The sequence below is a fragment of the Phoca vitulina genome, unplaced genomic scaffold (genome assembly GCF_004348235.1).
Source record: "Phoca vitulina isolate PV1807 unplaced genomic scaffold, GSC_HSeal_1.0 scaffold8, whole genome shotgun sequence".
NCBI lineage: Eukaryota > Metazoa > Chordata > Mammalia > Carnivora > Phocidae > Phoca > Phoca vitulina.
This window is the reverse complement of record NW_022589711.1, coordinates 44,076,192-44,358,151: the sequence shown is the minus strand read 5'-3', so window position 1 is coordinate 44,358,151 and position 281,960 is coordinate 44,076,192. Positions and strand designations below refer to the sequence as shown.

General features: G+C 39.0%; 7 protein-coding genes and 1 pseudogene across 14 annotated transcripts in view; 4 read left to right on the top strand and 4 right to left on the bottom strand.

Annotated features, from left to right (window-relative positions):
• PARP9 (poly(ADP-ribose) polymerase family member 9) overlaps positions 1-27,370 on the top strand; it is a 29,055-nt gene extending 1,685 nt beyond the window's left edge. For 3 of the 6 annotated variants that reach the window (XM_032406667.1, XM_032406668.1, XM_032406665.1), the window contains 11 exons: positions 1,012-1,228; positions 1,324-1,435; positions 2,228-2,264; positions 4,100-4,947; positions 7,594-7,818; positions 9,189-9,407; positions 12,140-12,200; positions 16,132-16,512; positions 20,975-21,111; positions 21,759-21,933; positions 26,448-27,370. In XM_032406667.1, coding sequence (XP_032262558.1) covers positions 1,412-1,435; positions 2,228-2,264; positions 4,100-4,947; positions 7,594-7,818; positions 9,189-9,407; positions 12,140-12,200; positions 16,132-16,512; positions 20,975-21,111; positions 21,759-21,933; positions 26,448-26,815 — 2,475 coding nt within the window. In that variant the 5' untranslated portion in view covers positions 1,012-1,228; positions 1,324-1,411 and the 3' untranslated portion in view covers positions 26,816-27,370. The remainder of the gene's footprint in view (positions 1-1,011; positions 1,229-1,323; positions 1,436-2,227; positions 2,265-4,099; positions 4,948-7,593; positions 7,819-9,188; positions 9,408-12,139; positions 12,201-16,131; positions 16,513-20,974; positions 21,112-21,758; positions 21,934-26,447) is intronic. The other 3 variants (XM_032406669.1, XM_032406670.1, XM_032406666.1) reach the window with 1 other exon arrangement.
• Positions 27,371-40,326: 12,956 nt separating this feature from the next.
• KPNA1 (karyopherin subunit alpha 1) lies at positions 40,327-108,114 on the top strand. Its single transcript, XM_032406662.1, has 14 exons — positions 40,327-40,517; positions 63,506-63,639; positions 78,769-78,876; positions 81,520-81,619; positions 84,151-84,245; positions 90,817-90,948; positions 92,455-92,543; positions 92,888-92,987; positions 93,588-93,751; positions 94,752-94,830; positions 99,001-99,126; positions 100,865-100,992; positions 104,847-105,025; positions 106,585-108,114. The coding sequence occupies exons 2-14, from the start codon at positions 63,511-63,513 to the stop codon at positions 106,770-106,772; spliced, it is 1,617 nt and encodes a 538-aa protein (XP_032262553.1). The 5' UTR covers positions 40,327-40,517; positions 63,506-63,510; the 3' UTR covers positions 106,773-108,114.
• A 2,621-nt stretch (positions 108,115-110,735) lies between these two features.
• Positions 110,736-117,575, top strand: WDR5B (WD repeat domain 5B). 2 transcript variants are annotated; one of them, XM_032406664.1, is made up of 2 exons: positions 110,736-115,925; positions 116,349-117,575. In XM_032406664.1, the coding sequence occupies exon 2, from the start codon at positions 116,422-116,424 to the stop codon at positions 117,412-117,414; it is 993 nt and encodes a 330-aa protein (XP_032262555.1). In that variant the 5' UTR covers positions 110,736-115,925; positions 116,349-116,421; the 3' UTR covers positions 117,415-117,575. The 2 variants fall into 2 exon arrangements, with proteins under 2 accessions (XP_032262555.1, XP_032262554.1); XM_032406663.1 differs by having other exon boundaries at positions 110,736-116,011.
• Positions 117,576-120,454: 2,879 nt separating this feature from the next.
• FAM162A (family with sequence similarity 162 member A) lies at positions 120,455-148,385 on the bottom strand. The gene is made up of 5 exons (XM_032406661.1): positions 148,198-148,385; positions 129,480-129,602; positions 126,914-127,022; positions 123,120-123,228; positions 120,455-120,726 (listed from the first exon to the last, which is right to left on the bottom strand). Exons 1-5 carry the CDS (start codon positions 148,229-148,231, stop codon positions 120,634-120,636), a joined length of 468 nt encoding a protein of 155 aa, XP_032262552.1. The 5' UTR covers positions 148,232-148,385; the 3' UTR covers positions 120,455-120,633.
• Positions 148,386-149,264: 879 nt separating this feature from the next.
• CCDC58 (coiled-coil domain containing 58) lies at positions 149,265-172,917 on the top strand. Its single transcript, XM_032406660.1, has 5 exons — positions 149,265-149,427; positions 159,797-159,922; positions 164,717-164,863; positions 169,570-169,629; positions 172,592-172,917. The coding sequence occupies exons 1-5, from the start codon at positions 149,377-149,379 to the stop codon at positions 172,640-172,642; spliced, it is 435 nt and encodes a 144-aa protein (XP_032262551.1). The 5' UTR covers positions 149,265-149,376; the 3' UTR covers positions 172,643-172,917.
• A 12,214-nt stretch (positions 172,918-185,131) lies between these two features.
• CSTA (cystatin A) lies at positions 185,132-196,590 on the bottom strand. Its single transcript, XM_032406150.1, has 3 exons — positions 196,482-196,590; positions 188,414-188,515; positions 185,132-185,381 (listed from the first exon to the last, which is right to left on the bottom strand). Exons 1-3 carry the CDS (start codon positions 196,545-196,547, stop codon positions 185,253-185,255), a joined length of 297 nt encoding a protein of 98 aa, XP_032262041.1. The 5' UTR covers positions 196,548-196,590; the 3' UTR covers positions 185,132-185,252.
• Positions 196,591-220,364: 23,774 nt separating this feature from the next.
• LOC116633679 lies at positions 220,365-239,219 on the bottom strand (annotated as a pseudogene).
• A 4,603-nt stretch (positions 239,220-243,822) lies between these two features.
• CASR (calcium sensing receptor) lies at positions 243,823-272,768 on the bottom strand. 2 transcript variants are annotated; one of them, XM_032406147.1, is made up of 6 exons: positions 272,342-272,768; positions 269,753-270,059; positions 265,537-266,421; positions 249,885-250,115; positions 246,631-246,784; positions 243,823-245,315 (listed from the first exon to the last, which is right to left on the bottom strand). In XM_032406147.1, exons 1-6 carry the CDS (start codon positions 272,524-272,526, stop codon positions 243,823-243,825), a joined length of 3,255 nt encoding a protein of 1,084 aa, XP_032262038.1. In that variant the 5' UTR covers positions 272,527-272,768. The 2 variants fall into 2 exon arrangements, with proteins under 2 accessions (XP_032262038.1, XP_032262039.1); XM_032406148.1 differs by having other exon boundaries at positions 246,631-246,754.
• Positions 272,769-281,960: the final 9,192 nt, after the last annotated feature.

The window sequence follows — 281,960 nt, the reverse complement described above, 5'->3', positions numbered from 1 at the left end:
GGGAAAAACAAGTGCAACAGCATCTAAAACAAAAGCCCACGGGGCGCCGCAGCCAAGCAGACACGGAAGTTGTCCTTCTTTTTTGAAAGCAGCAGTGCCCTCTGGAGGCGAGAATGTATCTCGTCCTCGCATTTTAGGATTCTAACGGACTTCCTGCTTTTCCTGACCTGTAAGAATAATAGTGCTTTGCTGCTGTAGAGAGTGGAGCAAAAGTTTTCCGCAAAAAAGGGATTAGAAATCATTTCCAAGGCCTCAAGGCAGCTATGTGGGTGACAAGGGCGGGCAACTGTATCTTTAAGCATTTTCATCGGCATTCTCCTAAAAATTCAGTCTTTAGTTCCTCCGTGGTAGATGGAGAATCTTAGGATATGTTTTCGCAGAGTTTCTCATTTTTCTCCAGATATTCTCTTTCTAATTTGATCAAGGATGTTTATCACAAAGTCAGTGACACACGCCCTCCAGTGGTATAAGCACGGCCTCCTCTTTCTTCAAATACCCTCCAGGGTCTTCACTCACTCCTAAGGCTGTTTTTTCCTCATTTTTAAAAAGATTTTTTATTTATTTGAGAGAGAGACAGAGATAGCAGAGATAGCGAGAGAGCCCGAGTGGGGAGGAGAGGGAGAAACAGGCTCCCCACTGAGCAAGGGGCCTGATGCGGGGCTCCATCCCAGGACACTGGGATCATGACCTGAGCCGAAGGCAGATGCTTAACCAACTGAGCCACCCAGGCGCCCCGCCCTCCTTTTTTTTCTTAATTTTTTAAATTTTTATTTATTTGACAGAGAGAGAGAGATAGCAAGAGCAGGAACACAAGCAAGGGGAGTGGGAGAGGGAGAAGCAGGTTTCCCGCTGAGCAAGGAGCCCGATGCAGGGCTTGATCCCAGGACCCTGGGATTATGACCCGAGCTGAAGGCAGACGCTCAACGACTGAGCTGAGCCACCCAGGCGCCCCCCCGCCGTCCTTTTTTAATGCTGTGCTCAGTACCTCTTGGTATCCTCCTCCTCTCCTAGATATATAAAAGCTTGCTCCGCGTCCTTCAAGGCCTGGCTCTGCCCTCACCTCCTCCATAAAGCTTTCCCTGCTGTTGTCTATATAGCTCTTTTCCTTCTCTGAACCGCCCTTACGGTTTCAACCGGAACCTCTCTGTAAAGGATGGAAGGTCAACAGCAACAACAGCAGCAAAAACAATGTGTGCATCTTCACCAGTGAAATTGAAAACTACTCAAGGTCAGGAATCATGTTTACTCTTCCTACGGTGTATTCTTACCAAATTCCCTAAGACACTAGTCCGTGTTTATTGCATCCTTTCTATTCATTCCTAGAAGCAGGCAACCATATTTGGGAATAACAGTTTACATTGGGAAACACAAAACAGAGTTTAAACATTTAAAGACCCCAGGGACCTGGAGGATGGACTTTTCCGAGCTAAAAAACGTAAGTGTATATAAACAATGAACCTTGGTCCTCACACCAAGAGTTCTTCCTGTAACAGCTACAAACCTCGGGTCTTTAGTTTTACTTGGCATTCTTCTTTGGTTTAATAGCCCAATGGAAGTTTTTACCTTGCACCATGTGAGAGATGGGAAATCAAGAATATGCTAATGTAAGCAACAGAGTCAACATGAGGATGGGTGATTTTTTTAAAATGTCACCTGGGTATCTACTTATTCAACAATTCTGCCTTCGCAGGATGAGGGGAGGAGGTGGGAGGAGGAATGAAAACAAGGAAATAGAGAAAAGGCACCCCATTTGTTTAAATGGAAAATTCCATGTTCAGGCTTGTATCATGAAATAAGCAATTGAAAGTAGGTCCTTACTGGTAGATGGGGAGGTGTAGCTGATGAGGTTCATGTTCCCATGTCTCCTGTTCTGTCTAGAGAAACCCCACAAGGCTTTGGAGATTGGAGGCCTCTCTGGGAGTTTGGGATCATTTTGGTCTGTGACCTTTGGGCCTTTTCAAGTGTTAATCTCCTACTCTTCGTCTCATCCTGAATTAGAAGTGCATTGACCTCCAGGGAAGTAGGGCAGGGTCATTGTTTGCTGGGACATTTAGTATTTCAAGTTTGTCAGGTACACAGATTAAACAAACACGCGTCCCCCTGCCCCCTCAAACCTAGTGTTTTTTGCAGGGTTGTTGTTGCTTTGTGTTTATTAGGCTGTATTTGTTATCAGTACCCTGTGGTCACTCAGTCACAAATTTTTTTAAACCACTTTTATTTATTGCAGGGTTCCTCCAGAGCAGCTGCTTACAATGAGAAATCAGGTAGGATCACCTCACTCCTGTTTCCGAAGATCTCTGCTCAGATCTTTCCTCCGTGGAGAAAGGGGAATATAGAAGCAAAATGTCTCCCCCCTCCCCAGGTGCTCAGGTGTGTGACTGCATGGCACTGGGGACCCAGTGCATGCATCACAAAGGAGACTGCTTCAGGGGCAGTGGGACGCCAGCAACCCCACTGATCCTTGCCTTTGCCCACACGATGTGAGAATCTTCGGACCACAGCGCTAGAGCTGATATTGGCCAGAAGAGGTGACCCACTGATTGTCCCTTTGCTTAGCAAGTGTTGTATGAGCCGAATGGAACCTACCTGATCATAGGAGTGGCCAACTTGAGATTTTCAGCCAAAGCGCAGGCCAGCTGGATTTGTCTATCCATGTGCTGCTTCTTTTAGGTCATTAAGACCTCCAGAGATCTTTCTAGGTGGCTCAGATTAAAAATGGAAGTAAAATGTCATTAATTACTCCATTTTATCGATTTTAGGACTCACAGTTTTTTCACATCTCTGAAATGGGGCTACTCCTTATCAGTCCGTAGAGTGCCATGGTTTAATTGGCATCATTTTTCCTTTCCCAGTGGCATATAATAACGATGCCCTAAGCTCCGTGAAAACAGTGTCACAGGTTGGGCTCCCCAGGAAGCAGAAAGTGACCTGGAGTTAGGGGTGCACCAGGTTTATTGTGAAAGGACAAGAGAAGAAACCAGATTGGGTAGGTGGAGCCCTCAGACTATAATGAAAACCTGACAAAGCTCTGCCAGCCTGAGAGCGCTCATTTTGGGAGCCCCACGTTGAACATGAATGGCCTTGCTCAGCCACTGATGGGGGCCACCCCTGAGAATAGCGTGACCTTGGCTGGAAAACTGAAATGGACCCTGAGTGGCTAACCACTAGACACTGTTGCCTAGCCATATTTCCCCTTCATAACTGCCTTGAAAGGGGGGTGTCTGAGCAGCACATCTTGTCCGCCACATACAATAAAAATAACGTTTAGTCAGTTTTAATTCCACCAGATTTGTGCCATGGAACTAGAATATGATGAATTATTTACTGCAGCACCATCAGTGCTTCCCACACTTGCTGGACCATGCCCGCACAGGAGCATCCTCAACCAGTGACTGATGGCAGTTGGATAAATAGGCCCCAGTTTTTTTTACCCCACTGGGGGTATAGCTATGGGACACATGATCTGCACTGCCCCCTAGTGGAGCTAAGCTTCAATTGCTTTGTAACACACCTTTTATTCATTTCCTTCCTCGTCCTGTCTCACTGTCCCACTCTGCCCTCCTCCTCCTCCTCACCCACCCCTGGTGTTTTCTAGGATCGCCTCCCAAATAAACTGACACTCAAATCCTCGTCTCAGAGTCTGCTTCTAAAAGAACCCCAAACTGAGACACTGGCAAAAGCAAACAAGTTAGGAATTAAAGCCTCCATATATATTTGACTCATAATTACGTCCTTTCCAGCACATGGGCTTTAAGCATGGATGTTCCCAGAGTCACCATTTTTACATAGATTTTAAAAATCTGTGAGTCCCCACAAATAGAGTTTTCTCGCCACCATCACTGTGGTGTAGTAGCTACCATTTAGTAGGTACTGTGTGCCAGGCATAAAACTAAGCACTTTACAGGTGACCTACCATGAAAAACTCTTGTATATCCTTGGCCTAATTACATGTCTGGTTGAAAAGGCGGATAAGGAAGGGGGCGAGAGGAAGTTCATCTCACTTTTGCACATGGGAAACTCAGTCTCCTAGTGTGAGGTCGAATTACATCCTTTTCAAAGGAACCCATGCTCATTTCTTTAATCTTCTCTACTTTTCCAGAGACTGCCACTCCTGAAGAAGACCACAGTTGGCAAATTCCCATTAATCACAATGACTTCACAATTTTAAAAACTAATGAGAGTCAGCTGTGTGAAGTCCTTCAGAATAAATTTGACTGTATCTGTACCCTGGTCTCTCCATCCCTGGAGGGTAATGGTGAGTCTCAGCAAGTCTTCAGAGAAATGCTAATTCCTGGGCTCGAGTTATCTGTTTGGAAGGACGACCTCACCAGACATGCTGTTGATGCTGTGGTGAATGCAGCCAATGAAGACCTTATTCATGCGGGAGGCCTGGCCAAGGCCCTGGTGAATGCTGGCGGCTTTGAAATCCAAGAGGAGAGCAGAAGATTAGTTTCCAGAAGGGGTAAAATACCAACTGGTAACATAGCTACCACAAAAGCAGGGAGACTTCCCTGCAAATTAATTATCCATGCTGTTGGGCCTAGGTGGACAGCAAAATATTATCAGACATGTACCCATCAGCTGCAAGAGGTCATTATAAATATTCTGAGTTATGTTACCTTTATCAATCCAGACATTGAGACAGTAGCAATTCCAGCCCTGAGCTCTGGGATTTTCCAGTTCCCTCTGGACTTGTGTACACAGATCATTGTGGAAACTATCAGCTTCTATTACCGAGAGAAGCAACCGGCCACTAATTTGAAAGAAATTCACCTGGTAAGCAATGAGCATCCTACTGTTGCTGCCTTTAAAAATGCTTCAGAAGTAATCCTAAGGATGAACAAGCTGGGATCCCGCATGAGTCAAGAAGCCACCCCTCCTTTCAAGACAATTATCGTGAACAATGTGACTCTCCAGATTGTCCAGGGCTACATTCAACTGCAGGAGGTAAGTCTTTGTTTCTCTCCTCTTGCACTGCCAAAGGAGATCCCTGAGCTGTTTATTACCTATCAAGTAGTTTTAAAAATATATATGCTATTTCAGATGCTATTTAGAAAGCATCTTGTTAAGGCTAAGAGTATGGACTTCAGAGACAGACCATCTGGATTTGAACACTAACTTTGCCATTTGCTAACTGGGTGATCTCAATCGAGTTATTTTATCTTTTGGACCTTGGTCTCCTGATCTGTAAAATGAGAATAATAATAGCACTTATATCAAAGAGCTGGAATCAATACACATAAAATGTTTAGAATAGAGCTTGGCACATGATAACTATTTATGATTATTATTGCCATTATTCTTAGGCACCAGGAGGAAATAGAACGAGCTTTGATTCCAAGGAACTTAAAATTGATTAGACCTCTTTTATGCTAGAAAAAATTCTCAATTTGAAAAATCCCACTGGGGAAACAAACCATCTGAACATTTCTGAAGCAACCTATCAAGAGTAAACAAAAAAGTCTTAATACAAAATGAATTCATAATATTTAAGAGTATGTAAATTTATGACAAGAGTGTAGGGCAGTGGACCAAGAAAGATTAATTCAGAAGACAGGAGGAGTTTTGAATCTGATCTCAAGTTATGATTGGTATGAACTGGGTGGTTAGTATGACTTGATCAGAGAGACATAGAAGTGGTGAGAGCCTGAAAATCACGGACTGGACCAGTCAGGAGATCTAAGCGGAGCTGTAAGTTGTATACTTAGTATACTGCTCTCTGTCAGCGGTTGGAGAGAATACAAAGGGTAACTTAGCATTTAGCCAGCGCTTGTGGGGTGCCAAAGCCAGGGCCCTGGCAAGGAGGGGAGGGAATCAGGGTAACAGTGAACTTGGGTATTTCTGGGTTGGTGCAGTTCCCCTGCTAGGCAGAGCACCTTAAGGCTGGGGATCATGGCTTATTCATTTTGTATATTATTCACTTTGTAGCCCCAGGGCTCAGTCTGGGCATGCATCTGGGTTTTCAGCAAATTATTGATGCCAAAGTGAAGGGGGCAGCAGGGAAGAGGAAGAATATAAGGCTATATTCTTTTTATTTCTGGATCAGGGATGTCACACTTAAGTTTCTTCTATGGCCACAATCAAATAGACTTAATCATAAGTGAAAAAATATCATTTATTTTCTTTTTTTGTTTGTTTTTAACATTTTATTTACTTATTTGAGAGAGAGCGGGCGTGTGTGGGCACACGCAAGCAGGGGGAGGGAGCAGCAGACTCCTCTCTGAACAGGGAGCCCGACCTGGGGCTCAATCCCAGGACCCTGGGATCATGACCTGAGCTGAAGACAGACGCTTAACCATCTGAGCCACCCAGGCGCCCCAAAATACCACTTATTTTCTACAAGACAATTAGAAAAGAAGACTAGGGGACCCCACATGATGAAACATTTATTCAATAAGTCATTAATATGCCACTTTAAAATTAAAGTGGAAACATCCTAGTTGAATAACTTACCCTTTAAACTTTTGTTATATTTCTTTATTGCCAGCAACATTAAGAACCTTAAAATTTTTCAAGGGTGCCAATGCTCCCAAACTGGAAATTCTGATTGCGCTTTCAAAGTGAAGCATTCATTAACGTCCATTAGAAGTACCTGGGTTGCCCGCAAAAGGAACCAAAGCCATCAGGATGATTTAGGGGTGTTTGAGCACTGGGCGGGAGCAGAAGGATACCGTCCCCTGTAGCCCAGGTCTGAGGGCTAAGGGTGATACTACTGAAAACACAGCCCATGTGTATGCAGTCCATTTCCGAAGAGACAGATGAAGAACTGGTAAAAGTGGTTGCCTGCAGGACAGGTGGGTGCATGGGGCATCCAAGGAACCCAGCAAGAGGGAGGCCTGTTTCCACTGAAGACTTTTTTGTCTCGTTTGTATTTTCTTTAACCATGTACTGCTTTCTTTAAGAAGAAAAGCATTAGGAGGTAGAAATTTCCCAAGAAATTTTATTTCCACTCTCTTTAAAACAAAACAGAAAATTCACACAGAAATAGCAAAAAGTGATGGCAGTGGGGCAGGGGATGAAACCATGTATTGATAAAGGTTAAAACAAATCACAGGGAGGGCGCCTGGGTGGCTCAGTCGTTAAGCGTCTGCCTTCGGCTCAGGTCATGATCCCAGGGTCCTGGGATCGAGTCCCACATCGGGCTCCCTGCTCGGCGGGAAGCCTGCTTCTCCCTCTCCCACTCCCCCTGCTTGTGTTCCTGCTCTCGCTATCTCTCTCTCTGTCAAATAAATAAATAAAATCTTAAAAAAAACAAAAAAACAAAAAAACAAACAAATCACAGGGAATGCTCCAAATCTTGGAATGAGGCAACAAGGGGCTGACAGACGTTTGCAGTCAGAATTGTATCATCCACACACTTTACCTAATTTCTGAATAGGACAAATGATTCATGGCAATCAAATGGAATTATGAGTTTCTATCCACCGTTAATTGATATCTTATGCAGAACAAACACACAAACAAAAGATGTCTTGTGAATTTAAGATCTTCAAAAGCATTTTTTCAAAGCTCCTCAGCAAACTAAACATCTAAGAAAAAGTAATTTAACAATGAATCCTGTCTGTCTTTTTTTTTTTTTTTTTTCCTTTTCAGACAGATGTAATTGTTAATTCTGTAAATCCACTCTATGGTCTTAGATATGGACCTATGTCAATATCAATCCTACAACAAGCAGGAGATGAAATAGAATTGGAATTTAATAAAAAAGTTACTGAGATACAAGATTCTCAGTTCGTACTGGTCACAAAAGGATTTAAATTGCCCTGTCAATACGTATACCATGTGTTGTGGCATTCAAGGTGTTGCAAACTGACTGAGGTAAGTTCACAATAAGTTTATCTTTATGTAGTTCCATAGTCTACATAGTCTTTGTTGAATTTCCATGATGTCATTACATTTATGAAATATTGGTAAGTGGGATAGTCCTCATTTTCTACCACTCTGAAATATAGAAAAAGTGTTGTTGTCACAAGTTATCTTAAGAAATTTAATTTTAGGGGCGCCTGGGTGGCTCAGTCGTTAAGCGTCTGCCTTCAGCTCAGGTCATGATCCCAGGGTCCTGGGATCGAGCCCCGCGTCGGGCTCCCTGCTCAGCGGGAAGTCTGCTTCTCCCTCTCCCACTCCCCCTGCTTGTGTTCCCTCTCTCTCTGGGTCTCTGTCAAATAAATAAAATCTTTAAAAAAAAAAAAAGAAATTTAATTTTAAATATTACCTAACCCATGTCTAAATTGTAAGCTGGCATACTGCAAACAGACCTGGAAAGAGTGGGCTCCCTCAGTCTGCACACCTGTTTTCCTCACCCCTCTGTGACCCTGTTGGCCTTTCCCTAAACGGGCCTGGAATTCAGCCTCTCTGTATTTCCCTCCATCAGTTAAATGCCAGGAGGACCTGGGATTTCCCTTCCAGTATTATTCCAGGTAAATCTATTACCTGTGGTGTCTTCCCACCAATGCCTGAGGTAGAGATTGGCAGATTGGCTTCCTGGCCAACTCTTCACCTGAGACACATAAAACATACACATTAAAGAGTGGGGGGACCCACTCAAATGTGGAGAGAGGGAAACAGTCCCCTTCTCTGTCTTTGTTTATCTTTATTTTGTCACCATTTCTGGTCCTTCTTTGACTAAGAGCCCTCTAATCCCAAACCCATCCTCCAGTCACCACCTACCCCCCAGTTTTCCAAGGCCCTTCCACAGACAACCTTCCTGTACTTCAGTTTGGATGTTGAAATGTTGATGGAAAGTTTAAATCTGCCAAATATATTAGCACTTCTCGAGAAAAAATTACATAGAACATTAGGACATATCTTAAAGATGTTGGATAAAGCTGCTTATGGATTTTTCCCTCTGTCTCCTTTATTAAACTTCCAAGAGCTCTTTGTTTCAACCTGGAAGTGGCAGGTGAATGGGATAAACTGATGGTTGGCTCTCTGACCTGGGGAGATGGACAAGGCTATATAAACTGGGAGAAATCATGGCGCCCAAACAGACCCCTCAATGACTTCTGTTTCTCATCATCTAACCTTAAGGCTGTCATGGGTTCTCCACGGAGTGGAGCCTTTCCTGCTCTCTAAGGAGGCATGGCCATGACCCCGAGGGAGAGTAGAGGTTGGCATTGTAAGATGTGGGCAGGATCGAAGGGTGAGTGAAGTTTTATTTTGACTCAAAGGCTGATCTGTTTTTCCTACAGGTACTGAGAATTGCAGTGAGGGAATGTTTGGAGAAATGCCTTGAACTAAATAAAACTTCTATCTCCTTTCCTGCCCTTGGGACTGGAAACATTGGTATACAGAGCAATAGAGCAGCCGAGATTATGTTTGATGAAGTTTTAACTTTTGCCAAATGCCATTTGAAAAAACAATTAACTGTAAAGTTTGTGATCTTTCCAGAAGAACTGGAGACATATATGGTAAGTAATATTTTAGAAATGTCCTATAGTTCATTCATTCATTCATTCATTCAATAACATCACGTAAGACATGAGCTAAGCCCTGTACAGCACAGTGATGTTCTAACTTGGTGAATTTAATTTTTTTTTTAATTGCCCACCTCTGACCTAGTAAAGACTGTCATTAAAGCAGCAATGTTACCCTGCTACCTAACTTCCCGCTTTTCCTTTGTTGGCCTTTATTCTCCCCCTGCTCCTCAAAGATAAGCAACCTTTTAGTTTCAGTCTGGGGTCCTCTGCCCCTCACTCTTCTCTCCTGCTCTGAGAACACAAGTATTCTTTTTTTTCTTTTTAAGATTTTATTTATTTTTTGACAGAGAGAGAGACAGCGAGAGAGGGAACACAAGCAGGGGGAGTGGGAGAGGGAGAAGCAGGCTTCCCGCTGAGCAGGGAGCCCGATGCGGGGCTCGATCCCAGGACCCTGGGATCATGACCTGAGCCGAAGGCAGACGCTTAACGACTGAGCCACCCAGGCGCCCCGAACACAAGTATTCTTACAGTTTCTGCAAAGTCCTGTCTTCTGAGCCACCTTCAGGCCCATACACCTAACCCTCTCTCATTTCCACTTGGTTATCCGATTGTCATCTTAAATCCAGCATATTTAAAACAAATTTTTTGTCTTCTCCTCTCCAATTGGTCAACTTCTTGGGGCAAGTTAATATACTTTTCTGTGCTTCAGTTTCCTCATCTTTAAAATGGGATAATAGGGGAGCCTGACTGGCTCAGTCAGTAGAGCACGCAACGCTTGATCTCGGGGTCGTGAGTTCGAGCCCCACTTTGGGCGTAGAGCTTATTTGAAAAAAAAAAAAGTAAAATAAAGGGAGGATAATAACTACCATCCTCTGGAGCTGTTGTGAGCATTAAATGAGTTAATACACATAAAACACTTAGAACGGTACCGGGCACCCAGGGAAGCCCTCCATGAAGGCTAGCTGTTGTATCAGCTGTCATGAACTGTAATTCACAGAGTGCTGACCTGAAGACGAAACCAAGTGACTCGTTTGTTATCTTTTCTTCCCAATTAGATTATTAATTCTTTCACACAGAGGTATCTTTGACTACTTATGCCATGTCCCCAGTACTGTCCCCAAATTCAATCAATTGTTTAACTTCTCTGTAGGTGACCCCGAGGGAAGTCAGTTGTGGTCTGATACAAAAGGGAGGGACGAGTGTGTAGGGGAGTGTGTCCGTGTGTCTGAGTGCAGAGATCTGTGTGTCCAGCTTCTTTAGTTTTCACTTCACCTCAGCTTTTTGTTTTAGAGTGGGCAGATTAAGCTGAGTTTCTAACATGTGAGAAGGTCCCTGATATATTCAGCATAATTAGTATATAGTGCTGTGCTGTTCCGCCTTTAAAGTACCATCTCTGGGCTGTATTCTCGCTTAGCTGGCACTTCGAGAAGGGGCTGTCATGATGTTAAGGAAGAATAAAAAAGGAAAGGAAATAAGATACAGCAACTTAAAATGGATTTTCAAGACAGGTTTCTGATTCTGCCAATGGCAACATCCGAGTGCTAGCGCAAGCTCCCAGGCGTGGGTCTGGGTTTTGGGTAGAAAGGGCCTTGCTCGGTGCCTGGCAGACAGAGTGGCTCTGAACACTAGTCCTCTGACTGCTCACTCTTCCACCTCACAGCCTGTCTCCAGGTGGGTGGTTGCCATTTTCTCTCTCCCTACAAGAAAACAAACTCATACTTGTTCTAGCTTCCACTTTCCTGCAACAAGTGTTAAGGTTCTTATTCCTTTTGCTGCTTGACTAGGCACAGGGAGGTTTGTAGCATTTGTTGATATTCATTGCTGACATCTCTGAAGGTGCAGTTAGGAAGAGATGCCCACGGTGAGCTCTCATTAGCCAATGTCAGCCAGCTCCAGGACACCAGTGTGTCTCTTCCACAGCTGACCTGCCAGCCAGTTACCCAGTGAAGAAGCTCACCTTCCAGACACAGTGAATCATCCTGTCTTGCAAATGAAGTTCCCCCTAAAGCAGAGCTCGATCGATGGGCCCAGATAGATGGCCCGAGCGCATCCCTGAGCGGCTCAGGAAGTACCATCTTCCTACAAGGGGGATGAACTGCATCAGAAAAGAAGGTTCTTTCTCTTCAATACACAAACAAAAATGTATGTGGCAGTTCAAAAAAAAAAAAAAAATAGAAAGATCAACCACAATCTGAGGGCTCCCCTAGGCGATAATAATAAAGATAGCTGCCGTATATTGCATCAACCAGGCACTGTGCTAAGGAGAAACTGTAGAACAATCTTTTCAAGTGCATTTCTGTTTTATTAATTACAAGAGCATCTGCCTATTTTTGTCTTCTCCGGTGACATGGCCGCAGCCTTGGTTCAGTGCCTAATATGCAATAACCAGAGCATTAATATTTGTGGAATGAACGAATGGTTACATTTTGCCTTGGGATATACATATACATTCTTTTTTTTTTTTATACCAGGTTTTGGTTTTCCTTCCGGTTTTTCTATACTTGTTTCCCCTAGGTGTTCTAATAGATCATGGTACGACACAATTTGGTGCTGTGATTGCTGTTTCCTAGGACTTTCCAAAAGGCTGCTGTAGATCTGTGGCAGCGGGGATGGGGATTGACAGAGTGGATGAGGCCAAGTGTGGTTTATGCAGGTAGGAAGGGGGATTTTGATGACAATGGCTAAAAGCCCCACTTACGACTGCTCTGTTTTGCTTCTTATAGGCTTTCAGCGCTGAAGTGGCAGAGAGAAAAACCAAGCTACGTGATTTCAATAATTACAGTGGTGAGTAAGAAATTCACCGGCCTAGAAGTAGGGTCCACCCGCCAGGGGCTCATCCTGTTCTTCATCATTTTAACTAATAGAAGGGACAACAAGAAGAAATAAGCCAAATATATTTTCTCCTGTTCGGATACTAACTTCCTCGGTATCTGAACATGATTCTATTTTTGCCCAGTCCAGTTTCGTGATAGGAATAGAGAGAGGCTAAGCCACAGTGGGTAATCCACAGTGTGGGTAGTTCCTTCATAGATAGCTCTCTATAATTTTTCTATAAGAAAAATTCTGCCCTTCAATAAGCTGACTAAGCCAGTTACTCTTTCTGCTCTGAATGGGGTCACATCTAAATGGGGTTACTCATTAGCCATTATAGAAAACACATCTCAGTCATACCAGATAATAATAAATGGATTTACCTGATGCTACCCAAACCTGAGAATCACTAGGATCATGACAGAAACTTTAAACAAATAAACAAACAAAAGTATGTATGGCCCCCAATTCTACATATTCTGACTCAGGAGCTCTGGATCAGGGCCAAGCATGCATATTTTTCAGGAGCTCCTAGTCAGTTTTGCTACTGAACCAGAATTGTGGATCACTGGACTTAACTAACCCTGGTTGATGTTGAAGAAAGATTGACTGTGTTGTATAACTCCTTTCCTTTAGTGGAGTTTGAGTTGATGGAGTTGAAATGGCCTCATGACAACTGGGACGTATATACTTCTGAAATAGTCTTTTGATCTACAGTAGTCTATAAATGTTAAAAACACTAGACATTCAATGAGCAATAGAAGCTGTTAGGGTATTTCCCATGAGGGTCACAACGATTTGCTTATACGCTTTAACAGAAGAGCTCATGTATGGACGTGCTGTGGTCCAGTGGTGTTGGAAATGAAGGAGGGGGTACTTGAAGAGCTGTGGTTTGTGACTCTGCCTCTTATGAACCTGTTTATTTATCTGTAAAAGGAGGATAATGACAGACTTTTGTCAGGATAATTGGAGATTATGTACGTCAAAATGTTCTGTAAATTGCAAAGCATTAAACAAAGGCCAAAGAATAATGAATGAGAGGCTGGACGAACTACCTAGAGGGCCCAGAGGAGGGCGAGAGTCCTTCTGACCTGAAGGGGTTGAGAATGGCTTCCTGGACGAGTGGTTCTAAGTTGGCCTTTGAGGATGGCAAGTTTTCAATGGCTAGAGCTGGTGGGGTGGGGCACCCAAGGCAAAGAAAATGCAGAGAAGCAAACAAATGCAGTGCATATGTGGGGAACAAGACTGAATCTAAGGAAGGTAGATAGGAGGCTTAGGTGAGGACAGTATGGAAAAGGAACATACAAATGTCTCTATGTTGTTAGTCTGAATAATAGGGCCAGGAGTTAACATTTACTTCAGTCATTTTTAAGGACATCTGTAAAGGAATTATAATTATAGTGCAAGACAGTAATTGACATTAATAATGGCTAATGGTGATGATCTCAGGTTATCAAGGAAAAGTTAAACTATTTAGGAAGGCAGGGAAATGTGTTTTCATTAGAAATATTTAACTAATAAATATTTACCTAATAAACTAAGTAATTTAACTCATAAATATTTAACTAATGTATTTGGTGCTAGAAGTGTATCCTTCAGTGATCTGAACAATTAGTTACCCAGAAGAACAATTTTTCCCCCCCCCAGTAATGATGGATAAATGAAGTATCACCATGTATTGCCTCTATTTTCTCCTAAAAAGTAATATAAACTCCCAGGCAGAACAAGGGTTAAAAAACAAACAAAATCCCTATGCCTCCAATTTAAGAACACGTGTCACTTCTATTGTCCAAAACATTGGCTTTTTTTTTTTTTTTTTTTTAAACTCAGACCCTCTCTTACTTCTGGGTCTCTCCTGGTACTGTTTCATATTTCCTGGTACCACCCAACTATTCCACCAGGGGGAAAGATGCTAATTACCACTGCTAACCTCAGATCACTTACAGGGAGGCAGAATTATGTGAGTACTAGAGTCAGACTGCCCACACCTACTAGCCCTATAACCATGGGCAAGTTACTTAATAACTCTGAAGAAGTTTCCTCATTTGTAAGATGGGGCTGTTGATAGCACTTAGAAGGTTGCGAGGAGTGAACAGAATAATTTATGTGAAGCACTTAGAACAATGCCTAGAACATAGTAGTTGCTCAATTTACTTTTCCCCTTCAAAATATGTTTCTGAGATTCATCCAATAGCTAAAGTTCACTCCTTTTCATTGCTATAATAATACTCCATTGCTGAAGGACATGTGGGTCATTTCTAGGTTTTTGCTGTTACAAAGGAGGTGAGCTTTCTTATACATATCTCCTGATACACACATACAAAAATTTCTTTACAAAATATAATTATGGGAGTAGTTTTTCCAGTTTTACATCCATCATAAATATATACAGAAGTTCTAGTTGCTGTATATCCTTCCCAACCCTTAATATCGTCAGACTTATTGTTTGCCAATCTGGTGGATAATTTTTCATATCCCTGGTTGCCAGCGAAGATGAGCATCTTTTCACACGTATCTGGGCCATTTGTGTTTCCTTTTCTGTGCAGTGTTTTGCCCAGCTGAGTACTAGGTTCTTCCTTTTCCTTGATAACTTGAGAGAATTCTTTATATATTCTAGATAGTGCCTCGCCTATGAATTTCCTCTCATCTAGTCCATTGCCCGCCAACTTTTTTTTTTTTTGCAATTTGGGTTCAAAGTTATCCTAATCCATCAGAAAGTCTACTTTTTTATATATATCTTTGCTCCTTATGGAGGGGGATTGTAGAGAAGGGTACACGTGGGTGGGTTGGAATCAAGTTCCCTGACCTTTTCTGCTGGGAGATACCATGTCAAGCAGTAGAAGCTGCTAAGCTCCAAATTCCATGGAGGCGTAAAATGTCCTGTTACATACAGATAAGATATGAAAAGGAATTCCAGTTAGTAGAGTTATGGGTATATCTTCCTTTCATTAAACTTGGATAATTTTCTAATTTATCAAAAATAAATGTATTATTTTTATAATCAGAAATACATATTTTTCAAAATGAATTTTCACTCTTTAAGCTGTATGGCTTTCAGAGATGTTTGATTTCAAACTCAGTAGTAGCAAGAGGTTAAGGAAAATCTCATTCAGTGGGACATAAAGGCATACCTCATTTTATTGTACTTTGTTTTATCGTGCTTCACAGATACTGCCTTTTTTTCTTTTTTTTTACAAATTGAAGGTTTGTGGCAACCTGACATCAAGCAAGTCAATTGGTGCCATTTTTCCAACAGCCATTTGCTCACTTCATGTCTCTATGCCACATTTTGGTGATTCTCACAATATTTCAAACTTTTTCATTATTATTGTGTTTGTTATGGTGATCTGTGATCAGTGATTATAACTCGCGGAAAGCTCAGATGATAGCATTTTTTAGCAACAAAGTATTTTTAAATTAAGGTCGGTACATTGTTTTTTAGATGTAATGTTATTGCCTGCTTCCCAGACTAGAGTATAGTGTGGACACAACTTTCATATGCACTAGGGAACGAAAAAATTCATTTGACTTGTTTTATTGCAATATTCACTTTATACGGTGGTCTGGAACCCGACCTGCATCTCTGAGGTATAATAGTGGGTTAACATCCAGGGTGATATCACAAGATTAACTCATCTGTGAACTGACAAATGCAACACAGCAGGGGCAAGGCATGATAAAACCAACCCCTTTCAGGCTAAACTCTGCTCTCAAGGAGACCGGAAACCATACATTTAGATTTCCTTCATATCTAGCACAGCAATCAGAGATAGGCACTTAATTGAAGCTGCTGCTGCTGGCAATGGTCATAATGTCCTCGGGGCAAATATTGGCCTTGGTGTTTTGTTCTGCTCTGGTTTAAAACCCACCTGCCTTCTGTGGATGTTTATGACAGTCTTTTCAGTCCCCCAGTTGACCAGAGAGGAGAAAAGAGAAAATGGGCTCAAAGCTAAATCTCCTGCCATCAGTCTGATGGGATCCAACCTGGAAAAGATGAAGGAGGCCCAAGCTTGGATCCAAAGGATACTGACCCCCCAGGACCACCATATCATTGAGAACAATCATATCCTCTACCTTGGGAAAAAGGAACATGACATTTTGACTCAGCTTCAGAATACCTTAAGGGTCTCTATCTCAGAGATTATCAGTCTGGAAAAGGCAATTTTAGAGATTAAAGGAGCCCAAGCTGATGTCATTGAGGTCGTTATGAACATTGAACTTATGCTGTGTGAAGTTCAAGAGGAGATGGCAAGAAAAAAGGAGCTAGCCCTTTGGAGCTTGTCAGGTGAGTAACTTCAAGTTGGAAAGTCAGCTCTTGCAACTATTCCTTATGGGTGTGAGTGCGTCTGTATGTATGTGGGTGAGAGACAGCATGGAAGAGAGAGCAAATCATGCTGGTTCTGTGTTAAGCCATAACCTTTTATAACCGTTTTTTGGCTGTCTTTCTACCAGCAGGGTTAATTAGTAAATGAACACACACACACAACGCACACATGCAGGTGCACATACATGACTGGATTTACTTATGATGAAATGGATTGCCTAAGAGGCAATTAAATGGAAAGCCTCCAGCAACGCAAGCCCAGGTTCTGGGGGAAAAAGTACATCCCTAATTCTACAAATGGAGCATTCAAATACAGACACATTCTACCTGATTAATTCATTTATTTGAGTTTTCTTGCATTTACGTATTTGTTGCTGGCAGCATTAGGAACCTTAAAATTACTTTGAGCTCTCTCACCAAAGTAAACTATTCATTCATGCTGTGAAGTACACTCAAGTATCTCCCATTCAATGGGGCAAAAATTCATCATGATGACTGGGAATTTGGGTCTGGAGAAGACCTTTTAACATGGTCCTAGAGCTAACTAGGAAAATTATACTGTTGTAAATGCCACCTTGGGAGACAGAAGCTTATTTCATTTATTTACTGGACTGATGTATATTGTATCCCTGATATGTGCCAAGCATGTGGTGGGTGCTGGGGATACAATAATAAGATGGACATTGTTTCCACTCAAAATCTAATTGAGGATACTGAGAAGCAAGCAAGTTAATTATGAAAGAGGAGGGTGAAAATGCTCTGTGGGAGCACCTCGGACAGGCACTGTGATGTTGCAATTTAGAATATATATATTTCATCATTCAGATGATCAAAACATTTGTGACATATATTTGGCCTCTGTCCACATTTCTGGCTTACAGCTCTCAAAGCCCTTGGATTTCCTGAGTGTTGAGAGTGATAAAGATGTCTTTTGTTACATTAAGGAGGTGACTTTGGAAAGCGCCTAAGGATGGGGACTGGTTGCCAGGAGACCCAACTTGTGATTGGAGGATTGGAACTTTCGGTATCCCCCAGCCCAACCTCTGGGGAGGGTGCTGGAGGTTGAATCAGTTGCCAATGGTCAATGATTTAGTCAGCTGTGAGTAGCTAACGGACCTCCATAAAAACCCAGAAGGACAGGTTCAGAGAACTTCCAGGTTGGTGAGCACGTGGAGAGCTAGGGAGTGTGGCTTGCTGGGAGAGAGCATGGAATCTCTGCACTCTTTCCCCCTTCCTTCCTTGCCTTATGCATCTTTTCAGTCTGGCTGTTCCTGAGTAATATACCTGTATAAAAACCAGTAATCTAGTAAGTAAAATGTTCCTCTGAGTTCTGTGAGCTGCTCTAGCAAATTAATTGAACCCGAGGAGGAGATCATGGGAACCTCTGACTTATAGTTAGCCAGTCAAAAGTACAGGTAACAACCTGAACTGGAAACCGGTGTTTGAAATCCAAGGAGCAGGTCATTGGAACCTTCAGTTTATAGCTAGTCAGCCAGAAGCATGGGTAACAGTCTGGCTTTCGACTGGTATCTGAAGGGTGTGTGTGTGTGTGTGTGTGTGCGCGCGTGTGTTGGGGAGCAGTCTTGTAGGACTGAACTCTTAACCTATGGAATCTGATGCTATCCTTGGGTAGATAGTAGCAGAATTGCTTGGTTGTATATATGGGAAACCTCCTACACACACAGACATTGGAATCGGGTCTCAGAATACCAATTTAGACACCTAACCCAGACCTGGGAGGTCAAGGGGAGCCTTCTCAGAGGAGGTGTCATGAATGGAGAATGAAGAATAGGTAGAAATTAGTAAGGTAAAGAAACTTTCAAGCAATCAGACCATGGCAGGGTCTAGATGATGAAAGACTTTATAAATCACATGAGAGTTCAGAGTTTTTCTTGAAACAAGGGAGAGCCTTGAAGGATTTTAACAAAGATAAGGTGAGTTTCACTGCAATGTTGATGGGTTTGGTACAAAAATTCAGATGCAAATTTTCAAAGGACACCTCATTTTCACCTTGTGTTTGTAAAAATAATTCAGGTAGACATGGTCAAAGTGAGTGGGAGTTCACAGTAAGTGTTGTATCCACATTCCTCAGAAAACCCAGTGTCAAAAAACATGGACAAAAATAATACACAAGAGGGGCGCCTGGGTGGCTCAGTGGGTTAAGCATCTACCTTCGGCTTAGGTCATGATCCCTGGGTCCTGGGATCGAGTCCCACATCGGGCTCCCTGCTCAACGGGGAACTTGCTTCTCCTTCTGCCCCTCCCCCCACTCATGCTTTCTCTTCCTCTCTCACACACATTCTCTCTCTCAAATAAGTAAATAAAAAAATCTTTAAAAAATTAAAAACATAGAGCATAAAGAAATAGCATTCAAAAATAATACACGAGAATGAGACCAAAGATTATGATTTCTACTTAGCTTTTGAAAGGTAATGACTGTGGGTATTTAAACTAACACCAGTATACTTCCCAAGAGAACAAGAGACAAACACTGGTCTATAAAGCTTGTGGCATTACTTTAAACTCACTGCACTCATAGGGTTGACCCATTCTCCCGACTATTGGCAATTAGCCCTGTGAGTCCCTTGTTCTGCTGCAAGGTGGCACTTTTGATAGTTGATGACTAAGCATATCATTCCACAGCTGTGTTTCCGAGGCTCCTACACACTGACCCTCTCTCAACTAGATTAGGACCTTAGTTAACAAAATGGATAAATTTTCAATGAGTTATTACTACAAGGAACATCAACTAACTATCCATTAGAGCGATACAATTTAAATAATGGAAGTTAGGTGTTTCCTCTTTTATGCTGCCATTGTAATCCTTCCTGGGGAGTGCTTCTGACAGTAGGAGTTTGTGGATCTTTGAGTCGCTGGTGTCCAACCCAGCACTGGACAGGTAATAGGAGCTCAGTAAATGTTTGCTGAACTCAGGTGAACTGAACTCTGTTACTATACTTTATAAAGGTCAGCTGTTGCTCTCGAGATTTAATTTATAGTATCTTCCTTTGAAATTTCCTGGCTTTGCAGTTTCTCTGATATGGAATTTTGTCCCCCCTGTTTCCCAGATTTACAACTTGGCCCCTCTAGTGAATTTCTTTGGATTTATCATCTGCTTTCTGTGGTTAAATAATGTGCTGGGAATTATGTCATTTTTGTTTACTTGGGTTTAAGTCAAACTGAAAATAAACTGAGGGGTGCCTGGGTGGCTCAGCTGGTTATCGAGCCCTGTATCAGGCTCCCTGCTTAGCAGGGAGTCTGCTTCTCTCTCTCTCGCTCTCTCTCCCTCCGCCCCTCCCCGCTGCTCATGCTCTCTCTCTCAAATGAATAAAATCTTTTAAAAAGAAAATAAGTCTTTTTGGGGTTTACTGTTTGTTCGCCTATATGTATATTTATTCCAAAAGGATTTGCTAGGCAATAACAGGTTGTCCCTTGAATTTAAAAAGGAAGGTAGGAAAGTTAAGGGAGAAGGAACAAAGGAAGGAAAAAAGGAAGGAAGGGAGGGAAGACAGGACACCATAAACTCTTAATCTCCAAAGTTTGCTCTTTGTGGTTGGGTGCATATGAGTGACATGTGTACCAAATATTTTGCCTTGCCGATTGCAGAAAGCACCGGTGAAAGCCAGGTTTGTTTTAGCTGTGTGATATTGGGCAAGTCACTTAACTTCGAGTTTCGATTTCCTTATTTGTAAAAGTGTGTTAATTGTTTCAGTGGTGGTGTTGTAATGCTCAAATGAAGTTCAGATATGAAATCTTTTTGAAAATGTTGAAAAAGTTTTATATAAATGCCATACTATTTTTCATCATTCCTTAATGTGTTGTTATGCCTGTATCTTTTTGTTGATGAGCATCCTGGCCAGAAATATAAACATTTCCTATTAGCAACACAATTATATATCATCATTACAACACTGATGGGGGAAGTATATACTAATGTTCTTTTTTCTCTCACTCCCTCAGCCTCTTAATCCAAATCATGTGAGGACAAATTTATTTATTTATTTATTTATTTATTTATTTTAAAGATTTTATTTATTTATTTGAGAGAGAGAATGAGACAGAGAGAGAGAGCATGAGATGGGGGAGGATCAGAGGGAGAAGCAGACTCCCTGCTGAGCAGGGAGCCCGATGCGGGACTCGATCCGGGGACTCCAGGATCATGACCTGAGCCGAAGGCAGTAGCCTAACCAACTGAGCCACCCAGGCGCCCGAGGACAAATTTATTAATCCCCTCTTTTATCCTATGCCTTCTCATTATATTGTACTCTCCTTGCATGTCCTAAACATATAAGATATAAGCCATACAGTTTAAACTGGCTAATCCATTCCTTTAAATTTCTATAACTTGTTTTATTAAATTTCTTTACAAACGTTTTTCCTCTCACAGAGCATTGAGACAAAGTTTTGTGTTACTCATTTTTAGGACAATGGACTGATTGGCAACCCCAAAACCAGGATGAAATGAAAAGGAATAAATTTCTGAGATGCCTAAAGCTTTCAGCGGAGGAAATTCAGGATCAGAAGAAACAGTTTGAAAACTGTGGTTTGCAGGTTATAAAGGTATACTTAATTAAGGGAAGGATTTGACTTGTCTTGCTCTCACTTGGTTCTGTAACCAAAAGAAAAACTCACCTGCTGATGACTCTAAGCCAGCTGCTCGTTGACCTGGACCCCTAGGATTAAGACTGAAAGGCGGGCAGGGGTGGGCAGGCACAGAGGGTGTAGTTGGAATCAGGAGGTAGGAATGATGTCAGGACATCACTGGAAGCACCGATCAAGTGTCAGGGCAAACTTCTCTGCCTATCTTGAAGCAACATGAAAAGAAATGGAATAGCATGTATCACACTGTATTATAATTGTTTACCTATTTTTACCTCTCACTAAACTGTGAGCTTTTAAGAAGGCAAAGACTGTCTACACTGTTGACCATTTCATTACCAGTGCCTGGCACGTAGGGATTGCTCAGTGAATTTTTATTACATGGATTTATCAAAGAAGGGACAGGGAATTTTGAAGAGACAGAAGTCAAAGTAGGAGAGGGGTGGGGTCAGGAGAGACTCTTAAAACACTTTATATGAAAAGCAAGTTGCATGCCAAGTAATATGCACATAAGATCCTTTCTCTTTGAAGTAGAGTATCTAGCAATGTAAATAGTGGTTCTCACTTTTTTCCAGTTTTTTTCAGTTTTTCATATCCTTGGGTCATAGGTGGAGAAAATAGACAACGTGGTTCTCATGGCTGTCTTCCAAAAAAAGAAGCAAATGATGGAAGGGAGAACACATGGGAAGCCTGTGAGCCACAGGCTGTTTCAGCAAATTCCCTACCAGTTCTGTGAAGCAGTATGCAGAGTTGGCTTTCAAAGAATGTACTCGGCGCCCCGCGGTAGGTGTCAGCCCCTCATCTTCAGGGCCTCTGTATGTGGGGATTGGTGAGCAGACCTCAGCAGATGACTCATCACTCATAGTATTTGTTGCTGTGGTGAGGGAGACCCTTGCAACTGGGATATAGTGATCAAGTAATTTGGAAAGGGTCATATTTTTTGTTTTGTCCTTCATATGTTTTGTTGCTGATGCGTTTAATGTTGATGAAAGCTTTAGCGGTAAGATCTACAGTTCACTGTTTTTCTCTTTTCTGTGGTTGTGTGTTTTATCTGCAGAGAGCACCCAGAAGCTTTTTTTTGGCTTAGCTCCACAAAATTATTATCAACACTACCAAACCTCATCCCTTAATTAAAAGGGCATTTTCCTGAACTTAATAAGTTGCTCTTTTCTCTTCCATCTTCTTCATTTCCTGTAGCCTGCTAGTGAATGAATTAGAGAGCATCTGGAGGTGAAGTAAACAATATCTTAAGATCCTTTTCAGCTATGGGAGTTCTACTATGTGTAGCTTCCATGTCTCTTTTCAGTTGTACAACAATATTGCATACTTAATTGCTGTTTTGTCCCCTTTAGATCTCTCCAAAGGAGGCAAAGATGTTTAGTAATAATCATGGAGGATACCTCGCCATGTGGCTTGATTTTGCCTGATCCATTGACTATGTTCTTGATCTTTACCTTTCAAAATATATAGCATGATCCTTGCTGAATGCTCTCAGGCTACTGACAGCCAGGCTTACAGTTTCTTCAGCAATACGGTTCCTTTAAAACCTCAGCAGGCATGAAGCCTGTTTACTTCTGGTCAATTTGTATCTTTAAAACCCAGCCAAAGGTCTTGTCTCCATCTAGTCTTTAAGCCTCAAGATTCTGGTCTTTTACCTACTGGCCTCTGTGCTCTGTCCATGTCCCTAGCTCTTAGCTTAAAGCCACTGCCTGAGGCGATTCAGATAATAAACTCATTGGGAAGATACTGTCCATAATGTGACTTGAGCCAACATGTCTGGTGAGCGTGCTTAACCAAAGGTGCTTGAGAACCAGGAGACATTTTATCACCACTGAAGTTGTTTTGCAACTCTTCTTTTTTAACCTAGTTTTCATATGGAGTACAAAGGTTCTTGGCTTTTTTTTTTTTTACCCCTGCAAATTTCCAAATTATGGGACTCTTGGTCAGTTTAGATGGCCAACTATAGGCAAAGGGGTCTTCTATTAATGAAGCTTTATATATTTATATTTTCTATCTTGGCTTGCATTCCAGCCAGTTCTGTATTCATCTTTTGCTTGTAGGACGTGGCTGAATAGAGCAAGAAGGAGCCTCCATGCTTGCAGTTTTTCTTACTGGGTTCATTCATTCATTGCACAAGTGTTTCTTGAGCACATTCTGTGAGTCAGCCCCTGTGCTAGGTGGGAGGAATACAACAGTAAAACACAAAGAGTTCCTGCCCTTGTAATTTATAATCTAGTGAGTCCACCTGTTGGGTGTTTTCTGGCGTTCTAAAGGAAGCTTTTTTTTTTTTTTTTAACTCTCCTATGTCTGCCTATACCTATAGTTTCAACTCCTACCTCTATGATGGCTTACAGATTTGTAACTCTAACCCCCTTCCTCTCTCCTGACCTGCAGGTCCATATTTCCGACTGTCTTTTGAATATTTCTGCCTAGATGTTCCATAGCCACCTCAGACTGACTTTTTTCCTTGGCCATACTTTTCCCTAAGAGACAGGTGCTTCCTCCCACCCCCACCCCTGATACTCCCTAACCTGACTAATACCATCACCATCTATATACCAAGTCCCCAACTGGAAAGTTTATCATCTTCCATTCCTTCCTTCCTCTTACTCTAGGTTCAGGCAGTCACACAGCCCTATTAGTTCCCTCTTGACGACATTCTCAGCCCAGCCTCACCTCTCTATTCCTATTGCCTTTGTTCTTCTTCCCCTGGGCCTAGATGATGACAGGTCCTTTCCTTCCCTCAAAACCACAGCCCTATCCAACCTATCCTTTTCTCTGCTTCCAGAATTGTCATGCTAAAAACATACATGCTTGTTTAATAATATCTGCCTTCCTAGTTGCCTACAAGGTAAAACTCCCACCTCATTGGCAGAGCATGTAAGGACCTAGCCGCCACCCCACCCCCCCTGTTATTTCCTCAGCCTCATCACTCACTGTGTTCATCCACACTTCAGCCAGGAACTGCTCAGAGTTTCCTAATGTGCTGGATATTTCATGCCTCTATGCCTTTGCCTGTGGAATGCCTTCCCTCCTCACCCCTTTTTAGCCCTGCAAAGTCCTACTCCTTCTTCCAGACGTAGCTCAAGTGGCGTCTCCGGGTGGACACCTTCCCTCACTCCTGCAGGCCCAGGGAGTCGCTTCCTGCTCTTGCTTCCGGACTTCCTACATTCCTTTGTTACCGCATCTGTAACTCCAACAGGTACAAAAATCTACAGTTCCACAAAACTCAGGTGTGGGGCTTGTCTTCTTTATAGCTCTAAAATGGAACTTTACCTACCTTTCATGCTCCCATGTCTACAGAGGTGGAAAACTCCCATCTTGACAGCTCAAGATGAACTCAGTCATTTTCAGAGTTTTCTTAGTCCCTTTGGGGTTTAAACTCAGTTCCTGCAAGTTTTTTTCTCCTTCTTCTCTTCTGAGAGTGCTTTAGATGATGGGATAGGCACTGTGGGGAGAGTGGTCTGGTTCTGCATCTGTCTGTTCTCTGTCTCCAGATGTCTTCTGCTGGAAAAACCACCCTGGGCTTTGGTCATTAGCACCCTCCTGTGCTTAAATTTATAGTGCTCTTTGTTCTTAGTGTCTACACAGGGCACTCTGTTTTTCATGCCGAGGGAATTCCTTTCTAGGCCATTGTCTGTGCCCCTCCTGCAGCGCAGGAAATTTTTGCGTGTGCACATCCTCCAGGCTGAAATGCAAGGTCTTCTGTGGCATTCTTCACCTGTTCTGGACATCTTCCCCAGCCGTTACTGCTTTCCACTTAACGGCCATGCTGGATGAGGGGGCTGCACCCAGTAGAGTCACACGATGGTTCCTTTTACTCTGGAAGTCCCCTACTCCCTGTTTTTCTGAGGTTCTTGTTGTTCTGCCCTATCTTGACTCCCAGGGCTCTCTTGAGGGAGTGGGGCAGTGAACTGAGTCCCTTCTCAGAGTCCCCAAGAGTTCTAGTCATGTCCTCTCTGTTTCTTCTCTTTCCACCAGGTGGAAGGAAGAACTTTATTTATTTTGAAGTGACATAACTATTCTAAGAATATCTTTTATCCTTCTCTCCTCTGTTACATATGGCATAAACTCCATGCTCTGAATCCTTTACGTTTTTAGACTTCTGGTTCAAAAAACCCTTTTCCTCTCTCAGAAAACCTTTCAAGACCATAATCTATGCTTTGATTAAAAATAATTATATATGCTATATGGGGTGCCTGGGTGGCTCAGTCAGTTGGGCCTCTGACTCTTGGTTTCGGCTCATGTCACAAGCTCAGGATCCTGGGATCAAGCGCCCGCATTATCTCGGGCTCCATGCTCAGCAGGGATTCTCCTTCTCTGCCCTCTCTCCCTCCTCCTCTGCTCCTCCCCCTTCTCACATTCTCTAAAATAAATTTTTTTAAAAATTATATATGATATATATACATATATATATATCCAATTTATATATATTCAATTGACTTTGTTCTGAGCTTTATCTTTTTTACCCCTGACATAATAAGTAGCAAGAACTCAATGGGTGGAAGAACCAAGAGCAAGAAGAAACTTCCAGGAAAGAAATCTTTGATTTTTATCTCAAAATATTTTTTTTTCTCCACATAAAATTGTGCTGTACTTTAACTGTTTACGAGTGGGGAGTTCCATTTATAAAATTTTGAGAACAGAGGTCATGTCTTAGTCATTTTTTGAAGCCCTAGAGCTGTATTGTCCAGTTGGTAGCCACTAGCCACGTGTGGCTACTGAGCACTTAAAATGTGGTTAATCTGAATTGAGATGTGCTGTAAGTGTAAAATATACACTGATTTTAAAGATCACTACCCAAGGAAAGAATGTAAAATATCTCCTTAATAATTTTTATATTGATTACAAGTTGAAATGATAACATATTGGATATCACAGATTAAATAAAAATTAGTAAATTAATTTTACCTGTTCCTTTTTACCTTTTTATCAGGCTACCAGAAAATTTAAAATTACATATATGGCTTACATTGAACTTCTGTTGTTCAGTGCTGCTCTCGAGTCTGCAACAATATTCCATTAAATCCGAAGTAAATGTAAAGAAAAAAATAGGGAGGGAGGAAGGAAAATTAAAAGGAAGGTAGATATATAAATGTAAGCTATTATTAGGCTGATGATACCAATGATAATTTGTTTCAAGAGAACAACTTTAGGTGTCTTTGCTACAGACAGGGACTTGGGACCAGGAGGTGGTGATTATTTGGAGGACTAGAGAGAGACTGCATAGAGGTACCCACATAGGCAATATGATTCATCAGATCCTAATAATCTTTTAACTTTTTTTCTTTTATCAGACCCAAAATACGGAGTTGGTATATACTTCACCAAGAACCTGAAAAACCTAGCATACCAGGTCAAGAAAACATCAGCCGTAGACGAACTGATATATGTGTTTGACGCTGAAGTACTCACCGGCTCCTTCTGTCAGGGTCATCAGTTACATATCGTTCCCCCACCATTGAGTCCTGGAGACACAGATTGCCATGACAGTGTGGTTGACAATGTCTCCAGCCCTGAAACCTTTGTTATTTTTAGTAACACTCAGGCAATGCCCCAGTATTTGTGGACTTGCACCCAGAATCATGTACAGCCACGGAATTACTCATCAGGACCAAGGATGAATCCTGGAGCAAGATTCTCAGGGGGTAGCGCTGTTGTTTGACCTCCACATCATTTTAACAACCAGCATGTGCTTGCTTTGGAGGAAGTCTCCAAATAATGACCATCAGTGAGTCAAAGAGTGGTTTGAATATGTCAGATGGGTTGTCCACATGAACCGATTGGGTTATTGAGGGGACCCACCACAAACTAGCATCTTAGTTCTTTCATCTTTGTCTTCACTTCTTGGGATTGGGGTGGGTAGATCCCAACCCAAACTCAGGACCGTTCCCTCTCCTTCAAGTTGTCCTTTTGTCTGTTTTACTATAGGTAACAGCAGAAATGTTTTATATGTGATGAAGGGGTGTTTCTAGTATATAATCCAAGCCTTTTTATTTTTCTAAAATGATAGTGTAACAGCAGGATGATTTTATATTTTCCAGAGAATCCTGTATAGTGTTTTAGATATCAAAATAAACCACCTTTGTCTGAGTAACTGGTTTTGAAAAGTTGTATGTAAAATGACATTATTCCAAGTGGAAGAACATCAAAAGGCTGATATTCTACTGATATCCTATTTGGATTCAACCATATCAAGCAATGCCACTCAAGCATCATGAGGCCAAATTATTTATTTTTTAAGATATATTTATTGTAGGGAGAGAGAGAAAGAGGGAGTGTGCATGATTTGGGGGGCGTGAGGGGATGGGGAAAGGGAAACAATCTCAAGCAGACTCCTTGCTGAGTACGGAGCCTGACGTGGGGCTCAGTCCCAGGACCTGGAGATCAAGACCTAAGCTGAAATCAAGTCGGATGCTCAGCTGACTGAGCCACCCAGGTGCCCCAAGGCCAAATTATTAATTTGCCAAATATTTCTTGATCACCAGATGTGTTGCAGTCATTTTCTGGGTGCTGGGGATATGATGCAGGACAAAACAAAAGTCTTCAGAAAGCTTCCAGCCTGAATAATCAGAAAGTCAGCTATGTGATTGACTATAACAAAAGAGGAATTATAGATTCTTTGGAAAAATTTAAGAGGGAGGGTGATAAATTAATAAGGGGATGGAAGGAAGGCCTTCTAGAGAAAGTGAAACTCAAGCTGAGACCTGAAGTATGTATGAGTTAGATGAATGAGGGATGCAGCAAATCAGGAGTAGAGTTGGAAGAGTATTTTATGCAGAGAGAATAGTTCTTATAAAGGCTGAATCCACTGTGACTTTGCCCAAATTTTACTTCAGAGTTCTACAATATAGAGGCCAGCTAGTCTCACCATGTATCTCTTGCCTGTTCTGAAATCCATATTTCTCTGTACTCCCCAAATTTCCTGACCCTCATATCTCTGCACAGAATACTTCTTCTGCCTCATCTTACTGTAACCAGCATTCTTCCTTTTTTTTTTTTTTTAATTCCCTTCACCTATTTCACCACCGTCCCCCCCAACCTCCCCTCTGGTAACCATGTTTATTCTCTATAGTTAAGAGTCTGTTTCTTGGTTTCTCTCTGTTTTTTTTTTTTTTTTCTGTTTTGTTTCCTAAATTCCACATATGAGTGAAATGATATGGTATTTGTCTTTCTCTGACTGACTTTGCTTAGCATTATACTCTCTAGCTCCATTCATGTTGTTGCAAATGGCAAGATTTCCTTATTTTGGGGGGGCTGAATAATATTCCATTATATATATATATATATATATATATCTCACATCTTCTTCATCCATTCATCTGTCAATGGACATTTGGGCTGCTTCCATAATTTGACTCTTGTAAATAATGCTGCAATGAACATAGGGGTGCATATATCTTTTCAAATTAGTGTTTTTGTATTCCTTGGCAATAGTGGAATTACTGGATCATTTGACAATTCTATTTTTAGAAAAAAAATCTTTTTTTCTTTTTTTCTCCATACTGTTATCCACAGTGACTGTACCAATTTGCATTACATGAGGGTACCTTTTCTCCACATCCTTGCCAACACTTGCTGTTTCTTGTGTTTAAAAAAATTTTTTTAAGTTTTTATTTAAATTCAGGTATACAAATTGTTTCTTGTGTTTTTGATTTTAGCCATTCTGACAGGTGCGAGTGATAATCTCATTGTGGTCTTGATTTGCATTTCCCTGATGAATGATGTTGAGCATCTTTTCATGTATCTGTTGGTCATCTGTATGTCTTATTTGGAGAAATGTCTGTTCATGACTTCTGCCCATTTATAAACTGGATTATTTGCTTTTTGGGTATTGAGTTGTATATATATACAACTTTATATATTTTGGATATTGAGTCATTATCAGATATGTCATTTGCAAATATCTTCTCCCATTCTGTAGGTTTTCTTTTAATTTTGTTGATGGTTACCTTTGCTATGCAGAAGCTTTTTATTTTGTTTCTCTCCCAAACCATGTCTCTGCACTTCCTACTTTCCTTGATGTGGCCTCTTCTCTCCCTCCAGTTGTGCAGTTTGTTCTGTCAGTACTCAGGTCGTTTTTATGGGTATTCAGAATGATTTGATAGTTATCTGGTTGTGCTCTAGGAATGAGAGGAGCATAGGGTCCTCCTACTATGCCACCATCTTAGCTCCTCAGAAGCTTCTTATTTTGATGTAGACCCAATAGGTTGTTTTTGCCTTCATTTCCCTTGCCTGAGGAAACATATCTAGAAAAATGTCAGAGAAATTACTGCCTGTGCTCTCTTCTAGGATTTTTATGGTTTCAGGTCTCACATTTAGGCCCTTAATCCATTTTGAGTTTATTTTTGTGTATGCTATAAGAAAGTGATCCAGTTTTATTCATTTGCCTGTTGCTGTCCAGTATTTTCCATTACCATTTGTTGAAAAGACTTTTTCCAATTGTATATTCTTGTCTCCTTTGTTGAAGATTAATTGACCATATAATTGTGGGTTTATTTCTGGGCTCTCCATTCTGTTCCATTGATCTATGTGTTTATTCTTGTGCCAGTACCATACTGTTTTGATTACTACAGCTTGTAGTATATCTTGAAATCTAGGATTGTGATACCTCCAGTTTTGTTCTTTTTTTTCAAGATTGCTTTGGCTTCTCAGGGTTTTTTGTTGTTCCATACAAATTTTAGGAGTATTTGTTCTGGTTCTGTGAAAAATGCTGTTAGTATTTTGATAGGAATTGCATTAAATGTGTAGGTTGCTTTGGATAGTATGGACATTTTAGCAATACTTGTTCTTCCAATCCATGAGCATGGAATATCTTTCCATTTGTTTGTGTCGTCTTCAGTTTCTTCCTTCAGGGTTTTATAGTTTTCAGAGTACAGGTCTTTCACCTCCTAAGTTTATTCCTAGGTATTTTACTCTTTTGGATGCAAGTGTAAATGGGATTGTTTTCTTGATTTCTCTTTCTGTTACTTCATTATTAGTGTATAGAAATGCAGTGAATTCCTGTATATTGAGTTTGTATCCTGCAACTTTACTGGATTCATTTATCAGTTCTAATAGTTTTTTAGTGGAGTCTTTAGTGTTTTCTGTGTATAGTATCATATCATCTGCAAATAGTTAAAATTTTACTTCTTCCTTACCAATTTGGATGCCTTTTATTTCTTTTTCTTGTCTGATTGCTGTGGCAGCATTCTTCCTCTTGAAAGAAGCATGCTTCCTGTCTCATATGGTACTGTCTTTGGATATGGGCAAGAGAGGCCCTGACCTGAACCTCTAATTTGAGAGGGCCCCACTCTGGCCTTCCTCTAGGTTTTCTCATCTTTACAAGGTGAGTAGTCTATAAGGTCAAGAAAATGTATCTATTTGAAGCCTGCATATTTCACTTCTAAACCACCTACTAGGTACCTGGAACCCCCAATTTCCTGCCTAAACAGCTCCAAGTCTATTTCCAGGGCCTAAATTGAACCTCTTTCTTGGGGCTGTCCTCCTGAGGTGGATTATGCCACAGTGTGCATCAAGAATGGCCAAAGGGTGACTATTTGCAGGAATGGGACTTGGACATTAGGGCTGAGTTGGTCACATGCCTGTGTGTGAGTTTGTGACATAAAGCTAAAATAGTGCTTAAATTATTTACAACCTTAAAGCTTATATTAAGAAAAAATAAAGGCAGAAATTATCAGCTAAGCATCCAACTTAAGAAAATCAGAGTAAACTTGAAGGGATAAAAACAGAAAATAATGAAATAGACACAAAAACATACAACAGAGAGAAATAATAAAGTCAATAGCTGTTTCTTTGTAAAGATTAAAAAAATAGACAAATCTTTGGTAAGATTGATAAAGAAAAAACAAAAGGTACAAATAAAGAATTTGAGGAATGAATAAAAAGAGGATGTAACTAAAATACATTGAAGATCTGAAGGTAATAATACTAAAAACAATTTTGTGCTAATAAGTAGAAAATTTAGAAAAAATATAGATTTTGTTACAAAAATATAACCTATCACAATTGACTGAAGAACTAGAAATCCTGAATCTTCTAATATTTATTAAATAAGTTGAATCAGCAATTAAAGTTTTACCTACTAAGTAAACAAATACAACAGGCTAAGATGATTTTACTAGTGAGTTCTACCAAATCTTTAAAGAACAGATAATTCCAATTTTATGTAAAATCTTCTAGAGAACTTCTTAGATAAATAAGAGGGAACATTCCCCAACAAATTTTTCAAGGCTAGTTTAACCTTGATACCAAAAATAGACAACCAGTATAGATAGGAAAAATAAAGACTGATTCATTTATGTAAATAGATGCACAAAGCACAAATCTTAATCAAACTATTAATAAATATAATTCAGCTCTGTATAAATAAATAAATCATGGTCAAGTTGGGTTTATTTCAGAAATGCAATGATAATTTAAGTACATCTATTAGTGTAACTCACCATATAAGTATATTAAAGAGTATGCTCATTTCAATATATGGAGAAAAGTCACTTAATAAGCAATTCATAAAAGGATATCAAAATCTTAGAGCAAGCATCACATTTCATGGTAAAACATTAGAAAGATTCCCTACAAAATCAGGAATGAGACAATGGATACTTTCTATCACCACTTACCTTCTGCAATGAGTTAGAACTCCTGTCCAACACAGTAAAGAAGAACAAATGAAAAACATGACTAGTGGTGGTGAAATAAAAATGTCATTAATCACAGGAAATATGATTGTCTATAGAAAATCCAAGGAAATCTGGAGACAAATTGTTAGAATGAATAGAAGCATTCTGCAAGGTTGTAAATAGAAGTTATACATAAGTCAATTTCATTCTTAAGCATGAGAATGAATATAATGACTTTTTTGCCATTACAATAGCAACATCAAAAAAATAAAGTGACTAGAAATAAGTTTAACAAAAGATGTATAAAAATTTCATGAAAAAAATCACAAAATGTTATTCAAAGGCTTTAAGAAGACCTAAATAAATGGAGAGATATACTATGTTGTCATCAAAAAGAAGACTCAATATAATAAAGATCTCTATTCTCCAAAAATAAATCTTATCAATACAATTTCAATCAAAACCACAACAGATTTTCTTCATAGAAATTGATGGAGTAATTATAAAATTTATATTAAATAAAAAGGCCCAAGAAGAGCCAAGGTAATTTTAAAGAAGAAAAACAAAGTAGAGGTGACTTGACTATAACATATCATGACTTATTATACAACTACAGTAATTATGATGTGTTACTGGTGCAGGAATAGGCAAACAGACCAACTGAATAGAATAGAAAGTTCCAGGGTGCCTGGGTGGCTCAGTCGTTAAGCGTCTGCCTTCAGCTCAGGTCATGATCCCAGGGTCCTGGGATCGAGTCCCACATCGGGTTCCCTGCTCGGCAGGAAGCCTGCTTCTCCCTCTCCCACTCCCCCTGCTTGTGTTCCTGCTCTCGCTGTCTCTCTCTGTCAAATAAATAAACAAAATCTTAAAAAAAAAAAAAAAAAAAAAAGAATAGAAAGTTCCAAAACAGACCTATGCCAATGTAGAAACTTGACAATATATATACATACATATATATCTCAAATATGTATCTCTATATATGAGTTTAATACAAATAAAATACATATAAATTTATAAATATGTATATTTGAGAAATATATCTTTCAGGTTTATATATTATAAAAATTATATACTATAAATATATACTATTATATATATTTAATAGTATATAAAATGATGTAAAAATCATATATCCTGCAATATTTATGATGTACCTTTTCACATTGCACGTTTAATGGTGTCAATATTTTTTTTTCCTTTTTTAAGATTTATTTGAGAGAGAGAGAGCAGGAGCAAAGGTGCAGAGGGAGAGGGAGAAGCAGGCCTCCCACCGAGCAGGGAGCCTGACGCAGGGCTCGATCCCAGGACCCCAGGACCATGACCCGAGCCGAAAGCAGATGCCCAACCGACTGAGCCACCCAGGCGGCCCAATGGTGTCAATATTTTTATGGCACATTTGTAAAATTTTGCAGCAGATATTTGCAATTAGAAGCTTTGTACCATTTAAAAGTCAGAACTCAGCCTGGGTGACTCAGTCAGTTAAGCGTCTGCCTTCGGCTCAGGTCATGATCCCAGGGTCCTGGCATCGAGTCCCTCATCAGGCTCTTGCTCAGTGGGGAGTCTGCTTTTCCCTCTACCAGCCGCTCCCCCTGATTGTGTGCTCTCTCTCTCTCTCTCTCTCTCTGACAAATAAATAAATAAAATCCTTAAAAGTCAGAATTCACATGATACAGAATACAGTTGATTTCTTATTCAAGTTTCCATATCAAGTCAAAACTGGTTATTTGATGCTTGCATTTTTGCTCACTAGATCTTCTTACTTTCTGAGTATCATGTGACTATCTACATACATACTTTTCTCAGTATAGAGCTCTGAGTGTATGTATATATATGTATGACAGAGGTAAAACTGTGGCTCACTGGGAAAACAATGGACCAATCTCAGTGAATGGTCTTAGACAACTGGTTAAGGACATGGAAAACAATAAATTTGGATGTTGTTCTAGGTCTAGACAGGGCCTAAGATGGGGATTCTTGTTCAAGTGACTTATTGGGGGACTGCTTTCGGGAATATGGGAATAAAGGCAGCATAGGGCAGGGAGAAAGCTAGCAGGAGTATGGTCTCGGCGGAAGATTAGCTTCAATATAACTCCAAGAGAAAGCTCTAGGGCACAAATTGTACCATCAGACTAAGTTGAACACTGTAACAGCAGTTGGCCTTTTGAAGTGATGTCAGTTATTGCCTCCCTCTTCCTTGAGAGTAGGAGTAGGAGGCTTCTAGCAAGCTGGCTCCTGTTAGGCCTATACTTCCTCAGAGAAGGGGGCAGTTGAAAGTTATCTGCCAGCACTCACATCAGGCTGGGGAATGGGTATACTGGCTAGATGAAGTGGATCCTTTTTATTTCCCCTGCCAGTACAGGTAGGGAAGAGTGCCAACTGTCCTGATTTGCCTGACCTTCCAGGTTTTGGTGCCAAAATTCCCACATCCTGGGGAACCCTTGCAGGACACACAAAAAATCCTGGTCTGCGATGGGTGTGGAAGATTGGGGGGAAAGTACAAAACCCATCCATATGACAGCCAAAAAAATGGGGGCTGAAAGCAACCACACTGCTTTTACTGTCAGATAGAGCATAGATTCTTTGACGTCTATAGTTACTATCAGTGGTTTTTCCCCTGGCCATTGATACCGGTACCCATGATTCGCAGTTCACAATAATCATCCACTGTTGCATCATTCTGAGGGATATGACTTAAGTGTGCAGTTTAAGTGCGTTGTAATCAGAAGCATTAGCAGTCCATCTTTGGCTTTGCCTGTGGGTTAACTGCTGTGCCTTGTACAAGTTGAATTTTTTTTAACATTGTGAATGTAGTGACCATATTTTATAAGAGTGGCAATAATGAAGATGAGAATGGTTATAACACCACCAACAGCATGACCCAGATATCACTGCAAAAGAAAGCTAAACGACTAATGCAATGTTGATGACCAATGGAAGACAATATAACTGGATTAGGAAGGTAAATAACAAAAACAGAGCATACTGCACCACATGCAGAGAAGAATTTGGGATTGGCTATGGTGGAGAAGAGGATGTGAAAGTGCATATGGAGACTGAATCTTACAAGTCTGGGATAAGAGAGACAAGTACTTCAGGATCAATCAAAAGTTTTTTAGTTTCTCAAAGACACCAATACTCCTGAAAATAGCAGCTGCTGAATTATCTTGGGCTATCACATGAACCAGTGCGCATTACTGTATGGTACCTTTGACTGCTCTATGGAACTGAATAAGGTTACATTTCCTGATTCAAAACAAAACAAAACAAAACAAAACAAAACAAAACAAAACAAAACAAAACAAAACTCCCCTCTAGCTCTTAAGGCAATTTGACCTGAAAAATGGGAGTTTCAAATTGGATTCTTAATGTTTATTAAGATTTTTAAGATTTTATTTTATTTATTTGACAGAGACAGCGAGAGAGGGAACACAAGCAGGGGGAGTGGGAGAGGGAGAAGCAGGCTTCCCACTGAGCAGGGAGCCCGATGCGGGGCTCGATCCCAGGACCCTGGGATCATGACCTGAGCCGAAGGCAGATGCTCAACGACCGAGCCACCCAGGCGCCTCTTATTAAGATTTTAAATGAAACCATAGACACACAAAACAAAGGGTGTTCTATCTTGTCCAAAGACAAAGTAGACTTGGCTCATGTATCTGCTTTCAGTGCAAATGTTAATTTTGACAAATCATATTCAGTTTCTAAACTTCCAAAGAAAATGAAACAATCTCATCTGCGAAGTACCTTATACACAACACTGCTAAAAATAAAAAAGGGTGTCGTTTGCTTACTTGGGATATGGAGGTTTTCATAATGGAAGTGTTTGGTCATTTCAGTTTCCTCAAAATGTGCAGAAGCATTTAATTAAACTTTTGACTTTATAGAAATGGAAGGAGATAGCTACCTGAAACATGTGCCTACAAGATGATTATCATTGGGGGTGCCTGGCTGGCTCGGTCGGTAGGGCACACGACTTTAATCTCAGGGTTGTGAGTTCAAGCCCCGTGGTGGGTATAGAGACTACTTAAAAAAATAAGAAAGTAAATAAATAAAACCACATTTTATACATATATATATACACACACACACATATATATGTATATATATATACACACACACATATATATAAAAGATGACTATCATTGTTGCTAGCCATAGAAAACATGTTAAAATCATGGCCTGCCTTAAAATCATATTTTCAAAGTGTGGAACAAGAAGAATGTCCTGCTTCAATTTGGAAATATGTTGAGGATGAGAATGGAGAGGACTACAGTGAAACAGAAATAAACATGCTGGTTCTCTAAAACTGTCTGATAATCCCCGAAGAGGGCATGAGGAATCTAGCAAAAGATGAACCAACTGCACCTGAGTTATTCAACATTATGTTAGATTGAGTAAAAAACTCCAACAGATAAAAAGAAAAAGATGAATTTTTTTGGAAATAAATTATTTCAGAACTTTTTAAGAAGTCCTTAAAAAGGGGCACCTGGGTGGCACAGTAAATCAAGCACCCAACTCTTGCTTTCCGCTCAGGTCGTGATCTCAGGGTCCTGAGATGAAGCCCTGTGTCAGGCCCCATGCTCAGCACAGAGGAGTCAGCTTGGGACTCTCTCTTCCTGCCCTTCTGCTCCTCCCCCCTGCTGTGCATGCTCTCTCTCTCTCTCTCTTTCTCTCTCTCTCTCTCTTTAAAATAAACAAATAAATCTTAAGAAAAAAAAGAAGCCCTAAAAAAAGGCGACCAAGTTAAGCAGAACTTTTTGAATTTCTTTACTAAAACTGTAAACTTAACTTGGAAGCTAACTTCAATTTCACAAGTTGAAATTACTTTTGTATTTTAAAACCATTTTCCCTGGAGAAGAGAGGTTTAACTTATGATGACATACAGTGTGCTTCAGAATGTTTTTAAAACGATGAGTAGTTTAGATAGGGATAGCTTACGTGGTTAATTTAGAGAGGCAAAGAACCTAGTTGACAAACATCTGGCTTACCAAAGCAAGTCTGTAGATACAAAGTAGGTAGACACTTTGGAGAGCTGGAAACAAATCCCTACAAATTTAGAAATGTGCTGTGCTAGTAAATAAAATCCTAAGTATTCTGTGCTCACTTTCATTGAGAGAATATGTATTGACTTTAACTATTATGTAAAAAAAAAAAAAAGTTCTAAAGGCTCCAGGCAGTTCAGAGAAGTATTAATGGAAAAGGAAATAAAGAATAAAAAATTCCCATTGTATCATAGAACAGAAAGAAACATATCATTGTTATTTTTTTTTATTTAATATAGGTAGTATCTGTTTAGTTCTACTTTATTTACATTCTCCTTTAAAATTCTTACATTTATGTATCTTAAGAATATAGAATAATATATCCCACAAAATTTAAATATGCAAAGAAGAGTTAAAACAGTTAAAATAAATTGCTGTACCAGAGGATAGAAAAGAACATAAAGATATTATGTTATAAAAATATTGGGGCTGGGTGGCTCAATTGGTTAAGCGTCTGCCTTCAGGTCATGATCTCAGGGTCCTGAGATGGAGACCTGTGTCAGGCTCCCTGCTCAGTGGGGAGTCTGCTTCTCTCTCTCCCTCTGCCCCTCCCCCCACAACTTGCTCTTTCTCAATCTCGCTCTCTCAACTATATAAATAAAATCTTTAAAAAAAATAAAAAAATTTTAAATTCCCAACTCTTGATTTCAGCTCAGATCATGGTCTCAGGGTTGTGAGATCAAGCCCCATGTCCAGCTCTGCACTGGGTGTGGAGCCTGCTTAAGATTCTCTCTCTCTCTCACTCTGCCCCTCCCCCTCTTTCAAAAATTGTTGTATTTTTCTCTTGTATGTTATTTGCTTAATTATAGTTAGTCTTCCTATTTTACTAGTTTCCACTTTCAGCTAGTCCTATTGCTATTTTAAGTAACAGCATTAATGCAACAGAAAAGAAATATAACAATATATAATTTCAAGTAAATACATGTTTTTATATTAAAGTAATAACATATATGTATAATTATATTATTATTTATTTTCACACCTATCAGATTGACAAAAATAAAAAAAAGCCAGACATTTCCAAATGTTAGCAAGGATGTTTGGAAAAGAGAATCTTATATATTGCTTGTGGAGTATAAATTGGTACAACCACTTTGTGAAATCATCTAGCAATATTTAGTATATTAGTTTTCTATTTTTGGGTAACAAATTACCAGAAACCTAGCAGCTTAAAACATATTATCTCACAATGTCTGTGCCCCAGGAGTCTAGGCACGGCTTGACTGTTTCCTTGGCTCAGGGTCTCACAAAGCCACAATCAAGGTATAAGTCAGGCTGTCTTCTCATCTGGGGGCTTGACTGGGGAAGAGTCACTTCCAAGCTCTCTCAGGTTGTTGACAGAATTCATTTCCTCATCGTTGTAGGACTGAGGGGCCTGGCTTCTTACTGGCTGTCAGCTGGAGGCACTCAGGTCCTAGAAGCCATCAGTAGTTCCCTGCCACATGACCCTCTCCTTAGTTCACAGCATGACAGCTCACTTCTTCAAGCCCAGTAGGAGCATGTCTAGCCCCAGTCTGCTAAGATGAGATGTAATCATGGGACTGACATCCCATTATCTTTGCCATATTCTACTGGCTAGAATTAAGTCAAAGGTCCCACTCACATTTGAGGGGTAGGGATTAATACGGCAACACTAGGGGGCAAAGATCATGGGGGCTATCTTAGAATTCTGCCTACCACAGCTAGTGAAATTAAAGATGCAGTATCCTAGGATCTAGCAGTTTCCTTATACACACAAAAATGTGTCCAAAAATGTTCATAGCAGTATTGTTTGTAATAGCAAAACTATTGTTCTACAATTTTAAAATTTCTCAAACTACAAAAAGATAAAGTCAGAGAGATATTCACTAATAAAACATGTGTGGTATGATAACATTTTTTTTTAAAGATTTTTTATTTATTTATTTGACAGAGAGAGAGACAGCGAGAGAGGCAACACAAGCAGGGGGAGTGGGAGAGGGAGAAGCAGGCTTCCCGCCGAGCAGGGAGCCCAATGCCGGGCTCAATCCCAGGACCCTGAGATCATGACCCGAGCCGAAGGCAGACCCTTACCGACTGAGCCACCCAGGCGCCCCTGATAACATTTTTTAAAAAAAAGTAACATATATATATATATATATATATATAAGAATTTTGCTTCAGCAATGGCCTACTGTTGTCGAACAAATTCTCCAGCACTGCGAATAACTGGACAAAATATAAAAACACTAAGGCATGGAGGAGCCACCAAGGCAGTAAGAATTTGTGGGTCCCAGATCTGGAAGAAAATGGAAGCCATAAGAGATAAGCCTGATGTTTGCCATCCCTTTTCCACCTGAGGTGATTGCTAAGTCTGAAAGCAGTGGCTGAAAAACTGAGTAGAGCTTTTGGCTTTCTCATGGGGCTGAGGAAGCTGGGCCCAGAAAGAGAGGCTGGGCCAAGGAAGAAGGGCCCTAGCTAGGAGTAAGGGTGAACTGGAAAGAAACTAGTTTTCACAAAGACTAAAGTCCAGCTCTGAATTAAGATCATTCAGTTCCTGATTGGAATAAAGTGATCTCTCATCAGTTTAGCTGAGGTCAGGTATACTTGCCCCTAAGTCTCTCCCTTAGAACACCTTCCCTTCCCCCAGTCCCCTTGCTCACACTCAGTTCATCCTAAAAAGCACACCGTTCACCAGTGGAGAATGCTGATGCGGCAGGAAGAGATCGAGGACAAATGAACATTTCATAGTCTAGGATTCAGGTAGTGTATGGACCTCCCTCCCACACTTTTTAACGAATTAAGCTACCAGATTTCTTTCATGTTGCTCCTCTGCCAGTGTTTTAAATCAATTTGATAAACCATGTCACGTGTGAGACTTTCTATTCTGTGACCTCTGCTTGGCTGGCTTCAGTCCTTCTTCTTTTGAAAGCACTCTTCAAAAGGAATGCCAATCAATTTTAACAGTAACAATTATTTGCCCAAACTTTCATTTGCGAGCACTTGGGAGTGAAGCAACTATTTATGTTTTATTTAATTTCTTAATTATTTTTGATACTTTTCATACATTATCGGGCAAAGGGGAAGGGAAAGAACAACAACAAAATACCCAGAAGCCTCTTCACACGTGCTGCCTGCGATGCCTTAGACACGAGCACTGACTTTTAACACTTTTGCAATACTCCCTCAGCCTTCACTCATTCCATCGTTCATTCAGGAAACGTGTATTAGGTACAAACTGTGTTAGAGGCTAGTTATAGACAGGGGAGGTGAGGATCAATCCACCTAGGAAGAGCTGTGAAGACAGATTTGTAGACACAACTTTGCAATTCAACCTAAGTACCGTCCCACGGTCACTCCACCACGATTCTCCAACTTTTGCCATTGACTGCGAATCTCCTCCTCAGCCAGACCTTCCCGATCCTCGACTGTTCCTTCACTGGTTCTCCCTAGCCACTAGGACTTCCCAGTGAAAGAAGGGTAGAAAACTACCACTCCCGGCAGCCTCTGCATTAGGGCATCAGAAGGAAGCGCGCAGGCGTGCGGGCCGGCCCCCGCGCGCAGGCGCACTGCGAACGCCCGCTGAGCTGGGTCTCGCTGCTGGGTGCGCGGCGGCGGAGAGCGAGGCCTGGTGAGCACCGGCGCTGGCCGGCTGTTGGAGCTTGTGCGCGGGAGAGGTACGGCGGGCCGGCAAGCGAGCGAGCGGCCCACCCCAGCATCGGCACCGGGATCGGTTGCCTTGAGCCTGGTGAGTGCGGCGCCCCGTGGCTCCGGCCCCTCCCCCTCCCGCTGGCGGATCCGGCAGTCTTCGGCGGGACCCGGGAGAGGCCCCGGGGCGAGGGCGGGCGCCGGCCGGGCTCGAGCTCTGGTCCCTGGGCCCGGGCGCTAGCGGCGCGTCCGTGCGTCACGGGCCCGGCTGTCCTAACGGCCGCGCGGCCGGCGGAGGAGAGGGTGGGGGTGGGGAGCGCTGGTGTGATCGCCAGCGGGAACGCCGGTCGTGGCGAGGCGAGGCAGGGCGGGGCGGCGGCGGCGGGGCTGGAAGCGGCGCCGGGGACTGCGGGGCGCCGAGGCAGCGGGGCGGAGAGGAGGCGAGCGCTGAGCCTGCGCCGCGGCCCGGCGCGAGCGGGCGGCGGGGGGCGGGGGTGGGCAGCGCGGAGTGCTGGGACTGAGGCAGGAGGGAGCAGGGGGCGCGGGTAGAAATCCTGACCGAGGTTGGAAGGGACTGTCTCGGAAATTCACAAGTTAGAGCCCGAGCCGGAGCCGGTGGTTGGAGGGAGGGGGGCGGGGGTGGAGACGGACGACTGCAGTTTACAGATGTCATAACAACATGGGCCTGAAGCGGCTGACCGGGGTGTGGTAATTATAGGAATGACAGAACTTCGTCTGCACATAGTGTAAGTGGTGATGCGAGGGAAACAGCGAAGTATTAGATGAAGCGCAAAATGGGAGGAGAAAACCCAAGGATGACTGGAGTCAGGGAAGTCGTTTTGAAGGAATGTTTTAGGTTGGAAGGAAAGTATTTAATGTGCCACTTTTAAGGGAAAGATTTCAAAATCATTGGTTTTTTAAGTTTTAAATTCAGAATAAACGATTTTGAAGTTCTCTTTCTAAAACATGCTAATAGATAATATTCCTAACTTTTTCAGTCCTTTTTTTCTTTAAGAAACAGTTCCTTCAAAACCCGTTTCTCAGCAGTAGATGAGTAAGTGATTTTCCCCTTGTTGCTTCAAGGCTCATTCTTGACATTAACTTGTTCTTGTGTTTGTAATATTTTGAAACGGATCCAGAAGTTATTTCCCCTTAAAAATTGAGGAGATGAAATTTTAACTTTTCAAAGGAAAATGATAATGAAGTCTATTGTATTTTGACTGAAATCATTTATTCTTGGGGGGCACTGTGTATACCTGATTGTAAGATGGAGGACTTGAGAGAAAGGAATGAACATTTGAGCTCCTTTCCAGGTATTGTACTGAATACCTTAGGTATAGTAAAACACCTAATCCTCACAGTAACTTTGAAGTAGATGTTAATTTTTCGATTCTACCAATGAAACTTTGAAGTCCAGGGAAGTTAAGTGACTTACCTAAGGTTATCCAATTTTTGTTGGAACCAGCCTCAGAACCCAGAATCACTGCCATTTTAAGAATTACTTCTCAAAAAACAAAAAGAATCATTTCTCCTCTTCTTTCATACTTTGTTGTGTTTTTTGTTAAATTTAATGTTCATTCAGTGAATACTTATTGATTGTGTGCTCTGACACTAGGGTCACTCAGACATGGCCAAAACACTGTTTACTATGTCATGGAAATGATAGTCTGGAGGGGAAGACTAACATAATGAATACAAATATTAACTGCATGGCGTTTTATCAGGCATTATAATTGAGCAGAAACTGTAATGTACTCTAGTAAACAGCAAAGGAAGTTCAGATGGAATCAGACATGAGCCTTAAGGAATTTACAGTCTAGTAGAGAAACAAAACATATAAAAACCTAGAATAAACTATAGGAGTAAAAACCTCACCTGAAGTTAGTATACTTGCATTTTGTTACTTTAGGTCCTCTTCACAGACCTACGATTTAATATTATGGATATTGACTTTTATCTAGGATTGGTGCCTAATGAAAGACAACATGAAAAAAATCTTCATTGCCATCCAAGACACTTTCTAATTTATTTATTGGTCCTTATAAAGTAGATACTTTAGAGACAAATTCTTTTTAAGACAAATTGATAGACCTTTTTTTATTTTAAACAAATGATTGCTTTTATTAGATCATTTGTGTTTTTAAGCCATCCTGTTGCTCTTTACACTTTGGCTGTCAGGAGGTTCAGAGCCGTGTCCAATTTTTGTAATTTTCTTTAGCCTCAGCTATGTTATAAACTATATCAGATAGTTTGGAATTCCTCTCAGTTTTTTCCTAGACTATTCTTTGTTCTCTGTTGCTCTCAATTCAGTTTCTACCTTTTCCCTTTCATTTGAGATTAAGGATTATATCTTGTTTTTAGCTCCATTGTTTTCACACAGTGTTTGTTAAATTAATGATTGTCTTGAATTATGATGTTTGTGTGAAGTCTGGCAGATTGTTTTTAGAAGTATGTATGAATACTTTGTATAAAATCAATTAAGACTTTGGGCCATGCAAGTAAAAGTGACTGACCTAGTGATAAAGGTAATTCCCTATTACTCAGTCTTTGTTTTAAGATCGCTGTACTCTGCAGGTATTATGAATTCAGCCGTAATAATGGAAGAAAACATTGGAAATGGTAAACAATTCAATTAGCTGATTGGGGCTGATTTCACTCTGTTCTTGCTGCAGTAAGCAGGAGGTGGCCCCAGGCCAATGGGGGGCCAGATAGGGCCTGCATTAGAAAATTTTGAGGCCCTGCAGTGAAAGAGCAGGGATGAAGACTGATGGAACGTGCAGTTCTGTTTGTTTGTTTTTTTTTTAAGATGTTGCAACCCCACAAAACACAGATTGAAGTGATAAAATGTTTCTGACCTAGTGTAGTAGATTAATTAGGACAGTTCTTGAAAGCAGGCAATAATCCAGAATGTGGATAATAGGGATAATCTTCTTCACATAACAAGAATAATGCTGCTCTTCATATACAAAGATAAGTCTGCTTACTCATCGTGATTGATTTTCCAGCATGAGGAGGGATATGTGCTGAGTTGTCCATGAGTCTCTGTATTCTGACCAACAAGGCAGCTTGGGGCCAGAATGGGGGCTTGTAGCTAGGGAACAGAAAGACAAGCAGGAGGGACTGACATCTATTGATGGATCAAGCATTACCATAAGTATTTTCTCTTAATTATCCTTGCAAAACCACTTTGAGGAGGTGGTTACATGTACAGGGTGGTTAGGTAACTTGCCCTACTTCACATGGTACGTGATGGAGCTGGAATTCAAACAGGGCTATTTGTACTATGTTCACATCAACCATTGAAGCTTGATTTTGTCTTGGTTTGCAGTTCAGTCTCCCAAGCAGAACAAACTAGATGTAGTTCTTTTAGTATCATTAAATGATACTGTGAAGATCTAATTTACTAAAAGTTGAAGAAAGGCTGTTAGAGTTCCTTGCTTTATTGCCGTTAAAAAAATACAATTTTTTAGTTAGAATACTGTATGAAAAACAACTGTCCCCTGTCTCAGCCCCTGCACTTTTAGAGCCTACCCCCACCTTTTTTTTTTTTGAAGTAGGCTCCATGCCCAGTGTGGAGCCCTACGCCGGGCTTGAACTTATGACCCTCAAATCAAGACCTGAGCTGAGATCAAGAGTCAGATGCTTAACCGATTGAGCCACCCAGGTGCCCCTACCCCCCTCTTTTTTTAGCTGTTTATTCTCATATTAATTAATAATTTGCTGCTTCTTGAGATAGCAATTCAGGCATTATCTATTGACTTTCCTCCATGTATACATACTGCCTCTCCCATCCTCCCAATATAATTGACATAGTTCTTTATTAAGTCAATATTCAGAGTGTTTACAGTATTATAGCTATGTAAATATTCACAGCTGAACCACGTAGTGTATTATGATGTCATCTCTTCTGTTAACCAATTTGTGTTTTTCCAGGAGTTAATACTTTTTTCCCCCTCCCTTCATTTCCTGAGATAGCTGTCCTAGAACTCTCCCTCCTTTTAATGCAGTCTGGACTGGTAACTTTCTAGGCCTACTTGCCACCTGTTATCCTGGAACTTCTCTTTACATCACTCTTGAAATTCTCTTGGCATCTCTTCTATATTGGGTCTCCTGTTTCCCATATTTTCTTAGCCTCCTGAGAAAGGATACCTGGGAAGTAAAAACTTTCTGAATGCATGACTGAAATGAATCTCTATTCTGTCTTAACATTTCATCAATAATTTGGCTGGGTATAAAATTGTAGGCTTAAAAAGTTTGGAAGTCATAGCTTGTTTTCTTGCATTCCATTGTTGCTGTTGAAGTCCAAAACCATTCTGATTCTTTGTGACCTTGCCATCTTTCTTTTTGGATATTATTTTTAACCCCTGAAATTTCATAATAATATGCCTAGATAGGTTTTTTTTTTTTGTTTTAATTTAAGGCCACTCCATGGATGCTTACAAACTGGAAATTTATGTCCTTTAGTTCTGGAAAAACATTTTTTATTATTTTTTGGACTTCAGGTAGAAAGAATTTTAAAGTTAATTATGCTTCTCTGTTATTGATGTACTATCATCAGACTGTACAGGGTTCTTTAAATTTTCCTTTCATTTCTAAGCCCTACTTCCCCATTACCCTTTTCTGCAGGTATCCACTGCATTGTGATTGATATATTTCTTGATTATATATGAATCATTGTGAAATATGTCATGGTGCGTGTGTGTGTATGTGTATGTATTTAGTTTATGTATTATGTTATAGACCTTGTCCTGTTTCTTACTTTTTTTTACTCAGCATTGTTTTGGAGACCTTTCTGTTTTGTTGTGTATACATATAGTTGTGTATAATATAATTCCATAATATGCATCTACCACATTTTATTTTTATTTCCCACCTTTCTTGCATCAGAAATACACTGTGGTAAATATACTCTTACTTGTATATTATTATGGACCTGTGTGAGAAGTTCTCTGGGATATATACCTAGGAGTGGGATTCCTGGGTCATAGAATAGGAGCACTAGTTTATGTGCTTACTAGAACTACAGGAGGGTTGTTTGCCCACATCTTTGTCAGTACTTGTTTTTTTTGTTTTGTTTTGTTTTTTTTTAAAGATTTTATGTATTCATTTGACCGAAAGAGACACAGCGAGAGAGGGAACACAAGCAGGGGGAGTGGGAGAGGGAGAAGCAGGCTTCCCGCGGAGCAGGGAGCCCGATGCGGGGCTCTATCCCAGGACCCTGGGATCATGACCTCAGCCGAAGGCAGACGCTCAACCGACTGAGCCACCCAGGCGCCCCTCAGTACTTGGTTTTATTCAACTTTCTAGTATTTGCCAGTCTGATGGATATAAAGTAGGTATCTCATTGTTTCAGTTTACATTCTCTGATTATTAATGAGTTTGAGCATCTCTTGGATCCATTCAGGTTTTCCCTTTTGAAAATTTTCTGTTTTGCCCTTAGTTTCTCTTTCCTTTGGGTTGCTGTCTTTTTTTTTTTGGTTTGCAGAAGTTCCTTGTGGAGTTTAGATTTGAATGGTCTGTTGATTTTAGGTTGGAAAATATCTCCTCCAAGCCTGTCGTCTTTCTGTTAATTTTGTCTGTAGTGTCTTTCATTGAATGGATATTCTAAATTTGATGCCTTGTTTCTTTGATAATCTCTTCTTCATCAATTTTTTTGTTCTCTGTTGGAATTTGTATTATTTGGGTATTGGAACTCATGTGTTGTTCTTTTATTTTTATTTTTATTTTTTTTAAGATTTTATTTCTTTGACAGGGAGAGAAAGTACAAGCAGGGGGAGTGGCAGGAAGAGAGAGAGGGAGAAGCAGACTCCCCACTGAGCAGAGAGCCCGCAGGGCTCAATCCTAGGACCCTGGCATCATGACCTGAGCCGAAGGCAGACGCTTAACCGACTGAGCCACCCAGGCACCCCTCGTAGGTTGTTCTTTTTTCTTTTCTTTTCCTCCCTCTTACTTTCCATCAGTCTTTTCGGTTCTGCTTTCTAAGAAATTTCCTCAGTGTTATCTTCCAACCTTCCTATTGAGTTTCTAATTTCTATCCACACTTTAAGTTTCTTAGAGCTCATTCTATGTTATAGTATCTTTATATTGTTTCGTAGACACTATAATCCTTTTGAAGATTTCATGATAGTTTTTTTTTTTTTAAGTTTTCTTTTTTCCCCCCACTTTGCTCTGTTTCTTCCAAGTTCCTTTTTTTGTTTCTATTGTTGTCTTTTCTCTGTAGCGGCTTTCCCCAGCCATAATCTTATATGGCTGTCCATTCATATTTAAGAGTGAAGTGCCAAAAACTGAACTGAAAATTCAATAGGTGTGGCTTGTTAAAGGTGGCCATTTATGGGAGGAGGGGACACTCACAGGTCTTTTCTCTTGGGCTGGTCAGTTTCCTTGAGAAAGAGAGCCTCCAGTCTCTTGTGGGGAGGTTATGTACACCTGGCTGCTGTGTTTTGAGTACCTATCTTAGAAAAGGAGCTGGGGTTCTCACTGTTCATTGTGTTCTTGTAATCCTGTTTTCTGTTTGGCATATTACTACCCCCTTACCTGTACTGGAGACCTCCATTTTGGAGTCTCTTTAGTTTGGTTTCTTCAGAATAATCTTTTCCACAACTGTAGGGTTGGGGGAGGGATGGTTGCCTGGTTCTGAACAGTGGGGGAGGAAATCTGGCTATGATGACTGTTTTGTAGACTTTCAGCTAACCTTCTAGTGTTGCTCCCTCAACCTTCAGAGATGCTTCTGGGCAGTGTGAATCAGCTTCTTTGCAGGTGCTTAGGCTTTAGAGTTCTCCACTTTGCTAGTATAATATCGCTTGACCACCTGTTTTATAGTTTCTAACAAGGTTTTGGCATCTTATCATATGTGATTTGCTCCTTTCTATCCTGTGGGTCATTCCTTTGAAAAAAAGTTAAAATTTTAGTGTTGATCAATCTACCAAATTTACCATTTTATTTCTTTATATAGACTTTTTAAAAAAAATTTGAGTATAGTTGAAACACATTATTACATTAGTTCATAAACTATTTTCTGGTCTGTTCATTCTTTTCATAGCATTTGAGGGACTGCTATATGCTCAGTCCTATGATTAGTATTGAAGATTAAAATTAAAATTTCTGAGGGGGGCCTGGCTGGCTTGGTTGGTGGAGTGTGCAGCTTTTGATCTCAGGGTTGTGGGTTCAGGTCCCATGTTGGGTGCAGAGATTACTTAAAAATAAAATCTTAAAAAATTAAAATTTCTGAGTTTGAGTTGTTAATAAATTTTGGGAAGAAAGGTACATCCTGATTGTGCTGCTGCTTAATTTGAAATGTGAAAACCTTCGTAAGTTCAAATGTGATAGATATATTACAGAACTTATTAATTTCAGTAATGAATATGAATTGGATTAAGGTAAGTTTGTGGTTTTTCTTTTTTAACATGAAGGAACTCTTTACACCATTTTGGGGAAAGATTTATTTAAAAAAAAAAAAAAATCCAAGGGGCTTCTGGGTGGCTCAGTCAGTGAGTGGAGACTCTTGATTTTGGCTCAGGTCATGATCTCGGGCGTGGGATTGAGCCCCGCCTCGGGCTCTGCACTCAGCAAGGAGTCTGTTCTATCCTGGATTCTCTCCCTCTCCCTCTGTCCCCTACCTTCCCCTACCCACCATGGGCATGCGCTCACGGGCTCTCTCTCTTTTTAAAGATTTTATTTATTTGAGAGAGGGAGACAGCATGAGCAGGGGGCGGGGGGAGAAGCAGAGGGAGAGGGAGAAGCAGACTCACCCCTGAGCAGGGAACTTGACATGGCCAGATCCCAGGCCCCGGGATCATGACCTGAGTCAAAGGCAGATCCTTAATCTACTGAGCCATCCAGGTGCCCCTCTCTCTCTTAAATAAATAAATCTTTAAAGAAAAAATAAAAATTAAGAATAAAAATAATCCAACGACATATAAGGGAAGAGGTAGTTTTTCTTAAAGACCTGAAGTATTCAATCAGAACTTTGAAATAGCAGAACATTGAGTTCATAAAATTCTAGCCAAAAGTAAAGAATGCAGTGTTGTCAGTGTTTTAGGTAGGCTGGGACACTTCACTGTAGTAAATATATGCTTTCAGCTCTACTTTTTGAAAGTTTTTCTTATTGTATAAATAGTATATTGCTTACTCTAGAAAATTTGGAAGATACAGAAAAATAATATTAACTTGCTCTTAAAATTTTTGTATACCACTTTAAGTTATGAAGTAATTTTAAAGGTATAGAGAATAATATAAGTTGGGTTTTTCTTCCCAACATCCGGATTTTTCATATGTTAGTATTATATTTCTCATTTCTCAGTATGTTATTTCCATAACCAAGCCCTCATTTTGGAATTTTTAGGTTTACAGGTTTTCACTGTAACGATCACACTGCAGTGAACAATCTTATACATACTGCTAATTTTATTTCCTTTGGGTATATTCCAAAAGTGGAATTACTGAATCCTAGGGTATGGGTTTCTTAAATCCTTAGTAAATATTTTCCTTTAAATGTTTGGCTATTGAGAAGGACTTTGGGGGAACATTGCAAGTTGGGAACCCATAGATACTGGAAGGTGAGATCAGAATTCAGGGTCAAAGGTTATAATCAACTTCTCAATGGAAGGAAGTTTGAAGCTGGGACATGAAAGAAAGTAGGTATTTCTATTATATTAATAGGGTTAGAGCTATAAGATGTAACCAGAGATGAGACCATGAATCACGTCTGCAGCATTGACTTCTCATAGGAGAGACTTAGGGCAGTGTTTTTCAGACTTTGCCCCCACTAGAATGTCACTTAAATAAAGGAACTCTTTGAATTATTTTATAGGGAAAAAAATGAGTAGGATATTTTCAATTTTACTTTTCTTCTCTAGTTTTTATTAAAATCTTTTAAAAGGGCCTGCAACCACTTGATTGTAAGTTGGTAACAAATGAATAATTAATATTCACAAATGAACTGAAAGCTTTTTTATACTTAAATTCATTTATGCTTACATTTATCCATAACTTTTTTTTTTTTTTTTTTAAGATTTTATTTATTTATTCATGAGAGGCAGAGGGAGAAGCAGGCTCCCAAGGAGCAGAGAGCCTGATGCGGGACTCGATCCCAGGACCCTGGGATCATGACCTGAGCCGAAGGCAGACGCTTAACCATCTGAGCCACCCAGGCGCCCTATCCATAACTTATTTTGTAGTCATATTTTCTTGTGGTCATGTTTTCTAATAAAATTATGTTTAATTTATATGATTAATTAAATAAATTAATTAACTGTAAGTGTTTTATGGTATTTCACAAAGAATATGTTGAATGTTAAATATTCAGAATTTTTAGTGTGTGTTTGGGATTTACTGACTAGGTGGATTGACTCAGCACACTAAATATATACCATCTTGAATATAATAAAATAGAAAAAGATCTACATTCAGTGTGTTGGGTATAGATTGATGTAGAATGGAGAGAGTATTTATTGACTCAATCAATGCCAAGTCTTGTAGGACAAAGAATTTCAAATTTGATTTACGATGTGCTAAAGATTAATTCTAGATCTTTAGGCATCAAAGTAATACAATGAAAAAGGTGTTGAGATTAATCTGAGAGCTGTGTGAAGGATGCCTTGAAGAGCAGAGAGCCAGAGGTTAAGGAAGGGTGGGTTAGAGTTCTTGCAGTTATGTGGATATAGGATGACAAGTATCTGGACTAGACTGGTGGCAGTGAGAATAGACAGGAGCAGATAAAATCAAACACTTTGGATAGAGTAATAAGGAAAATTTGATAATTAACTAAATGGACATGAAAGAGGAAGTGGAAGATTTCATTTTGGAAGAGTAGAGTGCATTTGTATTTTACCACCAGGTTTGCATCTGGTTTTCAATTTTATTGCTTTCTTGGCTTTATTTCCTCAGAAAACATGGGGAAATTAGGCATAATGGCTTTAATTTTAAAGGCTTCTGGTTCCTGAGAGGGTACTTTGAAAAATTATTGACAGTAACTTAGATTTTTTAATTAATTGTCTAGGTGATAATATCCTAAAAATATTTGATTAGGATTAGCAAAATTTTTCGTACTATTACTTTGTTATTCCTCTTATAATCCTCTGTAGATTTTGTTTCATTTCTTTGTTATCAAAGTTCCTTTCAATCTAACTTAAGCCTACATTTAGCTGTATTTTGCATTATTTTCCAGTAAAGCTTTTGCTCCATTATAGTGTTTTTCAATTGCAGATGTATCTCAGAATTTGCTTGGGAATCTTTGAAAGAAAAAAACAAAACACCAGAGACCTAGTATGTGCCTCAGACTTATTAATCAAATTCTTTGGAAGGACAGCTGAGGTATCTGTTTTTTAAAAAGCTCTCCCATGTGACAGATAAAATCCCCTCTTTAACCCACAAAGAGGGGGAACCAACCAATCTCAGTTATCAATATGAGTGAATAAATATTTAAGATTTTTTTGATACAGACTCTGTATTTTAGAGCACTTTTAGGTTCATAACAAAATTGAATGGAAAGTAGAGTTCCCACGTACCCCACTACCTTCCCCACCATCAACATTTGCATCAGATTGGTACATTTGTTACAATGGAACCAACATTGGTACATCATTATCATCCAGAGTCCATAGTTTACATTAAGTTTACATTCATTCTTCACGTTGTACATCTATGGGTTTTGACAAATGTATTGTGACAGGTATCCACCATTATAGTATACAGAATAGTTTCTAAATGCCCTAAAAATCTTCTCTGCTCTTCATCCCTCCCACCCCATAAACCCCTGGCAACCACTGATCTTTTAACTGTTTACATAGTTTTGCCTTTTGTAGAATGTCATATAATTGGAATCATACCCATGTGTTTTTTCAAAATGTTCTCAATGTGACAGATATCCTGTCCCCCACAAAAAGGTGGGGAGGAGGGTTTTATATTAAATAATCAATCTCATTTATGGATACTGGTGTAGAAATTTTTCTTTCATGGGTTTTTTTTTTTTTAATTTAAGTATAGTTGACACAATGTTACATTAGTTTCAGGTATACAAGGTAGTGATTCTATAATTTTATAACTGTGCAGTGCTCACAACAAGTATAGCTACTGTAGGTCACCTTACAACATTGTTATAGTACCATTGACTGTATTCCATAGAAGATGCTGTACCTTTCAGCCCTGTGATTTATTCATTTCATAACTGAAAGCCTGTATCTCCCACTCCCCTTCACTTCTTTTGCCCATCTCCCCCCACTTCCCTCCCCTCTGGCAAACCACCAGTTTGTTCTTTATATTCATCGGTTGGTTTTGCTTTTTGTTTTGTTTGTTTGCTTTGTTTTTTAGATTCCACATATAAGTGAGATCATAGGGTATTTGTCTTTCTCTGAGTTACTTCACTTAGTGTAATACTCTCTGGGTCCATCCATGTTGTCGCAAAGTGGTGAGATTCTTTTTTTTTTTTTTTTTTTGGTGGCAGAATATTATTCCATTGTACATATATACACCATGTCTTTTTTATTCATTCATCTATCTATGGACATTCAGGTTTCTTCCATATCTTGGCTATTGTAAACAGTGCTGCAATAAACATAGGGGTACATATATCTTTTTGAATGAGTGTTTCCATTTTCTTTGGGTAAATACCCAGTAGTGGAATTACTGGATCATTTGGTGATTCTATTTTTAATTTTTGAGGAACCTCCATACAGTTTTCTATAGTGGCTGCACCAGTTTGAATTTTCACCAGCAGTGCATGAGGGTTCTTTTTCTCCACATCCTCTCCAACACTTGTTATTTCTTGTCTTTTTGATACTTTTTTGACCGGTGTTAGATAATATCTCATTGTGGTTTTGATTTGTGGTGTAGAAATTTTTAAGAAAATATTAACATAGAGTTTAAAAGAATGATACACTGTGACCAAGTGTGTTTATTCCAAGAATCAATCATTCAATATTAGGAAATCTATTAATATCTCACCATATTTAATAGGTCAAAGTAGATAAACTTCACCATTTTAATAACCACCAAAAAGTCATTTGATAAAATTCAACACACATTTCAGGTTTTAAAAACTAGTAAAATAAGTATGGATGGCTGGTACTTAGATGTCATTTTTTAAATAAGTATCTCAAAACAATACTACAACACAACTGGAGCTCATAGATTGCTGGTGGGAATGCATGATGGTACAGCCACTTTGAAAAACAGTTTGACAATCTTAGAAAGGTAAACATATTCTTACCGTATGACCCAGCAGTGTCCTCCTAGGTTTTTAGCCAAGAAAAATGAAAATATTCGTTCATACAAAAACCGTATATGAGTGTTTCTAGTGGCTTATTTATAATCACCAAAAACTGCACCAACCCAAATGTCTATCAGGTGGTGAATAAAGTGTGGAATACATTGGAATACAACTCAGCAATAAAAGGAATGAATTACTGAAAGATAAAACAACACTTACGAATCTCAAATTAGTTAATACTGACTGAAAGAAGCCACACTCAAAAGGCTACATACTGGATGATTCCATTTATTTTACATTCTGGAAAATGCAAAACTGTAGGGGCAGAAAATAAATCATTGAGTACCTGGGGTTGGGGAGGGAGTGGACTTACTAGAAAGAGACCTGACAGAACTTTTCATAGTAAAAATGTTCTCTGTTTGTGGTGGTATTTACTTAAATGTTAAGTTTTACTGTATGTAAGTTATAAATAATACCTCAGTAAACCTGGCTTTAAAAAAAATACTCTAGTATCATGTTTAATAACAAAATAGTAGACATAGATGAAAACTGGAAATGAGATAAAAATGCCTGCTCTAACCTTTGTTGCTTAATTAACATTGTAACTTTGTCCTGGAAGTACTAGTTAAATATTTTAAAATAGGAAGTGAAATGAAATACAGACTTTAGAATGGAGGAGGCAAAAGTTACAATTTTTTAGCGATATTAAGTATCGAGAGTGTCAACTCAAAGTATCAGAAACAGAATTCAGTAGCTGATTTAATTCATTGGCTGGCTTAAAAAGTTAATATATGTATAGTAATGAGTAATTTTTTCATATATAGACAGTAGCCAATTAGAATATAATGGAAGGGAATTTCACATTTATCATTGCAACAAAAAAGATCATTGTAAATACGTATTTAATTCTTTTTTTTTTTTTTAAAGATTTTATTTATTTATTTGATGGAGAGACACAGCGAGAGAGGGAATACAAGCAGGGGGAGTGGGAGAGGGAGAAGCAGGCTTCCCGTGGAGCAGGGAGCCCGATGCGGGGCTTGATCCCAGCACCCTGGGATCATGACCTGAGCTGAAGGCAGACGCTTAACGACTGAGCCACCCAGGTGCCCCCGTATTTAATTCTTGACCAAGAAGACAGTATTTTAAAGATGTTGAGTTTCCTTAATCTATGATTAGAATGTTATCTGAATATCCAGTGACTGCTTTTTTCTTAAGACAGAAAAGATTGGTAACACCTGGGTGGCTCAGTCAGTTAAGTGTCTGCTTTCACCTCAGGTGATGATCCCAGGGTTCTGGGATCGAGTCCCGCATCGGGCTCCTTGCTTGGTGAGGAACCTGCTCTCCCTCTGCCTGCCGCTCCTCCTGCTTGTGCTCTCTGTCTCTGACAAATAAATAAATAAATCTTTAAAAAAAAAAAAAAAGATTGGATTAAGTGTTCTTAAATTTTTTGGCCTGGGAACTTCTTTATACTCTTAACTTATTGAGGACCCCCAAAGAACTTTTGTTTGTGTTGCTGTTTTGTATCAGTTAATATTTACTGTATTAGAAATTAAAACAAAATTTTAAAACACAGAAATACACAACACACATTCCATTAGGCGTCAGAGTGATGATGTCATCATGTCATGAAGCTTCTGAAAACTTAGGAGTGAAAGTGAAAAAAAAGCATATATAACATCTTAGTATTATGAAAATAGTTTTCACGAGAAGCATTTTTTCACATACGATATTGTCAAATATGGAAAAGTTTGAGTCAGTCTTGAGTTAACAGTGATAGTGGTGGGGAACTGATGCACTCATATTCACTGGTGTACATTGGTGCAGTATTTTAGGGGGTACTTTGAACTATCAAAATTTTAAGTGCACATGCTTTAGATCTTTACGTTCCACTGTTTAGAATTCATTATTGGATATAATTGCAGAATATATGCAAATACATGAAGGAGAATATTGGTTACAGCATTGTTTGTGATAGAAAATTGGAGACAAGCTTAATTGTCAGTGATGTTTAGGGTCTGGTCCTTATGGTATAAAAATTACTATATTAGGGCACCTGGGTGGCTCAGTCGTTAAGTGTCTGCCTTTGGCTCAGGTCATGATCCCAGGGTCCTGGGATCAAGCCCCGCATCGGGCTCCCCGCTCAGCAGGAAGCCTGCTTCTCCCTCTCCCACTGCTTGTGTTCCCTCTCTCGCTGTGTCTCTCTCTGTCAAATAAATAAATAAAATCTTAAAAAAATTACTATATTAAAAATAATTTAACTCTATAGGCATTGTATGGAAGGTTGTCCAGAGTTAAAGCAAAAGTGCAGAATTGTGTTTATAATTTCCCATCGGTGTACAATAAAAACCAGAAGGATATGTGTATACTTGTATAACCAGTTTTTGAAAGGATATGCGGAGAACTTGATGGTTACCTTTAGGCAGGGGTACATTTTCATTTATCTGTTTATACCCTTCTGTATTGTTTGTTTTTAACATGAGCCATTTTTGTAATTTAAAAGGGAAGAATATTTCAAAGGCACAGATGCACTCTATGGATGATAGAAATTACTAGTTTGAGCGTTGGAGTAATTTGTGAGTTCTCAGATACCACAATTTAACCAAAAAAGAAAGAGAAAACAGGTGCTGGCATTTCTCATGTCTGTGTACTTCTAAAGAGCAGTTGCTGTGATCGAATACAACTTAGTGCTAATCTTCATCAGTTGTACTTTCTAACGTCTGTCCTTTAATTTGTACTCTTCTGTTTTGTGGGTGTTTCTCTTTTAACTTCAACTGTTGAAATAGTATCTATCCTTCACAACCTAGCTGAAACACCATCTTCTCTATGGAGCTATACCTCATCACTTTAGTCAGAAGAGATCTTTTTTTGAACCTTTAGAGCTATTTATAGCCATTTCTTCATTACACAAATATCAGGTGTGAGCTATATAAGGGCTAGACAGTGGGAGTACGCTTTCATCTTCTCTTTACCTTAGAAGGTAATATCCCCATTGTGCAAGTGAGGAAACCAAGGCTCACAGAAGTTTAGTATTTTTTCTACATCACTGTGCTAAGAAGTAAATTTGTAAACAGGATTTCAAGGCCAGCCCTCTTCTCTGGACTTGCTTTTTATGTCACTTTAATAAAAGGAAGCAAGTTAATAGTAGTTTTGTATGAGCATTTCTTTCCTTTTAGATTTTTTTATATTTAAAAAAAGTTTTTGCTATAATTTCAAGCTTATAGGAATTTCAAGAAGTGTACAAAGGTCCTCTTGTTACCCTTCAACCCGATTCCTCAGTTGTTCATTTTACCTTTTACTCCATTTGTTTTATCACTTTTTCTCTATATGTGTATTCCTAACATTGTCTTCCCTTAATTGTGTGCCCTTCCCCTCCATGTTGAGTACAGGCTTCCAATTACTGAAGTCCAATTGGTTTTTGGTATTGTTAAGATTTATCAAGTCTGCCCTGTTACCGTAGGCTTTCTCCTTTCTTTGACCTAAAACTTCTGATTCTTGAACTTGGGTCATCATTGTAACACTGCTATTATTATGCTATATTGTGATATTTCAGAGCCAAAATGCTGCTTGCTTCAGGAATCCAGCTTTTTTCTCTAGATCATTTCTCAGCACCGTTAAATAATTCCTTCATAATTATTTGCCAATTCTCATCTGCATTGCCTCTGCCTTTCAGTCCGATAAAGCTCAATCTGACAAAATACCACCAGGTGTATTGTATATATTAGTCTGCTTGGGCAGCCATAAAAAATACCACAGATTGGGTGGCTTAAACAGAAATCCGTTTTATCCCAGTTCCGGAGGCTAGAAGTCCAAGATCAAGGTGCCAACAGGGTTGGTTTCCTGTGGGGCCTATCATCCTGATGTGTGGATGACTACCTTCTTGCTGTTTCCTCACATGGCCTTTTTGTGTGTGTACATAGGGGGTGGGGTTGGGGGAACAGATCTCGGGTGTCTCTTCCTCTTCTTGTAAGGACACTAGTTCTACTGGATTAGGACCCCACTCTTATGAACCCATTTAACCTTAATTACCTCCTTAAAGGCCCGATATCCAAATGTAGTCATTATGGAAGTTAGGGCTTTAATACATGGTAGGGGGGAGCACAGTTCAGTACATAATAGTAGAACATCAGGTTTATAATCAGGAACCTAGGTTCATATCCTTGTTTTATCTTGTATTAAGTGTGTAACCCTGGCCAAGTCACTTAACCTCTTTTAGCATCTTGAATCCTTAACTGTGAAGGATGAGAATAGTAATTTCTTGCCTTGAATGTTTGTTAAGACATTCAGGTAAAATAGATGTTGCAACATAGCACATTATAAATCAAATGATTCTCAATCCAGGCTTGCAGTACAGTCATTCTTAAAAATAACTCTTTTGTGGGGCACCTGGGTGGCTCAGTTGGTTAAGCATCTGCCTTCAGCTCAGGTCATGATCCCGGAGTCCCGGGATTGGGTCCCGCATCGGGCTCCCTGCTCAGTGGGGAGTCTGCTTCTCCCTCTGACCCTCTCCCCTGTCATGTTCTCTCTCAATCTCTCTCTCTCAAATAAAGAAAGAAAATCTTTAAAAAAAAAAAAAATAAAAAAAAAATAACTGATTTGTGAATTCCAGCCTGACAGCATGAGGAGCTCTACAGATCCACTCCCTAGAAAATTGGGGAAAACTTGAAAAACAACCATTAAAAGCTTCTGGAAATGGTTGAAGGGTGTAGGGTAAATGAATAGCTTCCAGTTGGAGGGAAGGTTTTCTTGGGAGGAGCAGGACATTAGGATTTCTCATCCTACCCCTAGCTGCCTAGCTGCTGAAGCTAAGTTCTGGGTATATGTGGTGGAGAGGCAGAGAACTACCCTCTGCCCAGTCCCCACTTGTGGAACAGAGGCTCTACCTGGGTGCAGAGCTGCTGGGAGTACTGGAGAATAGATCATTTTTTCTGTTTTCTAAGGTGGTGATTCCATGTCAGAAGAGACAAGCTGAGAAAACCTTAGGCTGCCGCCTACCCTCAACAAAATATTCCACTCCTATAGGGGATAGCTCTGAGAGAAGTGTGCTGTTGTCTGCACCCCCAGCTTGGGGGTCTGGTTCAGAGATTTGGTAGGGTGCTTAGGGGGAGAAGCAGGTCATAAAATGCTCCTAATCTCTTCAAGGAATTGACTTACAAGGGAGCCCAGATAAGAATAATAGCTGACTTCTCAGCAGAAACAGTGGAGGCCAGAGGCAGTGTAATAATATATACGAAGTACTCAAAGACAAATATAGTCAACCAAAAATCCTATATATCCAGCAAAGCTATCTTTTAAAAATGATAGTGAAATGAAGATTTTCCCAGGTAAACAGGAACTGAGAGAGTTTATTACTAGCAGACCCACCTTGCAAGAATGCTAAAGGAAGTTCTTTAAGCTGAAAGCAAGTGATCCCAGATGGTAATTTGAATCCATATGAACAAGAGTACCAGTAAAGGTAATTATGTAATTTTCAAAGAGAATATTACCACATATTTTTTCTTCTTTTTACTCAAAACTGATTTAAAAAGCAGTTGTGTGGGGTGTGTGGGTGATGCAGTTGGTTAGGCATGTGACTCTTGGTTATGCTCAGGTCACAATCACAGGGTCATGAGATGGAGCCTTGTGTTGGGCTTGTGCTTAGCATGGAGTCTGCTTCAGATTCTCTCTCTCCCCATGCCTGCTTGTGCTAGCTCTTGCTCTCTTTCTCTCTCCTAAAATAATAAATAAATCTTTTTTAAAAAGCAGTTGTATAAAATAATATGTGTATAATGTGTTCTTGGGCCTATAAGGTTTAGAAATGTAGTATATTTGTAATGTATCTGTCAATAGCAGCACATAGAAGGTGAGTGGAGGCAAAGCTATGTCAAGCTAAGGAAATGACTATATGTGATAAAGTCATAATTATAACATAGTGTGTTGTTGGATTTGTAGCATTAAATGTAATATGTATCACAACAATGCCATCAAATGGAGAAAAAGGCAGTCGAACTATATAGCATAACATTTCTATATCTTACTGGAATTAAGCTGGTATAAGTCTGAAGCTGCTATAAGTTTGAAGTTGAAATGTATATGGTAAGCCCTTGAGCAGCCCATACGGAGAAAAACTAAAAAAAAAAAATTACAGTGAAAGGTCATTAAAGAAATTTAAGTGCTTCATTAGAAAATACCCACTTAATGCAAAAGAAAGCGGTCAAAGAGTAATAAAGGAAACAAAAAAGACATGAGACACATAGAAAATGAAAAAGCAGTCATAAATCAACAATGTAAGCAATAATATTAAACATGAATTGATTAAACTATATAATAAAAAAAGGGCAGGTGTGCCTGGGTGGCTCAGTCGTTAAGCGTCTGCCTTTGGCTCAGGTCATGATCTCAGGGTCCTGGGATTGAGCCCCGCATCAGGCTCCCTGCTCTGCGGGAAGCCTGCTTCTCCCTCTCCCACTCCCCCTGTTTGTTTTCCCTCTCTCAATGTGTCTCTCTCTGTCAAATAAATAAATAAAATCTTTAAAAAAAAAAAAGGTGGAGATTGTCAGAGTATCCAATTATATGCTCTCTACAAGAGATGTACTTTAAGTTTAAAGATACAAGTACATTGAAAGTATAAGGATGGAAGATCTATTATGCAAACAACAACCACAAGAAACTTGAGTGGCTATACTAATATCAGAAAAAATAGACTTTAAAACAAAAAATGTTACTAGAGAGAAAGAGGGATGAAAGAGCCAATCCATTAGAAAGATAAAGGTTATAAACATATATGTACCTAATAACAGCACCAAAAGACAAGAAGCAAAACCTGACAGGAATGAAGAGAAAATAGACAATTTAGCGATAATGGTTGGGAGACTACGATATCCCACTTTTAGTAATGGACAAAACAACTAGGCATAAGATCAACAAAGAAACCACAGTATAAACCAACTAGAGCTAGGAGACATCTGTAGAATACCACCAGCACCCAGCAACAATAGAATATATATTCTTCTCAAGTGAATGTGGGACATTTTCAAGGATAAACCAAATGCTAGGCCACAAAACATCTTAAAAGGATTGAAATAATACAAAGGTTGTTCTCTGACCACAGTGGAAAGAAATTAGAAATCACTAACAAATTTGGGGAACTCACAAATATATGGAAATTAACATGCTCCCAAATAACCAGTAGGTCAAAGAAGAAACGAAAAGAGAAATCAGAAAATAGTTTGAGATAAATGAAAATGAATTTACCACTTAAGAAAACATGGGATACAGCTAAAGCAGGGCTTACAGGGAAACTTTTAGTAATAAATGCTTGTATAAAGAAAGAAGAAAGATCTCAAATTACTAACTAACCTTACACCTTAAGTCACTGGAAAAAGAAGGGCAAAGTAAACCTAAAACAAGCAGAAGGAGGGAAATAATAAAGATGAGAGTAGAAATTAATGAACTAGAAAATAGAAAAAAAGTAGAGAAAATTAAGGAAACCAAAAACTGGTTCTTTGAAAAGATAAGCAAAATTGGCAGACTGACACAGAAAAAAAGAGGACTTAAATTACTTGAATCAGAAATAACAGAGGGACCATTACTACTGGGATTACAAAAATGGAAAGGGTTATAAAGGAATACTATGAACAACTGCATACCAATGAATTACATAGCTTAGATAAAATGGACAATTTTTTAAAAGATTTATTCATTTATTTTCGAGAGAGTGAGCATGAGGGGGACGGAGGGGCAGAGGGAGAGAAAGAGAATCTCAAGCAGACTCCCTGCTGAGTGTGGACTCCATCACAGGATTCGATCTCACAACACTGAGATCTTGAGACCTGAACCGAAACCAAGAGTTGGATGCCCAACCGACTGAGTCACCCAGGCACCCCTAAAATGGAAAAATTTTAGAAAGACGGCTGCTGAAGCTGACTTATATAGACAAACTGAATAGACCTATAGCAAGTGAAGAGATTGGATTAATCATGAAGCTACCCACAAAGAAAAGCACGGGCCCATATGGCTTCACTGCTAAATTCTACCAAACATTTAAAGAAGAATTAATACTAACTCTTCCTAAAAATTGAGAGGGAGAACACTTCCCAACTTATTTTATGAAGCTAGTATTAGTGTTACCCTGATACCAAAGACATTACAAGAAAACTACAGACCACTATCTCTCTTAGGAAGATGAACACAAAAATCCTCAAAATACTAGCAAACCTAATTCACCAGCATATAAAAAGAATTTTCACCACGATCAAGTGGCATGATATCCCAGAAATGCAAAGTTAGTGTGAAGTTCACTAACCAATTAATATAACATATCAGGAAATAAAAAACAAAAGTCACATTGTTCTCATAATAGACACAAAAAAAATTTGACAAAATCTAACACCCTTTAAATGATAAAAACACTCAAAAAACGAAGACTAGAAGGGAACTTCCTCAACATGAATAAAGACACTTATGAAAAACTCAAAGATAACATCATACTTAATGGGGAAAACTGAACACTTTTCCCCTACAATCAGAAATAAGACAAGAGTGCCTGCTTTCTCCATTTCTATTTACATTATATTAGAGGTTCTAGCTATGGCAATTTTGAAAAACAAAAATAAGGAAAAGAAAGAAAAATACACAAAGGCCTCAAGATTGGAAAGAAACAAAACTGTCCCTTAGAGATGATATGATTTTGTATGAAATGACTTAGAAAATCCACTAAAAAAATATTAGTACTAATAACAAGCTCAGCAAAGTTGCAAAATACAAAATCAGTATACAAAAATTAATTGTGTTTCTATAGACTTGTCGTGAACAATCCAAAAGTGAGATTAAGAAAAAAATTCCATTTATAATAGCATCAAAAAAATTAAGACAGGAATAAATTTAACAAAAGAAGTGTAAAACACTGGAAACTACAAAATATTGTTGAAAGAAACTAGAGAAGATCTAAGAGAAAAATATCCTGTCTGTGGATTGGAAGATTTAACATTAAGATGGCAATACTCCCCATATTGATCTACAGATTCAATGTAGTCCATATCAGAATCCCAGCTGACTTCTTTGTAGAAATTGACAATCTGATCCTAAAAATCATGGAATTGCAGGGTGTCTGGAAGAGCCAAAACAATCTTGAAAAAGAATAAGATAGGAGAACTTATACTTCCTGATTTCAAAACTTACTACAAAAATAGTAGTCAAGATTGTGTGGAATCAGCACAAGGATATACATACAAATCAATGGAATATAATTGAGTTGAGAAATAAAGCCATATATATGTGGTTAATTTGTCTTTCAACAAGGGTGTCAGGACCATTAGATGGAGAAATGGTGCCTGGAACAAATGGGTAGCCGTATGTGAAATAATGTAGTTGGACCCTTACCTCATACCATGAATAAAAATTAACTCAAAGTAGATGACAGACCTAAATGTCAGAGCTAAAACTTTAAAACTCTTAGAAGGAAACTTAGGATTAAGAATCCCTAAGTATGACACTGAAAGCATGAGCAACAACAACAAAAAGATTAATTTGGACTTCATCAAAATTAAAAACTTTTGTGCTTCAAAGGACACCATTAAGAAAGCGTAAAGAAAACCTATAGAGTGAAAGAAAATATTTAAAAACTGTATATCTGATAAGGGACTTTTTTTTTTAAGAGGTCCATTTTTTTTTTTTAGAGAGAGCATGCTGGAGGGAAAAGGGAAGCAGACTCTGCGCTGAGCAGGGAGCCCGATGCAGGGCTTAATTACGTGACCCTGAGGTCACAACCTGACCTGAAACCAAGAGTTGGATGCTCAACCAACTGAGCCTCTCAAGCACCACTCTGATAAGGGACTTCTATCTAGAATATATAAAGAATTCTTATAACTTAATGATAAAAAAAAAGACAATTTAAACAAATAGTGTTGGGAAAATTGGACAGCCACATGCAGAAGAATGAAACTGGACCATTTCCTTACACCACACACAAAAATAGACTCAAAATGGATGAAAGACCTAAATGTGAGACAGGAATCCATCAAAATCCTAGAGGAGAACACAGGCAGCAACCTCTTCCTAGAAACATCGCCAAAGGCAAGGGAAGAAGCAAGGGCAAAAATAAACTATTGGGACTTCCTAGAGACAATTTAAAAATGGGTAAAGAATCTGAATAGACTTTTTTTTTTTAATGGAGGATATACAGTTAGAAAATAAATATGTGAAAGGACAGCAGACACCAAAAATTGTGATAGTGGAGAAATTGTCAGCCCTTGTACATTGCTGGTGGGAATGTAAAATAGCGCAGCACTTTGGAAAAATAGTTTGGCAGTTCCTCAAACAAACATTGAGTTACAGTGTTACCTAGCAGTTCGATTCCTAGGTGTATGCCCAAGAAAAATGAAAACCTATGTCTACATAAAAACTTGTCCATAGATGTTTATGGAAGCATTATTCATAATAGCCAAAAAGTGGAAAGAACCCAAATGTCTATCAGTTGATGAGTAGGTATAAAATATAATGGGGTATATCCATATGATGGGATATTATTCAGCCATAAAAGAATAAAGTACTGATATATGTTGCCACATAGATGAACTTTGAAGATATACTAAATGAAAGAATCCAGGCACAAAAGATCACGCATATGATTTTATTCATATGAAATGTCCTGAATAGGAGTGATAGCCAGTAGGAGTGATAGTACACACTTTCTTTTTGAGGTGATGAAAATGTTAAAAAATGGACTGTGGTAATGGTTGTGCATAGATGTGAAAATATGAAAGCTATTGACTTGTACACTTTAATAAAGCTGTTAAAAAAAGTAACCATTTCTGGTGTCCTTATGCAGTGAGGCTGGGCTATTAGAATAACAAGAGCTCTTTACCATAAGCCAAGCTCATTTGTTCTCTTTCTTTGTCTCATTTTTGTAGAAATCATGACTACCCCAGGAAAAGAGAACTTTCGCCTGAAAAGTTACAAAAATAAGTCCCTGAATCCTGATGAAATGCGCAGGAGGAGGGAGGAAGAGGGACTGCAGTTACGTAAGCAGAAAAGAGAAGAGCAGGTAAATCCTTTACCCTTATTAATTTATTTAAAAGAACTTAATTTTCCATTTTAAGCCTGAAACTACTTTATTTTAATTTTGATTGTGTTAGATATGTGTATGTGTGTAAATATACATCTCCGCCATCATAAAATCACCGTGTTTTGGGAGTGGGGAAGAGGAGGTGATGAAAAGCAGAATACAAGAATAAAGAAATCTCTCAGGTTCTCATATTTCCAGTACAACCACTGTTTAATCTTTTGGCCTGTTTAGTGTATTTTATTTTTTTAAAGTTGCAACTTGTTTAAGATTTTATTTGCATGTTTGTTAATGTATTCTCAAGTGACCAGTAAAATGCTGTTTTTCATTATAAACTTTAATATGAAAATTTGTAAACATACAAAATTAAATTATAGATGGTGAACCTCATAAACTCATCCTTTGCATTCAGTAATTGTCAATAATTTGCCGTACTTGCTTCATGTCTATCTTTACATTTCTTTATTATGTAGTATTTTAAAGCAAAAATCTCAAGGAATATGTCTTTTCACCCCTAAATTAATTCTGTATGATTCATTAGGACATTGATTTTTGATCTTTTTTCTTTTTTTTTTTTACTTTTGGTCATTTTTAACCTGAGAACATCTAAACATCCACAGGAGTATTTGGGACTCACTCTCACTTTACCTTCCTCTAAAAATGCCTAGAATGAATGGTATATCCCTTATGGCAAAGAAATTTAAAGACACTTAGGTGACTTTTTTTTTTTTCTTTTTTTTTTGCTAAGGAGAGACTTTTGAGCTTGGAAGGACCATTTGATCCCCATGCTACAAAAGCTCCATAAAAGGCAAATGAGTCAGAATCTTTCATACCTGAGAAATAAGGTAATCTGTCATAAATATTTTGCAGTTACAGTGAGCTGGTCTCAGAATACACTGTTCTTTTGAGTAACACCGCACTGGAAAATCCAGTTAGTTAAAGTCCAAGAGTACATTACAACCTCAGTGTTTTTTTTGTTAGGGCTGTAGATGTTTGAATCAAACACTGTCATTACTATTATTTTTTGGGCAAAGAGAGTTTGTAATATTATAATAGAGTTTATATTAAGTGCAGTAAATTAGGAGTTATCACTTATTCATAAAAGGATGAGTTTCTCTGGGTTTCTTGTTATCTCTTTATTCATCTGTCTTATTTGAAGTGGAACCTTTTTTTTGAATGAACTTTTGTATTAGCTTCTATTTTGGAGGTAAATTCCAGAAATCATAACAACATTGTTACATATTTATATTCACATATGTGAAGGTGAATACGTGAATATATACACATGAGCCCAAGTATAGGTCTGAATATAACCACCAGCTTATGCATCATATTTGGCATAAAGCCATTTGAAGATGTAATAATGATCCTCTGTCATTAACAGTGTTCATTTTATTCTCTTCTTGGTGATGGGTGATGTCATGTAATTAGACTTCATTGTAAAGTTTATATAAATAAAATAAATTTTTCGTATTTACTTACCTGCCTGAAGACAAATGCTCTTATCCTTAATATATCAACTGGCAAGTATGGCCCCATATATTGGACTAAAAATATTTGTAGTTGAAATTCTGTCATGTTCATTGTATGAGATCTAAAATTGTGCTATGGCTTTAGTAAGTTTCTGTGATAAGTTTTTGGAATCTTGCTCTATTTAAAATCTTAATTTTTTTATTTCATATGTGCTGTATTATGTAGAGAGACCTGGTAAAACCAGTCAGGCTTCTTAATATAACAGTATATATTTCATGCCTAATTTGTAAAATAGTAAATATTAGTAAAATATAGATTCATTTAGGTACTATTTATCTTTTCACAGTCACAGGCTTATACCAGCTGAAGAGCTAGATGTGAGGGTACCACAGGAGTTGATGTTGCCAAGTGCGCAAAAGATAACTAACTGCATCTTTGAGGGCTATCCTTTTATCAGACGAACATTTAATTTTTGTTATATCTAGGCAGCACTTTATAAATGACCTCTATCCATTTGGCACTTATAGACCAATCTAAAATTTATTTTTGGCAAAAAATTTTACCAGTTGGTGTCATTCTGATTGAGCCAGTACTTGAAAATTTGAATTAAGCAGACTCTTGTTAATTCAGAGTGAATAGGTAACCTAGTGCTGCTGGCAAGTTCATAAAACCCATCATGATGAAGAACGGAGGTTTGCTTGATGTTTTTAGTTATAAGAAATATCTTGTGAAGTGAGCAAGTTGATAAACTTGTGGACAGGCAACTTTTCCCGTTGATTAACTTGGTTGACAAGTTCACTCAACATGTAATCTGTAGTTAAGGTGTAGAGATCATGATTGTTTTGGCAGTTTTTTCTTTTTTCTTTTTTATTGTTTTTTTAAAGATGTATTTATTAGAGAGAGCACAAGCAGAGGGAGAGGGAGAAGCAGACTCCCTGCTGAGCAGGGAGCCAGACATGGGGCTCGATCCCAGGACCCCGAGATTATGACCCGAGCCGAAAGCAGCTGTTTAACCGGCTGAGCCACCCAGTTTTTTCTTTTTTAAAACCTGTTTTTCTCTGAGTAAGACATGCACAGTTGAAAAAGTTAAGTAGTACTACAGTACTTGAAACCAAACCACCAATGTTCCTGGTTTCATTCCCAAGTAAACCACTTTCAATCCTCTTGACTATTTGTTTATCAATTTAAAATATTACCTATTGGTGTTCTGTTATGGTAGGTGAAGATTTAAGCTCTTATACTGCTTTTCCCTTGCATGTATTCTCAGTATAGTTATACTACAGTACGTAAGTATTATTTATTGCTGAACTGAATAGTATACCGTGATTACATTTCCTTTCTTTATACTTTGTTTTTCCTGGAGTTAATTGTCTGATTTTGTACCTGCTTGGCTTCATATTCCTGGCTGTCTTTTCATTCTCTTCTACAGCTCTTTTAAATTATTTTTATCTGATTTTCTATGTGGTTAAACTTCTCAGATAATTTTTCAGTTCCATATTTTTTCTGCTGGAGACCTTCACCCTATATTTTTTGTCCTCCTGTGCCAGTCTGAATTGTTTATCCTGTGTTCTAGCTGTATAGCTGTAGTTTTAGGACTTCCCTCTGCTTGGAATTTCTCATGTCTTATCTTGTCATTATCCTTGTAATGTAAATGGTGTGGTATTTTCAATTTCAAATTCTACTTGTTGGTCAGCAGTTATATTAAAGATCATAACAGTATCCTGCCATTCCATATTAAAGACCACTACTTGTGGATGTAAATTTTGCAATACCGAGGGATGTAATTTTACTTATTAGGTGTGATTTTGGAGTCATGTAAATGCTTTAAGTAATTGTGAAACAAAAAGAAATCATAATGAAGGATTAAACAAGAGGAATTAAATGGCCCTGTGTGTCATGCTTGTGGCTAAACCACACAGAGAGGAAATACTTTAATACAGGAATATGGAAAAATGATTAATTTTCTCTATTGGGCTGTATTTTAAGGACAAAAAGAAGTATGAACAAATCTTCAACTGCTTTAGTAATCATATAGGATTGTTCCTGAAACCATGTGTATTTGTATATGGATATAGCAAATAACTATGTTAATATCAGGGACCTGGATTTTTTTAGATTAAGAAAGAATAGAAATATAAAATCAAAGAAGTTATATAAATTTGAATAGGTAATATCAGTAGGGATTCATGATGTATTTTCTTAAAACACACATACACACACAAAACCCAGTTCTGTCCTAGAAAGGTGTAGAAATAGCGAAATACCTTGTATCAGTGAGCACCTCTAGCACCCTGAGATTGTGGTCATTAGAGAATTTTTCTGTCAAGGGATCAAGGCTTCTTGGAAAAAACACCTGAATCTCGATTAGAGATAGGGAATATTCAAGGTGAATGTGTAGTATTTTTTCATAACATAGAGCAAGGAAGTTTTTTTTTTTTTTTTAAAGATTTTATTTATTTATTTGAGACAGAGAGAATGAGAGAGAGAGAGAGAGCACATGAGAGGGGGGAGGGTCAGAGGGAGAAGCAGACTCCCTGCCGAGCAGGGAGCCTGATGTGGGACTCGATCCTGGGACTCCAGGATCATGACCTGAGCCGAAGGCAGTCGCTTAACCAACTGAGCCACCCAGGCGCCCTAGAGCAAGGAAGTTTTAAGACCATCAAAACTTGTGTTGAAAAGACTCAGGAGATAGCTTGAACAGGCTCCCATTAGTTGTTAAGTGGGATAGTTTGAGTATTAGAAAGGGCACTTTGAGGACTTCTGCTTCCAGCCAAAGTGGAATAGCAGGGCTCAGATTTACCCTACTACCTGAAACAAACCAAGAATAAACAGACAAAATACATGAAACAGTAGTTCAAGACACCAGACATTAACCAGTGCAGGACAGTGATCTCTAGAGATAGGAAACCAATGAGACGAACCCTATGGTTGCTTCAGCTTATTGCCCAAGAGAGTTTCCAAGTTGCAACATGGGGGAAGGGAACTAAAGACCACGGCCTTCCTGAGTTGAGGAGACAGAGCTGAGAGTCGGAGGAGATCAAGTCATCCATTCATAGGAGGGAATACCAAAAGGGAGAGACATGTGTATAGAGAAAGAAGCCTGGAGATCTTCAGAGTGTTTCTTTGCATATTCAGCAGAGTACTGACCTGCTGGGGTGTACTCTGTGCTTGGGGAGACTGCTCAAGGCTAGAGAAACTGTCATCCACAAAGATTAGAGGGAACAGTGCCTGGCCCTTGCACAGTGCTGAGAATAGTCCCTGTTTCTCTAGCCAGACTGGAAAAACTCATCTTTCACAGGACATTAGGTAGAGTATTCAGGAGATTTTTACCTCAGTAGTGGAGATTAATTAGCCATAGACTTATTTCTGCTCCAGACCTCCCTAATAAATCATAAAAGCAAGATCCAAGAGGTTGCTCAAACTGCAGTTTTTAGTTTTCTCGTAATTAGTAATCACATAGGAAAAACAAATACTTGAATTTCTCCACTTTTTCATTTTCAAAATAATGAGTTGGTTTCTTAGCATCCTCCAGAGGGAACAGGAATGTGTGTATTTTAATATTATTAGGAATTCACAGGGTTAAAATAGATGTATTGCAGGTTATTTCAGCTATTTTTTCTATGTTTTTAAACTTTATGACTGTATAATTGACATACAGTAGAGTGTACAGTTTGTTAAATTCTGACATATATATCATCACCATAATTAAGATAGTGAACATATTTATTGCTCTCAAAATTTTCCTGGTATACCTTTGTGGTACCTTTTCCCCACCCCTCACCTATCTCCAAACAACTTCTAATCTGTTTTCAGTTACTACTGATTACTTTGCATAAATGACTGATACAATATATGTTCTGTTTTGTCTGGCTTTTGTCAGTCAGCTTAATCATTTTGAGATTCATTCATGTTGTGTGTATCAGTAGTTCATTCGTTTTATTGTTGAGTAGCAATCTGTTGTAAAAATAAAACCACAATTGGTTTATCCATTTACCTGTTGATGGCAGTTTGGATTGTTTCCAGTTTTCGGTGATTATAAATAGAGCTGCTATGAACATTGTTGGACAGCTCTTCGTATGGACATATATTTCCATTTCTCCAGGATAGATATCTAGGAGGAGAATGGCTGGGTTGTATAGTAGGTGTGTACTTAGGAGGATGTCAACTGTTTGCTAAAATGGCTTGTACTACTTTATCTTCACATCCGCGGTATATGAGCGTTTCATTTGCTCCATCTCCTTGTGAGCATTTGGTATGGTCAGTCTTTCTAATTTTATCTAGTCTAAGGTGTGCCTAGTAGTATGCCATTATGGTTTTATTTTGCACTTCCCTAATGACTGAAGTTGAGAGCATCTTTTCATGTGCTTATTTGCCATCTGTATATCTACCTTAGTGAAGTCTGTTTAGTTTCTTAATTGAGTTGTTTCTGGATGCAAGTCTTTTGTTGGATATGCTTTTTAAATATTTTCTCCCAGTCAGTGGCTTGCCTTTTCATTTTCAGAAGTGCTGTTTGAAGAGCAAAAGGTTTCGATTTTGGAATTCCATGTATCAGTTTTTTTCTTTTATGGATTGTGCTTTGTGTGTCAAATCTAAGAATCTTTATCAAAGCCAAGGTCACTGAAGATTTTCTCCTGTTTTAAGAAGTTTTATTGTTAAAGTTTAAATGTAGGTCTGTGATTATTTGCATTTAATTTTTGTATATAATGTGAGGTAAGGGCTTTCCCCCCTTTTTCCCCCATTTTTTTACATACGGCTTTCCGTTTTTTCAGATGTCATTTATTGAAACGATTGTTTCTCCTCACTGAATTGCCTTACACCCTTTTACATTCAATTGACTATTTCTCTGTAGGTCTGGTTTCTGAACTTCTGTTCCATTGGTTTGTTTATCTGTCTTACATACCACACTGTCTTGATTACTGTAGCTTTTATAGTAAGTCTTGAAATCATATTACTAGCCCTCTAACCTTGTTCTTCTCTCCATAGATTGTTCTGGCTGTTACAGGTCCTTTGCATTTTTATATGAACTTTAGAATCATCTTGTCAATTTGTACACAAAAGCCTGCTCTGAGGATTTGATTGTGATTGTGTCAGATCTGTAGATCAGCTTGGGGAGAACTGATAATCGTAACAATGAGTCTTCTGACTCATAAGCACCACATCTCCATTTATTTAGATCCATAATATCAGGGATTTGTAGGTTTGCTTTTTTTTAAAGATTTATTTATTTGAGAGAGAGAGAGAAAGAGAGCACAAGCAGGAGGTGCAGAGGGAGAGAGAGAATCTCAAGCAGACTCTTTGCTGAGTGTGGAGCCTGACATGGTGCTCAGTCTCATGACACTGAGATCAGGACCTGAGCCAAAACCAAGAGTTGGACACTTAACTGACTGTGCCACCCAGGCGCCCTGATTTGTAGTTTTTTTGTCAGATTTTTCCCTAAATATAGTATAGTTTTGATGCTATTACAGATGGTATCTTTTGAATTTTAGTTTTCGATTGTTCATTGTTAATATTTAGAATCCCCTGGGACTCACTGGGAGAGACGGTTCCCCCATCTTGGAGCACGTCTGGGAGAGGTAACAGGGACAAAAGAGTTAGTGGGCACCATTTCCTTCCCCCACCCCTCAGCATAGGTGCAGAGACACCTGCCGAGGGTGGCTAACTTGGACCCTGGTTCTTTGCTGTGCTTTACTTCAAACTCCACGCCCCTGCACTTTGGTGTGACTACCCTTCTGGGACAAACCTACATCAGTCCAGTGTAGTGAGACCCTCCCCCAGAAGACCAGCACAGGCCCATGCCATGCCAAGTCCCTAAAGTTTGGAGTTTTAAAACTCAGCACACCTGCTTGGGATAGACCCCAAGGTGCACTGCGCTACTGGGCAGGCAGACGCTGGGACACAGACAGGGTGAAGGCAGCGAGCTGAGGGATGCCTAGGACACACGAGGGGAGATTGTTTGCTCTTCTGGGAGGGCTTCCTGGACAGTAGTGCATGCAAACTCTCCGGGGACTAGGGAGCTGGCTGATATCATTTTCCTCCCCTCCCCCCCTTAGCATAAACTAACTTCAGTAAGCAGCACAGTGCCAACAGTGGCCTAAACTGCTTACACCAAGCCCTGCCCCCTGTGCTCTGCAGGTTTTGTTTTACTAGGGCAGTTGTGCTAGAGAACCAGAGCAGCAGGCCCCTCCTCCAGAAGACCAGCACAAACCCCCACTTGTACCATGTCTGCTGACCATAGAGTTCTGCAAAGCTTCAGCTCTGGTGAAAGTAGCATCACGTCTCTTTAGCAAGCAGACCAGAGCACATCTAGTTAAAACTCACCACACTCTGACCAAGGTCCAAACACTCCCCACTGCAGGCAAGGAGAAGCTCTGCAGATGACTGACCTGAGGGACAGAGCAGCCAAAACACAGCAGCTGAGTGCATATGGCACGCACCAGAGACACTTCTAAAGTGCCAGGCTCTGGACAGTATATGACCTCTTCTCCATAAAATCATTACTCTCAGGAGCAGGAAACATAACAGGCTTTCCTAACACACAGAAGAAGACAGAGGCCTACACAAAATGCCAAGACAGGAATTTATCCCAAAAGAAAGAACAAGAAAAGGTCATGGCCAGGGATCTAATCAAAACAGATATAAATAATATGCCTGATCCAGAATTTAAGGGAACAGTCATAAGGATATTAGCTGGGCTTGAGAACAGCATAGAAGACACTAGGAAGTCCCTTACTGCAGAGATAGAAGACCAAAAAAACTAGTCAGGGTGAAATGAAAAATGCAGTAACTGAGATTTGAAGCCAACTGGATGTAATGACCACAAGGATGGAAGAAGCAGAGGAATGAATAAGTGATATAGAAGATTATGGAAATTAATGAAGTTGAAAGGAAGAGGGAAAGAAAAATATTAGATCATGAATGTAGATTTAGACAACTCAGTGATTCTATAAAGTGTAATAACGTTTGTATCATAGAGTCCTAGAAGAAGAAGAGAGGGAAAGGGGGGCAGAAGGTTTATTTGAGGAAATTATAGCTGAAAACTTCCCTAATGTGGAAACAGACATCTAAATCCAGGAGGCACAGACAACTCCCATCAAAATCAACAAAAGCAGGCCAATACCAAGACATATTGTAGTTAAATTTGCAAAATATAGAGATAAGGAAAAAAAAAATCCTAAAAGCAGTAAGACAAAAGAAGTCCCTAACTTACAAGGGAAGACAAATAAGGTTAGCAGCAGATCTCTCCTCAGAAACTTGGCAGGCAAGAAGGGAGTGGAATGATATATTCAACATGCTGAATGAGAAAAATCAGCCAAGAATACGTTATCCAGCAAGGTTGCCATTCAGAGTAAAAGAAGAGATAAAAAGAGTTTCCCAGACAAACAAAAACTAAAGTAATTTGTGACCACTAAACCAGCCCTGCAAGAAATATTAAAGGGGACTCTTTGGGAAAGAAAGACCAAAATCAACAAAGATTAGAAAGGAACAGAGAAAATCTCCAGAAACAATGACAAAACGGTAATAAAATGGCACTAAATTCATATCTATCAATAATTACTCTGAATGTAAGTGGACTAAATGCTCCAGTTAAAAGACATAGGGTGTCAGAGTGGATAAAAAAAAACAAGACCCATCTATATGCTGCCTATAAGAGACTGATTTGAGACCTAAAGACACCTGCAGATTGAAAGTGAGGGGCTGGAGAACCATTTATCATGCAAATGGATGTCGGAAGAACGCCGAAAAAGCAATACTTATATCAGACAAACTAGATTTTAAAATGAAGACTGTAACAAGAAATGAAGGGGGGCACTGTATCATAATAAAGGTGTCTATCTAACAAGAAGGTCTAATAATTGTAAATATTTATGCCCCTAACGTGGGAGCACCCAAATATATAAAACCGTAACAAACATAAAAGAACTCATTGATAATTATACAGTAATAGTAGGGGACCTTAACACCCCACTTACATCAAAGGACAGACCATCGAAGCAGAAAATCAATAAGGAAACAAAGAATGGCTTTGAATGACACACTGGACCAGATGGACTTAACAGATATATTCAGAACATTTCATCCAAAAGCAGCATAGTACACATTCTTCTCTAGTGCACATGGGACATTATCCAGAAGAGATCACATACTAGGTCACAAATCAGGCCTCAACAAGTGCAAAAAGATTGAGATCATACCATGCATATTTTCCGACTGCAATGCTATGAAACTTGAGTCAGCCACAAGAAAAAATTTGGAAAGACCGCAAATACATGGAGGTTAAAGAACATCCTACTAAAGAATGAATGGGTCAACCAGGAACTTAAGAAATTAAAACTACATGGAAACAAATGAAAAGGAAAACATGACAGTCCAAAACCTTTGGGATGCTGTAAAAGGGGTCATAAGAGGGAAGGATATAGCAATACAGGCCTGCCTTGAAGAAGCAAGAAAAATCTCAAATACACAACCTAACCTTTCACCTAGAGGAGCTAGGAAAAGAACAAGAAGTGAAACTTACAGCCAGCAGAAGAAGGGAAATAATAAAGATTAGAGCAGAAATAAATGATATAGAAACAAACAAAATAGTAGAACAGATCAATGAAACCAGGAGCTGGTTCTTTGAAAAAATTAATAAAACTGATAAACCCCTAGCCAGACTTACCCAAAAGAAAAGAGAAAGGACCAAAGTAAGATCATGAATGAGAGAGGAGATCACAACTAACACCACAGAAATACAAACAATTATAAGAGAATATTATGAAAAATTATATGCCAACAAATTAGGCAATCTGGAAGAAATGAATAAATTCCTAGAAACATATAAACCAGCAAAACAAACAGGGGGAAATAGAAAACTTGACAGACTGATAACCAGCAAAGCAATTGAATCAGTAATCAAAAATCTCCCAGAAACAAAAGTCTAGGGCCAGATGGCTTCCGAGGGGAATTTTACCAAACATTTAAAGAAGAGTTAATACCTATTCTTTTCAAACTATTCCAAAAAATAGAAATGGAAGGAAAACTTCCAGATTCCTTCTTCGAGGCCAGCATTACCCTGACTTCAAAACCAGACAAAAACCCCACTTAAAAAAGACAGTTACAGGCCAATATCACGGTGAACATGGATGCAAATATCCTCAACAAAATACTAGCAAATCAAATCCAACAGTACATTAAAAGAATCATTCACCACAATCAAGTGGGATTTGTTCCTGGGCTGCACGGGTGGTTCAATATTCACAAATCAATGTGTAATACACAATATTAATAAAAGAAAGGGTAAGAACTATATGATTCAGTAGATTCAGAAAAAGCGTTTGACAAAGTACACATCCATTCTTGATAAAAACCCTCAACAAAGTAGGGGTAGAAGGAACATACCTCAACATCATATACAGAAGGCCCACAGCTAATATCATTCTCAGTGGGGAAAAACAGAGCTTTTCCTCTGCGGTCAAGAATGAGACCTGGGATGTTCATTTTCACCATTGTTATTTAACATAGGACTGGAAGTCCTAGCCTCAGCAGTCAGACAACAAAAAGAAATAAAAGACATCCAAATTGGCAAGAAGAAGTCAGACTTTCACTATTTGCAGACAACATGATGCTCTGGAAAACCCAAAAGACTCCACCAAAAAATTGCTAGAACTGATACATTCAGTAAAGTTGCAGGATACAAAATCCAACATACAGAAATCTGTTGACATTTCTTTTCTTTTCTTTTTTTTTTTTTTTTAAAGATTTTATTTATTTGACAGACACAGCGAGAAAGGGAACACCAGCAGGGGGAGTGGAAGAGGGAGAAGCAGGCTTCCTGCTAAGCAGGGAGCCTGACGCGGGACTCGATCCCAGGCCCCTGGGATCATGACCCGAGCCAAAGGCAGATGCTTAATGACTGAGCCACCCAGGTGCCCCATGTTGGCGTTTCTGTATACCAACAATGCAGCAGCAGAAAGAAATCAAGGAATCGATTGCATTTACAATTGCACCAAAAACCATAAGATACCTAGGGATAAATCTAACCAAAGAGGTAAAAGATCTGTACTCTGAAAACTACGGAACAATTTTGAAAGAAATTGAGGAAGACACAAAGAAACAGAATGACAGTCCATGCTCATGGATTAGAAGAACAAATACTGTTAAAATGTCTATACTATCCAGCAATCTACACATTTAATGCAGTCCTTATCAAAATACCACCAGCATTTTTCACAGAGGTAGAACAGTCAATCCTAAAATTTGTAGGGAACCACAGAAGACCCTGAATAGCCAAAGCAATCCTGAAAAAGAAAAGCAAAGCTGGAGGCATCACAATTCTGGACTTCCAAGTTATATTACAAAGCTGTAGTGATCAAGATAGTATGGTACTGGTACAATAACAGACACATAGATCAACGGAACAGAATAGAAAACCCAGAAATGGACCCACAACCATATGGTCAACTAATCTTCTACAAAGCAGGGGAGAATATCTAATGGAAAAAAGTCTCTTCAACAAATGGTGTTAGGAAAACTGGAGAGCAGCATGCAAAAAGAATGAAACTGGACCACTTTCTTACCCTATACCCGAAAATAAATTCAAAATGGATGAAAGACCTAAATGTGAGACAGGCATCAAAATCCTAAAGGAGAACATGGACAGCAACCTCTTTGACCTCAGTCGTAGCAACTTCTTACTAGACATGTCTCTGGAGGCAAGGGAATTCCCACAAAAGCAAAAATGAAGTATTGGGACTTCATCAAGATAAAAAGCTTCTGCACAGCAAAGGAAACAATCAGCAACCTACAGAATGGGAGAAGATATTTGCAGATGACATGTCTGATACAGGGTTAGTATAAAGAATTTAAGAACTCAACACCCAGAAAACAATCCTGTTAAGAAATGGGCAGAAGACATGAATAGACATTTTTCCAAAGAAGACATCTAGATGGCTAACAGACACATGAAAAGATGCCCAATATCACTCATCATCAGGGAAATAGAAATCAAAATCACGATGAGCTATCACCTCACATCTGTCAGGATGGCTAAAATTAATAACGCAGGAAACAACAGATGTTGGTGAGGATGTGAGAAAGGGGAGCCCTCTTACACTGTTGGTGGGAATGCAAACTGGTGCAGCCATTCCGGAAAACAGTGTGGAGTTTCCTAGGATCCAGCAATTACACCACTAGGTATTTACGCAAAGGATACAAAAGTACTGATCCAAAGGGATACGTGCACCCTGATGTTTATAGCAGCATTATCAACAATAGCCAAATTACGGAAAGAGCCTAAATGTCCATCTACTGATGAATGGAAAAAGAAGTGGTATATATACACAATGGGCTATTAGTCATAATAATGAAATCTTGCCATTTGCAATGACGTGGATGGACCAAGGGTGTATTATGCTATGCGAAATAAGCCAGTCATAGACAAATACCAGGCACCTAGGTGGCTCATTCGATTAAGTGACTTCAGGTCAGGTCGTGATCTCAGGGTCCTGGGATTGAGCCCTGCATCAGACTCTGTGCTCAGTGGGTAGTCTGCTTCTCTCTCTCCCTTTGCCCCTTCCCCTGCTCATGCTCGCGTGCTCTCTCTTTCTCTAATAAATAAATCTTTAAAAAAGTGACAAGTACCATATGATTTCACTCATATGTGGCATTTAAGAAATGAGACAGATGAACATAGGAGGAAAACAAGAGAGGCAAACCATAAAACACTGAACTATAGAGAACAAACGGGTTGATGGAAGGAGGTGAGTAGGGGATGGGTTAAATGTGTGATGGATATTAAGAAGGGCACTTGTTGTGATGAGCACTGGGTGTTATATTAAGTGATGAATCACTAAATTCTACTCCTGAAACTAACATTACAGTATATGTTAACTAACTGGAATTCAAATAAAAATTGGAAACTAAAAAAACGAAAAACAAAAAAACTTTTGGCCATTTTCCAAATATATTCCCCCACCCCAACCTTAGGGTTCCAGTGCATGTATATTAGGTCACTTGATGTCCCACAACTGACTTATATTTTGTACCTATTTTCTCAACGTTTTTGCCATGTCTTTAATTTTGGTGTGTTTTTATTTGCTGTATCCTTAAATTCACTGATCTTTTCTTCTGCAGTATATTATCTGCTGTTAATCCCATTCAGTGTACTTTTCATCTGAAAAATTGTATTTTTCATTTCTGGTATTTGCTTAGTCTTTTTGTTTTTTAATGTTCTTTTACATTTCTGCCATTTTTGTCATTTCCAGGTGATTTTGATTGATTTTTTTTTTCTTCCCCATGGATAGTCTTTTCTTCTTTTTAGTGCTTGGTAGTTTCCAATTGAATTCCAAGCATGTGAATTTTACCTTACATCTTTTAATATATGTAATTCTGAATTTGTCTTTGGATTTAGTAAATTGTTTGGAACCAGTTTGTTTTTACGTTTCATTGGGCTGGAACTTTAATACCCTTTAATCTAGAGCTAATTTAGCCTCACTTCTGAATCAGTATCCTGAGTGTTCTACTAAATGCTCTATATATATTAGGAAGTCTTTTCTATTGTTTGGTTGAAACATGAGTATTCCTTGACCCATATAACTTCCAAAATTGTTCTGCATGTTTGTTGGAGGTCGTTCCTTTATCAGCTATATTTTCCTTATACACCTGTGCTTGTAGAACGAAGCTAAAGACTCATGGGGAATTTTCTGCAGAGTTTTAGAATTCCCTCTGTGTTGATCTCTTCTCTTCATTACTTTGCCTATGGATTCTAGTTGCCTTGGCCTCCTCATTTCTAAACTCTTGTCTCCTCAACTGAGGGAGCCAGTAGGCCCTATTTGGGTTTTGCCCTCCCTATGCTACAGCCTGGAAACTCTGTCCAGGCAATAATCTGAGGCAATCATAGGGCCAGTCTTTTTTCTTTTCTGAAGGATCACTGCCTGGGCTGCCCATTATCCATTAGCTGAAACCCATTATTTTATGGATTTTGTCTGCTTTTAGAGTTGTGTAGGATAAGAGGATAAGTTATTGTTAGTCCATCATTGCTTGAACAAGTGAACTGCTTCAGAGTATTAAAGATACAATGGAGGCACCTTAGAGGGCTACCTTTGGAAGAAAGTATTCTTTGCCTACACAAATTAATAGATGCTTTAAAGGTAGTGTTCAAGCAGTAGTCACTTGTTATTACTGGTTGCTGGACAGGTTGGAAAGGTTGGGAAGTCTCGGTTCATTATCTTTGAGGGTTAAGAGGGAAGTATTAAGTCATTCTGACATAATTTTTTATCATTTCCCCTAATGTATTGGTAAGACTATATGATCACCAACATAACATAGAGGAAAGAGGGGAACGGCCAAGCATGCCCTAGCTCTTTTTCAACCTTACCCTTTTTGTGTGTCATGCAGTGTCAGGCTTCTCTTAGTCATTTTACCACATCAGGTGTTGGTAACAGCATATTGTGATAGTTAATTGTATTAGATTGTAAAACTGGAGAATTCTGAAATAGTTCCTCATCAGGAAAGGTCGAAGGTGGCACAGCCTTTAGAATTTTTTAAATGATTTTCAAAAAACTCCATCCTTCCTTACTGTCTTTTAAGTGGGGTTCCTAAAGTTTGCATGTTGAACTCCCTTGTATTAGAATACTTGAGTTACAGTCTTTTATTTTTCAGTTATTCAAGCGAAGAAATGTTGCTACGGCAGAGGAAGAAACAGAAGAAGAAGTTATGTCAGATGGAGGCTTCCATGAGGCTCAGATTAATAACATGGAGATGGCACCAGTAAGTAAGATAATGAAAGAAACTCTTTTTTTAGTGTTTTTCTGAGGAAGATATGAGGTGTAGCTCGCTATTTGGGTTTTTAAAAAAGGTGTTAGTAGATGGCTGTAGAAAGTACTTGGCATTTCATTTTAAAAAAAAGAAGCCATATACTTAATCTCTTGGTTCATTAGATGTTTATTATAGTGTGATTAACATGCAATAAACAGAATTAACTAAATTATGAAGATTAATTCAGCTATTAAAACTTAAAAAGATAATTATAGAATTATTCCTTACAAGTTAAATAACAAGAGATACTTTAAAGGAAATCCCAGTTTGCTGTTCATTTCAGTTATCAAATTGGGCATGTTTATATGATTTTAAAAATTGGTTCCACATCACAGCTGTTGGAATTTTCTATTATAACCCATTTTGTAACTTTCTTGAGGTTATGTAAGCAGATAAAAATTATGCTTTATTTATATGGATTATACCTGTCTATATTTTTAGTTTATTTTAGTCAATTAATAGAACACACACACACACACACACACACACACATACAGATGGTTTTTCAAAAAGAGAAATCTCTTTCTTCCATCCAATTTCTTTCTTCATTGGCAACCACTGTTACTAGATTCTTAACTCTCTTTGAGAAAATGTTTTTTTCTCCCTTCCCCTCCACACCCCTTTTAAGCAAATTATGGCATATTATGCACAGTGTCCTATATATATATTTTTTTTCTTTTTTGCTTCATAGATCTCCAGTTTTTATGGACCAGTTTTCTTTTGGAATTAGGAGAGCAGTTTAAATCACTTTGGAATCTATATAGACATTGTAGCTAACACTATAATTTTGTGGTAAATTCTTCTAGGTCCTTCAGAAAGTTGAGCTGTCCATTTTTTTTGTTGTTGTTCTTTTAGTGGATGTAAAAATAAATATGAAGTGTTTTGTGGACCATAGTATTAGTCAGGGTTTTACAAAGGAAACAACCAATAGGAGATTGATTGATTGATTGATTTTCAGGAATTGGCTCATGTAATTGTTGGAGCTGGTAAGTTCAAAATCTGTAGCGCAAATCAGTAGGCTGAAAATTCAGGTAAGCATTGATGTTGTAGTTTTAGGGCTGAAATTCCTCAGGAAACCTGTCCTTGCTCTTAAGACCTTCAACTGATTGAATGAGGCCCACACACATTTTGGAGAGTAAAGTGCTTTACTTAAGTATACTAATTTAAATGTTAAATGTTAATCACATCTGAAAAAGTACTTTCATAGCAAGTCTAGACCAGTGTGTGTTAAGTTGACATATAAAATTAACCATCCTAGTACACTCCTTGGCCACTTGGCATCCCTATAGAACTCCTTAAACCATACTGAGTCTCAGATAAAGAAATAACAAAGTCGTATCTCCATGTAACATGATACGGTTATCCTTTGTGCAACTAAAAATGCACTAACCTTTTTCCCAGAAGATGTTAAGTCCTTGAGTGATGTTCATTCCTCTTCTTGATCTCTTGTAACTTAAATGCTGTGACATAAAATTAACGGTACTTCAATACCATGAATGTAAAGTCAATACATTTTATATTAGGGAATAAGAGAGGGAAGGGAATGAGTGTGTGTGTGTGTGTGTGTGTGTGTGAGTGAGAGAGAGAGAGAGAATGTGTATATCTAAGTGTATCCAAACATTCATAACAGAATCATATAGGTACCTTTGTTTACAGGAATCAGTTTTGTAAGTTTCAAGTTCATTACTTTTCTGTTAAGAGCGGAATGCTTCACTCTCCCCATTGGGATTCTTAAGTGTTAGGTATTGTTTACCAGCCCTCCAGCATTTATAACTCAGTGCAGCTTTCTTCACAGTTCATCTTGTTGACTCTAACCCTTCATGAAATGATAAGAACTTCATTTCATTGTGACAAGTGACCCTGAGAAGAAGGTTGACTACTAATACTGGAGATGGGTTGTTGTAGAAAATGGAAAAGTTCTAATAAAGCAAGAAAATAGTGGAAAACTGAAAAGTTTTAAAGAAAATAGAAATTTTAAATAAATTTAAGAGTCAGTTGTTGAATTTGATAGTGGCTAGAATCTGATTTATACAAGACTATTCTGTCCTCATTCAGTAAATATTTGTTGAGCATCTGCTGTATGCCAATCATCAGTGATAGAATGGTAAGATGGACAGGGTCTTTGGCTTTCAAGAAGCTTGTATTATACTGCAGGAACCTGGGCATTAAACACATAACTGAGAAAAATATCTGATAGTGAAAAAGGCTGGCCTAGGATTAAAATAGAGCGATAGAGATGGAGTAGCTGCTTTGGATTTGGAGGTCATGAAGAGCCTTCTTTTAGAACTTGAATGACAAGGAACAACCAACCATGTGATGAGCAAGGGAGGAAGAGTAACAAACGCCGTGTCTTAGTATTTACTACTAAGATTACTTTCTTATTGTCATGAGCTTCTTAATAATAGACAAAGTATTTGGCTTTATCACATTATTAATCATCTCAGACATTTCTACGTGTATAGATTATCCTACCTTCGTACAACTCTTCTAGATAAATATGATTTAACTTAATGTGGCCACAACTTACACTGTCTTTGTTTTCCTTTGAGTTAAAGTTAAAATTTTATCATATTTGCTTTTTGTTTGTATTCCCAGGGTGGTGTTATTACTTCCGACATGATCGAAATGATATTTTCCAATAGCCCAGAGCAACAGCTTTCAGCAACACAGAAATTCAGAAAATTGCTTTCAAAAGGTGAGTTCTAAATATGTTAAAGTACGGTTTTGACCCTTGAGTGACAAGGACTTGAAGATCTTTTTCGATAAATTCAGTACAGTACTGTAAATGTATTTTCTCTTCCTTATGATTTTCTTAATATTTTCTTTTCTCTAGCTTACTATATTGTAAGAATACAGTATGTAATACATATAACATACAAAATATGTGCTAATTGCCTGTTTATGTTGTTGGTGAGGTTTCCTGTCAATAGTAGGCTATTAGTAGCTAGGTTTTGGGGGGAGTCAAAAGTTACGTAAGGATTTTTGACTCTGCGGGGATTGGCACCCCAACCTTTGTATTGTTCAAGGGTCAACTGTATATTTTTTCATTTAAAAAAATACTACTTTCCCATAATCTATTTTTCACATCACAGATAAATTGCTTTGGAGTGTGTCTATCAACAAAATAAAAGGACACATATAGATGTATATGTAATTATGAGCCATGGCTAACTTCTGAATTTCTTTTTTATGCAATCTTACCAGGACCAGAAAGCAGCCTTATTTTCATTTCTGAGCTATTTTATAAAAGACCTGTAAGGTGATACGAACAGTAGTCAGTATTTTGTTAATTCAAATCAAGAAACTCTACTCTTTTTTTAAGAAAACCTTTTTGTTGTTGTTGTTTTAAAGATTTTATTATTTTTAAGTAATCTCTGTACCCAACATGGGGCTTGAACTCATAACCCTGAGATCAAGGGTCACATGCTCTACCAACTGAGCCAGCCAGGTGCCCCAAGAAAAACTTTTAAAGTATCAGTTGAAAGATCAGTGATTGTTGGTTTTAATGTTACCATTTTCTCATGAAATTTAAGTATGGATTTATTAGTGGTCAGGGAAATTACCTTTTTTTTCTTTTTGGTATAATTAGGGTAGACTAGAATATGATACCTTTGCCATTCTGGACAAGTAAAAAGAACTGTGGAACTCTAAACCACATTAAAATGTCAATAGTAAATGTTGACATTAAATAAACAGGAGACCCCCCCCCCCCAGTAGTAAGGTAGAGTTTTTTGGAATCATAAGTGATAATATATCCCTTGAGGGACCTGGAATAAAAACGTCTATAACATATAGACATAACAAAATTGTGTGTGACATAACAATTATATTTTTTGTGTGACACCTTAATATTTGAAGGCCGTTGTCATGTACACCTTCCCCATTCCCCTTGTCTCTTTTCAGCATGCTGAGTCTAATGCCTTTCTCACACCATGGGGCTTTTTAGGACCTTTCACTGCTCTCTCCTACTTTCCTGCCTGGATTCTAGTTTGCCAGCCATCCCTCTTAAAAATGTGATAACTAGAATACAGTACTTCAGAAGTGTTCTTCTGACCCCAAGGTGTGGGGAGAGATTGCTTTCCTTGCCCCGAGACTACACATCCCAATAATGTCCTCCACGATCGCAGCAGTTATTGTGGTGGTCACGGCACAGGCATGGTTGACTGTACTTGCAGCATCTAAACTCCCTAGGACTTCTCTTCGTGTACTGTTTTTAGGTTCTGTCTGTAAAGTCATGGAGATTTTTTAAAATTGCTTCTTACAAAATTCAGTTGCTAAATCCTGCTTTATCCCTGCTAACTTCAGCTTATTGTTCTTCCTATATGTTATTTCTGTAATCTAGCATTTTAACCAGGAAGAGGGAGGTAGGGAAAATTATCATTTTTATTATGATCATCCAGTTTATTTGTTGTGTTATCTGAATGGTTGATAAAAATGTTGAACCAGGCAAAGGACAGGTCATCAGAGCTCGCTCCAAATTAACATAGTCACCTTTTTTTCAGTAAAGCTCTGGACTTGACTAAGAATCCTTGGTACTAAGTACTGTAATCCAGCTGCCATTTTTCTTGCATTGTTTCGTGAATGTCATCAAGAACTTCGTCAAATCTCTAGCTGAAATTACCATGCTGATTGTTAAGGACATTTTCTATCTGTTTATCAAACAGGTTTCTATCAAATGATTTCATTTTTAAGATACTTTTTTGTCATAACTGAAAAATGAGATTAATTTGGCAAGTCATCCTTAATGAATTCTTGCTGGCTCCTACTTATCACCACAGCTGTAAAATTAAATCCTGCAAGCACATGCAGAGTCACCTAATCCAGTTTCTTGAAACAACTTACTGTTAGACTAAAAACCCATATACGGAGATAGGGCTAGAAAGAAGTATTCCTAATAATAAGGCTGTGTTTGGATGTTTTTCCCCCTACTTTCTAAGTTTTCTAAAGTTGTAGAGGCACTAACTTTAATTTTTGAGAAGTCTGCCCATCCTTTCCACATTAAAGCTTACCTTATTGTGAAACCTTTGGGGCTACCGTAGTCTCAAAGTGACTGAACTCAATTTTACATTTACAGTTTTACTTTTTTTTTCTTTTTTAGATGTCCAACATGAAAGAGATGCTAAAATGGAGGGAGGGATATTATGAAGTAAGTTTGAAATAATAAAGTTCTTGCATTGAAATGAAAGGATTATTTTTCTTCTTTCCTTTTATCTTATGGGGAGACAGAACCTAATCCTCCTATTGATGAAGTCATCAGCACACCAGGAGTAGTGGCCAGGTTTGTGGAGTTCCTCAAGCGAAAAGAGAACTGTACACTGCAGGTGCGAACCATTTTCATTTCTTGCCTCCTATTTTAATTCCTTTTGCAAGCTTACATTTTATATACAGATTTGTTATTTATATTAATTTATACAAGGGTTCATTTTTGAGATGATGTTTCTGACAACCACATTGCAAGCAACCGCATTGCTCTGATAGCTTTGTTAACATCTAGGCTCTTGGTTTTACTCTTTAGAATTCTTGTCATTTTTAGTTATGAAAAAGATTATTTTATGGTGATTGTGGATAATACTTATTTAATAGGGAATTGTGTGTGGTGGAGGAGTCATTATAGATAGGACCTAAGTGTGGGCTACGTAAAATTTGGTTTTGAAGGATTTTTAAGTTATATTTGTTGGCTCTGCAAGGCTGTGTAACATGGGCTAGATTAGAGACTCACTAATCCCCAAACCTGGTCCTAGTTAAACCCTTCCCCTTCCCCTCAAGAGCTGACAAGGAGATAGCCTTGTTGTGAATGTTGGTGCTTGGTGCTAGGTTTATTTAGTCTGTCAGTACTGTATTATATAGGGGCTCCAGGAGGAAATTCTGCAGCTTCTCGATTGTATAGTTTTCATAGTAAAAAGGACCAGTTGTCAACTGACTCATCATGGCAGTTACCTAGAAATTTTAAAATACTGTTTTTTGTTGTTGTTGTTTTTTTTTTTCTGAATAAAAGTTGGATTTTTAGTAAACTGGTAATTTTTCAGTAGCTGTACTTCCTTGGAGTAACCCATTGAATCAGTTTCTGCGTTATTCTTTAACCAGGACCTGTGATATCTAAATTCTCACTTGTAGGATCTAATCTGAAGGGCTCAGGCCCTTTAGAGAGACTCTGCAACTATAAAAATGGGTCAGGTGCAAAGTAGATCACAAATGAGGTTAGTTTTCCAAGTAAATTTGCCAGTGACAAGTTAATCCTAAAGATAACTTTCACCTTCTTGTTCGTTTTTGCCTTACTCTCTAAGGCTAGAGGGAGTGGGGCATTTTTGTAAATGATAGTAACCCCTGTCGCCAGATTCTTTACTGTCCAGAGGATTGTAGATGATTCATAAGACTTGATGCTTTGTCTTGATATTTTCTCTCCTTTCCTCCCACCCCATCTTTCTCCTCCTTTTACTCTCTTTGTTGCGGTGATGAGTTCTTTCCAGAAGAAAAACAAGAAATCCAGAAAAGGTAGAGTACTTCAATGTCCCATCAGTTTTTCTTCTCCAGTTTGACATTTACTCATCCCCAAGTTCACTTGAATTAAGATTCTGTTTTGCTAGCTGCCTCCTGGATTGTAATTCTGGTCCCCATCTAAGGCCAGGATCATCAGACACCTGAAAAATTACCAGGTTCATCTAGAGAGCAAGGAAAGAGACTTTTATCAGAAAAAAAAGGGAAATCCAGACAACCAACACTGCAGAGTACTGAGCCTGAGCCCTAAGCAACCTGCCAAGAGAACCAGAGGGACCAAATGAAGAGCCTTACTGCAGTTTATCATTTGAAAAGCTTTTTAGGAAGAGGGAGGTAGGGAAAATTACCATTTTGTTCATGTGAAAATATGTTTGTATCCTATCTCTGACAATGAGAGTAGTTGAGAGATACTGAATTTACTCCTGGATCTAGCAGTTTCTAATAGGGGGTCACAGAGGTCCAGTTTATTAATGTGTTAAAGAATGATGGTATAACCTCATAGGCCTAAAATGAGAAAAGAGAAATGGGCCTTTCCCCATCTCCACATTTTCCGATACTCCCCAAAGAGTGCAGTATGTTCTCTCAGACAGTGCCCTCTCCTGGCTACCACATGTAGATTCTACATCATTTTTGATTCTGTAATCCTAGAACTTGGATCTTCTGAAGATGAAAGCCTTTGGAAATCTCTAATTTGCTTCTATCTAAATTCTCAGATTCCACCCTTGTGCAAACTAATAATTAGGCTGAAAGATTGAGAAATGATTCCTCTGGAAGCGACCACCTCATGACTTTCAACTTAGTTGTCCAAAGACTCTGAGAAATAACCAATCTGTTTATTATCTAAAGGTCATCATCCCCAGCTTTTCTTCTGTGTACATTTTAAGTACCACATGGTGTTCTCTCTCCAGTGTGACTAGTGGCTAACGTCAACCACTCTAGAAGCAGGAGGAGCAAATACATTGAGGGAGACATTAGAGCCAGGAGGCTTCATGCTCACATAATTAGACATGCTCTGGGAAGCTTGGAGGGTACTCCTTCCTCTGTCTTCTTGGGAGAGCACTAGGATGTAAGTTGTCCCTGATATTCCTACCTGCTTACTAGAAATCTGAATAGTGTGTTTTTGGAATGGGGCTTTTGCCATTTCTCTTCCAGAAAGAGAGTAATAAGATATAGTCATAGTAATAGCTCAACTCAATGATAAATCCTGTGGACAAACTTAATCCCTTCATTCCATAAAGAACTGGGAATCCTAGTGAAGGCTCTCTTCACTTACTTTCTGGCTCACCTTATGCCTGAATCAGTGAGGTACCTCACACCAGGGAGATAAAAATGCCTGCTTTGGGCAGTGCCACCCAGATACTCATTTGCCTTCAAACGAGATGAACAGGGGTGGAATCTAGGATTTTGACAGCAGATAATGTCATCTAGTTAAGAGCATTCACAGGTTCAGTGACATGTAGGCCTCAGACATATCTGAACCTTTGATACGAGATTGGTCTGCCTTATGGTGTATTCCCTGGGCCTACTTTGTTTGTTTTTTTGAGTCCAGGCCCAGCATGTTTGTACTGTCCTTTGCAGTGCTGAGATGTTGCATTCTCAAACCTTCTTACAGAAGCTTATTATGAAAATAGCTAGAAATAAGTAAATTGCATCCTAGTTCCATTCATTAGGTACTCCTCTTAAAATTGTAAATTTAAATTAAATTGGTTTAGTTTCCCCATTCTTGCCTTTCTTGTCCCATATGAAAGCTTAATGTGATAAACTGCAGTAAGCCTTCATCCTCCTGTGTCTTTTCCCATCCTCATTGATTCCTCTACCTTTCTTGAAAGGTTGCTCAGATGACTCAGGCACTGTTCTCTGCAGAGTTTGATATCTGGGTTTATTTTTCTGATGTGAGCCTCTCTTTTCACTTGCTCTCCAGGTGAGCCTGGCATTTGCTAGGAGCCAGAGTGGACCCGGCAAAGTGGCCAGCAACAGAGTCCTGATCCAAATGGAGAAAGGGAACCAGGCGTACCTCAACCTGGAGTGGGAAACTTGATAGGAGGTCAGAAGTACTTCAGCTTTGGATTCTCATTTTCCTTATTTAAGGAATTGAGCACCAGAAGGTAGAGACTGAGAAAGGAAAGAGAGAAAATATCAAATCTGCAGTGTGACCTTCAGATTTCAACTGTAGCCTTATTTAGCAAGTCTGGACAGTGAAAAGTAATAGTGGAATTACAATTTATAAGTAATCACAGCATGACAGGTTGTTTTCCTTGCATGGTCCCATTCTTGGAACATTGAGAATATAGTAATTTAAAACAAAAAAGAGGGTGTAAGGATTATAGTTATTTTGGCTGCCATTTATTACTTCAAGTGATACCATTTCTTAGATTTTATTCATCATGTTACCGATCTTTTGAGTCTCCTGGTTACTTAAATTACTTTTTCTGGCATTTCTCTCACAACTTGATGCAGTCGTTTTTGCTGTCAACTCTGGACTTTCACATCTCATAGCTCTCTTGCATGTTACATTCTCGTCTGGGCCCCAAGGCCACAACATTAACAACAGCACAATGACGGCAATACTCCGTGAGAGAGAGGTTAGTTTGAAGTACACTCAGTTTTTAAAAAACACATATTAAACACATTTGAAAGTTGTTTCTTTTAGCACCTTATTAACGGGCCTGTATGATGGGGGGTAGGATTCTTCCTCTCTCCCTCCTCTCTCCTACCTACATACATACATTTCACACAAATACATAGAGAATTGCACAAGTACAGCTTGATGAGTTTTTACAAGGTAAACATCAAAGTAATCACTGTGTGTGTGCGCGTGTGAAAGAGAGAATGCTTTATTCATGCACGAATATGATTTTCAGTGGCTCTCTGGTTATAAGTTATTCATCTCTTTCTGTTCCTGATGCTTTCTGATTTCTGTTCTTATGAGGGGAGGCCTTGAATCTTACTTTCAGAGGTTATCATCACCGTGTACTTCTTAGAAATAAACATAACTCTGGTACATTCTTCTTTTGCCGAGATAGCCTAATTTCCCATTTTCTTCCATCCATGTTTAGCCTGTTATTCACTTATTCTCTATTTTCCTATTCACTGTCACTCTGTTTTGCTTTTCCATTTCATTCTCTTAAGTAGCATCTGGAATTCCCTCTCATTTCCTGTGAGACCCCTGGTACTAAACCTCATCAGACAAAGAGCAGGAGCAATGAGTTTTCTAATTTTTTCTCATTGATAATTCTTTAATAAGCCTTTATCTATGCAGGTGGTTGTTGTCATTTCATTTGCATCAAAATCTCACCGCATTCTGTTTTCTCTTTGACAAAGACTGGTCTGTATGCCCATCTCACTCATTCTTCACACACAGCTTTTCCTCACAGTTGTCATTTCTTTGACTTGGTCTCTGCAGTATCTGATGACTCTTTGTTCAGCTTGGAGCCTGCCGTCTGGTAGGAAGGTTTGGTTTTGTATTCACATCATCTGTCTCTGTTAATCAATTTTAACTCTGCTAGTTAGTTTTCCTAGAAGGCAAAAGAAACTGCATTTTAGGTGAACTGTTTCTTTTTAGCATCCCCTAAATAATCTGGCATATCTCTGGCTTATCATTATTTGAAATTTCTTGCCTAGGTAGCAAAACTCCAAGCAATTGAAAGATTCTTGTCAGTGTTACAGGTGTGTGTCTGAGAGGAGACTATGGCTGGGCTTCATAAGCATACTCGATTGGGAGGCTGTAATCTAGTTCCCTTTGAGTGGCTGCATAATATCAATAATTAGATTGTTGGATCTTTTTCTGAGTTTCCTCATTCATAAACTACAAAAGCCAGACTTCTCTAGGATGTTGTGAGGAACATACGTGAGGAATGCTTTGAAAATACAAAGTACTGAACAAATGTAAAGTTTCAATTCAGACAGATTGAAAGGGGTTTGAGCACAGATTTCAGGAGTGATTTAATTATGGAAGTGGTATGTGATGGAATTTTTACTTTATGATATTCAGTGTTTAGAAGTCTCCTGAACTTTTAACAAAGTCACCACAAAGAAAATATTTTCCCTCTAACTGTGGTGCTCCTGGTCTGGGCCTCCTTGTTGCTGTAATATCATTGTCCAGTTAGGCTACCTAACTACTGTATTCATTTGTGTAGTCACATTCATAGGTTTCTTGGAACGTTCCCTTCTTTAAGCGTCTTCTGCTATGAATTTGCTGTCATTCACATGCTTTGCACTATGCTAATCAGATTGTCTTCCCATGTCTTCTGCCTTCCTTCCCCCAAACCCAATGATTGATGATTTAGTTTTCCATATGACAGCTGCCTTTCAGTTGACCCAAAAGCTTTTAGAAGAGTCACAGCTCTTTTAATGACTTTTTATTGATCTCTCATTCAAGGGACATACCACTGAATTTTTTTCTGCATCTGTGCTTCATTAAAGGATAAATAGAAGACAGAACAGAAGAAGGAAACAAAACTAAAGTTTAGTAAGAACTCTTTTAAGTAAATAGAATTTTAAGAGTTCATTCTTGGATTTCTCCATTTTAGGATAGAGACTCAAATTATTGTAGAGATGGGCAGATTAGTAAAATGCTGTACTTTTTGTTGGCCATGATTCCCTTCATATCTTCTGTTTACCAGTTTATCAACCTTTGAGAATGCTCTTTTTAAAAAACTCTTACCTCTGTACTTTAGTTTGGAGCCCTCTCATTTGTCAGAAGCTCTTATGCTCTGAAGTTGCCATTTCTATTAACTGAATGCCAGTTAACTCCTTTTGGCTCACTTATCATTATTTAAAATATCTTTTGCCTTTTTCTCTGTTCTTGTGTCTTACACATTTTACATAACATCCTCTCCACTTTTCACTTTGTCCATCTTAATTAATTTTATTTTTTTATTAGATAATATACATGATTTAAGGCCAAAAGGTACATAAGGTTTTACACCCTTACTTCTCCATGTAGGTAACAAGTATTTACAGTTTCTTAAGACTCCTGCCAGAGATATTCTGTACCATAAATAAATTAATGCATATATTCCTTCTTAACCCTCTTAGAAAATACAGTATGATACTATCTTAATGTACACTGTTAGGCTTTTTTTTTTTTTTTTTCATTCGTTTCTTAGGAAATCCTTTATATCAGCATATGAAGCAGTCCCTCGTTCTTTTTATGGTCTTATGTCAGCTCTACTTTGGTCTGAAATTTTAGACCAAATTTTAGACTGAATATTCTTGTAGGTCAAGGTATTTCTACTGGGAATTCTCCATTTAAAATTGATACAGAATGCATCTGATAGATTATGTGCAAATAATGATTTCAGATTCTTTTCTTCATGTACAGAAAACCTTATTGTTATAACTAAAAACAAGCTATTAAATGCTAATAAGATAATAAAATTATTTTTATCTTTATAGTTTGAATCAGCTTGGGTATTGACAAATATTGCTTCAGGAAATTCTCTTCAGACCCGGATTGTGATTCAGGCAGGAGCTGTGCCTATCTTCATAGAGTTGCTCAGCTCAGAGTTTGAAGATGTCCAGGAGCAGGTAAAAAAAATGAAGCAAAGAGAAGCAGGTGAAAGAATACCATTTTTTCCTTTGGTCTTACATTCAGGGCCTCAGTTTCACCACCTGTCCATGATAATCCATGGTTCATCACAAGGAGTGTTCTAGAAATCTCAACCAAAATGGAAAATTTCATAGTGAATGTAGGCAGAATCTCTTCTGGAAACATAAAACCATTTTCCCCTTCCAGCCCTGAATTTTTTAAAATTCCTATATACTTTTTATTTTTATTTTATGATTATTATTATTTTTAAAGATTTTATTTTTTTTTAAAGATTTTATTTATTTATTTGACAGAGAGACAGCGAGAGAGGGAACAAAAGCAGGAGGATTGGGAGAAGAGAGAAGCAGGCTTCCCGCGGAGCAGGGAACCCGATGCGGGGCTCGATCCCAGGACTCTGGGATCGTGACCTGAGCCAAAGACAGATGCTTAATGACTGAGCCACCCAGGCGCCCCAAGATTTTATTTTTTAAGTAATCTCTACACCCAGCATGGGGCTTGAACTCACTACCCTGAGATCAAGACTTGCATGCTCCACCGACTGAACCAGCCAGCCGCCCCAAGCCCTGTATACCTTTTTCTTTTTTTTTTAGATTTATTTATTTTAGAATGAGAGAGCACATGAGTACAGGGAGGGGCTGGAGGAAAGGTGCGGGGGGAGAGAGAGAGAGGGAGAGGGAGAAGAATCTCAAATAGACTCCCTCCCTGTGGAGCCTGATGAGGGGCTGGATCCCGCAATCCTGAGATCATGACCTGAGCTGAAATCAAGAGTCAGACGCTTAACTGACTTGAGCCGCCCAGGCGCCCCAGCCCTATATACTTTTTAGATCATATAAGCAGTTACTGAGCTTTTACTTGTAGGGATCTCTAGTGGTGATTGAAGTAGCAGGTCTTTGCCACTTTTGTGCAGAAAAAGACCTAGAAAACATGATTTTTTTATTACTGCAATCTTTGTCAAATTCATAAATATAAGTCATTGCTAAATGAGTATGATTTTCTTCTGCAGCTTAATTGAGGTATAATTTACATACAGAAAACTGCATATATTTAAAAAGTACAATTTGATAATTTTTGACATATGTATGTACTCTTGAAACCATCATCCCATTCAAGATATATATATCCATCACCCCCAGAAGTTTAACAGCTTTCTGCAGTTTGACTGCTCTTGAGGTCTTTGTTCACTGTTCTCTTTTGTAAGCAAGCTTAAAATACATTTTTAATCAGCTGAATATATAAGAACCAGCTCCTCCCTTTTTAATAAGCTTATACCGGGAGTGTTCACATGTACACTTTATAATATGATTGATTGTCTTCCCCCAGTCCCACAACTATTTCATTTGATTCCCTGATAGTGAACCTCTATTAGAACTGTTAATAGTTAGTGCCTGTGTGTATGTCGATTAACTACCATATAATTTTGTCGGGTTATTGTGGTATTTTGTCGTCTTTTCGGAGCCTGTCATTAATGAGGAATTCATTCACAGGCAGTCTGGGCTCTTGGCAACATTGCTGGAGATAGTACCATGTGCAGGGACTATGTCTTAGACTGCAACATTCTTCCCCCTCTTTTGCAGTAAGTTTGTTTCTGTTATTCTTATTACTAGTTTTTTGAGTAGTAAAAATAGGAAAAGTTCCTCAGAAAGCAGTGCATCTTTAGAAATCATTTTGGATTTTCCGTTGTTATTTTTCATTACAGATATTTTCTTACTGACTTATTCAGATCATTTCTTCAGGCATTCTATCTTACTTGCCAAAATTCTGAATTAGTGCTGTTAGAATTAATTCAACTGTATTGTTCTAAAGAAAAGCTATTTAAAGACATGTGCTTATCTGTAGCATTAGATTTAGTATTTATCTTATGCTGTGAGATAATTAATGTCCATTATATAGTTTACCATTGTATCATCATGCTTCTAGGTTATTTTCAAAGCAAAACCGCCTGACCATGACCCGGAATGCAGTATGGGCTTTGTCTAATCTCTGTAGAGGGAAAAGTCCACCTCCAGAATTTGCAAAGGTAAGGATTATGCTTGTGGGAGATGGGCAGAAAAAGTACAATTAAAAGTGTAGCAGCGAAATTAAAAGAGTGTAGCAATGAATATTAATGTGAACAGATGATAATTTTTCATAAAATTTAAAATGTTAGAATTTTATCTGTTTCTAGAGAAATGGGGCTTTTTGTTGTTTTTTTGGTGTTAATTTGGGATAAATTTTCACTGACTGTAAAAAGCTCTGAATTGATCTTAAAACCTAGCATTTTTTATTTATAGCAAAGTATCTAAAACACAAAACTTTTTAGCTTTACCATTTGTAACGGTTTCTTTACCTCTTTGGTCCAGAAAGAGTGTGTTTCAACAGGGAATCTCACTCTGAGAATTGGTATATACTTCACTCTTGGAAATTATTTTCCTTGGTCTCTGACTACCTCATCAAAGTAAACTGCAAGGCACTGACAGCATTCCCAAAGATGGAAATGCCACTTGCTAGTCCCATTTCTAGAAGTATTAATCACCCCAGAAGTTACCATGTGTGTGCCTGGTTGCCTTTTGGAGTTTCTCACCTCACTTCTAGCTTTTATTCTGTTGAATTTCATTATCATATCATCTTCCCTTTACAGGTTTCCCCCTGTCTGAATGTGCTTTCCTGGTTGTTATTTGTCAGTGACACTGACGTACTGGCTGATGCCTGCTGGGCCCTCTCATATCTGTCAGATGGACCTAATGATAAAATTCAAGCCGTCATTGATGCAGGAGTATGTAGGAGACTTGTGGAGCTGTTGATGTAAGATATCTTCAAGCGTGTCTGTTCTTTTGTCCCTATATTAGTTTATTAGTTTTCTAGATGCTGATAAATATTAATATGTTATACTGATTTATTGTGCTTTGGGCTGCTCTCTTTTGTTACTTACATTGATGTTAAATCTGTTTGTTGGAGGCCTTTATATAAAGAACTGCTCATTCTTTTGGTGTGAACAGTCCTTCAGCAGGAACATTTGGAAAACTGTGACCTCTGTAATTAAGCTAATGATTAATGACCCGAGACCAACGACTGGATAGATAGCAAAAGGCATATTGCCACTAAAAAGAGTCAATCCTGAGGCACCTGGGTGGCTCAGTCAGTTAAGTGTCTAACTCTTGATTTGGGCTCAGGTCATGATCTCAGGGTGGTGAGATGAGCCCTGCATCGGGCTCTGCACTGGGCATGGAGCCTGCTTAAGATTCTTTCTCTCCCTCACTGTCTGCTGCCCCCCCCCCCCCTTAAAAAAATAGTAAAGAGGAAGTGAAAACCGTAGTAAAGAATGAGAGGGAAATCTTGTAACCCAGGTGATAGAATACCTGGGAAAGACTATTAAGAAAGATTCGTAGTTTTTATTCAAAAATACTCAGTAAAGGGAGAGATAGCTTTTCCAGGGAATACCAAACCCATCCTCATAGGGTTCCCTTAAGAACCACCATAGGGACCTTTGTGCTCTAAAGTCAAATCACATTATTTGGTTTGGATTTCAGCCATAAAGAAAAGAGACCAAGGGGGCGCCTGGGTGGCTCAGATGGTTAAGCGTCTGCCTTCGGCTCAGGTCATGATCCCAGGGTCCTGGGATCGAGCCCCACATCGGGCTCCTGGCTCAGCGGGGAGCCTGCTTCTCCCTCTCCCTCTGCTCTCCCCCTGCTCATGCTCTCTCTCTGTGTATCTCTTTGTCTCAAATGAATAAATAAAATCTTTAAAAAAAAAAGAGAGACTAAGGATGGAAGTGTTGCATTCATCTTTCTTTTTATGGTTACAGGCATAATGATTATAAAGTGGTTTCTCCTGCTTTGCGGGCTGTGGGAAACATCGTCACAGGCGATGATATTCAGACACAGGTATGAGTAAGTGGTAACTATTTTTTTTTCATTGAGAAACAGTACATTGAACCCCATGATTATGTTTTTTCGATCAGAAACAGTACATTGAACCCCATGATTATGTTTCTGTTAAGAGTATTTAACTCCATGTTATTAGGGAGGATTCACACTTTGTTTCATTAATGTTTGTTAAAAATGTTGCCTTAGCTACTTTCAGTACCTTCACTGGCACTATCTTTACCTATTGCTTATGGCAATTTTGGGTTCCCCTGTGATTTAACTTACCCTTTGGTTAGTCAGGTTTATTTCCCACTACTCCCTCTACTTGAAGTGGTTCTTGTGAGGGTCAGAGCCTCCAGTAGCATCCTTTCTCTGTCAGCTTCATCTCCTCTCTAATAGCTTCCTTTTCTTTGCACATGGTAAGTCTCCAGCGTGAGGAGGGTTCTTCCTTCCTTGTTCTTAATGTCATCCCTCCCCACTCCATTCAACTTCTGTATCAAGATATATCGTTCACAGTGGATTGTTCTAGCTATTTTTCTTTATCTCTCAGATGCCTTGGCATTGTCTTTTTCTTTTCCTAGGCTTCAGTGGTGTTGAAGTGTTTTGGGTCTCCTGCTTCACTGACCATTTCTCCTTAGCAAGCTCCTTTTCCTGTTCTTTCATGTTTGTGGGATTATCCCCTGGAGGGGATAATTATTCATTGATCCTATTTATAACTTCAGCCATCACCCTGGTACAGCTTGATTGGGAATTGAGAATTAGGTTTCCCAGCCCTGAATCGCAGGAAGGCATTTAATGTCTGCACTTTTCTAATCCCTAAAATTTGGATTTGTACTTGAAGGTGTCTTCCAACTGTAATATTTACTTTAAATTTATGCTATCCAGAAGGGAACTCATTATTTTCCCTGGTATATCTGGGCCTCTGCTTATTTATGTTACCTACCTCAGTGAATGCCACCAAGAGTTGACCATGCCCAAAACCTGTACATTAGCTGGATCATTCCCTGTCCACCTCTCTCATTAGTCACTAGGTGCCATTTCCACTTGTCTCTTGCAGTGCTTAGTTCAGACATTTCTTGTTCCATTCCGTATCACCAGAGGGATGCTTATAAAATGCAAATTTCATCATGTCATTCTCTTACCTAAAATCTTTTTATGGTCCCCTATTGTCCTTTGAGGGTGTTTGAGATCCTTTAAAATCTGGCACCTGTTTAATGGAATGCTATGCAACAGAATGAGGAAGCTCTTAAGCACTGATTCAGAAATATCTCCAGGTTTTATCATTTAAAAAGAAAAACAAGGGGCAGAAAGTGTGTAGAATCTATTACTATTTATATAAAAGGGGGCAGGGAGGAGAGGAAAAGAAAACAACATATATGCTTGATTATATTTGCATAAAATTTCTCTGGAAGGAAACACAGGAAACTAATAACATTGTGTCTGTGGAGACCTGGGTTGCTGGGGTATGGGAATGGAAAGGAGGCTTTGCCTCTGTAGTCCTTCATACTTTCTGAATTTTTAAACCATGTCAGTGTATCTGCTATTCAAAAAAAGTTTGTCTTTCCCTCCCCATGCTATGCTCTGTGCTTTTGCCATGTTTATTCCTTGAATTCACTATGACCACACTCAGCCCTAAGTTTTACTACACGTTTGCTTCCGTCTCCACCGAACATATGCTTGCATCCCCATCCCTGCTGTTAACCACTCCCTCACGTGAATCCACACTCTGTGGCTAAGGTCGTCTCATTCTTCAGGTCTTCCTGTTAATATTATTTTCTCTGAGAGGCCTTGTTTGCTGCCAGACTCTTAAGTTAGGTGTGCCTTCTTTTGTTTCATCCTTCATAGCACATATCACACTGTATTGTAACTGTCATTACTAGATTGTGAGCTTCGAGGGCGGGGAATGGTGTCAATCTTGTTCGTTTTTGTCCTTCTGTAGTCTTAATAGTTCCTGGCACAATGTGTAAGGACTAAAAAATTATTGAATGAAGTTCTCTATCTGTACATCTAGTTCTGATGTCCCTCAAGTTCTACTCCTGGGTCTCCAGTAGCCTGTTAGATATTTCTGCTTGCATGTCTCACATTTGTGTCTCTCGACAGTTTATCTTCCTCCTCCCAGAAAGCTGGTTCCAAGTCTTTTTTTTTTTTTTTTTTTCATTTCAATTAATGAGGTAACTATTCACCCACACCCCCGAAACTTTGCAGTCATATTTGGTGCCTCCATCTCTCACATCTTGTATAGCAAAGTCACCAACTCTTGTTGATTCTTAGTGTTTCAGTATCCTCATCTAATTACCTTAGTTTGGTCCATGTTTTCTCACACACAAGGGTCGTTGCTGTACCTACCTCATTTATCTTCCTCTTCTCCCCAGCATTTACCCCTCAGTTGACTCTTCCTAGTAACAGCTTAATCTTTCCTAAAACAGCCTTGTTCACATTACCTTCCTTTCAGAAACAGTGAACTTTTTTAATGACTATGAGATAAAGAATCTTGAAAGACTAAAGAATTTGTACTTCAGGATTTTAGTCTCATTCTTTCTTGTAGCCTACTGTTAATTTTAGGGTTATCGAACTCTTCCTTAATAAGCCTCACTGCTCAGGGCACCTGGGTGGCTCAGTCGTTAAGCGTCTGCCTTCAGCTCAGGTCGTGATCCCAGGGTCCTGGAATCGAGCCCCACATCGGGCTCCCTGCTCAGCGGAGAGCCTGCTTCTCCCTCTGCCTGTCACTCTGCCTATCTGTGCTCTCTCTCTACGCGTCTGTCAAATAAACAAATAAAATCTTTAAAAAAAAAAAAAAAAATAAGCCTCACTGCTCTGTTCTTTCCTTATTTTGGTACTTTGTAGTAGCTTGTCTCAGCACTTTTTCATTTCCAGCCTTTCTTATCTGTTGTGTCCTCCTCCTTTGCTTATGAAATCCTATCTGTGTTTCAAGGCATTCCCTCCACCCCCACAAAGTCTTTTTTTCCTCACTACTCCACGAGTATTGTCTTTAACTTGTGACAGGTTTATTTTTTTATTATTTTTTGGCATGTTTATTTTCTAGATCACATCTTCGGCATTTAAAAAATTGCTCTGTAGTATCTTTTATACTGTTAAGATTGTGCTTCTTTAACCACGTTTTATTATTTTTTGAGCTGTATTAAATAGGCAGAAATGACTTATTTAATTTGCATTTCTTTTATTACTTGTGAGGTAGGCAATCTATTAAAATTGTAGTTTCTTTTAACAATTTACATATTAAAGACAGCAACCCTCTTATCTGTTGCAATTTTTTTTACATTATGTAGTATGTATTTTAATTTTTGTATTTTTTTGACATGCAGATATTTCTATTTGATGAAATTTTATTTTCCCCTGTAATTTCTTCCATTGTTTTTATGCTTGGAAAGTCCCTCCCTATCCCCAAACCAGCTATTTACTGATATTTTCTTCTGTTTTATGGTGTGTTTGTATATTTACTCTTTATTTTGGTAATGGGTTAAGAATTTTTTTAAAAATACTTTTCAAAAATAAAAAATGTTTTTCAACTAGTTAACCTCTGGAGGAACTTTATTATATATTTAATTCCTCATAAATACCTGTGCTTGTTTCTGGACTAGGTATCTATTCTGTTACTCAGTGATTGATTCTTGAGCCCACCACATATTATTTCAGTCATTATAACTTAAGAGTTTAGTTTTGGTAGACTAGATCTGCTTCATATGTATTTGTCTTACTCTCCCTCACCTTTGTAAGCTGTTTGATAGCTGGGGACATATTCTTTTTATCTTTGTGTCCTCTAAAGCAGTTGGTGTACTTCATTAAGTAGGTATTTGCTGACTACCAGGTAGAGTGTTATCAGAAGACTTAAAAATCTGAGACCACTTCTGAATTTCTGGCCACTTGATCTATTTATCCATCCAAAAGACTTTTTAATTCCTGTAAGGGATAGGAAGGTGAAGGACTAATACATTATTATGCCTTAAGAAGCAGCAGTTGTAGAATTGTAATGTGTATAACAAAACTGCTTTGATAATCTTAGAAACTAATTCTTATTGGCACTGAATACTTTTTTACATGTATAAAGTTATTTCTAAAATTTCAAGGGGAGACACTATTTCTTTGCTTATATTGTTCCTAAAATAAATGAGTTAAAGATTTATTTCTGTTTGGATCAATAGAGAATAAGGTTCAAACTTTTCCTTTTAGGTAATTTTGAATTGCTCAGCTCTGCAGAGTTTATTGCATTTGCTGAGTAGCCCAAAGGAATCTATCAAAAAGGAAGCATGTTGGACAATATCTAATATCACAGCTGGAAATAGAGCACAGATTCAGGTAATCCCATAGCATCTGTCTTTTTCTATTTTTATTGATAAGTTTTAGCTTTTTTTCAATTAGCCTTAAAGTTTTTTTTCGTTATTATCTTGGAGACCATTAACTTCCAGCATTGTTGTCTTGTTTAGTTTACTTATTTATTTTTTTTTTTAACCTACCTTACAGAAGTTCAGACTTTTGAAACTTAAACTTTGGTCTTGGTTTTTCCCTTTGCCTTTAATATTTGATGATTTGCCAAGACCCAAGAGATAGTGTCTTATATTTTCGAAATGTTTTGATGATCTTTATACTAAACAGATTGGCTTTACTCTTGCCAAGTAAGATATTTTTTTTTCTAGTGGCCCCATGTATTAGATAACTTCAATTTTTTATAAAACCTTTGGGGACCCATTTTTCTCTAAATGGTTATCTGCCTTTTAATTTTATTCTTACATTAGGTGGGAGAGTAACCCAAGTGGAAGATAAAGCAAGCAGTGGGCTGAAGGGTTCACATTGGCCATGAGAAAGGCTAAACAACTGGTTATAAAAGATAAAACACAGACCTATTGGACTTTGAGCTGAGTGGAATCATAGAGGTTATCTCATCCAATATTCTCATTTAAGGATGAAACTGAATATCAGAGAAAGTGATTTGCTCAAGGGCACCCCTAGTAAATGACAGGATCAAGATGAAGTATTTTTCTGCTAAACTTCGCTGACTTCCTTCACTGGTATAATAGAGTTCTTGATCAGGAAAGCATGGTTGATGAATCACTAAATTCAGCTCCTGAAACCAATATTACACTGTATGTTAATTAACTAGAATTTAAATAAAAACTTGAAACAAAACAAAAAGAGCATGGTTAGTCATCCCCAGAATGCTGCCAGGGACTGAGATTGATAGCTATAGCAGTTCATATGAGGTGATTTCAGCTATAGTTGATTGCCTGCTACTATCAGGCTCTTACATAGAATTTCTCAGTTTCTTGGTAGAGGAAATGATATGAACCCATTTTAGGTTTTTGAGCTTAGGAGAAAAATGAGGGAAGTAATTTGAGGCAGACTTTCAGTGTTCATATATGAGGGGAGAGTGAGTAAAGGTACTCTGTCCAACTACAGGCTATGCTGGTAACCTGGGTGGGAGGTGGGAGGTTGGAATAGGATTGCGGCAGTGCTAAAAGGGAAGGAAAAGGTGGCTCCTGATGTTTTAAATTGAGAATGTAAAGGAGACTTAGTGACTGATAAAATTTAGAATAAGTAAATACAAAAAGAGCCTTTATAAATACAAAAAGAGAGGTTTGAGAAGACACCTAATATAGAGGGGGTGGATGATGTTTTAAGTGGTTAGCAGATCTGAAGCAAGCTGTTGGCCACCTTGGGCTGGAGCACCCAAAAGTGAGGGCTGCAGGGTTACAACACACGTGTCAGAGTTGGATGCTGTGAAAGAAATGAGAGTAGCAGAGGAACAGAAAATTGAACTTTTGTAATTTGTTACTGTGGGTGGAACAAGAGAGGACAATCAGAAAAGAACTCGGGGAAAAAATTAAGAGATTGTAAGATCCCAGACTCCAGAGAGAGTATTACCAGTGATACCAAGTATAGTTGAAAGGTTATGGGTAAGAGGACTTAAACTCCTTCCAGTTAATTTTTAACAGGCAGAGGGGTGTCATTAGTGAAGCTAGCTAAAAAGTTATAATTAGTATCATGAACATTTTTACAAATTTTATAATTTCCCTTTTCATTTAATTTTTAATTTCAGACTGTGATAGATGCCAACATTTTTCCAGCCCTCATTAGTATATTACAAACCGCTGAGTTTCGGACAAGGAAAGAAGCAGCTTGGGCCATCACAAATGCAACTTCTGGAGGATCAGCTGAACAGATCAAGTAAGTACTAGCCAGGTAGCATCTTGTAAATTAAAGGAAAAATTATGTCTACTAGTTATGAATGCTCAATTCTAACCTCTTGGAAGATTGTTCTGAGTTTCATAACTAGACTCAAATGTATATTTAATTTTTCTCCCATTCCTTCTTGCTGAAATAATTCCAGGATAATAGAAGTAAGGCATAGTTAAGGTTTGAGAGAATGGAAGTATTTATAGGGTGCCTTTAGTCTACTCTGGAGCTTTCTGGTCAGAACAATCTTAGGTAGTCTAGAAGGTTACTAGTAGAATCCTTAGAGTCCAACTTTGGTATCTAACTTGCTATTTTTAGTTTAGATGTCTTAAAAAGATTTGGATCAGACTTTGAAAGAGAGGTATATCTGAGAATAAAATGACAAATTCACTAGAGGCAGTGTCTCCTAAAGTTCTATAATGTTCAGTAAAGGGAGAGAGCTGTATTAGCTTGAGACTTAAATGGCCCCTTGGGTGGCTTATAATCTTAATGGCTAGAGAAGGCATAAATACGGACAGGAATCAATTCCTGAAAGAAGACATCATACAATTAAATGCTAAATTATGGACATTCAGTATTTCAGATTAAAAAAAAAGATTAATGATGAGAGAAAAATGGAACCTAGACTCTTCTTAGCCTGCCTTAACTTTCTCTATGGGAAATTCAGATGAGGGGAAGATATTTCTAAATGAGTGTTGAAGTTGTAACCCCTCCCTTATATATACTGTCAGAAAAATACAACTGCTTCTCATATTGTTGCTTTGTGGGTTGAATGTTGGCACTAATTAACCAATACTAATTTTTAGTGCTCTGTTAGAAGTTTAAAAATGTAAAAGGTAGTCCTAACATTTCAGAAGTTGATTAGGTACAGAAGATAACTGTACCTAAAATAATAAAATAGATTAATACTGCAAATAACTATTTTGGTAAAGTTCATCAGTGACAAGTTTTCAAGGAAGATTTCAAGTGGTCTTCAGAAGCACTTTTTATGAGATTAAGGTCTTTTTCAACCTCCCAAGATTCTGGTTCTGGGGTACTATGATTATAAGTATGCCACCACGGGTAATGGCATTTATCCCAGTAATGGTAGCAGTAAGAAGTAATGTAGAAGTTATAATATGGTTTCATAGTTGAAATGGTTAAACTGTACACATATTTTTAAAACATTTCTAAAATACTGTGGTAGATTTCATCAGAAAGTATTCAGGGGTATTTTGCTCTGTTAAAGAAGAGTGTAAAGGCTACTTACTATTCCTTTTTAAAATTCAGCATAGCTGTTTATATTAATGAAGTTCATTATCAATCTAGCAGTTTCTTCTTAACCAGACGGAATTATTTTGAAAAATTATTACAAAAATATTACAGTCCAAATTACAGAAAATATACTGACTTTATCACTGATAAAATACATCTGTGTGGTTTTGCTTATTCTTATGGAGTAGACAAGATTTAGATGCAAGAACCAATTAGAGTAACTTAGGAAATATCCATAATTTTAGGTTAAATATAATCAAATGCTAATATATAGGTTCTTAAGAATGAGGGATAAAGAATATTGCCTTGAATTAGAGAAAGTTTATGGAAGAGATGAAACTTGCCATTTGGGTAGAGATTTGGTTATTTTGGAGGAGAGCAAATAGCACGAGGGGAAGTGTGAGGGAATGTGCACAGGTAATGTTACTGGAAGAGGGAAATCAATATTGCTATACGTTATTTTTTTTTAAGATCTTATTTTTATTATTTGAGAGAGAGTGAGAGATATCACAGACAGACAGGGACAGGGAGAAGCAGATGCCCTGCTGAGTGAAGAGCCCGACAATGGGGCTCGATCCCAGGACCCTGAGATCATCACTGGAGCTGAAGGCAGACGCTTAACCAGTGAGCCACCCAGGCATCCCCTGCTATAGATTATTCTTTTGCAAGATGAGGAATTAAGTAATTGATGGGCTTTGGAAGCTGGGATGAAGGCCTTAGTCTTAATGGGAAGACTCAGTATCTTTGGCCTTGAGAGTATTAATGAAGAACATAGTATTTTGAAGAGGAAAGAGCAATTAAGATGCCACTGTAATAGTGTACAGCCAGGATTAATAGCTGTAGCATGAGATATGGGTCTCAATACAAGAAGAAAGGATCTGTAGGACTTGCTGGCAGGCTTTAAGTAGGAAGGGAAGGAAAGGGAAGAGTCAAAGGTAACTGGGGAAAATGGTAGGTGGGTATCCTTCATAAAAATTAGGACACAGAGGAAGCAATAGTGGGGTATAATAGTGGTGGTTAATCTCTGTGTACTTTTTCTTCATGCTTTTCTGTTTTTCAAATTTGCAACTAACATTTGTAATCGTAAAAGAGGCTTGGTTTTTGTTTTTTAAAAGATTTATTTATTTGAGAGAGAGAGTGCGAGTGAGGGGAGGGGCAGAGGTAGAGAGGGGCAGAGAAGCAGACTCCCCACTGAGTGCGGAGCCCAATGCGGGGCTTGATCCCAGGATCCTGAGATCATGATCTGAGCTGAAAGCTTTTTGTGTTGTATAATTCTATAGGTATTGGTGAATGCATGTTCTATTTCTACCATTGTAGCGTCATACAGAATAGTTCTACTGCCCTAAAAAAATCCCCTCTGCTTCACCTATTCCTCACTACTCCTCTACCCCCACCCACCCCTCAAATCCCTGGCAACCACTATACTTTTCATTGTCTTTTTTTTTTTTAAGGGATAGGGGAGAGGGGCAAGGGGTGAGGGAGAGAGAAAATCTTAAGCAGGTTCCGTGCCCAGGACAACCCTGAGATCATAACCTGAGCTGAAATCAAGAGTCAGACGTTTAACCAATTGAGCCAGCCAGGCACCCCACTTTTTATTGTCTTTATAAAAGTTTTGTCTTTTCCAGGATGTCATGTTTGGAATCATATAGTCTGGAGTCTTTTCAGACCGGCTTCTTTGACTTAGCATGTCTAAGTTTCCTTCATGTCTTTTCATGGCTTGATAGTGCATTTCTTTTTATCACTGAATAATAGTCCATTGTCTGGATATACTACAGTTTGTTTATCCATTTGCCTATTTAAGAACATCGTGGTTGCTTCTGGCTTTTTGGCAGTTACGAATAAAGCTGCTATAAATGTGTGTGTATAGGTTTTGGTGTGGACCTAAGTTTTCATCTCAATTGGGTGAGTGTCCACAGTGTGATTGCTGGATTGTACAGAAAGCTTTGTAAAAAGCTGCCAAGCCGTCTTCCAAAGTTCTTATGTTGCATTCCCACCAGCAAAAAAATGAGAGTTCCTATTGCCCCTCATTCTTGTCAGCATTTGGTATTGTCAAGTTGTTTTGCATTTTAGCCATTTTAATAGGTGTGGCATCATTGTTTTAATTTGCAGTCCCCTGATGACATATATTAATGATGTTGAGCATCTTTTCTTAATTTGCCATCAGATCTTTGGTGAAAGGTATGTTCAGATCTTTTGCCCATTTTTAAATTGTTTTCTTGGAGTTTTAAGAGATCTTTGTACAAAATAGAATTGGCCTGTTGGGCCTATGGTGGCTTTAGCACCTGTTTCAGAGGTGTGGTTCTACAGAAACAAAGATGAAATTAGTCAAAATTACACTGTTTTGATGAGTTGCTCATATTCAGAGTAAGAGGGTATTCAGTTTTTTGGAGTCCAGTAGTTGTGGAGGAGGAAAAATGGAGATGGTGTTAGAGAACTGGTTTTGTTTCATTTATTTGTAGCTTTGTGGTAAGATGTAGCCTATATGGCTGAATGGGTGCTCATTTTTATCTCTACAGTTTGAGGATGACCCACTTATTTTATAAAAGTTTTATGAAATCGAAAGCTTTGACTAAATTGTTCTTTGTATTTAGGTACCTCGTAGAACTCGGTTGTATCAAGCCACTTTGTGATCTCCTTACAGTCATGGACTCTAAGATTGTACAGGTTGCCCTAAATGGCTTGGAAAATATCCTGAGGCTTGGAGAACAAGAAGCCAAAAGGAATGGCACTGGCATTAACCCTTACTGCGCTTTGATTGAAGAAGCATATGGTAAGATAGAGTGTTTAACAGATGTCCTGAAATTATATTTTTCTTCTTGCTTTTCTGACTTGTCTATAGATCAGTGAGCACAAACTCATATGAAAAACTTGTTCTCTTATGAATAATGTTTAGTAGGTAGAATTATTAGAAAAAAATATGCATTAATTGTGAAGAGAAGTGAGTACCCTTCAATTTAGCTATTTTTACACCGGGCTGTAAAGATCTTCCTAGTTCCTGGACTCTGCTTGCCCTTGTGGGTGCTCTTGTATGCTTACTAGTCCATCTGAGCCTCAAGAACATCTGCATCTACTATAGATGATGCCAGATTCTACTCCTTTTCTCTTTAAGATTTAGAGTTCTCATTTTGAAGAGTCACTATTTGCCTTTTGGTTTCTTCATTCTTCCAATCTCAGGGTTAACTGTACTCTTTTTTTTTTAATTTGAGAGAGAGAGAGAATGAGAGAGAGCGAGTACCTGAGAGGGGGGAGGGTCAGAGGGAGAAGCAGACTCCCTGCCAAGCAGGGAGCCCGATGCGGGACTCGATCCAGGGACTCCAGGATCATGACCTGAGCCGAAGGCAGTCGCTTAACCAACTGAGCCACCCAGGCGCCCCGGTTAACTGTACTCTTAATCATTGGTTTACCAATGTACATTTTAGTTCCCTCTGTGATTTTAATGCATAGTCAGGGTTGAAAACCACTACTCTAGGGTTTGTTTATTCCTAAGACTGGAATTAGGGATCATAGGGTTTGTTCGTCTTCCAGTTTATCAGATAATGCAGAACTGCTTTCCAAAATGATTTTAACAATTTACCATTAATAAAAATTGTAAAAGCTATACCTGCTTAGTATAAGACATTTTGAAATGCGTAAAAAAGAAAAATGTTCCTCTACCTGGAGATATTCCTCCACAGAAATAACTACTGTTAATTTTTTGATGTATATATATTTTAACATGGCGATGTATATGAATATGTATTTTTTTTCCTTTGAGCAATATTAACATTTATTTCCGGTATTGCTGTAGCGGTTAGGTTGCTCATGGCTGCAAGTAAAAGAAAAGCCTAGCTCAGATGGGCTCAAACTTAGTAAAGGGACTGTGTTGGCTAATTGTTCTAGTTGGACTTCTTAGTTTAAGCAGTAGAAATTGATTCTGCCTCTTTTAAGGGTATTATATACATCTGTTGACATATTGGATAGCTCAGAACTGAGTTGATAGAACCGGAGCCAAGAATTAATTAGGTCACAGATATAGTTCAAAAGGAACACTTCTGCTACTGGCCTTAGCCACTGGATGACGTGTGAAGACTGTTAGGGAAATTGCTGCTTCTGGGGACTGGTTGTTGCTTGCATGTGTTTAAGATGTCAGTTTGTAATACGAGCATTCAGATGTCATCCCAGTGATACTTTCTATGCTGTTACAAAATACCAACGAGATATAAGTAGAGAAGAAAATCTTCCTTTACAATAAGGAGACATGGCAAAATACAGTTTCATTTCCAACAGATATAAACAATACATATGTATACACACACATACACAGAGATTTTTCTTTATTCTTCGTTCTAGGTCTGGATAAAATTGAGTTCTTACAGAGTCATGAAAACCAGGAGATCTACCAGAAGGCCTTTGATCTTATCGAGCATTACTTCGGGACCGAGGATGAGGACAGCAGCATTGCGCCCCAGGTTGACCTTAGCCAGCAGCAGTACATCTTCCAGCAGTGTGAGGCTCCTATGGAAGGTTTCCAGCTTTGAAGCAATACTCTGCTTTCATGTTCCTGTGTCAGACCAGGCTACCCAGTCAAGTCCTCTTGTGGAGCCCACAGTCCTCATGGAGCTAACTTCTCAAATGTTTTCCATAATACTGTTTGCGCTCATTTGCTTGCCTTGCGCACCTGCTCTCTTACACACATCTGGAAAACCTCTGGCTCTCTGTGGTGGAATACCCTTCTAATAAAAAGGGTAACCAGAACGGCCCACTCTTATGGAAAATCCCTAGGCTTTGGAGATCTGCACTTATATAAGAGTCATGGGATTATACACATATTAATGTGGCTCCCTTTCTTTGTGGGGGAAAAAGAGGACTCCTCATTCCCTTTAAAGTGGGGAAAAACACTGATATTAAAAGATGAGACTAAACCTTTATCTTGAATTTCACACAACTACTTGCAACAAGGGAGATGTTTAGACCTGTTGTGTACACTTCAGAGTACTTTTCATGAGTTCTTCCACAGTGAACCCTTGGATTACCTGGTGGCTTTTCTAGCCAAATTTGCATTAATCCTTACTGAGACTGGATGGTTTTCTTTCCTCTATTGGCGCCATTCTTCACAGATATTAAAGTTAAACCATCCGCTCCCTCACCTTCAGCCTTCAGTGAATGTGCTTTCTAGTTGTCAGGAATGCTGAAGAATTAACACTTTGACTCTTAAATGTGATACTGGTTTGAAGATTCCCTTAGAGCAGAAAGGAGAGGGGCACATTAATTTGTATGGCTGTTGCTTCTCTTTGGTCTTATGTGTCTTAGGATTTGGAAGTGGTTCGATTCTAATGCTGGTATGAAGAGTTAGAATCCTTAGTAATCGAAACAATATCCTGTACTTCAATAAAAAAGTAAAAAAAACAACAACAAAAAACAAAAAATCCCTCCAATTTTCCCAGACTCAACCAGTGTGACTAGAGGCTGTGTTTCTGCATTAAAACAAATGTTTCAGGCTTTGTGGTCCTGATCAAGGTCCTCATTAAATTGGAGTTCACCCTAGGTGCTTTTCCCCTCTGTGACTGGCAGATAACACATACTTTTAAAGGTTACTTAGGGAAACTTTTTTTTCTTAGCCCGGTGCAGCTTGATTCTAATGTATTCATGCTGCATATATGATCCTTTTAATGTAGCGTCCTTACCTTAAACAAATAATCATATTCTCAACATGACCTATTCAACCCAAATAAGGGCAGGGATTTTTTTTTTTTTTTTAATATAACCTCATTGTTCCCTAATCATTTCATTTCATCTACTAGTACTGCCCAGTCAAGTCCACCCATAAAATAAAAAGTTTCTATCTTCTGGCTCATTTAATGATAACCGCAATGTACCTGCAAATGGCGCTTCCAGTACTGTCTTCAGTGATCCACATTTGTGCTTGGACTGGAATGAAAATATAAGCTTAATTGCCAAGAGAACTGCAACTGAGTTCAATATGACTTCTTGGTGCTAGTTGGCCATCTTGACTCAATGTTGGGACACACTATCAGAGAAGATTTTTTTGTTGATATGCTGTTCAAAATGAATTCTGAAGGAAAAGTCGCTCACTTGTTTCAGAGAATACCCTTTTAAACCTCTTTAATCTTGTCCTCTTCTAGAATTCATTATAACCCCAAAATGTAACTATTTGGAAGTCCCCTGACAGGTTATTACACATCTCTGGTAAATCCTGCTGAATGTTAGGGATATTCAGAGCTTTCATACCTCATCATGTTGTTATTTAAACAGCCAACTTACGTGACCTGATTTAAACTTTAAAAAAATCCACTTCATTCAAAGTAGAAAGATACAAAGACAAAGGACATTTATCAGCCAAGTGTGTGACACATTCTTCGCATCTAGTCTGTAGTTGTGTCTGTGCTCTGGATGGATACCGTCTGATGTCTGTCTGTTACTGATGGAGCAGCCACTGCAAAACTAGTCAACTCCCATATATAACTTTTTCTAGTGCTGCTTTGTGCTGAAAGGACATTTTAGTTTACTGCACTTGACCTGTAAAAGACTTTGATTCTTTGTAATTTTAGGGACAAATTAGGTGGTTAATTTAAAGAAAAACTTTCAGTTTTGCCTTTACATCACATTAAAATATAACTTCTTTCAGAAGGGTAATAGAAGCACTGATTCATAGTAAAAATCTTGTTTTTAGCTTTGACTTTTTTTGTGGCTGAATTTTTTTAACCTGTACATCACTGGTAACACGTCATTTCTCTAGGATGTTTTAAATTATGTACCTTCTATTGGATAATTTTAAAAATTTCAATTCATTTTTGATAAACCAATTTGAATGGAAAAAGGATAAAGCACACAAAGTTGTTTCCCCAGGTTAGTAAGAAGAGCATACACTGGGAGTTTTGCAATTGCAGGTGTCTCAGTGAATGAATTAAAGTCCATTTAACTGTTGTGGTCCATTTTCTGTTTTAAACAGGAATTTATCTTGCTCCTGTCTTGGAAGTTCATGAGAGATGAGCTAAATTTTTTTTGCAATAAAATGTTCTTAATATAAAAATTGGAATTAACTAAAAGTTAAATCCCAGCATAACTGTTGGAACTGATAAAGCAGCCTTTTTGGTTATAGAAATGAATGAGACTTCAGGAGGTAACTAAGTCCTCATTTTAGTTCTCTGCCTGGCAGATTCTATTAATTTACATTGAATTTATTGAAACCCTATCACTAAGATGTTACTCATTACAAAAGCATGTTAATTTCAACACAGGAAAGCTCTCCTGCAATATATACTAACCAGGGGGGAAAGTAGCTTAATTATCCACCCCCCCCTTTTTCCTCCTCCGCACTTTCAAAGTATATTCAATGAAAACTTAGGTGGGGAAAAAAAAGCATTGGAAAGCATTTAGGATATAAAGGCACCCTATATTTGAAGGACCAGCAGGGTAGATCTGGTTAGATTGAGAAAAACCAGAAAAGGAAAACAGATTAAGGAGAGAGTTTTCTATGGAACACTTTAATTCATGTTCTTGTCACTAAGTAAGGGCCCTTTTAAACCTTTGTCAGCTATACTGTTTTTGAAAACTATTGCCCTAGGATTGTTTTTTCCATCTGCCAGATAAAGCTAAATGGGCTCTGGGCCATTTTTTCATATTGTCACAAATACAAGCAATGACAATTACCCCATAATAAATTTGAATTATTATTCCAGATTGTTGCTGATTTTGCCTGAGAAAAAATATGTAATATATTTTAGAAGCCAAACTGTCAATTAAATCCTGTTGTATCTGGCCACTCACAGGCAACTTTGAATTTACTTCTCTAGTGCTAAACAAACATTTCAGTTATTTATAATCTCCCAGTTTGGGGTTGCATTATGAAAGGGTTTTCCTCAAGTTGAAAGATTTTTCTTTCTTGCTGATTAGTTTTGTGAACATTTTTTCTATCAGTAGGCAAGTCATTGCATATTGATGTTTTAGGGCTTGGGGCTTTTCATTATAGGAAATCTTGATGTGTAAGGATGTTTTTCAGTAAAGAAAAGGGATCTACTTTTAGAAAGGGGCATTGTTTGCTTTTCATATTTATATACTATGTTCTACCTCCTACATTCCAAAATTTGCTCATTTGAGAAATAGGTATACCTATCTATCTATATATGAAGTCTCAAATCTGAATTTTTTGCCATCTGAAATTAACAGAGCCACTTTCATCTGTTAGTTGAGCAGAGTAAATACGTATCTGCCATGCTGGGAAATATTTTTGGCTACCTTTCTCTATCAAAAGTTAAAGTTATCGGGCACCTGGCTGGCTCAGTGGGTAAAGCATGTGACTCCTGATCCCAGGGTCGTGAGTTCAAACCCCACGCTGGGCGTGGAGCCTCCTAAAAAAAAAAAAAAAAAAAAATTTTTTTAAAAATTTAAAAATTAAAAAGAAAAAAAAATTTGTTTTCTCATGGGGCACCTGGCTGGCTCAGTCAGTAGAGCATGAAACTCTTGATCTTAGGGTCATGAGTTCGAGCCCCATGTTGGGAATAGAGATTCCTTAAAAAAAAAAAAAAAAAAAAAAAAATTTTTTTTTTAAAGTTCAAGTAACTGAAAGCCAGATGGGACACCAGTACAGTAAGTCTGCTCTAATACAGACAGTATTCTATAATATGCTTTCTTGTCAGAAAAGGATAGGTAGTAACAGTACCAGGACATCACAAAAATGTTTGATGAAGTAAAGCAAGTATTATATGCTAATTTTAAAAATATCAAGTTGCTACTGGGTATAAAATTTGGAAGTCTGGGGCAAGAAGAAAAGATTAAGGGTAGATGAAGTTTTGCTTTCAACTGAGGGTAGGAAAAAAGAAGTCCCAGTCTGTTTTCCCACAGGTCAAAAAGGCAACTAGTCTTTGAGCCTCTGTTGTGTGCCAGGTGCCTGGGGAAGGGCTTCCGTTTTTTCTCTTTTAATCCTCCAACTGCTCTTTGAGGTAGATAACTGACATTATCATATAGGTGACAGAATCAAGACTTAGAATTTACTTTACCCCAAGGTCACAACCTCATACACTGTCTAGTACGGACAGAGCTGTGCACGTTGTGTCTGGAAGAAAGCAGCGGTCACGGTGGAGGTGTTCTTCTGGGCCAGGAACTCCCAGAACTAGACTTACACAACTGTCCCAGCTGGACCAGCTTTTTGTCAGACCAGTCTTTCTGGCTCTTTCTCATGAGCACCCTTAAAATAACTAAGCTATGAAGTTGCTTTTAGGTTACATATTTTGGTAATGTAGAGCCTCTCAGCCCAAACTTCTTTTTCCCTTCTGTGGTGCTAAAATTCTGTATATGACCTGACAAAACAACAGAAGTCAAAAAATATATATGCAAATGATTGATTTTGAGTTCATTAGCATAATGGGTAAACTCAGAAACATGTTTCCATTCAACAAACTTAAATGTAGAAGGTACTGACAGAGAAGGCTTTGGAATGAAGAATTCTGCCTTAGAAAGCAGTGCCATCCATGGATGTGAATTTAACACAGCTGACTTCCTAAAGGAATATCATCCCAAGGAGTATCAAAAGTTAGAAAGATCACCTTTTAATGTATGTTGTTATGTTCTGCTTACTTCATCATTATGACCACTATATGTTGTTTTTCAAAGTGTTCTTACGCTTTGATTTGGAATGGATCTGATGATTCTTTGTACTTGAATGTGGTCTGTCAGGCCATGGGTGAGTGCCTTGCACATAGTAGACTATTCAATAAATACTAAATGACTGAAGGAATATGCATCAATGTGATATTAGTAAAGGGTACTTGGTTACAAAAGAAAATTCAAAGGAATTCTTTTATGCTGCTGTTTGAAACCAGGAATTAACAACTCTTAGACTTAGTGTCTCAATGTATGTTTTATATGTGGTTACCTTTCAGGAGGACATGATCTGACCTGAAGTTTACAAAAGCATTGTTATAGCCATTCATTATATAAAAACAAAAAACCCTACGCCTTCTGTGAAAAGTTATGGATATATTTTACAGGATAACATATGTATAATCAACCCCATGTGTTTGTATTATCAAAAATAGCACATTAATCTCTTCTGACCTACTCTAAAGTTAAGAAAAATAACTTTTTTGCCAATTACATCCAACTTACATGGAAGCTGGTGGTTGCCTTAGGCTATTAAATAGGGTGTTTGTTCTTTTTTCATTTTTACTACTAAATGTCTTGCTGAGAGATTCTACTGGCCAGGTATTTTTTTTCTGAAAACAAAATCTTAAATCAAAATGTAATTAGTTCCTGCAGACTACACTGTCATCTATAGTACAAATGGCTGAGTTTACACATTTATTAAAGCTAGTGTAGGTGACTGTTGCCCCTTATTTCATTTGCCAATTTGAAAAAGTCTGTTCTCATTTTAAAATCAATATATGGTAGTATCTGTGATCTTGAATGTTTCCGCAGAGAATAAAATTACTCTAAATTCCTTTATACCCATTTAACCTGAGGAAGCCTGTGGGAATCCAGTTTGGATCATTGCCTTATCTAAACCACTTGGGCCCAGCATTATTTAGAGTGATGGGTGAGGAGAAAACAGAAACCCAGGAGACCAGAGTGGTGGGGAAAGAAAAGCACAGGGTTTGAGAGAGATGTGGGCAGGCTGGGGTGTTACCGTATAAACAGTGTAGAATTTTCCAAAATTAAGTGGTGATTTATGAGAGTCCTCCAGAAGTCAGTGATTATACTGGTTTGCTAGGTATAGTCCCAGGTTTTAGATCAATTAACAGCTGATTATTTGTGTCCCCTTTCACTTTGAAAAAGGTCTCAGTTTAGATAAATTCTGGGCCACTACATGTCCAACTAGATTTTAATAGATTTAAATTGCTAGTGGTCCTAAGCAACTGTACATAGTTCTATTGTGCTTGACTTTTGAAGACTGCTCAACTGGAATTGCTTAGGAATTGCTATGAAGGGAGTCGGTCAAGACATTCCTTAAAATAGGACTTAATCTCAGTCCTGACATAGATACCAAAAAAATCTATTTTAAAAAATGACCTATTTGTGGCATTTCTATTTAGCATATCTGCAAACTTGACTGAGGGGAAGGGAAATCAACCTTTCAACCATTGAGACCTTCAGTTCTAAAACTTTTATGGGAACTCTAAAGAAAACAAATTGAATTCTACAGAGAGGGAAACTTCCAAATCACCTATCTGGTAAAGACTAAGCAGCAAAAATAGAAATCATTAAAAACAGGACCGTATGAGGAATTTTGCTTGAGAGCAGCAAATGCACAGCTCTAATTATGGTTTCTGCCACTTTGGATTTACCTGTATCAGTATTCCCTACTCACACTCCACATTGCTGATGCTCCCCTCCTCCCAAAGACCTAAACTACAAAATTCTTAGGCCTAATTCATAAGGACACAATATCAGGACTACATATTAATATTAGAACATGATTAATAAAAAAAAGATTTACCTAGTTATATTCAGAGCTTTAATTTCTTTACAAATTCCTGACGCTATTTGTAAACAAAAAATTCCGACATCTAAAAATGGATTTTAATAGTGGAAATTCCTTCAAATTCTGGGAAAATCTGAAGAACAATTATTTCTGGATATTCCTATCACTTTTTTTTTTTTTAAGTAAACTCTACCCCTAATGGGCTTGAACTCACCACCCTGAGATCAAGAGTGGAATACTCTACTGACTGAGCCAGCGAGGCACCCCCTATCAAGACATTCTTGACTGTGTCCCCTGTCCCTCTGATTTTTGTGGTATTTCTAGTGGGTTATTAGAATATACTCCAGCACCAACACCCCATCCTAGCCCTCATGTCAAATTTACCTTGTCTAATTTCTTCTTTCTTTACTCAGTGCACAGAACAGTTATTGGAAAAATACAAATTAAAATCTTTGGAACAAGCCTACACTGTGTTCTCTATAGCTTTTTTTATTTTTTAATGAGTTAATAAAAATGAAAATAGTCTCAACTGATGCAGAGTTTTAGAGTGTTTCTAAGCTTCCCAGTAAAAAACATACGATTTCAGGCTAATAGGAAAGGAGAGAGAAGAGGCAGAGTTTATCATAACTGAACTTTAAGATACATAAAAGGGAAAAGTTCTTTTTAAAATGTTACAGAGGGAAGGTCCGTGGTGGCCTTGCCTTAAAAAATATCCAAGAAGCATCCTAATTTAATGTATATAAATGGATGTGCCAATCCACTTAAAAGATGCTCTTCCTATTCCCAGCACCACGTTATCGTTATACCATTAATTTGCACTAGCTAAGACTAAAGCTTTTGTCCAATGCCTGGCCAAATTCCAAACTAGAGTAGTAGCGTCTTAAGGTAATGAGGTTTTCACTACAGTCGATTATTATAGGTGATTTAATTATGTCGTGCCTCACTTAAAGGCCAGACTTTCAATCATCCCTAATAAATACAGGATAGGGGAATTTGTTTCCAAATGCTTTTAACTGTTGGCTGACAGAAAACATCAAGACATACTTGCCGCGGGGCGCCTGGCTGGCTAAGTGGTAGAGCACGCGACTCTTGAGCTTACGTTAAAAAAAAAAAAAGAAAAAAAAGATACTTGCCTCTAGACTTCAGCTCGGAGAGGGGGGAAACCTTGTAAACACACTTGAGCTCTCTTTATTGAGCAATTACAGGTAAGTAGAAACTCACCAGGCTTCCAATTTTTTGGTAAACTTTTTAAGTAAGCTCTACGCCCAAGGTGGGGCTTGAACTCGAGACTCGGAAAGCAAAAGGATCAAGAGCCGCATGATCTAGGGACTGAGCCAGAAAGGCACCCCGGTAAACCTATTCTTGTTTAAAGATAGTAACTTAATCTGAAAAGCATACATTTTTATACAGCACTCTCAGGGCCATTAAACATTTCTTAAAACTTTATAAACTCTCTAAAACCTATTACAAGTTAACTTCACATATTTCTTAACCACGTTCCACCAACTTCTAGGTCTTTTTCGGTCTCAAGCACCTATGCAGATCTGACCTTTTCTCTTAGAAAGTTTAAGGCATAAGGAAATGCTAAAACAAACGTTTGCTCGTTTCCACGGCACTACCATGTCCTAAGCAGGGGCTTTTGGAGGCCCACAACACATTCCTTCCCGAAACGTTTACGCAACTTTTAAAACCAGAAGCTTTATAATCTGGGCGTAAATTCGGCTAAGCTCCCCTTGCCTATCTGCAGCCTTAAATACACGCCACCAGGCTCTATACCACAAGAGTAGAGAGGAGCAGAACCAAAGAGGCCCGCGAAGCAGATGCTTAGTCACCGGGATGAACGGCTAGCTAGCTGCCAAATGTGGGCTTAACTTTCCACTAAGGGAATCGGAAAATTCAGTTCTTTCTCGTGACACGGTTTCCAAAAAGAAATGAATGTTCTTTGAAACATTCACCGCTACCGACGCTAGTCAGTCAGGTCTGGGAGAAGCCCAATACACCTACCCACACGGAGAAGGAAGAAGTCCAGCATTTGTGTGTGGCAACCTCCGCCAAAGAAGACCGGAAGGAAACGCCGGCGCCTTCCTTTGCGCAAGCGCAGGCAGACCTCTCCCATTGGTCATGTCGGCTCGAAGTTGGAGTGCACATGCGCTCCGCCGTCCTGCCAGCTGGGTTGGATTGACGCGGCGGTGCGCCCCAGTGTTTATCCGCGGACTGCAGCCCGTCCGGGCCGCAATTCATGATGCCTACGCAGGTTTTTGTTTTTTGTTTTGACTTCCTGAAATCGTTTGTTTAAGCGGTGTTTCATTCATGCTCAAGTACCGAAAGTCTGTCTGACTGGTAGGCTTGCTCAGTGTTCTAAACGTTTCAGAGTTGGGGGAGGGGCGGTGAAAAAATACTTGTTGTAGATCACCCACGCCCCTCGTCACTTTGCACGGCTTTATACCTTCACAAAATACCCAAAACATTCCTCACTTGCCGACAGCGCATTGGACCCTTCTAGTATTATTTCTCAAGTATTTGTTTACGAAGGAGGAAGCAAGGAAAAAAGAGAAGTGGTCCAAGCCGTGCTGCTGAATCGTTGTATAGTGTAGTTTAAAGACAGCCCAGAAATTATAATCACTAAAAGACCGTTTATTTTTGAGTCTGATGTTTTTATCTTCATTTTGCTGGGCAGAAAGTCAGAATATTGGGCTGCCTGGTTCAGGGCCGGACGCTTACCTAACCTACTGACTTGGAGCTTCAGAACCATGGCGACAAAGGAGGCAGGAGATGCTAAAGCAGAGTCGAGCCTCCCCTTATCAGCCAATCGGAGCAAGCAAATGTCTGAAAAACCAAACTATGCTCTTAAATTTACTCTCGTGGGGCATACGGATGCAGTATCATCGGTTAAGTTTAGTCCTAATGGAGAATGGCTAGCAAGTTCTTCTGCTGACAAAGTAATTATAATTTGGGGAGCCTATGATGGAAAGTATGAGAAAACACTTTATGGTCACAATCTGGAAATATCAGATGTTGCCTGGTCATCAGATTCCAGTCGCCTTGTTTCTGCCTCAGATGATAAAACGCTAAAGATTTGGGATGTGAGATCTGGAAAATGTTTGAAAACGCTGAAGGGGCATAGTAATTATGTTTTTTGCTGTAATTTCAATCCACCATCCAATCTCATCATTTCAGGATCTTTTGATGAGAGTGTGAAAATATGGGAGGTGAAAACAGGAAAGTGCCTCAAGACTTTGTCTGCTCATTCTGACCCAGTTTCTGCTGTTCATTTTAATTGTAGCGGGTCCTTGATTGTGTCAGGTAGCTATGATGGTGTCTGTAGAATTTGGGATGCTGCATCAGGTCAGTGTTTAAAAACACTTGTTGATGATGATAACCCTCCTATCTCTTTTGTAAAATTTTCTCCAAATGGAAGATATCTTCTAATTGCAACTTTGGACAATACTCTTAAACTGTGGGATTATAGCAGAGGCAGATGCCTGAAAACCTACACTGGTCATAAGAATGAGAAATACTGCATATTTGCCGATTTTTCAGTTACTGGTGGAAAATGGATTGTGTCTGGTTCAGAAGATAATCTGGTTTACATTTGGAACCTTCAGACTAAAGAGATTGTACAGAAATTACAAGGTCATACAGATGTTGTAATCTCAGCAGCTTGTCATCCTACAGAAAACATCATTGCATCAGCAGCATTAGGAAATGACAAAACAATTAAACTGTGGAAGAGTAACTACTAAACCCTTTAGAAATCAAGTAGTAGAGCCAAGCTGGCAAAAAAAAAAAAAAAAAAAGCGTATTTAAAAAGATGGTTTCTCTTAATTTTGGTATGGTTTTGTATTTTTTTTTTTTTTTTAAGATTTTATTAATTTGACAGAGAAAGAGACAGCGAGAGAGGGAACACAAGCAAGGGGAGTGGGAGAGGGAGAAGCAGGCTTCCCACTGAGCAGGGAGCCCGATGCGGGGCTCGATCCCAGGACCCTGGGATCATGACCTGAGCCGAAGGCAGACGCTTAACAGACTGAGCCACCCAGGCGCCCCGGTTTTGTATTTCTTTTTAACTTTGTCTTTCTCTCTCTCTCTGACAAATAAATAAAATCTTAAAAAAAAAGAGGGGGGAATGCCTGGGTGGCTCAGTCGGTTAAGTGTCTGCCTTCGGCTCAGGTCATGATCCCAGGCTCCTGGGATCGAGTCCCACATTGGGCTCCTTGCCCGGCAGGGAGCCTGCTTGTGCTCACACTCTCTCTCTCTCTCTGACAAATAAATAAATAAAATCTTTAAAAACAAAACAAAACAAAAAAAACATTTTCTTAGATTATAATATTTCAGACCTATAACCTAAATTTACAAAGCAAGACAACTGGAAAAGCAAGTCTAGAACCTACGGCTTCTGACTTTTAATCTTCAGGTCTGGTATTAACTCCTATGTCTATCCCTGAACAGATTCCCATTCTGTTCCTCTCAGTGTATTTGAGAAATATTTAGAAGTAAGGTTTACAAGATAGGATGACTGATTAAATGAAGGGAGCAGGAGTTTGGAATAACTCGTGTTCCCGGTTTGGGAGATCAGATGAGTAAGAACGTAAGCCTGGGATTAGGTGGAATGGAGATGTATGGCAGCTGCCACTCACACATGAAATGGTTCCATGGAATCAAGTCTATAAATTGGGAAAAATAAGTCACGGTTAGGTCTGTTAAACATTTTAAGATCTTTATGGAGATAAAAACTAAAAGTAAACCAAAACATGATAAATGGCATTTTGTTGAGGGACTTCTCACTATCCTGGTCAGATTGTGCCTCATAATTATCAAGCAAGCTAAATGTCTAAATGGTGAGGCTATTCTCTTTCACTATGTGTCTGACCTAGTAACTCCTACCCATGCTTCAAACTCAGTTCAGAAACCACCACTTGTGGACCAGCACTGCCTGCCTGACTCCAACCACAACTGACAGCTAAGTTAGGTTTGGTTTCTTTCTATAGCTACTGTTATATAAAGTTCAGAATATATCTTTTACCAGTTTGTATTGTAACAGTTTCATGGGCCATGTTTCTGTAAGTTATGAGCTCTGTAAAGAAGTATGTTTTATTCATTTTTGTATTCTCAATATTTATATATATATATATATATATATATAAGGGATTAAGGTAATGTTTGATGAATGACAATGAATTATACCACCACCACTTTATTCATTCCTTGCCTACTTTCAATAAACATTTGGAGACATGTCCCCATACTGTTATTACTTTTGTTGATTAAAAAAGTATCTGACCATAGGCTCACGTATTAACTTTATATTCAGACAGGGCTTATAGGAAATATAAAGTGGAAAATGGTTTCTGCCCACTTTACCTACAGAGACATGATAAACATGAAAAAAAAAATCTAGAAATTAAGCAAAAAATAGTACAACAATTGAAAGTAACAGGGCTAAACTGTCTTATGTTTTTGGTATTCTTTAGTATAACCGTGCTCATTAAATATGATTTGCTTGACAAGTTCTGAGAAATATAAGGTATTAGAGTTATTAGTAAGATGACTGCCAAAAAGGTATTATGTGAGGGTAGTGGGAGAATTGGGATTAGACAGAGACAATTCTGGCCAAGAAATTTATATTTAACCCATAAAGAGGTAGTTACTCTAAGTAACTGAACAGGAGAATGACACAAAATGAGAAATGATCATGAAAATTCTTGCTGCATGGTAACATTTGTGAGTTTTGGTTTAATGAAACATTTTTTTTTACAATAAATCTCCAAGATAACACTTTAATATACTCCTTTAGAAGTTAAAAATGATAGTGTTCTATGAAGAAAAATTACTTATTTTTAAAAGAAGTACACTAAAATCAAAGAACTCGGTATCTAAAAAGCTAAGGTCAAATTACTCAAAGTATATTCACAGACATCATTAACATCAGATTATGAAATTATATGGTGCATTCCATTTTACTTAGTTTATTAAATCAAGTTAATGCAGCTGCATATATTACTATCTGTTATAATCCTCTGGAGAAAACTAGCAGGTTGGGATGGCTACGAGGACTTGTCGTCCATGTCATCCATTAATATGAGGCATGTGAGAATATATGAAACACTTAAAATAGAAACCAGCATCCATACCTAAATATGAGACGGCTTGACATCCCAAAGTGTAAATGAAATACATAACCATGTGCAAAAGCTTATCTTTCAAAACTTACAAGAAAATGCATTTGAAAGATTTTCATAATTGAGAAATTTAGGGTAAAGGTAAAAGGAAAAGGACCAATTGGGAATTCTAAGCTATGGAGTAGAAGAGGTGACTACTGGCCCCAAGCAACTTCATGGTGCTGGGATTTCAGAGTTCTCAAAAACTTGTGGCCAGACCACTCTCATCACCTTACAGGGACCTTTTCCAAGACTGCTCTCTGACAAGCCTCTGTCTGCCAGCATGCCCAAAGATGGCAGAGTTTGATCGGGCTGCTTCGCAGGGCTCTCAAGAAGCACCACTGCATTTGGGGAGGTTAGCTCTCCAAGATGCACCTGGGCAGTGTACTCAGCTGGTCTTCCTTATCTCTCTAGAAATGAGTACACAAGAGAGAGAAATAAAGAACTAGAAGCCATTTTGGCTTCTGCAGAGAAAATCACTTTGGTAATGGAAATTAAAATAAGATATGGTTTCTGACTCTCTAAAGAAGAGTTAATATTAAAGTTTAAATAAGTTGCCCCATTTTTCATTCATTTTCTCCAAAAAGCTGAAAGGCTGCATTTAACCTGGATCCAAGCCACAAAAATATAGACAAGCCATTTAAGGAAATTTATTTGTCCCACTATATCAGAAATGGGGGAAATTATAAGTCTGTGCAAACCACACTTTCATGAAATGGATCCTCATACTGTATTCTTTTTAATACAGGCTAATTGCTGCAACATTATTCCTGCAATTTCAAAATCCAGCCAACACGGATACCTCTGCTACTCTGTTTTGGCTTTCAGAGCTGCTTCTTCTCTCAGGCGAGCTTTTTTTTCTAAGTTCAGCCTTGTTAAAGACTCGTTTCTTTTGACAGCCTAAAGTGAAACAAATTTGAACAAGTGATTATTTATGTGGGTTTGGGAAGAATGTCATTACCCTACACTGATGTCAGCTGATTAACTAGGGCAGCGCAGGCCCAGAGTGCTCTGCCATGGGCACACTGAGCCCAGAAGCCCCCTCCGTGTGCCTTCTGCTTCCTCTAAAACTGCACAGTCCTACAGTAGCCCATCCAGTCACGCACAAGAGAAATGCCACACCCTCTACCTTCTCTTTCTTTCTGGCCTGTTTCTTTAAATCTAGCTTCTTCCCTTATCTTTTCCCTTTTCCTCTCTTTAGTATTGAATACCTTTTTGTTTCCATTTCTATCCTTTTTTTCCTTTTCCTTTTCTTTGTTGCTACCATTTTTCCTTCCCCAACTCATTTGTATACTTTCATACCCTTCTAACTCCTTACTCCTCTTTTACCAAAAATATTCAGCTTTGGGGATCCCAGACTTTACCAAATACTGTGATTGATGACTCTCAGCAGTATCTATCCCACTGCTCCATCCTTTGACAGCAAACAGCAGTGGGGGAGAGACAACCACCCTCTTCCCTTGTTTCCCTCCATGTGACCTGCTACATGCCTGTGAAGCTTATATAAGCAGACCAGTTTCAAAAGTTCTATACCAAATAAACTAGCACCCTATATATAAGGAGGGATTTTCTTATATCTGTGTAATTTCACATGTAACGAATTAGGTATGGGAAGGGAGAGGAGAACGGGAATGGTAAGTTGATGGTGAGGACAAAATATGATGGCTAATTTTCTCTTCCAAATAGCAGTAAGTCTAAAAGTTCTTCATTCTAGTAACATTTACCAACTTGTAAGAAATCGATAGTTCCACGTAAAACAAATGAGATGGTTTTCTGGCATATAAAGGAGAGAAACTCTCTTGAAGTACATGGTGTATACCCTTAGATGAGGCTAGAAGAAATCCCAAGGGGTAACTTGTTTCTAGAGTATTTAGACTCAGCTTAGTATAATCAAGTATACAAAAGCAATGCAGACTTCTTGGAATTCTAGAAGCCCCTATGTCCTGTCCACATGCTTCTGTAGGTTTCAATCTGAGAACTAAGCATGAGAAGTCAAAGAGGAAACCAGAAGAAAATCTGAAGTGGGGTAGAACAGAGATGTCAAAAGAACTTCACTCAGTCCTGCACACTTGTCCTTCATGCTCCCATAAGGTCAGTCTAAATGGTCAGTATTTTCCACTCCAGAAGTCTGAAGAGAGCCAGAAGTTCATTTCCTTTTACTCTGCACTCACTGGGGATAAGGGAAGTCAGTTACTGCTGAGTTGGTAGAAGAACCTCTTTAATATCTGATAATAGATATAAGACATCTCTTTGTACATGGAAGCTGTGATATATAAAATTAGACATGGTATTAAAATAAGTGTTTGACCGGTGCTGCTGCATATTAAAAAAACCCTATATTTTAATCACAAGATAGTATTATATGAGTTTGGGAACTTGCAAACTTGGCTCTAAATTTTTATCCTGCCACTTACTAGGTATGTGACTTTGGGAAAATGATTTAGTATCTCTAAGCTTCAGGTTCCTCTTTTATAAAGTATGGGTAATAAGAGAACCTACTGCTTAGGTTCTCAGGGTATTGTGGTGAGTTTAACAGTGCCTGCTATATAATGGGCCCTTAGTAAGTGGGAGCAATTTCACTATCACCTCAATTAGGTCTAGGTTCAAACTCTGGCTCTGCCATTTAGGAGATGTGTGACCTTGGGCAAAGTAGCAGAGCTTTCTAAGCCATGTTTCCTCATCTATAAATGAGGTCCTAATAATAGTACCTGTTTTGTCATGCTATTGTGAGGTTCAAATGAAAGAAAAGCCAAGTGCCTAGAAGACACTGAGTATTCAATTAATGATAGCTATTAATAATGATGTAGGTTAAAACAAATATTTCTGCCTTAACTGCCTCTGTACTTGTTTAGGAGCTAGTCCTTACACATATGGCCCAGTGTGGCTGAGCTTCAAATCCAGTGACTAGAAGGCTTACCAGGGCTAAGGCAGCTGGAGCGTGGATAAATATGCCCATGTACTGGAAGTGCTTTACAGACATGCCGGTGTCGTCATTAAATACACCAGGGACATTTTTCTGGCTTCACATTATTTATGACATCTGTGATAACTAAACGATTTTTTTTACTTTATGCAAAACTAATTTAGTCCTTTACCTTGCCAAAATTAGGATATGCTATTTATGCCCAGGCATGACATCCCAGGTTTGTCCCTGCTGTGTCTCATTTTGTTTCTTATCATTTCTCATGTAGAAAGTAGCCCCCTCTTCTCAAGAGAATAAATATGAGGGTGAACCCCTAATTTCCTTTAGATCCTTTGTAGAAAACAGAGACAGAGAGGCAGTCCATGCTCACCTTCTTGCCCTCAATAACCATCCAGAAGCATCCTGCCACTGTCAGGGCAATCATTGCATAGCTGACCTTCACCCGGATCTTGTTCTTTGCAGCATCAAGCATCTCAAACCTAGTAACACAATGAGATTATGAGAGAAAGTTAACTTTTCTCTTTCTGAAGTGGCCAGTAGGAAATAAAACTCTGTGTACCACAAATCAGAAGTGGAGTGGTACCACAAATAGAAAAAAAAAAAAAAAAGATGGGGGCCTGGAAATCTTGTAGGATTTTGGGGAAGATGAGGCATTTTTACAACTCACTTTAAACTTACTAATAACATCCAGTAAGATAGCACAAACTTAAAAGTAAGAAAAAGAGAAGAAAGCGTGAAGACAGAAAGTGGATCCAGGAACAAAGGGGGAAAAAAGGCAAAGCATATTAATCTATGCTTGCTATGGTGGTCCCCAATTTTGGCTTTCAAGTTTCACATCAGTAGCCAATGCTAAAAGTGAAAATAGGAGCTGTTTCTTCCTGGGGTTCTTAAGAAGATGTTATATGATCCAGTGATTGTCTAACAATATCCTGACAACAGATATTCCAATGAGCTTCATGAGTTTCGTGTATTTCAACACAAATCACAATTCAGAAAACAAATGTGGGAGAAAGTTAAACAATATGCTCTTTATACCCAAGTTTTTGCTCTCTGCCTTGAACCAGGAATAGATTTAATAATCTAAATCTAATACTTAGATTTAGAACCAGGAATAGATTCCAGAGACTATCTGAAACAGCAGAAAGATCCTTTAAGCAATGCTCCCTTAATGTTTACCTTTTAACTAATGTTTTGCTGAAACTGCATGACAGTGAACTTGAGACTGTGCTCTTTGGCAAGTACTTCTTTGAACCTGTCCACTGAATGCAGACCCAGGTGCCTTAACAGAAAATTGAGGACTGGATTATCATTCTGTGTGAAAGCTAAGAGGCCTACCAAGGAAGAGTCTAAAGAGAAGGCCACTCCACCTTTGTGATTCTGTATGTAGGCAGTGAGCTGTGGTTCTGTTACGTGAGTCTAGTACATCCTCAGGGCAAGGCACGAAGAGTCCAAGTGGACCCTTGACGCAGCACTGGCCTAGTCAGTAGGGGTGTAAATAGGAAGTGATTATCTCTAGATGATGGGATGAAAGTGCTAACTACCGTGTTTCCTTTCTTTTTTTCCCCAGATTTTTAACACACATTACTTTTGAAATCAGGAGGAAAAAAGTACTTTAAAAATGCTTGGGGGCACCTGGGTGGCTCAGTCGGTTAAGCGGCTGCCCTCCGCTCAGGTCATGATCCCAGGGTCCTGGGATCGAGTCCCGCATCGGGCTCCCTGCTCTGCGGGGAGCCTGCTTCTCCCTCTCCCTCTGCCTACTTGTGTTCTCTATCTCTCTGTCAAATAAATAAATAAAATCTTTAAAAAAAAAAAATAAATAATAAAAATGCTTGGAAGGAGGCACAGGGTCCAGGCATTGCAGGTGGTAGGAGAAGCCTGAAAGCATAGACATTGTGATATAAGAGCTGGGACCCAGTGAGGCAGCAATGTAAACGGAGTTCTCCAGGCACTGAAGCTGGGCCTGCAGGGTGGTGAGAGGAACCAGGGACAATTGCTAAGAACAGTGAATTGCTCTATTAAGAGCATCTGAGAGCCCACCAACCATAAACTAACTACCCATGTTGACAATATTTTATGTGAACTGGCATGTCCAATTAAAGTGCTGTGATACTCCTGAAAAGTAATATATTTTACTTTTCATTAGAAGTATTCTACATTTTGGGGCCCCTGAGTGGCTCATTCAGTTAAGCATCCAACTCTTGATTTTGGCTCAGGTCATGATCTCCGGGTCGTGGGATCGAGCCCCACATCGGGCTCCTCACTGAACGTGGAGTCTGCTTGGGATTCTCTCTCTCCCTCTGCCCCTCCTCCACCCCACTCTTGTGCCAGTGCTCTCTCTCTCTTAAAAAAAAATTTTTTTATATATTAAAATTTAAAAAAATTATATATATATAATGTATTATTATGCATATAATGTATTATTATACATTAAAAGTATTTTACATTAAAAAAGTAAAATGCATTTAAATAAGGTCATGAGGTTGCCCTCCATGCTATAGGAAGCAATCAGAATGGACAAGTTAAGCAGTGCCTGTTCAGAACTACCAGCATATGGATGAACACTTGTCCAGGCTCAGAGCAGAACATTCTAGGGTGACTCGGTAGTAATTTGGGCTTGAGGGGGATCTTGGAACCACCCCCCAAGGCAGACTGAGGAAGGTGTTCCATGGTAAAATCTATATAGCACCTATTAGGACCATGGGTATGCAGCAGCTTGTTTTCTCCTGGAATATTCAGGAAGAAATTAAGACACACGCAAGAACTTATTATCAGGGGCGCCTGGGTGGCTCAGGCGGTTAAGCGTCTGCCTTCGGCTCAGGTCATGATCCCAGGGTCCTGGGATCGAGCCCCACGTCATGCTCTCTGCTCAGCGGGAAGTCTGCTTTTCCCTCTCGCTCTGCGTCTTCCCGTGCTCGTGCTCCCTATCTCTCGGTCTCAAATGAATAAATAAAATCTCAAAAAAAAAAAAAGGAACTTAATATCATTGTTATTTCCAGCTTGCTTTTGTTTTCCAGGAGAGTACACTGTCACTTTAGCTAAGAAGGACCGGGGCTTTCCTGCTGAAATAATTTTAGTGAAAATAATGTGCTATTTAATTTGATAGGCAGAGGCAGAATGGCTGTTAAAGCCCTTGTAAACAAAAAAGCAAATCACACTTCTCTTCCTGGGAAAAGATACCCTGAATGAACTCAGATCGTTTAAAATCATGCCTTGAAACCAGAAGCCAGAAGGTCCAGGAACAGTTTCTCACCAGAAGGGAATGTCTAGGAGCTTTGTCCCAAGTCCCTGTCTCTGAAAAGGATGACGCCCCACAGGGGAGATTGCACCTGCTTCTCAGCATCTCTCTTGGCCAAGATGCAAATCAATCAGGGTCTTTAACATCAGGCTGGAGCAGTGGTCTTCAGTCAGGGTTTTTTTTTGTTTTTGTTTTTTGTTTTTTGACCCCCCTGGGGACATTTGGCAATGTCTGGAGACCTATTACACTGAGTGTTACTGGCATCTGGGGGATGAAAAGGCCAAGCAAGGGTGCTGCTGAACATCCTACCATGTACACAACAGCTCCCACCAACAAAGAATTATCTGGCCCAAAATGTTGATAGCACTGGGGTTGAGAAACCCTGGGTTAGAGGAATCCATACTTATCCACAGACTCTGAAAAAGTCCCAAGATCCGAGCTAGGGCTGGGTTTAAGGAAGTTGGTGACAGGGACAGGCAGCATGCTTTTTGGGATCCCAGAAAGAGAATATGTTGCTCTTAAATACTTTTATGCCTATTGTTGAATACTTTAGTGGGTTTTGTAGAATATAACTATTATTTATTGTCAATGGTACCTAACTGATATACCCAGATTAAAAATAAGCTAAGAACAGTGAATATCACTGCTTAGTCACATTTCTGTAGCTCGGAGAGGAAATCAATCAGTTGACTTCAGAGTACCTGACAGGTCTCCACTAGGCACAACATAACATATCAATGATAAGATACAAGATTTTCCAGCACTGTTTTTACTGCAAGTACTTGCCAAAGAGGAAACATTTTGAGAAGTGAAAACTATTCTAAAATTTGGTTGAAAGTTTTTAAATAGTCAGACTCAGAGGAACTGTTTTGCCTTTGAAATCAGTGAGAAAGAAAAAGCTGCTTATAACCCCTATGTTTAGTACTCACGAGACAGTCTCTGGGATTTCATCTTCCTTTTTGAAGCGACCTGACCATACCAGGATCTTCCTCTCCCAGTGTGTAGGTTTGTGTAATGGCACTCTGTGGCTGTAAGTGTCTATGAGAAAAACAAGACAAGATTCCTTATTTGAGCTTATAACTCTCAAATTTAGCAATTAAAAACATGCTATTTATGCTCTTTAGCTATTCATGAAACAGAAACATTGAGAAACCTCAAGCTAATTAGAGCTTTATTTGAATGGAATTTCTTAGGATGCCTCATTTCTCAAACGAGGTTCCAAAATTCTGTAGAGACTGAGGTAAAATAAAAGTATTATTTCCTAGCCATTGAAAGTTGAAAGAACACCATGTTAAACAAAGATATAAAGGTTAAGAAGAACTAAGAAGGGAACAATGAGAAGCTTATTTGACTTCAGTAGAAAAAGAAAAAGGTTATAAGGTAAAATAAGATTACAAAAGACCCTGAATGCCAGGCTAAGCTTTTTAAACCTGATTTCGGAATCACTGTACACTTTGAAGCAAGGAAGAAGTTAATGTTTTAGAAGATTAATCTGCATAATAGATGGAAGAGAGAAAGGAAGAAGTTAATGTTTTAGAAGATTAATCTGCATAATAGATGGAAGAGAGAAAGGAAGGATAGGACAGAGTGGGCAACAAGTTCAAATGGGAGGTTGTAATGCAAGAAAGGTGGTATGGTCTGAACTGGAGTTGTAACGGTGAGAACAGAGACAAAAAAGTCCATCTGAAGGTGACTGAAAGGATTTGGAGGCTGATTAAATTAAGACAAGGAAGGAATCAAAGAAGAACCTCAAACTTGAAGGAGTAAGACAACAGCAGTACTGTTAACCAAGATAAGGAGACTGTGAAAAGAACCAGTTAGGAAAAGAAAAGGCATGAATGGCATTTTATATAATATCGAGTCTGAATTTATGCCATCTGAATAGGTTTCATTAATGAAGTCAAAGTTGAGATAATCATTGGTGCAAAGGGAGAGCCAGTGAAGGTGATAAAGACCCAAGAGAGGAGACAGGAGAAAGGCGCAGCAGAGGAAAATGGAGTGGCCAAAGAGGCAGACGAATAAGAAAGGCACACAACAGCAGACTGGAAGAGAAAGTCTTTCAAAAAAAGGAGAAGTCACTAAAGGAGCAGAAAAAGTTAGGGAATCACAGAATGTTAGGGTTAGAAAGGACCCTGGAGATAATCTCATCCAACTTCCATGTACTGCCTACATCTCTTGCAGACAGACCATCTCCTTCACTGCTGCCTACACGACATACTCATTCCCACCTCCACACCTTTGCTTGTGCTGTTCTTTTCACTTATTCAGAATGCAACAGCAAAAGGAACTGGAAAGTCACTAGGAAAAAAATCCATAAAAAACTGATGGTGAGAAAAGAGGTTTAGAAGTACAGAAATAGCATTGCTGTAGTTTTATCTTTTAACCCTTCCAGCACTTGGCATAGCTCTATAGTTGTTATTTTTTTGTTGTTTTCATTTTAAGTACATTAAAGACAATTTGGAAAGTATAGATGTAAAAAAAGAAGATAAAAACTATCCCTAATGCTCCTGTCATAGCATAATCATTGTATTTCTATTTTGGTAGTGTTTCCTAAGTCTTATCCCCGTAAGTATGGGGATTTATATGTGTATTTATATAAATTTATATATTTATATGTGTATCATGCTATGCTTACACACGATATAAACTTCTGTATCCTGCTTTGTTCACTGACATTATGACAAACATTTTCCATGCCAATACATGGTATTTACAAGCACCATTTCCAACAGCTGCACAATCCCATCAAGTAGATCTAACATACCTGATTAATCATTCCCAGATTATCTGACATTTAGATTAGTTCTCATTTTCCTATTACATATAAAATATGGGAACATCTTTACACTCAGAGCTTTTTTCTACATATAGGGATTATTCCTGAGGCTAGATCCCCAGAAATGAAATACCAGGTTGAAGGGTATAAACATTTTTAAGCTCTTGATAAATATTCTTTGAGGATAGTTCTTTTCTATTTACCAAGACCTGCCTGACCCTAGTATACTCCCATGAAGAAGTAAGAAGCAAATAGCTCATGGGACCCTACAGTTTATATATTATACTCCTTGTTTCCACAGTGGACAGTGACAAGGGTTTGAGTTAAGAATAAGACTAACGATGGCTGAAATTAATGCCCAAGCCAGAGGCTAGCCCTAGTTATACTGTACCTAAAATATCATTTCCCAATTTGGTTCATCTTTAGGGTTCCTTAAAAGACCAATTCTAGATCACTACTTCATTTGATGCCTCTATTCTCCAACAAAAAGCTCCAATCTAATCCTGGAAACAAGAGATAAAAATGACAGATGAGGAAAATGAAGAAAGCATTGCTTCATATGAGCCAATATAAGTACAATTTGGGAGGCATGAACTATAAGATAGGGTAGAACATAGGAACCCCTGGGACAACCTGTCTTTTAGGTTCTTTTGATTCCAAGTTGTTTCACTCTTTGGGAACTGCTTAGTCTATAACTGGAAAAATGAATAAAAACTTACAGGGTGGAGCTTTTGGACTTTCTTGTGGTTTGGCACAATATCCATTTATTCTCTTCAAGTCGGAGTTTCTGCTAAGTCTTAGAGATGAGGAAGCACCTCTTTCATATAACCTAAAATAACTTCCTAGAAAAAACAGAAAAATGTTTCAGAGAAAGAAAATCTAATGTTGTCTCAAAATAAAAAATGCCTACAGAGTATATATTTCATTTATAAAAATTAACTCATTTAAAAAGTGAATATACTACTCTATGTAAGACACACGTATTTAAAATATGATACTTGGTCCTATTTTAAAATATACATGTTTATATTATAAGTTAGAAATTTATACTATAGGGGCGCCTGGGTGGCTCAGTCGTTAAGCGTCTGCCTTTGGCTCAGGTCATGATCCTGGAGTCCCGGGATCGGGTCCCACATTGGGCTCCCTGCTGGGTGGAGAGTCTGTTTCTCCCTCTCCTACTCCCCCTGCTTGTGTTCCCTCTCTCACTGTCTCTCTCTCTCTCTCTCCGTCAAATAAATAAATAAAATATTAAAAAGAAAAAGAAAAAAATTTATACTATAAACATTTTATCAGCTGTAAGTTTTATAAAAGTACTTCTGACATGTATCTTGTCATAACAATGGTTCTGGTGGAAATATTACATACTATAGCACTGGGCAGTTTAGGTAAAGATTAGAACCTCCCACAAGTGATAAACCAGGATGCCAAGTTGTCAATACTACTCTGGTAAATTCTGGGTAGGCTGCAATGGCCAGCAAGAGGTTCAAGAAAGCCTTCTTCCACTGAAGCCATAATTCTCCAACTGGAAATCAAATTTAGATGTAATCATGAATTGTGTAAAATTTTTAAATTATATATTTAAAAATGTATAAAACTGTATTATATATATAATTTTAAAAATCTAAATTCTAAGTACACATAGGGATCAGTATTATAAATCTCCATTGTACTCACCACCCAGTGTCAACAACTAAGCCAATAAATATGGTTTCATCTGAACACCCCCCCAACTCCCTACTGAATTATTTTTTTATTTTTAAAGATTTATTTATTTTTGAGAGACACAGAGAAAGTGAGAGAGTTGGGAAAGGGGCAGAGGGAGAGGAAGAGAGAATCTTCAAGTAGACTCTGTGCTGAGCGCACAGCCCAACATAGGACTCAATCTCACAACCCTGAGATCATGACCTGAGCCAAAATCAAGAGCTGGATGCTCAACTGACTGAACCACCCAGGTGACCTCCTACTGAATCATTTTAAAGCAAATCCCAAACATCCTATTTAGTTCATCTATAAATACTTCAGTATGCATCTCAAAACAGCAACTTCTCAAAATCATTATCCAGAATACCATTAGCTTAATTAAAAAATATTATATCCTTGATATTAGCATATTATGATCAAATAAATTTCCCCAATGGGCTTATAATTTCTTTAATAGTTGGTTTATTCAAAATAGGGGCACACTGAATATGGTTGATGTGTCCTGTAGAGATCTCCCCTTCCTTTCTTGTTATTTGTTGAAGAAGCTAGGTCATTAGTTCTACAGAATTTCCCTCATTTGGGATTTTGGGGATGGTATCCCCTTGGTGTTGTTTAACATATTCTTCTAAGTTCTTTTTCTTATAAACAGATTTTTGAGGCTTCATCAGATTTAGGTTAGAATTTTTAGCAAGCACATGCACAGGTGGTGCTGCGTACTTCCTACTGTATCCTACTATACTGATCCTACTGTATCAGTCTGACTCATACCTTATAAAGACCTCCCTCAACCTTTCATTTAATGTTTTTAGCAGACATTGATGATGTTACCTAGATCTATTATTTCAATATGGGTTGTAAAATGGTCTTATTCTACATTAACTATTTGATTATCCTAAGGTAAAAGTCCACAAGAAATGTGGAATAAATGCTTGGTTCTTTCCCTTTGCCAGTTTTCAAATTAATGGATTGCTTTCCTTGCAGCCTCCACAGGTGATCTTTTGTTTAAAAATAACACGGGGCGGGGGCACCTGGGTGGCTCAGTTGGTTGAGGGTCCAACTCTTGGTTATGGCTCAGGTCATGATCTCATGAGTTGTGGGATTGAGCCCCATGTCCAACTCCACGCTCAGCAGAAGGTCTGCTTAAAGATTCTCTCCTTTTGCCCCTCCCCACTCTTATACATGCACACTCTTTCTCTCAGATAAGTGGATAAATCTTTTTAAAAAATGAATAGAAATAACATAAAGAACTCTTGCATTTTAACACATGTACCCCAGCCCATTTCAGTCATTTTTCTTTTTGATACTCAGTCTCATTTTTAGTCATTAGGGACCCTTCTATGTTGGCTCCTGAGTACTTTCAACATGTGCTCAGTGATCATTGATAGCCTCCTCACTTTCTGACATGATATTACAGATTCATTTTGAATGCTTTCTGCCCCTGATTTGGAATCAGACATTCCTTTAGTATGCTCTGGTTCCTTTAAAGAAGAAGTATTTTTAGAGATGCCTTAGGAAGACTCATTGTTACTGAGTTTGTCATTGTTTCCATGCCTTCTCAGTGAACAAAACTAGGAAATGCATTCATTCTTAAAACAAATGTATGCTTAAGAACTTAGTTTCAGGGGGCGCCTAGGGGGGCACAGTCGGTTAAGCGTCCAACTCTTGGTTTTGGCTCAGGGTCGTGAGACTGAGCCCTGCTTGCATTGGGCTCTTCACTCAGCTTGGAGTCTGCTTGAGATTCTCTCTTCCTCTCTCTCTGCCCCTCCTGCTCATGCTCTCTAAAATAAAAATAAATGTTTTAAAAAAAACTTAGTTTCAGTTAGCCACTTTTACCTTCAGCCTTAGCATGAAATTTTTAAATCAGTCATAATTAATCAGAAGTCAAAGCAGAGACAGCCAGAAATAGTTTTGATGAGGGTGAGAGGAAAGGGGGGGTGATTCTGAGTATGGGAGTCATGGTACAAGAGAGAGACCAAGGCTGGTGTAGGATTCAGAATCAGAAGCGCCCTACAGTCCTAGAACATGGAAAAAGGGGAGCGCTATGAAGTACAATGGAACAGAAAAGAAAGCTGGAAAGGCACCAGTGATAAATCTGATTAGTGTCCTGGCACTGCCTAATGCTCTGTGTAACCAAAAAAGGAATGCCCAAGACTTGCCTTTAATGCAAGAAGAATGTGCTCTCACAGCTATGTGGATAAAAGCTCACAGGAAAGTTCAAGTAGTTTTTAAAATCTATTTGTTAGTAGACAAATAGTCTGTACCTTTGCAGTTCCAAACTTCAACTTGGATATCTTTGTAGCTTCCGAGTTGGAGCAATAAGGGGAGGCAAAAGAGGGAATAGGAGTAAAATATGGTTAGAGGTGGACTTCCCAAAGCTGGTGACAAACATGATTTCTTCACTTTTTTTCTCTTGCTGTTAAAAAAATTTAAATGTAACAATTTAAAAGATACTACTATAGACTTTATATTTTATTTTATTTTTTTAAGATTTTATTTATTTGACAGAGAGAGAGAGACCGCGAGAGAGGGAACACAAGCAGGGGGAAGTGGGAGAGGGAGAAGCAGGCTCCCCGCTGAGCATGGAGCCCGATGCGGGGCTCGATCCCAGGACCCTGGGATCATGACCTGAGCTGAAGGCAGATGCTTAACGACTGAGCCACCCAGGCACCCCCTTCTATAGACTTTATATGGGCATATGTTTATATTTGTGTAAAGATTTTTAAAATAACACTTACTGACACATACATAACTCTGTATCATAAAAGTTATTTTTTTTTAAAAGATTTATTTATTTTGGGGGGGAAGGACAGAGGGAGAGGCAGAGAATCTAAAGTGGACTCCCCGTGACCCTAAGATCATGACCCAAGCCAAAAACAAGAGTTGGATGCTTAACCGACTCAGCCACCCAGGTGCCCCAAATTCATCCTTTTAAAGTGTATAATTCAGTGGTTTTTAGCTTATTCACAAAGTTGTGTACTGACCACTACCATCTAATTCCAAAAGATTTTCACCATCCCAGAAATATGTTTCAAATTTTGATGAGGCCCAACTTATCCATTTTTTTTTTCTTTTGTTGCTTGAGCTTTTGGTGTCATATACAAGGTCACAAAAGCTTCTATGTTATCTTCTAAGAATGTTATTGTTTTAGTTTTAACATTTAGGTCTGATCAATTTTGAGCTAATATTGGTATATTATGTGTGGAAAGGATCCACCTCCATTTTTCTGCAGGTGGATATCCAGTTTTCCTAGCACCATTGGTTGAAAAAACAATTCTTCCCCCTGTTGAATTGTTTTGGCACAATATAGAAAATCAATTGACCATAAATGTGAGGGTTTATTTCTGGACTCTCAATTCTATTCCATTAATCTATAGTCCCTTGTATTCTATCTATGTTGTATTAGCTTAGTGGTTACCTAACCATTGGACAGGGACGTCCTTCGATGCTTTCCACCAGCAAGTTTGCCAGCCTTTGCCAAAGGGCTTCATGTGCCTGTTGCAGCGTGCTCTGGGGTGCGTCGGGAGAAGCTGTTCCCAATGAATTAGCTGAGTCAGGTGAAAACCAGGCAAGCCCAGTGAGTGGGAGTTTCCAGGGAAGTGCCAGACAAGCTAATTGTAACAATTCTTGGGGGCTGGGGATTTTAGGGAGCTCCAAATCCATTCTCTTCAGTGCCTGCTAGAACTGCAGGTTTTCATTGAGAGGCTATTCATTTTCAAGGCTACTGTGAAGCTGACAGGAGATAGAAAACTGTTAAAGCTATTATAAAGCTTGCTGTTCTTACCATGTTTAAGTCATTTTTCTTGGATAAATGCTACTCAGATTGTCACAAGCCTCTGGTTATTTACTAGTTCTGAAAAAATTGATTTTAAGAATTTTTCACAGTGTTTTCATTGCTTTTATTTTTTTTAAGATTTTACTTATTTGAGAGAGAGAGAGTGTGTGTGAGCAGGGGAGGAGCAGAGGGAGAGGGAGAAGCAGACTCCGCACTAGGCACTGAGCCGATGCAGGGCTCCATCCCACAACCCTGAGATCATGACCTGAGCTGAGATCAAGAGTCGGATGCTTAACCCACTGGGCCACCTAGGTGCCCCTCATTGCTTTTATACAGGAGTGGATTTTCAGAGATCCTCTTACATACCAGAAATTGGAACCTGTTTATATAAAGATTATGGTTATTTGCCCTCTGATTTCTTTCATAAGGGGCCACATTTATTTCATTTTCTGTCTGTAATCCCAGAAGGCCTTGCCCAGGTCTGGGTAACCACCCCACCACTGCCACCTAGTGGTAGTAAGTGTGCACCAGGAGGAAAGTAGATCAATCACCGTGTAATCCATCTCCGCTCCTTTTCTCATTTTAAATGTGGATAATGTAGTATTTACTGCACCAGGACTGATTTGAGGGTTAAGTGGAAAAACAAATGTGAGAGCATTTGGTAAGACGCTTGAAACACAGCAGGCCCTCTAAATCTTAAGTTTGTTTTTTGAAGCGCTACTTAAACTAGTAATTTTCAAAACATTTCCATAGCACTTTTCAATTTTACCCCTAAAGTGGTCAGAATTTCTCACCAAGGCAACTTTATGCAGTTACTAGGGCATGAAGATATTCTATAAAACTTTACAATAGTTTTTCATAGCTCTAGGGATTAAAACAAAATGCTGTAATGCTGTGATTCTCAAACATCAGTGTGTGTCAGAACCACCTGAGTGGCTTGTTAACACAAAGCACTGCGGACTCCTACCTCTACTTTCAGAATCAACAGTGCTGGGGTGGAGGCTGGGAATCTGCATTTCTAACAAGTTCCTAGGTGAAGCTGCTACTAATGATTTGAAACTACACTTTCAGAACCACTGTGTTTGGGTTTTTTTTTTAATCGTGGTAAAATATACATAACATAAAATTTGCCATTTTTAAGTGTACAGTTCTGTGGCATTAAGTATATACACACTGTTGTATCACCATCACCACCATCCATCTCTAGGACTTTTTCATCTTCCCCAGGGAACCCCTTATTTATTGTGACCTACAAGGCCCCATCTCACACCAGCCTGCCCCATTCCCTTCTTGCAGGCACTGAGACAGAAAGGAGCAAGGTTAACTGGCAGTGAGCTACAAGGTCCACAGGAAGCAAAAAGAATCTGTAATTATTTTCTTAGGTATTGCCTTTCCCCATCCCTCTTAATTAGAACACAGGCAATTCAGGAGAAGAAAAAACAGGGTGCCTCTCAGCTCAGTTTGGGTAATAATGATAAGGCAAAAATGCTATCATGTACCCCTAATTATTACCAGTCACATAAATACATGTTTGGAGATATTCACTCAACAAATAATAACTGAGTACCTACTGTGTGTCAGGCATTGTTCTAGACAATATATAAAACATAAAAATCTATGCTAGTAAAACTTACATTCTACTGGAAACAAAGTATATATACATATGCGAGCATGCGCACACACACACACACACTCACACACACACAGATAGTAAATGAACACTGAAAACAAAGAGAAAAAATGAACACTGGGAACATGACATGAAGTGAAGTGTTTGTGTGCTAGGAATGGGGTGTGTGTAGGAGATTTTAGGTAGACTAGTAGGGTGAGTTCTCTTTGAGAATGCCACTTTCGAAGGAAGTGAGGGAGCTAGCTACGCAGATATCTGTTGGCAGGATATTCTAAACAGAAACAACTGTTACATGCAAAGGCCCTACAGTGGTTCTAGGAACCACAAAGAGGAGGCCAGTGTGGTTGGAACAGAGTAAGGGGAGTAAGATCTGAAGTCAGAGAAGTGTCTGGGGTGGAGGTGAAATTAGGGACTTGAAGGCATGAGAGGTTTACCTAGATCAGAAAATATCTCCCAACATTTTTCTTACTACAACCTCATACTGGATGCCAATCATTTTTACCTCCCTAAAGTATAAATGTTAATTAAAACATGCAAATATGATCATATTGTTTTTACATTAGATTAGATTGTTTTACATTACATTAGAAATAACAAATGTAAAAAATTTTAAAAAACTGAAATCACTAAAGAAAATTGTTAAATACTTGTGATTTCAGTTATTTTGCAGTTACAAAAAAAAAAGCATATAAAAGTTTTAGTATCATTAAGACTTCCTCTTCTGTCTCAAAGAGATAACATATATTGCCCTACAGACATCCAAGCCAGAAATTTTCCACCCTCTGGTGAATCACAATTAAAAACAAACCAACCAACCAAAAGAAAAACAGCCCTTTAACCCTTTGGCTGCACTTGCAGCTTGCCCCTGGCTGACAGTTCTGGATCCCCCCGGCCCTAGCAGGAAGTCAAGATGAATCCTCACTGCTGCCTCTACAGATGGGACTGATGAATGGCTGGTTAACCTAGAGCAGAGGTTCTCAAACTTTAGTGTGCATCAGAATCACCCAGAGGACTTTTTTTTTTTTACCATTTTGAATATAAATTTTTTTTATTTTATGATGTTATGTTAATCACCATTCATTACATCATTATATCATTAGTTTTTGATGTAGTGTTCCATGATTCATTGTTTGCATATGACACCCAGTGCTCCATGCAATACATGCCCTCTTTAATACTTACATCACCAGGTTAACCCATCCCCCCACCCCTCTAGAACCCCCAGTTTGTTTCTCAGAGTCCATAGTCTCTCATGGTTCGTCTCCCCCTCCGATTTCCCCCCCTTCATTTTTCCCTTCCTACTATCTTTTTTTTTTTTTTAATAGATTACTGGAACCCAGTTCCAGAGTTTTTGATTCAGTGAGCATGGGTGGAGCCTGAGAATTCTCCTTTCTAACAATTTCCCAGGTGATGCTGTTACTGTTGTTCTGGGGGCTCACAATTTGAAAACCAGTACCTTAGAGGTTTTACTAGAAGCTGGAGGCTGTAGTAGGTCAGATGGGATGAGGCTGGTTCAAGTACTGGCTTTTGCCTTGTTGTCCCTTCCTTTCCATAAAAAGCCTTTCCAACCTCATGATGGACAGTGCAGAGAGGTGGAGATGCCTTTTTTTCTCAGAATCTTTCAAGACACTCCTGGAGAGAATCATCAATGATGTGAGCTGAGACATGATAAATGAAGGTTCAATGAATGCTGTGGGAGAAAGAGGTTTTTATTTTTATTTTTTTTTAAAAGATTTTATTTATTTATTTGAGAGAGAGAGAGAATGAGAGATAGAACATGAGAGGGGGGAGGGTCAGAGGGAGAAGCAGACTCCCTGCCAAGCAGGGAGCCCGATGCGGGACTCGATCCCGGGACTCCAGGATCATGACCTGAGCCGAAGGCAGTCACTTAACCAACTGAGCCACCCAGGCGCCCCAAGAGAGAAAGAGGTTTTTAGATGAACTAATTTAGTGTTTTATAACCTGTGTGAAGATCAGTGGCCAAGTGTGTTTTAAGTATGTTGCTAACTATGAAGGCGCTAATGATTTGCTTAAAAATAAAATCATGGCATTTGTCAAAACCCATAAAACTGTCCATCACAAAGACCTTTAATATATGCAAATTTTAAAATATCAAGCGGGATGTTGGGAGAATCCAGAATGGAATGCAGACTGTGACAAATGTATCAAACTGTATTAGAAATGTATAACATGACCTAACCTCACAACCTTCAAGGTGGGGAAAAAGCTGACCTAAGTAACTTTGGAAAACATCATTTTGACTGGAAACTGTAAGACTAAAGACAGAAAGAATTATACATAAACACTGTACTCTAGTTGGCAAATTTGTTTCTTATAGAAGCATGGGTTAACAATCCTGAAACTACAAGTAGGCTAGGACTGAACAAATAAGTAAATAAGTGATAGATAATGAGAGCCCAGAGAAAGAAGTTCCAAAAGCAAGGATAGAAGGCTAGAATGAACGTGGTGCTGGATCAGTCAGAGAATTCAGTATGAACTCCTTTAGCTTTACATAGCTGTTTATTAATGTATATAAATAAACATATTTATTTGTTATATGTTATTTGTACGTATGTATGTATATGGAGAGATGATAGACATAAGATATAGACATAATCCTAAGTATGTGTGTACACATGGGTTAGTATACATACATGTATTTCCTAGCTCTACCCAGCGGAAGGACCTGGAATCAGTGACACTTCAGTAGGAACAAGCACACTCAGTGCCTAGATCTTGATTTCCAAATACCATTATCTAATAAAAGGAACTAGGGCTCCTTGGAGAAAAATGGCTGATTCTAGGCTGAAGCAGAGAGAATACAAGATGAGTCTAGAATACCCTGTAGGGCCAGAAAGGAAGTATTCAAAAAACACAAGGATGTTTTCAGATAGGGGCATGCAAAGGGACATAGGAGCTGATCTGATACGGCCTAACCTGGAATAATTTGAGCAACAAAATAACACAGTAATAGATTATAACTTAAGGTTATAATCCATATTGATATAAATGATAACTGAATATATAAATGAGGGAGAAGGGACAAATCTCCCCGTTTGGGAAAAATCCCAAATACATGCAGATACTCTTCCCTCCTGGATTCCTTTCCCCTTGTGGGAAAGTGTGAGTTGGACTTAGCGACTTGTTTCCAAAGAACAGAGTATGGGAAGAGAAAAACAGTAACTTTACAAGGAAGAAACAAACTGACCAAGGTTAAAATCACCAGTCATACATCATGTGGATATCGTGTACCGAAAGAAGGACACTTGACCTCTGTGCTAGTTATTCTGTCCTCAAACTCATAACTCTAGTCTCATCATGAGAAAACATCAAACAAACCCAAACTGAGAGACATTCTACAAAATATCTGACTCGTATTCTTCAAAACTATCAAGATTTTGAAAATCAAAGGATGTGAAACTGTCACAGATCAGAAGAGCTAAAGAGACATGACAACTAAATGGGATGTGGCATCCTGGAACAGAAAATGGGACATCAGTAGAATAACTGGTGAGACCCAAATAAAGTCTGTCCTTTAGCTGACAGTAATATACCAATGTTAATTTTTTAGTTCTGACAAATATACTATAGTTATACAAGATGTTAACATTAGGGGCAAACGGGTGAGAGGTACACAGAACTCTTGTACTATCTTTGCAATTTTTCTGTAAATTAAAATTATTCCAAAATAAAAATATTTTTTAAAATGAGTACTTGGATATTAATTATATCTTGCTTTTACTTTATACATGTTTTATAAATATTTTATAATTACTTGACATTTATTCTTTTTAAAATTAGCAATAATTTGATGTTATCTCTATAAAAATGTCATTCTCTCACTTGCACTCCAATATGCTTTTGGAACGAGACAGAAAAAGAAAGGAATGGGGTATAGTAGGAAATGTGCCCAATTCAGGGTAGACAAAAATGAAGGTCAACTGACTAATGGACATTGGTGGAAATGAGATGAGAAAATTATACATGTTGGTATGTATCTTGTCACACCTTGCTATTCTCAAATGTGGTTGACATCGCCTGGGAGCATGTTAGAAATGCAGATTCCTGGCTCCCACCTCAGACCTACAGAATCTGAGTCTGCATTTTTATTTTTGTTTTGAGAATCAGATCAATTGTAAATCTCAGGACGACAAAGCTAAAGGTACATAGGAGCTGATCTGATTATTTATCCTGACAATTGCAAAGCTCATACACCCTTTAATAAGATATCCAAATGATTCATATGAACATTAAATTTCGAGAAGCAAATAGATACCCACATTCATTCAACAGTTGATGAGTACTTATTATGCGCCAGACACATGGAAACCAATAACACATATTCTGAAGTCTAGAACAGTACTATTTACTCAGCCTCAGCTGGGAGCTTCATAGAAATACAAATTCTCGACCCCACCCCAAACCTGGAGTGTGGCCTAGAAAAATGTTTTAATAAGCCCTCTAAGTGATGCTTATGCGTACTAAAGTTTAAGAAGGAGTGTTCTAGAAAAGTGAATTTCAAATTTTGCATATAGGAATCACCAAAGTAGCTTTAAAAAATGCACAAGGCCATCCAATTAAATCCCAGTGTCTGGGAGCAGGACTCTGGCATAAATATTTTTTAAAATTCTCTAAGTGATTCTAATGTGCTGCCATGTTTGAGAATCAACACGATCAGCTAGAGTCCCTGTTGGAGCACAGGTTACCTGGATGACCAGGGCACCTCCAGAGCTTAATACTGGTCTCTGGCAGAGTTCAAAATCCCTCTTTTCAACAACTAATTTACTGAAAAGAAGCTCTGCTTTATTTCTAACTTCTGCATATCAATAACATATAACTCATTACATCGAAAGTTTGGAATCTCTGTAGAGTTGTATGCGCAACTTTCAGATTTTACGAGAGTATGCAGACCCATACACTACTCAGTACTTAATGACATGCACTGTGAATTGTTCTACAGTTGCCTGACCTCCTCTTCCCCTTTGGAAAAGGCTGTATTTCACATCCCTCCTCCATCCTCCACAGCAGCTGACTAACCCTCACGGTTAAAAGACCACTGTCTGATTAGCTCACAATGAATGACCAGAGCCCACCAGGCTGATCCTACTGCACTGCTATAAGACTGTTTGCCCAACCACCTTCTCTTTTCCTACTGTTAAAGAAGGCTGGGCGCCACCGTGACCCTGGCTGGGAGAAGCAGCTTGTTTCTGGGGAACAATGTTCCCTTTCCATGTCCTATGGAAAGATTTTTTAATCTCAATACTTAGCCAGTTCTCATGTTAGCCCACACATGCCTATTTAATCCTCCTAGAATTTAAATAGGATATTGCTAGTCCTAAAAGGTTTGCTGTGATAGGAAAGGGCAAGTCTGAGGAAGGAACATTCAAAGTTTGTTTTGAGAATCAAATCAATTTTAAGTCTCAGGAGGACAAAACTAAATGTATGCTTATCCTGACAACTGCAAAGCTCATACACATACACCCTTTAATCGATACTATATTTTATATCATTATGATGAAATTGTATGTCAAATGTTTGTAGCTGCTCAGCAGACCTAGAAGGAAGAATGACTAAGTTAGGGTAATTATCTCGCTTAGAGAAGTGAGAGATCTTATTCCTACTCAGAACTCATTTAAATTAGAGAAACCACACTATAAACAAAGCTGGGCTACTCTAAAGGCCGGCCACTAGAAAACAAACGAATGAACCTGAGATATTAATTTACTCTGAGTTTTTCCAATGATCAGCCTTGATTTCTCCTATCTGCAATTATTCTGAAAAGGATGGAATATTTTGGCTTCACACTGTGATTTGCCCAGCTCTTGTTTGCAACAGAGATTTCCAAATCTGCCTGCCAGGCTCCCAAGGCTCAGAAACCTAACTGCATTCTTAATGAGGTCCATGCTGATGTTCTAGGGCTTGGAATAAGTTAAGACACTGGCCTAACTCATTCTGGCTCTGGGTACTGTGCCTATCCATGCTTCCCCCACAGTGAAAGTCCTTTTGTCTGCCAAACTCCCAAAAGGATCTGGCAAACAGGCAGAGCAGTTTTAAGCAGGAAAAAAACAATAACAAGGGTTATTTCATAAAGTAAATCTGAGTGCAGAATGCAGGATGGGCCAGGGCGAGGGACGAGTAGGGGTAAAGGGAGCAGGAGTTGCAAGACATAAATATGGAAACCTCCTTTTAGGTGGTGTCACAACGCTGTGGTTCAAGTGGGTTCCTTAAAGGAAATAAGACAGCTATAGGTCCTAATGGAGAGGATCTAACAGATGTGAAAAATACTGGGGGAAGAAAAATGGCAAGATTGACATTATGAACTTTTGTGGGCTGGCTAGAACCCTAATCACCATTTGTAACATTGCTTCTATGGGAAAAAATTTTAGAGTTCAAAAAAATAGATTTATAAATAGACCTTTGGTACCTGGCCAGTTTTTTAAGTGGGGAGGAAACTCTGGAAAAAGTCTTGCAATTCTATGTATCTGGTGGCCACACTTCAGTGAGATGGGCCATTTCTTGGTGATTTTTTTTCCCCCTCCCATCAACACTCCAGCCCATTCCCAATAGTGGTTATTTGAAACTCTCTTGGCCTTAGCTGTTGACCTAAATCTGCTTTTTGACAGAAACTGATTCCCTACTTCTCCATCTGTTTTCTCATCCTTCCCTGCAGCCTTGTAAGAACACTAGGCCTTCCTGCACTCTAAACTAGTGAACTGTTCCGTGATCCCTCTTACTGAGGGATGTTGTACCAAACTTAGCTCACCACCTCTAGATCCTTCCCTCAGCCCCTTTCCTGCCAAATGTCTCCCTGCTCTTAAATAAACTTTAAATTATACAAGTAACACTTGCTCATTACAGAAAATTCAGAAGCTTAGAAAAAAGTATGAAGAAAAATAAAAACACCTATAATCACATCATCCAGGGATAGATAACAACTTGGTGTATCTTTCCCAGACTTTTTCCTATGCTTATATATAACATACACATTTTTCATAATCGAGTAATACTACATCTTGCTTATGTCCAAATACTTTTCCAAGATATTAATTAGAAAATACTTTTGATGGCTATACAACATCCAACATATGGATATAACCTGAATTCAATCATTCCCTTAACTGGATGTTTCCAAATTTCACTATTACAAATGAACAGTTTTCTACATAAATCTTTGATGGCATTTCTGATTATTTTCTTTTTTTTTTTTTTTTTAAAGACTTTATTTATTTATTTGAGAGAGAGAGAATGAGAGAGAGCACATGAGAGGGGGGAGGGTCAGAGGGAGAAGCAGACCCCCTGCCGAGCAGGGAGCCCGATGCGGGACTCGATCCAGGGACTCCAGGATCATGACCTGAGCCAAAGGCAGTCGCTTAACCAACTGAGCCACCCAGGCGCCCTCTGATTATTTTCTTATATAGAATCCTGGTAGTGCAGGGTTAAAAAATATGAGCCTTTTTAAGAATAGAACAATTGTTTTCTAGAAAGGCAGAACCGATTTATACTTCTACCTGTAGATGATGAGAATTCTTGTCTCATTATACCACAGTGACACTGAGGGTACGCTATCTTTGACAGAACAATCACTTGTTCTCAACAGTTCCTATAAAATACTAATCTCCTTCCTTTTGTAGTTCAAATGACTGAATAAGTGGCATGTATTTAACTTGCTACCTTGGCCTCACTTCCCACACATTTTACTATAATGTTTCTTCCCCCACTCATTTTACTAAAATTGCTCTAACATTAGTGATCTCTTTCTAGTCCCATGACTATGTTTTTTAACTCTCATCATTAGCTCATTTGATTCTACTCTTCTCATCTTTGAAGCCATTTGACTCTACTCATCTCAGCCTCTGGCAAGGCCTCTGTCTCTCCTAACGTTACACTGCCACATTCTCTCCCTTCATGTCTGACCTCTATGATCTACATCTTTTTTTTTTTTTAAAGATTTTTATTTATTTATTGAGAGAGAGAGAGAATGATAGAGAGAGAGCATGAGAGGGAGAAGCAGACTCCCTGCTGAGCAGGGAGCCCGATGCGGGACTTGATTCCGGGACTCCAGGATCATGACCTGAGCCGAAGGCAGTCACTTAACCAACTGAGCCACCCAGGCACCCCTATGATCTACATCTTTAATGTCCTCTTTGCCACTTCCTATTACTTACACTATGTCAGGCCTGCAAGATTCAGTCTTTGCCTCTATCCCACATTCATCTGCCTCAGGGAGGAATCCCCTTTGTCCCCTGGTCTTTGACTGAGAGGTCCCACATTCGCCTATAACTCAATGCCACTGACCACTCAATAATGTGTGGACCCTCTCTGCCACAGCAGTATCCCTTCTTACCTTTCTTATTTCAGACAACAGGGCAACACTCCTTCAGCCCTCCACCTCAAAAACTTCAGTCTTCCTTTAATCACCCTAGGTCTCACGGAGCCACACCGATTTCTTCAAAAACACTTCCTAGATATATTCTTTTTTTGGCATTGCCATCATCACCTCACACATGGATTTCTGTAATATCTTCACGGGTCGTAGCTATTCGTGTTGTAGGTAGCAACCATGTTAATTTTCCAAAAATGCTTCTTTAATGACTTCTGCTGGAAGGCTTCCTTTTTGCCCAAATTCAAGTGGTCCAAAACCCTCAAAAGGCCACACCGTATCTATTACTTCCTGACTGAAATCCAAGGTAATCTTCCTCCTTTCACATCCTCTCCAGACCCATTACTGCCCCTACTTTTGCTCCTCTCTCCCAGACCTTCTGTTGCAACGAAGCCTTCAGTAATTTTAACCTACACTTTGATTCCTTTGTTAAAGCCAGTGGTATGTTGGGTCTTGGGAGGAGATCAGTGAGGAAAAGCCCTGATTTGTAGTGTTTTTCAATAACCCTCAGCATGGCAGATTTTAAGCTACCAATGTAACGTGACTAATTGGGAAAAGATGTGCACAAAGCCAATAGGAACTGGCTCCATAGCACCACGGCAGCACTTAAAATCTGTTCTGCAATCCAGAACTTAATATATACTGTCTTGCATAAGCTCTCCAGATGTATTATATAGGTATATTCGTTCACTGCAACAAACTCCAGCCCTAGGGAAAGTGGGAGTCCACACACTTTAGAGCTTTCATCCTGTACAGGGCACACAGTGTGTGCTCAATAAAGACCTGTTGACAAGCCCTGGAGGGAGTGATAAGCAAAGCCAAGGAGCAGGAAAAATGGGCATGTACTCATTTAGGGTTGGTTAGCAAAAACAAACAGAAATGACAATGAAGGAGCAGAATGTAGGGGAAAGAAAATCAGAATGGGAGCCAGGAGATATTGGTTATGTCCCAGCTTTGTACGTAGGACTCTTCTGAGGTCAAGTCAATTCCCCTCTGAGGCCTTAAGTTTCCTCATCTATAAAATTAGGGGGCTAGACTACATGACTTCTACCTTATCTCTTGATTCTAATGTTGTGGAATGTCAGTTAAACTGACAAGGATGCTGTCCATGGTCCACTGTATTGGTATAATATAATAATAAAATCATTTTAAAATCTGTTGGTAAGTCAGCAAAGTTTAGGACAACAAAATTTTTCTGAAGGTGTGAAGAAACATTCCTGTAAAGCCATTCTATTCTTTTGACTTAATTACTCTGTAGAAAGTAATAACTGTTCCTGCTCGTGCTCGCTCACTCTCTCTCTCTCATAAATAAAATCTTTTTTAAGGTTTTTATTTTTTTGACAGAGAGTTAGAGAGCACAAGTAGGCAGAGCAGCAGGCAGAGGGAGAGGGAGAAGCAGGCTCTCCGCTGAGCAGGGAGCCCGATGCAGGGCTCCATCCCAGGACCTTGGGATCATGACCTGAGCTGAAGGCAGACGCTCAACTGACTGAGCCACCCAGGTGCCCCATAAATAAAATCTTTAAAAAAATAATAATTATTCCAAAGAATATCTACTGCCTCTCTGTGAGCTGGACACTGATAAGTGCTAAGGATTTAGTAAAAACAATTCAGTCTTTACCCTCATGGAACTCACAGGAGTATGGGTCAGTAGCCATTTAGTTCCAAATCACTCTATCAGTGCCTTTTAACTTAAGGAGCACAGATTGCTCTAAGGAATGGTTGCAAGCTATAGATCCTCTCTTCCCAAAACATAAAAATATGAATATAATTTCAGAGGTTCACAGGACCACTCATCTGTGAAGGGGTCCAAGAACCACAAGTTAACAACTTTGACCTATATCTCCAGCTACATCTGCAAAATGATAAATTTAAAAACCTACATTCTGTTTGCTAAGAAAGTACAGCAAAGATTTCCAACAGAAATAATTCAAAAAAGGTCCATCGTTTAAAGGATTAAGCTTTGGCTATTTGAAATTTCACTCACCTAGAGTATCCTATTCCAAATAATATTCTGGATAAATGAAGCATGCCTAGACTGGTTTCTATTTGATCTGCGATTCCTTTGGTTAAGGTTGCCTGATAAATCAGTCTTCTTACTTGAAAATCCATTTGCACATAAATGTGTGCTTCCATTTCACAAGTATATCTGCATTTCATGACTCTTCCATTTCACATCAAACTCAATTAACCATGACAAACACAGTACACACATATCCTGAATAAGCATCTTGAATGAAACAAAGGGCACAAGTTCCTGAACTAGAAGGCACTCACTCATTTCCTGGCTCTAACATTTTATGGCTAAATCTTAAACAAGTCATTTAACCATCTGACCTATGTTTACTCACTTGTACATTGGAGAATGGATGATAAGACTTACCTAGGAAGGGTACTATAAGAAATCAATCAAGTAAAATAACATATGTCAAAGTATTAAGCTTTAAAATAGACACAAGTGGGTGAAAGGGCAAATTGCTTAGAGTTGCTCACAAAACATCAAACATTCAAAGAAGGTCCTTTGGAAAGAGTTCGTCATGTAACATTCTTAGTGGATCTATCTGGAATAAAATAAATTGTTCTTAAAATGCTCAAGGAATTTTGTTTTGATTGAGTGGTCAATAGTGAGGTTCTTAAATATCAAAAGTCTGTAAAGAGGCTTTGGAATCTTTATAATGCCTAAATATGTTTTCAAGACAGGAAGATAAACTACTTAAAACCCTAGGGTCTTAGTTCCTATGTAGTCAAAGTCCCTTTCAGTCAGTCTATTTTAGCTTTTTCCAGAGCAATGATTCTTTCACTTACCTTGTAACAGCTAACAGGTCAAAAGGATGTACACAAAAGACTTTAGGTAAATTAGTCCAACAAAGCTGAACAAATCAATGAAATCAATCTTTTTTAGTGGAGGGAATGTTTATTTTAAAGGAAGTATATAATATTCTTTTGTTTGAGACATGTTTTCCAGTCCATTCTCCATTGGAACACAAAATAAGAATATAAAAGATAACTTTTTCTTACATTACTTCATTTACATTTGCAATGCACATTTACATTATTTCAACAGGCAAGTTTGGGGCGATTCTTCCTTTAAAATTTGAAATAAACAACTCTTTAATAATTTGCTACCAAGGAATAAAAGATCAGTCATTACACCTTATCAAAGCTCATAAAGGTGATCAAAAGTGATTTGCCCTGGTGCCTAAAAAAAAGCCAAGCGGCATTTTGATTTCTCAGCCCCTACTAAGCTCTGTTGGTTCCCCAAGAAGACGAAGACAAATTAAGTTTTGACTCCAAATACCCATTACACAAATGTCTACTAGAAATATAAACTGCAGATTCTACGTAACACTTTCCTCCAAAAAATTCAAAGCACTTAATCGTAGAATTGCTTAAAAGAAATGTATCCCCCATTTTAGGAAAACAATTACTATTATTCTGTAAGCCCTTAAATCCCTTTCCTAATCAGACACTAAGTGGGTAGGAAACCCTAGACTAAAGGTTTTCTCTGAGAGCCGGGATAAACTCTTGAGATGGCGGGGGGCTGGGGAGACTCAAGACTCAAGGAGAGCTACGGACGGGAGAGGTTAGGGTGAAAAGCTGAATCAATCAGACAACGGGGAAGTTCTAGGGATGGCAGGTGCATTAAGAACTGAGTTCAGAGGCTACTGGGGATGGGGGTGGGTTGATAAGGATCGGGGAGCAAGGGCTCGTTAAGTTGGTGGGAGCTGGGTGGATGGAGGGCCAGGCGCGATGGTCACTCTGGGCCAACCCCCACTACCTGCTTAGCAGTTGCTCGCTCAGCCTTTGCTCTTTCCCATTATCGGGGTAGGACTACGAGCCACTTAAGAGTGCGCGATGAAACCGAGCAACTACCAGATTTCGGGAAGCTGCAGGATTCCTCAATCTCCAGCAGCCAAGCTGGCTTCCCAACCTCCCCGAACCCGGCCCGCGTCTCACCCGCCGCCTGGCGCAGGCCGCGCAGGCTCCCCATGGCTGCCTACTCCGCTGACCCGACAGCGCCTCCCGGGCGGTGACAGCGCGGGAGCACTCTATGTTACCAAACGCCCGCAACAGGAAAGAGGCGGACGGCGCAGGCAGGCAGGACTAGGGCTACTTGAAGGCGGACCGAGCGGGTCGTGCGTGTTGCGCGGGGCGTGTGGGCGGGGCCTGCATCACGCGCGGAGCGTGTGGGACGTGCGTGACGTGCAGACTATACGGGCGGTGAGCCCGGTTCAGCCCCGCACGGTGCCTGGACGCGTTTTTAAGAATGTTTTTGTGGGAGCTGGGTGTCACGGGTCTTTGCAGTCATTCCCTGCGTCTAAGAAAGTACCTTTTAAAATAGAAATGTGCTCACTGTAGGACTTTTGTGAACTGTAGACCCTGAAATCACACTGCCTAGATAAACCAGTATTTCAGTACTGTTTTTCCAGCATCTTCAATGAATATATATATATATATATATATATCCCTCTACCAAAAACCAAAAACATACAACTGGGCTCCTAGTAACTGATCGACCCCACGTCTTACTGCCTTTGAGAGTATTTCTCAGCCTACCTGAGAAATTCACACGTATGCTTCCTATTTCTTTGATTTGCCTATTTTTATAAAACCAAACATTTTATTTCCACACCTGAACACCTTATTCAACCCCTACCCCACACTGTCAGTAGTCTTCTTTTAAAAACGTTTCTTAGTAGTCCCAAATTCTTAACGAACAAAGGCCCCTCTGCTCAAGGGACGGGAGGTAAATAATGAAGTGGGAGGGTTAAGAAAAACCTTGTACTCTAGATTTCGTACTCGAACGACAGGGTTGCTGCGACCAACAAACCGTTTCCCTTTGTGTAAAAGGAAAAAAAAAAAAATGAGATTGGAGTAAAACGATCCCTTCAAATTCTAATAGTCTCCGATCATCTAGGCCGGCCGTTCCAAGAAGCCGTGTTAAAGCGGTAGAAGCGAAAGGAAGGATAGCACGTTTCCAGGTTTGGGTGTATTTGAGGACCAGGGAAAAGACAAACCTTAGTTTAGTTTAGGTTCCTAGCTGATTGCCTTCGGAATAAATTTTGTTAGGCGGCGACGCGGACACCTTTGCTCCGTGGTGATTGGCTCGCGGCTGGGGCCTCGCGCTTGTCCAATATGGCGGCGCCCAGTGGCGGTGTGAACTGTGAGGAGTTCGCCGAGTTCCAGGTGATGGGGTTTTCCTCATGTGGCAGGAGTGTCCCTCCTTTTGTCCCCGTACCGTGTTCCCTGCTGTGGCCTGGGAGGGAGTGCGGACCAGTTGTGGAAGAAGCGGGCAGTTCAAGGCTCCTTTTTCCAGCCATTGGAGGTCATGGGGGCGCGGGCTTGGCCGTAGAGAGCGAGGCAGCTCCGTGGGGATCATGGTTTTCTCTGCGGTGCCCAGACCTTGAGTAACCGCCCGGGGAAACTCCGGGTGGTTCCGAGGTGGTAAAACCGAGCTTGGGCCGGATGGTAGGGATTGTAACAACCTTTTAAGCCACCCCCTGTGAACGCAATTCTTAGCTTCTGCGGTCCCCCTCCTGCTTTAAGTTGAGCATTCGTAGGAGAGAGGAAAGTGAAGGAGAACTTATTTGCTTGATAAAACAAAACAATACAAAACTTAGTAAAAGTTTTACTATTTTGGTGGGGCAGAACGTTTGGAGCCTTGGAGGGGCGATTGATTTTAGTACCTGCTGTGGTGCTTCTGCCTACCTAACAATTAGAGGAAATGCAACATTTAAGAAAAAGGCCGTATCTTTTATATATTCAAATTCTAGAGGTCTAGGGCTAATACCAAGCTATAAATTAGAGAACAGGGGTCTGGATTCTAACTAAGTTGCTATGAGAGTTATCTGTTCCAATGTAGGCATAAACGTGCTGTCTAAAGACTTGAATTTAAAAAAATCATGACCTTATAAATGTATGTTTAATCAAAGATAATGAAAAATAATTTGAAGTATCACTGACCTATCTGTAGGAAGTTTTGTGCTATGAGCCATTTTGTAGGGAGTGGTATTCTTGAAGATAACCTCAACAGACTGAATTATTTGACAAATATTTGGCCAGAGAAATTTATGTGGGGTCTTTCCACCATTACTTGTACCCTCTTCACCCTTCAGCTGCTCCTCAGATTAGATCAGCACAACAGCAGCCGACTTCAAATGTGATCAAAGTGCCTGACAAATACAGATACTTGTAGAAGTCTTAAATAAGATGGAAAAAGACCATTAGAAAATAAAGTATGCGGAATATTTAAGGTTAACAGGCCCGTTTGTGGCCTTGGTCTTTCACATTAGTACTATGACTTGAGTTAATGAGCTCAGATAACTGAGCAATGATAGCTTTAAGGTTTATTAGAATGAGCCCTGGTTAGGGAGTTAGATGATCTGGGTTCTAATACTGCTTCTGCCTTTAACAGCTTTGGAAACTTGAGCTAATTGCTTAACACTTAGGAATAAACTTTTGAATCTGTAAAATAAGATTATGTTAGGTAACATTTAAGACTGCTTCCATCTCTATAATTATTTGAATCTCTAAAACTGAATTTAAGATTTTATTTATTTATTTGAGAGAGAGAGAGATTGTGCACAAGTCGGGGGAGAAGCGGAGGGAGAGGGACAGACTATGCATTGAGCACGAGCTTTGGCCAATGGGGGAGCTTGATCCCACTACCCTGAGATCATGATCTGAGCCAAAATCAAGAGTCAGACACTTAACCAACTGAGCCATCCAGGCGCCCCTCTAAAACTAAATTTCAAAGGATCTCTGTTAAAATACCCAACAGTGCTTAAAAAACACTTGTATTTTTCTTTTGGAAGTCACATAAGATGTAAGGGGGGCAAAAGCTAAACTCTCTTTGCAGAATCATTCCATTCACAGAAAAATGTAAATAAAAAGATCATAAAATGAGTTTCATTAGTGAAATGGGGCAAGTTTTTAGATAGTTTTCCTAGGGCTTTTCCAAGTGTGTGGTTTATAATGGAGAATACCTTGGGTTAAAAGTCAGATTTGGTTTTCCACAGCTGCCTTGGCATATCATTTAACCCCATTCTAAATTATAAGAACATTTGCCCCAGCTATGTCAGTCACACATGAACATAAGTGAAGAAGGAGCTGTAAAACGTAAAAATTTAGTATAACATTTAGGTTTAGATGAATTGGGTAAAATTATAAGCTGTGGTTAACTGACATACTCAAAGATTATCAATTAAAGTTAATATTTTTTAAAGCTATGAAACCATTACGTTTTGTATGTAAGTACCCTAAATGTGAAAAGCAGTGCACTGAATACTGTGGAAGAGAAACAGGAAATCATGTACTTTTATTATAAAGATTTAGGTACTTTAGAATTTTATTATGAAAATGTTCAAACACTATAGAAAAGTCGAAAGAATCTTACAATGAACACTTACATATATCTAGATTCTGTAATCAGTGATTTGCTGTATTTACTGTATCACATATCCATCTCAATATAGTCATCAATTCACCTTTTTTTTTTTTTTTTTTTTAAGATTTTATTTATTTATTTGAAAGAGAGAGAACCCACGAGCAGGGGGTAGGAGAAGAGGGAAAAGCAGACTCCCCGCTGAGCAGGGAGCCCGATGGGGGGACTTAGTCCCAGGCCCCTGGGATCATGACCTGAGCCATAGGCAGAGGCTTAGCTGACTGAGCCACTGAGGTGCCCCTGCCTTTTTATCTTATTTATTTTATTTTATTATTATTATTTTTAAAGATTTTATTCATGAGAGACAGAGGTAAAGGCAGAGGGAGAAGCAGGCTCCCCATGGAGCAGGGTGCCTGATGTGGGACTAGATCCTAGGACCCTAGGATCACAACCCAAGCCCAAGGCAGACACTTAACCAACTGAACCACCATGGGCCGCCCCCCTTTTTATTTTTTTGATGCATTTCAAAATAGGTTGCAAACATCCATATTCACTCCTGAACATGTCACTATTCATATCATTAACTATAATTGAATATTTGTTCACTTTCATTTTGTAAAATTTGTATGCGGTGAAATGCACTAATCTTAAGCATACCATTCTTTTGACATTTACCTATACCTGCAGTACAAACCTCTACCAACGTAGAGAATAATACTGTCACCTCCAAAAGTTTCTCATGCCCCTTCCCAGTCAATGCCTGCCCATATATCCTTCCTCCTCCCCTCTTACAACTACTGTCCTGATTTTTTTCCAAGTAGGTGCATGTTTTAAAGCTTAAGAGTTTTGAAAGTATTTTAAGTTTTTGCAATTCTTATTTTTCCATTGTAAAAGTTGGACTTAACACTCCTGGAAAATATACTGTTTCTAAAATGAAATAAAATCCAGAAAAGAATGTTTAAAATAGAGTGTCTAGGATTCCATTTGAACAACTCATTTAGCAAGAATTTATTGGATATTGTATTAGTCTGCTAGGGCTGCCATAACAAATTCCACAGAGTGGGTGGTTTAAACAACAAATTCATTTTTTCACAGTTCCAGAGGCTCAAAGTGCAAGAGCAAAGTCCTGTCAGAGTTGGTTTCTGGTTCACCATCTCTTTCTGGCTTGCATATTGCAGCCTCATTGCTGTGTTCTCATATGGCCTCTTTGTGCCCAGAGTGTGGGAGAGAGATGTCTGGTGTCTCTTCCTTTTATAAGGACACCAGTTCTGTAGGATTAGGGCTCCAACCTTATGACCTCATTTAACCTTAATTACCTCCCTATAGGCTCTATCTCCAAATGCAGTCATGTTGGGGGTTAGGGCTTCAATATATGAATTTGGTGTCGGGGGGACACAGTTCAGTTCATAACAGATACTTGTTAGGTACCAGGCACTTGGGGAGACTTAGTGGACAGAATATAAAATAAGGAACGTAATGCAAGCAAGGATACAAAACATGTAGAAGATATTGAGAATATGAATAAAATGCTATAACAGGTGAGAGAGAAATAAATCAAGAGGTGGTAATTAAGTTGGGCTTTAGGTGGGCAGGACCAGGGGAATTCTAGGTAGAAGGAACAGTATGTAGGCAGGACATTTTATGTATTTGGGGGAAAGAGCCAATCAGTATTGCTGGGATTCGGGATTTGCACAGGGACAAATTGGGATTACACAAAAGATTGGAACCAGATTATGAAAGGCCTTGAATGCCAAGTGAGATTAGGGAGTCATTTCTGTCAGTTAGGAACATTCATCAGTACTGCCACAGTCTTTGTTCATCCCCTATGAACGTGTTTGCAATTAGCTTTACAATATCCCTCCTTATCTTCAGTCACTGCTTCCTCCAATATATCCCCCTTCAATCTAATCTCTATAATACTATGGCTTCATATTGTTATCTTCTGAATTTTAGAATCTGAATCATGCATCTAATTTGAGGCTTCTGTGACTAGGTCTAAACTACTTAACATGTCATACAAGACGTTTTAAAACCCAGTTCCAAAGTCTTCTCCTTAGTTATATCTCTTACTCTCCCTTACTCATGTTTCGCTCTCCTCAACCACTGCCACCTCCCAACACGCATTTGAACTCTTCTGTCCAGCCACGTAGGCTTACTTTTCCCTGAACACATCAAGCTCTTTATCATTTCTGTGTTGTGGTTTTTTTCCCACTGTTGCCACCCTGAATTCCCTTCTTCCTGACCCTATCTCCGACCCATTTCATATATCACTTGAACAAAATCAACTAAGTGTTCTTTCCCAGAAAGTGTAAGTCTTGGTATTTCTGTTGGGAATATTTATTTGTTTATACACAACTGATTATGGTAATTAGGTACAGATGAAATAGACTGTTTTCTAGCATCAGTCATGGTTCCTTTTGCAACATGTCCAGCTGCTATCTGAGCCTGAGGGTGCTAGGTGTCAGAAGACTCTGGCAATTGCAGGCAAGTCTCTATTTCTGGTGTGGGGGGAGCACAGTGTGAACATTGCTATAAAAATTCGGTTTGAGGAACAAGGTCTGTTTGAAAAGAGCACCATGTGAATGGAATCTACTTCTGGGTACCTTTAGGCAAAGGATGAGGAGGGAAAAGTTTAATAAATTCCAGATCATTCTTTGGAGTACATTTTTATTTTACTGTTATGTGATAGACCTTTTACCGCTCCCTGTGTACCCTAGAAGCTGCCCAAAATAGTAAAAGGAATTTACCTGAGGATTAACCTTAGGGGTAGAGTGTAGTTATAGGGGCAATAGAAGGTTTTCTCTACCCCTCCCTACTAAATATGGGCACTCCTTCAATACCAAAATTGGCTTCTGAGAGGATGAGATTTTCACTCCACTATTACAGATAAGACATAAAATGCAATTCCAAGATAAGTGTCTGAATAATTTTAAAGGGCCAGCCTAAAATTAGAGATTCATGATATATCAGAATCTGGTTTATTGTGTATGATGTCTGCTCAGGGGTGTCTTCTGTATATTTTCTTAGTGAATTTGAGAGAGAAAGGGAGGGAGGATGCCATTGGAGCCAGGCATCAGATAGGTAGTCAGTAATTCCTTATGAATAATAGCACATGATTTAATGGCAGCGCTCTGGTGTCTATGTTAACCTTCATTTGCTCTCAGTCTGTGAGGGCCATTCAGACTTTTCTCTAGACCCTTTTGGAGTTGCCTTAAGAGCTCTGGCACTTTTTACACTGTGAAGAAATGTGTACCTAGTGAGGTGGTTTATAGTTCTTTTCCTTCTCCCTTAGTGGTTTTGCAAGAAATTCCTTTCTGAATCTTACCCCTCCTTTCCCCCTTTATCTTTCTTTTTTTTAGTATCTTTTCTGTGATATTTAAGAATAGCTTATAGTTCTCAGCAATCCCTAACAAGTGCATTATCAGTTTAGAAATTGTCATTATATTTTCTTAAATTCAGCATGGTCCGGTAGAACTGTGATGGTGGGAATTTGTGCCATCCACCAGCAACAAATCTTGAGCACTTGAAATGTGGCTAGTGCAACTGAGGAACTAAATTTTAATTTATTTATTTTTAATTAAAATAACCTCATATAGCTAGCGTCTGCCATATTAAAAGTCAAGCTCTAGATCATATATTGATGATTTTCTAGTGCACTGAGAATTGATATATTTGAAAATCCACAGTTGTAGTTTCCATTGGTAAGACTGTGAAATTACCTAGTTAGTGCAGATAAATTCCCATTGCCATATAAGGAACTTAACAGTTATGTCCACATTGTTTTAATGGAGAGGAATTTGGCTATATAGCTAGTGATCAAACTCAAAACTAGTTAAAGTTCAGAGTAAACAAAAAATTCCATGGAATGTCAAGCTTTGCAATCTTTTACCTGGATTGCTGGTTCATCTCCTAACTGATCCTTTTGCATTTACTCTTGTTCCTCTCTAATTCATTTTCCATATTTTAATACTTTAACCTAAGCTATCAATTCAGAGTACAAATTTGATCATGTAACCCCACCATACTTTAACTTCTTTGGTTCTCCACTCTCTGAGGAAAAAGATTAAAATCAACAATGTGATCTATAATGGTGGACTTCATTTTATACTGTTTTCTCTTACTCTCTGTACATCAGCCACATTAACTTTCAGTCCGTTAAACATTCTATTCAAATGACTCTTACTAAGATCACCCAGGATTTCCGTCCTGCTAAATCTGAAAGTTAATTTCTGTTCACATCTTTCTTTGACTTCCTAGTAACACTCAACACAGGTGACCATTCCCTCCTTGCAACCTTTCTTCTGATTTGTGCAATATTAGTTTTTCTCCTGTACTTTAATTGCTTGAATTCTTTCTTAACCCCCCCGCCACCCCATTCCCTACAGTCTCCCTCAGTGATCTCTTATCATCTCATGGCTTTTAATAATATCAGTGTGTTAATACAACTCTATCCTGGTTCAGTGTCAGACTGGTGTTTTCAACTTTCTATTCAACTTGTCTATTCAGATATTTAATAAGCATCTCAAACTTAACACGTCCAGAACAGAACCTTTTTTAAAAAAAGAGACAAAAACTTTTTTGTGTGCAAAATTTCAGTCCTATCCAAAAGGAGAGTTGCTACCATGAATCACTATGTACCCAACCCTTAGCTTCAACAATCAATTCATGGCCACTCTTGTTTCATTTATATTCTACCACTTACCCCATTCTATCCAGATTATTTTGCAGCACACCCCAGAAACCTTATTTTTTTTCTATAAATATTTCAGTCTGTGTCTCTAAAAGATGGTAATTTTAAACACAATACCAGTATCACATACAATTAACAATAATCCTAAATATCATCAAATATCCTGTATGTCATAACAGAACCTTGATCTTCTCATTCTTTCCAAATCTTTTCCTCCCCAGTCTCTCCCCAACATCAGTTAATGGCACTACCATCCATTCAGTTGCTCAGGCCTCAAAGCTAACAGTCAATCTTGTTTTCTTTTCTCATTACCCACCACCAGTTCGTCAGCAAGTCCTATCCACTCTATTTTCAAAATATATCCAGAATCCAGCTTCTTCTCCCTAACTCTACTGCTACCTCTCAATCAAACTATCTTTATCTCTTGCCTAGACCACCGCAGCGGTCTGCTGTATGGTCACCCTGTTTCCATTCTCCTTTCTATAATCCATTCTCCACATAGAGGCGAAGTTTTCTTCTTCTTCTTCTTCTTTTTTTTTTTTTTTTTGACACAGAGCACAAGCAGGTAGAGTAGCAGGTAGAGGGAGAGGGAGAAGCAGGCCCCCAGCTGAGCAAGGAGCCAGATGTGGGGCTCCATCCCAGGACCCTGGGAACACGACCCGAGCTGAAGGCAGTCGCTTAACCAACTGAGCCACCCAGGCGCCCCAGGCGAAGTTATCTTTTAAAAAAATTAATCAAGTTATAGCATTCCCTTGCCTAAAACCCTGTTTCCTTTAGAACAGAATCCTTCATTGTTTCCCTGGTCTCTGTTGTCCCTCATTTTCTACTTTCTCTGACCTCACCTAACACCACTTTCTCCTATATTCACTCCCAGCCCACTTGCTTGTTTTAGTTCTTCATATACCCCAAAGTTTGTTCTTGCCTCATTTTTGACTGACTTCCCCAGGTGTTCTTTTAGTTGGCTCATTCGTATCATTTAGTTCTCAGCTCAAATGCTGCATCCTCAGAGAGGCCGTTCTTGATCTCCTCATCTAAAGTGCTAGCCTCTTAGCCCTACTGTCATTCTTTATCCCATTACCTGTTTGTTTTCTTTTTCATAGTATTCAGTACGAAAATTATCTTGTTTATTGAGGTACTTGCTTATTGTCTGTCTCCCCCTATGAGAATTTTGCTCCCAGAGAGCAAGGACCTTTTCTGTTTTATTCACCACTGTAGCCCTAGTGTTTAGAATGGTGCCTGACACATACTAGACATTACCAAATGTTTATTGAATGAAGAGTGAGTTAGTAAATGAATTGTGCTATGTTCTAAGTGCTGCATATGTTGAAAGAAGAAAGATTGCCGAGGACTCTCAGCCAGGGAAAGCTTTATCTAAAAGGTGTAACTTAAACCTCAGTCTCAGAAGATCATTTCAATTTAGTTAGGGGAAAAGAGATTTTTAAAGGAGGCTGCTGCTGCTTCTTCATCTTCTTCTTTTTGAATAGTCAAGTTGCAGGTGCTAAAGTTGGCAAGGAAGGTCCTTGTCTGCTACTACTTCTTACTTACCTGGTTTTGGTACTAAATGGTGCTGCCACCATTTGTTTGGAATTTGCCACTCATATATACACATATATCTTCCATTGTACAAAAAACATTTAAAGCGGTGGTTGCTTAGTGAATATGTTGAGATTATTCGTTAAGAATTCCAGTTTATAGAGCATAATACTATTAACAAAAATAGAGAGATACAGAAAGAGGGGGTAAGATAGTGAAGTTGGTTTTAGACCTGACATTTGCCTGTGTTTTATTAGTCTAAATTATGAGCCTTCTATAAGCTGTTTAACTTCTTCATTGAGATCTAAAAAAGGCCACTAAATTACTAATTAAAACTTAATAGACTGATAGGAACAGAATCCAAACTGCAGATTTAGACCAGATGGCTTAAATGGTTTTTGTAATTGGAAACACCTAAATATTCATTATTGGGGAAGTGGTCTTACAGGTTGTGATACCTCCACAGGATTCTGCCAACTATTAAAAATGTCTTCAAGGCACTTTTAGTAACAAGGGCAAAATGCTCGTGGTATAATGTCATAAAGCAGGACTTTAGAGTGTTACAAAGGATCTCAGGTTTATAAAAATATTCATAGATATGTACAGAAAAAACTAAAGGTACATCTTATAATATTAATAATGGTTAACTGTGGATGATTTTTATTTGTAAGTTTTACTAATTTTCCTAAAATGACTATGTAATACTTTAATCATAATAAAAGTTTTTATTTTAACAAATGGATGAAGAAACAAATGAAGACGTTAGTTTCACTCATGGATTTCAGTCTGGCAAAGGAAAGAAATGGGTTGGTATGTTGAAGGAGGCGAGGCAGAGGATCAAGCAAAATTGCTTTTAACACACTTTAATATTGACTGTTAACTTGTTGGGGGTTTTTAATATGTATATTTCTAGCATTATATACTTCAGTTTTCCTGATGATTTTTCAGTCATTATGTTTTGCTGGGCTGGGGTGCAGAAAGGAGAATTTAAGAAACAAAAAGAAAAGAAAAGGGTATATTCCTAGAAACTGGTTCTAGAGTTTGTGTTTTCTGGAGACGGAGTGTAACTGTTGCCCAGCCTTTCTCTAGTGACAAGTGAAAAGAAGTACCCTAATCAAAATGTAGAGAGAAGGGACTATCCTGGGTAGGTATACTTACCAGAGTCTTTCTAAATCCTCTGCCCTTTTGGTATTATTTTTCTTTTGGTTGGTTTTTTGAGAGTTGGAGCCTTTTCAGGAGGAAGAGATCCTTGGGAAATGTGCGTAGGGTCACTAAGAAAAGGTAAAACTAATTTGTTTGTTCTAAGAACAAGAAAGCCATGAAGAGATTTGATTCCTTCTCAAGCAGCATGCTTTGTTTTACTTTTTTTTTGTTACAGAAATAATATACAATCATAGTAAAAAGCTAAAAAAACAAAAAGACTAAAAGATTATAGGTTAATTTCTTACAAGTGAACTACTACTGAGTTTTCTTGTATATCTTTACAGAATTTTTCTGTCTAGCACCACATTTTAGAATGACAGGCAAAGAGGGAATAGAGCAAGCAGTTATGCTGGATTGTTTGGGACAATTTGAGTAATCGAGTTCAGTAGAACCCTTTATTGGCTGTATGCTGGGGATGGAATGAGCACACACACAGTTTGCTAAGCACTGTGTCAGCAGGTGGGGTTTAAAAGTGAATAAAACAATCTTGACCCTTGAGATGGTCACATTTGAGCCAAGAAACAGAGTTGGTGCCCATTCTTAGAATTACTATTACATAACCTACCTATTCTTGTAATAAAGATTTTCCTGTGGTTGCACTAAATTTAGCATGGTTTCTCTACTTCTAACTTACAAAGTTGTAAATATCCAAGAGCTTTATGGGTTTTTTTGTTTGTTTAAATGTTTCTTTTTTATCACTTAACTTTCCATTCAGGTTATTATTCTTTTATTTTAAATATATATAGGAATTACTCAAGGTGATGAGGACGATTGATGACAGAATAGTACATGAATTAAACACTACGGTTCCAACAGCTTCCTTTGCAGGGAAAATTGATGCAAGCCAAACCTGTAAACAACTTTATGAGTCTGTAAGTGTAATCTTTTGAGTCTTTTGTGCTTCCTTTATGCCTTTCTTTGCAGGCAAAATAAAAAACCAATTGACATAATTAAACTGGATAAAAGTATGACATCTTCATGTTTTCTTGCCTACATCTGAGGGTGTGTACAAGTTTTGATCTGGTTGCTACAAACTAAAGAAAATGTGTGATCTTATGCATAAGTCTATGAAGAGATCATTCTAAGGAATGAGAGCAGTTTTTTAGCCCCTTCATGGGTAGCCTTTAACTTAAGGAAACCTTATGCACCAGTGAATGAAGGGGAGAGTGAAACAGTCGAGTCAAACAGTGAAAGAAGAGCAAGGGCTTTGAATGAATCAATCCTAGGAAGCCAGACACCTGATACAATGAAGAATTAAAACCGTTCACGCTTTCTATATCTTTTTTCTTTCCTCAGTCATCAGGAAGGGGAATAGACTTGGCAGTTGGGCGAGAAGCCACAGATAAATGGTCCTTTCCTGAGGCTTTGGTTTCTCAAGTACATATTTTTTCATTGCCTCTTAAAGATTCCCTTTATTGTCTCTATAAATTCCAAAAGCAAAAGGAAATAATAATAATGTAGCTAAGTATTTTTTCATAATTTACTTACATCTTTTCATTAACTTGGAATCTAATGTTCAAATGGCATTTGCTTCTTTAGCACAATACTTAAAACCTAAATTTTATTTCTCAGTTATGAAAAAAAAGTCAGTTTTAGATAGCTTATTCATATCAATTAAATTCAAAGCATTAATAATTGCTGATAATTTTTATTCTGCTTGTATATGAAAGTATGTAATTTCATTGAGTGGTCAGGTAATTCTTGTGGCTTGAAAATTCCAAGGTTGTGGGCTTTAATGAGTAGAATCCAGTATTGGAAGTAGGGAGCCAGAGTCCCAAGCCCTAATTTATTTTGAGGTTGTTTGACAGTTCACTTAATTTCTTTGGGTAGCTCTGTCTGAAGAACTAGAAATTTATGATCTCACTACCCATATAATCTCTATAATCTATTCAGTTGTTTCCTTTTACAATCTTTTTATTAACTTGAAGATTTATAGTGTAGGGATTAACAACATGGATTCCATATGTAGATTAAATCCTACCTCTGCTACTTCCTAGCTGGTAACCTTGAACATGTTACATAACTTTTTGCCTCAGCTTCCTTATTTGTAAAATAATATCATAATAGTACCTAGTTCATAAGGTTGTTAGAGGCCTCACTGAGGTAATATGAGGTGCTTACTGTACTAAATGTCTTACATGTAAATGTTTGCTGCTTCTATTACTGTTGTTGTTATTATTTCTTATCCCTTTGTTGAACCAGAATAATCTTGCGTACTAGAACCTTTTGTTTTGGATATTTAGGATCTTTCTGTTTTGGATATTCTTATGTATGTGTTTGGGTTTTTCTCTGTCTGTACCCTAAAGGGCTCCAGCGACATGACCATCAGAGAAAGGATGGTTTATCTAGCAGTTTTTTTTGCCAGTGATCGAGCCTGCAGCAGAATGCCCATGCTAAGAAGTCCCACTGAGTTCCCTTAAATATTGTCTCAGTTAAGAGTGGAACTCTGTGAAACATCCAGGTTGCTTAAGGTTACCTTGACTTCCTTTAGCCCCAGCCCTTCCTTCTATAGCTGAGGAAGGAATGTTTGTACTCTCTAATGATAATACTTCTTCATAGCAGATGATTAGCAAAGTTATTATGAAGCACTAATTATAGAAATTCCACATCTTAAAAGTATACTCTTAATAAAAATAATTTCAGTGAGATACTCTTATTAGAGCGTATTCCCTTGAATCTGTGAAGTTTTTCTAACTGTACATTGTTTATTGTTTATTCTCAAGATAAACATGAAGATCAATGCTGAACCTTAAAAAGTCTATGAACTTGGAATAGTGCTTTACAAATGCAAAACTATTACTGGTGTCACAGTGATTGATATAGGGTAATTCTTAAAGGTATCTCTTTAATATAATGAATTTTTGGAATATATGTTTAAATGATATGTTTCCGCTTGCCTCCTTTTGTCAGAAGTTCTAGGGGAAGATTTAAAACAAAGTGCCATGACAAAAACTTAGTAATTTTTATTTTGTTTTTAATGATAGTTAAACCAAGGGTCATTGTCAGGGTTCTGAAGCAAATGATGTTTGGGAAATGAGAATTTAGTATAGAGTTAATTTAGAATCAACCTTTGTTCTGTAAAGAAAAACACCAAAAAGCTATAATAATCAGGAAAACTGTTGGCATTGTTTCCCTTAAAGGCAAAAAGCATTGTTTTAAAATAATGGTTAAAAGATATAGTAGGTGAAAATTTGACTAAAAGAAGTTCTTAGAGTTTTGGTAAAGTAAAATAAAACTGGGAAGTCCTAGGTAGACCCCTGTTAGACTAGTTTTGAATCATTTTCCTGCCCCATCCCAAATGCCTTCATTTCAGAATTGCTTACCCCAAATCAAGGGAAGTATGGTTATGATAATGGTTATCGTTCAGGAATTTTCTCCTCTAACCAAAGGCCTTGCCTTTTACCTTGCCAAGTTTCTTGATGAATTTTATCTTCATTCCTTTGACAAGCACTTTGTATATAGAAACAATTCTCATGTGACCCAACTTCTGAAACATCTGAATTACTAATGAGCTAATAAGTCTGGTTTCATGCTATATTTTTCTCTGGTAGGCTTATGTCACACAGTCTTAGTAGAGTTCTCAAGCGTCCTCATTTCTTTGACGTACGTGCACAGAAGTCCATGTATATTCCTCTTGCCGATGGCTCTTAATTCTGAATTTTGTTGAAGGATGGTCATGAAAGCTAGACTAAAATAATTGATAATACAGAGTAAAGGATGATTTGCTCAGTAATTTCTGTCCACAGGGGAGTGGGTTCACAGTGGGGCTAATCTGAAGGAAGAGTAAGCAGGTGAGAGTAGGAGGGTGGTCTTCAGCTAGAAGTGTATCCACAGGAAAGGGGCCAACTTAAAGAGGGGAACAGTGGATGAAATCCCCCAACCAAGGGAGGAAACTCTGTGGTGAGAGAGACTGAATGGAAAATATTGAACATTTTAATGAAATGTACACAATTTGAATTTGATTTTAAAATGCAGATAGAAAAATGAAAATACTGTGACAGACTCCTAGTTGGTGCTAATGCGATTTCACCAATTATTGGGGGTTTAGACAAAATATCAAAGTGATTAAGTAGCATCTGACATCTGAGCAGTGTATTGAGTCGAGTTACCCTTAAATTTTAGAGGTAGACAGGATGTTAGTGATGATTTACTCATAATCCATAATTTTGCAAAAGAGGAAACTGAAGCCTGGAAATACTAATTATTTAGCCAGTCTCACAACAGGGAGAGCTTCTTAACTCTAATGATGGTTCTTCTTACTCTATTTTGGGAAGTTTCCTACCCTCAATGGCTCCTTTCATTTTCTGGAATTATACCTGAAGGAGGAACCAAGTAACAGAAGCAGCATATTAGCCAATAAAATATAGGCCTTGGGCTGTCCTTGTGAATCCTAACTATTACAGTGAAAAAAATTAGCATGTTAGAGAAATTTACAATAGGTGGGGCTAATGTCTATTTTAATTTCCTTTTCTTCACATAGGTATGATTTATAACCAGTGCACTTTTAGTATTACTGTACTCTAGAAATGCAAAAGTTTATTTTTTTCCTGGTGCATATTAGACCAGTAATTCTTAACTTCAGGGTCCTGAGATGATCATTTAAGAGATGTGTTTCAGGTAACTTATGAAGAATGCTTATAGAATGGTTTAGTCCTAAATGTTATATAAATATATGTATAATGGTTAGGTTATCCCTAGTATAACTGTCACTAGCGTAGCATTAAGATATTCTCTCTTCAGAGGGAAGAAGGAATGATAGAACTTGATTACTTGGAGCAAGTTAACACCTAAATTTTAGTTGGAGGTGAGTCACCTTTTTTAATTCTCCATTAATTATAATGACAATTACATATTATTTTAGTACTTTGTTTTTCCTCTCCCCCAGATTATTGGAGTGTCATCAGAATTTGGTTATGATCATGGGAGTCATGACCATCATACTTTGTGAATCAAGGAAGAAAATAGATGCAAATTGTTTTATTGGATTTGTTACATAAAGATGAAAGTTTAGTAAAGAATTGCCCTGCCAGATGTCCTTTCAGTCAGTTCACACAGTTGGTGGAACCAGTAGTCTGTACCTTATACATAATTTTTCTGTATTAATACTTGAACTTTAAAATCTTGGAAAGGACTCTGTCTTGCATAGGTAAATATAGCATTCTTTGTTTTTTATTGTAACGAATTGCTTCTCTACATCACTTAATTTGCAATTTCTTGCACCTAGTGACAACACGGGTCTGGAGAAAACCATGAAAGGACAAAAAAAGAGAGGAAGAATAGCAGTAGTAGCCCTGGAGGTGTGGGGGGGGGGTGGGTGGAGGGTAGAAGAACACAACACAGGGGAAAACTGGGGAGAGAAATGTAGGGAGAAGGGACTGAAATGAAAAGCTGCTTGTGGGAAACGCAGGGAGAGGCGTGGGAAGTCCCAGAAGCATATTGAGGAAGAAGGCAACCCGACCACGTACTTTCCACCAGGAGAAGTGCTTCCTTTGATCTGTTTTTAGGTGATTTAGCTGGTTCAGCAAAATCTTCGCTTCCAAAGATTCAGTTTTTAAAAATAGTTTAGAAAGTATTACCTTTCTGTAACCTAAAAATAGGATTTTTAAAAAAGACTAAAATGTAAAAAATTGGTGTGATTTTTCTCTTTTGTGCCTTTGTTCTTTTAGTTGAAGGAGGCTCATGCCAGCAGGGACAGAGTCATAAAAAATTGTATAGCTCAGACCTCATCAGTAGTAAAACACCTCCGAGAAGAGAGAGAAAAGAATTTGGATGATTTAACGTTATTAAAGCAACTTAGGAAAGAACAGACAAAGGTAAGTTGAACAAGATTTACATTTCTGAGCCAAAGATTTCCAAATTTAATAAAGGCAGGATTTGTTTGTTTTTTTTTAAGATTTATGAAGGCAGTTTTTAATATGAAAATTTTAGAGTAAGAAATGGTCATTACTTTAAAAAAAAAAATGACCAGGAGAGTAATACTTCATTTTTAGTGGGCTTTATTTTATTACATTTAGATATTAGTTGGTAAGTTAATGTGCATTTCATGCATATATGCAGTGTAGCAGCTTTAACTTAAGCATGTAGTCATATTTTCTTTCCATTTATTTATATGTTAAAGATAAAAGGATTAGTATAGACCTAACACCACCACATCAGAAAATCTAGGGAGATCATATTCGTATCAGTGTTTAAAGGAGAATAAACTTTTTCAAATACATTTACATTTTGAGAATAGTTACCTCTGGTTTCATCTGTACAAATTTGCTGAAATGCAGTACAGATATTTCAGAATGGTACCCTCTTCAGCCATAAAAATATAGTACTATTTGAATATAACCCCATACACTAGAACCTCATTATAATTTATTTCCCTACTGCAGAGAAGTTGCTATGGGTCTTTGGCTGTTCTTGGACACTTTTTTGTTTCCATTTCATCTTCCATCCCTGCAGTTTTTGCTTTTAAGAAAGAAAACAGTAAATGTCCACTGAGTGCTAGGTCGGAGGAAGGCTTATTTTCCCAAAGTCAGCTAATGTAGATAGGGTGTGGACCTCAGAGTATAATAAATGGAACAGAACAGTTTCTTTATAGCCCTTAATGGTGACATGTCAAGAAAATAGTTGAAATGTGTATGGTATTTTATTATGTGGAACGCATTGCTGTCTTCCCTTTGGGAGTGGTGCTTAAAGAGTAACTTTTTATTTTGGTATAATTTCAAACTTACAGAGAAGTTGCAAGAATAGTACAGGGAACTCATGTGTACCCTTTACCTATGTACCCTTTACCTATACTCACCCATCATTTACATTTTGCCCCACCTGCTTTGCAATACATTCTCTCCACTCCTTCTTCTCCCTCTTCCTTCCCACCTTTCCCTGTTTTCCTCCCCTTCCTACCACATGTAGGCATTTTTTTTTTCCTGAACCATTTGGCAAGAATGGTGGGTACATGGTTCCTTTGCCCCTTACATATGTTGGTCGTTACCTAAGAAGAGGGGCTTTTTCCTACATGACCACTGAGCAATTATCAAAATCATGTCTGTGTTTTAAGATGGCACCGTAGGTGACTTACTGATCCTTGCATGTCAGGTCACTGAAAATCCAGTATGGGGTGGAATTGTGTTTTTCATTACTCAACAGTCATAAAGTCTGCCCTTTGTTTAGTAGATGTAGCCAAACTTTGAAAAGGGGACCTTATCATCTCTCAAGCCTTTATTCTTATAACTGCCCACGTGAGTATGCGCACTTGCTCAGTCATCCCACTGATGCAGCTTGTCTTGCTGGGTATGAGATTCATCCCCTGTCTTCACTGCTCTCTTAGTTCACGATGACTGCTTCAGTCCTGTGTTCCATACCTGCGCATTCATCAGGCAGTGGTGGGTTCCTCAGACAGTGATCTTTTGCTGTAATGGTCATCTTACTCAGTGTTTAAAGTCTTATAGATAATTTATATAAAGCAGGTTAAAATCTAATTATTTTTGGATTTTGTATTTTAACAGACTTTTGAAGGTATTGACAAAGGAAACAGTGGGGCAGGGCTGTTGTATCTGAAACCTGAAACTCACTATTTGCATGTTAAGTCAAACAAAGACTAGAATGACTCTTGTTAGTGGAGAGCAAAGTTCAGAAGCCACTGAGTACTTGGGAGTGACCTGTCACATAATTTGGTCCGCCCTCATTTCTGCCCTTTAGCCTTTAGGGCCCAGAGAGAATCACCAGGATGACTCTTGCAAGGAGTAGTTTTAGAAACCAGTTAGCGAGTTATAAAAGGTAGATTTCTAGACTGATACTGTATAGAACTAGAGGGTGACCATGAGTAGTACTTAACCAAGGAAGGAAGCTTGAATTTTTTTTTAATTTTCAAGTTTGTCGTGAAGATTATGGAATCAGAAAGAGAACTCTTAGAGATGATCCAGCTCTACCTCTTCCTTTTCTGAATGAGGAAACTGAGACTCAGATACTAACTGACATCCCCAAAGTCACAAGCTAGTAAGTGGTAGAGCTGGAACTTTAACCCATCTCTTCTGACTCTGGATTCAGTGTTTGTACATTAAATTGTGACTGATAGTCAAATTCTCATTACTTAAGTGAACATACTTTATTTATATGCAGAAACACCAGTCTAAAAGTCCCAGTTCTTTCCCTGAGTCCTTAACGCAGAAAAAAGCACATTCCTTGCTGGAACTATATAACCGTTGTCACCTATTAGTGGCCTTTGAAAGGAAGTTTACCAGTTTAAGACCTAGAGCCTCAAAAACAACCATCTCAGAGGTAGCATTTTGTTGGTGGCATGTAGAAGTTGGTTGTAATATCTGCAGCATTCAAGAATAGAGAAAACTATTCTTGGATTATAAAGGCAGATAGCTCTAGGGAATAAATCCCATCCACCATGTGGTGGGTTTGTAAACTTATAAATTAATTGCCCTGAAATAATCAGATTTTTAGTTTGTAAAATGGTGTCAAGACTTCTTATACTTTCATTTTTAGGGATTAGGATTAAATTATATAATGTGTGTAAGAGCTTGCATATCCCTGACACACTTAGTAGTTGCTTTCCTTTCCTTTTTGAGTCTCTGGGACTCCATGTTTGTTACATTAATCCTCCTTACAATATCTCCCAACCAGTGGTTTCTATCTTTTGTTTAACCACTACTTAAGGGGGCAGGGGAGGAGGAGTACTTCAATCTTCTGTAACAGTGTACTTTCTTTTTGGATGGTTATAATTATTCAGAGATTTTCTTATATATTGTGAAAATCTGCCTCCCTGTAACATGTGATTATTGCTCCTTAATCTTCCCTCTGCAGGTATATAGGATAAGTCTAAACCCATTTCTGCATGACCTCCCTTTAAATATTTGAGAGCAGTTATGAAGACTGTCCTAGTGGCATGTTGTAACCCTGTTTTGTTTTGTTTTTTAAGATTTATTTTACTTATTTGAGAGAAAGAGCATGAGCAGGAGGGGCAGAGAGAGAGGGAAAGAGAATCCCAAGCAGACTCTGCACTGAGTGCAGAGCCCAGTGCGGGGCTCGATCTCATGCTCCTGACTTCATGACCTGAGCTGAAACCAAGAGTTGGAGGAGGCTTAACCAGCTATGCCACCCAGGCATCCCATGACCCAGTTTTTTGACTGAGCTTGTTAATTTTTTGGCATTCAGTCCAGGCTTTGACAGATCAGTGAAGTTTTAATGATTTCTGTTCCATGTAGCTGATTATAATCTGAAACTGAGGTTGCTTTCATATAAGCAGATGGGCTTCTTCAGGCTTGTTACTACTTTAGCACAATACTGGTTGTCAGAAATGCAGTCCTTCCTCTTGTTCTAGTTTGAGTCCTTTGTACCTGTGTACACTCTGACACTATTTCTGAGTCTAGCAAGGGAGTTTACAAGGGGCCAGTGGATCAGTACTAAGTTCCTGTCATTAGTGTTACATGTGCATTGCTTAAATGTCCTGCCTAGCTGTGCTCCTGACTAATCAAGTTCTTTGGTCTGGGTCCCTGACTCATGGTTGCCTAGATCTTGTCTAGCTCTCTGGCATTTTGTTCCCAAGTCTCCTGGCCTGAGTCTTGACTTTGGCCTAAGGAAATCATCCTAGTTTTAACCTCTTGGTTGCTTTGACCTGTAGCTCATGCTTTTTTCTCCTAATTTTCCTGAATATTTTCAAGCCTCCTTCCTGGAACTAGCTAGCTTCTTTTCTTTTAAGTTGCTGTGACTAGGAGTATGATGGGCCCCGCCGTGTGGGCCTGGCAATGGAATTGGTTACTTTTCTGATGGTGTAACTAGGTTGGCAGTTATCAAGAAAGTTAGAAAGACTTTAGCATCTTTAACCTCAGACCTCTGGCTGTATGCTCAAGGTGAAAGATCATGCCTTTCTAGATCTTTTGGGCCTTATGTATTCCCCTTCTCTTTTCTGTTTTTCTTCCTGATTCTTTTTTCTTCATCCAAATTAGATTGCCACCTCTTTCTCCTTTTTATTCCTCTGTGCTGTCTTTGCAAATCACTATTATAGGATCAGTAACTAGAACTAGAATTCTTGAGTGCAATAACATGTGAATTTATGTTTTTATAAATCTTACCAAATTGCCCTCCATACTAAAAATGTGTATGAGTGTATATTTTTTCATACCCTTACTAGTAGTAGGTTTTATCAGACGTACCCATTTTTAAAAATTTTTGCCATATTATGGCTTAGTTTACATTTCTTTAAACATTAGTAAGATTGTACATTTAAAAAATACATTTATTGGCCATTTGTATTCCTTTTGTGAACTACCTGGACATTTTTTTTTTTTTTTTAAGAACTCTCAAGGTGATTATAATATGCTTGAGAACCATGGCTTTAGAAGATTTAACAACTGATTAGATATGGGGAGAATGGGCTGTGTCCAATATCTAGTCCAGGTGATACCATTAACAAAGAATGTTGCAGCAGGAGCTCCTTTTATTAGGAAACTATAAATAGAATTTAGTTTTAGTTCTTTAATTTGAATTTTCATAACTCTAACTTTTTTTTTCCTTTTTGCAGTTGAAATGGATGCAGTCAGAACTGAATGTTGAAGAAGTTGTAAATGACAGGAGCTGGAAGGTATAAATAATGCTGGTTCTTGGAGAGAACTATGAAGGAAACTGAACTAGCAAAGGGAAACCAAGGGAGGGGGAGTAAGGAGTGCCTTGGGCCTTTTTAGACATCTTTCATTTATAAGCAACTGAAGGTTTTAACTTTGAGAAAGGGTGCAGTTGGCATCCAAATAGAGCCAGCTTATAAAAATCAGCTTTACAGTCATATGGTAGATTGTTTGACCTGTCATGGTAACAGAACTGGAGACATTCTATGTGTTTCTTAATACTAATTATGGGCATACTTGTTATTTAGGATTATTACTAATTAACTTAGAACCTTCAGTGGTGTTATTTGTTAAAATTAGCCTTTTTGAGCCCTATTACTTTGCATAAATTCATATCATTAGCTACCCTTTGCAGTTGCTTGCTTTCTAACATATTGATCATGGAACTTATTTGTACATAACTTTTCTGATACCTGATAATAGGGCCTTTTATGGCTCCCTGGTTCACATGTTCCTTATTACCACCTGTGTAGTTCTGAATAGGAATTAGATTGGGGGACCAGGATTCCAGGATTTTACCTGTAGTCAAAAATCATAAAATGCTGACTTTAGTTGTATGAAATGGTATATCTGTATACCCTTCTCTAAAAATTCAAAGATTTCTGAAGGGAAATAATCTATTAAATCTGAAGGAATGAACTGAAAATTCTGTTTCATCCTTTGAAATTGACCAATGGAATGAGGTTAAACACAGAGAGAGGTTAACTGAACACAAACTAGAATGTCCCAACTTGCAGAGCTATGAATAAATTGCAAAGTACAAATTGATTTTCTTTGCCGTATCACTTTTCTTTATTCTGTCCTCTTTGCCAGGGTTTCCTATTCCTGCCCTTTCTACCAACGTGAGAAGGTGTTTGCTACTTGAAAGATTCTGGTGTTACTTGTTCATTTATGTTCTCCAGGGAGATAATATTTACTCTTGGGATGGCATAGGGGAGGGGTACAATGAATATCTAGTTTGAAAAACCCATTGGAGAGGTTGATATATGTCAAATGTAGTGGGATGAGGGAAACGTTTTTATTTCTTAATTATTACTATTTTTAAAAATTATTTTTAAGTAGGCTCCGTGCCTGGTGTGAAGCCCAAAGTGGGGCTTGAACTCAAATCCCTGAGATCAAGACCTGAGCTGAAATCAAGAGTCGGCCACTTAACCGACTGGCACCCCAAGTGAAGCATTTTTATTTTTTTATTTATTTTATTTTAAAGATTTTATTTATTTATTTGACAGAGAGACACAGTGAGAGAGGGAACATAAGCAGGGGGAGTGGGAAAGGGAGAAGCAGGCTTCCCGCTGAGCAGGGAGCACGATGTGGGGCTTCATCCCAGGACCCTGGGATCATGACCTGAGCCGAAGGCAGACGCTTAACGACTGGCTACCCAGGCGCCGCTCAAGTGAAGCATTTTTAGATTCGATACTAGTTTTAAAGAAAATATGCTCCATCCAGTCTACAAAAACTTAGGTTCCCTACTTGATTTAAAAAAAGAAAATGTAGCTATGGTGCAGTAGGTCAGCAAAAGTGGTTAGGAAAGGCATTTAGGAAAAGGATTTGGAGAAGTTTGGCCAAGTCATATATATCATCCCACCCAGGGTGCCAAGGCCACTAATCTGAAGCCTCCGATTTGAGCATTGGGAACTTAAGGGAAATGTCAGGGCTGGGAACTGACAAGAAATGAGCCAAAAGACGAAAGGGCCAGAAAGGGTCTATATAATTTCTACATTTTTTCTTCTAATTGTGAGATAACACATATCAAAGAGTATGTAACATAGCATTTAAGGAATATTAATAAAATGAACATTCATGTATCTACCACCTAGCTTAAGAGATTGAATAATACCAGTACCATAAAAGCTCCCTATGTAGATTTTTCTTTTATTTTTTTATGATAGTCCACAGTGTCCAATATAGGTTTTTTTGTGTGTGTTTTGTTTTGTTTCTTAACCTTAAAAATAATTTGTTCCTTATGTCAATGAAGTATGAGGGTAAATTCTAAGAAGAAATTCTTTTAGATTTGTATAATTTTTTATTTGGACACTTAAAATTTTTAGGTACGATTAAATGTTTTTTAAATATTAAACGAAATATGGTAAAAATTCTTCTCATTCCTCCATTTCAGCCACCTCCTTTCCTTTCCTTCTGAAAAAATGATACATGCTTTAGATATTTGCACCTTTTCTAATTTTATGTATCTCTGTTTCCCATTTGTCACATCTATGAAAGTGTACTGTCCACACTTTTTTTTCTTTAGTATATCTTGGAGATCTTTTCACATCAGAACACACAGAGCTTCCTTATTCTTTTATGTTTGCATTATAGTCCATTGGATGGCTATACCAAAATTTTTATTTAACACAGTCCCATATTGACAGACACTGAAAAATGTTCTTTTAACATTTATGATATGTTATTTGTTTAGATTTTTAGGAAGCAAGGTAAATAGAACAAAACATTTTATAAATTTACACAATTTAGCAAAGGCCTGATCTCTCTTCAAGTATACCTACTTGTGAAAAAGACCCAATACTCATTTAGAAAATCACAACAGATAGCTAAATAAAATCTACATTATAAAAAGAGGGAGAAAAGCTTTATCTTAAATCATTTTAGATATTTTTGTCTAACTGTCTAGAATATGTAATGAAAATGTTAGTTACTAAAGCTAGCTTGTGATGATTTTTTCGTTGAATAATATAAATTTTATTAAAAAATGAAAATTGTCTTATAAATGGATATCAAAATCTTCTGTATTCTTAGCGCCTATAAGTCACTTTGAACTCATGAGGAAAATTTTCTGTTCCCTAAATCTGTTGACCTGGGATAAAAATGGTTATATCCTCCTGAACCATACCAAATTTAATTTAGTTCCAGGCTTGATTTATACAAGATGACTCAACGACTTTTGTTTCTGTTTAAATATCTTAGGTGTTTAATGAACGCTGCCGAATTCACTTCAAGCCTCCAAAGAATGAATAAAAAGATACTTTTTTTTAAATAAAGGACCGGGACATCTCATAAGAGCTAAGCATGACAGACATCAACAAGGTGGGCTTCCTAGGATGATTTCTGAGCCAACAGTCCAAGACCTTTTGTTGATTTCGGCCCCACTTAGCCAAGACCTTAAGTACAAATAATTCTAATAATTATGGAGAAATCAACTGCTATTTTATACTGATTCTGTAAAAAAAAAAAAAAAAAGAAGAAGAAGATGCTTTTGTAACTATTAAAATAATTTTCTGACTCAGTGTACATATTTATTTGATTGTTTTCCAAGTTGAGATAATAAGTTCTTACAAGAGAATTTGAATACAGTTTCAGTATCTGATTTGATTTGTATTACATCTTTTTTGATTTTTTACAAATTTATTGGCAAGAACATGGACCTTTTTTGGTCATTGATGATTTTATCCTTTTATTTATCTTTGTGGGGTTTGTTGCTCCTAATAAGTAAGATAGCAATAATTATAAGCTGCATACTGTCCAAAGAAACTTTCTCCTTGGTACCTTAACTTATCTTGTTTTCATATGCAAAAACTAATTTTGGGTGGAATTTTCCTGGACAGTATTTCCATGGGCAATGAAAACGAAAACAGTAAAATAAATTTGGGAAAGGCAGAGGAAGGCTTGTATGATAGTATTCAAATGAGTCAGTAAAAAACATATCATTGCAGAATTCGGTCATTGCAGAGAAAGCACTTTCTAGTACAGGATGATCATAATTAGTTTTCTGTTGCTGATTAACAAATTACCACAGTTTAGCAGCTTAAAATCACACCTGTTTATTGTTTTATAGTTCTGTAGGTCAGAAGTCCAAGACTGGGTTCTCTGCTTGGGGTGTCATAAGCTGAAATCAAGTCAGCCAGGCTGGGCTCTTGTCTGGTGCCTCTATAGAAAGAATGTGCTTCTCGGCTCATTTAGTTTGTTAGCTGAATTCAGATCCTTGTGGTTATAGGACTGATGTGCCCATTCCCTTGCTGTTATCAGAGGCCACTCTAAACTAGAAGCTACCCACATTTTTTGGCGCATGGCCCCCTCCTTCTAGCTAGCAACAGTGTATTGAATTCTTCTCATTCTTGGTATCTGACTTCCTTTTCTGCTAAAAACCAGACAGATTCTGCTTTCAAAGGGTCTTTGTGATCAGATTAGGCCTATCATGACAGTCTTCCTTTTGATTAACTCAGAGTCAAATGATTATAGCCTTAATCTGCAAATCCCCTTTGCCAGGTAAGGTAACATCACAGATGTAATGTCTCCTATTCGCAGTCTGAGGGATTAGAGTAGGACATCTTGGAGAGCCATTTTAGGATTCTACCTACCATGATGATTTAAACAAGCCACCTGGCTCTGGCACAGTTAGATTGACCAACTGGGTCATTGGTAGACCTATGTTTCAGTATGTGTACCCTCATCAGATTATGCATTTAGAATTGAGCAATAAAAGTATAAAATGTGCACTGTTCTTTCAACAGATCTTTTGAGTACTTACTGTCGGTCAGATACTGTCTTAGTTGTTGGGGATATTGATAGATAAAACCTACTTTTGTGGAGATTATAATCTAGTCTTCTTAAAAAGGAAAAATCTCTGAGGGCCAGCAGTAAAAAAGATTTTCTGTAGGACTTAAAGTGAATGGTGCCTGACAGAAAGTTGATACTTTTTTTTTCTTGCATGTGTCTTTTCAATTGAAAGGACTCAATAAAAAGTAAGACTCAATAAATAAAGATCTTCCTGATGCTCAGGAGGGAATTGAGAAACAGTCCTTGGAAAGGATTCATAACAGCTTTTCCAGAATTTCAGGTCTGCTAAAATACTATCTAGCTAATCCAATTATGTTAGTAGGATGCCTGAATCATCCCAATGTAACATGAAAAATGTGCGATTGTGGCAATCAGTGACTTTTAGTATAATGAATATTAGTATGTTTAGTTTGTGATGAATGGCACTTAAACCCTCAAATATGAAGAGAAAGGGATGGCATACTATTCTTAACCGAATGAGCCACCCAGGCGTCCCGGGATGGCATACTATTCTTGAAAGTTGATTTGCCTCTTGAAACAGTGTCTTGTATATAGCTGCTGCCTTAAACAATAATTGTTGATTTTGTTGGCTTGAAGGATAGGTAGGATTTATTTATTTTTTTAAGATTTTATTTATTTGACAGAGCGAGCGAGAGCAGGAACACAAGCAGGGGGAGTGGGAGAGGGAGAAGCAGGCTTCCCGCTGAGCAGGGAGCCCGATGCGGGGCTCGATCCCAGGGCCCTGGGATCATGACCTGAGCCGAAGGCAGACGCTTAAGGACTGAGCCACCGAGGTGCCCCAATAGGTAGGATTTAGTCAGAAAGGGAGGGAGAAGAAGCTGAATGCAAAAGTTCAAAGGTGAGTTTGACTCTTCCTTGGCAGGACAGAAGATAGCCCGAGAAGAAACACCAATCCTTAAATGTTTGAGTCTCTCCCATATTCTAGGCACTATTTGCCAGTACTATACATCACTGAACAAAACAGATAAAAAAATACCTGCTCTTAAAGAACTTATATGTGGTGAAGAGAGATGGACAGTAGTAAGGAAGTAAAGCATATAGTATGCTGAAAGGTGATAAAGCTACATGCCAAAAAAAGAATCTGGAATGGGGAGTAGAGAGTGGGTGGCAAATGACTGATTTCAGCTGATTAGAGAGTATTATAATTCCCTTGTCTTTGAAAAGCCGATTTAAATAGAGACAAATAATACCAAATAAATGCAGTAATAAAAAGGAAGTTTTCTAGTAAGTCATGCTCTCTCTCTCTCTTTTTTTTTTTTTTAAGTAATCTCTGTACCCAACGTGGGGCTCAAACTTAAAACCCCAAGATCAAGAGCCGCATGCTCTACCAACTGAGCCAGCCAGGTACTCCGGTCATTCTCTTTTTCAAGTTTTGCTTCAAAGATAGCCAGTTTAGGAAATGGCGCGATAATGTACCCAGTGTTATACAGTAGTCTCTGCTGTGCCGTGCTACCTATTTAAGACCGTCCAGGGATAACTTGTAAACTGGGAGATTAGTCCAACGTGGTTTCACAGCAAATCAAGAAAAATGAGTATTCTGCCAGGAGTTAATGTGAGCTAATCAAATGTTAGAGATTACTTAGGTTACTCATGATATCTGTGTGTACTTAGCCTGATAGTTAAGCCTTGATGGTTCGTTAAAAAAAACAAAACCAAAAAACACTTCTTATATGGTTGAGCATGAATGTTGAAGAATAAAGAAAATAGTCATAAAGTGATTCTTCCTGATAGGGGCAGCGTTTCTAGGAGAAGCCTAATTTACCCAACAGCATTATTTTGGAGAGGAAACACAAAATGTTAATGAGGTTTAAGCAAAGATAGCTTCCAGCTTCTGAATGCAGTGGCCTGCTGAGGGTAATCGCTGTAAGAGGGAAGAGGACTTAGCCTAGGTGAATTTGCGGATTTCCTGATGCATTAAGAAAGGACAGCAAATCCACTGGCACTTAAAGATAGTTGCTGTAGATAGAATGGCTTTTCCACTCTAATTTTAAAAGGTAGCAGGCAAAATTTAACTCCGTGGGTTCTCCCCAAGGATAAGTACCAAGTTCTTAAAATAGCTTTTGAAGTCCTTTGTGTTCTGGCTCCTGTTTGCCTCCAACCTCATCACTCTCTACAATGTACTCTATTCCCCACTAGTAGGAAACTACTTCTGTTTCCAGAAAAGACCCAGTGTTACCTCTGAACTTCAGCACATGCACTCTGCCGTGGCCAACTCCTACCCATGCTTCATGTCTCAGCTATCACTTCCTTCAGCAAGCCTTTCCTGACTTCTCAGATATAAATTAGATGTCCTTATTATGTGCCTGCATGATGAACACCTCTTTCATGGTCTTTATCATGCTGTTCCAATTGCCGGTTTACCTCTATCCCACCAGGTTTTGAGGGCTGGCACTGTGGAGTACTCAGTGCTTGGGATAGTTAAGCCTGAGACGCTGCTAGTTTTCTACCCTATATCCATTTTCCTCTTCCTGCTCAAGAGAATCCTGATTTTGTCTATAGTATCAGTGTGCCCAGCTTCCCTTGCAGCCCCAGATAGCAGTGAGGTAGTTTTTGACAATGAGCTATAAGCAGGAGACTGTTGGGGCATTTGGGGGAAACTTTCCTGATAGAGGCATTGTCCTTTCCTCCCCCTTTCTCCCTGGAGTATGATTAGGGTCACTAGGAACAAGAAGGATGAGGACTATTTGCTCACTGTGGTGATGAACACAAAGATAAAAACTGTATGTTGAAGAGGGCTGAACAGAAAGAAAGAGACTGGATCCTTGATGGCATTGTGGTTTGCCATCCCAGCCCCGGGCTGTCTGTCTCCAAACTTGTTATTAAGTGAGGGCAGGGATTTTTAATTTATTCATTGAGGGATATAATAGGAGTGGTTCACTTATTTGGTTAAGCCTCTATGTTTAGGATTCTGTTACATGAAGCCAAATGATATGTTCAATGAACGAACAGTATACTACTACTAATAGCTCATTTGTTCATTGCTTACTACAAATTAGGTACCATTCTAAGTATTTTACATGACTGCCATATTTGGGAGACAAAATTTGGGAAATTCTAATAGGCAAAGGCTAAAGACCAGGCCCTACACCAGGCCAGAAGTGTATGAAGGAATTTGGGGGAAATTCATCTTTCTCTAAGAATGACTTGACATTAAGAGCTAGTCCAACTAGGATCTGTTCATTACTTGGCTCCTAAGGATTTGGGTCAGATCTCATTCATATATTGCAACAAACCAATGCAGAGGGTTTTTTGTTTTGGAGGGTTTTTTGTTTTGGGGGGTTTTTTATGCTCAGTTGTGAAATCTACATTAAATCTCTCTCTCCCCCCTAATCAATCATGCCTTACTTCTCTAAGGACACAGTATTCCTGTCTGTCCATCCATCCATTCATTCCTCCATCCATGTGTTTGTCATGTGGATCATATACCAGCCACACCACAGCCCTTTCTAGGAAAGACTCTTTGGCCCTTATCTCCTACTGAAATAGCACCCCTTGGTAGCCCGTTTTGAACTATGCATCACTAGGGCCGGGCAACTGCCCAAGAACTGCTAACCTTAAGTTGGCCAGTGTCTTAGGACATGTCGTGGGGCAAGAAGATGATCTGGACAATCAAATTCTTCAAGGCTTTGAACTGAGAAATACTGAGGAAATGATGTAGTTAGCAGTGGAAGGTGAAGCTTGAAGGAAGTGGTGATGAGGTACAAGAGGGGGCCACGAGGGTCCAGTGTTCTGAGAAAGCAGGACCCGTGAGGATGCACACCATGAAGCAGGGAAAATTATATAGAAGAAAGAATGCCAGTTGGAGCTGGCACAAAAGTGGACAGAAACAGAGATGCAGACAGCTGCTTGGGGAATAGCTGAGCCCATTCATAATAGAGCTCTAGAGTAAAAACCCGCATCCATAGTTCCTCAGGTTCTTAGAGCTGCCTTGGATTCCGGTTCTTGGGTCTCCAGCTTTGAGACCCAGTTCTGTATGGGTCCCCCTTCACAAGGCCTGGTTGTTTGACATTTCCTAGATTCCTAAGCAGATGCATCTTTATGATAAATCTGTGTATTACATAAAATAAGTTCTCTTGAACCAAAGGAGTCTATCGAGAACGTTCCCACTGGGTCAGGTGGCCAAGCGATATCTCCCTATTTAAACTATCCATTGACATTAGGACATTTTTTCCTTATCCAATACCTCCTCATACTGTCATTTAAAGCACCAGGTATGTGCTTGGATAGTTTCTTGGGAAAAACTCCCCACTGTGTCTGAACCAAGTTCCAGCAGGGGAAGCCTCAGAAGCCTCCAGGGTCCAGGATGAGTCTTTGGCTCTCTCCTAAAATAAGAAACCAGGCAGAAAATCATAGATTCACTCCCTCAGGTAAGTGAAGAAACCTGTTTCCCAAGACAGAACAGAGAAGGCATTGCCTACAACCCTGAGCAGAATCATGCCCTCTGAGTTGTAACTTGGCCCATTACTGGTCATTATTTAAAAACAGTCTGTGGCAGAGAATTTGGGAGGGCCTGACAGACAGCTGGGGTTGAGTCCTTCACCTTGGCAAGGCAAGAGTACATTCAGTTTCTCTCTTTGGGGTTAGACAAAACAATTTTTGCGATAGAGTTACAAATTCTATGTACAAATGCTCCCAGATTCCATTTCAAATTTGATGGGGAGAAATGCTTCAGAAATGCAATTTTCCCTTGGTTGCAATGTACTGTAAAGGAAAGCAGGGTTTTTTTGGAGAAACTTGCCCCTTTATTTGGATAAGCCCTAAATGACCAACGAGCTTTCAAACACCCTTTCCATCAACTGGACAGCCTACAATTATCCAGTTATAGATCTATTTTCTTTTTGTTTTTCTTGGAATTCCAACAGTTCTTGGGAAGTAAGTCTAATTGTTCAAATACCACTTCCTTATTTTTTAAAATGTCACTCCCTTTAAAAAATTATCTTCCACATTAAAATTGTTTTTAAAAAGAATAATTTCTCAACATAGTGTAAATCTTCAACAATAGTGTAATTTTTCAACAACATTTAGTAAATGAAAAATAATTTTCACACTTTTTATTTTACTGGGACTAAACAGATTTGGGTTACATTTTTTGACGTGGTTTTTTTTTCCTGTTTTCATCATCTTGTTTTAGGCTGGTCTCAGCCTATCAATAACCAACGTTGTGGCTGGAGCAGTACTTGCGGTTCTTACTATGATTGCAAGACACCCTTAGGCCCTTAAGCAATAACTGTCAGGAAACTTTGGAGGGGAAACATTATTACTTACAAGATCTGGAAATTACATAGCATACCTGGGCCCACAAAGTGAAGTCACAGGGAGAGAGAAAGAGATTGCCCTGGCCTGGAATTCTGTTTTTATTGGGGGTGGAAGATGGGGGCCTAGGGCTTTGGGGGCTCACTCTTTATTGGTGAATTTAAAATGTAAGAATGGAAATGTAAAGCATGGGAAGAGAGAAAGAAAATAAGTGGCCCAGATGGTTATCGAAATTAACCAAGATCTCTAAAACAAGGGAGTCCTCATTTGGGGGAGGTGGCTTGGTTCTTTACTTGGTCTGTGGCTGGTGCTGTGTTTATTTGAGATAGTTATCTTGGAAGAGGATGAGTCTTTGAAGTGGATGCCTCACCAAAGCTTAAATGAGGCACTTGTATTACAAAAGCAAAACAAATAAACAACTGTCAGGGTTTACCCTACACATCTATTCTGTTTTTAACCTACTATCAGAAATTTTTTGTAGTATTTTAAGTTTTGAAATATATTTTCAATTCAAGTATTTCCATTAAACCTTTCTCCTTTTTCCTTTATATCACTCTAGTACTCAACCCTGGCTGACGTTAGAATCATCTAGACTCTTTCTCAGATTTTTACTCAATTAGTCTGCATGGGGCCCGACTTGGGACTTTTATTTTATTTTAAAGATTTTATTTATTTGAGAGAGAGAGGGAAGCAGACTCCCCACTGAACAGAGAGCCCGACTCAGGGCTCCATTCTGGGACTACTGGATCATAACCTGAGCCAAAGGCAGACGCTTAACCTACAGAGCCACCCAGATGCTCCCCAACTTGGGACTTTTAAAAAAATTATAAACCAAGTGATTCTAATATGCAGGGATGATTGAGAATCACTGCACACATTACTTGATCTTCTTTCCTATTCCTATTTGCTACTATGTTCTCACTAACGTGAAGTTTACTTAACCAGTGACAGGATATGTTTATCCATTTATTCAAGTCTTTTATTTCTGACAGTGAAGTGTGTAATTGTCTTTGCATATGTTCTGTATGTCTCTTACTAGATTAATTCTTAAACATGTGGTATATTCAGTCTTCTATACCAAAATCAGGATAAAGTACAAATAAATCTAATCAATCTGGTTATAGAGTTTTGTATATCCTGCTCTGAGTTTATAACTACAGATGTTTGTGTCCATGTTTGCATTTCTCGGAAAAGGATTATTAGGCCAGTGGGATCATTTCTGGTAGTCTCTGTTACCTAAGAGCCATATGGCATTAATATTAGCCAGCCAGTGGAGATCTTTTAGTTCATTGATTGAAGTTAATATCTCTGTGCTAGGAGCTGACGGCAGATGGATAAGACAGTTTCTTTATTATGAAGCATCTAGCAGTGGTCATTACATACATATATATCACTACACTATTTCAAGCTCTCCCTTGCCTCCTACAGGGGTCAGAATAGCTGAGCAAATGAATTCTGAGCTTGTGTTAGTAGAGTGTAGGAATTAAGAGCATTGGTCCTGGAGGCAAATAGCCTGGGATTATATCTTCACTTTATTAACTAGCCATGAGGTCCTGGGCAGTAACTTAACCTCTCTACACTCAGTCTTCTGTAAAGAGGGGATAATAACAATATTTATTTCATGAGGTTGTTATGGGAATTAAATGAGTTACATGTGTAAAGTCTTTAGAACACGACCTGGTATAAAATAAGCACTTAATATATACTATTATTATTTGGGGACAGGGGGATTGACAAGTGGCACTAAAAGGATGATGAACAGAGTGCAGAACACAGAGGGAGACATTATTTAGGGCATCTTTTTTTTTTTTTTTTTTAAGATTTTATTTATTCATTTGAGACACAGAGATACAGAGAGAGAGCACACGTAGGGGGAGAGGCAGAGGGAGAGGGAGAAGCAGGCTTCCCGCAGAGCAGGGAGCCCGACGTGGGGCTCGATCCCAGAACTCTGGGACCATGACCTGAGTCAAAGGCAGACGCTCATTTAGGGCATCTTTAAAACAAATTTCCTCTTTTGCTTTCTCTTCTTCTCTCCTTTCTCCTTCCCTTTCCTTCCACTTCTTCCTTACCTCTCCTTCCTAACAATTCAGTCCAAAATCTGTTAGGTAGGTCCAAAGAAGGAATACTATGAACAATTATATGCCAATAAAATAGATAATACAGATTGAATGAATATATTTTTAGGAAGACAATACTAAAACCAATTCAAGAAGAGTCAATCTAAATAGACCTATAACAAGTGAAGAGATTAAATTAGTAATCAAAAACTTCCCATAAAGAAAAGCCCAGGCCCAGATAGCTCCACTGCTGAATTCTACCAAACATTTAAAGAAGAGTAAATACCAATTCTACACAAATTCTTCCAAAAAGTAGGAGAGGAAAACTTTCCAACTCATTCAGTGAGACCAGTATTACATAGATACCAAAACCAAACAAAGACATCACAAGAAAACTACAGATCAAGATCTCTCATGAATATGGATGCAAAAATCCTCAACAGAATGCTAGCAAACCAAATCTAGCACATAAAAAATAATTATATATCATGACCAAATGGGATTCATTGTAGGAATGTGAAGAGGGTTTAACATTCAAAAATCAATTAATGTAAAGCACTATAGTGAAAAAACAAAAAGCAAAACCACATGAACATCTAAAAAGATGCAGAAAAAAAGGCATTTGACAAAATCCAATAAATAGCCTTTCATAATTTTAAAAAACTAAAAGAAAATGTCATCAACTTGATAAATGGCATCTACAAAAACCCCACAGCTAACATCATACTAAATAGTAAATGACTGAAAGCTTTCCCCCTAAGATCAGGAACAAGACAATAATATACACTCTCACCACTTCTTTTTAACTTTGTACCAGAGGTTCTAGACAGTAATTAAGGATGAAATAAAAGATATTCAGACTAGACAGGAAGAAGTAAAACTGTCTCTCTGCAGATGGCATGACCTTGTTGTATAGGAAAATCCCGAGAAACAAATTACCAATAAACAAATTCAGCAAGATTGAAGAATACAAGACCAATATACAAAAATTGATTGCATTTCTATACACATGCAATTAACAAGCCAAAATGAAATTAAGAAAACAATTTTATTTACAATAGCACACGTAAGAATAAAATGCTTAGAAATAAGTTTAACAAATAAGTGCAAAACTTATACTCTGAAAACTATGGAACACGGTCGAAAGAAATTACAGAAAATGTAAATAGTTGAGGAAACATCCCATGTTCATGGAATGGAAGGTTTAATATTGTTAAAATGGCATTACTTCCCAAATTGACCTACAGATTCAACATAATCCCTATCAGAATCCTAACTGACTTCTTTGTAGACATTTATAAGCTGATTCTAATATTCATATAGAATTTCAAAGGGCCAGAAGAACCAAAACATTCTTGAAAAAGAACAAAGTTGGAGGATTCATACTTGTTGATTTCAAAACTTACTACAAAGCAACAGTAATCAAGAAAAGTGTGGTACTGGGCACCTGGGTGGCTCAGTCGGTTAAGCGTCTGCCTTAGACTTAGGTCATGATCCTAGGGTCCTGGGATTGAGCCCCACATCAGGCTCCCAGCTCAGCGGGGAGTCTGCTTCTTCTTCTCCCTCTGCCCCTACCCCCTGCTCATGCTTGCTCTTTCTCTCTCTCTCAAATAAATAAATAAAATTAAAAAAAAGAAGACATGTAGATTAATGGAATAGAAATTAGCATCCAGAAATGAATTTATGTGACTGTGATGTTTCGACAAGGATGCCAAGACCATTCAATGTGGAAATGAATAGACTTTTCAACAAATGGTGGTGGAACAATTAGATAGCCACTTACAAAATAATCAAGTTGGATCCTTACTGCATACTATTTATAAAAATTAACTCAAAATAGAAACTTAATTCAAAAGGGATCAAACACCTAAAGGTAAATATTAAAACTACACAACTCTTAGAAGAAAACATAGGAGTAAATCATTATGTGCTTGGATATGGTAAAGGATCCTTAGATCTGACACCAAAAGTACAACAACTTAAAAAAAAAACAAAACAGATAATTTGGATTTCATTAAAATTAAAAACTTTGACACTTCAAAGGACAGCATCAAAAAGTAAAAAGAAAGTAGAGGAGAAAATATTTACAAATCATATATCTGATAAGGGACTTGTATCCAGAATATGCAAAGAAATCTTACAACTCAATAATAAAGACAAATAGCCTGATTTAAAAATGGGCAAAGGATCTGAATAGACATTTCTCCAAGGAAGATATGCAAATGGGTATTAAGATCATGAAGGATGCTTGACATCATTTGTCATCAGGGAAATGCAAATCAAAGCCATAACACAACACCACTTCATGCCCACTACAATGGCTAGACTCAAAAAAGCAGAAAATAACAAGTGTTCAGGATGTGGAGAAATCCAAACCGTCCTACACTGCTGGTGGGAATGTAAAATGGTGCAGCTACTTTGGAAAACAGTCTGTAAGTTCCTTGAACAATTAAACATATAGAGTTGCCATATGAAACAGCAATTTCACTCTTAGGTATCTACCCAAGAGAAATGAAAACATATATATGGGCAAAAAATAAATAAATAAAATGTGTGCAAATGTTTATACATTGTCCATAATAGTCAAAAGGTGAAAGCAACCCAAATATCCATCAACAGATAAGTGGATGAACAAAATGTAGTATATGCATAAAATTGAATATTATTTGACCATAAAATGGAATAAAATATCAGCACATGCTACAACATAGATGAATCTCCAAAACATTATGCTAAATGGAAGAAGCCAGTTGCAAAAACCATATGTGATTTCATACATACGGAATGTCTAGAATAGGCAAATCTTTAGAGACAGAAAGTAAATAAATAAGTGATTGCTTAGGGGTGAAGATGTGGAGGAGGATGGGGGATAATAGCTAAAAGGTATGGGGTTTCTTTTTGAGGTGATGAAAATGTTCTAAAATTGGCTGTGGCGGTTGCACACATTTTTAAATGTACTAAAAACTATTGAATTGTATAATTGTATAATTGGGTGAATTATATGGTATATAAATTATATCTTAATAGAGTGTTAGAAAAGAGAAAAATGGCAATTAAATGGAACACTTGGTTTTGGACTGGAGCTTTTAGCAATAAAAGACATTTTGGGGAAGGTGAATGTTGTCTGGGGATTAAATGTTAGTAAATGTATCAGTGTTAACTTCCTGATTTTGATGGTTGTATTTCAGTTATTCAGGAGAAAATGCTTGTTTGTAGGAAATGCACACTAAAATATTTGTTGGTGATGGGGCATCACTGTAGGTAACTTACTCTCAAATGTCTGGGAAAAAAGTTTTTTTGCAACTTGTCTGTAAGTTTGAGATTATTTCAAAATATAAATATACTTTGTAAAATACCTGATTTAATTTTAAAATGTCAGGCTAGGGATGGAATATTGGATTCTCTGCTACCACAGGGCACTGATAGCCCATGATCTAGCCTGCCTGTGGTGGGAATGGGGGTGGTGGTGGTGGTCTTATCCTTTAGCAAGTTGCATTGGGCCTGACTAATTTCTATAAGATTTCCAATTGACATCAATTTGTATGGAATTCCTACTCTAAAGCAATAACATTGACTTTGAGAAAGAGAAGGTAAATACTATTTAATTCAATGAAAGAGAAATAGTTGAAGAAATAAATCTATTTGAAAAGGAATGCTTGCTTATTGATAGTTACATTTATTAGCAGGGAACATTAGTTAGTAGCCAGTGGAAAGTATCAGACCACTTTTGGAACATGCTGCTAAAAGCCTGTGATCTCATCGTCCTTGCTTTTGTCAGTCTGGTAACCAGTAAGTGTCAAAGTTGGATTTGGTTGAGGAAGGCTTTTGAATACTTTCATGTGAATATAATTATTATCACCTACTCGCACCTAAAAGATAAAAAAAGAAAAAAAAATGAAAAGGAAATTCATTCAGATGGATCTATGTCAAGTGAAAGATCTACAGACTTAAAGACACCGAAATAAGCTTTTCAGGAACAGTATTTCTATATCAGCATTCTTAGACCCTTGATTTTCATAAGCCTACCACGTTATTTTATGACAAAGGGCAGGCTAAAGGCATGGCAAGAGGCATAAGCCCTTCATTTATTTTATTTTATTTTATTTTATTTTAATTTCTCTACTGCTTGGGCACAAATGAAAGTACATTTCATTTTCAAAGATGCACAAAGCAAGAAAACAAGTGACAGTCTCTTTATTGATTCTGTTTTTTGACTTCCAAATTGGGATACTTTATTTGCCACATGGTTTGAGAAGGGAGGAGAAAATCAGAATTGTCCTAGAAAATTTGGGAGGTGTGGTTCCCATATCTATATTAGAACCTACACTATAAATGCCCACTGATAGGACTGAGCAGACACCAGGGGATGGACAGTCTAGGGTCCCTTTAAAGTAAAGGGATCTTGCTGGGAAGTCATTGGTATGAAAATTGAAATGGTAGTTTGGCCATGAATCTGGGACCTAGACTATCATGGTGAGAATTTCTACTTTTGTTTTTGGTTAGGACAATAAAAGTTTTGTCTTAGAATAATATTTTTTATGTTCTGATGTCCCTTCCTAATTAACAAATACCATTTATCAAATGTTTACTATGATTCAGAGGCTATGATACAGAATATTTTATGTACTTCTTACTATAGGCCTGAACAAAGGTAGAACAATGACAGTTTTATACATGCAGAAGCAGATTAGGAGAGATTAAGTAATTTTCCATAAATTTCTTAGCTAATAAGTGACAGAGTCAAAACCTAAATCTAGACTCCAACATTGCTGTTCTTTTCACTCTACAGTATAACTATTATTTTTTTTCATGTAGGTTCCACACCCAGCATGGAACCCAGTGTGGGGCCTGAACTCACAAGCCTAAGATCAAGACCTGAGCTGAGATCAAGAGTTGGATGCTCAACCGGCTGAGCCACCCAGATTCGCCTACAGCGTAACCTTTTAAAAGCATTTATTCTGCGTTTGGAACAGGACATCAGCCTTTGCGTACATTATTAGAAGCAGCACAGCCAGTAGTTAAGCATCAGACCACCTGGCTTCAAACCCTGGCTCTGCTCCTATAACTGTATGACCTTTGTTAGTTACTCCATCTCCCTGGGCCTCCATTTTCTCATCAGTAACACGAGGAAATGATCATACTTATCTCATAGATTTGTTGAGAGGATTAAAAGAGAGAACACACGCTCAGCTCTTAGAACAGAGCCTGGCACATTGTAAGTGCTCAGTAAATTTCTAGCTCATTTACTCACACAACACCTGGCAAAGTAGGTTTTTATCTGCATTGTGCAGATAAAGACACTGAGGCTCAGGGAAGATGAGGGGCTGTGATCACACAGGCACTGACTAATGGAACAAGTTGAACCAGGGTTCAAACCCAGAACTGTCTGACACCAAAGCCTGCGCCCCATCTATTCCACCACCTGGCCTTTGATAGGTACTTGAAGAAGAACACAGAAGGTCACATCGACAGAAAGACCTTAATGTAGAGAGCAGTTCAGAGCAGAGATCAACAACTAGACAGACAGGAAGTAATGAGGGAACTGGGGTCAGGAGTTGTAATCCAGTAGGAGAAATCTAACCAGGCAGGTGGTCTTAAGGGATGAAATTTTCAATTTTTCTGATGAGCTTTTTAAGAAATACATGAGCTGGTTAATATATGAAATTTATGAACTTGGACTAATTGTAAATTATTAAAACAATGATCCCAATTTTGATAGAATGTTTCTTCTCTTCGAACAAAATCATTTTTAACTGGAAAAAAGTTCTTTTTCAGCTGTGAAGAAAGTAGATTGAGAAAGGAGGAAACAATGTCATTGCTTTCTGAGGATGAGGTGACATCTCATTCATGTGGGCCACCCCAGGACCTGGCATATACTAGGAGCTCAAATTTGATAGGAGTGGGCTGATTCATTTACATGACCCAGTGTTGTAATTTTCCTATGCTGAGCTGGTTAGGACCTGTTATTTTATTTTTTTGCTGAAAACATTTTTTAAACATTTTATATCTTAAGTAGTTAATTGTTAAAGAGAAATAAGCCAGACTGTGCCTTGGTCAAATGGTTTTGTAAAGATCCAAGTACATACATTTGAATGTCTGTTGTTATTATTTATTAAATCAGAATTATCATCTCAATACAAAAGGATGAAGATGGTTCTCAAATACCTATGGTTGACTTGTTGAATTGGTTCCGTCTCAACTTTGCAAACATTTTCTTCAATTAGAACTGGATAGTGCATCATTTAATTCATTGATATAGCTATAAAATTAATCTTAAAATTATTTTAAATGCTCCACTGTTTTAAACTACACCTACAGTGTCACAAATCGAATCTACTTAAAAATTGCAAAAATTATTTAAATTTTATTAATCAAAATGCTGTGTAAAGGACAAAAGTAGCTTCAATTATTTTCCCACCTTAAACTACTTTAAGTCATTTCTAAAATCCATTTAATTTAGACACATAGAATCACAAAGCTTTGAGTGGAATAAGCTTCAAGATAGCATCTGGTCCAGCTCCAAGCCTTCAGGCAATTGAGATATTCTCTCACTTCACACAAAAAGCGCCATGGCCACAAACTGAGCATGCTTGGAACCATTATGAAATCTCTTTCTATACAATTTCTGAAAATTGTAATTTGTAAATTGTAATTGTAATTTGGAAGGAGTCAATATAGGAAACCTTTCTAAATTCACAGGAAACAGATGGTATAAATACATCATCATCTGCCAAATTTGAGAGTCTACCACTTGGGAGATTTCATGCTAGGGAAGCACCTTCATTTAGGACAACCGGGAGGGACAAAATATATGGTAAGGGTGCAGGGAACATCATATAAAGTGGGAAATGCAGTATCTTTTAGTGCCAAGGTGAACCCAACAAGGATGTTGAACTCTAACCTTAATGTAGTAATTTATTCCAGCAACCACTTGAGTTTTATACTCTACAGCTTCAAATTCTTGGTAACTCTCATTTGTTTTTTCTTCAAGCTGAGGTTTAACCTTAAGAAGAGAAAAGAGGAAATACATTATTAAAGCTATAATGGACTCCCTTTATGTGATTTACAAGTCTGGGAACCTTGTGCTTCTAAAGATGCTCAAACATGATAACGAGAGCTATTTTCAGTATTTCAAGGAAAAGAAAAGATCTACCTTTAAAAGAAAAGATCTACCTTTAATAAGATTACATGGGCTAACTAAAATGTTAAATTTTGTTGCTTTAGGCTGAATTTGCATCAACTCAGTGTGGTAATATGACAATATGGTAACGTTTTCACTAGTAAAACTCTGATATATATGTCTTTGATTAATAAAAATAGAGCAATAATTACTATTTCACTTAAATTTTTTTTATTTTGAAGTAATTTCAGACTCAAAGTTGCAAAAATAGTATAGTATATCTCAAGATCCTTGATTTAATCACATCTGCAATTTCCTTTGCCATGTAAGATAGCACATTTATAGGATTCAGGGATTAGGATATTGGCCACCATTCTGTCTACTACAGAGAGATTATAAGCTTTGGTGCCAGCATGCCTGAACCCGACATGACAAGGGAATGGAGAGTCTCAAATTCAATATGTGAAATTTAATGGATCTACCAGTTTTCAGTATCGGTCCTTCATTCCTGCCATCAGCTGAGCCTGATATTTCTAGTTTTCACTGTGTTCTCTCTGACTCACTTTCTGTTAAGAGTAAATCTCCAGAATTCTGCTAGCTTGGAAGATAGTGAAAGGGAAGGATCTGGGGGTGGCCTAACTGCTCCTCAAACAGATCTGCTATCAGTTCTCCTGGCATTAGCCCCATGCCTCCCTCTCATCTTCATACGTTTCTGGCATTGCTAGTGCTTGAGCCATTTTGGAATTCTGCACCATGAATCCGCTTGCTGCTGGCTCATCACTCCCCTCTATGGTTGGGCTCCATCTAAGTGGCCCACTCATTTTCCATCGTTTATCTGTTTTCCATCTTCCAAGGTTTGGTCAGTATTTCTGAGGTGGTGTTTGCCTATCTCCTGTTGTCCTTCTATGTGTGGTTTTGTGCCCTTTCCCCCCTAATCTTTTCCTATCATTTAGAGGGAAAAGAAAATAGGTGTGTATGTTCGATACGCCTTGTTTATTGGGAAGTTGCCTCCCTTCCCTTCACTAAAGCATTTTACGTGTTTCAGGCAGGCATCCTGTGCATCTAGGTTCTCCCACGGCCATTCGGTCCTTCCCATCAGTAGGTAGATGTTTTGAATCCTTTTCTATTGGCCCCTCGGTTTGAGTACCAGAACTGGTTTTCAAAGATGTAAACATTTTGCAACTCTGAGTTCTCAGACCACTTTTGAGGGTACAACACCTCATGGACCACCACCTATTTCTCCTGTGACTTTCTGAATAGATGGGAAGAATGTGCTATTGCTTTCTTGAGATGGAAAATGAAGCTCCAAAGTGGAGAAAGGAAGAAGACAAATCATGAGGAAAAAAAAAAACAAAAAAAACAAAAACAGAAATGGGAAGAGGTGGGGTGCAGGAAAGAGGGAAAAAAGGTAGACAGGAGTGCAGAGAGAAGTCAAGTAAGGAGAGGAGTTACTGTCCTATTGCTTCCCCTGTCTAGCCTTTCTGAGCCAACGCTGGGTACCAGTCAAGTTAGGAGCTGAGTTGGAAAGGGTTAATCTCTAAACCCAAAATTATCTATTTAAACCTCATTTTACAAATGAGGGACCTGAGGCTGTGAGGAAAACATGACTGCTTAAGGCTGAAAAATTATTAATTACAGTTATTTAAGGTTTTCCATCCCTTGCCTGATAGTTTAAGTATCTGATTTATCTGTTGCAATGATCTGTATTCCTTCTGGTCTCCAGTCTTTTGGTCATGTTTTTGTTTGTTTGTTTGTTTGTTTATTTGTTTTACCACATATCAGAAAATTTTATTTCTTTTTTTAATTTTTTTAAAAGATTTTATTTATTCATTTGAGAGAGCGAGAATGAGAGAGAGAGAGAGAGCACATGAGAGGGGGGAGGGTCAGAGGGAGAAGCAGACTCCCTGCTGAGCAGGGAGCCCGATGTGGGACTCGATCCTGGGACTCCAGGATCATGACCTGAGCCGAAGGCAGTCGCTTAACCAACTGAGCCACCCAGGCGCCCCAGAAAATTTTATTTCTGTTTGTCCTAAAAAGTAGATCAAAATCTGTAACCTTTCCACTGCATCTGTGAAGTCTACAAGTCCAGAATTTTCCACAAGAGAGCAGATTTCCAATGTCCTGGTTTGTTTTGGTAAGTGCACTGGCACCTGTCAGACTGTGTGCCGTGATTTCAGGTTCACTGTACTTATAACCTGTAACCTTGCTCTCTCTTGCCAGTAGAATAGACTGGTATTCTTCTAACGTTGGATGTTATGAACCTGGGATGATGAGGTCTACGCGGAGAAGCAGGAAAGGGGGCAGAATAGGAAGGAACTGGTCAGTGAAACCTTAATTTTCAGAAGGCAGCTTGGTGCTGAAAGACCCCCCAGGGATGGGTGCTGGGAGGGTGGAGGCCAGCTAGGAGTGGTGGTCTGGGACCTGGTGGTACATAAACAGACCTTGAGCTGAACACAGTTGGTGTTCACCTTCCCCAGCCTGCCATGCATGGTGGTGGCTGAGATGCTGGAAGAAACAGTTGTTACTCGGGCCCCAGCCAGGGGAAGGATGCTTTCAGGGAGGAGCAGCTGGTAAAATACAATTACCCTAGAGCTGTTCAAGATATTTTTATGGTTGCAGAGCATGAATCTAGGTGAGTTGTTATTAGTTCTCTGGGATCTGAGGATTTGAGCCACGCTGCACCCAACACCAGGGCATTTTCCCTATCTATAATCATTCTGCAGAAACATTGGACTATGTATAATTTAAAGAAGAATGGATAGAAAGGTGATAGTGGCAACATAGGTAGGCCATATTTTGGGATGTTTTACAGAGTAAGGAAGGAGAGTTTGGGTATGGCATGAAAGTATAGTGGGACTGATGAGAAGTGACTTATAGACATTTGTCATCTGACTACGTATTTGAGGGAAGGGGCAAGTATGGGGCAAGGCACCTGGTATGCAAGAAATGATAGCACTCCACATAAGAGAGGAAGGGCAGAGTCTTAGACTGGAGGGAAGAATGAGATCCAGCAAGGGATAAGGAAATTGGGAGTGTTCTTGTACCAGATGACTGTAATCTTTTAAGAGAAGGAACTGAGACACTGGCTGGAGGGGCCAAGGGGATGGGAGGGATTGAGAAACCAAGGAGAGAGAAGACCCAGGTCCACCTCTCCAGGGTTTCTAGGAAAGGGCCAACAGAATGTCACTGAAAGAATGTTTTGGCAGCCCTAGGGTTCCTTTGTGGTTGTTTGCTGGCATGCATTCATAGATTTGTACTGAGTTTCTGTGGTTCTGCAACTTCCTTGAGCAAAGTTCTCTGAACCTGGAGCAGAAGCTGAAGAGGAAGTGGTGGCAATGGGAGTGATCTCTAATTGAGGACTGGAATGCCAGAATTTCATGAGATACACAGAAATCAGGGGTGGAAGTGTGCATGAAGCCACCCATCATGGTTCCAGTCTGGATGAGCACTCAAGTGGGCCTAGACATGTTCTGATGATGAAGATGGGAGGGTGAGGGCCTGAAAAATTGTGGTGTGGCTGAATGGCAGGTTCTCTGGGTGTGGGGCAGTGGGAGACGTGATTGATGAGGAGGCTATGGTCAGAGAGAACACAAATGTGTGGGTGAGTGACAGCTCTGACATGCTAAGCTCTGGGATGTGGTGTCCATGATGATATGCAGAGGGGGTGTTTGTATGGTGTTATGGTCTGTGTGGATTCCAGGAATGGCATTTAGCAATTAGGTTTGACTTAGGTGTGTGTGTGTGTGTGTGTGTGTGTGTGTTGTGTGTATCTACCTGTACATGCATAATAATAGCCCTCATTTCTGAAAATAATTATTGAAATAACAGCTCTTTCCTGCACGTAAACATACTCTGGAATTACCATCCCAATTCTTAGGCCAAGTATAGCTCTTTATTTCCTTGAGTATATCTCTTATCTTCTATCTATTTTGTAAATTTCTCTAAAGGAAAGAACCATCTTTGTGTCCCTTCTGTCCCTATAGCAATTCACACAGTACTGTGTACATAATGTTTTCTGAATGAAGAAACCAGGGTTGTTTTTCTTCATGACACCTTGTCTTCCCAGAAAGAAAAGAGGATAGAAGAGGATAGCAGAGACCCTCAAGTAATACAGAGACTCCTGGGAAACGGGATTTCTTTCACGTGTACTCAGGACCCAAGTACCATTTGCATCCTTTAGTGATACGTGATACACACCTACCACTCAGTCTCCGTTATCTTCAGAATGGGGACACTCTTTTCTCCTGCCTTCAGAAATGTTCAAGTCTCCTCAAACCCAAGCTCTTTGTTTGATTTTCTTCTCTTTCTGACCTCATCCAACATCCCTCTTTTATTTTTTTATAAATTTGTTTACTTATTTATTTATTCATTTATTTATCAGAGAGAGAGAGAGAGAGAGCACAAGCAGGGGAGTGGTAGGCAGAGGCAGAGGGAGAAGCAGGCTTCCCGCTGAGCAGGGAGCCTGATGCAGGACTCGATCCCAGGACTCTGGGATCCTGACCCGAGCTGAAGGCAGACACTTAACCTACTGAGCCACCCAGGCTTCTCCCTCTTTCATTTCAAACTCCTTGAACCTGCAGTTCTCATTTTTCCTTTGATGCTTTCCCCTCTCTATGAGATGGCCTTCCCTTCCTTCCCTTCTTTCCCAAATGGAGTTCTTCCTTCAGCTGGCATTCCAATAAGAAGCTCTCTATTAAGGACAGGGAAAGCTGATAAACCTCAGCTCCTCTAAGAATACCTGCATTTTAGCAGGTGATTTTAAAAAAATTAGAATACATTAAAGAATCAAAGGGATAAAATTACAAGGTAAATGACAGGTAGTGGTGGTCTTCCTTGGGACCACCTCAGATAATACTAAGTGTATGACTACCAACACTTACCCATTTACCTGACTCTGACTGGGCACCTAACTAATTCTATAATCTTGGAGAAGGTGTTGATTATATTTCTTCACCTACAGGTGGTTTTGGTAATACCTGCCTCTTGGGGTTGTTTGTAGGGAGATAAATTTTATCATTGATGGGAAAGTCCTTCCTAAACTGACCATTCTTCTGCCTTCTAATACTTAATTGGGAATTGTCCCCTAAGGTTCTCCTGGGAGAGGGGAGCCAGATGATAACTGGGAGCTTAATACCTGTGAAGCTGAACTACTACACAGTAATTATTCACTTGAAAGTTAGGAGCTTTGATGGGCAAACTCTAATGTCCTTCCTGGTCCCCAACCTATGATTTAAAAAATGTTCCTAATTGGAGATTGTTTTATTATGTTCCAGTTATCTTGACTTCTCTAAATGGATTCTAAACCCCTTGAGGGCAGGGGCCATGTCTTAAAGTCCTTATGTATCTTCTATAACATTTAACACAATGCTGGACACCTAAGAGATAGTCAAGAAATGATTCATTGATATTCATTTCTCAAATTGATTGAAATCTGAGGCTGGCTGCTCTCACAGAGAAGGCAATTTGCCATACCATGTATTTCCCTCAACCCACATGCTTCTCCATGTTCCTGCCACTGTATAGAGGAAAAGGCAGGTGGTCAAAAATCTGAAGATAGGCTAGCTTCTTAACTAGGCAGATATTAACCTCTTTGAATCTCAGTTTGAAATCTCATCTGAGATATGGACATGATGATTTCCTTCCCTGCACCAGGGGTTAGGAAGACCAACTGCAATGCAACTTTCTGGAGTGATGTAGCTATTGTTAATACCTATCTCTCATTCTACCTCCTCGACAGGTTGGAGCCTGAGGTGAGCAGCAAGAAACACACTTTTAAATTAATTTCATAATTTAAGATGTGGTTCACAGATGGTTGTTTTTAACAATGCAAGGCCTTCTTATAGCTTCTTACTAAAAAAATTATTCTTGCTAACCAAGATAGGCTTTTTAAAATTTTCTGCACACTCTATATGGAATCTCTGTTATTCCCCATCTCCCTTATAGCTCCAGTTCCTGGAGAGTCTCAGGGGGATCTTCCAGGGTCATGGGCAATTTCGGGCAGAAATTTGAAGCGAATAACTGTGATGCCCCACCTATGCGTATTTCTTTCTTGTTTTCAAGTCACTGTTATGCACATCACCTTGTGTAGTCCTTACAGCTTACCCTAACAATATCAGCAGAGCAAGAGGTGTGATCTTCATCTCACAAACAGAATTGAGAATTTTTTTGCAGTGCTCTGCTTTCATTTTTTATTTATTTTTTAAAAAGATTTATCTATTTATTTTAGAGAGAGACAGCAGGGAGAGGGGCAGAGGGAGAGGGAGAGAGTCTTAAGCAGACTCTGTGCTGAGCGCGGAGCCTGATGCAGGGCTCAATCTCAGAACCCTGAGATCATGACCTGAGCTGAAACCAAGAGTCAGAGGCTCAACCGACTGTACCACCCAGGTGCCCCCAGTGCTCTGCTTTTAGAAAGCCCATCTCCCATAGACCTCTTGGATTTATGTATCTCCAGATTTGCAGGCCAGTGATGTCATGGACAGCAGCATGGGCATCACCTGGGAGCTGGCTAGAAATGCAGGTTCTCAGGCCCACCCCAGCCATATCTACTGAGTCAGAATCTGCATTTTAACAAGACCCCCTAGGTAATGTATGCGTACATTGAAGTTTGCGAATACTGACCTGTACATTGAAATTTGAGAATACTGACCTCAAATAAAGGTATTAATGACTTAACATTACCCTTTGCAAGAAAGAAAAGCTCCAAAGTATCTATTTTTTAAAAGAACTCTTGAAAAGGAAACATTTATCCCCAAAGAATGAGTGATAGAATTCCAGACATTGCATCTCTAGAGAGCATTCCAGAGCCCTAACATAGAAATCCTATCTCTTTCACTTACACGAGAGGCCAGTCTTGTTTGCCAGTGTCATAGAATGAAGTTTCAGAGAGAAAAAAATGAAGAATGATACAAGAAAATAGGGCAACAATTTACAAACCTAAAATGGTAATTTATATATATTTTCTTTCATAAAATATGCAGTATAATAAAATTTTATCATATAGGTGATAGCTAATCAAACAACACTTAGAAAAATGTATCAACTTGCTAAAAACATTGAGTTCTGTTTTCACCATAATCAATTTCAGAATCACCACAGACAATGTCACTCCCCTTCCCTACTAGTTTAATCATCTTCTATATACGAAGAGACTAAAATTTTTTCTATTTAGTCAAATTGGCAGGAAGTTTGTAAGTGGATTGTCTTTGCAATATTGTTCTTCATTTAACCCATTTAAAAAAATTTCCACACAGAGCGCATGAAGTTTAGTTTGTCAAATTGCTAACAACCTCAGGCTTTAATTACATGTTGGCTCCATTTGGTAAGATTAGAAGCTTCATCAGAAACTGAATTAGTAATCCTAGAATCATACACTGTAAGCCTATAAAGATGACCCAATAGGGCGCCTGGGTGGCTCAGTTGGTTAAGCGACTGCCTTCGGCTCAGGTCATGGTCCCGGAGTCCTGGGATCGAGTCCCACATCGGGCTCCCGGCTCAGTGGGGAGCCTGCTTCTCCCTCTGACCCTCTCTCCTTTCATGCTGTTTCTCTCTCTCTCTCTCAAATAAATAAATAAATAAAATCTTAAAAAAAAAAAAAAGATGACCCAATATAAATTCTTTTATAAATGGGGAAACTGAGGCTCAGAGAAGGGGTGTTACTTGTTCAAGATCACTCTCATAGTTGGGATTATTAGAGGTTTCAACTGAAAAGGTTTTTAGTTGTAAGGAAGCCTGAACAAAACCACACATTTCCAATGTTCTTCTGGTTTTCATGTTCACCCACGCGCTTAACACAGCCCATCTAGGAACCAAGATTTTGGATCAACCCTTTTCATGAGATACACCAACTCACCTTGTTAACAATCTCCTGGATTTCTGGAGTGGCAGGTTTGGCTTCAGTTAAGCCTCCAGGTATCATTTTGGCTAATTGCTTCTTTGCTAGGCAGGATGCTGGAACTGAAGTGATCAAGGAAGCGTGGAGACTCTGGTTTTTAAAGAGGGTGTTGCTCAATAAGCTCCGCCTCCAGAAGGTTTTCTTTTTCACAAAGAGCAAAAAGGCACAGGGAAAATGAATATGTCTTGAAGCTTGCAAGCCATGCTGCTTCCTCAACAGAGTATGCCAGTAGGAATTTGGGAGAATGAGTGCTGAGGATGAACAAATGGGTGTGCCCAGCGAGTCAACTACGTCATCATAGGGATTCAGAGTTCCCTGCATTCTCTTGGACAATGATTCCATCCTGGTGCATCTGAGGAACGAAATCTGGAGCCGCGACCAGAGTTTCCCACTGTTTTAAACCTCTAATACTAAATTTTATATTTTAAAGGTATATTTATTAATAATGTCAAGGCTGATTGTTTAGAATTTACTTGACTTTATAAAGAAAGTAAAAGTGTCTGTCTGGAGAACCTTGGCTGGATATTTGTATTTTACTGTTTGTTTGTTTGTTTTTACATTTCTAGAACTGTAGAAAAACACAAAGAGTAAAACAACAAGCACCTATATTCCTATCACCCAGATTTAAAACTTTTAACATTTTATCTTACCTACTTCCCCTTTTTTCTTTCCTTTCCTTTCCTTTTCTTCTTTTTCTTCTTTCTTTCTTTCTTTCTTTCTTTTTTTTTTTTGGTAGTTGTTTTTAAGAAATGCAATATTACCAGTCTCCCATTCCCACCCCCCGCCCCCCAGCTTTGCCCTCCACAGAGGTAAACTACACTGTGAGTTTGATATCCTTCTAGCCCATTTTATACATTTACTTAGTGTGTTTTTAAAAATTTACTTAAGTTGTATGCTAAACATATACTCTATATATGCTTTTTTCCTGCTCAACATGTTTTTGAGTTGTTCCATGTTGACACACAGATAGATCAATCTAGTTTATTTCCTTTAACTGTTATTTGATGATAGGTTGATCTATCTATCACCTATCTATCTATCTATCTATCTATCTATCTATCATCTATCTATCATCTAATCTCTCTATCTAACTACTATATGCTATTCCACATTTTACATACTTATTCCCCTACTGATGAAGACTTTGGTTGTTTCTAGTTTATTACCCTTATAAACAATATTGCATTTTTTCCCTTTTGTCCATGTGTGACAGCTTCTGGAGGGAAATTATCTAGAAGCAAAATTGCTGCTTTATGTGAATATTTATCTGCATTATTTTATTCAATTGTTGGAATATATAACATGTACACATGATAAGAATATTCAAAAGGAACAAAAGAGTTTACAGTATAAGGAATTCTTCACCCGCTCTATTCCTCAGCCACCCTTCTATTCTCTAAAGACTATTGTCACCAGCTTCTGTATCCTTCAGAGATATTCTTTACATGTACAGATATATAAATAATTAACTACACACATACATATACATATGTATATATTTTTCTTCTATAAATGGTACAAATGGTACCCTACTTATCCTTATTATATGCTTTGCTTTATCCCTAACAATATATTTTGGAGACTGTTTTATATTATTATATTACACATTAATACTTTCATATTATAATTAATTAATATGTAATATATAAATTATATATTAGAAAGGAGCTTCATTCTTTATAAAGTTTGGCAGGTGCTTGACAAATTTTTGGAGCTAGGTGGTTGTCTTACTGGATAAGCTAAGGGGTGCTATGCAGATGGATGCACATGGAATGCCCTGATCCATGTATTGAGAAAAATAGCAAAGGTGAATGACATGGTATTCAATCAAGAGGCCATAAGTCATCTTAAGGCTTAGCTCTGGCCATAGATAGTCCTTGACATCTTCCTGTGACCTTTCTAAGTCAGGTCCTCTCATATCCAGGCGTTCAACCTTTTTTCAAGGCCACAGTCAATTTCTGCCTCTCTGTTCACCAACTAGTTCAGGTGGTACTTATCTAATCTCCCCAGTGGTCAGGCGTGGGGTAAGCAGCATATCTTCTGTTCTCTTTCTAGAGTCTATGCCTGGTACTCTTGGGTATTCAAAACCTTTGAGAACCTGTTGGTTCTCAAAAATTTCTTTTAGAAGCAAAAACTGACCCAAAGCAAATATTGCTTTTGTCTTTGCATTTCTACTATACCATCCTAGCTCTTCTCAAAGTAGTATGGATGTCTCTGATAGGGAAGAGTCACATAGAAGGAAGTGCAGAAAAGAAAAGCACAAAAAATAATATCTCTGTTAATAAAAATTAAAGTGACAAAAAGAGACTAGAGGTTGCCTCTGGCTGGGAGTGGGAGAAAGGATCTACTGCAAACGGGCACAGGAAATGTTTTCAGGAGATGGAACTGAACTGTTCTATATCTGGATTGTGGTGGTGGTTATGCAATGGTACACAATTACCAAAATTCATCAAATTGTACACTTAACATGGGTGGACTTTATTGTATGTAAGTTATACCCCCTCAAAAAAAAAGCTGAGGTAAAAAAGCACTACCTTTTAAACACCTTGTTGATGTGTCTCTTGGTCTTGCTTTTTTACTGCTTCCTCTAATATTTTCTTAATTTGAATTTGAATTGATTCCATATTTAGTAAGTCAACAATAATTTAAACTTCTGTCCTGTTACTTCACTAAGAACCACAAGAGCCTCTCCCATAGTAGTCAGATATTAGCTACCATGAAATACAATTATTTTTCAAATATGGTCTAGGACAGAGCTTTTTTTGTATTACATAATTTATAATTTCTTTCTGGGAAGAAATTAGCTTTCTTGATAACATACTTAAGCAATTTTCTGATGAACTTTGATAGGATTAAGACTTGTTTGGCAAACCCAATTATTTTCTCATAAAATAACTAGTTACTTTTTATAAATGATACGAATAAGTTTCTCATACCTTTCAGAGGACTACAAAACTCAGGCTTCCCTTGTGATCATTAGGGATGGACAAGGGCCTTGTGGAAAACTGCAGAACCAGCCTTCGAGGAGGGGTTGGCCAGCACTGCGATTGAGGAAAGTCATGTCAGTCCTGCCATTAAAATCAGGGTAGACCTGGAGGAGGGGCCGTGACAGTGGGAGGTGGGAGGAAGATCCGGGAGGAAGGTGAGGAAGTTTCAGTGGAGGGGAGGAGAGTTGGGGCCCAGCAGCCCCTGTCCGGTGGATTTTTTTATGTTGGAGATGCACGTGGGCTGTTGAGGCAGTTGGTGGGTGGCTGCCTGTGACTATGGCAGACCCCCAAAGAGTCCAGTGCCATCAACACTCATGTAACTAGAATCTCTGCTCTCGCTGCTCTACACCAACTTCATACGCAGGGCAAATGTCTTCTTTCTCAAAGTCAATTTTTGTCAGTCTTTCCTGCACCCAAGTTAGTGCAGTGGTTTTCAAATTGCCCTCAAGGGACTCTAAAGGTTTCTCAGAGCTCCCCCGGGGCCTGGAGGTGAGGGTGAGAGGAAATGGGGGAAGGGGAAAGAACAGTTAGCTACCCATAAATGCTTTGCCTGTGCTCTTTGCTTCAACCAGAGTGGTGTGGCTAAGCACAGAGAACAGGGAGTTCTCTGAAAGAATTCCTTTCAGAAGGAGTGCTCTATTCTTATGAAAGAATTTCCTTGTCCAGGCCTTCTGGGGAGAAAGCTGTGACTCTCTGATCTGGGTGTTGACTGGCATCTTGGCTTGAGAAAAGCAGTTTTTATTCTGCATTCAGAGAGAAGGGGAGACAGTTCAGCTAGCCAGGTGTCAAGAGAGCCAGCCTGTACTTTATGATGAGACCGCTTTCTGTGACTTTGAACTTCAAACTTGCAAAAAGTTGACCCAACTTACAAAATGCTTGGTAGGAGTGGATATTTTTTTTTTTGAGAGGGAGCTCGTTGTCAGAGTTTCATGCCTGAACTGCTGTGTAGCAAAACAGAGTGGACAGAAGGGAATAAAAAGAGTGAGCCCTTAGGGCTCAGCCAAACTCCTGGGGCAGGCATAGAATTTCCTCCTCTCCAAACTAGATCTCTTTGGCTGGGGAGTTCCCAGTTCCCATCTGGATTGCATATATTTGGAGTTCCATGTGGGATTCTTTCCCCCACCCACACTTTTTAAAAATTGAAGCACAATTTATATGTGGCAAGATGCACACGTTTTTAGTGCATAGCTCAATAATATGTGCTTAAATTTTCACAGTTGTTTACACCCATATAATGTCATAGAATATTTTCATCATCCCAGAAAGTTCCCTCATATCCCTTCCCAGTTACTACAGTCTGTTCAACCAGTCCTTTTCCAGTTTTTAAATTTCATATAAGTGGACTCATACTGTAGATTTTCTTTTTTAAATTTAAATTCAATTTAGTTAACATATAATGTATTATTAGTTTCAGAGAGAATTTAGTGATTCATCAGTTACATATAACACCCAGTGCTCATTACATAACCTGCCCCCCTTAATGCCCATCACCCAATTATCCCTTCCCCCTATCCACCACCCCTCCAGCATCCCTCAGTTTGTTCTCTATAGTTGAGTCTCTTCTGGTTGCCTCCCTCTCTGTTTTTATCTTATTTTTCCTTCCCTTTCCCTATATTCATCTGTTTTGTTTCTTAAATTCCACATATGAGAGAAATCTCATACTATAGATATTCTTTTGTGTTTGACTTCTTTTGTTCAGCAAAATGATTTTGACATTCACCCATGTTGTTGCTTTTATCAAATGGTTTGCTCCTTTATTTCTTTTTCTTTTTTTTTTTGCATGTTTTTGTATCTCTTTCCATATATCCATATTTACATGTGATTTTTGCACTTTTATGAGGCTTATACTATAAATTAGTATGAACATATTGATATATGATTTTTTTGGCCAGATATATAAACACAATATAAATGCAGTAAAAGTAATGCTCAGAGTGTTGATTTAAGGTGAAGAAAGGCCCAGGACCACAGAACCCAGAGGTTCACCGAATGTTTCTGACCACCTGCTACAGAGCCCTCGAGGAATCCCCAGGATGGAAGACACACAGACATGCAAACAGAAAGCAGGGACACAGAATGAAGTGTGTCATCTGGGAAATGTCTACAAGGAGAAGGGGTCTCTGAAGAACCCCCTACTGAGAGTAAACTGTCAGTGGTTTTTTTTATGATTTTTTAAATTTTTTTATTATGTTATGTTAATCACCATACATTACATCATTAGTTTTTGATGTAGTGTTCCATGATTCATTGTTTGCATATAACACACAGTGCTCCATTCAATATGTGCCCTCTTTAATACCCATCACCAGGCTAACCCATCCCCCCACCCTCTCCCCTCTAGAACCTCAGCTTGTTTTTCAGAGTCCATCATCTCTCATGATTCATCTCCCCCTCCGATTTCCCCCCCTTCATTCTTCCCCTCCTGCTATCTTCTTTTTTTTTTTTAACATATTATTTGTTTCAGAGGTACAGGTCTGTGATTCATCAGTCTTACACAATTCACAGCACTCACCATAGCACATACCCCCCCCCCACAAATGGTATTATTTGGCAGTTTCTAATAAAGTTAAATGGAATTCCATTGTATGAATATGCCATGTTTTTTTTATTCTACAGATGGGCATTTCTATTTTTGGCTATTTTGAATAAATCTACTATAAATAAGTCATTTCTCTTGAGTATATACCTAGGAGTGGAAATCCTGGGATATAAGGAAGGTGTATGTTTAACTTTATTAGAAACTGCCAAATAATACCATTTTAAACTCCTGTCAACAATTCATGAAAGTTCTGGTTTCACCATCCACTTCAAAAATTGGTATCGTTATGTTAGTCTTTTTAATTTTAGCCATTTCTGTGGATATATGTAGTGTATCTTCCTGTGATTTTGATTTGCATCTCCTTGATGAGTAATAATTTTTAGCACCTTTTCATGTGCTTGTCAATCACGTGGATATTTTGTTTTTTTAATTTTTAATTTTAATTCCAGTTAGTTAACATAGAGTGTTATATTAGTTTCATGTGTACAATATAGTGATTCAACAGTTCCATACATCACCCAATATGCATCATGACAAGTGCACGTTTTAATACTATTTAAGCCATCCCCCCACCTCCCTTCTGGTAAACCATCAGTTTGTTCTCTATAATTAAGAGTCTGTTTCTTGATTTGTCTCTCTCTCCCTTTCCCCCCATTGCTCATTTGTTTTGTTTCTTAAATTCTACATATGAGTGAAATCATATGGTATTTTCTTTCTCTGACTGACTTATTTTGCTTAGCACAATACTCTCTAGGTCCATCCATGTTGTTGCAAATGGAAAGGTTTCATTCCTTTGTATGGCTGAATAATATTCCATCATATATGTATATATATATATACATATATGATGTGATGGAGAAAGGGGATATATATATATATATATATACACACACACACACCACATCTTCTTTATCCATTCATCAGTCAGTGGACACTGGGCTACTTCCATATGCCTTTGAATTAGTGCTTTTGTATTCTTTGGGTAAATACCCAGTAGTACTATTAATTACTACTATGATTGTAGGGTAGTTCTATTTTTAACTTTTTGAGGGACCTTCATACTGTATTCCCAAGTAGCTGCACCAGTTTGCATTCCCACCAACAGCACATGAGGGTTCCCCTTGCCAAAGGGGGGAACATCCTTGCCAAAACCTGTTGTTTCCTGTGTTGGTAATTTTAGTCATTCTGACTGGTGTGAGGTGATATCTCATTGTAGTTTTGACTTGCATTTCCCTCATGGTAAGTGATGATGAACATCTTTTCATGTGTCTGTTGGCATTTGTATGTCTTCTTTGGAGAAATGTCTGTTCATGTCTTCTGCCTATTTTTTAATTGGATTATGTGTTTTTTGAATGTTGAGTTGTATAAGTTCTTTATACATTTTGGATACGAACCCTTTATCAGATAAGTCATTTGCAAATATCTTCTCCCATTCTGTAGGTTGCCTTTTAGTTTGTTGATTGTTTCCTTTGCTGTGCAGAAGCTTTTTATTTTTAGATGGTCCCAATAGTTTATTTCTGCTTTTGTTTCCCTTGCCTCAGGAGACATATCAAGAAAAAAAGTTGCTACAGCTGATGGCAAAAAGGTTTCTGCCTGTCCTCTTCTCTAGGATTTTTTACAGCTTTCTGTCTCACATTTAGGTCTTTCATCTATTTTGTATGTGATGTAAGAATCATTTGGATATTTTCTTTCATGAAGTCTCTCTTCAAGTCTTTCCCCCCCCCTTTTTTTCTGTATGGAAAAGTTCTTTATGTCTTTTGGATGTGAGTTCTTCATAACACATGTATATATATATTGCAAATTTTCTCCCAGTCTGTAGCTTTTCTTTTTACTTTCATAATGGGTGTTTTTTGATGAGTGGAAGTTTTTAGTTTTGATGAAGCCCATTTTTTTAATGGTTATTGCCTATGACATGTTTAAAAAATATTCACCAACATTAAGGTTCAGGAATATATCTTCCTATATTTTCTTTTAGACACTTTATGGTTTTAGCTTTTACATTTAAGTGTATGATCCATCTCTAATTTATTTTTGTATGGTATGTGAAAGAGTAAAATTTCCTTTGTTTTCTTTACAGATAGCTAGTTGTTCCAATACCACTTACTGGGGAAAAAAATCCATCCTTCTTTCACATTGAATTTTATCAACACCTTTGCTGCAAATAAGTTGACTATGTAAATGTGGGTCTGTGCACTTATTATTAAGTGCCTTTTCCCCCTGAGGGCCTGGTGAGCCAAGAGAAAGGGGAAAGACAGCAAATATCAGGTATCTTGCCAAGGAAGTCTAGATCCAAAGAATAAGATAAGTGGAAGGAAATGGTATATGGTTGTTAACTTTGTCCTTCTCTTGCCCCTAAGAACAATGTTCCTATTATGTATATAGGTCTGCTGTTGGTAAAGGCATTAAATACCATGCTTGTAACCAGTTATGTGGACTTAGAAGTGCTGTAGCCAAAATTGTGTGGCTCTCAGATTTCCATCCCTCCCTCAATCCCCTTAGATGTTACTGTACTCACCTATTTTCCTTATCTCATCTATTAAAACTTACTCTTACAAAAGAATCTGCAAATCTTTCACAAAAAAGTATAGATGACTAATAAGAATCACCCATAAATATTGACATTTTGGCTGAGATGAAGAAATATGATGGTGAAGTTTTATGTATGTGATAAACAAATACATTTTGGGAAGTAGAGTGTTCTTAGTGTCCATTGATCACATCAGTTTGGTGATCACCTATCTTGTTTACATGTTAAAGCTGGTGTTTCCTTGTTTCAAAAACTTATTCTGACTTTGTTAGACCCCATGTGTTTCTTCTACCACCATCCTTCCTCAGGGACCCATCTCTATCCGTTCCAAAAGTCTAAAGTTGGCAAAAGTTGCTCACAAGGAAGGAGGTAGTTTTATATTATAGAAAAAACAATGTTGGATTAAATAATTTTAGAGAATAGTTGAAAACTTAACAAAAAATGTATCTAACTGTCCCCAGGTGTTTATATTTACTTACATTTTCTCTAGATTATAAACTCTATTTAAATATACAATTTAGGGTGCCTGGGTGGCTCAGTCATTAAGCATCTGCCTTCGGCTCAGGTCATGATCCCAGGGTCCTGGGATCGAGTCCTGCATCGGGCTCCCTGCTCGGCAGGAAGCCTGCTTCTCCCTCTCCCACTCCCCCTGCTTGTTTTCCTGCTCTTGCTATCTCTCTCTCTCTGTCAAATAAATAAATAAAATCTTTAAAAAAATATATACAATTTAGTGATTGGTAAGTGTCTGCATTAAATCTTCTTTAATGGTTCTTGCAGCTTTGTTGAGGTATAATTGACAAAATTATAATATATTTAATGTGTTCATCACAATGATTTGATGTACATATACATTGTGAAAGAATTCTCACAGAAGTAATGAATACATCCAACTATCCATCACCTCAGACACACCTTTGTGTGTGTGACAACATTTAAGTTCTACTCTCTTAGCAAATTTCAGTTATACAATACAAAATTATCAACTAGTTACCATGTTATTCATTAGATCCTCAGATCTTATTCATATTATAACTGAAAATTTATAGCCTTTTACCAGCCTTTCCCTATTTCCTCCAGTCTCAGCTTCTAGCAACCATCATTTTAAAAAAAGATTTATTTATTTTAGAGAGAGGAGAGAGAGAGAGTAGGTAGGGGGCAGAGGGAGAGGGAGAGAGAGAGAGAGAATCTCAAGCAGACTGGCCACTGAGCATGGAGCCCAACTCAGGGGCCCAATTCCACAACCCTGAGATCATGACCTGAGCCAAAATCAAAAGCTGGATACTTAACCAACTGCGCCACCCAGGTGTCCCATCTAGCAACCATCATTTTACTGTTTCTATGAGTTAGACTTTTTTTTTTTTTTAGATTCCACATGTAAGTGATACTGTGCAGTATTTGTCTTTCTCTGTTTGGCTTATTTCATTTAGTACAATGCCCTCCAAATTCATCCATGTGCAGGGTTTCCTTCTTTTTAAAGGCAGAATAATATTCCTCTGTGTGTGTGTGTGTGTGTGTGTGTTCACATTTTCTTTGTCCATTCAGTTGTCAACAGACACTTAGATTGATTCCATACTTTGGCTATTGTGAATATTGCTGCAATGAACATGGGAACATAGATATCTCTTTGAGATAGTGATTTGTTTTCTTTGGATATATATCTAGAAGTTGGACTGCAGAATGATATGGTAGTTCTATTTTTAATTTCCTGAGGAATCTCCTACTGTTTTCCACAGTGGCTGTACCAGTTTACCTTCCTACCAACTGTACAGGGTTACTTTTCTTCACATCCTAGCCAGCATTTATTATCTCTTCTCTTTTTTCCCTCAGCTTTATTGAGATATTATTGACATACAATATTGTGTAAGTTTAAGGTGTGATGATTTGACACATGTACATATTTCAAAATGAGTATCACAATAAGTTTAACACAACCATCACCTCACATAGTTACTTCTTTTTTGTGGTGAGCATTTTAAACATTCACTCTCAGCAACTTTCAAGTATACAATAGAGTACTATTAACTATAGTCACCATGCTGTACATTACATTCCCAGAACTTATTAATTTCATAACTGGAAGTTTATACCTTTTAACTATTTTCATGCATCCACTCCTTCCCCCAGCAACCACCAATTTACTCTCTGTTTCTATGAGTTCCATTTTATTAAGATTACACATATATTGTCTTTCTCTGTCTGACTTATTTCACTTAGCATAATGCCCTTGAAATCTATCCATGTTGTCATAAATAGCAGGATTTCCTTCTTTTTTTATGGCTGAATTATAATCTATTGTATCTCTTGTCTTTAAAAAAATTTTTTTTAAATAAGCTGTATGCCCAATGTGGGACTTGAACTCAAGAATGACCCCAAGATCAGGAGCCACATGCTCTACTGACTGAGCCAGCCAGGTACTCCTCTTGTTTTTTTGATAGTAGACATCCTAATAGGTGTGAGATGATCTCATTTTAGTTTTGATTTGCATTTCTCTCATGATTTGTGATCTTGAGTACCTTTTCAAGTACCCGTTGGCTATTTGTATGTCTTCTTTGGAAAAATGTTTACTCAGGTCATTTGCCCGTTTTTAAAATGGGTTGTTTTTTTGCTATTGAGTTGTACGAGTTCCTTGTATATTTTGGATATTAGCTCCTTATTGGATGTGTGGTTTGCAAATATTTTCTCCCATCCTACAGGTTACATTTTCATTTTGATAATGATTTCCTTTGCTGTGCAGAAGCCTTTTAGTTTGATGCAGTCTTATTTATTTTTGCTTTTTTAACGTTTGCTTTTGGTGTGAAATCTAAAAAATCATCACTCCAACCAGTGTCAAGGAGTTTACCCCCTATGTTTTCTTCTGAAAGTTTTACAGTTTCAGGTCTTATGTTCAATTTAATCCATTTTGAGTTGACTTTTATACATGGTGTGAGATAGGGGTCCAATTTCATTCTTTTGCATGTGGCTCTCCAGTTTTTCCAACACCATTTATTGAAGAGACTATTTTTCCTCATTGTATATTTTGGCTCCTTTGTCAAAAATTAATTGACCATGTACATTTGAAACTAATATTATACTGTATGTTAAATAACTGGAATTTAAATAAAAACTTAAAAAATTAATTGACCGTATATGTATGGGTTTATTTCTGAGCTCTCTATTCTGTACCATTGACCTGTGTGTCTGTTTTTATGCCAATACCATACTGTTTTGATTATTAGCCTTGCAATGTAGTCTTTAATTAGGAAGTATGAGCAGCTTTGTTATTCTTTTTCAAGATTGCTTTGGCTATTTGGGGTCTTTTGTGGTTCCATACAAATTTTAGGATTAAAAAATGCCATTGGAATATATTTTTTAAAGATTTTATTTATTTATTGAGAGAGAGAACAGGGGCAGGGAGAGGGGGAGGGGCAGAGGGAGAGAGAGTAGTAGACTCCCAGCTGAGTGTTGAGCCTGATGTGGGGCTTGATCCCAGGACCCTGGGCCAAAGTCAGCCACTTAACTGACTGAGCCACCCAGGCACCCTGCCATTGGAATATTGATAGGGATTGCATTAAATCTGTAGATTACTTTGGATAGTTTGGGCATTTTAACAATATTAATTCTTCCAGTCCATGGAAACAGGATATCTTTCCATTGTGTCTTCCTCAATTTTTTTCATCAATGTTTTATACTTTTTAAGGTGCAGATCTTTCACTTCCTTGGTTAAATCAGTACCTCAGTATTTTATTCTGTTTGATACTATTGTAAATGGGATTGTTTTCTTAATTTCTCTTTCTGAGAGTTCATTGGTAGTGTATAGAAATGTGACTGATTTTTGTATATTGATGTTAAATCCTGCAACTTTTCTGAATTTGTTTATTACTTGTAACACATTTTTTGATGGGATCTTCAGTTTTCTCTATATATCATATCATCTGCAAACAGAGACAATTTTACTTCTTCCATTCCAATCTGGATGGTTTTTTTTTTTTTTTTTTACCCCTAATTGCTTTGGCTAGGACTTCCAGGACTATATTGAATAAAAATGGTGAGAGTGGGCACCCTTGTCTTATTCCTGATCTTAGAGGGAAAGCTTTCAGCTTTTCACCATTAAGTATGATGTTAAATAATTATCATGAATTGAGCTGATAGTTATTCTTTTAAAAAGTAGAAGGTACAGGGATGCCTGGGTGGCTCAGTTGGTTAAGCATCTGCCTTTGGCTCAGGTCATGATCCTGGAGTCCCAGGAATGAGTCCCAGGATTATCAGACTCCCTGCTCAGCGGGGAGTCTGCTTCTCCTTCTCCCTCTGCTCCTCCCCCTGCTCTTTCTCTCTCTCTTGCTTGCCCGCTCACTCTCTCAAAAATAAATAAAATCTTTAAAAAAAAAGTAGAAGGTACATATGAAAGCATTTCTTAGCCAATCACATCCTAATTATTAGATTCATGGTATTCTAGCTTCTTGGAGTTTCCTGGACATCCCTAACTTCTCTGCCCATGGAAAATTCTTGAAACTGCACGAAAAATCTTTCCATTGCAAAAAGTAACAAAAATTCTAGCCAAGACAAGGCAAAGGAAAAAAAATTCTGGCCACAGAGGGCTCTGGCTTTCCATTGGTGGTGGTGGCCAGTAATGAGCAGAGAGTGAGATCCCCTGTAGAGAGCAAGATGGAGTCACTAAGGTCAAGCAGGGGCCTGTGTCAAGCAATGACTCAAGCAGCTAAGGGCATTGCAGCTAACACCAGATATCGAAGAGACCAGCACCAGCTGATGACACACTCAGAAGTGATAACTGGCAGAAATGGGAGAGGTCTGCAAAAGCCAAGATTGATTAAGTCCCTTTAAAAAAGAGAAGATTTTTGCAAGTCAGACTCCTCAGACACTGACCCCTCTGTGTCTGACCACTTCAGAAAGGGAGCTGCTGCCGAAGGCTCTGCCTGACTTCCGAAAAGAACAAAGATCTTTCAGTGCTTGAACATAAGAAGCAGTAAGTGCCAAGAGCTGATCCGTACCAGACTGAGGCCTTACATCAACTGCACGTCACAGACTGACTTTGCGTTTGGTTTGTTAACCTCCTATCCTCTGATCTATCTTGTTTGTTGTGTGACTTGTCTTGTGCTTTGCTTTGTGTGACATGTAAGAAGCCAAGTTAAACAGGTGGTAAAATGTCACTGAGTTTAAGATCCAGAACCCGCTTTATCATTATGTTAACTTTGCTTTACGACTAAATAAAGCAGACATTGTGGAGAGACACAACTCATGTGTGTGCCTTCACAGCATGTTCATGACATTCCCCAAAAGGTGAGTTCTGAACTTCATGAGTTAGAGGTGAGTATCTTGCGGTGGATTAGGCATGGAGATGCACTGGGGGTAGGGAAGGCTGGGATGGTGATATAAGGTGGCTTTTGACCCATATCTGCTTTCATGGTCGCTGACGTGGCTAACTTTGAAGAGGCTTATACAGGTGTGCTGAGACTGAAGGTGGCACTGATGCACTTAAAGCCAACAAGTCCGGGTGCCGTTCTGGCCCTGGGCACCCCTCTTGGCGCCAGGACACTAGGTGAGGTTGGGAACATAGTCTGGAGGGTTGTAGAAGCAAGGTTGTCATCCTTCAGGAATAAATCTTTCAGGAACCTACAGTTTTTCTCACTTCAAAAGTGAGTGTAACAGCAATCATTCTCCTCCTCCTTCTCCACAGGATAAAGGAACTGGTGATCTCAACAACCCCGGTGGCTTTTGGGTAGTCTCCAAACAATGCAGAAAAGCTTGTATGACCGCAGGCATCGTTCAGACTTTTGCTCAGTAGCCCAGTCTATGAGTTGGGTTGCACTTTTGCCCTTTGAGTGGAGAGGGAAGTGAATTGTAGGGGTCTACTCACTGTGGATATTCATAAAATGAACCGCGATACTGCAGTTGGCTCAGTCAATTTTTATGACTAATAATAAATGCCAGGGTGGAGTAATATTAAGCAATCAGTGTTGCTGCACCTCTCCCTAGGGAGAAAATTCTGCCCCTGCCCAAACACACACTGGGATCACAGGCATCTCCCAACATGACTTTGTGTCAGTTTACACCCTGGGAAAAAGCGACTCATGCATACGCATAGGGCCATGTCTCAAAGGATTCTTGGGAAATGTTAATTTATGAGTTTGGCTTTGTGGATTGTATGGCTGGGTTCAACTTAGCAGTATTTCCCAACATATGATCTGAATCCCCTGGGACGCTTTCCGAGCCCTATCTCACATTTATTAAATTAACAACCCATGGGGGTGAGCCCTAGAATCTGCATTTTAAAGAAGCCCCCCTAGATGATTCTTGTGTGTCCTAAATTTAGAGTCCTAGCAACTTATAATGTCGGTGTCCTGAGTTTATAGATGCATTAGGGAGGTGCACAGTTGGAAATCCGGAAGAGCAGTTCATTGCTAGAAGGCAGCCATTTTTACAAAAGAGAAAACAAATGAAAACAGCCCAAGGAAAGAGTTAAAGCAAATGTTGGCAACATGTGGTATTCATATCAAGTTACATGCATGGGTTCTGGGTTCGTGTTGTGGAACATCCAGTGGGGGGCATGTAATGTGCCAGTACTTAAAAGTGTTTGTCTTAGCCCTGTGACCATGCCTCCAGTTGTAGCTGGAGATTTTGTGCCTGGGCAGGTGGAGCTTTTAATCAGAAGAGGACAGATGATCCTTACAACACTACCATGTCATCTATTAAAAACCAAACTGATCAATATTTCTCCACAACCTGGGGAGTCCTTTTGCCTTCTGTGTCATTTCCATTTGTTTTTTGTGCCCTATAGATAACCAGTGTGTGGCTGGATCAGCCCTGTGGTTCTTTCTCTTTTTTTCAGTCTGTGGTTCTTATTATGATTGCAAGACACCCTCAGCAACAGTGTACTTTTTTTGGGGAAAAAGTATACCATTTATATATTCCAGTATCCTGGGAATTACATGACACGTGTGGGGCCGCACAGGAACGTCACAGATAGAGAGGTAGAGAGGGGGCATGAGAGAGTGCAAGTGTGTGCCTGGGGTTCTGCTTTTATTAAGGTTGAGCGTGAGGTTTGGGTCATTCTTTATTGGTGAATTTAAAACATAAGAGCAGGAATTTAAAGTGTGGTAAGAGAAAAAATAAATAACCCAAATGCTCAGTTGTTGAAACCAACCAAGATCTATAAAACAGAGGAGCTTTGGTGGGGGTGAGGGGTGGGAGGAGTGACCTGGCCCTTTATTTAGTCTTGTGGCTGGCAATGAGTTTATTCAAGATAGCCATCTTTGAAGTGGATGTTTCTTTGAAGTGGATGTTGCGGCAATCAAACCTTCTGTCAGGCACTTGCATTACAAAAAAAGAAAAACCTACTTTGGGGCTTACACTACACCATTTTAACCTTTCCAGTATTCCTTTTCCTTTGCACGGATCCAGCCACCCTGGGAAGGAAGGGAAGGCGGAGTTAAACTTTAAAACTCTTATATTACATTCATTGATATTTGGAAATACTATATTTTGATAGAGGGACCTTCTAAAGACTGAAATAGAATATTAGTAATATAAATCTTACATGAAACTGAATAAATGAGGTCTTGGCATAATACTTCTGAGATACTAGAAAACTCTAACTTCAAGGCTCAGTGCACAGAAATCCAGGGGTGATGTTGTAGGAACCCCTCAAATATACTGGCAGTTATGATTTCACAAGGTCTCTCAAATTCACCCTTCCTTGCTGTTTCATGGGTGCCACTCCATCAAAGCTTTCGTCACACCCTTGCCAGATTATTGCTGACACTTTCTGGCTGGATCCCACCCTTCTAGATCCTCCGGAAGATGAAACTCTTTCTCAAACACTTAAAAAAAAAAAATGTTGCTCCACAACTTGGGAACTTCCTGTAGTTTATCCAGTCAATCACTTTGCCACTAGGTTGTAACTCCTTCTGGTGTCCATCTACCTATTTGTGTCTCTGTAATGATAAAACACAATTTCACAGATGCAAGAATAGTAAGGGTCACATTTTTCTTTTCTTTCCCCTCTTTCCTTTTCTTTCTACAGGTAAGCAGAGCTTATATTTTCCAGATAAGTTGAGAAATATTTTCTGTATTTTCATACGGAAAATGGTTGTGCTCCAGAGAGACAAGCAGCTTACTGGCAAGAAAAGCAGGGCACCCCTGCCAATGGTGGGGAGCCAGAGCCTTGGCAATCTCTGTTATGGGTAACAACTGTGGACAAGCCAGGGACCTGGCCAGAATTGAGAAACCTGGGAAACAACTAAAGTGGGGTTTGAAGTTGCAAACAGAACCATTATTTGGCCCTGGTTATCTTTTTTATATATCTGTGTTTAAATATAATTCATACAACCCTAATCACAACCTTTGACTTTCTGTCTTGAACTGATTTTCTATTTTTACCCTGCAATATTCTAAAAAGGATTTGAATCAGCATGCCTAGGTGCTTCAAACACAGCAACAATATGAACTTGTACTGTATGTAATTGAGGAAATTGGGAATGGAGGAGAGAAGGAAAATAAGAGTAAGAAGAAAAAAAAAATTGAAACCAAGGTGTGGTTATTACACTAAATGTGGACTTTTCTAAGATAGGGTTAGTTGTCAGAGGCAAGCTACAAATTTGGATTTTAAGGTCGTTGGAGCCAAAGCAAAGAGGGAAACAAGATTAAACAATTCATGGAGGAGAGAAAGCAGTGACGCAGCTGTCTTTAACATATCCCTATGGTAAATGCAAGTTGTACAAGACTTAGAAATCCTTTATATACTGGCTGAAGGGCAGTTCAGCAAAAGCAATTTTGAGTAGTAAAATGATCAACATGAAAATCCCTTCAGCTCACTTAATTCAGAGATAAAATCTAAAGTATCCAGAACACTAAATTAATTGGATCTCCTTTAGACATTCTTCCATAAACATTTCTCACAGATGGGCAGCCTTGACGATCAGCTGGGTTTCAGATTCTCTGCTCTGCTGGCCAAGGACTGGTCCAGATGTTTGACAGTTTGCTCAGTCACTCATCTAATCTGTTCTTATAAATGAGTTGTTTGGCAGTCTGTATGCCTGGTCTGAATTCAGGCCGAAGGCCTAGTAGTTTGATCTAAGCTGGTACAGATATGAGGATGTGCCAAACAGATATGAGGATGCTAGGTTACACAATTCCAGGGGCATTATTCACACTATATTCTAAAATGGAGCTCAACTCTGTGGGATATTTTTACTAAGGATACTTTTATTTTTCAGTAAAAATGTACATCATGGGCAAGAAGGCTTCTATGAGATGGATTTAAATTCATCCAAGTTTTCAAAGGAGAGCTCACTGGAGGTAGAAAGTGTAGTGGTTAATACAATGGGCTTTGGAGTCAGAGATGGCTGGGTTCAAGAATCTGTCTGGTTCTGTAGCCCTGGGTGTGTGACTTCACCCTTTTGAGCACAAGTTTCATTGTCTGTGAAATATAAATAATAATAACTACCTCACAGGGCTGTGAAGGTTAAATAGAAAATGTATGTGGAGCATTTCAGCCAGTGTCTGGCACATGTAGTGTCCCATAATGGAAGCTAGTAGTATTTTCATTTACAGATATCCTTACATTTTACATCCTCAGCTGCATCTTTGAAGGATCTAGAAATACAAAGAAAGATGAAGAAAACAAAACAGATGGGAAGAATGCATTTGGGTTTTTGGATTAATTTTTAATATTTGAGGTTGATGAGATTAAAAAGCCTCATCATTATAACCAAACCAGGCTGGGTAACTAAGTATTTTTTTTCTTCTTTCTTTTTCTGATATAAAGTGTGGTCCTTAGTGGAGCTATTGGGTAGGTAATGCTGGATGGTCTCTTGGTTGCAGGGTCTACTTCTGATGACCCCTTTTGTCTTCTGGTTCTTCTCCTTTTGTCTTCTGGTTCTTCTCCTTCCCTGTCCCCTGCCTTGGTCCTCCCATTTCCCAACTTGGAAAGATGGGTGTCACTCTCCACTCTGCTCACTCTCAACCCCCTCTTCAAGTAATCACCGTCTCCTGTCAGTTACTGTGGACTCCATCTACTTCTTTCCATCTGGATTGCACCACCCCCATTCGGACCATGATTATGTCTCTCCTGAATACTGCAATAGCTTCTCCGGTCTCCCCCCTTTGACCATGCTCTATCCTTACGCAACAGCCAAATATGTCTTCTAAAAAGCAAATCTGATCATATTGTTTTCTTAGTTAAAACCCTTCAATAGCATTCTGTTGTTCTCAGGATACAGTTGTCACTCTTTAACATGGCTTATAAGACCTTTCTGATTTGGTTCTTACTACTCCTAAGGCACCCTTCTCTTTGCCTCTTTGCTTATGCTGGGAACCCTTCTCTGCGCTTCCATTTGCCTGTCTGACTCCTCTTTATCTATCAGGCCTGTTACAGGCTACATTATGTCCCTCCTTCCCAATTCATATGTTGAAGCCCTAATCCCTAGCACCTCAGAATGTGACTGTATTTGAAGATTGGGCCTTTAAAGATGTGTTTAAGTTAAAATGAGGTCACTAGGGTAGTTCCTAATCCAATATGTCTAGTGTCCTTATAAAAAGAGGAAATTAGGACACAAACATACAGACAGAAGACCACGGAAAGACAAAGGGAGAAGATGACAACAGAAAAGCCAAGGAGGAAGGCCTCAGTAGAAATCAACCCTGCTGACACCTTGATCTCAAACTTCTCGCCTCCAAAATTGTGAGAAAACAAATTTCTGTTGGTTAAGCCATCCAGTGTGCTGTACTTTGTTCTGGCAGCCCTAGCAAACTAATACAAGGCCTCAGCTGAAATGTTCTTTCCCATCCCATCCGCCCACCTGCCTCAGACATCTGTGTTTCTCTGTTACCTACTCCTGTAGCACTTTGTAATTTCTCTATCAGACCCTTTAATACGGTGTATTAGAATGGCCTGTTTTTCTTTTCTTTTTTAAAAATTGTTTATTTTGCTTTTATGTTTTTGGTCTGTAGTGTCTAAACCATAAGCTTCATAGGCAGGGACTGTGTCTGTTTTGTTCAAGATTTTTTTTTTTTAAGATTTTATTTATTTATTTGACAGAGAGAGACACAGTGACAGAGGGAACACAAGCAGGGGGAGTGGGAGAGGGAGAAGCAGGCTTCCCGCTGAGCAGGGAGCCAGATGAAGGACTTGATCCCAGGACCCTGGGATCATGACCTGAGCCGAAGGCAGATGCTTAACGACTGAGCCACCCAGGAGCCCCTTGTTTAAGATTTTATCCCTGGTGCCTCACATAGTCTTACACTTCTGGGCATTCAATAAATAGTTGAATGAAAGTAATGAATGAATTGAGGGTGATTAAAATCCTGGAGGTTAAACTAATGTTAATCAAAGGTCACCCAGACCTAGATACCCAGGATGTAATTTTGAGTGTCAGAGTTGGTTAAAAGAATGTTAACCAGGGTATAGTTCTCAGCACAAAGAAAAAAACCATCCCCTTTCTATCACTCTAGTTACAAAGCAATGCTAAAACCAAATGGAAGACAGTGGAAGATGACATCGCTGAATGAAGCAAACCACTTTATAACTCCAAATGGAGCTAAAGATAACTGATTCAGATAGAAGAAGAACTATAAAGTGGCCTGTAGGTTGAAATCAGACCCAGATTCAGGGATGACAGGTGGGTTCTTATCCTTCACATTCGTAATTCTTCACTAGGCATGCCTGGGTCAAGTTCCAATCCTCCTTCTAAGTACCATTGCTCTTCCTCATCTAACCTGCAAGCCTATGTGAATAGGTGGGGCTGTCAGACAGCCAGAGCAGAGCCTGGAGACAAAGGGTGGAGTCAGGAGTTATGAAGTAGCCAGACAAGGAGTCAGGACAAGTAGTCAGACTGGAATTTTACCCAACCTGTTCTTGATGACTCACTTAACCTGTGAACCAGGACATTGGAAACCTTTGAATATGTATGACATATTCAAGTTACTTCCTGCTTCTGCCGTCAACTGTGGGGAGATAGTACACTTGTAGTACAATCTCCTCTTTGGATCAGCAATTAGTGTACCCATGATTTGCAAGATGTATTTACTAAACATATTAATATCTGAGAATTAAAAAAAAAACAAGTAGTATATTTTCTATGGGATAGCCAAGAAATTTAATTATTTTAAAACATGTCTTTGGTGAGCAAAACAACTTAACCAGGGCTGAGATTATCTCAGCAGATGTTTCTTTTCTTTCTTATTCTTGTTGTTGAAGATCTCTGCTCTTATATATTTATTTTTTAAAAAGATTTTATTTATTTGAGAGAGAGTGAGCGCACAAGCAGGAGAGGAGCAGAGGGAGAGGGACAAGCAGACGCTGTGCTGAGCACAGAGCCCCATGTGGGGCTCGATCCCATGACCCTGAAACCATGACCTGAGCTGAAATCAAGAGTTGGATGCTTTACTGACTGAGCCACCTGGGTGCCCCTGCTCTTATTTATTTTTAAAAATCCTTTTGTTGGGGCACCTGGGTGGCTCAGTTGCTTAAGTGTCTGCGTTCAGTTCAGGTCATGATCCCAGAGTCCTGGGATTGAGTCCCAAGTCAGGCTCCCTGCCCAGCAGGGGAGTCTGCTTCTTCCTCTTCCTCTCCCTCTGCCCCTGCTCATGTGCTCTCTCTCTTGCTCACTCTCTCTCTCAAATAAATAAATAAAATCTTAAAAAAAAAAAATCATTTTGTTGAAGTATAGCATACAGGTGGTGCACAAATTATAAGCTCAATAAATGCTTTTGGTTTTTCAAATAACATTATTTCTCTGATTATGAAATCAATATATGCACATTGTGGAGACACTTTAAAATAATTATCATTAACAATCCCACTCATGGAGTGCCTGGGTGGCTCAGTCGTTAAGCATCTGCCTTTGGCTCAGGTCATGATCCCAGGGTCCTGGGATCAAGCCCCGCATCTAGCTCCCTGCTCTGCGGGAAGCCTGCTTCTCCTTCTCCCACTCCCCCTGCTTGTGTTCCCTCTCTCGTTGTGTCTCTCTCTGTCAAATAAATAAATAAAATCTTTAAAAGAAAACAAAACAAAACAAAAAACAATCCCACTCATAATACCACCAGACAGGGATCCTTTTTAACATTCTGGTAAGGAAATTTCCAGCCTTTTTCTATAGGTTCTATTCAAATATGTATTTTATAAAATTGTAATTGCATAGTTTATACTGGGTTTATTATTTTTATTGTGACTATTTCCCTATATCATCACATATTCTTCTACAGTTTGACATTTAACAGCTGCATAGAATTTTATCCTGTGATCTTACTCTATTTAAACAATTCTCTATTATTGAACATTTAGGTTGTTTTCAATTTTTGCTAATATAAATAATGCTGCATAAACATTGTTCTATATAAGCTCTTGCCCACATATATGATAAATCAATAAATGATTAGAGGATGTTACTATTCCCATTTTCCTTAGCGAAGATGATCAAATGCCCTGATTTTGTGTGTTGGATTTAGTTTATGTTTTCAGGTCCTAGGATCCTTAGTATTATGGAAACACAGGGCCACAGCAGAGAAATACTCAAGTGAGGAAAGTGGGGTTAGAAGTAAAAGTGAATTTACCAACTTATTTTAATTGGGATGCTAATAACAGATGCAAAAAAATTTTTTTAAAGATTTTATTTATTTATTTGACAGAGAGAGACACAGCGAGAGAGGGAATACAAGCAGGGGGAGTGGGAGAGGGAGAAGCAGGCTTCCCGCGGAACAGGGAGCCTGATGTGGGGCTCGATTCCAGGACACCCAGATCATGACCTGAGCCAAAGGCAGACGCTTAACGACTGAGCCACCCAGGCACCCCCAGATACAAAATTGTTTAAGAAAGATATCTGAGAACCCATGTAAATACTGAAAAATAAAAGTGTAGCCAGATAATATTTCAGGTACTTACCTATATTTTTACTATTCTTATACTTTTCCCTGCCCATTCAAGCTAGTGGTTACCCTGTCCTTATCCATCTCTCAAAGGAGGGTTGTTACATGTTAGAAAGCAGAAGTCTGAAAAGCTTTCTGGCTTCTAAGAGATTAAATTCTAGAATAGAGAGCAGGCAGGCAAGGAGTCTGTCTGAAATTGTAGTGAGAGGGGCGCCTGGGTGGCTCAGATGGTTAAGCGTCTGCCTTCAGCTCAGGTCATGATCCCAGGGTCCTGGGATCGAGTCCCACATCGGGCTCCCTGCTAGGCGGGGAGCCTGCTTCTCCCTCTGCCTCTGCCTCTCTTTCTCTCTCTCTCTCTCTCTCTCTGACTCTCATGAATAAATAAATAAAACATTTAAAAAAAAATGAAATTGTAGTGAGACTTGAAAATATTGTCCTGGCTAAGGGGAAGGGAAGTGATGAATGAACAGAGATCTCTGGGGCCTTGGAACAAAGGAGGATGGTAGCAAAACTTTAAAGAGGAAATAGTTTCAAGGTGCATTTGGGCATATGGATCCTAGGCAGCCTTGCAAAAGGATTCCTGTGCCTGGGTGTGAGGCACACTTGCTTACCAGAATGGTAGGCATCTCCACTGTAAACTGGATACACTTGCGAGTTGGAAGCAGATTGTGACTCCTATTCCCCATCTTTGGTACCATATAATGTTCTGAAACAATGGCATACCCAAAGTGAGAGAGGGAAAATAATTAAGCCAAAGAATTAAGGCTGTATCCCTGTGAGATGAGAGCTCAAAACAGAAGCAGAAATTGAGAAAATCAAGTTCTATTTTTTTAATACTTGGGCTTATAGTTTGAGATTTATACCCACTATAATTTCTCTATTTTCTGTAAAAATTAATAAAATTAAAAAAAATCCTAACGAGAGTACTAATGGAAAACAGTGTCATTCTCAGTTACATTGCTTCAAATTCAGGTATATATTTTTATGAGGCATAAAGCTTTATGGGGGTAGAGTTGTAGGATACAATTCATACAAATTCTGATAGTATCATAGAGTTATTTAGAAATATCTGAAATTCCTTCATACTGTTTCAAAGGAATGAAGTAGTGATTTGGGCATTTTAGGAATTGATTTACAGTATTTAGAAACTTTAGATTTTGCCTGAGAACTTTAAAAGTAGACTTTAGTCTTTTATATTAACTTCCAGTGCAGATTAATGACGTCACACATTTTACAATTCAGTAAAGTCAAATAGAGGCTTAGAGTCTCTAATGCTCTGGCTTAATCTAAGAGTTAAGGTTGTAGTATTTAGAGCATGATCTCTATTCTCTCCAGTTATCCTTCAAAAATCACATTTCTCATACCTGGATTTGTGATAAGGATTGGACAGAGAACATTGCAGGTTATATTATCTGGTAAATTCTCAGTGGGCAGCTTCACTTTCAAGCCTTTTCACTTAATTTGATCGGCCAACTAACTCTCAGGGGACTTTAATTATTCAAACATAAGTGACCTAATGCTTTAAAAGGAGGAGATTTGGAAGTGAGACAGAAATAGAGACAGATATGAGAGGCAGAGAGACAGACAAACAGAATGAATGGATGAATGGGTAACTGCTTTTCTAGGGAGGTCTGAATTAGAGTCTTAGCTCTTCCTTGGTACCTATGTGACCTATGTGATCTGGGGTAAGAAAATTCTAGGCCCGGATTCCTCATGTGCCCCAAGGGTGCTAATAGTCTCTAGTGACTTCAGAGGGTGAACAGGAACTTCCTTTTTCTTCTGAGGCTCCTTAACAGAGAAATACTTCTATATGGGAGAGGGGCCACTTTATAATCCCTGTCTCTTCACAGAAGAAGTATGTTGTTTTTTGTTGTCGTTATTTTTCATTTTTTTTAAGTGGCAGAAAGATACTTTATTGAACCTCCCCAGTCCTAGTTCATGTTCTCCTGCATAGTCTTGGTTTCTCTGAGATGCCCAGTCCCCTGGGCAGCGATGAGACCCACTTTGCGGGGTGGGGGTGGGGGGCATCTTTGAGGATGGTACCAAGTTTGCCGATGTGCTGGTAGTTGCCACCTCTGAAGGGATGCTCCACAGGGTTCATGGCCACACCCCGCATGCGGGGCTAGCAATTCCTCTTATCCTTATACTTGTGGTAGGCACAGTGGATTTCAGGATGGGCTTGTAAGTGCGGTCACCTCCGGCCACTACACGGACCACAGCTCTATTGGCTGAGGAGATGACCTTCTTGGAGCCCGAGGGCAGCTTCACTTGGGTCTCCTTGGTCTCAGGTTGCGGGAGGTGACAAAGGCGTTGTTCGTGGAGGCTCGGGCCAGCTTGCCTCCATCTCAGGCTTCTCCTCCAGGCAACACAGGACGGTGCATGATGTTTTCAGGAATGGTGCCCATTGGAGGCATATGGCCGATGCTGAGCCGGGCCTTCTGGCCGCGGTACACGAACTAGCTAATGTGGGTGCCCTCAGCCGTGAAGAACAGCTCTGTTTCTTATGGGGTAGGTATCTTGGAGGACCCCCTTAGCACCAGGAGTGCCTCCCCCTGCGGTGTGGATGACGTCCTTCCTGACGCCCTTGACGTAACTGTGCGGCCGGCGAAGTAGGTGCGCAGGCGCACAGCGCCCTTTGGTGCTACATACGCGTGCCCCGTGGGCTAGTGATTTTCTGGTTCCCCGCGGGCACACGCTGCTTGGCGTGGCTCTGGGCGTGCTTCAGGGGTATTCGTGGCCGCCCAGGCACCCCACTATGGCCCAGGGACCATTGCTATCCCTCAGAAGTTTCAGGGCTTCTTTTAGTCATGTATGGATTTAAAAGCAGGTAGCTTCTTTCCTTCTCTATACAGTTTGAAGATATATTTTTTTAAAGATTTTATTTATTTATTTGAGAGAGAAGGAGACAGAGCACGGGGGGGTGGGGGGGCAGGGGGAAGGAGGAAGCGGGGAGGGGTAAAGGGAGAGGGGGGGAGGGAGAAGCAGACTCTTGCTGAGCCCGGAGCGGATCCCAGGACCCTGAGATCATGACCTGATCCGAAGTCAGACGCTTGATGACTGACCCACCCAGGCGCCCCCAGTTTGAAGATGTTTTGCACAGACTGACCGTACTGAGGGTTCCCTAAGTTTTGTTCTCGGAGCTATTGTAACCAGTTATATGGTTATCGAGTTGGTCATATCGGGTCTCATAGTCTTAGGTGACAGGGGAGAAGGACAAATACAGGAATTCTTATTCCCTCTCATACTTTGGATTCTGACCAGGTGGAAGAAAGGACTGAGAGGAAGTCAAGCGGAGGTCATACCTGGAACTGGTAGTTCCACGAAGTAAGTGGTAAGTTCAGCCCCCATTATTTAGAGTTCGTGGAAGATTGTTGTTCTTTAATAGCAGAAAGGAGAAGTGAGGTTTTTGGAGGGCTTTCCGACTTGGAATTTTCAAGTCTAAGCATCTGTAAGGCAGCGATCTTCAGATATGTGAAGACAAGTCTGGGAATCTCTGTGGTAAGAGGAGGAGGAGGACATGTAAAGTTTGAAAACCCATGATTGGATATATGTTTGGAACACCAAACATTACTGTTTTAAATAATAGGAGCTTCGTAAGAGAGGTAATCTTTTTAATTCCTTTTTTTTTTTTTAAGATTTGTTTATCTATTTATTTGACACAGAGAGAGAGCGATCGAGAGAGAGAGAGAGAGCACAAGCAGGGGGAGTGGCAGGGAGAGGGAGAAGCAGGCTCCCTGCTGAGCAAGGAGCCCGATAGGGGGCTAGATCCCAGGACCCTGAGACCATGACTTGAGTGGAAGGCAGCCACTTAACCAACTGAGCCACCCAGGCGCCCCAGTCTTTTTAATTCTTATTTAATGGGTATGTGTGTAAATAAAGCTTGAGAAACTGCTTTAGGCTGTAAAAGAGGGTGTCAAAAGTTGTAAATGAAGTTTAACCCCAGAGTTAGCTAAATAGGGAATCGATAGCAGTTTAATTAACAGAGACCTAGCCAGACCTGAGAGACAGACCATCCAGCCAAGGGATTGCCAATAGCTCCAGGAGCCAAGTCCAGGCTGGCACATGATTTTTTAATAACCTGCTAGCTAATAATGGTTTTTACATTCTTAAGTGGTTGCAAACAAAAGAAGAATAATATTTCATGACACTTGGAAACTATGTGAAATAAAAATTTCAGTGTCCATAAAGTTTTATTGGAGCAGAGCAAAGCTCATTTGTTTATGTATTCTCATTTGCTGCTTTTATGCTGCAGGGACAGAGTTGAGTAGTTGTGACGATATATAGTCCATGAAGCTTAAAGCATTTATTATCTGACCCTTCACAGAACATATTTGCTGACCCTCTTGATCTTGTTCAGAAAGAAATTAAGGCTCTGTAAAGGTAACTGGCTTGGTCAAGCTCAAATGGTTAAACAGTAGTAGGTTCCTAATATTACTCATGGTATCTCTTTTCAGTGTGTCTTTTTAGTTATCATTACTATGTCAGCACTTCTCCTCCTCTCAACCTTTTCTACCTCCAAAGATCTTTCCTAACAATTTTCTAGAGCATATCCACAACTATATTTCTGACAGACAGGAGTTGTTTTGCTTTGCTTCAAATGCCCTTTTAAAAGATACTCAGCATTTTGCTGACCTTTCCAACTAAGTCAACTTGTGACCTGCCTGAAATGTCTTTATAAATTAGTTTCTAATTAATCAGAAGGCTGTTAATACCTTTAAAGGACTTTGTAGGCAATTAGGAGTCTATTGCCACCAAGTGGCCAATGGCATGTTGATTACGCTTGCCAAACTGAGCGATCATAGAATTATCACAGTGTCACAGGGTCTCCTGGTTGGAAGAGACCTGAAATTTCAACCACTTAACAATAAATTGTTAAGGAGATCATAATGCAGTCTAGTCAATTGTTAGAAATAAAAGTAGTTTTTTTTTTTAAAAAGGTAAGCATACATACTTACTTGGTCACTTTTAAAGCCACATATAAAGACATGCAAAATTACAAATGCACTTTGGTGCTATCCTCAGTCCTCAGTTGTCATTAATCATAGATAAAACTGGCCCTGCTGCTAGACTAATGACAACTTTCTAACTCATTCTATTATTGTCAATTAAATGGCCCTCAGAGGTGTTTTAAAACTGCCTGATAGTTAAAGCAACCCTTGTGGCTTGCTAGTATTTATCCCTCTTTTAAAAGAGAGGGTGGTGGCCTCTAACTCTGTGCACAGCTCAACACAACAGGAGCCTGCTCACCCTCACAGCCTTTTCCTCCAGCACATAATGGTGAATTGTGTATTCATATTTTTTTGCCCATTTTTTTAAAAAGATTTTATTTATTTATTTGAGAGAGAGAGAATGAGAGAGGGAGAGAAAGAACATGAGAGGGGGGAGGGTCTGAGGGAGAAGCAGACTCCCTGCTGAGCAGGGAGCCTGATGCGGGACTCTTATCCCCCAGGACTCCAGGATCACGACCTGAGCCGAAGGCAGTCGCTTAACCAACTGAGCCACTCAGGCGCCCCTTTTTTGCCCATTTTTATATTGGGTTTTTGGTTTTTGTTTCCTTTGATTTCTAAAAATAATTTCCATATAAGGGGTATTACTCATTATCTGTGATATATGTTGCAAATATTTTTCTTGCAGTGAGTGATTTGTCATTTGACTTTACTTTTGGTATTCTCTTATGTGATGTGAGTTTTTAATTTTGTTTTTGTAGTCAAATTTATCAGTATTTTCTTTTACTGAATCTGGATTTTGAATCAGAAAAAGCCTTTTCCCACATTCAAATTATAAAGGAATTTACCATTGATTTCATCTAGTATTTATATGATCTTCTTTCTTTCTTTTTTTTTTTTTTAAAGATTTTATTTATTTGAGAGAGAGAGAGATAGCAAGAGAGAACATGAGCAGGGCCAGGGGAGAGGGAGAAGCAGGCTCCCCGCTGAGCAGGGAGCCCGATGCGGGGCTTGATCCCAGGACCCTGGGATCATGACCTGAGCCGAAGGCAGACGCTTAACCGACTGAGCCACCCAGGCACCCCTGATCTTATTTCTTACTTTTAGAACTTCTTATCCACTTGGAGTTATTTTTGTGTATGATTTGAGGTATGGATCCAATTTTATCTTTTTCAAAATGCTTATCAAGTTGTCCTCACACCCTATATATGCCCCAGTGCTTTTTTGATACCACTTTGATCACATTCCAAATTTCCATATGTACTTAGGTTTAATTCTGGACTTTGTGTTCCATTACATTGATCTATTTATGTGCCAGTACCAAACTTTAATTATAGAAGTTTTATATTTCGATATCTAGTACAGCTACTTTTCCCTTATAGCTCTTCTTTTTTCATTTTTTAAAAAAGCTATTCTTGCATGTTTATTTTTCCATATGAACTTTAGTATCAGCTTTCTAGTTCTAGAAAAAAAGCTTATTGGTATATTTATGAAGAATCTTATTTATAAGTTATCTTAGGAAGAACAGACATCTTTTTAATATGAATGATCATATTTAAGAACATGTAATGTCTTTCCGTTTGTTCAAGTTAATTTGTGGGTGTTTCAAGAATGTTTCAGAGTTTTCCTCATGTTGATTTTGCACATTTATTGTTAAGTTTATACCTTAGAATTTATCTTTTTTTTTGGTTGCTGTTGTAAATAGGGCTTTTTTTCCCTCAATTATATCTTGAAACTGATTATTGTTAGTGTATCTAAAGGCTGTTGATTTGTGTATATTAGTTTTATATCTTGCTAACTTTAGAATTCTTTTATTATTTGGTTAGTTTTACCATGGATTCTCTAAGATTTTGTGTATATACAATTATGTCATCTGTAGGATGCTGGGTTCAAGACTGAGGTGTATACATTTTATTACATTCCTGTGTTTTTGAGTGCTTTTTTTTTTTACATAAGGAATAGGTTTTGAGTTTTGTCAAATATTTTTTCAGTCTTTGTGGAGATCATCATATGATTTTCCTTCTTAGATCTATTAATATGGGGAATTATAGTAATTGATTTTCTAATAATGAACCACTCTTGTAGTTCCTGGAATAAATCCATTGGACCTGGTGTATTATTTTCTTAATGTGGCATTGGATTCTGTTTACTATTTTATTTTAGAATTTTTGCATCAACATACATAAATGATATTTTTCTGTCATTTTCTTTTTTAAAAAAAAAGAACGTGAATGCAAATTGGAACAGCCACTCTGGAAAACAGTATGGAGTTTCCTCAAAAAGTTAAAAACAGAACTATCCTGTGATCCAGCAATTGCACTACTAGGTATTTACCCAAAGGATACAGAAATACTAATTTGAAGGGGTACATGCACCCTGATGTTTATAGCAGCATTATCATCAGCAATAGCCAAATTATAGAAAGAGCCCAAATGTCCATTGACTGATGAATGGATAAAGCAGTGGTATATACATACACACAGTGGAATATTACTCAGCTATAAAAGAATGAAATCTTGCCATTGCAGCGACATGGATGGAGCTAGAGAGTATTATGCTAAGTGAAGTAAGTCAGAGAAAGATGAATACCGTATGATTTCACTCATGTGGAATTTAAGAAACAACAACTGATCATAGGGGAAAACAAGAGAAAGGCAAACTAAGAAACAGATTCTTAACTATTGAGAACAAACTGATGGTTAGTAGAGGGGAGGTGGTGGGGGAATGGGTTATACAGGTGATGGGGATTAAGGAGGGCACCTGATGTGATGAGCAATGGGTGCTGTATGGAAGTGTTGAATCACTATATTGTACACCTGAAACTAATATTACACTCTATGTTAACGAACTGGAATTTAAATAAAGACTAAAGAAAAGGAGAAACTGAGCCTGGTACTTTTTGTGAATAGTTCTTTGACAACTTTCTCTATTTTTTAAAATATGGACATTGGTCAGTTTAAGCTTTTTATCTCTGCTGGAGTCAATTTTGATAGACTGTATTTTAGTAGGAAATTATCCATTTCATCCAGCTTTTCAAATGTATTTGCATAGTGAGGTACAAAATATTAGCTTATGATTTAAAATATTTTCTGTTTTAATGGTTATTTCCCTTTTGGTATTTATTATTACTTTTCCTTATTTTTAAAAATTTTTCAGAGAACCAGAATTTTGATTAATTAGTTTTGCAGTTTTTTTGTTCCTTACCTCATTAATTTTGGCTTTTAGATTTATTAGTTCCTTCCTTATCCTTTCTTTTCGTTACTGTTTATATTTTTCTAGCTTTTTGAGTTGTGAATTTCATTCACTTGTTTTCATTCTTTAATTTTAATTACTGTAAGTGTTTAAGACTATGAATTTTCCTCCTAGCACTTTTAAGTGGGTCCCATAGATTCTAATATGTAGTGTTTCAGTCTCATTATTTTTTGCAAACTCAGTAATTTCAGGGAAAACTAGTAATATTTTTCCTTTCGTCCAAAAGGTGTTTACTAGAAAGTTTCTTTTCTTTTTTCAAACATACAGTGTTATATTAGTTTCAGGTATAAACATAATGATTCAACAATTCTATACATTACATAGTGCTCATCAAGATTAAGTGTACTCTTGATGTCCTTTATCTATTTCACTCTTTTCCCCACCCACCTTCCCTCTGGCAACCACCAGTTTGTTTTCTGTATTTAAGAGTTTTTTGTTTGTCTCCTTTTTTCTTTGTAAATTTGTTTCTTAAATTCCACATATGAGTGAAATCATATGGTATTTGTCTTTCTCTGAATGAGTTATTTCACTTAGCATTATACTCTCTAGCTCCATCCATGTTGTTGCAAACGGCAAGACCTCATTCGTTTTTTATGGCTGAGTATTTATATATAACACATCATCTTCATCCATTCATCTATGAATAAACACTTGGGTTGCTTCCGTATCTTGGCTATTGTAAATAATGCTTCAATAAACATAGGGTTTCATATCTTTTCAAATTAGTGTTTTCATTTTCTTTGGGTAAATACCCAGGATTGGAATTATTTGATCATATGGTAATTCTCTTTTTAATTTTTTGAGGAAACTCCATACTGTTTTCGACATTGGCTATAACAGTTTGCATTCCCACCAATAGTGCACAAAGGTTTCTTTTTCTCCACATCACCAGTACTTGTTATTCTTTGTGTTTCTGATTTTAGCCATTCTGACAGATGTAATATCTCACTGTGGTTTTGATTTGCATTTCCCTGATAAGTGATATTGAACATCTTTTCATGTGGCTGTTGGCGGTCTGGATGTCTTCTTTGGAGGAGTGTTTATTCATGTCCTCTGCTCATTTTAATCAGATTATTTGTTGTTGTTTTTTTTTTTTTTTGGTGTTGAGTTGTATAAGTTCTTTTATGTGCTTTGGATATTAATCCCTTATCAGATTTATCATTTGCAAATATATTCTCCCATCTTGTTTTCTTAATGGTTTCCTTTGCTGTGCAAAAGCTTTTTATTTTGGTGTGGTTCCAGTAGTTTAATTTTGCTTTTGTTTCTTTTGCCCAAGGAGACACCTAGAAAAATGTTTCTGTGGCCAATGTCAAAGAAATTACTGCCTATGTTTTCTTCTGAACATTTTATGGCTTCAGGTCTTGCATTTAGGTCTTTAATTCTTCTTCTTTTTTCTTTCTAGAAATCTTATTTTTTATTTTGTTTATTTTTTTATTATGTTCAGTTAGCCACTGTATAGTATATCCTTAGTTTTTGATGTAGTGTTCAATTTGAGTGTATTTTTGTGTATGGTGCAAGAAAGTATTCCAGTTTCATTCTTTTGCATGTAGCTCTCCAGTTTTCCCAGCACCATTTGTTGAAGAGACCATCTTTTCCTTATTGTGTATAGTCTTGCCTCCTTTGTCATAGATTAATTGACCATGAGTGTGAGTTTATTTCTGGGCTCTCTATTCTGTTCTATTGATCTGTGTGTCTGTTGTTGTGCCAGTACCATGAGTTTTTGGTGATTACAGCTTTGTAGTATATCGTGAGACCTGGGAGTGTGATACATCCAGCTTTGTTCTTCTTTCTAAAGATTGCTTTGGCTGTTTGGGGTCTTTTGTGTTTCCATACAAATTTTATTATTCTTTGTTCTAGTTCTGTGAAAAATGTTGCGTTAAATCTGTAGATTGCTTTGGGTAGTATGGACATTTTAACAATATTAGCTCTTCCAATCGGTGAGCATGGTATATTTTTCCATTTGTTTGTATCCATCTTCATTTTCCTTCATCAGTGTTTTATGATTTTCAGAGTACAGGTCTTTCACTTCCTTGGATAAGTTTATTCCTAAGTATTTTATTATTTTGGTACAATTGTAAATGGGTTTGTTTCTTAATTTCTTTTTCTTCTATGTTTAATAGAAGGCTTCTTAACTTCAAGGTGGAATGGCCTTTTTATTTTTGGTTTTGCCATTAATGTCTAGTTTTATTACATTGAGATTATCTTAATTCTCTTTTTAAATAGTATCCTTCTCTTTCTCCATTGATTTATTGGAGAAACCACGTCATTTATCTCATATGATGTTACATATCTTGGATTTGGCTGCTTGCTTCCTCATATTGTCATTTAACCTATTTTTTTATATGCCATATTTTCTATAAATTGCTAGTTACAACTCAGGCTTGATTAGATTCAGGTTTAATGTTTTATGCAGTAATACTTCATGGGAATGCTATCTGCTTCCCATTGCAATAGATCATGAAACATGTAATATTCCACTTCAGTGATACAGATATTATTCACTGGGTTTAGGTGAGTAAGCCTGATACTCCATTATAAACCTGACTATCAACCTTTTGTGTAATAGTTTTAGCATCCACTGATGTTGTACCCTTGACCTGTTATTTTATTAGGTGTAGCAAAATGATTTTCCTGTCATTCCTTTTGTTATCTTTGGTTATTGTGGTTCTATTTATTTTTTGATAGCTTTATTGAGGTATAATTGATGTGTAATAAAATCTATGTATTTGAAGTATACAATTTAATTAGTTTTGACATATTTATATACTTATACTGATGATTATATAATTCATTATTATACATTGATAACTAAATTTTTCTATAAAGAATTTTTCATCAACTATTAGATTACCCTAAAATTCAGTGAGTTCATATAGGAAGAGTCAAGCTAAATGCTTGATTCTTTCACTTAATTTATCAGTTAACAGATAATTATTTGATGCCCTAGAAACTTCCATTAGTAATAATTAAAGTTTTTTTCCCCACACATTTTGGGGGGGGAGTTTGGAAGGGTATTATGAACTCATGCATTTTTATGTACTTGAAATGTTTCAATCAATTAAAGTCACTGTCTTTTTATTGGTGCTTATGTTGTGCCACCTTAGGCTATTGGGAGCCCCTTTGAGCTGGCTCTTACATCTTTTTGATAGAATGTCAGTAGTCTTTGATAGCTTCTTTGTTTTGTCACAAAAAGATGTCATAGATTCATCTTGTATATTTCCTTCCACAGACCTGGAATAAACCATTTTTCTAAAGAGTCCTGGCTCCTTTTAGTGGGGAAAGGTATTTAGAGCTATGAGCTTTTCTTTACGTTTTCATTTTTAATCTTTCTAAAATGATATATTGGTTCATTACTAATGGTATACATTAATGACATACATTATTGAATTAATATTTTTCATATTAATTGTTTAAGCTAATAGTGTTTAGGTTTGTTTTTAAATATCAGAGCTAAGAAATAATCTATGGTCATTTAAAGTAACATATCTTTCCTATTATCTTTACTCATGTAGTCAGATTTTATTTTATTTTATTTTTTTAAAAGATTTTATTTATTCATTTGACAGAGGGAGAGAGAGAGCACAAGTAGGCAGACAGGCAGGCAGAGGGAGAGGGAGAAGCAGGCTCCCCGCTGATCAGGGAGCCCGATGTGGGGCTTGATCCCAGGACGCTGGGATCATGACCCGAGCCGAAGGCAGACGCTTAACTGACTGAGCCACCCAGTCAGATTTTAAAAAAGATTTTATTTATTTATTTATTTATTTATTTATTTATTTATTTATTTATTTATTTATTTTAGAGCATGCAGGAGGGAGGAGCAGAGGGAGAGGGAGAGAGAGAGAATCCCAAGCAGAGTGTAGAATCCTATGGGGGGCTTGATTTCATGACCCTGAGATCATGACCTGTGCCGAAATCAAGAGTCAGATGCTTAACCGACTAGGCCACCTAGGTGCCCCTGTAGTCAGATTGTACTTATCACAAAGACTATTTAAAAAGGGCAGTGGTACCAACAAGTTGGGAGACCTGGGGACTCAGCCTCACTCTATGGGTGGTATGAACTTGAATGAACCACCAGCTCTCTTAAATTTCTGACTCCTCTTTACCTAGGCAGGGGTAAAGACAATGGCCTGAGAACAGCTGATGACTGTATATGCTATTGGTATATACTACCCACTTATTGGGCACTGACAATCAGTCTAGCCAGAAGAGTAAAGGCAGCCAAGAGAGGATGATAAGAGTGGCCAGATAAGTTAGAGACACTTGTTCCTTTTCACCTTTCCAGACCAAGAAGAGGGAGAGGGGTAGGAGTGAAAGAACAGACCATAGCCATTTCTCATTCTGAGTCTCTCAAGCCAAAGTTGGCCTGCTGATGGGATGAGGAGAAGGTGTGATCATTAAATTGGATTTGAAATTCAAATTTTACTAATAGTAGAATTTTTAATAAATAAAAGTGACTGGAAAGACATAAATTCTGCCCAAAATGTTGTTTTGGGGTGGGAAAAAAATATTCAGCAAAGCGGTCAAAGACAGTGAGGGATGGCAGAAAAGCAAACTATTTGAGTACATAGCCCATTGTGTTCAGAATGTGCGATAAACTGGGTGTATTTGGTAATCAGAATGGGAGAAGTTAAATTTTTTTGTGTACATCAATAGAAGAAACAGAGATTCAGAAATAGAAAATTTAGAAGGAGTTTCTGTACTTTATTTTTATTATTTTTATTATGTTCAGTTAGCCAGCATATAGTACATCGTAAGTTTTTGTTGTAGTGTTCAACGATTCATTAGTTGTGTATAACACCTAGTGCTCATCCCAACACGTGCCCTCCTTAATACCCATCACCTGGTCACCCCAACCTCCCACCCCTCTCCCTTCTGTAACCCCCCATTTGTTTCCTGGAGTCCAGAGTCTCTTATGGTTTGTCTCCCTCTCTGATTTCTTCCCATTCAGTTTTCTCTCCCTTCCCCTGTGGTCCTTCGCACTATTCCTAATGTTCCACATATTAGTGAAACCATATGATAATTGTCTTTCTCTGCTTGACTTATTTTGCTTAGCATAATCCCCTCCAGTTCCATCCATGTCGATGCAAATGGTGGGTATTCATCCTGAGATACCACCTTACACCAGCTAGAATGGCCAAAATTAATAAGACAGGAAAAACAAGTGTTGGCGAGGTTGTGGAGAAAGGGGAACCTTCTTACACTGTTGGTGGGAATGCAAGCTGATACAGCCACTCTGGGAAACAGTATGGAGGTTCCAAGACGTTCAAAATAGAGCTACGCTACGACCCAGTGATTGCACTACTAGGTATTTGCCCCAAAGATACAGATGTAGTAAAAAGAATGGACACATGTACCCCAATGTTCATAGCAGCAATGTCCACAATAGCCAAACTGTGGAAGGAACCGAGATGCCCTTCAACAGATGAATGGACAAAGAAGATGTGGTACATATATACAATGGAGTATTAGCCATCAGAAAGGATTTTCTGTACTTTAAACTAGAGATTGATCATCTCCCCTACCTCTCAGGCTTTTCCTGTAATTCAGTCATTCTCCACTAGGTGGCAGCAGATATCTTGGTTATGCTATCCACAAGCTCAAATTTTAATTTTCTGCTCAGATTTCATTGTAGATTTTAGCTGTATATTTTTTAAATAAAAACTAACATCATTTGAGTATTTTTTTTAAGGAAAGACCTTTTCTTTTTTTTTTTTTTTTTAAGATTTTAGTCATTTATTTGAGAGAGAGTGCGCACGTGAGAGAGCAGGAGAGGGAGAGGGAGAAGCCGACTCTCCACTGAGTAGGGAGAGCTGGATATGGGACTCTGATCCTAGGAGGCCGGGATCATGACCTAAGCCGAGGGGAAGGCAGCCCTTTAACCCTCATTTGAGTATTTTAATAAAAACTTTAAGTATTGCTTTAATACAAATAGGAAATTTTGATCAATCATTTTTTTAAAAAGTCTAAGAGGCAAACTACATAGAAGTGTTTTTTCATTGTATTGCTAACTAATTCTTTTCTTATCTCTAGACTGACTAGAATGATATTAATTCCCTCTGATGTCATTTTATAGTAATGTGTCAATGGGAAATGGCTGGCACAGTTCTGAGACCAGTTAAATTGGATAACACAAATTTATTGCAGTTTCCCTCTGCTACTGGTTCTAGGATGTTGGGGTTTAGGGAATAATTTTTGTGTCTTTTTTTTTTTTTAACTTGTCCATAAGTTTCCATTTCTTATTTTCAGAGTTTCATTTTTATCCCTTTTCTTGGCAAAAGCAAGAAATGAAAATCTCTGACCTGCTGAGACCAAAAATCCCCATTCTACCAGGTTACTTTCTTCAATTAGAGGGCAGTAATTTTCCACTGATTCATAGAGTGACATCACTTTTTTTCCCATCAGCTTTCTAACTGGAAACTCATTTAAACTACTTTACATATGATAGTTATCTTGCCATATCCTAGCCACAACTCTGAGTTCCTACAAATAATTTTAGAATGTCTATACACAAAGGACATTTTAAGCCAAAATGTAAAGTTTCTGAGCAATAGTTCAACAAACATTTATAAACAGTTCTAAAAAATAAATTCCCAGCTTTTTATTACAAAGTTTCTAAACATTCAGAAAAACTGTGCAGTAAATTATTCTATACCACCACGCAGATTAAATAATATTTTGCCACATATTTAAATATATATCTTTTTTTGGTGAAACATTTTAAAATTGCAGATACTGTGACCATTTACCCCTAAAGAGTAGAGTCACATCCCCTAAAATGAGGACATTCTCTTACATAACTGTATTATTACCCCTAAGAAAATTAACAATACTTCCTTAATTTTATCTTATAACCAGTCCATATTTACATTTCCCAAATTTCCCTCAAGTTCAAATTTAACACATTACTTTTGGTTGCTGTTTAGAATATTATAATTTAGAAAGGTTTAAAAAATTTAAAATAACGATACTGACGTTTTGAAGAGACCAGGACAATTGTCTTATAGAATGTCCAATATTTTGGATTTGTCTAACTTTTCTTTAGAGTGTCACTTGATTCTAAGAGTATCTAGTCATATTAATTTGATGACAACCAATTCCTATTATCATGTGAAAGTTTTCAGAAGTTGCAGTGGTTTGCAGCCACAAAATGATTTTACCTACTCTTCTGTCGTTCTGGAAGACTTGCAACCAGCGAATGTCAGAGCAGGAAAGCCAGCCCCAACGGACTCAGTATAATAGGTTCCTGTAACTGCTGTATGGCCGCTGTAACAAGTTACCACAGATACGGTGGCTTAAAACAGTGCAGATTTTTTCTTGCCATGTTCTTAGGTCCCAACTAACAGGGCCACTTGCATGAGCAAACAGAGAAACCAGAAATACTGCAGAATGTTTGGGAGTGAGGAGAGTGCATCACCCACATTAAGGAACCTGCAGGAGAGAGGTCCCCAGCAATGGAGGGGGTCTCTAAGGAACTAGAAATACTCATGAGTGAGAGTAATCTGAAAACATCTGCTGGGTACCAGTCAATATGGGGACTTCCCTGCCCAGTTTACTTTTTCTTCCTCTCTGTGCCCCATCGTTGGAGAGGATAGCCATGTGTGTAAGGAGGAGAGGGCGTAGCACCTGTGGGATAAAGAGGGAAATGGCTGACCATAGCCCCTTCCCTACTAATGGCTTCTCTCTCTGCAGGAGGCCTGAGCTGAGGAAAAGGGAGGGGGACTAAATTAAGCCAAGAGCTTGACTCTAACAAGAAACTAGACATTTGAATTACTGATTAGGACCTCATACCACGTAACAGTTACCAGAAAAGTCATACTCAAGTTTTCCACTTAGAGAAAAGAGACCTAGCTCCATGGAGCAGATTTAGATGGATAGGGAAACAAAAATAGTTACTTTGGGATTATATCCTGTGAGTTTTGCTTTTTTTTGATGTGATTGTTACAGTTGTAAAAGTTCAGGACATAGATGTCTGGTGCCTTAATTAGCATGCTGGGGGTGAGGGGAAATGTCAGGAGACTGGAAAAGAGATTGAGGGATGCTAATAATATTGTTTGTTTTATATTTGGGTTAAAATTTACTTACCCACATCTGTATAACAAAGAAAGTGTGTTTTAAAATTATTTTTTGAATGTTTTACCTTCCACCTTATTTTTTTAAGTTTTTTTCTTTTTTTTTTTAAGATTTATTTATCTTGAGAGAGAGAGCGCGCGCACACAAGTGGGAGGGTCAGAGGGAGAAGGACAGAGAACCCCAAGCAGACTCTGCAATGAGCGCTGAGCCTAACATGGGGCTCGATCCCATGATCCTGAGATCAGGACCCAAGCCGAAACTAGGAGTCGGGTGCTTGACCGACTACGCCACCCAGGCGCCCCTAAGTTTTTTTTTTTTTCTTAAAGAGCACGCAAGACAGCATAAGCATGGGGGGAGGGGCAGAGGCAGAGTGAGAGAATCCCAAGCAGACTCTTTGAGTGGCTCCATGCCAGGCTCCACGCAGGGTTCAACCCCATGACCCTGAGATCATGACCTGAGCCGAAATCAAGAGTCTGATGCTTAACCGACTGAGTCACCCAGGCGCCCCAACCTTCCACCTTATTTAAGGTCACTTAATATTGGCCAGGATGTAGGGAAATGGATTAACACTCTTTTGTAGCTTATCCAATCAAGAATTCTGATGGATTTAGCTCAAGAGCCCACAAGTGATTTCTTCTCATCTACTGTCCACTATAATCTTGGCTTTATCAGTCCTTATATTGTAGCTAAAATACCACAGGTAAGGCTGTGTTTCTCTTTCCCTCCCTCCCTCCCCCTTTTCTTCCTTCCCTCCTTTCAGTGATGTTATATAGCATTGCAAAAGAAAGAAGCAAGTAGACAATACTCTATTTTCCTTCCCTGTGTTTCCTCTTCTTCCTTTTCAATGAAACTTGAAACTTCATTTGTGTCATTCTGTGTGGACCCGGATTCTGTGTCCTGCTCTCCCCCTTAACATTGCTTCTAAACTTGATGATGGGTTTTGATATAGTACACACACTTGCCATATCTGTTGTTTGTGGGCTCTCCCACAATAGGATTATAGTGTAATTTCCTTAGCCGTGCCCTGGATGTTGGGCATCTGGATTCTTTCCTGTTTGTATCCCAGAACCTCAGCAATGTGTCAGTGCTCCCTTGGGTGCAGGCTCTGGGCATGTGGCTCAGGTGTGTTCTCATGTAGCTGGAACATGGTGCTGCTAATTAATTAATTGGATTATTTCCTTGGGAGTGTATACATAAAAGAGAAATTATTGCCACAAAGGCTGAGAAAGATCTTTATAAAAACTTTTAAACCTTTTGCCAAAGGACAGTCCAGAAAATGAACCAGCCAGAAGTTAGTTCACCAAAGGATAGATCCTAATAGAGGATGTTGGAAGATCTAGAGGGACTGGTCTTTCATCAACCTCCAAGAAGGCCTTTCTGATATGCTTCAAGGAATTACCTTTTGAACTTTGTTGTAAAGGTCTGAATTTTATTTAAATATTTTTGCTTTTCAACTAAAACTTTAGCTGCTTGGCAGACTTTCAGGTTCTTTTTGTTTGAATGTTTGATGGACTAACTTCTCTTGTGACGAACTGGGGCCGGTCAAATCACTGAAATTCTGTTGTGTGATTTTTTTGGCTGATGAATTCTTTCTTATTTTTTTGGCTGATTTTTTAACATTTTCTATTATGGAAATTTAAAAAACTTAACAAAAGTAGAAGGAGTAGAAATATGGAGCCCCATGTAGTCATTACCCAGCTTCACAACCATTAACTTTCTGTTGTTCTTTCTTTTCTCCCTATATACTTTTTCTTCCTCACGTTGTGATATTTTATTTTATTTATTTATTTTTAAAGACTTGTTTTAGAGAACGAGAGCACATGAGTGCAGGGGTGAGGAGGGGCAGAGGGAGAGAGTCTTAAGCAGACTCCGTGCTGAGTGTGGAACTCAACGTGGGGGCTCGATCTCATGACCCTGAGATCACAAACTGAGCTGAAAACAAGGGTCGGATGCTTAACCAACTGCACCACCCGGTACCCGAACACATTGTGATATTTTAAAGCAAATCCCAGACATCATATGATTTCACCCATAAGTACTTCACCCTACATCACATCTTATTAAAGGACCACAGTGCTTATGGCAAAGCAGGAGAGTTAACAGTAAGCAAATTTGGGTAAAGGGATATGCGTGGTCTTTGTAGTACTTATTTTTACAAATTTTCTGTAAGTTTGAAATTATTTCTAAATAAAAAGTAAAACAAATAAAACAAAAAAACCACCCAACCAAACAAAAAACATGACCATGATGATATCACATCGGATAATCCAAGAACAGTTTTTTCTTGTTTTACTCTAAACCATGCTCTTGGAAAGAAAGTAAGGGAAAAAACTCAGATAAATATTAAAAAGAAAATAAAAATTACTCATAATTCTAACACCCAGACACAATCACTGTTTAATGATTATGTATTTTTCTCCAGGCTATTAAACAGACACAGATACACCCAAAATATGCCTGTCATTTAGAAAGTCAAATAGTCTGATGGGTTTATAATCAAGCACATAATTCCTATCATCCCGTTCCCTCCAGTCTCCCCACCGGAAGTACTTCTCGCGTGCTCGCTCTTCTCTAATGGCAAAATAGCAGCTGCAGCTCTGTTTTCAGAGTAGTACCTCCTTATCTGTCACAGCTGTTAAGATGAAAGGGAATCCTGTTTCTCTTGCTTTTTCTCAGGAGAATGTGTTTTTCGTTTTGTGTTTGATCTTAAAAATGCTTTGTTTGTGGGCACTGTGTACTGCAGATTGGCTTGTCCATCATCCGCTTTGACCTCCTCCTAGCAGGTCTTCCTATACTGTAGAGGCTGGACAGCAAAAGCCACACTTCCAGACTCCCTTGCAGCTTGGGTTTTGCACATAGCCAGTGAGAGGCCTGGAAGGTGGATGTGAATGGAGCCAAGCACAGTGGCAGAAGGGTTTGGTTCCTCCAGCTGCAGTGAAGAGTCCAGTGTCAGGTCCCCTGTGGCCTGGTTGCTAAGTGGAAGGCAGGAGAAGGAGTGAGGTTTTTGCCAGAAGAACCCCATGAAGGGATTAGATATTTCTCCTGGCTGCATTGTTCCTGATTGTGTAGCATCCCAAGCTTGGATTATCCTAAGTTTAGAAGCATCTTAATATCCTATAACAGATCTTTTTTTTCGCTTAAACTAGCTAGAATGAATTTTATTGTGTCCAACTAAGAAACTTGTTAGAAGAAATTATTGAACTCTATGATACTTCTTGAGATTCTAAAAGCAAAACCTCCAAACTTTAGTCATCTGTGGTTTTAATGATTTTTTATATTTTTCCTATACCCCTGAAAGGGGGGATACTCAGTTATTTTATTTGGCAAATAACCAATTATGGCAGGTAATATTGTATCCTCTTTACATAAGAAACTGAGACAAATGAATTTGGACATTAACTACTTCACCTAAGGACATATATAGTTTATCTGTTATGCTGTTTAGAAAACCACACCTGGTGTTTCACTACTCCAATACTTGACCTATTAATGACTAACAGTGAAAAATAGTCCCTAAGAGTCCTGGAACCAATTATAGTGCTAGCAAAACTTTATAGGAGTGGCAACTGACCTAACTGGGTAATTCTTATCTAATATAGTTTGCTTATCTGTTTAAAACGTCACTCATGGCAATTTTCAATTATTTTCTTAATTTTTCTGATACAATTTTGTGCTTAGTGTACAAAATATGGGAACTATAGATAATTCTAAAGAAGAAATGATTAGTCCACCACAAGCAGCAATGTCTATTATTTGAATGTTTTTCATAGGTCAGATAGAAACAAAACATTTAAAGAAAATTGGGAGGTTTTGAGCAATAACCACATCTTTGGGTTGATGTCAAGAACAACACATTCTTCCAAAAACATTTTCTGATATTTCTGTTAGGGATCAAATCCTGTACTGACCCTGAGGGTTATTCTTGGGCTTTGATCTCTTACCTATTTCCATTATACTCACAAACATTTGCACTCCATGTGCTGGGAACTCAGTCCTAGAGTTAATTGTTTTATTGGTTCTAGCCTCCTCCTCTAGCTAGTTATCCAGGTAGCTAGTGCCCCAATTTCAGAGGGAGACAGCTGGTAATAATCTCTATTGCTCCCGCACCCACTTCCTCTAAGCCAGCTCTTGGTATATACAGGTATCCTTACCTCCACTCCAAACTCCCCCCACTCTTGTGCATGATTCAGGGGAGGGGACGGACGTGGTGGTCATTCTAGCACAGGAGGTGGTCCCCCTTGCCCACTTAATGCCGGGGTCACAGTTGTCCTGCTAGTCCCTAAATACACCTTCTGCTCGTTCTGCCCAGTCTCCTGCCCCTACTTGGCTTCTTCTAGTAATTCTCCACTTATACCCCTAGCTGAGTAGCTCCCCTCAAGGCGAAAACTTTTCTCCCTGTCCTTGGAATGCACCTTTGTTCCCGTGACTCATCCTACCCTGTACTTGTTGTATTCCTGACCCCTACCTCACTCCTTGCATGATAGCAAAGTTCTCATCCAACTGCTGGTATTTTCCCATGATCCAGGACAGGAAAGCTAGGGTTTCCTGGACACCAGTGATCTCATTACAACAACTTTCTTCCACCTTCAAGATACACCTTTATCTCCAATGGACTCCTAAAATGACCATCCAGGCTCAGACCAGGGGTGATTAACCAGCACGCCCTATTAATGTTCTGTTGCTCTGCTAGCTCAGATGTGTACAAATGCAGCAGATAACAGAGGAAACCTGGCTCTGTGCAGCGCTAGCCCACAGCTTCTAGGACTTTAGCCAGGCCCAGAGGGTAAATAACATTACCCGGAAATGCAACTTTGGGAGAAAGACGGAGGGAAGTCTGATTTCCCCAGAATTGAAACTAAGGCAGTTAGACAACTTCTGGTGATCATAGGGACTTTCAGAGTGATAATGTTACCTGCTGATTATTACCTGTGAAGTTCTCATGTAAATTCTTAAAATCTTCTAGGTAACACTTGCATTTGAGTGAAAATCCTTCATAATTGTATGATTCATTTTTATTTTCAAAAGAAAGATAAACAGTTTCCCATTGCCAGTGGATTCTAAAGAATCTTTTAAAAAACTCTTCTTTTTTTTTCTAAAGATTTTATTTATTTATTTGACAGAGGGAGACAGAGAGAGAGAGGGAACACAAGCAGAGGGAGTGGGAGAGGGAGAAGCAAGCTTCCCGCCAAGCAGGGAGCCGGATGTGGGGCTCAATCCCAGGACCCTGGGACCATGACCTGAGCTGAAGGCAGAGGCTTAACGACTGAGCCACCCAGGTGCCCCTCTTTTAAAAAACTCTTGACTGACTTTATACAAGAGAGAAAACAAACCCTTTTTTGTTGAAGCTACTGTTTTTCCAGTTTCTGCTACTAACAGATAATAGATTGAGAGCAAATGGCTGTTAATTATCTAAAACTGAAACCCAGAAAGACTAAGAACACAAGGTTTATACTTCCCCAAATAGATTTGAAGGAATAGAATATAGGACAGAACTTTCTTTTGGGAGGAGAGAGACAGAGCTAGTTGGTGGGGAGAGCACTAGAGTGAGAGCAGGTGGACCTCTGAGAAAGGCCTTGGCCTGTTCCCTGAGTTGAAAAAGCTCAGGAAAGGGAGGACAGTAAAAATGGATTAGTTTTCCATTGCTTCTGTAACAGTACCACAGACTTAATGGCTTAAAACAACATACATTTATTATCTTACAGTTCTGAAGACCAGCAGTCCAAAAAGGCTCCCATTGGGCTAAAATCAACATTTTGACAGGGCTGGTTCTTTCTGGAAGCTCTGGGGAGAATTTGTTTTCTTGCCTTTCCCAGCTTCTAGAAGCTGCCTGCGTCTCTTGGCTCATGGTTCGCTTCCATATTCAAAAGCAGCAATCACCTGTGGAGTCTTTCTCACATCACATTATTCTGACACTGATTCTCTGCTTTCCTCTGCCACTTTGGAGGAGCTGGTGATGATATTGGGCCCCCCTGGATAATTCAAAATAATCTTCCCATCAAGGTCAGTAAGGTAAGCAACTTTAATCCCATCTGGAACCTTAATTCACTCTTGCCACATAATTTATCATCATAGGTTCTGGAGATGAGAATGTGGACATCTTTGGGGGACTGTTAGTCAGCCCTCAACAGATTCCTGTACAGATTTGGAGACACATGCTCTGTTTTCCCTCTGGCACCTTGAAAGCCAGTCACCATGAATTCTCCACACCAGCACAGGGAGGCAGCAGTGAAGTAGAGGTCAGGAGGGAAGGGCCTGGGAGCTGCCTGGCAGTCCCCAGGCCCCAGTGTTCTCTATTCAGGAGAAAGCTGGCAGGCCTGGGAGGAGCCTAGCGGTTGGCACAAAGTAATGCAGCTGTGAAAATCACCGTGGATCCCATGACTGGGGACCATATGGGGATGCCAGGCCTCAGAGGATGCCAGTGGAGAGGCGTAACCATTACTGAGGGCCCGATAAGAATGTTCTCAGAGATGTCAGTTGGAGTTGCTGATGTTTGAGGAACACCACCTCCCTTTTCACTAAAAGCTTTCATGGAAGAGGGAGGGAAGAAACCTCTGAACTGACCCCTGGAAATGTGAGTTGATTCAGAAAACTCTGAAGTTACTGAGAAAACCCCAATCTAATTAAGATGAATTTCCTGTCACTAGGCTGAATGGGAATTTGAGATAGAGACTAAGTTGTTACAGAAAAATAAAGTTCATGTTTTACACCCCTGATTTTGTCTGAGAGCTGTGCCTGCAGCGTGTAAATGAGGACAACGATGTCGAGTCTCCCATTCTGACAAGAATATTGGGAAATACTACCTTACTTGTAAGCACGTGGTGAAATGGAGCTTAATGTAAATGTTGCATGTTTTCCTTGATGAGCCTCCTCCAGATCAGCAACATGGGTGAGCTGCATGTTGAAGGATGAGCGTGTGACATTGTGCACAGCGAAGTAACTGTGTTTCTACGTGGCTGTTTTGACAACATAAAAACCAAGCCCTCAAACTTTTCAACTTCCTTTTTTTTGTTTGTTTTTGTTTTAAGGTGAAGTAAAATGTCAAATTTAAGTCTTCACTCAGCTCTGTGCCTTGCTCAGAGGCATGACGAGGGCAGGAGGAGCAGGTGGGGCCCGTGGCTGGTGCCCTTCCTGGCTCGGGGAGCAGGTACCTCACCAACATCTTCCTGGGTGAGCCCTCCTCGGTGTCTTACAGTCATGCACCCACATGGTGCCCTTGAATGCCTTTTCATCCAAATGAACAACCCTCACATCAACAAGTTACTTTAAAAATCATGGAAAGGCAGCCCTTTGGAAGAAAGTGGTCAGAGGAAGCAGTCATCGAGAGCTGTGAAGTTGAGTCCTCACACAGACTTACTTGCTATATTTTGGCTTTGCTTAAGAGCAGCATTTAGAGCGATCTGGGAAACTGCTGCCAAACTGGTGACAGTCTTCCCTTGGTGCTGGAACCAGAGAAGCAGAGCATGGGGACCTCTGGGGGTCTGATTGACTGTTTGGCTTTGTCACCAGGAGCCAGTGTTGCTAGGACTGACCCCTTGAACCGGGTCCCAGAGTTCTTGGGGTTATTATGAAGAAAGTTTTTGTCATCAGTGGGCTTGTCATTAAAATCTGGGTAAACAAATAAGGTTTGTTTTATATTCTAAGCAAGTGAAAAAAATAATTGCAATATCAGTAATAATATTAACTAATATTTATTGAGTGTTTACTATGTGCTAGGCACCATGCTAAAGTACTTTACATACATTATCTCATTTAATTCACGTAAGCGCTCTGAGGGAAAAGAACAATTATTACCTCTATGTTAGAGACAAAGAAACGGGGGCTTAGCGAAGTTAACGTTCCCTGCCTATGGTCACCCAACTTGTAAGTGACTGGCTTGAACTCAGGTCTCTCTGGCCTCACAGCCTGAACGCTCAGAAGTATGCCATTCAACCACTTTAACCACCCATGGGCAGATTCCCACTGCTGGAGGGAATACGTGTCTGGCATTTGGGGGGTGTGTGTGTGTGGCGGGGGGAGTGCCAGGCTAAGGTCCTGCGAGAGCTCTCTTGGAATCACATTTTCTGACCCCAGCAGCTGGTAGAGGCTAACGATTGGAAGCTTATTCTCCACAGGGTCAGGTGTGGATCTGGCTTCAGAAAGCCTTGGGGGCAGGATGGGGGCAACTTCTGGATTCCTGGGACTCACTTGGGCTTAGCTCATGGAGGTGAGGGTGGTGGGGTGGGCAAAGTTGGGTAAGGCGCTAAATAATACTGCTTTATATTAATCAGACTGTGACATTTTTTTTTTCAGTTTATATTGTCCACAAACTATTATAACAGAAGCATTTTCTTAAAGATAAAACTACATATTAGCAATATTAATTACAGATACAGCTCATTGGATTCATGCAGTCCCTTGCCAACAATTTGAGGTGATTCTTGTGCTCCTGGAATCTAAACATGGCATCGTTATCACAGTCTTGACCAAATGCAGTTGGTAGAGGAGGGATGCTAACCTTCTAGATGTCACATGATAGCAGCAGCAAGTAGGAGACCAAATATCTTACGGTTTTCATAAATAGGAGGAGACATGTTCACCTTACGGTTTTGAACATTTGAAGTTCTTCCCATTGTCAAGGTGCTGGGCAGCACTGGTGACATTCTGTCTTTCAGACTCTTAAATCTGGTGGTGGCCAGTCTGATGTTTTGTCACTCTGCACACTTCTGTCTCTGGGCCAGGGTGTCTGCAATGTTCAGGCAGGCATTTCAGTGCTAAGAACAAAAGGAGGGAACAGGTGGGTTGCTTACAGCCTTGGTTTCATCTCTGGGCTGTTGGGTGGGATAGAACAGAGGAAGAGAACAGAGAAGGGACACGAATGGCAAATCTTATCATGGTGTTCTCAGTACTCTGACGTATCCAACCACAGCATCACGTGGCTCTTCTTTTTTTTTTTTTAATTTTAAAGGCAACATTAGTCAATTCACTGTTCTTTCCAACAGTGCAACTGAGTTTGAGGTGTTTGGTGTGTCTTATGCCTCCTTCCACAGAAGAAAGGAGTCGGGGGCGATTCCTCATCCCTGTCAGAGGACGCATGCCCAGGAAACCTGTGCGGATCCTCCCTGACTGGCCACCTTCTTCCATTTTACGAACGCAGCATGTTTTCTGTGACGGTGCTGCCTGCGCTGCTGATGACAAAGCTTTGGGAACTGGACACGACGAGCGCCGGGGCCATGTCTTCAGGCTCTTCCGTCTCTGGTCGGCGGTCCCCCCCCACAGGCCCTTGCAGGCCCGTGTCCTGCACAGTCAGTTCTGAGTCCGCGTCCCCGCACTGCAGCGGGAGCAGTGCCTGGTGTCTGGTCAGGGTCTCGTTGCCTCTCTGGGCCTCCAGGGAGTGCTGGTGCGTGGAATTCCTGGAAGCCATGGCACTCTTCCGAGGCTCGTCAAAGCTCAGTGAGAAGGTGACGGTGCCACTGCCGAAGATGACCTTCTGCTTGCATCTGGGCTGCGGCCGTAGGGTCAGGGGTTGCCGTGGCGGCGGCTCTTGCTGGGGCAGGGCCAGTGGTGGCTGCTGCAGCTTCTGCCTCTCGGGCTGTGGGAAGGGGTCCTCGCTGTTGCTCTTGCTGCTGATGGAGGAGGAGGGCGTGGAGCCCATGGAGCCCCCGAGGCTGCTGGACCGCTTGCGGGAGACGTTGCTGCGGCGCAGCGTGGCCCGGGCTGCCACCTTGAAAGCATGAGCAGCAGTGCTGCAGCGCACCTCCTCGATGGTGTTACGGGATGGCTTGAAGAGGATGATGTAGACCTTGTTGAAGAAGATGCAGGCCAGCAAGCCAAAGCTGGCTGCCAGGATGGCGATCACTTCCACGGCAGAGACAAACTTGCCGTAGGTGCTGGCGTAGGCTGGAATGAAGGAGATCCAGACGATGAAGAAGATGAGCATGCTGAAGGTGATGAACTTGGCTTCATTGAAGTTCTCTGGCAGCTTCCGGGACTTGAAGGCAAAGAAGAAGCAGATGGCAGCCAGCAGGCAGGTGTAGCCAATTAAGAAACCCAGTGCCATAAGGGAGCCCTCATGGCATGTGATAAAGATGATCTCATCCTCCAGCTCATGGTTGCGGTAGCTTGAGGGTGGGGCAGTGTAGAGCCAGATCACGCAGATGACAATCTGCATGAAGGTGCAGAGGAAGACCAGCAGGAACTGCAGGTTGAGCCCCCACCACTTGCGGTGGAAGCTCGTGGGGATCTTGGCCTCAAACACCAGGAGGACACGGTTGGTTTTCACCAGGATGCATGATATGCAGAGCACGAAGCTGATACCAAAGGCTGGCTGGCGCAGGCGGCATGTCCAGTCCTGGGGCTCACCAATGAAGAACAGGGAGCTGGAGAAGCAGCAGAGCAAGGAGAAGAGGAGGAGGTAGGAGAGCTCTCGGTTGGTGGCCTTGACGATGGGTGTGTTACGGAATTTGATGAAGACACCAAGCACGAAGGCTGTCAGGAAAATGCCCAGCACGGCAAAGAGGGTGAGTGCAATCCCAAAGGGCTCTGTCCAGGACAGAAACTCAATCTCTTTGGCAATGCAGGAAGTGTGGTTTTCATTGGACCAGAAGTCATCGGGGCACTTGTCACAGGCACTTGCATCTGTAAATTATTCCAGGGAAGAGTGTTACTGTGTGGCACAGACTATAATTTGTGAGTGTGAATGTGGTGGTAAGGGTATACAGGTTATTGGATGTGGTCACTTTAAATTTTCTTTGTTGATGAAATAATTGTGATTTTTACATTACAAACACATTGAACTTTGACTTATGTTTAATAGTATACTTATTTAATTTTACGTAATTATAATAGTTCTCTTATTTCTTTCCTTCGTACACGGTGAGGGGTGGTGCTACATGTTTCCTTTAGCACTACTTGCTGATGGCTTATAGCAGAGAATGATCAATCTTGCTGGACAGGTTGCTTCCTACACACTAGGGGTCTAGCATCGTTCATCACCTTTCCATAGTGATTCGCACTCAGCCTGACTCATTTTGGATATATGGATGGGCTTTGTGGACATGCCAGAGCAGACTTCCTCTTAGATCAAGGCAGAGTACCCCGCACAAATGACTTGTGCCTTCCTTACTCCACATCGTGGCTTTCCAATGAGGGAGGCTGCAGACTCATTCAGTCAATAGATATTTATTAAGTCTCTGCTATGTCCCAAACAGCATGCAGTTTTGGGGAGTGAAAGGAGCATGGGCTTTCAGTCAGAGATTTGAATGGGAATCCTGGCTCTGCCATTTACTAGCTGTGTGACTTTGGTCAGGCTTCTTAACCTCTCTGAGCCTCAGTTTCAATCATCTCTGTAATGGAAGCAATAATCCTTTTATTGTGGTGAGGATGATAGAGAATAACAATAATAACAATTATAGTTAATATTTATAGGGTGCCTCCAATATGTCAGGTAAGGTTTTTATTTAACATTTATCTAGAACTTAACACGTGCTATACCAATATTAACTCATTTAATTCCCCAAACTCTATAAAATAGATTTTTTATTCCCATGTTATAGTTGAAGAAACTGAGGCACAGGAAAAGCATAAGTAAGACAGCAAATACAATGCCAGGCACCCAGCAGGCAATATATCATGGCCTATTAACTCTGTAGTCTGGAACAGACAGGACTTTGTCTATTCAGGGTTACTGAGCTATAAGAAAAGGATTACAATATTGGAGAGTGGTATCAAAGTAAAAGAAAGATGTCTAAGCTTTTATAGTATTACAAGACATCTAATATTTCTTTTCTGTCCCCCTCAGTGCCCGGCCCAGTGTGACTCTCAGACATACCTTGTTAAATGAGAAACTGTGCTAAGTACCTTCTCAGCCTAGCCCTTTCAGGGACTTCGCTGACCCCAGGGCCCCCAAGTGGACCAAGCCTTGCATTGTGTCCATGAGGGCATGTTCCTTTACCTGTTTCATCACTGTACTCCCCATCAGGACACTCCACACACTCAAAGCAGCAGGTGGGCTCCCCCTCAATGATTCCTTTCCTGGTTCCTGCCAGGCAGTCTCGGCTGCAGTTGGAAAATGGCACCTGGAGAACCGAGAGCACAAAAGTGAAGGGCTGCAGCTGCGGGATCAGTTTCACAGCTCCTTTGACGTAAGTACAGGGGAGGAGTTTGTACACAAGGACCAGTACAACAGACTTCAGGCCCATTCCAGACAGAGGAAGCTCCAGAGATCCGTGTTCCTGTTATCTATGAAAGGGAGAGATGTCCATGGGCAAGTGGCTTCACATGCGGATGCACACACACACACACATTCATGGGATTCTGGGAAGATGAGTTGTTGTGACTCTGCACAGTGACCAAAATCCTCCTTAAATAACCCCCCGTTCCATTCCCTCCAAGTCCCAGAATGGCACACCTGTTTACTTTCCATGGAAACAGAAGTTTAAGACAAACTAAAAGATACGGGGACATGGACCTACACACAGGACATTACAAGGGGAGATGCTGAGATGAGGAGAAGTTTGTTTGAAATAAGACTTTGAACTTTGCAGTGAATTGCAATTCCTGCAATTTTATTTTAGGCTTTATAGGGAGACTTCTGAGATACTTGCCACCATTCAGGAAGGCAGGCAGGACAGGCATAGAGGGGTCAAAAGTAAATGGATCAGAAAGATATGTCAGGCAATTACTATCCAAAAGAAATCTGCAATAGCTACATTAATTCAGATAACAGAGATTTTATTTGTTTGTTTGTTTATTTATTTCCGTAGTGGACTTCAGGTGCATGGAATTTGATTGATCATAATCCTTGGTTTTTTCCCATCATTATTTATTCATGTTTCAATCACTTTTAGTCAGTCATTTTTAATGATTACCATCCAAAACAAAAGCTAGGACCAGAATAACCTACATCTAACTGTATGCTTTCCTCCACCCCTTGCTCCCCACCCCCCACCACATATTCATACCCAAGATGACCACTATTCTGTGTTTACCACAGGCAAATAACACTAAACTTTCAAGGAACAGATGAATTTAATCTTATGTGACCTCTACCAAAGGTTTAAAGAAAAAGAAGGAGCACCCTCTAACTCATTCTTATAAGGTCAATGTAACCCTGATTCCAAAACCAGACAAGAGCAGTATGAAAAAGAAAAAAAAATTACAGGCTCATCTCCACTACTTTGTCTTCAGAGGCATACCTGAGTTGAGGATCTGTGTACAAGTAGTTTATAAAGAAAGTTCTCTCAAGGGAACCAGGAAGAGAATGGAGCAAGTCAGACACAGAAGGGAACAAGACAGCAAGGGTGTAATCTTGAGCAAAGACCCTCAGAGAGTAGCTTCTGCCTGATCCCACAGGAGAACTCTGGACTGTAAGTTGTTCCTCAGAGCTGTCCTGACCTGAGGAAAAGGGAGCCAGAGATTTCATACTTTCACACCCCCACTCATTGTTAAGGGTCATCTTAGGGAAATGTAAATTCCTAGGCTCTTTTGCCTCTCTGAGCCTGTGAGCAAAGTGGGTTCCGTTAGCCTGCTGGTAGTCTCCTGAAAAAGAGTGGTGAGTTTTGGTTATTGGAAGCAAAAATATATAGAAGTCCTGGAGGTATATATAAAGTATAGGAATCTGAAAGGACCTGGAAAGAGTACAACTATTTTTTACCACTTGAAAAAGATGAAAAAGACTAAAACAATTAACAAACTCAAAGGACATAAGAAACAATATATACCATGATCATGTTGGGTTTATGCCAGGAATGCAAACAAGTTTATCATTAGGAAATCTATAAATGTCATCCCCTGCATTAATAAATTAATGCAGAAAAGCCATATGATCATCAGTAGATGAAGAAAAAGCATTTGATGAAATTCAACAAAAACTTATGATTAAAAACTGAACTGAAAAAGGAGTTAGGAAGAAATATCTTTAACTTGCAAAGGGTAATATAAAAAATTCTTAAACATCATTCTATATGAGAAAATATAAAAGTATTTCTTCTAAAACAAGAATGCCCACTATCGCCACTGTTATTAAACATTGAGTTCATAGCTAGTGGAATAAGACAAGAAAAATAAGGGCATAAATATTGGAAAGAACTCAATAAAACTAATTTTATTTGTAGATGATATGATTGTCCACATAGAAAACTTACAAGAAACAGCAACCAAATTATTAGAAATAATTGGGGAGCTGCCCCAACCTAAAATGCCACGGACTTTTCTTACCCAAATTTCATTAGTTTTTCTTAAAAAGACACTTCACCTTTTGTTTGCTTTTGGTTGATTGCCAGATCCTTAAATGGTTGTTTTTGACAGTTTTGTCCAGTTTATTGCTTCACCATTTCAGAAGCTCTACTTCTGTCTCATTCCATATGATCATGTCGGATAACATGGAAGGGCTCATACTATTTCCAAAATGTCTCTTTAATGAGACTCTTCCCTTCTCTTCCCATCTACCTGCTTGGTTTGGAGACATCTTACAGAGTTAAATGCATGGAAAACAATAAAATTTCTTTGCTTTAACAGAAAAGAAATAACTGGTGTGACAAGAAGTTTTTTAAAAAACTTGAAGATGATTGGCATTATCTTCTAATGAAAAAGGGATAGAAAGGGCAGTATTGGACCTGATGATCTCTAAGTTTCTTGGGGCCCTGGGGCTCAGGGAAAGGAAGGAAAAGAAATAGTGAAGGACAGTACACATTAGCACTCTGAACCATAGTAACACAGTACTCTCAGAGATTTTCTTTCCCAGGTTATCAACCCATTTGATCTAAGAAATTGTCCTTTTGATTTATAAGTCAATTGTTTTTGATTCATAAGTCCTTGAGCTATTTGGATGACAGGGAACTAACTCTGTGTGAATGAATTGTCCAGGCCCTGCCTTGAATGATGTTTATGTTTGCTTAAATATTTTGCTCTAGTTGGGGAAAGTTTTAAGTGAGGAAATTGTTAGTCATTTAGTCAAGGAGTCAGATTTATAAAGAATAACAAATTTTCCAATATAGTAAGTACGGGGCTCAGGTTCTGAGGATTCTCCTCTGTACACCAAACACTGATGGATTTCACAGGGAACGTTGGCAGTGCAGAGTTAGTGAGTTGAGGGAAGTGGACTTACCATTTTTCAAGTCCAGTGGTGAAGCCCAAGGCCCTCCCAAAGCCCAGCACAATTTCTTCCCCATGGTGGAGGCATCTGTTGTTCTGATGGACAGCACATACCTCCCTGGAGAACCCACTCCACAGGATTTTCTCCTCATTGATGAAGAGCCTTTCTCCTTTCTTGGCATAGACGTTGTAATATCCGACTTCCTTAAACACTATGGAGCCATCCTCTGGGGAGAGGTGCCAGTTGATGATGGAGTAGTTCCCCATCAGGTCACCGCATTCATCGAAAGTCACCTGCTCCCCCATATTGTTGGTAAAGTTTAGGTGCCGTAGGTGCTTCAGGACCTAAAGAGGAACAGAGATTCTGAGAACAAGCCACAGGGCTTCCATGTATGGTTGAATATGTTGGGTACTGCACAAGGACAGTAAACTATCTTGTTCTAACAAAGTGGAAGGAACATAACTTTTAGGAAGAGGCACCTTTTTCTAATTTACAGTAAGGTACTTGCATGTGTTAGCGGCAGCCCTGGTAAGTCTTGGGCTTTACTTGGTATTCAGATGGTAACTGGGGTAAGAAACACTTTCTTGAAGTCAGGAAAGTAAAATGGGTACATCTCACTATGGCCCCTGGCCAAATCAAGTCTTCTGCAGGAACATCATCAACTGGTGGTGCCCCAGGAGGGGCAGGGTTTGTAAGCCAGAGACACCTGTGGTGTATTCTAAGATGGGTTTTGGGAAAGGAGTGGAGGCATGAAGTACTCTTATGATTTGCACCATCTTTATGCTACTGCCTCTGTGGAAGTGTCTTGCTGCCAAAGATCACAGAGGTGGTGGGTGGAAGGAAGAAAGAAATGAGGCTGTGGGTGGAGCCCTTGCTATATGTGTCACATAGCTCTTGTGCAAAAAAATAATAATTAGTATTATATCTTAGTAGTCATTTTACTACATTTTAGGCACAAATGCTAAATACTTTATATTCATTATCTAATCTTTACAACAAATAGTACTATCACCCCCATTTTATTGATGGGGAAAGTGAGGCATAGAAATGGACGTATCTTATTTAGGGTCACACAGTTAGCAAGTGGTGCAAAGCCTGCGCTCTTAATGGCTGTGCTTTGTTGTAGCATCATTAGGTTCCTGGCTTTGCTTCCTGTGTGCCCCTGACATGAATCAGGAGGAGGCAGGGGACGCTCAGCTCCGTTCATGTGGGACGTGCCAGGGGTCACTGAGCTACCAAGAGAGATTAAGACACGGTCCAGCCTGTGAATGTAGGGATGCTTGCTTCTGCTGCACCTCACAAGTCACTGGGCTTTATCACTTCCCAGCTCTGAGCATGTTTCCTCACTTTTGTAAGGAGAGTGTTGGGCCAGAGAGGCAGCAGGGTCTCTGCAAACTCTAGCATGGACTTCTGTTCTGTGGTTTGGTGGTCCCAGAAGTACATCTAGAGGCACCTCTCCCTTTTATCATTATTTTTAAGGTACCTAAAAAACCAATATCTAATCTGACACTGGGAACAAGTTTGGGTTGAGTCTGTCTAATGGATGGCCTTACTGAGGCCTAGCACCCATTATCCATATTAATATGCATGACAGACTGAGCTGACTGAGCTAGACCTTTAATGTTCCACTCCTTGAGGGCACCTTTAATGTTCCACTCCATTCCAGAACTGACACTGCTTTTTAACAATATATATCGGTCTTGAGTTTATTTTCAAATAAACATTTATTATAAGGAAAATTAAATGGGGAAAAGGAGTTACCTGAATTTGCTCATAAACAACTCTGGGACAAGTCTAGGGACAGAGTCTATGGGAGACCACATATGCACACAAACACACCACCCTGGGTGCCTCACCTAACCTTCTGTGTGTGATTTACTCCCTTAGTGTCCTCTTTGCTACCCTGGTAGACTCTGGCTGCCCTGACTTTTGCCCAGACCTATGGTGGAAGAGGGAGTGCCTCACTCCTTGCTATCTGTTCTTCTGTTCTGCAACCAGAACTGCCTAGCTATCCTGAAAAAAGATTGAGAATGAATCCTACTAAGGATTAATGCCACCTGTGTTCTCCAGAGCCTTCCTCAGTGGTCATCAGTCTTCTATTTTTTCCTTTATTTTTACTGAGCTCTTAAACCTGTCTGCAGAAGGGTGCCCCATATATACTCCTTCTTTATACCTCCAGCTCTCCTTCCTTTTCCTCCTTGCTCTTGGAATGATCTGGCCTCTTCCTATACAGAGTGATGTCTGTGGTGTCACTTTTGCCTCTACCCCAATGCATCCCTGTCCTGACACAGCTTTCTTTCCCTGAGAGGAACATACAGTCCTTCTACTCTGTAAGGCTGACCCTCTCTTGCAGCACTTAGAACCTCATTCCTCCCGTCCACTTTGGAACCTTTCTGACATCGTCAATCGACGCTTCTCCATTCCATAATCATACTCTTCCCACATCCTGCTGGAGACCTATCATGGCTCAGATGAAATATGCTTCAAACTTCTCTAGGTAGCTTCCAAAACCTTCCATACTTTGGTCCCACATACCCACCATTACTTTTCAGTGCAAGGGTTTTATCCTAATCGTACAGTTTCCATGGTCCTTTCCACAATTGTGCTAACTCTGTCTTTGCTCTGATGTGTGTAAAAGGAGATGAAAAGAGTGGAGAGGCAGGGAACTACCTCTTAGTTATACTTCTATGTGCCAGGCATTGTACTAATGCTTTACACAGTATCTCATTTAATCCTCACAACAACTCTATTATTATCTTTATTTTATAGATGAGGAAATGGAGGAATAGAGACGTCAAGAAACTTGCCAGTCATAAGCTAGGAAGTTCTTGAGCTTTGATTGAAACATGAGCTTCTCCTACTGCACCATCCTGCATCCAATATAAATTGTTTAGAGTGTCCATGGCAAGTATTTGTCAGTAATATTTCCTCATTAAATATATTTTTAAAAAGCATCACTCTTATTTGAAGAACAATTTTAAAAGCACATATAGCAGTAAAACTAGAGTATCTAGTATAAATTTACTTTTTATTCAGCTTTGATTCCTTGGTTCTCAATAAGCCAGGCATCAAGCTTCCTCTCTCCTTTTTTCTGTCTATAGGTTCTCTGCAGTGAAACTCTCTAGGCATCCGTGGGTGAATAGAGAAGGGAACAGGGACAGTCATTTTATAATTAAATGGTTTTCTTCTGCATTGATCAGATTGGACAGAATAGTGACTCAAAGATCACCAATGGCTATAATCCTTTTGCATCCCATTGCTATTGGCATGGGAATGGAGATTTCTACCATAATCTTGATTTGAATGAAGAAGGAGTTAATCAAAAACCATTTTCCTAAAGTTTCCATTAAAAAACTCATTGTAAATACAAGGTGAGATTTGTATGCTGTTAGAATCAATCAACAAGTAAATATAGACTACCCACTATATTCTGAACTAGGCTGCAGTAGTATAAGGCATAGTAATATAGTCCTCATGGAGTTTACAAATGGGTTAGGGATATAAGGAATAAGATATAAATATTGGATGAAGTGACAAACCATGTGAGATAAAATATAGTTAAGTGCTAACTTATGGGGTATCAGCTCTAAATACAGCTAAAGTTAGGAGAGATGGAAATTAAAAAGGACTGAAAAGGTCAATACAGGCTTGAGGCATGGTAGAAATTTGGATTGGCAAAGGACAGAAGGATGGTATTAAGAACAGTGGGAATAGTATAGACAAAGATCAAGTTAGGAATAAACATGAAGTGTTATGGGGGCAGTAAAGAAACCAGCTTCTTAAAATTCGTGTATGTGCTAGAGAACAAGGGGAAATAAAGTAGATAGGTAAAGAGGAGCCAAGGCAAAGAGGCTAGATTTCATAATAAAAGGCACAGGACTAGATAATAATGGGTTGATGAGAATGTAGAGAAATCAGAATCTTTCATACACTGCTGGTGGGGATGTAAAATGGTGCAGACACTTCGGAAAACATTCAGACACTTCTTCAAAAAGTTAAAAATAGAGTTACCACTCAACCCAGCAATTCTACTCTTATGTGTCATCCCAAGAAAAATGAAAACATATATCCACACAAAAACTTGCACTCGGCTGCAACAATTTCTTGCAAGACACGTCTCTAAAGGCAAGGGAAACAAAAACAAAAATGAACTCTTGGGACTTCATCAAGATAAAAAGCTTCTGCACAGCAAAAGAAACAGTCAACAAAACTAAAAGGCAACTTATGAAATGGGAGAAGATATTTGCAAATGACATATCAGATAAAGGGCTGGTATCCAAGATCTATGAAGAACTTACCAAACTCAACACCCAAAAACAAATAATCCAGTCAAGAAATGGGCAGAAGAGATGGACAGACATTTTTCCAAAGAAGACATACAAATGGCCAACAGACACATGAAAAAATGCTCCACATCTCTTGTCATCAGGGAAATAGAAATTAAAACCACAATGAGATACCACCTAACACCAGTTGGAATGGCTAAAAGTAGCAAGGCAGGAAACAACAAGTATTGGCAAGGATGTGGAAAAAGGGGAACCCTCTTACACTGTTGGTGGGAATGCAAACTGGTACAGTCACTCTGGAAAACATTATGGACGTTCCTCAAGAAGTTAAAAATAGAGCTACCCTACGACCCATCAATTGCACTACTGGGTATTTACCACAAAGATACAGATGTAGTGATCCGAAGGGGCACTTGCACCCCAATGTTCAAAGCAGCAATGTCCACAATAGCCAAACTGTGGCAAGAGCCAAGATGTCCTTCAACAGATGAACAGATGTGGTTTATATATACAATGGAATATTACTCAGCCATCAGAAAGGATGAATACCTACCATTTACATTGACCTGGATGGAACTGGAAGGTATTATGCTAAGTGAAATAAGTCAAGCAGAGAAAGACAATTATCATACGGTTTCACTCATATGTGGAATACAAGAAATAGTGCAGAGGATCATAGGGGAAGGGAGGGAAAACTGGGAAGAAATCAGAGAGAGACAAACCATGAGAGACTCTTGACTCTGAGAAACAAACTGATGGTTGCAGAAGGGGAGGTGGGTGGGAGATGGAGTAACTGGGTGATGGGCATTAAGGAGGGCATGTGATGTGATGAGCACTGGGTGTTATATGCAACTGATGAATCATTTAACACTACATCTGAAACTAGTGATGTACTATATGTTGGATAATTGAATTAAAAAAACTTGAACACAAATGTTTATAGTAGCATTATTCATAATAATCAAAAAGTGGGAACAAGCTAAATGTCCATCAGTTGGATTAATGGATAAACAAAGTGTTATATCCATATAATGGTATACTATTCAGCCATAAAAAGGAATGAAGTACTGATACATGCTCAACATGGATGAACCTTGAAAACACGCTAAGTGGAAGAAGTCAGTCACACAGACCACATATTTTATGATTCCATTTATATGAAATGTCCAGAAATATCCAAATATATAAGATAGAAAGTAGATTTGTTGTTATTTAGTAATGGGGGGGTGAGGGGGGGAAGGAGTGATACCTAAAGGGTATGAAGTTTCTTTTTGATGTGGTAAAAATGTTCTAAATTGATTGTGGTTATGGTTGCACAGCTCTGCAAATAATATCAAAAACCACTTTAATAGGTGAACTGTATGGTATGTGAATTATATCTCAATAAAGCTGTTTAAAAAAGGAGGTATGGAAAGGGATTTCAAATATCCAAATATGACTTCATTGGTGGAGCTGATATTTAGCAATTGTAGAGACCTTGACAACAAGGTAACCTTGAGCATACTTGGTGTTGAGAATTTACTAATGAGACATAGCAATTCTAGCCTCAAATGGGACAGGGAGATAAGGATAGGCAGAAAGTAAGAGCAGTACAAATATCTTATCCAGAAGAGGAAGCACCCAGAATCTTTGTGGCTAAAAATTTTATACCTAAGATTAGACAAATTTCCTCTAAAGAAGATTTATTCCTTTCTGTATCCCCAATGATTTGTAGAGGGCCTGAACTTTAATGGATACTCAAACTATGTCTGTTGAATGTTTGGTTAATAGTGTGGGCATTAAACTAATACTGTTGCATTTGTGAGGTAATGTCAAACCATGATGAGGTTTTCACCAGTCTGAGGATAAATAAGAAAAATAAGGTCAACATGGTTTCTGTATTAGTTAAAAGAGCAAGTAAGTAGAAAATCAATAAAGATATAAAAGACTTGAATGATACTTGATCAATAGAATTGACTTAATTGCTATTTATAGAACACTAAACTCAATAGAATACACATTCTGTTCAAGGGCACATAGAATATTTACCAAGATAAACCATATTCTGGATCATAAAACAAGTTTCCATAAATTTAAAAATATTCATACAAAGTATGTTTTTTGACTCCAGAGGATTTAAATTAGAAATGAATAACAGAAAGATATTTGGAAAATCTCCAGGTACTTGGAAACCAGTAACACACTTCTAAATAACCTATAGGTTAAAGAAGGAATGAAAAGGAAAGTTAGAATGTATTTTGAATTAAGTGAAAATGAAAACATAACATATAAAAATTTAGGGGATACAGCTAATGCAACATTTAGAGGGAAATTTGTAACACTAAAATTACTAAAGTTCTCAAATCAATGATCCACTTTCTAAGTTAAGAAACTAGAAAAAGAAGAGCAAAGTAAATTCAAATAAAGCAGGAGAAAGGAAATAATAAAGATCAGAGAAAAAATCAGTGAAATAGAAAACAGAAAAATAGAAAGTCACTAAAACAAAAGCTGGTTCTTTGGGAAGATCAATAAAATCAGTGGATCTCTACCCAGATTGATCAGAAAAAAAGGAAAAGATGCATATTTCCAAAAAAGGAATGAGAGAAGTGACATCACTAAATATCTTTCAGACATTATAAGGATAGTCTGAGAATGTTATAAACAATTTAATAAACAATATCCTAAATAAATTTATGCCAATAAATTTGACAACTTAGACACAGTCTTTGAAAGACACAACATCAAAGCTGTCTTCAAAGGTAACTAGAATAGCCCTGTATTTTTTTTTTTGAGAGAGAGAGCGAGTGTGTGTGTGCATGTGGAGAGCTGTGGGGGAGGGACAGAGAGGGAGGGAGAGGGAGAGAACTTAAGGAGGCTCCACACCCAGTGGGAGCCTGACGCAGGGCTTAATCTCACAACCCGGAGATCATGACCTGAGCCAAAATCAAGAGTCGGATGCTTAAATGACTGAACCACCCAGGTGCCCCAGCCCTGTAAGTATTAAAGAAATAATTTGCAGCTCAGAATTTTCCCACAAAGAAAACTGGGCCAAGCTGGCTTCACTGACAAATTCTGCCACTTATTTAAGGATGAAGTAATACCAATTCCACACAAACTCTTTCAGAACATTGAAAAGGAGGCAGTACTTGCTAACTCATTCTTTGAAGCCAGTATTACTCAGATACCAAAACCAGAACATAGAAGCAAAATTTCCTAAACGAATGTTAACTGTCTACAAAAAGGTTACACTGTGACCAAGTAGAGTTTATCATAGGAATGCAAGGTTGGTTTATTTTTTTTATTTTTTTATTTTTTAAAGATTTTATTTGTTTATTTGAGAGAGAGAGAGAGAGAAACAGCATGAGAAGGGAGAGGGTCAGAGGGAGAAGCAGGCTCCCCGCTGAGCCGGGAGCCCGATGTGGGACTTGATCCGAGGACTCCGGGATCATGACCTGAGCCAAAGGCAGTCATTTAATCAACTGAGCCACCCAGGCACCCTGCAAGGTTGGTTTAACATTCAGCTACATTAACATACTACAAAAGGGAAACCATATGATCATCTCAATAAATAGAGAAAAAGTAGTTGATAACATTCAATCTCCATTCCTGATAAAAACTCTCCATAATCTAGGAGTAAAAAGGAACTTTCTGAATCCTATAAAGGACATCTATGAAAACCCTACAGTTAACATTATGCTTAGTGGTGAGAGACTGTTTTTCCCCCAAGATCAGGATCAAGACAAGAATGTCGGGACGCCTGGGTGGCTCAGTCGTTAAGCGTCTGCCTTCGGCTCAGGTCATGATCCCAGGGTCCTGGGATCGAGCCCCACATCGGGCTCCCTGCTCTGCGGGAAGCCTGCTTCTCTCTCTCCCACTCCCCCTGCTTGTGTTCCCTCTCTCGCTGTGTCTCTCTCTGTCAAATAAATAAAATCTTTAAAAAAAAAAAAAAAAAAAGACAAGAATGTCCATTCTCACTGTGGCTATACACTGTTGCTACAGAATGGAGGTTCTAGCCAGTACAGTTGGGCTGAATTCAGCTGATTCAGACTGAAAAGATGAAGTTCTAAGTTCTATACACAAACAAAAACAAATAAATAAACAAACGAACTTTCAAATAAGGTGAAAAGACTTAGGATTCACTTTTTGAAAAACTTCATTGAAGACCATAAAAATTAAGGCTTTTATATAATCAGTTGTAACTTAAACCTGTTTTTAAAAGCAAAATACTTAAAATTATACTACAGGATAAAGGGCCAACACATTTTTCCCTTTGAGATATAACTGTAACTTAAGTTCTTACATTCTGAATTAAAAAGAAAAACATTCCAGATTTAAAGAAGCAAACAAAAAATTGCACACAAGTGAATAGGGAAATACTAGAATTTGTTTTAAAATGTGCTAGAAGATTTTACTTAAGAGTGGTAGGGAAGTCGTATTAGAAGAATTATAGTTTTCAGAGAATCAAATGTCAACCTCTTCATAGAGGGAAAAGATCCTTGTTTTCCCCCCGTGGGGGAATATGTCTTTTGTGTTCTTTTTAGAAAGCTGCAGTTAGATATTATATTTTGCATGTCATGTTTTTGGTTACAGGCATATATTTAATTTTAAGTAAACATTCAAAACATGGGAAAAATGGATTCAAAAACTTCCACCACTTTCTTGAGGAAAAAGAAAGTTGGAATCACCATAATGTAGTAATGTTGGTGTAACAGCTGGGAGTGTCCTGAAGACAAGGGTCAGTCCCCCAAACAACTGTTCCATGTAAGACTGATGACAGAGTATGCCAGAAGGCGAAGGGAGCAGCCAACACCTGAATGTAGGGCTGACAGTCCCTTAATAGACAACCAAAAATGCCAAAAGAGATTTTTTAAAAAAGTTTCTTTCCTCCTTTTAGGAATATTCATTGGTACAAATTAGGCTAAAAATTGTTCCTGATCAGATTCTTAGGAAGCCTGTGTCAATTAAAAATAAGAATAAAATTTAATGGTTTCCATATCTTCATGTCTCAATAATCCTATTTACGCTCTTTTTTTATACTCTTAAAATACTTATTGAAGTGGTATTTTCCCCATCATTTATCTCATTGATAATGAAGAGGTAAGTTTCAGCCCAAATTTATGAAGTCAGAATTTTTTTAAAAGATTTTATTATTTATTTGACAGAGAGAGAGCACAAGTAGGCAGAATGGTAGGCAGAGGGAGAAGGAGAAGTAGGCTCCCCACTGAGCAGAGAGCCCGACATGGCGCTCAATCCCAGGACCTGGGATCATGACCTGAGCTGAAGGCAGATGCTTAACTGACTGAGCACCCCTGAAGTCAGAATTATTGTGGGTCTTTTTTACACGAGCGTTTTCTGCTGACTTCTTTCAGAGCACTCACCTTCTCTTTTATCTGTGCCTATGTCTCTGTACTGTTTTGTTGTTACCCACTTAACCCCTGCCTTCTCTCAGTATTTATGATTGTCCCATTCTGTCTCTTTCTTTTTTCATTCAGCAAGTATTTATTAAGTGCCTAATATGGGCCAAACAGGCACTTTTAGTGACAAGAGATACAATTATATTCAAGATGGACAGAGGGATGTTTGGTATACTCTAATTTGGTCAGTTGTGTCCACTCTTATTTGCACACTGTACTTTGTCTTTGTGTCTATATATGAATCAGTTTCAGGACGGTTGGTTTCCTCTGATGATCACCCAGGTTGAAGGTAGGGACCACTTTCTTCACTGTGAAACCATTGGCTGACCCAGCAGCCGCTTAGGAGCTAGAAAGCATATGCCCAGAGGGACAATTGGGTACATGGTTCTCTTAACAGTAATCTTGGTGTTATCAGGGGAACAGAATGCCTGGGGCAGATGTGGGCTTTCATACTGGCTAGACATATGACTTTGGGCAAATCATTTTGGCTTCTTTGGGTGAGAAGACAACCAAAAATGCCAAAAGAGATTTTTTTAAAAAGTTTCTTTCCTCACCTACAAAAGAATAATACTCAAGACTAATATTTATTGAGCACTTATTATGTATAGACAGTATCCTAAGCACTTTATACATATTAATTAATGTCATCCTTATAATGAATTTATACATTTCATTATCTCCACTTTTCAGGTGAGGAAGGTGAGGCACAGGCCCATTAAGTGACTGCCCAAGGTCATACAGCTGTTAAGTAGCAATTGGGATTTAGATCTAGTTCGTTTGGCTCTAGGGTCCAAGCTGTCAACCATTACACTATATACTATCTACTCAGGTGTAGGAGTCAGACTAGATGTCTACCTATTACATTGTCTGTTGCTAGTTACAACAGGTTAACTAGTGTAATATTTAGGTTGAGATGATGGGCTTATTTTTAAAATGGGATCATGGAGACATGGTATAATGCTTGTGGCAACACAAGAGGCCTTAATCGGAAAACTGGTCCATACTGAACAATATCTGTCTCCATGCATGGCCTGAACTTTCCCACTCCAGGGACTTTTCATTGTTTTATATTTTTAATCAACTATATTGAAGTATAGTTTACATAGGGTAAAATATGCCTATTTTAAAAGGATAGTTCTGAGTTTTGGAAAATATGCCTGTGTAACCACCACTACTATCATCCCAAAAGGTTCCCAGATGTCCCTTCCAAGTTAGTCCCCACCCCAACTTGGAACCCTAGGCTACTGTGGATCTGTTTTCTTTCCACCATTAGACTAAGTGGATCTGTTTTCTTTCTATCATTAGAGAAAGGATATCATATAAGTGTAGTAATAAAAGAGTATGACTTTTTTTTTAAGTCTGGATTTTTTCGCTCAGCATGATGTTTTGGGGGTTTACCTACATTGTTGTGTATTTGCCTTTGCATTTGACATTTTCTCCAAGGAATAGACCTTTTCCAAAAATCTTGTCTGTCCATCCCTCAAGGCCCATCTCAGATGATATCATTTGTTTTCATCCTTACTTCAAATCCTAACCTGTGTAGTATTGTTCTGTTTCACCCTCACAGCAGGTATATAAATAAAATCATGAGTATTGAATTTTTTTAGTCAAAATTTATACCTTGTCCATTAATAATCAATTATTTGTTTTCTAAGTCATATCTTTAAGTCATCTTTTTAGATATTTTTAATGTTTCTTTTGGCATGTTGACTTTCAAGTTTTGCCTTTGAACACTTAATTTTCTACATTAATACCTTGCATAACAGGGAAGGTTGGGATGGAAACTGTTTCACCCTTAAAAGCAATGATAGGGAATCTTTAAATTGATAATCATTGACCCACAAAAGAACAACATACATTACAAAATAGTTTAAATATTTTCCCCAGAGAGAACACTCTTCTTTTGGAATTTTAAAAGAAGGCACTAATAGTTCCGTTAAAAAAAGAAAATATAAAATCTTACTTGAAATTACAATTCAGTATAATATGCCTCTAAATTATTTTACTTGGGGAGAAATGTGAGAAAAATAAGAATAAATGAAGGGAAAGAGAAAGGAAAACGGATAATGAAAAGACTTAAACATAAAAGATAATATACAGACAGAAACTAGCTCATGAAGAAAACTAAATACTGCAAAAGATGTAGTAAAAGAGGGACAGGTACTTACAATGTGCACACACTGAGATGGTCACATACTGTGTTTTATGTGGTACTATTTCCATCTTGTGGCCTTTTAGGGTATTTCCTCCAAAGGATTTTAAAGTCAAACTGTTGCTCATTATAAGCGTAAATGGGAACCACCTCTTGGCACATACTCTAATGTTTAATTGCTATAAACCAAAGATTAGAAGAGACTAGAAACCCCCCACTGTTGTCTAGGATTTCCAACTCTTACACATGGCATCATAGCACAGAGGGAAAATGGGATGGGATGTACAAAGCACCCCATCCACACAGGGGTGAATGAGGGATGGTTTACACAGGTAAGGAGACTATTATTTCTTGCCCACTTCTTGTACTAAGAGTGTTGGGAAGATCCAGGACTAATTCCCTTCTCTAACCTCAACCATATTTCCTTATCTACCCTCCATCTCTTCTGGTTTTCACCCCAATTCACCCCTCTCTCCAAATCCCAACAGTACTAGCAATTCCTGGAAAGATCAATTCCATCTGACTTCTGTTACCACCATGGTTCTGTCATTATGCATACCTATTTTTTGACTAGTGAGTAGTTGGTATAAGGTAGGGGAAAGTAGGAAGCATGCCTTATGTACAATCATCCTGAGAGAAGGAAGAAGGTGGTTCCACACTTCCTTACGTGAGGTTCCATACAAATTTGATTGTTGGGCATGTGACACAGGCTTATCTAATCAGAGTCTAGAGTACATGGACCAGAGTGATTGATTCAAGGATGGGTTGTTGGGTTGAACACTTTCCTGCAAGGACTCTAGTTGTCAGGCCAAATCAACTAGATTTCGATTCTTTCTTTCATTTATTCTACACATACTCAGGTGTCAAATGTTCTGGAATAGTGCTGAACAGTACAGTGGAGGAGTCAGAGTGAAGAGAGAGCTAAGGAGCAGTGAGAAGGACTTGGGTTCTCTGAGGAGGTCAGGAGGGAATTGTGTGTTGTGTGCTCATAAATTATCTGTTAGTGATACTTTAAGGCATATGAATTGATGGACAAATTTTAGGGGGAGCAAAGGTCAACAAAAGAAAAAACTTGTGATTGACCTAATTTAACCAGAAGTTTAATTAATAGAACCTATTTCAGTCAACTGAAGAGTTACGGAAGCTTAAGTTGAGTATGTAAATGGCAAAAATGAGGAAGAAAGAGTGGCCATAAAAAGTGTGTGTGGGAGTATGACTTGCAAAGACTTCTAGGAGAAAGTCAGTTTTGAGAAAGAGTTAAAACTTTGTGGTAGACAGTGGATACAGGAAACAAAAATTGATGGCCTTTCAGGTGTGGGATATGATCTAAGCAAAAATACTATGCCAAAATCTCATAGATGCTTTTGTGGGGGAGGTGTTAGGCAGGTTGGCTTAAAGGAGAATTGAGAGAGATGGGGGTGGAATTCCAGGCTGAGATCTTTGGATTAGATTATATATAATGTAAGGTGATAGGTTTCCACGTAGGTCTTCATAATGAGAGTGAATAATTGTTGGTCCATCTCCTGATAGAGACAAGGCTTAAAGGAGACTTACAGCAAGTACACAGGACGTTTTGGCCAATGACCACATGTTATTCCTCCCTAGAGCTGCAACCCTATTTTCCTATCTGTCTCCTCTCCTGGAGGACTTGTGCCAGACTGTGTGTGAGCCAGGATGGCACATCTTAACCTGTACTTAACCTGTCAGCTGAGGTGTCTGTGTTGGATCTTAATTTTGCCTGCTTTGCCTCTCTTTTTTCCTCCTTTTGGTAACAGCATCCTGATTTCCCTTTGGGGATCCACTCCCCTTCTTACTCTCAGTCTATATAGTTTGAAAGGATTCCACTCCTAGCTTCAGGGATGGATATGTGATCCTGGACTGGTCAATCAATGTGGTTTCTGGGACTTTTACAGGAGATCATGGGAAGTAAGAGCCTAACAGTAAAGATTTTATGAGCCTGAAGCTACTATAGAGGCTGAAAACTACTAACCATGAGGAATAAAGAACAGAGATGGAGATGAAAGCATCTACTTGTATCTGGAATACTTCTCCAATTTTCAATATTATGAGCTGCTAATAATATGAGTTTCTTCTGCTTAGGCCAATTTGGTTTGGGTTTTCTACTGTATGGAACTAAAAGTCCCAGTCTTGACTATAGCCTCCTTCTTACAGCTTTTTTCACATATGCCCAAGGTTTGGTCTTGACCATCTGGATCTTACTTCCTTGTTTGGAGAGGAGCCACTGAAGAACAGAACTGTCAAATTATGTACTGGAAGCCTCTTTCCCCTTCAACCTCACCCTCATCCTGTAGGCTTTTCAAGAGCTGGAGTCTTCCTTTCAGGGGACATGGAAGGAAAGGGAGGAAAGACAACAGTATTTACTAAAATATTGTCCTTTTATTCCTCCCTCTTAAAACCACTCTTTATCATTATGGCTCCTGAAGTCTTTTTTGTTTTTGACTATCATTGGAACTCCCCCCCCCCTTTGTTTTTCGCTAGGGTGCAGGAAAGGGGTGGTGCAGTGCAAGGAAAGAAACTTTAAGTACCTCATAGAGATGAGAAGCTTTAGCCAACAATGACATCTGAATGAGATTTTCTCTACACAAGAAGGGTTAAGAAGTACTTGTGGTCCTGGCTCATTGTACCACCCTAGGCAGTCACTCCTGGTCCCATGAGAGTCTCTAAAATGACTGACATAGGTTGTACATTCTTTGTTTCTTGGTATCTTTTCCCAAGGGTCTGTGGTAGTTGGTTTCTACATACACAGTTGTTGTAGTTACCATTTTTTAACCTAACTGATAGCTTAATTAGAGGCATATTGAAATACTACTATAATAATCACCATCTATTTAAAGTTTGAAAATTTATAAATTGCTTTCACATATGTCATCACATTTCATCTTCAAAAGAACCTTGGGTGAAAAAGTAGGCTAGATATTAGGGCCATTTTACAGATGAAGAGACTGCCTTAAAGCAGTGGCTTGCCAGGGATGATGCAGCTAGTATATGGGGAAGCTGGGGCTGAAGCTGGAGGCTGGGTCATTCAACTCATGTTCAGGAATGTGCCCTTCCCTCTCCCTAACGATCATGCACTCTCTGATAGGTCAGTCTAGAACTGAGGAAAATACAAAGGGAGTGTAAAACAAGGTTTGGTTGAAAAATCATGGTATGCAAGACATGGACAGCTATGTAGGATTTAAGTCAGGCAAACTTTTATCTTCAGAAGTTCTATGAAATGTGGTTTTGGCCAATGACCACATGTTATGATGTCTCTTTTATGTGTAATTCAAATCAAAAATACAAAATAAGACTAAACCATAAAATGAGGGTAGGAGTTCCACCTTCATCTAATCATTTTCTATGATAACTACTTCAGTATTTCTTTTTGAAATATCCAATATCAAATCTTTTTAAGAAGAGTTTTTTTTTTTTTCCTATGCCCTTGATTTGCTAGTGTCTTAAGCTTAGTTGGCTTACTGGGTGGTCCAGCACATTATATTGTAAATAATATTATGGTAATAGTGGCTAAACACAATAACACTAGTTTTATGCCCCTTAGTGCATGGAATATAATAGGTACTCAACAAATACTTGTTATAAGGGAACAATATCTGTAATTTAAGCATTGTAAAAATACTCCACACAGTATTAAATCTGTTCCAGGATATTTAAAAGCTTTTAGGGGACATACTCTAGGTATTCTGAACCACTGGGCTAAAGATCCAAAGCTTTAAACAGATAATCAAATTAAATGACTATTAATTTTGCAGAAGTCAGTTGCTCAGATGTTTGAAAAGGCAATTTGAATCCAAAGCTATGTATAGCAATGTCATTTAGATACTGCCTTTTTGAGGTACCACTTTATCTGTCTTGCCTGAATCCGCCCAACTCTGCCAAAATACACAGTGAACTGCTATCTAAGTGAAGGATGTACCTGCCAAGCCTCAACCTTCTTGATATCTGCACAGGAACCGTTGGTGAAGAGCCCTCTTCCAGGTAAGCATGTGTATATATCTTGCAGGGCATGAGCAATGGAATAGACCGCTAAGTAGACATTGTAGGAAATTCGTAAGTGTGTATAATCCATATAAGGGGTCTCCACGCTGCTGATGTTCTCATCCCCTGTACAAAGAGGTCGGAAGGCAGTGGAGCTGTTGCTTATCCTGCCACCACCTTCTTCGTGACCTCTCAGGAAAGTGTCCATGGACAAAGGCCCTTTAGTACCTTCTTGGAGGTGGCAGTTAAATGTTTCTTCCCAAAACTCCTTGGCAAAACCATTGTGGATAGACTTCCTGGGATGGACTTTCTGCAGGAATTCCCGGAAACCTGGGATCTGCCCAGCCTTCAGAGCGAATCCAATGGTGCCTCCAACCACATGGAAGTACTCGGGCATGGCGATCAAGGAAGAACTGGCCCAAGCCTCACTGGCCAGCCAGATCCTCCCTGTGATATTGCGCCGGACGATCTCCTTGATGAGGGGTTCAAGGTCTGGGCCACTGGAGAAAACAACAATGACTTTGGCTGTGGAATTCTGGATCACCTCCACCACTTGCTGGATCTCTTCCTCATCAGAATACTGGGAGATGAGTTCACTGAAGTCAATGCAGATGTCCCTCTCCTCCGCTTCCTCACGAAACTTCTCAATCCCTGGCCGTCCGTAGTCATCATCAGCTGCAATTGTGCCCACCCAGTTCCAGCGGAAATACTCAATAATGTCTGCCATGGCGGTGGCCTGGTGTTCATCATTGGGGATGGTACGGAGGAATGACTTGAACTGATTCTTGTTGCTGAGGAGTCTGCTGGAGGAGGCATAGCTGACCTGGAAAGAACACAGGATGAATGAGTGAGTGAGGTACCAGTGAGGGAGGCTGTGCGGAGGTGGTTTTTTGAGCATTCATGAATTTAATTTATCAAACATGCTGTTCATGGCAGTTGGGATGAAAGGGTGAAGACAGGCAGAATCTGTTATCTCCAGGGTGGGTGTGAGCACTCAAGCATCTGTCATTCAGGGAGCACCATAATTCCCAGTGGGTGATTCTTCACAATGCTACCTTCAGAAATGGGTCTGGCCATAAAGTCAACCCAACAATAGTGGAATCTACTTATACTTTCAAGGAGAGTCTTTATATACTGTTCCATAGTCGCTCCTAACTTCCTCTGTGCTGCCTCATTGGTTATAATATATCCATGTACACATCTTTTTCCTGTTAGGTCCAGGTTCTGACCTAAACGTTTTAGCTTCCCCTTCACTATGACGAACACTTTGTCCATGACTTACTCCTGGAAGGAATGAGGTTCCCTGTGGGTTATAAACCCAAGGCTCTTCAGAGGAGCCCCAAGGGTCCTCTTTCCTATTCTGCCTAATTTTTCTCTCCCAGTCTCCAGTTGTTCCCTCTCTTGGTAATGCAAGAGTGTTTAATATCTCTTGTTCTCCAGTTTTCTAGAGAGATTTTAAAGGAAACCAAGTTGAAAAAATTGGGGGGAATGTCCTTTTAATATTTCTCACCAGTTGAAATAGTTTTCTGTGTTCAATGTTTTAAAATGAATTTTCCTTTTTTAGATCTTTTTTTAAAATTTAAATTCAATTAGCCAACATATAGCACCATTAGTTTTTGACGTAGTGTTCAATGATTCATTAGTTGCATATAACACCCAGTGCTCATCACATCATGTGCCCTCCCTGAATTTTCCAATATATTCCTTCTTATCAATGAATAGTTTCTACATCAAAAATATGAAAGACATTGGTGTATGAAAGTTCAGGACCAGGGCACCTGGGTGGGCTCAGTTGAGCTTGTGACTCTTGATTTTGGCTCAGGTCATGATCTCAAGGTTGTGAGATCTTGCCCTGCATCGGGCTCCATGCTGGCCATGGAACCTGCTTAAGATTCTCTCTCACCCTCTCCCTCTACCCTCCCCTCTCCACTGCCTCTAAAAAACAAAACAAAACAAAACAAAACAAAACAAAACAAAAAACCCACCAGGGCCAACTTTGCTAAGGGGGCATGATTTTTCTGATAAGAGCTTTGATTTTGGAAGTCATAATATGAAATTGACAATTTTTTCTTTTATCAGAATAAGCCCCTTCTTGCTGTTATGAGAGTTCATGAGGTGTAGGTAGTTAGATTAAGTAATTTGTTGAGATGTTACTGTTTTTACAGAGCTCTACTTGCAGACCCAAACAGCAGGTTTCTGAATCAGATGTTTGCAAATGAAAAACCTACTCAGACATTTTGTAAATTCATCAATTATTGCTTACTTCTTCTTTTGAAAAGTGGGCTGAAAAGCACTTTAAAAGGATTAACATTACAAACAAATATATCTACTATGGATATGTTTCTCTTAAAATGCATTTATAATATTTGCCCAGTTTTTAAAAAGAAACCATAAAAGTGGGGATAAGTACTACTTCATTACCTGTTCTCCCCACCAAAAAACAAAACAGAACAGAACAAAACAAAAAACCCTCAAAAGCACACAAAACTTTTTTTATTGTAAGAGCGGAGAATTTCATGAATGATTCAGAGAACTTCTAACCACAACTGTTCTAGCTGGTCTGCTTATTCCATCCACTTGGAGGCATGAGTGGCATAAGAAATACCGCTGGGCCTCTGCCCCCACCCAAGAGAACAGTGACTCCCAACTCTGCTGCAAATTAGGATTACCTCGGGAGCTTTCCAAAACTCCTGCCACCCAGGCTGCATCTCATATCAATTAAACCCAGATCTCTGGGGTGTGAAACCCAAGCATCGGTATTTTTAAAACTCCCTGTATGATTCCAACATGCAGTCACAGCAGAGAACCACTGCTGTAGATACACGTGACATTGTTTTGACCGAGAATTATTATAGTCTTCACTTTTATAATTCAAATTTAGCTTAACCTCATCTTTCATCCAAACCACAAAGAATTAAAACCTTTACTTTGGGTTCTTTATTTACTTGGTGGCAATTACATCTTATGCCTATTGGCTACAACAACTCACTTTAACTGTGTATTTAAAAAAAATTCTGTACAATATGCCAAAATTATAAGATGTGTATTTGCATATTGCCCAGCACATTTACTGATAAGGGCATTGTTAGATCATTTTGCGAAAAAGTTATAGAGCCAGGGCTTCCCCATGGGAAACACCTTTAATTCCCTGAAGTAAGGATTCGGGAAATGATGACAAGACTTTTTTTAGTTGCCATATGTATATAAAACGATAATGTCTATCACCAAAGAAATGGAGACTCCCAACATATAAATGTGAATTTATGAAAGGTACTCTTACAAATTTTAAATATTAAACATCAAAAATGATAAATCAATTATCATTTATAATTGAATTTTAAAATTGTTATAAAGGATGTTCACAATTGAGCTGATTGTCCCATCCGTGGACATTTAGGTTGTTTCCAATTTTTCACTATTATAAAATGATGTCATAAATCTATGAATATTAACATGCAAAAAGGTTTACTTCACGGGGGGAAATATGCAACCTTGAATAAATGTTTATGATAGCACTTGTTTTAGTGAACTGTTTTCTAGAATTTGAAAATACAGACATCTCCTCACCGAGGTTGAGTTCCTGCAAAGTGGACACTATTTATTCATGTATGGTCTATAAGTATTTGTTGAATGAAATAGAGTATTTTCCATTTCTAGAATGTGCAAGACAATGATTAAGTTCTTGTTCTGTGAGAAAGTACACTCTGCTTCCCCCTGAGCTAAACTCTCAGCCAGAAGGTAGAGAGGTAGACTTTTAAGGGAATAGGATTAGGGACAGATATTTTGAGTTTGAAAGGTGGGATTTACATCACATGGTCTCATTTCTTTTAGTAAAGGCAGAAGAATGGCATTTTCTAAAGGAAGGGGATGAAAAATAAATAACTGAACACTTTGATAAAAAGGACAAAGTTTTATACACGGTATGTTTAAAAGAATTTTGGAAGAGTCTTGAAGGTTTAGTTGACATGGTTGATGTTGGGGTCTCAGAAATCCCAAATGGTCATGGTACAGTGCCCCGACTAATTGGAAGGTCTTCTATGCTAACGTAAAGCCAGAGGTAGGAAAATAACAAGCTGTATGGACAGTGGGCACGGCAGCCCTTTGAGTCCTGATCCCTGCTTACACTGCTGCCCCATCTAAGAAGGTACATGTACCTGGGGGATGTAGAAGAGGCCCAGCAGGTTTGCCACTGCCGTGGAGATGCCTGAGCCAGTTGCTCCCACCACAGCAATGGTAGAGGGGATATGCTCTGAGCAGTTGCAGAACTCGTCAAGGTTCAGAGAATCAATTTTATTCTGTGCCACAAAACTCAGGGTGGCCTCCAAGGCTTTAGAAACGGTGTTGCAAGTGTCAAATATTCTGTATCCCAGTGTCATGTTGGGAAGAAGGGCTGGGCTGCTGTTGATTTCCTCGATGGCAAATATCATTGCTTGTAACCAACGAAACCCGCGGAAATTGTACCTGGAAGAAAGAAGAAATGGAAGAAAATGGGAGGCTTTCTGGTCAATCGCTTGAGAGTAGGGACTTTAACCCTGCAAAGCTGGGTTTGAATCATGGCTCTGTTACTCTGGTTTCATGATGTGTCTCTCTCTGTCAAATGGGGACAGTGCCTACCTCATATGGTGGCTGTGAAATGAGATAATTATGCAAAATTCTCAGAATGGTGCCTTACACAGAGGGAGTGATGATAGCAAAGATTGTTATTAGTAATAGAATGAATAATTTGTATCTGCTTCATCCAGCAAAGAGTTTGTGAAGTTGCTGATGTGAAGTATTAAAAATAATACAGAGATTAAAAGAAAGGATTAGGGAAAATATAAGTAAGATTAGAATTTTAGTAGGTGGGAGCCTAAAAATAACTTCAGGTTGGCCGAGTCACAAATTTAGGTTATGACATTACTGGAGGTCAAAGGGGAAAGGGAAATGATGGGCCTCATCTTCGTAAACTAACAAACATATATAGGAGGGCTGTTTACAAACAGTGGTTATTTCTGGGTGGGGGAGCAATGGGTTTTAAAATTGTGAGCTTTTGCTTTATTTATGTATTCTGTTTTAAAAAAATGAGCGTGTATTGCTTTTCAAAGAACATTATTTTAAATAAATATCGAGCAAATTTAACAAAGAGAAGTAGGGTCAGTGACATAGTTTTCAGTCTCCCAGAATTAGGCTAGATAAGTGTGAGGGCTAGATAAGTGTGCTGAATCAGTGCATCAGTGCCCAAAGGAAGAAATGGAATAACTCCGCAGGTTCCCTCTCCATCTGGTAGGTTACAGTGACTCAATGACAGGAGGTAAGGAATACAGTTTGCTATACTCCACTGCATTGTTTAGGTTCCTAACTTTTAATGTGACATTTTCTCCTAGTCATTTTCTTTATGTTTCCATCATTTTTTTTTGTTTAGCTATTTGTTTTAAACCTGCAAAGTTAAGAGAGATTATAGAATATTTCTTTACATAAAACACTTATACTGCTTTTGCTGTCTTTCTTTAATATAATTTAAAATATAGTGTATTTCAGGGCTTCTTGCTTGATCTTACATATATACGTAGCACACGCACGACTCTGTCCAGTAGAGCACAACAAAAGGATATTTGTCCACATGGGTTATATGAGGGATATAATCAGCATAATTGAAATTCTGTACTTAGTTTTTCTGTATTCATGAGAAAAATGTGAAAATGTTGTCTAATTTTCCAGCTTTCATTAGAAACATGAACAGAAGTCAGTTTTGTTGGTGCAATTGTAGTTTTCATTTTCATTTTACAGCAATCAGGAAGAGCAGGAAAAAAATGCTGGATCCCTTCTGAACATTGCAAGTCTTAGAGAGAAAGTGGTATTTTCTCTTAGAAATTGGGTAAAAACTTGGGGTGCAGTCATGGTCTCCAGTATCCTGGTGATGGGAAGTGATATACAGTCCATTCTACTCTGCAGAAGTCAGATCTTGTTTGAAGGAATTGTGCCTAATTCTAGATGCCGTATCATAGTCATGATAAATTAGGGAGCATTAGATGGAGGGCGATGAGAATGGTGAGGGGTCTAGAAATCATGTCATGAAGTAATTGTTCAGAAAACCGAGACTGAGGCCTGGAAATGAAGTGATTCAGTGGGACATGTTAGCTGTCTTCCAATGGCTGAAGAGAGAGTTCAGTGAGACACTTAGATAGATTCTGTGTTTTCTTCATTGGTGTTAGACGTATCTGTGTTAAGAAGCAGGATTTCAGCCTTCTATAAGAAGGACTTCCACAATCCTGCAGGCTGCATTTTGAAGATGCCTGGATCATGCCAACCACTGAGGTTTCTTTCAACTTTAAAATCCTTTTTTAAAAATAGTGAGAGTGAGGCAGCCAACACTCAGGTATTACTGACCTTAACACCTAGGGCACTTAAGGTAAATGGGAGATTTTACTACTTAGGTTTGCAAGACCTATAATAAATTTCCTTCTAGGTACTTAGTCTTTCGTTCAGCAACACTGCTGCCAGATGAACAATGACAATTCAGTTACCAAGTGACTGGACACATACCCCCAACAGGCCATGGATTTTTTTTACTCAACATTTTTGACATTTTACTATTTGAAAAATTTCTTTTAAAAAGGGCTGGTGGTGGAATAATTTCAGCATGACTACCAATCACCATTTTTGAAAAGAGAGAACCAAGTTTGAAAAAATTACTTTGGGTTTGGTACAGTTTTTCTACAACCACCAGAAGAGAAGAGACTCTTTCACATGGCTCCTTTCCTTACCTGATACATTCCACAGATTCCGGCCTTGACTTTAGATCTTGATCTTTGGCTGCTACTCCAAAATGAATAGGAAAGAGCCCCCCGAGGATAATGTCCCCTTTCTTCTGGGCTCGTTGGTCAGGCCCATAGGCAGAAGTGCACCAGGTAATTGCCAAGAAGATCAAACAACATCTATTAAACGCCATAGTTCTGCTTTTTCTCCAGGGGGAGAGACAAGAGTGTTGGTGGTTTGGGGGCCCCTGGAACTTTCCCCCTTGGTGCGGTTCACTCTCTGTACTGGGGGCACATGTCTACAGAGTGATTAATAACAGAACGGAGGCTGTGGGGTTTGAATATCCATTTCTGCCTTTGCCATTGCAGACTAGTAAGATGGGTGGTCCTTGAGTCTTTAGAAGCCACATCATGTAAAGGGTGTCTGTGATGCTTTCTAAAAGAAAAGAGAGACAAAATGAATTCAGCTAAGCCTAAATCCCATCTCGTTATGATGACTGCAACTGACATGGCTTAGAATTTCCATTTAGAGAGGCTGAGGGGTAGCAGGAGGGGAAGGCATGACTTAGAGTCTCATTTTTATAGCACTTAGTGTAAGATACAGAAAACTTTACTTGCCCATATTGGAGAAGGACTGTGTTCAGTTGTGAGGCCACATTTTAAAGAGGTCATTGATAAGCTAAGGCCTCCACTAATGTTGTTGCTGGATTTTAATTCATTCATTCTTCTGCGTGAATAATGCATAGAATTTTCTTAGTAGAAGCAGTTCCTTGCATTATTGTAATATAAATGATATTTTATTCAGCACCTATGTTCTTATAGAAAATACAGAGTGAGTCTTATTTACATTTAAATCTGGCTTTGAATAAAAAAAAAAAGTCAGAAAAGGCCATTTGTTCTTTATTCTTTATTATGGTAGACTCCCTTTTTTGTACCTTCTTATCACAGATCTCTGGTTTCAGTTTATAATATGACACTCCATAAACCTTTGAGGAATAGTTCTTGTAAAGGATGCAGATAAATCAAAGGTCAGATTATGTTGATAAGGCTCAACAGCTGGATCGGGGGAAAAGTCCTTCTGCTAGGAAATCTTTGTTTTTCTCTACACTCTCTCACTCACTTTCTGGGTCAATTACCAATGATATGTTGATGTTGGGTAACTATACAGCTTCTCCTGAGGTTCAGAGCCAGCACTGAACTGTCAGCTGGCCATCTCCACCTGGATGACAGGTGCTTCCAACTTGAGAGGCTCTAAACTCACCTTCCTCCCAAACTTGTTACTTCATTGTTTTTTAATCTCAGCAAAGGATGCACCATCCACAAAGACACAAAATAAGGAGTCATCCTCGCCTCCTCCCTCTTCTCATCATTGCCTTTCATACTCAAACAACCTCCAAGTCCTGTAGATTGTGCTTCCCAAATCTCTGGAATCCATCTACTCCTTTCCATTTCCAAAGCCATCTTAAGCCTGCCAACATTTCGTATCTGGATTTCTGCAACTATTTCCTAATAGGCTTTCCTGCCTCCAGTTGCATCCCTTTGCAATCTGCCTTTGCAAATCTTCGGATGCCATGGAACACATGGTTTGGAGCACAGGCTCTGAAGTTAAATCTGGCTTTGAATCATAGTTTCACTGTTTTCTAACATGACTTCGGTAAAGTCATTTTCTGTGATCTCAATATAATAAAGCATGGAGGGCCATTAACATAGTGTAATTAGTAAACTCACAGAAAATGCTAGCCGTGATCCAATTTCACTCTTGTTGATCTTCTCTTTGAACTCCACACTCCAGTCATCCCAAAATTCCTTCAGTTCCTCAAGTGCACCAGGCCTTTTGTAAAATCCCCAGACCTCACACATGCTGTTCCCCCTCCTTGGTCCCTCTGGCCTAAACTTTGCCTGGAAAACATCTACTTATCTTTCAGTTTTTAGGTGCTCATAACCACGGGGTGTAGCTTGGCAAGCTGGAGCCTTTGTGTGAATGGAGAAAATAACTCCTCTGGGCCAGACACAGCCCTGCACTAAGGCACCCATCTTGGGAGTGGAGCATAGCCGGGATCTCTACCCACACTAACCCCTCAGTTGTGCAGTGAGCAACAGGACTCTTCAAGGAGGCCTTCCCTGGACCCTCAGACTAGGCAGGTTCACCTGTTATAATCTTCTACATCTTGGATCTTGGAGTTCTCCTCTTGGGAGATTTTTCATATTTGACTATAATTATATGCATAAATGTCTGATTCCAGAGCCTGAACCCTTAATCATTGTCACATGCTGCCTCTTGCCCTTTAGGAACCCCACCTCCTCCAATAGCCATTCTAGCAGAAGCTACTGGGCCCCACATGGAAGGAATACCCCCACAGACACTCAACATTCATGGAATTGTCTCCAATAATGTCTGAACAGCCATGATCCATCCAGAACTACCATGGAGTAGTTTTCTGACTCCAGTCCTGCATTTAGATTTTTGGCTTCATTTCTTGGACCTTGGTCATGCATTCATTCATACATTTAATAAGTACATGTGTTAAGGACCGGGAATATAAAGGTAACAAACATATGCATGTTCCCTGCCCTCAGGAACTCCCAGTCCAGTAGGAAGGCACATTGGTGTAGAGGATCAGAATTTACCTCAACATTCAGAAGTGAAAAAAAAAGGATATTATAACTTTGGTTTCAAGAACTAAATTCAGCTGTGCCCCCTAGCACTTAGTCCAGTGTCTGCACTAGTAACTGCTGAATAAATGTTGAATGAATGCACAAAAAAAAAAAAAAAAGAAAGAAAGAAAGAAAGAAAGAAAGCACTTTGGAAGGAGACAGAAACTTGCATTTATTGAACCAGGCATTGTGTCATGTCCTTTAAACATCCAATGTATTTTAAATTTCACAACTCTAGTACCAACTCCATTTTCTAGATGGGGGAATAGATTCTCCATATATTCAGCTTACTCAAGTGAGAAATTCTGGCACTTGAATTAAGAATGCCTCAAGAATTAAGAATTTTAAGGAGTCCCGAGTAGTGTACTGAATTAGGAGAGGGAACATTATTACTGGTTAAGGTAGGTCACTAAGACCTGTAAAATTTTCCCTGTGAAAGATTAACTACTTGGAGAAGTTTATTAACTTAATTAGTCCATTCAAAAGAAAATTCATGGCAAGAAGTAATAGATCAAGGAGAGATTTCAGGTCAATTTACGGCAGTTAACTCCACCAGTCTAATGCAGTCTCCAAACTGCCCTTTTTAAGTCCAATTACTAGGGTCTAATTTGCTTTAAAGCTAAATCATTCTAGATCCTCCCTCTCCCTTTCCTCCAATATCCAACCACTTTGTCCTGCTGATTCTACCATCTTTCTCCCCGTCTTCCCCTTTCGACTGCCGTTGCCGCTGCCTTATCCAGACTCCCACTGCCCCCTAATTTCCTTATTGCAAAAGCTTTCTTTTCCTTCTCCCTCACTCCTGCTGTCATTGATAGTGACAGAGCAGTACCAACTGTGATCATAGCACAGTGGATTAACAATTGGAGTTCATCATTGTGACTTCAGCTTGCAGGAATCAGAATACAATAGTCCTTGAAGAGTCAACTAACACTTCAGTTGCAGTATCTGCAGTGGAGACAACTGATTGTATCGCTCGTGTCTGTACTCCTTTTATGCCACACTAAAATCGTTTTTAGCTGGACATGTAGTTATCCAAAATTAAAACCATTTCCCCCAACTTCCTTTATAATCACGTGTGGCCAGTGGGATGTAAGCTGAAGTGCCTGTGGCAGCCTCCAAGAAACTGCTTAGGAGTTAGTGTTTGCCCTTTGTCCCTTCATCTCTCTTCCTTCCTTCTGCTGCATGGAGGTCTCGGTGACAGCTGGAGCCCATCGTGACCCAGGCACCCTATCTTAGGGAATGATGGTACCATGAGCTGATGATTTCATGGAGCAGAACCTCTGTATCAGACTGTTTCCGGACTTTTACATGACAGATAAAAAGAGCTTCTAGCTTGTTTAAGCCATTGTTATTATATTTCTTCTTTCTGTAGCTATATTAACAGTATCTATCCAAGAGTCGCAAGTAAACTCATTTGTTTTCCTTACTATAAGTTCATTTCATTTAAATCATATATAATCATGTTTGCCCTCCTGCAAAAAAGTATTGTAAACACAAGCTGAAGCTAGTATTTGTTCTTCATCTCAATGGCAAATATATTTGGAAGAAGAAATGACCCATGTACCAGCTGGTTTTATGTTTAGAAGGTCCTTGAAATCACGAGGAGTGTTGCAGTACTAACAGATGACTGATCGTTGAGTTCCTAATCCAAGAGATGTGGGATGGGAGGTCAGGGCAGACTGGTCTATGGCTCCATAGGTTTATTAATTTGTAAATTCATGCAATTATTTATTCATTCAAAAACATTTATTGAGCTCCCCTATGTGTTAGACATTAGGGAGTGTGAGGCACCCAGGAGAGAAAGTTGAGATTGTCGTCTTCAAGGTACTCATGGTTTAAAAGGAGACAAGGATATGTATTATAAGTACAGTGATGTAAGTGCTAGAAAGAGGCATGAAGTAGGTGTTGAGGGAATACAGAGGCGGGAGATAACTGCCAGGAGAATTAATTCAAAGTGGGGGCCAGAATCTTCCTGAGGGTATGGCCTGTCTCTTCTCATCCCTGTAGCTTGGCACCCAGCACAGTGCCTAGAACTTAGTATGTGCTCCACAAATATTTGCTGAATGAAAATGAATAAAGCATGACCAGTAAAAACCAGGGGTTGGTTGGGCAATTGTAGGACAAAACAGAGAAGGGCTGGCATTCCCAGCACTGAACAGGGAACCTGGTACTGAAAAGTGTCAATATCTGTTGAACTTGCATTTGTCCCCAAAGTTCCAGAGTCAAGGGTGAATTGACAGGATAGAAGGGCAAGATTAGAAGGCAACATTGCAACATTTCGATTTCCATCAAAGTAAAAAAAAAAAAAAACCACCTTGGCTCTTGCCCCTTGGCTTTAACATTTCCAGAAATTGTGTAACTCTAGAGAAGAATGATTTTACCTACATTTCAACCAGATAAAACCGAAGCATAGACCTCTAAACATAAAACCACTCAGAAATAAACAAACAAACAAACAAACAAACAAAAACCACTCAGTAAGTTAGAGGCATGGCAAGCTCAAAAACTACAATTTGTTGATTCCTAGGCTGCAGACATAAAAATTCTAGGTTGCCTAGAAAAAAGGTGGTTATGAGACCAAAATTGATTTCCAGTAGAAATCATTTATCTACATAGGGTGAGTACATTGATTTGTCTGTGATTTATTGTACTGTAATCTTTGCCCTCGTTTGTCATACTGATCATAAAGAACAGTAACAGTACGGTACAAAGCCACCACTGCAGAAAGGTGAAATGTGTATGTTTTAATGAGGGTGAATAGGGAGAAGCCTGAGAAAGTTCAACCAATAATCACAAAACCTGTGTACCTGGCTCTGGTTACAGCTTTACCTCTTGCTGAGGACACATCCACAATGTGGATTTTTATATGCACCTGGTGTGCATTTGCTAAAGAATTAGGGACATCTTATCTGTCATCATTAATGTGACCATCCTCAGGTCTATGTCAGACTTCATTCCTTCTGTATTAAAGCAAGGGACATCTTGTTTTAAAATGAGGGCCCTCTTTCAGCACTGGTGGGAACACAAGCTCCCGAGTCACACTCGGCTGCCTCCCTCCAGCCGGGCTTGCTGTTCGCCCTCCAGCTGCACAGGTTCTTACCCTCCATCTCCCTGACGACAGGTGTGACTTTTGGAGAGTCCATGCCTCATTTAGCCCTGGTAATGGCTTAATTGAGTCGGAAAAATGCAAGGACAGGAGCGTGATAAAAACCAGCTGAGCTGGGTTCCTGTTAGTCACTGGAAAAAGCTATCAAGGAAGGGAGGAGAAAGGATGAACAAGAGTGGGGAGGAGCAGCATGCGGTGTCAAGCAAAATGGGGAGAAAGAGCCAAGACAAAGCAAATAAAGGAGATAAGTAGGAGAGGAAAGGAACACTCATTAATGTTGTACTGTGAGCTCCATGACAACATGGCCTGGTCTGTCCCGTTCGTGGCCCAGAACCCAGAGGGGCTCCATAAATGATTAGGTGAATGAATACATATGTGGGCTGCCCACATCACAGTAAACCATCTTGGGAGTTAATAAAGCTATTCCAAGAAGAAGGAAAAAGATAGAAAAAGAAAAAAAGAAATAGAATGGGAGCTGAGGGAAGGTGAAAAATTCAAGGTTAAAAAATGATGAGAAATGCTCATTCTCTGCTGTAGAGTCTTAAGAGTTGAAATGTGCGCTGGCTTTGGGCTTTGACATCGCCAACGCCTGGTTTCCAAAACAGGACAGAGTGAGTTCCTGGGGACACAGGCCACGAGTTAAGAAATTTCTTGTCCTGAAATGATTCCCTGAATGCCTTAAGTAAGCTCTGCTGATGGATGTGTGGACACCTCTGGACTTAATTAAATGATTCAGGTGAAAAGCAAAGACATGCAATTCATGGTTTTATAAAGAAAAAATGCCAGAGCTTCAAGTCCTATATGAAAAGAATATTTCTGTGGAATAATGTCCTGGTATTACCTTTCAAAACTGCAAGAAACCCTGATTAGCCAGGTGTTTTTCAGCCTGGTGTCCCAAGATGTGCTATTACAGTGTCCTTGGGTAAAGTAAGTTTGGGAATTGATGTACACTCTGTGCCACAAGGACACATTTGCCTCCCAAAGGCTCTGAAAAGTCCTGCAGTAAAGATAACTTTAATCCACTCATTCCCAAATTTATTTCAGCATGGGACTTTTGTTAACAATGCTGTGAAACACAGGCTTGGGAAATGTTAACCTCATGGAAAGCATAAAATCCTTCACTGGAGCTTCCCCAGTCTCTCTGGATGCATTTTTGAATGGGGAGGTATGTCCGTCCCTCACTGGGCATAGCATTTCTTGTAATCCCAGGAATGAAATTCCAAAGGGTAGGATTGGAAAGAAGGAAGGACTGAGGGAGTGGGGGTAGATAATGCTGATGCATACTCCAGTCATTCTCTGATCTCGGGCATAGATGTTTAGACTCTCTTCTCCTGCAGGATGTTTCTACGGCACTCAGCAAGCTTGTACACCAAGCCTCTCTCCCTCCCACTTGCAGCAACTCTGGCTTAGAATAGTGTTTCCCTACAAGGACTTTTAGAACATGCAGGGGTGTGCTGGTAAACTGGCTCTCTGGAGGCAAAAACAAATGAGAGAGAGAGAGAAAAGGAAAAAAAAAATGAAAGAAAAAATGACCTGATTTGTATATCTGTAATGTATTTGGATATTCCCACCACGGCAGATTTCAAGCTACCAATGATTTAACAACCAACTTGCAAAACTCCTTGCTATGTAACCATTGGCTCCCATGGGCTGGTAGAGGAAGCCTGTCGCAACATTACTGCTGGAACACAGCTCCACGCAAATGGAAATACAGTCTTTGGAAAAACTGGCCCCAATTATTTTATGGGCATTATGAATCTTCTCTTTCCTCCCGTTTCCCTCTCTGCTCCGCCTGCTAGGAAAGCTGAAGGCAAACTTGAGGCCCAGCTCTAGATAACATAGAAACCAAAGAGTGCATTTTTGTGTTCTAACATTACTCAACATATTACTTTTTCTTCCTGTGCTTATTTCACCCCCATTCCCTCACCCTATTACATCTTTCATTTGTATAAGCAATGATAGGGATATAAACACCAAAACAAACATATATCGGGGGTTCTGCTATGGGGAATAAGAAGCATCCCCAGACAAGACTCCCTGTGCAGTTAGGAGGAGCGGGTCTGGGAAAGCCATTCTTGCCTCAGGAACTAAGTGGGTAGATTTTAGCAGCTTTTGGGGCGCCTGGGTGGCTCAGTTGGTTAAGCAGCTGCCTTCGGCTCGGGTCATGGTCCCAGAGTCCTGGGATTGAGCCCCACATGGGGCTCCCTGCTCAGCCGGGAGCCTGCTTCTCCCTCTGCCTCTGCCTGCCACTCTGCCTACTTGTGCTTTCTCTCTCTGTCAAATAGATAAAAAAAATCTTTAAAAAAAAAAAAATTTTAGCAGCTGTTTTAGGAGACCAGGTCATCAATCTACACTGGGTGTTATACGCAACTAATGAATCGTTGAACGCTACATCAAAAACTAATGATGTACTATATTTGGCTAATTGAACATAATTAAAAAAAATAAAAAATAAAGTGTGGAATTTTAGAGGTAGAAGGGACCTGGGAAGCATAACTGGTTCACACTGAAACCTTCTGACACCTCAGTGTTTGGATCATGGTGGCCACTCTTATCAAGTGTAAGAGTTGGAATCCAGAACCCATGGAAAAAACTGTGTGAGATTCAGCAATGAAAGGGAAGGGAAGTCATTTTCTTGTTTCCTCTGATTTGTCAGTGCACCCTAGTGTTGTCTTAGTAATAGCATTTTAGGTTTTTAGGAGACTAAACTTACTTTCATTTTCAGCATAAAAACTATTATGGGAATTCCTGGAGTTTTAACTGGCCCTTAGATGCATAGAGTTGGATTAATCATATTCCTTGGTTGGTGAGACATCCTCACCATTGGTCCGTGCCTGCTCCATTTTTATTTATTAAGTTATTTTTATTTATGAAAAATTTTTTCTGTTCCTATATCTTTCCCATTATTCTATCAGAGTTTTGGGCTTTCTCCCCTCAAATTTTAAGAGTTCTTTATATATTGTGGATATTAGCCCTTAAGCTAATATCACACCTTAAGCTGTGAGATATGCTACATATATTTTCATCTAATTTGGCAGTTATTTGACTTTATTTTACCATGCAACTTTAAAAAACATTTTTATGTGGTCAAATTTATGAATTATTTCCCTTATTGCCCCTGGATTTTGAATTAATGTTAGAAAGCTTTTCTCTACACTGAGTTTATAGAGGAGCTCACCATATTTTTTTCCACTTTAATTTATTAATTTATTTTCTATCTTATTTATTTATTTATTTATTTATTTATTTATTTATTTATTTTACGTTTAGTTTCCTGATCAGTGTGGAGTTTATTTTTGTGTATTGGTATGAGATATGGGTCTGGTTTTACCTTTGTTTCCAAGTGGCTACCTAGTTGTGCCAGCAACATTTATTAAAAAGCTCATCTTAAAATAAATGAATAGCCCATCTTTGCTTCTGTGGTTGAAGATGCCACCTTTACCTATTCTATCCTTGTCTATATGGCTGTTCTTACGGGCAGTGGCAGCAACACCCTGTTTTTGTTTCTAAGTAGGCTCCACGCCCAGCATGAAGCCCACCATGGGGCTTGAACTCACGACCCTGAGATCAAGACCTATGCTGAGATGAAGAGTCATACTCTTAACCTACCGAGCCATGCAGGTGTCCCAGTAGCACCCTGTTTTAATGATGGGGATGCATAGTTTAATACCTGGTAGGACTAGTCTACATTTATAGTTTTTATTTCTTAGTGTGTTCTAGGCTAGTCCTGCATGCTTGCTTTTCCTTATAAACTTTGGCATCAACTTGTCCAGCTCCATAAAAAAAGCTTGTAGATATTTTTATGGGGATTGTGTTACATTGACATCTTTATGGTGTTGAGTTATCTTATCCAAGAACTTCAAGGAT

Bases quoted from the DNA above. Each gene is read 5' to 3' on its own strand.
- KPNA1 (XM_032406662.1), top strand. From the start codon at position 63,511: ATGACTACCCCAGGAAAAGAGAACTTTCGCCTGAAAAGTTACAAAAAT. The intron at 63,640-78,768 runs GTAAATCCTTTA...TTTATTTTTCAG, and splicing joins AGCAGAAAAGAGAAGAGCAG to TTATTCAAGCGAAGAAATGT. The intron at 84,246-90,816 runs GTGCGAACCATT...TTATCTTTATAG, and splicing joins AAGAGAACTGTACACTGCAG to TTTGAATCAGCTTGGGTATT.
- WDR5B (XM_032406664.1), top strand. From the start codon at position 116,422: ATGGCGACAAAGGAGGCAGGAGATGCTAAAGCAGAGTCGAGCCTCCCC.
- FAM162A (XM_032406661.1), bottom strand. From the start codon at position 148,231: ATGGGGAGCCTGCGCGGCCTGCGCCAGGCGGCGG. The intron at 127,023-129,479 runs GTAAGTTTTTAT...TTTTTCTCATAG, and splicing joins AAGTCCAAAAGCTCCACCCT to ACACTTACAGCCACAGAGTG. The intron at 123,229-126,913 runs GTGAGTACTAAA...TTGTGTTACTAG, and splicing joins GAAATCCCAGAGACTGTCTC to GTTTGAGATGCTTGATGCTG.
- CCDC58 (XM_032406660.1), top strand. From the start codon at position 149,377: ATGGCGGCGCCCAGTGGCGGTGTGAACTGTGAGGAGTTCGCCGAGTTC. The intron at 149,428-159,796 runs GTGATGGGGTTT...AAATATATATAG, and splicing joins AGGAGTTCGCCGAGTTCCAG to GAATTACTCAAGGTGATGAG. The intron at 169,630-172,591 runs GTATAAATAATG...TAAATATCTTAG, and splicing joins TAAATGACAGGAGCTGGAAG to GTGTTTAATGAACGCTGCCG.
- CSTA (XM_032406150.1), bottom strand. From the start codon at position 196,547: ATGATACCTGGAGGCTTAACTGAAGCCAAACCTGCCACTCCAGAAATC. The intron at 188,516-196,481 runs GTGAGTTGGTGT...TCTCTTCTTAAG, and splicing joins TCCAGGAGATTGTTAACAAG to GTTAAACCTCAGCTTGAAGA. The intron at 185,382-188,413 runs GTTAGAGTTCAA...TTTATCTTTTAG, and splicing joins GAATAAATTACTACATTAAG to GTGCGAGTAGGTGATAATAA.
- CASR (XM_032406147.1), bottom strand. From the start codon at position 272,526: ATGGCGTTTAATAGATGTTGTTTGATCTTCTTGGCAATTACCTGGTGC. The intron at 270,060-272,341 runs GTAAGGAAAGGA...TCTTTCTTCCAG, and splicing joins GAATCTGTGGAATGTATCAG to GTACAATTTCCGCGGGTTTC. The intron at 250,116-265,536 runs GTACATCCTTCA...GTTCCTCTTTAG, and splicing joins AGAAGGTTGAGGCTTGGCAG to GTCCTGAAGCACCTACGGCA.